The sequence below is a fragment of the Atractosteus spatula genome, chromosome 9 (assembly GCF_055471065.1).
Source record: "Atractosteus spatula isolate fAtrSpa1 chromosome 9, fAtrSpa1.hap1, whole genome shotgun sequence".
Classification (NCBI taxonomy): domain Eukaryota; kingdom Metazoa; phylum Chordata; class Actinopteri; order Semionotiformes; family Lepisosteidae; genus Atractosteus; species Atractosteus spatula.
The window spans coordinates 20089153-20332945 of NC_142714.1; the positions used below are offsets into that span (position 1 = coordinate 20089153).

Sequence of the window (243793 nt, forward strand, 5' to 3'; positions counted from 1 at the left end):
GTAGGAGATAACTTGAGCACCTGAGAGAAACCCACACAAACCAAGGGAGAACATACAAACTCCACATAGACAGCACCCCAGGTCCAAAACTGAACCCAGGGCCCCATTCTTGTGGGGCAGCAATGCTAACCACTGTGCAATTACTATTAAATGAAATAAACCAGGGTGATATGTGTGATACATGAATATTACCCATCAGTAGTAGTGGTCATAGTTGTTATATAGCACTTAGATAAGCTACTACTACAGTCAGCTGAGGAAGTCTGGAATATCACACAACATTCTTTACTCACAGAAACCCAGAGTGTGAGTTTTCTAATCTCAATGCAAATGTGTTCAAAGTGTTTTCCTAACAGGGCTTGCCAATGTTGACTCTCCCTGCGCTGTGCATACGAATTCCAAACCATTCCATGGGTATATCCCAGCTCTTAAAGTGATTACTCCGAGGGAAGCTCTTCTGCACTTCTGCATCACCAGTCCACTCCCTCATCACAGCTTGCAAGCCAGTCCACAATGGGAAGGTGTGCAAACACCCAACATTACAGAAATTTGTAATGATTTGAGGGAAAAACAGTGTTATCTGCATGGAGTTTGTATATTCTCTTCATTTGCATGAATTTCCTCTAGTTCTTACAGTTTCCTCCCACAGTGTGAAGATATACTGGTAAGTTAATTGGGTTCTGGGGAAATTGTTCCCAGTGTGATTGTTGTGCTTGTCTGTGTTTGTGTGTGTCCTGCAATGGATTGGCGTCTCATCCAGGATGTAACCCTCCTTGCACCCAATGCGTCTCGGGATAGGATCAGGGCCACTGTGAGCCTGAATTGGATAAGAGATTATTGAAAGTGATGTGGTGATGTGACCCATTATGGCTTAGGTACATCCTTGTCTGTACTGACAGTAGGGAAAATGAGAAAACAATTTACAGAACCAAATTTCTGATGAATGGTGCTACAGTTTAATTTTAATGTGGAATGTATAAGTCAACCTTTAACCAGAACACAATGGATGAAGTAGAAGATGTAAGATGCAGTGTGTGTTTTAAGCACCTTCAGCCTCAAAGGCATTAAATATGGACAAATCTGCGAATATAACTGAGAAACTCAATACAAAAGGGGGAACATAAGTGCCATATATAATCAGCAGGATGCACAAGTCTCTCGTGAAGTTGATGTAAAACCAGAATGCACTCTGCTTTCTTCTAAATACAGTCAACACACTTAGCCTTAATAGAGCAAGGACTGGGCCCCTGAAATTGTGTTTTAGCTGTATTTAACTGTCGGCCATGTGTAATGACTGTGTGGCTGGTTTCTGTTCTGCAGTTTTTCTAATGTCTCCCATTAGGCTCACAGCTGTTTGCTGTGAAGGAAGGGCATGTTATGTATACCAACCCTTCTGTAACCCTGACCTCATTGTTTCCTCATTGAGAAAGGGAAACAAGCTTGGTATTCATTGTTTCACAAACGCTCATAAACCCTTCCATAGTCTCTATAAGCTACAAATCGGGACCTTTGTTTTTAATCAACCTTCCTTGCCAAAGTAATTGGAAATTGTTTGGTAGTCTCATCTAAAATGAATTCCATCTTTTGAAAAGTTAAACTTTCTTTTACCTGTTTTAATTTGAAATTGATAAATGCTATGCGGTTTGGTGAAATAAATACGTGGCATAAATTTAATGAGGCAAGATTCTGTTGACCTGTTCTTTTCTTTTGAAATGATTGTGTTTCAAAATTCAAATGTAATTTAAAACTAAATAGTGTAAACATATTTTATGTTTTGACATTTAACAGACAAAATAAAAAAGGCAGTCTGACAGCAGGAACAAAGCAACAAACATCTTAACCTACTATGACTGCTCCAGCCCTGTCTTCTAATGATTGGCAGCACTGTCTCCAGCTTAGTCGAGTGTATCATGGCTGATAAGACATTTGAAAAAACTCGGTGCACACTGGTTGATGTTGTCTCATTAAATGTTTTTCTAGATGTTCTGCAGAATCACTCCTTCATTGACAATGCAGGCCAATTTATAACTAGAGTTGCTCTACCACTAGAGATGCTCTCTGAGGGCCCAGGTTGGGCTCTGTGGTCTAGATGTTACAGGTTCAAGTCTAGATCATGTCACTAGCTGTGACTGGGATTCCCTAAACAGGGGCAAGCAACTGTCAAAACGTCAGTGTGGTAGTGTGGGCACCAGTGACTCTTGTGTCTTCACTGGCACCTGTTGATTTACAATGGCATCAGTGTAACACGCCTGCATATGGTACTGCCTCACCTATAATACACTGTGAAGCTTAGCTTGCAACATATGTTCTGTGATGTGGGCATGTAAGGTTTCCTTGCTCTTCATGTGGGTACTAGAGATGTTGCCAGAAAGTCAAATCTGGAGCAATGGTCAAACCCAAATATGGAGGGTATATTATAAGAAAATACCATTCCAGGGCTTGCTTTTGTAATGTGCTCTAGAAAGTCATTCAGGACATTAACAATGACATGGAAATGCTAACAGTTAAGCTTTTCCTATTGGGTAACCAGTGTAAGAAGCAGTATAATGAAAACAGCTGTTGTTGTTTTTTTCCTCTTGTGTGTTTGCATTGAGTCACAACTGTGGAGTGTCTCTCCTTTGCTTTCTGAATGGTGTGAGTGTGTGAAACCTTAGCACAAGACGGAGTGGCCCGTGGCTGGCCACCTCTCCAGTCCTTCTCGATTGTCGGTAGACCTCCATTCCCAGCTGGTGAAAGCTCTATTGCTTCCATTGTGTCCATTGTTGATTGTGTTTTATCTAGATATAGATCAGCCACAGCTGTGTTATCTTGGACTAGCTTACCACTTATTTCCTTCACAATCCATCCAGCATCAGAAAGCCTTATCCTTGAGGAGGGTCACAGCAACCCAGAGTCTTTTCCAGAGGCCTATTGACCAGGCAGGACTGCACCCTGGGTTGGATGTCAGTCTAAATACAAGGCTCACACACAAAGGAAATATTTCGAGATGACAATTAACCCTGCCAGTGTGACTTTGGTAATTGGAGGGAAACTGAAGCTCCTGTAAAAAAGGCACCCCAGTCTGGAGTCAAACTCAGTACGCAAGAGCTGTGAGGCGGCTGCGTTAAGTGCCACACCACCTTGCTGCCCTCCGTACATAATTATTATTAGAATTTGATCTTGAATGATTTTTTGTTTTATTTGTGAATTGTAGTTAAAAGGTTTAAGCATCTGTCAATCTTCTACATGGATACCCTGGTTCAAATCTGGCCATGCATATAGTTTTTACTGTTACTGTTTTTAATTTGATAGACTAATGTACACACTATAGGAAATAAATGGACCTGGCACAGTATAAGTGTTTCAAAAATTAATTTACATCCAAATATCCTCTGTCTCTAGGAGACTCAGTGACATCTTTGTTTTTAAATCCTGTTTAGTCAGAACTACTGGTAATATATACTGTTACACACAGAACATATTATAATGGGAGATTGGTTTGTTAAGGTGTGCTTTGCAGGTTCAGAAGGTGAGAAGAACATATATTATAATTATAATTTCACGAAAGGGTCAAACCCACTTGCAAGTCATTTTCTCGGCTGTCCATATCCTCTTCTCACCAGCAGAGGCCGCTGTCCTGTCCCCGACACTTCCTGCCAACCGTCACATGGTAAGGCAGTGTAGGGGCTTCTCTGCTGCCTGGAACAAACTTGACAAATTATATTCTTTATTGTTGCTTCATGCAGTGGGGTTGACGTGCCTTGTACTTGCCACAGTGGTAATTAGAAAAGGAAGCATGAGGCAAATATCTATCTGAAAAATCCTTCCGTGGCACTCCTGCCAAGATTCAAAGGCACCACTCCTGCCAGAGTCTGGAAGGTACAATGACAACTAGTTTCTGCAAAATGGATGTTGTTCCTTTCTAAACAGGGCAAATGGTGCAATAATATCATGTGAGCCAGCCATAATAAGAGGTTAATAATGGCAACAATGATTTAAAATGTGCATATAAACAAACATAAAACTGTTAACATCTCTCTTTTATCTTGTATTCATATTACTTCAGATCCTGAACAAATATTAAAGAACATGTTTCATGTACTGTATATGCAATGCAAGGAATATGCCTAAGAAACAAAATTAAAAATTTGATTAAAGTTAACTGCGTTATGTGACAAAGACACAGGTTTCAGTTTGTATGTTATTTTGTGTTGTACAGAACAGACTTGATACAGAGTATTCCATGAAACTGCACTTTTATACTCATGAAACCTGCTGGGTCAAAGGGGAACAATAGATGTACTATGTCCCTTTCCATGCTAGATGGCAAAACTGAATTTTCCTAAAGTTAATTAAAATTAATTACAGAATTTAATATGGAATTATAATTTGAAACAGAGTGTAAGTGATTTTTTCCAAGTAAACAGATTTTTCATGTTTGTAGGGCAATGACTGGATTTTACCAAAGTATCCAAATCAATGTTCCATGTGGTTGTACACTGAAGTAATTTTACAAAAAAAATCTCACAAAAATCATGATTTAAAACTGGTCCTTTTTCAGACTATCCAGAAAAGGTGTAACCACTAGAATTCTTCAGCTAATGAAAAGATTCCTGTGCTTCAGAAAAAAAAACTAAAGACCTTCTCAGAACAGTACTGTTAATTTCACTTTTTCGATATAGTTACAGGTATGGTTGCCTCCAGGCAATGCATTAGCAAATTTGCTTCGCTTTATGTCACAAATTTCTGTTTTGTTTTTAATTGGTGCATTTAGTTTTTTTATCTGATAGCCTTCTGGGGAAAAAGAAGTTGTGGCTTTATGCCACTTAATCCATTCATGTCAAAATCACTAAAATACAAACACAGAAATGCAGCATTAATGGAACACTGACGCAGACTAGTCAGGACAGGGGACGGGACCTAACAATATTGGTTTCAATTTTAGTGGAAACTACTTTGTGATACTGTTCTCTGCTACATATACTTTTGTTTGAAAAGAGATAAGCATTTTTCATTAGAATAAGCTTTGCAATTTAAAATTCCTTTTGTGCACGTGTTCGTATTTCAAATGAGGTTTCTACTTCAATTTGAATTGGCATTACTAGCTACTCTGCCACAAACAATTCCTAAAAACATTATTCAGAGCAGGTGGCCAGGAGTGGATTATGCATAATGCCCATTTCTAGCTCAGATTAAGTTAAAATGAGAAGAAGCATTTTTTGCTGATAACAGTGAAAACGTAGAAAACATAAAAATGTACACATAAATAGCATGAAAATTCAGATATAATCATATTTTAAACTTTGAACCAGAGTGGAGACATTCTGACACTAATACATTATTACCAAAATTAGTCTTAGGCCCACCTTTTTATGCCCAAACCCTACATAAACATTTTATAAAAAAATGTAAAATTAAAATGTAGTTGCCAAGGCATCCTTCTAAAAACTATCATGCTAGAAGCGCAGATACTCTTTTCAGTCTATGAAAATAAAAATTTCCCCACTAGTCTTTAAGTTTTTGGCTCAACTTAAGAAATAAACATAGTGTAAAGGCTTAGAAATGTGCTGTGAATTTATGTCTGGTGATATTAATATGCTCGTGATTCAGGTTAAACTACAACATCAACTTATACCACTTTTAGATCAGTTAATGGCGTGGTGTCTCTCTTTCCTTAGTGCTCTTTCACTTTAATTTGTTAACGATGTTTTCAATGTATTGGTCAGAAAGTGGATGGATGATGCTGACAATGTCAAATTTTATGGGCAGTGTTTTTGCTATTGAGACTAAATTTCAGGGCAGTGCGGTGGCTCTGTTGCTAAGGACCTGTGCCTGTGGCTGCAAGGTTGCTGGTTTGTATCCTGTGGCCGGCAGAGGAATCCTACTCCACTGGGCCCCTGAGCAAGGCCCTTAACCACAACTGCGCTTTATAATATACAGTAAATGGCTGATCCTGCGCTCTGACCCCAGGCTTCTCTCCCTGTCTGTGTGTCTCATGGAGAGCAAGTTGGGGTATGCAAAAAGACAAATTCCTAATACAAGAAATTGTATATGGCCAATAAAGTGACCTTATCTTAAATTACAGTAGTGAATTGCTATTCTTTTGTATTTTTTTGAGGAGCTGAGTCTTTTATGTTAAAGGCGGGCCATATGACATTCCAATTGAAATTTGTCATGATTTATTTGCAATAAAATCATGTGCTTTCTGTGGGAAGTAAAATTAGATCCAAGTACCCAGCATTAAAGGGGCATTGATCTCGACATTTCATTGCACCACTTTCCATGTCCCTTCACTGCTGACTCCCTCACTATTAACTCTGTAGAACAACGTCCCCAAAGATGAGCAGTAAAATTGAATAAACAGTGGGTTGAACACATGTGATTCGGCTGAGCTCTGCTTAAACAGGCCCTTTCTGCAATTTCACCAGTCGCTGCAAGGTAGATTCCAGGGATGAGTTCAAACTCATTTCTGCGTCTTTGAATAGGTACTGATACTGTCACAAAAAAGACGTCGCATAACAGCCCTGGAAAATGTCATCAATGCTTTTATTACACCTCCTAGAATTTTCCAATAGTTGAATTACAAATTTGATTATACATCTACAAATGGATTAACATTTCTTTTAATGACATAAAGTTGAAAACATCTACCACACATTACTGGAACATCTTCAGACGGGACAATCACTGCAGAGCTTCACACAGTAAAAGTTGCAGTACTATATAAGGGAATCCAGAAAAACATGAGGAAAAACAATGCAATGGAATGCAAACAATTGACTACACACGTTTAAAAAACTAAAATAAAATAAAATAAAATAAACTCAGCTGCAATCATCTAAGAATCCATTTTGTAAGGAATGGATGCATACTGTACTTGAAACAGTGCTGAATCGTGTTACAGATGAGATGTCAGTCTCATTTCACTGCCTTGAGCCTTTATGTATAAGAAATGGAGTGAATGAATGAGAAAGTAAAACCCACATTCCAAATGCTAAACTCTAATTTCCTGATGCAAAAAATCATTCTTGTAGACAAGGACATTTTCTTTTAATTGTAGTGGAATTACAAAGAAAAAAGATTCTTTTTTTTCCTAGTTGTGTCTCCCTCAAAGTTATCAGGATTCCAAGAAGACTTTTGGCTTTTTGATTTAATAATAGGCCTTGTGTTTAACTGATTGTGTGGGATACCGAATATAATTGAGCTGTTTGCCTGTTTCCCACCCATATTTATGCATACTGAAGCCATGGTATTTGAGAAAAAACAAAAAAAAAACAAAATGTTTGTTCAATGTGGAACCATAACTAACACTCTTGGTAAAGTGTTACCTTCTTGTTTTATTTCATTTTTTTTATTCAATTTATTTCCATTATTCATTTTTATTTTTGTTGTTATTTTTGCCATTCAATTTATTTTTGTTATTCATTAATGTCTTTTTCTCTGAGCACTGCGTATTTATCCCTGTTGCTGTTAAAAATGTTCTCGGATTCAATTTAATGAAACATCCAATATCAGGCTACAACTCCTGATACAAGTGCCATTTTAAAAAGACCAAGAACACAGTGGTTTGAACTGTTGTAGTTAATATAAAGGTTTATGAAAAGATATAAAAAGATTAGGTACAGCATGATGGCACAGTGGTTAGCATTGCTGCTGGGGCCCAGGGTTCGATGGCGCCCTGTGTGGAGTTTGCATGTTCTCCCTTAGTTTGCATGGGTTTCCTCTGAGTGCTCCAGTGTCCAGAAACATGCACTTAAATTAATTCGCTTCTGTAAAAATTGGCCCTGGTGTGAGTGTGTGCATGTTTGTGTCTGTGTTTGCTCCTGAAATAAATTTCCATTTTTGCAAAGTTGTTTCTCCAGGAGATTTTGTCTCCTTTGGTTGAGTGATCACTCACTTTTGAATCAACATTGTCACTAACCCCCATTTACTGGGTTAAAAAATAATTTATTTATTAACCAACAAATCTAGGATATTCTAATGGGCTGGAGAGGCAGGCCCTCAGTTCACATGACTCAAAAGAGCTTGATCTAACTAGGCCTGAAATCAGTGGTTTATGCACAAGATGCTGCTGTTTCTAATCTGGTGAGTCACAAGGAGTTTATGCAACAGTGGTAATTCCACATAACCTCCCCTCTGTCACAAGGCAGCGTTACTCATAGAGAATGTGATATGCTGTCCAGCACTTTTATGTTTTCATTCTATTACAATTAAAGTCAATGCAGTGGATAGGAAGAAAGTTTTCTTTCCTGATCTGCATGTTATCAAACACACCAGCAAGAGAGGAGGTTACTTTGTGAACTACTGTTTCCCCCTGCATGTTATTGTTAGTCGTGGTAGTTGTTCTTTTTTTCTCTGGCTTGTTACCGCGATGGCCTGCAGCAGCTCCTTTTCATGTAGTTGCTCTCTCAAATGAGATTAAAATGTACCGCTGGGTGGAGTTCTGTTTTGTTTCATCATTTGCCAGTAGTTGCCTTAATGCTCATATTTCGTTGGCTCCTTACACACCGTATTAATCCAAGTACATATACAAACAGGCTTGAAGGCAGGACAGGTTTTTTAATCACCAGTTTCCTTTCTCTGTCCTGTTGAATAAACCTCTCCTAAACTGCACTGATAACAATGGGCCATATGTCTCTGAGGGTGGTGAAGCTTTATTATTTATTTATGACCATTGCTGATATTCTATATGCAGAGTCCCGGGACAGAAAAGGAACCAAATGAGTCAGTGTCTCCATTATGCTTTATTGCTGTGTCACCAATAGACTAAAAAAGCCTTTTTGCATGGCAGCAATTGTTTGTAATTAGCATAAAGCTCAATTTGAAAATAAGGACACACCCATACTGATCAGTGGTGTCTACATATCGTTGATCTGAGAAACCTTCTTAGAATATGATGCAATTTATGGCCATACAATGCATACAATTAAATAATTCACAAGGAATAACTGTACATAATAAGAAAATGTGCTTAGGAATGTTTATTGAGAAGTGAGGGACAAGAAAATTTGGCTCAGCTTGCTTGCCTGAGGGTTAACCAACCTGGCTGCAGGGCAGTGTTATTAGTTCAATTAATAATTCTTCTTTCCTGTGGGCTGGATCCCAGCATCCCCAAACCACAGTTCACAAACTGCAAAACTGAAAGGTTCGAAACAAACTTAAACTTAAACTTTGTCAGCCCAAAAGAAGCCTGTGTTATTCAGGCCTGTGCTTCTTTTCTTCTAGAGACATTCACGCAGTCCGCAGCACAACAGAATTAACTGGAAAGACCTGAAAGGCGACAACACCAAAAACCCAGTCCATCTGTCAAAAATTTTCATATTGCTAGTTTTGGGAGGGGTTCTGCATGAGGCAACACCAACCAAACCCAGACTGCTGCTGCAAATCTGTTGTAGACAAATAAAAACAGCATGTCTCAATAGAAGCCAGGATTTCACATGCATCTCTGTGCTGGTACATTTTGAAATGACATTGTAAGGAGATTATGGAAAATACTACAGCATTAAAGGTTCATTTTTCTTGTGACATTGATCATTGCAGATATTCTATACACAGAGGCCCAGAAGAGAAATGAACCAAATGAGTCAGTATTTCTGTGGGGCTTCAGTGTTGTATTACCAACAGACTAAAAACAGCCTTTTTGCAGTAATGATGACTTAGTAATCATCTATAAATAATGCACATGGACCCTTTTCATTCTTAATTTTAAGAGTTTGCATTTAGCTTATATGGCTGAAATGAAGGTCTGTTTGTACACTGCACCTGCAATACTGCATATTACCCTAAAAACGAAGGATTCAAAATAATCAGAAAATACCTCCAAACAGAGTCCTTGTCTGCACACGACTATCCGGCTGTGCAGGCCCATATCTTGCAACCAGGTCACAGGGGGGAAAGACACTAATATTGGGGAGAGCTCCCTTTCTCACAGGGGCAATCGAGAGAAGTTGTCTGACTAAGCCAGCAGCTTCCTGGGAGATAAGAGGTACTCAGACCACCTGAAGAAAATCCACACAAACTTCAGAGAAAACATGCAAACTCCGCATAGACAGGTGTGAAAGGAACTCAATCCCCAACACCCATGATGGGCAGACGTAACCACTATGCAATGTCTACATATGTAGCCCTTCTTAATTACTTCCACTGTTGTATAATTAACGTGGTATCAGTGTGCTCTTTTGGATACGTTGATGACATTCATTACATTCCAACAATTCGCAAAGTAAGAAGCTTTAAAATGTATATAAATCATTTAGTTATGCCTCTTATGGTCACATTGGCTGAAAAGTCCTGTCGCAGGCCCATGTGGAATCTCTCACAGAGTGTCCTCTATTTCCATTACCATAACCTTATCCATCTGAAAGATGCTTTTCCTCCATAATAATTAATTGTGGTTACCTAATGAGAGCTTTCTGTGGAGCTTTGAAGCTTTATGTGCTTCCTGGCAAGGTTTTTATTTTCTTATCTCAAAATTGATTTTTATTATGGAATCCTTTCTTGACTCCTTGCCAGTGCCTTAATGCTGCACCATCCCATCATCTGAAACACTGGAGCTGCGTCGTGGCAGCAATTTCAGAACACAGCAATGACGCTGTCAGGCTTGCCGAGCTAAGAAGGTGAAACAGCAAGCAGGAGGGCTGTGAATAATCGCTCTATCATGTTTGAGCTGCACATGCTTCATATATTTGTATAACCATGTCAGGCACTCTGAACAAATTATAATAGGAGCAGTGGCACCTCAAGATCAGGTCAGAGAATGCAATACAGTATTACACTATGGCTGAGTCTGTCATCCAATTACAGGAGTCATCTTTGAGGAAAATAACTTAACTTAGAAAAATATGTTTTTTTTTTAAAGTTGAAACGTATTTACTAGTAACAGATAGCTTTTCAAATTGCTTTTTTTTAGTTTAAAAGGCAAGTATGAAATCAATTTCTTTAAAAGTACGAACAGCAAACCAATATACACAAAGAATGCATTTGAAAAATATGTTTCAAGGGTGTCCAGTGCTACACAACAACACTGTTTTCTTAAATTTCCTTTTTTTAATAGATCCCTGGGACATCTGATAACATAAATTGCAACATGCAAAGTTAAAATTTAAAATGAAAAATTTCCTTAAGAAACCCTCAAACCTCATCCCACAGCCTCAACATTGGAAATATGTATATAGTATTATGATGCTATGAAATTTTGATTTCAGCTGGGGGAGCCTTTGGTCTAGAGTTTTCTTCTCCCCATGTTTGCATGGGTTTTCCCTCATTTCAAAATCAGGCTAAATTATATGTCTCTAAATTGTCCTGTGTGTGTGGGGGTGTGGGTGTGTGGTACCACCTTGTGCCCTGTGCCTGTACCATCAGAAACTAGAAAAACCAAACAGATTTGTTAGTAAGAAGGCATAAGAAACACAATGCACATGTTTCAGGTTAGCCCTACTTGGTTATTGATTGCTGAACCACACTATTAATTTCTTTTCGTGTGCATTGTTACTTTTGAAGTCAAACTGATTTGCGCTGTCAAAATAAAAGCTCCTTCAGTGAATCTGCAGTTTGTTTTCAGGTGAATGACGCATAGTTGTAGGCCTCTGCACCAACTGCATTATTTTGAGAATGGGGCCTAAATTATCCAACAGGAAGCTTCACAGAATCTAGGAAAGAGAAAGTCCCCACACAGCACAGCCTTTCTTCTGAAAGGGATGAATTCAATAGAGGAGGAGAAGCAAATGTTAGTTCAGTTACACAATTTTCACTTATCTATTGGTTTGCTCTCCTCTTGGTTTGTTACACACACTTGCTCACTAATCATAATATAACATGGGTTGTGTGTTAACCACAATGTTTACAGCCAAAACACACCAAGCTGACCAAAGCTGGCAGCTGAAAGCATAAAATCCATTTCAGAATTTACTTTTGTGTTTGCACGTTCTGAGGTAATTTATGATACTGATTTTACTTACTAGGATTGGATCTTTACTCTGGAGCAGTGATGGTGTTACCTAAGTACTGGGAATGTGTATTGAATTCAATGTTACAACAAGTATCTCTTTGTCCACTAGAACCTGTTTTTCTGTGGATATCAAAAACCGTACCAATACCAAGAGCAGGTTAAGGAAACAAGAAACAATATACCTACAGTACTTTAAAGCAGCGGAACAATATCAAAGGTGCTGCACAACCATACAAAGAAGAAGAGAGAGCTTACATTTTATATGGTCAGCTATCAGTCATCACTGGCTACTGCTGTTAGAAGCCTGATTTTAAGGAAAAAAGAAATATCAATCATTTCATCTGGGGCTCCCATCCAGCTCAGATTCTTTGAGACAGAACAAGATTTTAAAGTTGCCCTGAAATTTAACAAAATTAACATGCAAATTGGGCAGAATAATTTACTGTAATAAGCTTAACAATGCAGTTATCTATAAATGTTCTGTGAATGTGAAACAATAAAGAGAATCTGGAGTCATTTTTATTTTCCAATTTGCTTTTGATCATTTGCAGTTATCAATTTTCTATGGCACAACTTGTCTTTATTAGAATATAATTCTAATTTGCACTGACAACTGATCTAATGTGTTCATCTATAAGAGGAACAAAGCACATCTGATCACTTGTTTAATGAACAGGCTGTGCAATTTGGGACAATAATATGAATACAATTATATGGCAGCTTTTAAATCAGATTATTTCAAATGATCAAATTAGATGATCGATTCGAATCTGAAACAAATGAATATAATACACTAGATTCTTTTAAATTTGAATCATTATGTAAGATGTTTGAATTGTAAAGCCTTTCAGGGTTATTTAGCAGCAATATCAGCAATATCAATGAAGTAAAAGTTTAATTCTCAATTTACATTAATTTATTTCAGTTTCAGGTTAACTTTCATACCCCGTTCTATATCAGTGTCTGGAGACTATTTTGTTCGGTGGAAGCACACATCACCACAAGACCAAAAGTTTTATTTTGCTGGTTAGAACATCTTAAAAATGTAAAATGTAGCAAAGTCACAGCACTGTGTGCAAATGTGGTAAGAGTACACAGCATAGCAAAAAAAATGCTGAATCATGGGCTCTGATATGTCTAATAACTGCCTGTCCTTTTGACTGTCAACCAGCTAAACTGTCCATCCATCAGCTTTTACACATTTCTAGTGCTTGTCACACACTGCCAGTCACTGTACATAATGTTTCTAAACTGGAGAACAAATATCTCCTCTTGCAGGCACTAACAGTGATACACAGCAGGCTGCAGAGTGCCAGATTAAATCATGACATGTTAAAATGTGTTTTTTTTCTTAGAAAAAACAACCTGAGTTGCTAAACAACCTCAGAGTCCTTGCCTGCTACTCCGATCAATGGGGGTGAATAGATTTGCGAGGGCAGCCCTAGCTAATTGGGTTATTGTCCAGGAGTGCCTGTTTACTGGAAGGAGAGCCTGTCAGCAGACAGCGTCATTCTAGCTTAGACTTTTCTGAGCTCGGATGCAGATGTCTCTCTCTCGTGCGGTCTCTCTCTCTCTCTCTCTGAGTAGCCTTCCTTCTGAGACGTCCTGAAAACTGCAGCTGCTTCCCAGCAGGACCTGTGAGGATTCATCCCCAGGACACCTCAACGATGTGCGACTGCTTTCACCTGGCCTTCCCCCACTGGCACGGCCCGCCGGCCTCTGGTGCGCTTTTACCTCTTCTATTTCTCTTCCATGTTTTTGTAAATCTGCGCTGGTGGAGTGATGCTGTGCAGAGGTTGACTGCAGTGTCAACTCCCTCTATGTCCTGCAGTCTGCTGGGTGTGTCTGCGTCTCTAGTGCAAAAAGCCAGGGAAGGAGGAAGGTGAAGGAATAAGAACTGTAAAAAAAAAAGTTGTGCACTTTCACAGCATTGTCCCTTCGTGGGAATTGATCAACACTAATGTGAATGTTTTCAGGAGGCTCTTTCAGCTGCTCCGCAGCGTATTACCTTTAATTACTAGTGCAATGAGTATCAGCACTTTTCTTGCTAGATGTTGTTTGACAGCTATTTCACAGCTCAAACAGGACTTTCTGATTCCACCCACTACCTTACACAACTTCCAGTTTTAAAATTGGAATTAAGATGGGTGTGGTTATCTGTTTTTATTTCTGATCATTAACAATGTAATTTTCTAAACAAATTAATATTAGGCTATTTTGCATGTTGCACAGGTAGCTTTGATGTTGCATTTTCCTTAGAGTATTTGTACGTTAATGAAATTGTCGCTTAAATTTTTTTGAAGGGAAAGTTTTTAAATTATTGATTATGCTTTGGCTTTTTTACAAGAATTAAGAATTAATTTAGAGGATAAACTACATTTAAAAAAAAAATTTAAATATAAATAACATTAATGCGGAGTAACGGCTTCTAGACACCATCTAGACAAACACCTTTGAATATCTGTGGTGCTATCAACAGATTAAATGCATTGATATCTGGAAACATACATTTACTTGTACTACTGAGCTGTTATGATAGGTCTTGTTTGGATAAGGATTATAATGTTATGCATTTATTCTTCAGCTGAGGTGTGTGTGACATTGGAATTTTAGCTGCACACTTTCAAGCTACAATAGACAAGGTTCAGTTCAGGAAAACATTAAAAAATGCATTGTTCATATTGTCTGAGACCAATACAGAAAGACAAACACGACAAACAGGCAAGAGACAAACTTATACTGTTGCAAATGAGAATAGCAGACAGTGGCACCAAATTGCTGCTCTTCTATAGCTTTTCTTCAAGCCAAAAAACCAACTGCATTGCCTCTTATGCAGAAGATTTAAAAAAACGTGTAAAACTATTGTTGCGTTGTAATTCTCTGTGCTAAGTGATTTCAGTTTCTAACACAGAAATATTAATTTTCTAATTTCAAAGAATAGGATCAAGTACTTATAACTAATTTATCCAAATATTCTGTTTTTAGTAAACATTACTTACTAAAAAAACTTTAAGTGAAAAGGTTGTGATACATGCTAAAGAATCATTTAATCATTTTTTCTGCTGTTGTTGTATTCATACAGCTTCCTACCTTTACAGTCTTTCATCACAGGGATATGGTGGGGAGCTGTGTCAGTGTGCAAGGAATAAAGGAACAAGCTGGGGATCATTTTACTCTGAAAAGTAACAAACAAAGAAGGATAAACACAACATTTCAGACGTGTGACACTCCATAGCAGAAATGTTGTGCTTTTTCTTTTTTTTACTGGGAAAAAGTTTTTTAAACAGCCTTGACTTCCTTGACTTATTTTCAAAAGGTGGGTCCATTATGACTTCATAAAGCACTGAAACTGGTTTAAGGGTGGAGACAGGCAGCTTTCCCTTATTGTTCTGAATCGCACCACGACACTTCAGAAATGCACTGCACATTTCACCCACAATAACTGCCTCTGCTAACAAGTAAACCTGTCTGGCTTTGATTCTATGAATCATGCCTGTTGAAAGTGTTGAAAGTGTTTGATTAGGTGTGGAAAGAAATTTGTGCTTCTAACTTTGCGTGCATCCATACTGTATGTAAGACACAAGGGTTTGTCAGTGCAGCAGTGCTGAAAGAGAGGGCTTCGGGGGTGTCAGTGGCAGGAACGGCACAGTGTGCCCATCAGCACTAATCTCCAACAGAACTACCAAAATACATGGAGCTTCCGTGATTAATCCACTCATTAATGCCACAATCAGCACTGATATCAACTTCTGCACTGGAACAACAACAGTGATTAATGCAATTTGCTGTCTTTGCCCTATCATGATAGAGCACTGCAGTTTGTGCGTCAGAATGCTCTATGGAAATAAGCAAAGAGTGATGTCTCCTCTGAATCTTTTGACCAATCCTTTTTCAGTGGAGTGTTTGGCAATGACAGGTCAGGCGTGATCTGTGTAACAGTAGTAGCACAATGGTGATGGGAGCCATTAATTTCACCTTGAAGAGCTGGCTTGTTACTGTACGTGATGGCCCCACTCCACAGTGTTAAGATGACAATGTATTTGAGCTCTGCTCCACCCAATTTTATACCAGCACCAAATTTTGTATAATCTCTTAATTTTTCCCACCTAGGGTCACTTAAGACTTTTTCTGCCATTCTGGGAAGTAGGACATGCACTGAGCCACTAAATTACCTTACTGGATCTTCCTAATTAAGGTCCTGATGCACTAATTTGGTTGTAGTATTGAGGGTTTTAAAAACAATATGTTCAGATAGCTTCACGACTCTTCAAAATATTTTTATGTTTATACTACACTATATACAGCTATCTAGATATATCAAATATTGCAGAATGAATTGTTATTTTTAAGACTATCTGAATATAATGTCTGCTGTTTTTATTTGGTGATAGCTTGGGATATAAACCTGTTAATATTAACCTGTTGATCCATGAAGTGAAATGGTAAGGGTTTCCTTCTTAATCTTCTTTGCTGAAGATTAACCAATGAAGCAGTGAAAAACACATCCTAAATGCTCCCATATTAATGTTCCAGTTTCACCTTGTGCTGTACAGACTACAGCTGACAACTGACAACTAAGCAGAAGTATTGTTTTTCTTTGTTTTTATTCAATTTGCTTCTTACCCTGAAAAGAACTACTGAAAACTGTTGTCTCTGTGGCGAAAGTGGTATGACATAACCAGCATCACTGCATTCTGTTGGTAGTGAGAACGTCAGAATATATTCCTCAATTTAATCTACAGCACACAGGAATTCTATTCAGAGATTAAATACAGCACAGGGTTGGTGGAAATTTAGATTTTTCAGAAAAGAAACTCAGTATTATAGTGCACTGATGTAATACGTTTGTATTGTAACAGGTCATGTTAATGTTCCAACTATTAGCACTGACCACAGACCATCACTGACCATACTATCTTTAGCTTTAACTACAACAGACATACTGTCATTTGCAAAGACTTCCAAATCTGCAGTTGCTAAGCTAAATCTAGACTTTCATTATTGCTTTTGGCACTTAGGTAAATCGTAAAGTTTCTGTTTTTTCCAACTGAGGATGTCATGTGATCTGAAACGAGACCAGGGGTACTATACAGTGTGTTGTAGACACAGGTTGAAAATATCTGACATTAAAATTTAAGAGAACTGTAGCACTTGGACCAGGCCTCGTTATTTCAGAAAACTCTAAAACAGAGATTTTGAAATGTGCATTTGAAATTGGAATGCTTTAACTGGTGAAGTAATTGATTTAATCACATTTACTGGCACCTAATGTTTCAGCAAAAATGTGAGAATACGTGCCTGAAAAATTATTTTCTTATTTTATTATTAACTATTTACATTCAACCAGATATTTCTGACTCTAGCTGCTTAGCTTTTCACTTGGGGAGAGCATCAGCAAACAGCAAAGCATACACAGCTAAAGATCAGAGCAGAGCATTTTCAGAAGATAGCTTTTTTGCAACGATTCTGTAACTATGAAAAAAGTAAACAGCCTGTCTGGTCTTACAGTCTCCTGTGAATATAAATCGAGACGAAAACCTCACTCTGAAGTTAACGTTAAATATACCCCCCTGGTGTACTTAGTGAATATTCCTGTAGAAACAAAAAAACTGACAGTGGCTGTGCGCTCTCAGCAGCAGTGTGGAACTGGCTAAGCCCATTCAGAAATGGGTGGGGTGACTCCCGAGTGGCTCAGCCAAGGAAGTCTTTATTGGACAGATCACGGATTTGAAATGGGGATACAGTTTGTCATCATTTGACAATGATCAGGATTCCCTGGACATTAATACACAGCTGGTCCCAGTCAGCTTGCTGCACAGCAGTGATGCCTGTAGGTGTCCATCAGCTCACAGTGTTACCAGAGAAAGCTGCACAAGCCCCTCCGACAGTTTACACAGCTGTTGGCACCGTGAGGCTTGCAGAGGGATAAGACACTGGCCACCAGCTAGCACACGTTTTCGAGGGCATGATTCTGTAGTCTTCTCTCTCCTGCTCTGGCCTGAAGGTTATATCTGTTGTTCTTAAAGTAACTGCTTGATGATGAGATCCTTAAATCAATTAGCTGCTAAAGACCAAATGAGCTGAAAAACCAAACCACATATTCTCCTCTCACTGGAAGACTTCCTAACGTTCACATGAAGGCCACCACGGTGGGCTTAGCTGTGACTAACAATTGGCTGTTCTCACACTCCGAGATATAGAAAGAAAAATAAATGGGGATTTTTAATGAATGCAACAGTGTGGAGACTAACAGTGATCCATGGACAGGTGTCCTTGCCTGGTAACATGCTGTAAAGCTTCTATTTGACACCCAGTGCCTCATGCACGTTGTATGAGTTGGGAAAACAGTACAAAAACAGGCAAGTAGCTTGACAAACGTGACTTGAGAGATGCTCCTGTGTGCTGGTGGTCTTCAGCAGAGAGCCAGCAGAAAAAAAAACATGCATTCTCTATAACTGTGACAGCTGAATATTGAAATAGGTCTTAAATTGCACTTTTCCCATCTCTACTAAATTCCCAGTGAAGTTATGTATTATGTTTAGCATCTCTTTTCTCTGTAGCTGTGAGACTCCAGCATTATTGAAAAGACTATTAGTGAGCTGTTCATGGTTTGCCCTGGCAAAGTCTTGATTATTTGTTAGAACGGGCCCAAGAATAAAAACTGACATTAGCTCAGTCTTTGGCAGAGACTGTGACAAAGAGCAGAGCAGGTCTGAAATAAGGGCGAGGACGAGCAGGGTGGGATGTTCTGAGGGAGAATGTCTTGTGGCTTCATGTGTGAGTGTGCGCTGTGTGAAATGTTTATGATTTCCAAAACGTTACACATGCGGTATGAAGTGCAATCCAGAGTATGAGGAATGTGGCTAATTAATTACTCGTTCGTTCAATGGTGATTAAAACATGAGAACTTTAAAGTGCTTTTCCATGAACCATGCAAGAAAATGCATATTTTCACGATGAAGTTACAACTCGCTTTGTTGTGAAATTTAATGTTAAAAAAGTAACATTTATTTTATTGTTATTTTAGTTCAAACATTTTTAGTTAAGTTTGATTTTAGTTATTTGTTTGAATACTGGGTGGTGTATGGTGATGTTCTCCTTTAAGGCTATTAGGATTGCTGAAAAAGGCTAATCATTTTGAAACAAAACGTGCCCTTCCTAGACTCACCTCATCGCCACTTTAAGACGGAACTAGCTCTAGACGGGTTACTGCACATGGCCAATTTTTTATATTATTCCACCGAAACAAGATCACTTATAGATGAGCAATAGCAAAATAAAACTGCAGTTTTGTTTATTTTCTTTAGCTAAAGGTTCTTAGATAAATGCTCTACAATTGTCTTGCCTGGCTATACCATATAATCTGAATGGCTCACCTACAATCATGTGGATTTTCAGTACTGTGTTTTTTTAAATAGCTTTCCTTTCAATAGCTTTTTGTAACCAAGTGAACATTATGAAAACAATAAACTTTTTAGAGGGTTATGGATGTCATCTCTACCATTAAAAATGTTTTCTCCCCTTAACTATAAACTGGTTCATTCTACTAATTTTGAAACCAATAAATGTCCTGTTTGGCTTTCACATGCGTGCTTTCCAGATATGTGCATGGACTTAATGAATTACATAGGTCCTAATTGTAAAACCAATCATGGACTTTGAGTTCATCTGGCACATTATTTTAAGATACTTTTGAGACAGGTTTATCATATACTATATATATACAATATAAATACACACCCAAAGAAGGCTCCACAGCCGAAACGTTGTGCTTCCTTTCTTTCATTGTTCCTTATCATATACAATATTACCTTACCCTGACTTCACCAGTGACAATGGTCAGTGATCTAAAGTGTTCATGAGAATGTACAGGATGTGTTTCCATAAGTATTCATATAATGGAAACTAATATTAATTAACTGTTTCGCAAAACTGGGAGGGGAAGAACAGAGTAAAAAGACTTCTATGTCCTCCTTTTGCAAATATTGCATCATGTTGCACTTTTGTGGGTTCAGCAGCACGAGATTGCTGTCTTTGACCAGACATTACGTATATAGTTATTTTCTTATAAGATATATATCTAACAAGAAACAACTTCGGTATTTATGTTGTAAGTTTAAATCCGTAATCTTAAAAGATGTGCCTTATAACATATTTTAATGAAACAGCTGTCCTTGGCTACTCCCATAATTAATAGTGACTACTGTATATACTCTTAACATATACCATAAACCCAAAAGATGTTTCTTGTAAGGCCACATGGATAGCTAAGGAAGTAAAATCAAATATTGACTAACTGACTGACTTAAAGTGAAGGGAACTGAGGACTAGTTTTGGTCTCATTTAAGTTGAATAATTTATCATGAAAATATATCCCCTTTTTCACCTGCCACACCTGCATATACTTGGGCATTCTGTTAGATAAACATGATACTGTATCAGCACACAGACGTAATGCTCTTCTGGGGATATTTATGGTGTTTGTTTCTTTTTCACTCACTTGTTCATCTTATGCCACAGCATTTTTGTGTTTTTTTTTCAATGAATTTAGGTTGAATTTGCATTCTGTGACATCCCCTATTGCATCGTCATTAGAGAAGGTTGAGACATTTTTACAGAATGAAGTTAGTTAATTAATGCCCTCACTTCTTTGTTTCCATTTCAGTAACAATGTTCAGGTGGTCTCATAACTGCAACAATCAATTTTTATATAGAACAATAACAAAGAAAATAATGTTGTACTGACACAGTAATGTCATAAAGAAAACATGCTCTGTGCGTCTGATTATAATGACTACATCCCAAAATAAAGATCTTATACCAAACAAGAAATGTAAATGCATTTTTCCATCTGGAGGAAGCCAGATAGACATCAAAATGTCTGCAATTATTAATATCAAGCATTTTCATATGCAAACTATTTTCATAGGGTGTCTGCCTTATCCAGATATTATCCATCTGAGGTACAGGAACATAGACTTCTGTATCTTGCAGCTCTTGACTTAATACATTGCAAATGAAACCACATACCTGATTCATATGAATACTTCCAAAAAAGGAATTTAATTAGTAACATTCCATAGATCATATTATCCATTCATAAAGATGGAACCAAGCTATTTTCAATTTGTTAGACTTACATGTTTATTATTCATTACTCTGTATTAGATCCATTGTAATAGACAGGCTTTGTCAATACAGGGAAAATTTTGTAAAGCAAAATAAAAAAAAATGTGTTCGTATTGTAACGCCTATACAGCAAATATTTGAATAAGGAGTAACTCAAATGTAGGTAGTCATTCTATTAATACTAGATTTACTAGTCATTGAATAATAATATATTATCAAACCAGAGATTTATTAATAGTAAACCTTGTTAGTTTTTGCTTAAATCTTTTCTTTAGGAACATTTTTAGAAAATGCTTATACATTTTTTGTGACAAACTACAGTACATGTTGTTGAATAATAGAATTTGTCCCATCTTAAGAGAGTGATTCTTGAACTGATTGACTGAAAAGCAACTAGAAGATTTCAGAGATTTACAGCTATTAATTAAGTGCTTAGGCCTACATATTTCCAAAATTTATATTTTTGCTGCCATAGTAAGACTTACCTTTTAGAAAATTGTGCTTAAAGGAATTTTGATACCAATCACTTGAAAGTGATGTTGAAGGCTATAGTGTGATAACTATCAATGAATTGGCTGCATATTTCCTTCTGTATTAATCCTAAAGTTTAAGTTGCCTTAAAACAGTCTTGTCACAGTAGGAAAGATGCAGGCTTTTAAAAAGAAGATCTTTTCATTGAACCCTTGAGCTTTATAAAATATTAACGTTTCTTAAAATATTCAGTTTGTATGTCCTAATGTATTGTGTCTGTGTTTTTAGTTCTAAAAGCTGAATAACTGCTAGACACTCAGATTTTGAATTGCTAAATAGCTTAAAATAATTTTAAAGTTTTCATTTTCAACTACCGTATCCACTCAACTAGTATTACAATTGTAATCTTTAAATGTGTCTTTCTTGATATTTGAACAATTAAAACCTAAACAAACTTGGGTGTACAAAGTCCTTTTCTCCTGTATTTTGTCAATAATACTTATGATATAGCCTATTTTCCAGTTTCACATAATAGTGACAAGGGAAGCATTAAAGAGTTTCCACTTTGTACTTCTAGCATTTTCTAGAGCTATTTTCTTGAAATATGTGATTTCTGAACATGGCATTCCTCTCTGTTGCTGTACTGTACATTGAGTTCAGGGATGGGGAAGAAGAAAAACAAACTAGTACCTATGTTTTTTTCTTTGGATATCAAGCTTTTCGAAGTTTTAACCAAACACAATTTTTGTTAATTAATTACATGTGACAAGGGAAGTACAGTGTCCTTCAGGGTAACATTCCGTACAAACAGCCCTACTGTACAGCAGATCACGTAGAGAAGTGGGAAATTGCTTCACCACTGAATTAAGGGGGAACTTCTGTTGTTATTATTTCAACTTTTTTGTCTAAAACAAACCTGCTTTTGTGTCTATTCATGCAACTAGTGGACATTTCACTAGAATAATACGAGTGAAGTACCATGTTCAAGCGTACCACAGCAGTGTCTCACCCAGGACTTGAACCAACAACCTCCTATAGCAGCTGCTATTGAGAAAGATCCGAACGCAGAGACGCATGCCTTTCTGTGCTCGTTTTTGGACTGAACAAGCTAGAAATGGCCTCCCGCATTGGAGAATATTACTTCAACTTACTTTGTGCGGATACTGAAAACCATAAAAACTGTTATTTTGTGACCATTAAGCAGTCTAAATGTTGGTACTGCCCTCAGTCAATATCGCTAGAGAAAAAATACCCTTGAGATGTAAATCCTGAAAAGTATGGGATGATAAAATATAAGTCAAGAACCTGGATACAATCACTGAAAAGGTTTCACTTTTTCCAGCCATCTACACTTTATCCAGCTAAGATCCCAGTATATGTCTGTTTTACATGATAGTGTCGTTCTGAGATCTGATGTGTAGAGACACAGTGTTCAATATTGTGGCACAATAATTACCTTAAGCCTCTCTACACAATGCTATTTACATCTGCATTGAATATAGCAATGACGTTTCCCAGCTACCTCACACGCATAGAAAACCTCTAAGAAATGAATTACGCAGCAGCAATGTATGGAGGTAATTCTATTCAAGTGACACATAATGGTTCATTGGGCCAGAAGTTATCCTCGTTTTTAGGCATGAAGCAATCAGAGAGCACATGACTCCCCACAGCGGGTGCCACTCCATCAAAGGACTTATCACCAGTGTGGGTTCTCATTTATACAGTTGGGTGAACTTGAGCAACTTGGGTAGAGTACCTCAATCAGGTCATAACAGCAGTGTCTACAGCAGCAATTCAAGACAACAAAGCACTGGTCATAAGTCCAGAGATTCACTATTCTATGTTACTCCCAGTAACCATGGAATCACTAACAATTCATTTTACTACAACTTCTAACGATAAGACAACATGCTATGGAGCTGTGACGAGTATAGATGTTCCCAGATACTTAAAAAAATATTTTTCTTTAATAATATATTTCAATTCAAGGAGAGTCAGGGAGACATAAGATGAAACAAGAGGCTCAACTTGGTGTGAACCAAATGGCCTGCATTTGGAGAATTAATAATAAAGAGAAAGGAGTACTGGCTCTTTAAGAACCTGTTGGATTCTGGTCCCCCTGGACCAGAGCTGAGAAGCCCTGCTGCAGTACAAGAAGGTCAAAGCTCACTGGGCCACGTGGAGCCAATCACCAAGAAGGATTGACCTAACTTAATGTTCAGCTAAATGTTCAGCTTTTTTACCAGCTGGGGTCACCACCCTGCTAGCCGACTGAATAATTGCCCAAGCAAAGCCACATTCTCAGGCCTGCTCACTCATTCAGTCCAGTCAGCTGTCTACTTTACAGCCAAACTAAACACCTAAGGCACTCAGTGCAGTGCAGCAGCTAGCCCTGCTGCAGACAGACATGCTTTAAATTGCACAATTAGGTGCTGATGTGTCTTTAATCTTCCAACTGCTTTTAATTAAAACTAAGTGACATTCTCTTAAACTATCCAACAATAACAAGATGGGTTTCATAATGGTTTGGTTTTGCTCAAAGCTTTAAAATCCTAACAGAAATAGTTAGGTCATAATAACTTTGATGGGAGAGAGGGCAGAAAGGTTACTATATTCAGAGAAATACTGTTCACAGATCGTTACATTTGGGATGAAGAATGTATGCATTAAATAAACACCAAATAACAGAATCTGAAAGTTACTTAAGCATATACATCTGGTAGTAAACATGCCTTTAGGATCCTTCATTCAAGCTTTGGAATCTTGCATCATTTGATGGGTTGGAAAGTGTAATAAATGATTCAGACATTTGTGTTTTGACACACAAAGGAGGCATATAAAAAGTGGTCTCATAAACTATCCTTATTTAAATCTGCATTTTCTCAGTTAAGTGCCTCATTGTCAGTAATCAGATTCTACCCTTCCACTTATCAATATTGCTTTACAGGACATTGCTTTTCTTAATTAAACGGCTTGTAAGTGTTATTAGAGCAGTGTCTGCACTTCTGATCACTTTGTAATAGTAATGACTGAGTAAAGAGCTCAGAAGATAGATACATGTGCTCAAGGCAGATCTGTTACAGTCCATCTGCCGTACTAGTAATTTATATTGAACACATACAGTTTCAAGCAATGGCACTGAACCCTGTGTCTGAAACACAGCTGTGCACTTATTCTTAGTGCAATAAAGATTGCTTGAATACACTAGTAAGTGATATCTCTTTAAGCCATAAAAACTCTCATCCAAGTGAGACACAGTTTACATGTCATAAAGAATGACCTAATCCGAGATACAGGATGTCAATAGTTGTGCTTGCACTCATAAGGGATTATAGTTTGGATGCTACACTTTAAAAATCAAATTTGCATTCTCAAGTAATAACTACCCCCAGTTCAGAGAATCGTTTAGGAGAGTTTTGTGGAGTCAGGCTAAGAAGCTTTGGCTTAACACACTTGACTGAGCCACCCAGCTTTGAGGTAAAAACGTCAAGATGCCTATTCGAGAGGTGAAGAAAGGTGTGGCTGCACAGGTGGAGATGGGCTGGAGGAAGGATGCACAATGGCAAGAGAGGGGCTCACTATGGTATTCATAGCAGTTCAGGAAACAGCGTCCTTGATGATTGAATTAAAGCAACCAAGGTGAAGTAGGCCTCGGTTGCTGTCACCCATCCTGAACTTTCATTTAAAAATTCCATTTTATTCCTGGTGCTTTTCTAAATGTCAATTTTTAGTGATAATAATAATAATAATGATAATAATTGCTTACACTTATATAGCGTTTTTCTGGACACTCCACTCAAAGCGCTTTACAGGTAATGGGGATCCCCTCCACCACCACCAGTGTGCAGCCCCACCTGGATGATGCAACGGCAGCCATAGTGCGCCAGAACGCTTACCACACATCAGCTATCAGTGGGGAGGAGAACAGAGTAATGAAGCCAATTCATAGATGGGGATTATTAGGAGGCCATGATTGGTAAGGGCCAATGGGATTTGGCCAGGAAGCCGGGGTTACACCCCTACTCTTTTCGAGAAACGCAGAGAAGTAGTTTAATTGAGTATATTCTGCATAAAAAGACACCCAGGACCATTAACTGAACTGGTCTGTCTGCAGTGTAGACACAATAACGGCCAGGTTGAGTCTGGGCTTTGGCATTGTTGAATTGTGAGGATTCAATAAAGGATTCTCCAGGTGTGATGGACATGACGTTGGGGTGTTGGGTATGAGTTTGCGGACATACTGTATCCTTGGCTCACCATGCAGCAGCAAGGTCTATGATTCGCTAGACATCTGTCAAGAATTATCCTACAGGGTCACTGAGAGAGACACCATGTTTCCAATCAGTTCTAGATGTCCTGTTATGCACAACAAAGCTTGCAACATGTCAGGTGAAATATAATTAAGACAGCAGGTATGTGTGTGTACACAGGTCCTCGTTCAGCTGCGGTTCTGGATATAGAGGTCTGCCATATTGATTAGCAGTTGGCAAATCCAAAAGAAAATATATTATATATTCATTACATAATATTATATATTATATATTATAATATTATATTCATCATTTGTATATATATAAAAGTCACTTTTGGTTTCAGTCATATTGTAATTGTCAGTGTTCACCAATAGCTTGACAAAAGTATAGCAATGGCTTGGCACAGACTGCAGAGACCGCTGGTGTGATGCTGGTATGATGACCTATTTCATTTGCAAAGCAGCTGCCAGAATGTGCATGTGACACTGTGCAGTGCAGTTACCATAGAGAACAACCAGCAGCTACCACAGAGAACAGCCAACAGTTACCCCCCACCCCCGACTCACCTATTTAGACTAAAACCAGAATGACACTCTTCCCTTCCTTGAGCCTTGGGGAACCTTTCACACTTTCAGCTGCATTCATGTTCTCTACTGTCACCACACAGGGCTAGGGTCTCAATAGAAACTGTAGGTACTAAACAGACCAATGAAATGGTCTCTGTAACTTAAAACAATTCTTTTAAATTATATTTGTTTTCTAAAATTTTTCTTTTTTATTACTATTTCTCCTGTTCTACAAATTGAGAAAACGGTAACATGCCCTGGAATTTTTACCCCAAAGATTTGAGAAAGGTGTAAGGGATAGGGTGGCAATATTAGTTGTGAAAGATACAAAGGCAGGAGGGTTGTTTACACGGTTTGGAGATATGCTATCTCACCTTAGAGCTTTTAAAAACTCAATCTCCACCCTGCAGACATGCCTTTAAATGGGTGAGAAAACACGTTGACAATGCCCTGATAGTGCCTGGCTCCAGATCCTGCTCTGAGGGAAAGGGAATGGTGTAACTGCTCACACTGCTCTGACTCACTGCCCCGGAGCTCAAAGGAAGAGAGGAGCTTTTGCTGCTTCTGCTACACTTGCAGCTGTGCTGCGTTTGTCTACAGCTCAATCAGCTCCAGGGACTTTCTCAGCTCTCGGGTGCTATGCAAGTCTAACAGCAGGAAAGCAGCCAAGACAGGGGCTTAAACAACCCATATTTGTCCTGAGGAGGACGTCCCTCACTCACCCTTACCAACAAGAACAACTATTTTGGCCAGCTCTTGCTCAGTTGCCTCTGGGAGTCTGGTAAAGCAAGACTCAGTACTGAGGAACTAAGGGCTCACTTCAACTTCAGGGCCAGTTGCTACAAATTCAGGGCGTTTTATTGTTACTGCAGGTAAGCCTTCCCCTTCTTTTTTTAAGAGACAGGCTTGTTGTTTTGTGTGTAAAATCCTTACTTTATTCTCCTGCTGGAAGGAACTGAATTCCAATATGTTTGCAACAGAGTATGCAACAGGTATGGAATGATTGCACCTGTCATCAAATATTGTATATATTTCTAAAACAGACATGCAATGTTTCATATCTCTTATTGAGTTACTCCTTTAAATTTGGTAAGTTTTCTTTTCTTACTATTCTTATTAAGTACATACTGTACAGATCCCCAAAATGTGAGACTGTAGCAGGATCTATCAGGTTGTGTAAGTCAGAAGAAGCACAGATGTTTGTTTGTAGAAGGGGTTTGAACTTTGTTTCTGTTTATGGAATTATTTGAAAGTACATGGCATTGAATAATCATCACTCAGTACCCTTCTTGTTTAAAAATACGTTTTTTTTACACACTTGACGTAATTTTCCTGAAAACATTTTCTGGCAGCTTCATTGTGGAGCTTGGACTTCAAACAACAGGACACACCTTTTCCTAAGGAAGTGTGCATACACAATGCAATAGCTATTATAACAATAATAAAAATTAACAAAAAGGTAAATAGTGTACTGCAGATTTGTCATTCGAGGAGCTAAGGAGCTGCCAAGAGAAATTGTTGTAGATACATATCATACATATGTTTCACTTGACAGAATGCTTTTCTGTTTCTACTTAATTAATATGGTTTTAGCTGTGGTCTCTATATGCCCTTTTGAGCAACAGGAAAATAATACTCTTACCAATGTTTATGAGAATACATTGTACTCTTGTTTCTTTTTTAAAGAACAGAGGAGGAACTGTATTTATTGCACAAAAATGTGCCTTGACAGCTGTCAGTATTTACAATATTGATCAGATGTATTTTAAGGAAATGTCAAAATGTCTAAAGAAACAAAAATGGGATAATTCCCATTACGTGGTACTGTGCACATGCATCAAAATAAGCTAACTGCATAATAATCGCAGTGACTTGTACAACTAACACTGCTGTCTTCTTTTTCTTGTTCTCCATCTTCAGAGGTAACACAAGTATTTTTCTTGTTGATTTTTGTGTGCAAGTGCTTTGCATGTATTTTTAACTAGCGTACATGAGACGACATGCTGTAAGACGTTTAAGAGGTAAATCAATATCACTTGTTGTCATGTTATTTCTGCGCCAGGAAGTTTATAGTTGCGGTCGGTGCCTGAGATCGGTGACAGGTAACAGTCAGGCACTTTAAAGACAAAGTTCCTTACTATAGTGCTGATTGATGGTCATCCTGACCCTTGCTGGTTAATTATTAGCGATATCTGCCTTTTCAAGAAATTTTCTGATGTTCCTATATAACATATAGTATGCATGTGGTCCTACAATAGATGTAATGTTGTCTGTATTTAGTACTCAGCAGCAGTAGAAATATAAGGGCATTTTTGCTTGGCTAAACAAGACAATAGTAGCTACAAAGAACTTTGTGCTTTGCAATTTAGGTTTAATAGGTGAATAGGTTTAATTTCCTTTGTCCGCACATATATTGAGAGTTAAGGTACCCATTTACTATTGCATCAGTTTCTTGCATAGTTCAATCAGGAGTTTGCATGATAAACCTTAGAAAACTGTAGAAAAACTCCAGCATCTTTATTATGAAACAACAATATATCTTACTAGTAAATACATTTTTATATTCATTTTGACAAAACAAATATTATTGCCTTTTGTTTCTGTCATATACTTTCCTTTACAAGGTTTTTCCAAAGTGAAACATGTTATGGCAATCAGGGTGTCGTTTCTGTTCCAATGAATGTGCATCACTTGATCAGAGTGGTACTGAACGCCGGAAAATTTTCCATTTTCACCGTGGAAAGTGGTATTCATATTGAGTAAGGTTTGCTTTAGTATGGCAGACGGCAATACAGGAAGAAGAATATATAACATTCTGACATAGCGTTTTACAGGTCAAAGACTTATAGACACGATTCCGTAAACTGATAAATACCAATGCTAATCTATCAGCTTCTTCAGTGAGATCCTGTTTCTTTTCTGTTTTTTTTAAACTCATTTTAAAGCTCAGTTTCTGACAATACTGTACATAAATCTGAAAAAGTGTTTTTCACCAGAAGTAAAATGAAGATGGCTTGCAGTTGTAGCCAGATTGTGTCACTACTTCTGGACTTCTGGCCATTGGAATTTCTTGATATCTATTTAAAATTTTCAAACACCTTTTTTTTTAAAGACTCGTCTCTCCTGCACCCACACCCTCTCAGGACAGAATGGGACAGCTAGACACACCTCTTCTGACACACCCACCCAGTCATTCATCATTAGGTGTCACCTGAAAGGAGAGCAGTGCATTGCTGGTAATGCTGAAGGTTGCTGAACTCACAGCATTCTTGCAGCTGCCTTGCAGTGCCAGTGTAGACAGTGACAATCTATTAGTGACACAGCTCACACTCGAGCTGGTGGTCTATAGTCTCAAGCATAGAGCTCATCCTGCACTCCAAGCAACGCCTTTCCTTGTTGAACAGGTAGAAAGCCTTTGCAACAAATTTCTGACTCAAGTCCCTCCTTCAACTACCTAAAGATTCTAAAACCAGAGGTTGCAGCTTGTTTTCACAATGTGGTGGCTCCCTACCCTGAGAGCTCTGAACTTGAGAGTGAAGGATACTCTGATGAAGTAGCTTGGTGATGTGTGGTGATCTTTTTTATGCAACACTGAGTAACCTTTATAAAAGTTTAATTTCGACATTGTTAAGGTGGAGGTTCTTCAAAAGACCCATCTTATATAATAAGGGAAGGCATAGTTACGTACTGTACATAGTTATATTTGCCTGCCCAGATTAATGAATTAAAAGCGTTATTGTGATCCTCTGAGTCATACACACCCCACGCCCTGCTCTGCGCCATATTTTTGGCTTTTAAAACAGCTTGGAAATATTCATATTCATAAAATATTTCAGAATAAGAGACTTGGTTAACACACTTTTGTGACAAGCAACAGCAAACGTTTATAACCTGTTATCCTATTCCAAACATGAATATTTTCATGATCTGATTACTTTTTATTTGTATTAAGTTGTGAGGTGATAGGTCTGAAGTGGCTTGATTCACAGAACTGTCTGTTGTCCACTGGTGTCTATGCTGTTTGCACAGCAAGTAAATGTGTTTTTCTTTCTGTGATATTTGTTTTAAGTATGAAAGTGTGAGATCACAATAAGTGATCAAAACTAACTTTAGGTGATCTCATCACTTTTTAAAACTGCAGCCAAATTTGTTCAACATACAAGCCCAAATTCCCATCATCAGTGAGTAATTTTCTACAAGCATTTTCATTTTGATTCCAGAAAAACTGTGCTTCTGTAGCAGCACATGATGCGGATATTTCTGCATCGTGGAGTAGCATGTGAAGTCTACGTCTAACTGGTTTTATCTCCACTTCCATTTCCATAAACTAGATTAACTTGGTGAAGGGGGATGACAAAATAGTCTGACCATGTTTGTGGTGTATTAAAAAGACAGGATTTATTATCATGTACCAATTCACACATTTAGAATGATTTGTTTTAGGGTCAGGGTAGAAATTAGGGTAAAATCTAGAGGTGGAAAACGTGGTGTAAAATGCACCTGGTTGCCTGTTATTTGGACCTCACATTCACAAAGGTGTGTGCCTGAAATCCTCAGAAGAGCTCCTTTCCCACAGGGAAGGTGTGGAACTGGCTGTATCAAAAGCTCTGGGCCAATATTTCTTGCGAAACTTTAATATTAACTTGTTTTTAACAATAAGTAATTCAACACAGTACTTTCAAAGCATGTGTGGCAATATAATTGTGCTACACTTAACGCCTTGCACATAAAACAAGCCTATTCTTATTCTGAGACACACCCTGAGCACATGTAGTGTTAAATGGAACTACAAGGTGTTTATTTAGGAACAGTGTGGCCTAGATACTGCATTCTGTTCTTACAGATTCTCCACACTGATTTGTGTACCTTTGAATAACTCTTTCTGGTAAAACTGGGTTTAACTGGCTGAGTACTTTTCCTATTGTTTGCTTATATTTTGTTGTGTTGTAGTGGAATGTTAACACAAATAGTAAGCTCTGTGTATAGCACACATTCGCCAAAGGCAAAGCTTCTGTATTGGTAAGCTCAAATAAAAATCAGAAAATGGACTGCGCACTGTGGGAGAAACACACACAACTACAAAAAAGCATGTGAATGAAATTTTGGTTTGCAAAAGCATGTGAATTAAAATACATGGAAACCACTTGTCTTGAGTTGGTGTGGACTCTGGCAGTTGTCCGTGTTCCTGAGAAGCACTCCAACCTCTGAAATGCCATTCTGATTAAGTTTGACCAGTTATTCTAAACTGTCCTTTTCTCTAGGTATTGATTCCAGTCAATGGAGACAGCAATCCTACCTTGCTTGTGAGACACCCGCATCAGAATATGCAATATTTGTGCTAATAGTTGAAAACAATACAGTAAATTGTACGAGTATGATTCTAATCTGTATTACAAAACCCAGCACAGCCCAGAATACCAGGCCATTTAGCTTGATGATGCAGACAAACATGCTCCTAATATTTTATGACTGCTTTCACTGGTCCCCCTTTTATTTTCCTTGCACAGTCTCATGAGACTAAATGTGCTGCTAGAGTAGTTTAATTCCATAAGGGATGTATGCACTGCGCATTTTGGGAAACAAAAATGCTGTACATGAATCACGCACATTAGTCTCCTTGAGTGCAAGTGGAAAATACATATTTAATGATATAATAGAGCAATTCTGGAATGTAGCGGGAATTTTAATATCAGACCAATTACAATGCAGCAGTCCATCCCCAGAAAAGAATTATTACAGTTAATACTGTCTACTGCTGGCGCTGTTTGTTTTGGGACCTTACCTCATCACTGACATTGCTCCAAGATCTGACACATGTAAATTGTTTCAGAGTCTTTGGGTGGTGTTTTAATTTATTGTAATTTTTCACAAAGAGGTTACTTCTGCCTCGCAGCTCGAGGATTCTGGCCTGGGGTGCTTTATGTGTGGAGTTCATCCCGTGTCTGTGTGTGTTTTCTCCAGGGGCTCTGGTTTCCTCCTACCTGCTGGCTAGATTAATTGGTGTGTCTCTGTTGACAGTGTATGTGCCCTGCAATGCGCTGACAGCTTGTTCAGGGTGTAGCCCTGCCTTCCATCCTGTACCTCCACAATGGGCTCTGAGCTGCTGCAGTGTTTACCTAGAGCTGGCTTTCTGATAATGAATGGATAGTTTAGAAAGGAGCAGGGTGATTTTTCTTACTAAAAATGTCCATTTGGACAAATTGGGTATATTATAAAAATAGATTAAGACAAAAGGTGCTGGTCAACAAAAGAAAGTGTTTGGAATAACTGCATTTTAAAATGCAGCCTCTTTGATACTGTTGCTTCTCTTTTTGCTGGTAACACAAGCCTAATTGGAAGGTTCAAAAATTAATGACTGAAGACCCAGAAACATACATTGTATCTGGAGGATTTTTTGTGTGGCTGGTCACACAACTGTGGATAGAATTTATGAACTATTAAAAGGCAGCTTTCTTATTTAAGATATAAGTTTATTTAATGTTTACCACACAGTGTTTCCATAAACAAGAGCAACATTTAACAATATGATTGATAAAACTGAAGCACAATAGATCCTTGCTAGCTAAAATTATCAAATTAAACTAATTTACTATTACTATTTAATTATTCTGCTTTGAGATTCTAAGGCTGTTCTGCTGAAATGCAGACTTCAACACAAATTTTCATTGGATGTTACAGTCTCTTTGGACTCGCCTACATTAACATATCTTACATATTTGTGAGAGGACGGCTGGACATTTTTCATGGAATAAAGCAATCTTTTCAAAGAGGCAATTCTGGCAGATTCCAGTTTTTGTTTCTGACCGTTGTGTGCAGGACAAGCGTTTTTTCTAAAAAACGTAGGCAAGTTGGGTGCGTGTACACACCAAAACAGGAAAAACAATTTCATCACTCGTTGTGTTTGCTCTGATGTAATTACAATGAAAGCCTGAAGATGTCAGTGCATAACATCCTGACTTATTTAACCAATTTGACTCAACTGCTTTTCTAGGAAATCATCCATACAAAATAAATCTAAACTTACATGTCAGTAAGACTTTACAAATTGGTCTACATTCCCCATTTGATGAGCTCATTATGACCTAATGATGTTAATGAAACCACGTTAGTTTACACACGGTATTCGTTAGTTTACACACTCTTCTAGAGCAGTCCTTTGAAGGTCTCACTTGAATATAATTATTTCATTGGTAGGAAAATTAAAACCATGAAGTTCACTTCCAGTTTTTATTTAATAATCTTAACTGGTAATGTGACAAAAATTTAAAAAATACATCAGGTCAAGAAAAAAAACATTTTGTATTTATCAAAACAAGACAAGAATTTGTTAAGTTTCTCCTCAGCTGTGTGCTAACATGAAGTACTACAGCAGGGTTCTCTTAACTATCACTTGGAGTGTAACAACATTACAGGATTCTGTTTCAGGTCCTTGGGATGATGCCAGGCAACTTCTCTGATCTCCTAAAAGTATATTTAGACGAGAATGTTGGGTCTCAGTCTGCCAGTCCAGAATTACAGTGCCTTGCAAGATTTGCTCACCAGCACATGTCAAATGTTAGAAGAACTGGCCTACCTCAATCAACTGAAGTTTAAAAATTGGAGTTGACGTTTGACATAGAACCTTCTCCTAAAACACAGTTCTACTACCAGTATTTCAGCTCACAAAGGATGATTTAGAGCTTGTGTGACGCCTAACCACTGTGAAAAGTGTAATAAGAGTGTGTGTGAAGAAACTGTGTTTTAGACAGTGACACTAACACAGCACATGGCAATCTGAAAGTTGTAAAGCATGGCTGAGAAACATTAAGAACAAATGCATCTGAACTAGAAACAGTGCTTCTATTTTAGGTCTATTCGGTGCTATTTGCATAGAGCATGAGTTTATGTGGGCATGTAATTGCAGTCCCATCATGACATGGATTTTTTTTTGTCTCAATACAGCTCTTAATAGTTCCAAAGAAATGTCAGTTTGGTCATTTATGTGGTCATATGTTCTAATGCCCAAATATTCACCCACTACTGTCTTTAGAAACCCATACCAGTGTGCAAGGAAAAACATAATACAGTAAGTGACTAGTGCTGGCCAATCATATGCACATACTGTATGTTACTTCATCACAGTACACTCCATTCATTAACCATTTGAGCATTTAAGTACTAGAACTCCTAATCATGCTTAAGAAGATCAGATCACCAATGAGGTGATTCTCTCAACTGATTTCTAATCATTTGTCATGCAAAGGAACATCTGCCTGGATGTGTGACACCATCAGAGTAACTGGCCCAAGTATTGATATTACATTGAAAGTAGTGCCTTCCTTGGAAATAGATCCTCTGATATTTATCCTGTATTCAGTCCAAGTGTGTTAGACAACCAATGGCTAGGAAAATTGGTTGATGATATGCCATTGTGTAGCTATCACCTTGACCTGTCTTTTTGTTCCTGTCATTTAATAGATACAGTTACATAAAACAATTACTTCTCCAAAGTATTTCAGCTTGGAAAAAAAAACATTCTAATGAGACTGATGTCACTGATGCAATGACTCTGCAGATTCTAAAGACTGACTAGTGTCAATACATTGATTAATGCAGCTCATGTTTTCGTGATTTAAATGCCTCACCGGTGTAGGTTTTGCAATGTTTGCAGTTCTAGTAAAATGCTGATATTTAAAATTCTACTGGTGTTCAAACCACCATTATTTCACTATATAATGGTGCATTACATAGTTTCTTTAATGTACCATCCATAAGTATATAATTTTTAAATTCACAACATTTTAGAATGTATTAATCATCCTGCAGTTTTAAATGTGAAATACCAAACTTAATACATTGGAAGCTCAAGTCTGTTAAGTACAAATATATGTCAACAAACCCTCAGGATTCCTGTATAATTTTGTATGCAATTTGTTGTACCTTGTCAAATTAACATGTTGTTACATTACATCCTTGTGGATTAAATTTGATTCCATCTTCTCAGTGCCATTTTGAGAACACAAGTACCTTTTAATCTTATAACAGATTTGTCTGATTGTTGCTTCCTCTTTTGTCTTGTTTGTGTTTTATGTAGTTCATAACTTGAAGAAGCCTATAACATAATTTGTTGAAGTATACTATACAGTATATGCAATACACACTAATTACTGTATACTATACTGTATATGTACACATTCATATAAAATACTAGAGCAGGAGTGTAATAGTTTATGACATACAGATGAATGAAAGAAAACTGAACTCACAGAAGTGATTCCATTATCCCTTTTCAGCAGCCTAATAAATAAGCAATTGAAAAAGTTAGCATTTACAGACCAGTTATACCCTATTTAGGATTCATCAGTGCAGTAATGAAACAACATCTTGACCACACTTTTGTGGTTTTTCATATTGTAAATATATATTGCAGTATACAAGGTATAGCATTTACATCATTCTACTAAAAAATAATTGCCCTTTTCATGTGTTATGCCAAAACAAGCATAGAAACATAATAACAGGTCTACTAAAAATATAGTGTAAACAATATAGTTAGCTTAGTTTATTAATTCATTGTTTGCAGTTCTGTGATGATAAGCTTGTAATAGGTCAATGACAGCCTGTCCATATTTATCAAAATAGATTTCCACTACATTCCTTAAAGCAAGCATAGCACATTATTGCAGATTGCGATGAGACAGGTTCTCTGCAGATCCAGCACTGAATAATTTCCATTGTCAGGGCCACTGACAGAAAATCACTGAAATGCAAGTGCAGTAATGGTTATGAAGATAACTGCTCTTAATCAGCAGTGAAGCTTCACTGTAATGATATAAAAAAGGAGCTAAAAAGTATCCTTTAGTAAAGTAGTCTTTTGGGATTTCTGGTGGCTTAGAAGCAAATTTAGACAACTGAAAATAAACCCTTTTTTACACATGGAAACGTGGAAAAACAAACAACATACAGTATGCTTAGATGCAAGAAAAAAAACTCCAAACTCCTTCATAAAGTAGATAACTGTTAGTCTCTTGGCTTTATAAGTGAATGTTAAATGTTCGTCTCTAGGAGTGGGTGTGCTTCACTTTCTGTAAAATATAAAAGGAATCCCATTTAATGCAACTGAAACCTGTAGTCACAAGTAAACAGCAATAAGGGATGTGAGGGATCTGTTTATCATCCAGAGTGAGTGTGGGTGTGTCCTGTTGCACGTCCCGTACTTGTTTAGCAGAGTTAATTCTGGACAGTGATCAGTTCTGAAAGGCCTGCATGTCATCACATCGTAAATAATATCACAGACTAAAAGCTCTGGAGCTTGAACCGAGTGCCTGAGCAAAGTCATATAACTTCAGATGCTGCTTATAATTTCCTCCAAGACTTGTGTATTATGTTCCATAATATTCAAAGGCAGTAATCTAAGTGTTTGCAGCAAACCTTTGAATTCTTTTGCAATACTACATACAGTATGGGAATATCCAAAAGTCCTTCTGGTCATTCCAGGATCAAGCAGAGGGTATGATGATTGTCATTTATTGCACTTCTTGCAGAAAGTGTCTTGTCAGTTATGCTGGAGAAACAAGCTGACAGATCGTGTTAAAGCAGTCAAGGTAACAGACCTCCAAGTTTACCTCCCACAATCAGGACATTTCTGACCTCTCTGCTGGTGTCCTTCCATGTCAACTTAAAGACACCTACAAAAGAATTTCCAGTTCACTCTCCCTCTTTTCCTGCCCAACTTTTTCCCTGCACTTACTGTTCTTGCCAGTATAAACCCGACAAAAGGTTCCGCAGTCAAAACATGGAATGTATTTCACACTGTTTTCTTTGCTTTTCAATGTAGAATTCACCCCTGCTTGGTCCTTTTGGTGTACAGTGGATATGCTGACATTAACTTGTCTGTGCTTTAAATGTGCAAGAACACAAAACCTGTGACTACACGTTTACGCAAAGGGCACACCTTTATAAATTAAAATGAGAACAGTGACTTATAAAATGTGATGCAAATTCTGAAATAACATTTGTGATGGTTAACATCTGCAAATTGATTTTTTAAAATTCCTCTTCCTCACAATTTTCCTGACCAGGCCAAATGACTGTAAGTCTATCCTCATGATCAATATTATGGATCAGATAACAAGAACTGCAGGCACCAGTAGACTGCTTTGTCTCTTGGGATTTCTTTACTGAAAATGCTGCATTAATCTATTATGCAGCTGCGGTATGTGTTTTAACATGACTGCAGTGATTACACTAAACCTTGCTTCTGGTGCGGCAGAAGAATACTTCAATAGCTTTGCTAAACTTGGAAACCCAAAATATTTTCACTTCTTGGAAGCATGCTCTGAGCTATGAGGCGTGATTAGTAGGAGTGAAAGATTGTGCAATCAAACTCTTTTTTTTTGGAACGTTATAAAGCATAATTGTAAAAGGCTTTTACAGTTTTTATTGAACAGTCTGTAATTCAAACAATAATCACCAATAATTCATCAAAAATTAGAATCAAACTAAGAAGATAAGGACTATAACTAAAAAGAAGACTTTTGGCCGATACAGCTTGTGCAGTTACTAGTAGTCGATTAATCCAAGAGTCTCAGCCAGCTGTTTATCGAGCAATCACAGAGAATCTGCTTAAAAAATGGCTAGGGAGGTGGTTCCAGGCTTACAGTTTCTCTAAAGGGCCAAATCATCAAAAACTCAGAAAGACACAACATTTTCAGGCATAAAACAATTTAACAATACGGAATATTGGCCATGCATTGGCTGAACTACTCTTGTATAAGCTGTAGGAGAATCATAGGAGAATCACAAGCTGGGGAGTAAAGCACAGCAGTCTTGTTATGCTTCTCCTACACCCCATGACTCTTCTGCCTGCAGTAAACAGCACATGTGAGAGGTCTCAATGTGCATGCACTGAAGAAACCTCAGCACATTTGCAAAACACATTTTGATATCAGAGGTTTTATGTCCCCTGACACTACTTTGTAAGTCACTCATCTTCTTTCTACAATTTAATTTTTACCAAAAGAGAATGTAACTTTCACTTCTGAAATGCTACAGTTAAAGAACAATTCCATGTAGAATATTATCACACCTGAAGAAGGCTTCACAGCCGAAACGTGTTTTCTCTCTTCTCTTATCAGCATGGAATAAACCTATTACTTGTTCCTTTGCAGACTACGCATGCTGACGCAGCTACTCACCTGAACTAGAATATTATCATATTATTATGTGAGACACATTCTTGTTGTCATAGGCATATTGACATTTTGAACACATATGGACATACTGTATGCAAGTTTGAGTTTGAATCGGTTATTCTTGAGAACATAAGTGATGTGCTTACACATTTGTGTTTTGGCAAAATTAGTTGTCTTGCTCTGAAGGACTGCAGTAATGTCCTGACACATAATCTGCAGTAGGGAGTCCCTTCATGTGAGGTCAGAATCATATATCGTTAAACTTGAATTTCCTTAGTGTTATTGGAACTTTTTACTGTATGTTTATCTAGCTCACGATACAACATATTATCCAAGTAATAGTGTTGCTTTCCTTTTTTAATTGTAAAGTGCTTTGAGGTGTCTTGATATGAATGACATTAAGTAAAACAATAATAAATGTATCTCCAATAGGTTATGTTTTGTCTGGTGACTGGCTGTAAAGAGGTAAAATGACACTGGGCCTATATCTCGGAAGTGCAATAGCATAGACAGGAGCAACTTCTTGATAATCTTAATGCTGTAGCTATAGTAAATCTATACACAGTTGCCATGCAGTCATATGAGTAACAGAATTCTAAAGCAATGTGAAATCTGTAAAGACAGAAATCCAGTATGTCTGTGCTTCAGTTTTTATGAGCTATATCTCATCCTTCAACAGGGTCTGGAAGGCAGCTGAAGGGACCAGAACCGGACAATGAATATGATTCTGTAAGTTGTATTTATTTGTTATTTTTTTATGAACATTCCAGTGAAACTTTGACATTTTATTTAGAAGATTTGAAACCCACCTCTACAGCCCTCCCTAGTTAATTACAATGAACCCTAGCCTGATATTGTGAAGTTTTACGTTGTTTCTTAATTTCACTGTTCAAGCATAATAGAAAAAAAGTATTTTGATTAAATTTAATAAAAGGATTAATAAAAACCTCTACTTTAGGTTGAAAATGTACAGTACTTAGTGGTTTTTAATTTGATTTACTATTTTAATATCAGCTACACAGTCACATGATATTAAAAATATGCTGCTTCACTGCGGACTTGATGAATTGACTATATTATGGCCCATGGTCGCCACCTAGTGGTTATATATTTTTGCACTCAATGTAATAGAAATGGGAAAAACTGTGCTTTTTTGCATTTTCAGAAGGCTGATCGTTCCAGATTTTGCTTATTTTGGTAGTCCACAGCTGCTTCTCTAGGCACTTTTACATGAAGTGAAAATTGCAGGTAAAAGCTTGTAATTTCACTTTAACAAAAGGATATTGCCTGTGCATCTGAAGCCATCACTGCCACCCAGTAAGCAAGATTTATAAGGGTGCCTTGTGTGGACGGTGGTGAGATCACCTTGAACTGGACCCCAGGAAGCAGAAGCTGTGCCCTTCACCGACAGTGTCTCATGCTGTGTGTTTCCCAGGTTGACGAGACCCTGGAATTCCTAGAAGAGGAACGACCTCGACCTCAAGGCTCCTCTCCAGTGTACGAGTGTCCCATCAGAGAGAAATACACAGACATAAACAAGCAGGTGAACCACCTGGGTTGTTAATATTTGACACTTCCATGGTGTGTGTGCTTGGTATAGTTAAAATGTGGGAAAAGGAAAAAGGGATTTTTTTCATATACTGTATTTACAACATAAAAAACACATTTACATGCTATTATTTTCCTTCCTGTGGAAAAGCTGGATTTGAACTGTCATCACTGGATATACAGAGAATGTCAGTTTGGTCTTTAACTTTTAAATGTTATCTGAAAACACAGTAAACATGTCCTGTTGTTTCCAGTTACAGCCGTGAGACATGCTCGGAAACTTCAGATATCACTAGAAATCAGCTGTCTTGGTTTGTCTTGAGGAGTTTATCAGACTTTGAAATTAGGTTTTGTGTGATTTATAAATAGGAAATAGATCTTTCAGAGCAGGACAAACTGGATGTGAAGGCTCTCATGTTAGAAAGGCCAATTGACAACACGAGTCAAAAAGAATTTAAAGCAGTGACATAATCAGGCTCTTGGTAAAAAGGAAAAGAACACACAAAAGTAATTTTAAATCTTCTGGAGCTTATATAGTAGTAATGATACTTGCTTCTTGGAAATGTCTACATAGGAACATTAAAACTCAGAATGTTTCAATAATCTTACTGTTGAATTGATTATTCATCTGCATGCCATCATTCACAACATTAGACTCTCCATCAACTGCTCTTACATCATGCAACTATTATTACAGTACCCATTTTAATGAACAAACCTCCAACCTAACATGTTTGCATCATACTGTCCTTTTTCATGCTTCTAGGGTGAAGAGGAAATATATGATCCATATCAGAAAAATACTGACTACAAGAAAGTAAAAAGAGGTGGATTTGGGGCATTCTTTGACAAGCACTTCTCTGCAAAAATGAGTCAAACAGAGGTGAGCAAGACAAAGAATTAGCAGGTTGGGCCAATTCCATAAGGACCTGGAAGAAATGGCTGGACATAATCCTTGATCAATAAGTTTCTTGCAACCAAACACGTACAATGGGCTGAAGGGCCTGCTCTCATTTGTCGTCCTTTTATGTTATTTTTCTGAATGGCAAATTTATCATATGATACTCAATGAGAGAATGATGGCAACAGGAAATAAAATGGTATACATGACTTCTTTAATTGGAGAGAATTACAGCCCACTAATGACCAGAGACCGTCAGCTTTTCAGTCAAATGAGGTTCATGCAAGGCTGTTTGACAGGCAAAGTGAAGCGAAAAAATGTTTCTTAAATCTTATAAATGCATATCCCCTTTTAATCTGGACTCTTCATAAACAACTGACACTGACAAATTTATTGTATCATATGTATAGATGTTTTCAAGAGATAAATGTCTAGGGCAAACAAAATGTTCAGTGCAATACTGAAGGAGCACTTCGCATCTTTTCAAACACTTGTTTCATGCTTTTTTATGTGCTAGTTTCAATCAAAGTGAAATTAGAAAGCAGTGTGCAGAAACACAGGCTTCATTTACATACATCGCAATTTTGAATTCTGTAAAAACGAGAAGCATTTCCACTTGCAGTTAGAATATATTGTTGACATCCCAGTCATGTAAAGACAGGGGCTATGCCACAGGCTGGTGAGAGGTGATGTTGTCCTGAAGGCTCATCAGAAACAGCAAAAAACTTGTTCGCATGTGCAGGAGGTAAAATGTGAACAAGCCGACAACAACATGAAAAATGTAAAAAAACCCTAGCGATCACACAAGTGTACACATTGACACTCACTGGTGGTTCCATCATGCCTCACTCAGCGCCCTGACTGAGGGGATACTGCCATCACCCCCATGAAAAGCTTACTGAAGCATAAGAAGAACATGCATACACTTTTCAAGCAACAGGGTAAACAGAACCACAAACTGTATCTGATTTTGCAGATTAATTCTGGCTATTAATTTCCGGTGTTATAAAATATGTGGTCTGCTATAAGCTACATTTTTATCTCTTATCATGAGAAAGGTTCCAATGATGCTTTCTTCTTTCCTTTTAGGAAATGCAGACAGCTGATGAATCAGAGTTAATTGTGAAAACACAGACAGAAGCATGTGCCAAAGGGCTGATTGTAAGTGGTGGAGGAAAAGAAGGCATATTTGTGAAGGATGTACTGCACGAGTCACCAGCATCAACGATTCCATGCATGAGAGAAGGTAATTTTTTATCAGCTGGTATTTTTTCCAGATGCCAAGAAATATTGACTTCAGTCAGTATATCTTCTAAAATCCTGTAGTAGCCCTAAGAAAAGTGGTTCAGATTTTTATACATTACAACAGATCTTCTAATGGGGATTTAGGGAAACATTTGATTTTTTTAAAGCAGTTCAATAACGAAGAACAGTACAGTGTAGTACAATACAGCCATGAACAGCTTTTCTAACAGTTCAGAAAGATTGTACTTCAACAGCATATTTTCATTGGTCTTAAAATTATTCCTGCAATAGAATTAAACATTTTGCAACTAGTTCCCTCCTGAATCATTCTGGTGTGTAACAGTCTACTTCTTTGACTTCCCCTAGGAGATCAAATCCTCAGTGCGACAGTCTTTTTTGATGATATCCGATATGAAGATGCACTTCAGATTCTGGAGCACGCCAAGCCTTACAAAGTGCAGTTCTGCCTGAAACGCAAGTCTCCTGCAACGTCTGCCATTGAAGTATCTGCAGCAGAACCGCTCGACATCACTCTTGTAAGTGCAAGAGCCTTTCAAGGTCTAATGGCCACATACAGTACGTAAAATATGTCAATATCATTATTTACGTCTCAGTTTCCATGTCTGTGTGCATATTGTTACGTGTACTTCTGGTAGGACAAGTCAGCTATTGTCCTGATGGTGACATGGAATGTCTCATCTCTTACAATTACCCATGTGCTCTAAGGACCGCCGGTGGCCCACCCATTCTCCAGCTTTTTCTCTGACACTGCTGTTTGAGTCCTCACATCAAACATTAGAAAGAATTCTCCACAAGTGCACGAAAACACACAGCAACAAAAAGAACAAAAAAAAAGTTTTGGATGCTGTCAGGGTTTTTGGTTGACTGGCCTTATGCCCACTCACTTCTTTGACCAGATATTGTATAAGGGTTAAATTTGCAACCTTCATTCAACACAATGTTTCAACATGTAAAAAATAGTGAACTGGCAAAAAGGAAAATCAGACAAATTGTAAGAAGAAAATGTCTACAACCCCTTTTGATAATACACATTATATTGTTTTATATTTTATATGCTTTATATTGCTTCAGAATTGCAAATGATTTGCAAAAAAAATAAAAATTATGATTAAAAAATATTGAAAACTAGCAGTGAAATCCGCAGTATAGATAGCCCAGTAAAAAAGGAGATGAATTCTATTACGATATTATGAAGTTCGGCTCCACAGTCAGAAGATATTGCTGACTAAACATCACGATTCTTTTTTTATGTCTAAATATTTCAGTGAAATGTAGTCCAATACAGTGTGCATCCAAATATTCCAAAATGAGAACAAGAGTTTTTAAGCTATATACAGTGGTGTGAAAAAGTGTTTGCCCCCTTCCTGATTTCTTATTTTTTTGCATGTTTGTCACACTGAAATGTTTCAGATCATCAAACAAATTGAAATATTAGACAAAGATAACACAAGTAAACACAAAATGCAGTTTTTAAATGAAGGTTTTTATTATTAAGGGAAAAAAAAAATCCAAACCTACATGGCCTTGTGTGAAAAAGTGATTGCCCCCTAAACCAATAATAAGCACTGATTGTTTTCTATAATTCCCTCAGGGAGAAACAGAAACAACTGTGGAAAGAGGACGAACCAAAACTCCCCGACGACAAGAGGCCAGAATTTCCTGGCCTAAGTTCCCATCGTTTACAAGGGAGAGAAAGACGTACTTCAAAAGATCTCACAGCACATCAGAAGCAGAGGAGCAAAAAACCTTGGATATGAGTCCGACAACAAGTGACACAGAATCTCCAAACAAGTCTCAGGAGCCTCCGAAAACCAAAACAAAGAGGTCAAAGATAAAGCTGCCAAGCCTGGGAATGAGGAGCCTTAAGGGCAAATCAATGGATCAACACGATAACGATACTGTAGCAGAAACGTCAGAACATTTGGAAGTGACTGAGAAATATCTTACAGAAAAGGAAATACCAGAAATCTGTGCATTAGATGCAAATGGAAGTAAAGACACCTCAAAGGTAAACGATAAGAGTTCATTTCCAAATGTGACAGGCCCTGAAGTTGAAATCAGCCAATATAAAGCAGAACTCATCGCCCTGGACAAAACACTCAAAACGGCTGACATTTCCATTTGTGGACCAAAATCTGGTGATATTCTTGTTGAACCTGGTGAAGAACAAATTAAAAACAAAAGAACTCCAGAAGGAAAAAGAAGGAAGAAGAAACTTAGATCAGAACTAAAAGTGAATATAAGGGGAAAAGAGAAAGGAGACATAAGTCCTGAACCACAAGCAATGGCACCTCAGACATTAATTCTAAAAGCTTCACCACATGGTCTAGGACCTGAGTTTCAATTTGAGCTCCACACTAGTGAAGCTGGAGTTAGAACTCCTGAAAATCTGGAATTAAGAGATGCCCCAGTTATTCCAAATGTAATATCACATGCTGAGCTGAAAGGCCGTCAACTTTCCATTGATATAAGCACTCAAAAAATAGATTCTAATAGATCCAGTGTTAAAGTTGATGTGAAGAAGCCAAAAGCGAGAATAACAGATAAAGCACAGCAGCTGAAATCTGAGGATTATCAAAAAGCAGGACCTGAAGGGAAGTCTGAAAATGTACAACCTACTGCATCCCTACACATGCAGGCACCAACCCTAGAGATGGAAATGGAAAGCAGAGAAAAGAGCCTTCCTTCACCAACAATTAAATCTGTTCTAAAATCTTACGAAGCTAAAATGGAACCTCCAGCTGTTTTGGCTCATGCTGAAAAGAGCAAAATCAAGATGTCAAGGAAAGGGGATCCTGAACTTGGCATAGCACCAGTAGATGTTCCAGCTAGAAAAGAAGCCGTGGGTGAACAGAAGGCACCAAAGATAGAAGCTGAAAAGATAATTAAAGGCAAAAGTAAGCATGTTCCAGAGCAGGAAACACACAGCATTATCACCAGAAGTCAACAGGTGGAAATGAGCAAAAAAGGGATACAACCAAGAAGTTCAGAAACAGAAATGCAAACTCCAAAGTTTGACAGCGGTGATGTCTGTGCTTCAGACAAAGATTCTCCTTTCCTTAAAGGGGATGTACACAAGAGTAAGCCACAGACAGAAACAAAAGACACCAAATTAGAACAGCCAACACAAGGAAAGAAAACTGACCTATATAAACCTAAAATTCCAAAATCAGTTATCTCTCTCCCCAATGTGAAAACAACAGAGAAAGAAGAAGATCTAAACAAATCTGATAAAACTACGACTGAAGCTGAAGCCTCTTTATTACAACCAGTAACTGGAATTAAAATTACAGAAACAAAAAGTGAACTAGATCTTTCACAATCCATAAGAAAGACTGATATTCCACAGATGGAAATTCAAGCTACAAGAATTCATCCAGAACTGGATGTAGATAATGTGATAGGAGCGATGAGCAAATCAAAACTACATGAGTTCAAGTTGCCTAAAATCGACCTCTCTGATCTTGATGTCCACGAAAAAATCACAATGACAGATGTGAAAGAAAGCAAAGGAAAAAGCATTACTACAGCAGAAGTTTCACATTCAAAAGGTGAGATGCATAAAGAAGAAACGCCACTTCACATTCAGCTCAGAGAGGATACTGAGATACAATCTATACGGGGCACAGCACCGAAGGGAACATTCAAGATTCCATGTATAGAAAAAGGCACAGAAGCCACTCCAGTACAAGTGGATGTCCATTTTACAGAAGAACATCTCTCTCTGCCAGGAGAGATCGGAAATGAAATAAAAAGGATAAAATTACATCCCTCAAATACACATGTAGAAGGTGAAGATATACAAACAAGAAGCAATTTGAATATCACAAAGTTCAAGCTTCCAAAAATGGAAATCTCTGGATTTGATACGCATCACCAAATCACAAAGACAGAACTCTTTTCTGATGATGTGCCACAAAAACCAATTAAAAGTGCAAAGACAGAAATCAAAGAACCAATGCTGAGAGACAAAGAGAAATATAAGGATACCGAAATTAGAAGAGCAGCAGACACATTTCAAATACCTTCAATTGAAAAACCGAAAACTATTTTTTCGACTACAAAAGACAGAACACAAGCAGCTCCAAAGATAGAAGGAGACATAACCTTACCCACAATGGAGATTTCTCTTCCAAAAGCAGACCTGGATGTTAAAAGCCCTGAAATCAGCACTACAGCTGACGTCAAGATGACCACACCCCAGTTGGAAGCAGAAGGGCAAGACAAGGATGTTGACATTGAAGGCTCTCATGGGAAATTTAAAATGCCTTCTTTTAAAATGCCCAAATTTGGATTTTCAACTCCAAAAGTTCAAGCAGAAGCACCAGAAATCAGTGCCGACATCTCAATCCCCGACATAGATGCTCCATCAGGAAAAGTAGGTGTGGACATTGACACACCCATAGATGACATAAAAGCACCAAATGCAGACATTGAGAAGCCAGACAGCAAACCTCAACTGCCTAAAGTCAAAATGCCAGACTTGGATAAATCTCTTCCCAAAGTCAAAGGCCCAGAGATAGACATTCAACTACCCAAAGCACACGCTGGTGTTTCCATGTCAAAGCCAGATCTTGATGTCAAGGGGACTGAAGTAGAATTTAAAGCTCCAGTTTTGGAAGGAAAGGTTGATGTTCCTGAAATTGAAGCCAAAGGTGGGAGAGGAAAATTCCAGCGTCCTCACGTCAAATTACCATCTTTTGGGGTTTCCACACCAGACATCAAAGCCCCTAAAATACAAGGAGACATAACCTTACCCACAGTGGACATTTCTCTTCCAAAAGCAGACCTGGATGTTAAAAGCCCTGAAATCAGCACTACAGCTGACGTCAAGATTCCCAAACCCCAGCTAACAGTGTCAGGAGAAAAACCTGCTGTTGATCTCAAGGGCCCCAGTGTGGACATTGCAGGTCCAGATCTAGATGTGGACCTGAAAGGGAAAGGACCTGAAACAGAAGGTGAAGGAAGCAAATTCAAAATGCCAAAGTTTGGGATTTCCCTTCCTAGGGTCAAAGGAACAGGATTGGATATCAGTGCACCCAAGCCAGATGTTGATATTACGCTTCCAGAGGCTAAAATACAAGCAAAGGTTCCTGAAGTAGACGTGGAGGCACCCTCAGTGGAAGGCAAAATAGAAGTGCCAGAAATTGATGGAAAGGGTCTTGACATAAAATTAACAAAGCCGAAAATATCTTTGCCCAAGTCTGGAATTTCAAAGGCAGATATGAAAGCCCCAGAGGGTGAGACTGATGTCAGTCTCCCACAGGGAGACATTTCTCTTCTCAAAGGAGCAGTAGAAATCAAAGTTCCAAAGATTGAAGCAGAAGTGAAAGACCAGGACATTGACATTGAAGGCTCTCATGGGAAATTTAAAATACCGTCCTTTAAAATGACCACATTTGGATTTTCAACTCCAAAAGCTCAAGCAGAAGCACCAGAAGTCAGTGCTGACATCTCGATGCCTGACATAGATGTTCCATCAAGAAAAGTAGGTGTGGACATTAAAACACCATGTGTAGACGTTGAGAAGCCAGACAGCAAATTTCAAATGCCCAAAGTCAAAATGCCAGACATGGATATATCTCTCCCCAGAGTCAAAGGCCCAGAGATAGACACTCAACTACCAAAAGCACAGGCTGGTGTTTCTGTGTCAAAGCCAGATCTTGACGTCAAGGGGCCTGAAGTAGAATTTAAAGCTCCAGTTTTGGAAGGGAAGGTTGATGTTCCTGAAATTGAAGCCAAAGGTGGGAGAGGAAAATTCCAGCTTCCTCACATGAAATTGCCATCTTTTGGGATTTCCACACCGGACATCAAAGCCCCTAAAATACAAGGAGACATAACCTTACCCACAGTGGACATTTCTCTTCCAAAAGCAGACCCGGATGTTAAAATCCCTGAAATCAGCACTACAGCTGACGTCCAAATTCCCAAACCCCAGCTAACAGTGTCAGGAGAAAAACCTGCTGTTGATCTCAAGGGCCCCAGTATGGACATTGCAGGTCCAGATCTAAATGTGGACCTGAAAGGGAAAGGACTTGAAATAGAAGGTGAAGGAAGCAAATTCAAACTGCCAAAGTTTGGGATTTCCCTTCCAAAGGTCAAAGGAACAGGACTGGATATTAGTGCACCCAAGCCAGATGTTGATATTACGCTTCCAGAGGCTAAAATACAAGCAAAGGTTCCTAAAGTAGAAGTGGAGGCACCCTCAGTGGAAGGCAAAATAGAAATGCCAGAAATCGATGGAAAGGGTCTTGATGTGAAATTAACAAAGCCGAAAATATCTCTGCCCAAGTTTGGAATTTCAAAGGCAGATATGAAAGCCCCAGAGGCTGAGATTGATGTCAGTCTCCCAAAGGGAGACATTACTCTGCCCGAAGGAGCAGTAGAAATCAAAGGGCCAAAGGTGGATATCAAAGGTCCAAAGACTGAGGCAGAAGTGAAAGATAAGGACATTGATATTGAAGGCTCTCATGGGAAATTTAAAATGCCGTCCTTTAAAATGCCCAAATTTGGATTTTCATCTCCAAAAGTTAAAGCAGAAGCACCAGAAGTCAGTACCGACATCTCGATGCCTGACATAGATGTTCCATCGGGAAAAGTAGGTGTGGACATTGAAGCACCACGTGTAGACGTTGAGAAGCCAGACAGCAAATTTCAAATGCCCAAAGTCAAAATGCCAGACATGGATATATCTCTCCCCAGAGTCAAAGGCTCAGAGATAGACATTCAACTACCAAAAGCACAGGCTGGTGTTTCTGTGTCAAAGCCAGATCTTGACGTCAAGGGGCCTGAAGTAGAATTTAAAGCTCCAGCTTTGGAAGGGAAGGTTGATGTTCCTGAAATTGAAGCCAAAGGTGGGAGAGGAAAATTCCAGCTTCCTCACATGAAATTGCCATCTTTTGGGATTTCCACACCAGACATCAAAGCCCCTAAAATACAAGGAGACATAACCTTACCCACAGTGGACATTTCTCTTCCAAAAGCAGACCCGGATGTTAAAATCCCTGAAATCAGCACTACAGCTGACGTCCAGATTCCCAAACCCCAGCTAACAGTGTCAGGAGAAAAACCTGCTGTTGATCTCAAGGGCCCCAGTATGGACATTGCAGGTCCAGATCTAAATGTGGAACTGAAAGGGAAAGGACTTGAAATAGAAGATGAAGGAAGCAAATTCAAACTGCCAAAGTTTGGGATTTCCCTTCCAAAGGTCAAAGGAACAGGACTGGATATTAATGCACCCAAGCCAGATGTTGATATTACGCTTCCAGAGGCTAAAATACAAGCAAAGGTTCCTGAGGTAGAAGTGGAGGCACCCTCAGTGGAAGGCAAAATAGAAATGCCAGAAATCGATGGAAAGGGTCTTGATGTGAAATTAACAAAGCCGAAAATATCTCTGCCCAAGTTTGGAATTTCAAAGGCAGATATGAAAGCCCCAGAGGCTGAGATTGATGTCAGTCTCCCAAAGGGAGACATTACTCTGCCCGAAGGAGCAGTAGAAATCAAAGGGCCAAAGGTGGATATCAAAGGTCCAAAGATTGAGGCAGAAGTGAAAGATAAGGACATTGATATTGAAGGCTCTCATGGGAAATTTAAAATGCCGTCCTTTAAAATGCCCAAATATGGATTTTCATCTCCAAAAGTTAAAGCAGAAGCACCAGAAGTCAGTACCGACATCTCGATGCCTGACATAGATGTTCCATCGGGAAAAGTAGGTGTGGACATTGAAGCACCAAGTGTAGACGTTGAGAAGCCAGACAGCAAATTTCAAATGTCCAAAGTCAAAATGCCAGACATGGATATATCTCTCCCCAGAGTCAAAGGCCCAGAGATAGACACTCAACTACCAAAAGCACAGGCTGGTGTTTCTGTGTCAAAGCCAGATCTTGACGTCAAGGGGCCTGAAGTAGAATTTGAAGCTCCAGCTTTGGAAGGGAAGGTTGATGTTCCTGAAATTGAAGCCAAAGGTGGGAGAGGAAAATTCCAGCTTCCTCACATGAAACTGCCATCTTTTGGGATTTCCACACCGGACATCAAAGCCCCTAAAATACAAGGAGACATAACCTTACCCACAGTGGACATTTCTCTTCCAAAAGCAGACCTGGATGTTAAAAGCCCTGAAATCAGCACTACAGCTGACGTCAAGATTCCCAAACCCCAGCTAACAGTGTCAGGAGAAAAACCTGCTGTTGATCTCAAGGGCCCCAGTATGGACATTGCAGGTCCAGATCTAGATGTGGACCTGAAAGGGAAAGGACTTGAAATAGAAGGTGAAGGAAGCAAATTCAAAATGCCAAAGTTTGGGATTTCCCTTCCAAAGGTCAAAGGAACAGGACTGGATATTAGTGCACCCAAGCCAGATGTTGATATTACGCTTCCAGAGGCTAAAATACAAGCAAAGGTTCCTGAAGTAGAAGTGGAGGCACCCGCAGTGGAACGCAAAATAGAAATGCCAGAAATCGCTGGAAAGGGTCTTGATGTGAAATTAACAAAGCCGAAAATATCTCTGCCCATGTTTGGAATTTCAAAGGCAGATATGAAAGCCCCAGAGGCAGAGGCTGAGATTGATGTCAGTCTCCCAAAGGGAGACATTTCTCTGCCCGAAGGAGCAGCAGAAATCAAAGGGCCAGATGTAGAGATCAAAGGTCCAAAGATTGAGGCAGAAGTGAAAGATAAGGACATTGATATTGAAGGCTCACATGGGAAATTTAAAATGCCGTCCTTTAAAATGCCCAAATTTGGATTTTCATCTCCAAAAGTTAAAGCAGAAGCACCAGAAGTCAGTACTGACATCTCGATGCCTGACATAGATGTTCCATCAGGAAAAGTAGGTGTGGACATTGAAGCACCACGTGTAGACGTTGAGAAGCCAGACAGCAAATTTCAAATGCCCAAAGTCAAAATGCCAGACATGGATATATCTCTCCCCAGAGTCAAAGGCCCAGAGATAGACATTCAACTACCTAAAGCACAGGCTGGTGTTTCTGTGTCAAAGCCAGATCTTGACGTCAAAGGGCCTGAAGTAGAATTTGAAGCTCCAGCTTTGGAAGGGAAGGTTGATGTTCCTGAAATTGAAGCCAAAGGTGGGAGAGGAAAATTCCAGCTTCCTCACATGAAACTGCCATCTTTTGGGATTTCCACACCGGACATCAAAGCCCCTAAAATACAAGGAGACATAACCTTACCCGCAGTGGACATTTCTCTTCCAAAAGCAGACCTGGATGTTAAAAGCCCTGAAATCAGCACTACAGCTGACGTCAAGATTCCCAAACCCCAGCTAACAGTGTCAGGAGAAAAACCTGCTGTTGATCTCAAGGGCCCCAGTATGGACATTGCAGGTCCAGATCTAGATGTGGACCTGAAAGGGAAAGGACTTGAAATAGAAGGTGAAGGAAGCAAATTCAAACTGCCAAAGTTTGGGATTTCCCTTCCAAAGGTCAAAGGAACAGGACTGGATATTAGTGCACCCAAGCCAGATGTTGATATTACGCTTCCAGAGGCTAAAATACAAGCAAAGGTTCCTGAAATAGACATGGAGGCACCCTCAGTGGAACGCAAAATAGAAATGCCAGAAATCGATGGAAAGGGTCTTGATGTGAAATTAACAAAGCCGAAAATATCTCTGCCCAAGTTTGGAATTTCAAAGGCAGATATGAAAGCCCCAGAGGCAGAGGCTGAGATTGATGTCAGTCTCCCAAAGGGAGACATTTCTCTGCCCGAAGGAGCAGTAGAAATCAAAGGGCCAGATGTAGAGATCAAAGGTCCAAAGATTGAGGCAGAAGTGAAAGATAAGGACATTGATATTGAAGGCTCACGTGGGAAATTTAAAATGCCGTCCTTTAAAATGCCCAAATTTGGATTTTCATCTCCAAAAGTTAAAGCAGAAGCACCAGAAGTCAGTACTGACATCTCGATGCCTGACATAGATGTTCCATCAGGAAAAGTAGGTGTGGACATTGAAGCACCACGTGTAGACGTTGAGAAGCCAGACAGCAAATTTCAAATGTCCAAAGTCAAAATGCCAGACATGGATATATCTCTCCCCAGAGTCAAAGGCCCAGAGATAGACATTCAACTACCTAAAGCACAGGCTGGTGTTTCTGTGTCAAAGCCAGATCTTGACGTCAAGGGGCCTGAAGTAGAATTTAAAGCTCCAGCTTTGGAAGGGAAGGTTGATGTTCCTGAAATTGAAGCCAAAGGTGGGAGAGGAAAATTCCAGCTTCCTCACATGAAATTGCCATCTTTTGGGATTTCCACACCGGACATCAAGGCCCCTAAAATACAAGGAGACATAACCTTACCTACAGTGGACATTTCTCTTCCAAAAGCAGACCTGGATGTTAAAAGCCCTGAAATCAGCACTACAGCTGACGTCAAGATTCCCAAACCCCAGCTAACAGTGTCAGGAGAAAAACCTGCTGTTGATCTCAAGGGCCCCAGTATGGACATTACAGGTTCAGATCTAGATGCGGACCTGAAAGGAAAAGGACTTGAAATAGAAGGTGAAGGAAGCAAATTCAAACTGCCAAAGTTTGGGATTTCCCTTCCAAAGGTCAAAGGAACAGAACTGGATATTAGTGCACCCAAGCCAGATGTTGATATTACGCTTCCAGAGGCTAAAATACAAGCAAAGGTTCCTGAAGTAGAAGTGGAGGCACCCTCAGTGGAAGGCAAAATAGAAATGCCAGAAATCGATGAAAAGGGTCTTGATGTGAAATTAACAAAGCCGAAAATATCTCTGTCCAAGTTTGGAATTTCAAAGGCAGATATGAAAGCCCCAGAGGCTGAGATTGATGTCAGTCTCCCAAAGGGAGACATTACTCTGCCCGAAGGAGCAGTAGAAATCAAAGGGCCAAAGGTGGATATCAAAGGTCCAAAGATTGAGGCAGAAGTGAAAGATAAGGACATTGATATTGAAGGCTCTCATGGGAAATTTAAAATGCCGTCCTTTAAAATGCCCAAATTTGGATTTTCATCTCCAAAAGTTAAAGCAGAAGCACCAGAAGTCAGTACTGACATCTCGATGCCTGACATAGATGTTCCATCAGGAAAAGTAGGTGTGGACATTGAAGCACCACGTGTAGACGTTGAGAAGCCAGACAGCAAATTTCAAATGCCCAAAGTCAAAATGCCAGACATGGATATAACTCTCCCCAGAGTCAAAGGCCCAGAGATAGACATTCAACTACCTAAAGCACAGGCTGGTGTTTCTGTGTCAAAGCCAGATCTTGACGTCAAGGGGCCTGAAGTAGAATTTAAAGCTCCAGCTTTGGAAGGGAAGGTTGATGTTCCTGAAATTGAAGCCAAAGGTGGGAGAGGAAAATTCCAGCTTCCTCACATGAAATTGCCATCTTTTGGGATTTCCACACCGGACATCAAAGCCCCTAAAATACAAGGAGACCTAACCTTACCTACAGTGGACATTTCTCTTCCAAAAGCAGACCTGGATGTTAAAAGCCCTGAAATCAGCACTACAGCTGACGTCAAGATTCCCAAACCCCAGCTAACAGTGTCAGGAGAAAAACCTGCTGTTGATCTCAAGGGCCCCAGTATGGACATTACAGGTTCAGATCTAGATGCGGACCTGAAAGGAAAAGGACTTGAAATAGAAGGTGAAGGGAGCAAATTCAAACTGCCAAAGTTTGGGATTTCCCTTCCAAAGGTCAAAGGAACAGAACTGGATATTAGTGCACCCAAGCCAGATGTTGATATTACGCTTCCAGAGGCTAAAATACAAGCAAAGGTTCCTGAAGTAGAAGTGGAGGCACCCTCAGTGGAAGGCAAAATAGAAATGCCAGAAATCGATGAAAAGGGTCTTGATGTGAAATTAACAAAGCCGAAAATATCTCTGCCCAAGTTTGGAATTTCAAAGGCAGATATGAAAGCCCCAGAGGCTGAGATTGATGTCAGTCTCCCAAAGGGAGACATTACTCTGCCCGAAGGAGCAGTAGAAATCAAAGGGCCAAAGGTGGATATCAAAGGTCCAAAGATTGAGGGAGAAGTAAAAGATAAGGACATTGATATTGAAGGCTCTCATGGGAAATTTAAAATGCCGTCCTTTAAAATGCCCAAATTTGGATTTTCATCTCCAAAAGTTAAAGCAGAAGCACCAGAAGTCAGTACCGACATCTCGATGCCTGACATAGATGTTCCATCAGGAAAAGTAGGTGTGGACATTGAAGCACCACGTGTAGACGTTGAGAAGCCAGACAGCAAATTTCAAATGCCCAAAGTCAAAATGCCAGACATGGATATATCTCTCCCCAGAGTCAAAGGCCCAGAGATAGACACTCAACTACCAAAAGCACAGGCTGGTGTTTCTGTGTCAAAGCCAGATCTTGACGTCAAGGGGCCTGAAGTAGAATTTAAAGCTCCAGCTTTGGAAGGGAAGGTTGATGTTCCTGAAATTGAAGCCAAAGGTGGGAGAGGAAAATTCCAGCTTCCTCACATGAAATTGCCATCTTTTGGGATTTCCACACCGGACATCAAAGCCCCTAAAATACAAGGAGACATAACCTTACCTACAGTGGACATTTCTCTTCCAAAAGCAGACCTGGATGTTAAAAGCCCTGAAATCAGCACTACAGCTGAGGTCAAGATTCCCAAACCCCAGCTAACAGTGTCAGGAGAAAAACCTGCTGTTGATCTCAAGGGCCCCAGTATGGACATTACAGGTCCAGATCTAGATGTGGACCTGAAAGGAAAAGGACTTGAAATAGAAGGTGAAGGAAGCAAATTGAAACTGCCAAAGTTTGGGATTTCCCTTCCAAAGGTCAAAGGAACAGAACTGGATATTAGTGCACCCAAGCCAGATGTTGATATTACGCGTCCAGAGGCTAAAATACAAGCAAAGGTTCCTGAAGTAGAAGTGGAGGCACCCTCAGTGGAAGGCAAAATAGAAATGCCAGAAATCGATGAAAAGGGTCTTGATGTGAAATTAAGAAAGCCGAAAATATCTCTGCCCAAGTTTGGAATTTCAAAGGCAGATATGAAAGCCCCAGAGGCTGAGATTGATGTCAGTCTCCCAAAGGGAGACATTACTCTGCCCGAAGGAGCAGTAGAAATCAAAGGGCCAAAGGTGGATATCAAAGGTCCAAAGATTGAGGGAGAAGTAAAAGATAAGGACATTGATATTGAAGGCTCTCATGGGAAATTTAAAATGCCGTCCTTTAAAATGCCCAAATTTGGATTTTCATCTCCAAAAGTTAAAGCAGAAGCACCAGAAGTCAGTACCGACATCTCGATGCCTGACATAGATGTTCCATCAGGAAAAGTAGGTGTGGACATTGAAGCACCACGTGTAGACGTTGAGAAGCCAGACAGCAAATTTCAAATGCCCAAAGTCAAAATGCCAGACATGGATATATCTCTCCCCAGAGTCAAAGGCCCAGAGATAGACATTCAACTACCTAAAGCACAGGCTGGTGTTTCTGTGTCAAAGCCAGATCTTGACGTCAAGGGGCCTGAAGTAGAATTTAAAGCTCCAGCTTTGGAAGGGAAGGTTGATGTTCCTGAAATTGAAGCCAAAGGTGGGAGAGGAAAATTCCAGCTTCCTCACATGAAATTGCCATCTTTTGGGATTTCCACACCGGACATCAAAGCCCCTAAAATACAAGGAGACATAACCTTACCTACAGTGGACATTTCTCTTCCAAAAGCAGACCTGGATGTTAAAAGCCCTGAAATCAGCACTACAGCTGACGTCAAGATTCCCAAACCCCAGCTAACAGTGTCAGGAGAAAAACCTGCTGTTGATCTCAAGGGCCCCAGTATGGACATTACAGGTCCAGATCTAGATGCGGACCTGAAAGGAAAAGGACTTGAAATAGAAGGTGAAGGAAGCAAATTCAAACTGCCAAAGTTTGGGATTTCCCTTCCAAAGGTCAAAGGAACAGGACTGGATATTAGTGCACCCAAGCCAGATGTTCATATTACGCTTCCAGAGGCTAAAATGCAAGCAAAGGTTCCTGAAGTAGACGTGGAGGCACCCTCAGTGGAAGGCAAAATAGAAATGCCAGAAATCGATAGTAAGGGTCTTGATGTGAAATTAACAAAGCCAAAAATATCTCTGCCCAAGTTTGGAATTTCAAAGGCAGATATGAAAGCCCCAGAGGCTGAGATTGATGTCAGTCTCCCAAAGGGAGACATTACTCTGCCCGAAGGAGCAGTAGAAATCAAAGGGCCAAAGGTGGATATCAAAGGTCCAAAGATTGAGGCAGAAGTGAAAGATAAGGACATTGATCTTGAAGGCTCTCATGGGAAATTTAAAATGCCGTCCTTTAAAATGCCCAAATTTGGATTTTCATCTCCAAAAGTTAAAGCAGAAGCACCAGAAGTCAGTACTGACATCTCGATGCCTGACATAGATGTTCCATCAGGAAAAGTAGGTGTGGACATTGAAGCACCACGTGTAGACGTTGAGAAGCCAGACAGCAAATTTCAAACGCCCAAAGTCAAAATGCCAGACATGGATATATCTCTCCCCAGAGTCAAAGGCCCAGAGATAGACATTCAACTACCTAAAGCACAGGTTGGTGTTTCTGTGTCAAAGCCAGATCTTGACGTCAAGGGGCCTGAAGTAGAATTTAAAGCTCCAGCTTTGGAAGGGAAGGTTGATGTTCCTGAAATTGAAGCCAAAGGTGGGAGAGGAAAATTCCACTTTCCTCACATGAAATTGCCATCTTTTGGGATTTCCACACCAGACATCAAAGCCCCTAAAATAAAAGGAGACATAACCTTACCCACAGTGGACATTTCTCTTCCAAAAGCAGACCTGGATGTTAAAAGCCCTGAAATCAGCACTACAGCTGACGTCAAGATTCCCAAACCCCAGCTAACAGTGTCAGGAGAAAAACCTGCTGTTGATCTCAAGGGCCCCAGTATGGACATTGCAGGTCCAGATCTAGATGTGGACCTGAAAGGGAAAGGACTTGAAATAGAAGGTGAAGGAAGCAAATTCAAAATGCCAAAGTTTGGGATTTCCCTTCCAAAGGTCAAAGAAACAGGACTGGATATTAGTGCACCCAAGCCAGATGTTGATATTACGCTTCCAGAGGCTAAAATACAAGCAAAGGTTCCTGAAGTAGAAGTGAAGGCACCCTCAGTGGAAGGCAAAATAGAAATGCCAGAAATCGATGGAAAGGGTCTTGATGTGAAATTAACAAAGCCGAAAATATCTCTGCCCAAATTTGGAATTTCAAAGGCAGATATGAAAGCCCCAGAGGCTGAGATTGATGTCAGTCTCACAAAGGGAGACATTACTCTGCCCGAAGGAGCAGTAGAAATCAAAGAGCCAAAGGTGGATATCAAAGGTCCAAAGATTGAGGCAGAAGTGAAAGATAAGGACATTGATATTGAAGGCTCACATGGGAAATTTAAAATGCCTTCTTTTAAAATGCCCAAATTTGGATTTTCATCTCCAAAAGTTAAAGCAGAAGCACCAGAAGTCAGTACCGACATCTCGATGCCTGACATAGATGTTCCATCAGGAAAAGTAGGTGTGGACATTGAAGCACCACGTGTAGACGTTGAGAAGCCAGACAGCAAATTTCAAATGCCCAAAGTCAAAATGCCAGACATGGATATATCTCTCCCCAGAGTCAAAGGCCCAGAGATAGACATTCAACTACCTAAAGCACAGGCTGGTGTTTCTGTGTCAAAGCCAGATCTTGACGTCAAGGGGCCTGAAGTAGAATTTAAAGCTCCAGCTTTGGAAGGGAAGGTTGATGTTCCTGAAATTGAAGCCAAAGGTGGGAGAGGAAAATTCCAGCTTCCTCACATGAAATTACCATCTTTCGGGATTTCCACACCAGACATCAAAGCCCCTAAAATACAAGGAGACATAACCTTACCTACAGTGGACATTACTCTTCCAAAAGCAGACCTGGATGTTAAAAGCCCTGAAATCAGCACTACAGCTGACGTCAAGATTCCCAAACCCCAGCTAACAGTGTCAGGAGAAAAACCTGCTTTTGATCTCAAGGGCCCCAGTATGGACATTGCAGGTCCAGATCTAAATGTGGACCTGAAAGGGAAAGGACTTGAAATAGAAGGTGAAGGAAGCAAATTGAAACTGCCAAAGTTTGGGATTTCCCTTCCAAAGGTCAAAGGAACAGGACTGGATATTAGTGCACCCAAGCCAGATGTTGATATTACGCTTCCAGAGGCTAAAATACAAGCAAAGGTTCCTGAAGTAGACGTGGAGGCACCCTCAGTGGAAGGCAAAATAGAAATGCCAGAAATCGATGGAAAGGGTCTTGATGTGAAATTAACAAAGCCGAAAATATCTCTGCCCAAGTTTGGAATTACAAAGGCAGATATGAAAGCCCCAGAGGCTGAGATTGATGTCAGTCTCCCAAAGGGAGACATTACTCTGCCCGAAGGAGCAGTAGAAATCAAAGGGCCAAAGGTGGATATCAAAGGTCCAAAGATTGAGGCAGAAGTGAAAGATAAGGACATTGATATTGAAGGCTCACATGGGAAATTTAAAATGCCTTCTTTTAAAATGCCCAAATTTGGATTTTCATCTCCAAAAGTTAAATCAGAAGCACCAGAAGTCAGTACCGACATCTCGATACCTGACATAGATGTTCCATCAGGAAAAGTAGGTGTGGACATTGAAGCACCACGTGTAGACGTTGAGAAGCCAGACAGCAAATCTAAAATGCCCAAAGTCAAAATGCCAGACATGGATATATCTCTCCCCAGAGTCAAAGGCCCAGAGATAGACATTCAACTACCTAAAGCACAGGCTGGTGTTTCTGTGTCAAAGCCAGATCTTGATGTCAAGGGGCCTGAAGTAGAATTTAAAGCTCCAGCTTTGGAAGGGAAGATTGATGTTCCTGAAATTGAAGCCAAAGGTGGGAGAGGAAAATTCCACCTTCCTCACATGAAATTACCATCTTTCGGGATTTCCACACCAGACATCAAAGCCCCTAAAATACAAGGAGACATAACCTTACCTACAGTGGACATTACTCTTCCAAAAGCAGACCTGGATGTTAAAAGCCCTGAAATCAGCACTACAGCTGACGTCAAGATTCCCAAACCCCAGCTAACAGTGTCAGGAGAAAAACCTGCTTTTGATCTCAAGGGCCCCAGTATGGACATTGCAGGTCCAGATCTAGATGTGGACCTGAAAGGGAAAGGACTTGAAACAGAAGGTGAAGGAAGCAAATTCAAACTGCCAAAGTTTGGGATTTCCCTTCCAAAGGTCAAAGGAACAGGACTGGATATTAGTGCACCCAAGCCAGATGTTGATATTACGCTTCCAGAGGCTAAAATACAAGCAAAGGTTCCTGAAGTAGAAGTGGAGGCACCCTCAGTGGAAGGCAAAATAGAAATGCCAGAAATCGATGGAAAGGGTCTTGATGTGAAATTAACAAAGCCGAAAATATCTCTGCCCAAGTTTGGAATTTCAAAGGCAGATATGAAAGCCCCAGAGGCTGAGATTGATGTCAGTCTCACAAAGGGAGACATTTCTCTGCCCGAAGGAGCAGTAGAAATCAAAGGGCCAAAGGTGGATATCAAAGGTCCAAAGATTGAGGCAGAAGTGAAAGATAAGGACATTGATATTGAAGGCTCTCATGGGAAATTTAAAATGCCGTCCTTTAAAATGCCCAAATTTGGATTTTCATCTCCAAAAGTTAAAGCAGAAGCACCAGAAGTCAGTACCGACATCTCGATGCCTGACATAGATGTTCCATCAGGAAAAGTAGGTGTGGACATTGAAGCACCACGTGTAGTCATTGAGAAGCCAGACAGCAAATTTCAAATGCCCAAAGTCAAAATGCCAGACATGGATATATCTCTCCCCAGAGTCAAAGGCCCAGAGATAGACATTCAACTACCCAAAGCACAGGCTGGTGTTTCTGTGTCAAAGCCAGGTCTTGACATCAAGGGGCCTGAAGTAGAATTTAAAGCTCCAGCTTTGGAAGGGAAGGTTGATGTTCCTGAAATTGAAGCCAAAGGTGGGAGAGGAAAATTCCAGCTTCCTCACATGAAATTGCCATCTTTTGGGATTTCCACACCAGACATCAAAGCCCCTAAAATACAAGGAGACATAACCTTACCCACAGTGGACATTTCTCTTCCAAAAGCAGACCTGGATGTTAAAAGCCCTGAAATCAGCACTACAGCTGACGTCAAGATTCCCAAACCCCAGCTAACAGTGTCAGGAGAAAAACCTGCTGTTGATCTCAAGGGCCCCAGTACGGACATTGCAGGTCCAGATCTAGATGTGGACCTGAAAGGGAAAGGACTTGAAATAGAAGGTGAAGGAAGCAAATTCAAACTGCCAAAGTCTGGGATTTCCCTTCCAAAGGTCAAAGGAACAGGACTGGATATTAGTGCACCCAAGCCAGATGTTGATATTACGCTTCCAGAGGCTAAAATACAAGCAAAAGTTCCTGAAGTAGACGTGGAGGCACCCTCAGTGGAAGGCAAAATAGAAATGCCAGAAATCGATGGTAAGGGTCTTGATGTGAAATTAACAAAGCCAAAAATATCTCTGCCCAAGTTTGGAATTTCAAAGGCAGATATGAAAGCCCCAGAGGCTGAGATTGATGTCAGTCTCCCAAAGGGAGACATTACTCTGCCCGAAGGAGCAGTAGAAATCAAAGGGCCAAAGGTGGATATCAAAGGTCCAAAGATTGAGGCAGAAGTGAAAGATAAGGACATTGATATTGAAGGCTCACGTGGGAAATTTAAAATGCCGTCCTTTAAAATGCCCAAATTTGGATTTTCATCTCCAAAAGTTAAAGCAGAAGCACCAGAAGTCAGTACCGACATCTCGATGCCTGACATAGATGTTCCATCAGGAAAAGTAGGTGTGGACATTGAAGCACCACGTGTAGACGTTGAGAAGCCAGACAGCAAATTTCAAATGCCCAAAGTCAAAATGCCAGACATGGATATATCTCTCCCCAGAGTCAAAGGCCCAGAGATAGACATTCAACTACCCAAAGCACAGGCTGGCGTTTCTGTGTCAAAGCCAGATCTTGACGTCAAGGGGCCTGAAGTAGAATTTAAAGCTCCAGCTTTGGAAGGGAAGGTTGATGTTCCTGAAATTGAAGCCAAAGGTGGGAGAGGAAAATTCCAGCTTCCTCACATGAAATTGCCATCTTTTGGGATTTCCACACCGGACATCAAAGCCCCTAAAATACAAGGAGACATAACCTTACCCACAGTGGACATTTCTCTTCCAAAAGCAGACCTGGATGTTAAAAGCCCTGAAATCAGCACTACAGCTGACGTCAAGATTCCCAAACCCCAGCTAACAGTGTCAGGAGAAAAACCTGCTGTTGATCTCAAGGGCCCCAGTATGGACATTGCAGGTCCAGATCTAGATGTGGACCTGAAAGGGAAAGGACTTGAAACAGAAGGTGAAGGAAGCAAATTCAAAATGCCAAAGTTTGGGATTTCCCTTCCAAAGGTCAAAGGAACAGGACTGGATATTAATGCACCCAATCCAGATGTTGATATTACGCTTCCAGAGGCTAAAATACAAGCAAAGTTTCCCGAAGTAGACGTGGAGGCACCCTCAGTGGAAGGCAAAATAGAAATGCCAGAAATTGATGGAAAGGGTCTTGACGTGAAACTAAAGAAGCCAAAAAAATCATTGCCTAAGTTTGGAATTTCTAAGGCAGATATGAAAGTCCCAGAGGCTGAGATTGATGTCAACCTCCCAAAAGGAGATATTTCTTTTCCTGAAGGAGCAGTAGAAATTAAAGGGACAGAGGTGGATATCAAAGGTCCAAAGATTGAGGCAGAAGTGAAAGATAAAGACATTGACATTGAGGGCTCTCATGGGAAATTTAAAATGCCTCAATTTAAAATTCCAAAATTTGGATTTTCAACTCCAAAAGTTAAAGCAGAAGCACCAGAAGTCAGTACCGACATCTCGAAACCTGACATAGATGTTCCATCAGGAAAAGTAGGGGTGGACATTGAAGCACCACGTGTAGTCATTGAGAAGCCAGACAGCAAATTTCAAATGCCCAAAGTCAAAATGCCAGACATGGATATATCTCTCCCAAAAGTCAAAGGCCCAGAGATAGACGTTCAACAACCAAAAGCACAAGCTGATGTTTCCATTTCAAAGCCAGATCTTGATGTTAAAGGGCCTGAAGTAGAACTTAAATCTCCATCAACACCAAGAACATCTAGAATTCATCTGCCTACATTTGGAGATTTACTTAAGGGATTCGATCTAGAATTCCATGTCCCTTCATTGGACACTGAAGATCAATTGGTATCTCCTCAAGCAGATATTTCTCACTCGAGGGTGAATAAGGGTGACAATGAGGGTAGTAGTGTTCTTACAGTCGATCAAAAAGAACAAATTTCTGCTGACGTCATTCTCCCAAACCTACAAACTGGTGACCTCGGTGCTAAAGAATGCCTTGAAGCCACCTCTGAAACCAAGGAAACAGACATTCTACATAAAAAGGAGAGGTCTGGGAAATTAAGGTTTAGGTTTCCCAAGCTGGGTTTTGGTGATTCATCACACGAAGACAGTAAGACAGAAAACACTTCCCTTATCAGCAGAGCAATGGAAAAGCCACTTGTAACTCCAGAAAAAGCGGAAACCATACGAATAGAAACTTCAGCAAAGACTGATAAAGGTAGTTGGTTTAAGTTTCCAAAACTTGGGATTTCGTCACCCTCAAAAACTGCCAAAGATCCTGACAACCAGGTCATCCAGCCCTGTGGGGATACAGGTGAGAGTGGGGAGGGCGGTGATACTGCGGGAGATACTAGTTTGACTTCTTCTTTGAAGTCATCTGATGCTTATGCTGATGTTAGCTCTGAAATGACTAATGAACAAATAGCCCCCTCCGGTGCCTCTCCTACAAAATGCAGGGTGAAATATTCAGAGCCTACTGTCATGACTGCTGGCAGTGGGTTGAAATCCCCAAGCCATATTATTACTTCCACAGCAAGAACTGAATTGATCCTTTTGGAACCACATTTACCAGAGAAAATGGACACTGCCACTTCTCCTCCCTCTGCCACTGTCATTTCATCATTACAAGACACATCAAAAGTGCCCGCATGGCTTAACCCATTGTCTAAAACTGCACAAGATATCACTTCAAGAAAACAAGAAATAAGTTACACTGAAACAAGCCCAGTGCAGACTCTGCCCATACAAAAAGTGACTGTAAAAGCAGGTTCGGCACCTTGGACAACCAATCAATCAGCCAAAAGTATTACAGAACCCCCAAAAACACACATGTCTGTGGAGAAGCATGTAGTAAAGGAAAAATCTGGTAACGAGAAGGAGACAGTTGTTATAACCCAGAGAACTGAGCTACATCAAACTGCTGAGGGGTCCACTGAACTGATAACTGAAGGGACAGCGTCTGCAATCAAAAGGCTAAGAGACACAATGCACTCAGAAAAGATGAAGTTTTTTGAAGGCGCAGAAAAGCCCACAACTTCTGTAAGCAGTCACACGTCAGAGGAAGGTGAATTAAACAAGAATGCTTCTGCTGAAAGTAAATAATGTTGGACATTTACACTTCCTTTTGCATTGTCTTGTACCTGTTTACTGGAAACTTGTGTATTTATGTAAGGACATTTCTAACGTATATAAACAGATGCTTATATAATCATGTTTTATTTGCTCACAAAGATTCATTTACTACAGTATGTATTAATGTGTTTAGCAAACATCTTATCTAACAGTACACCTGATTTGCAAAACATCATACCATTATTCCAGGTCTACTGCCAAAGGAACACAGTCATCATAAATACACAGAACAGAATACAGCAGATATGAACTTCAAAAGTTAAACATACTGACAGGTATTTGTCTTCCTAAACAAGAACTGGAAAGACATATTAAGCTAACAGTTTTTCTTTTCCTGTATTTTAGCTTTAAAGACTCACTTCTTAATGGTGATATGCACATTATGCAATATGCAATATTATAGAAGAAGTAACTATTAATCATTTTCTAGTAGATTCCACTTGGTGTATGGCTCATATTTAGAGGATTTAGAATAACAGCAAAACAATTTAGCATAATATTGAGCTGAATTCAGAAAAGCTATATGAGGTTTGTTCCACTTTATTTTGGGGAAATAGAAGTAAAAAGAAGGATAGAAAATTGTAAAGTGTGAAAATGTATGGTGTAAATATATTGTATTTGCTACTATATTTTACTTAGCCCATTGCAATTTCTTTAATGGTGGCACCAATACTTTGTATCTACTGTAGCTTTGGCTGATGCAATCAATGTATTTGAACAAGATCATTCAATAAATTTTGAAAAAAAGAAAAACAATGTATATACTTTTTAGTTTCAAAGTCTTATTTTCCTTTAGCTGGATGGCTCAGTAAAAGGTTATGAACATACTTTTTGACAGAGAACATTTAGAAATGGTACATTTAAACAAACTCAGAAATAGTAACTTCAAACATGCTTTTTAAACAGAAATGAATCCATGCCACCCACAATATCAACCAGCTTGAAATAAAATTTGTGCATTCTCCTGTTAAAAAGATATATTATTTTTATTTTTAATGGTCAGAGTGTGGTGTCAAACAAAATTTTAACAATGCATTCTTTATTTGCATAATCACCAGACTCAGGCAACCAGAGTCAGGCAATATGCATTTATTTTATCGTTAACTTGTTAACCATCTCAATCAACACCCCTTCACCAGCAAGGGGGCCATGTTGTCCATGCAAACTCTCTTCAGCACACCCGGTCATCACTGAACCAGTCATCATCTTTCATGCCTGAAGAAGGCTCCACAGCCGAAATGTTGTGTTTCTTTTCAGCATGGAATGTACCTTTACTTGTTCCTTTGCAGCCAACGCATGCTGACGCAGCTACCCACCTGAACTATCATCTTGCATGCGACAGGCCACACTGCTCCTTGCACAAGTCTCAGCTCAATCAGCCACGCATCTCTCAGCAACAACCCTGCTAGGATGGGGGCACCCAGGTAGTCCCAGTATTCAAGACCCTTCCAGCCCAAGTGATAATTGGTTATTTATACCCAATAACTCGGGAGATGCTGGTATTAATCTGTTCGTGTAGTCCAGTTTTATCTGGACTATGGAACGTAACCTGGCTAACCTGACGCAGCTACCCACCTGAACCATTTCTGTAAGACGTTATACATCTTGTGTATCCTTTTATTAGTCATACTTATTCACCATTCACACACGGCAAATGCAGTTATATATAAATGCAACTTCAATGAAACAAATGTCAATCCACGTTTTAGGATCGGTGGAGACATTATTTATTTAAAGCATTAATAACTGCAACGTATTTTTTGACATTTTGGTCACGATTCATTTCTTATTTATTTCGTTAATTTCTTATTGATTTTATAGCCTACACACATTTTATCAATGCAAATTATAGTAGTAGCACTTCCGTTCTTATTTGAGTCACAAAGTGGGAGGGGTGACAACTGTTTTCACTTTAAACAGTTACAAACCATCACTAAAGTACTGTACTGTAAATAACATTTTAAATACATAATAAAAACAATTAACTTAAGTATTTAGCAAACGCACCTCTCCTGTGACCTGTGAATCCCAGGTGGCGCAGGGATCACTACAGCAGCAGCACAGAAAAAGGCAATACTGATTTGTTTATATTTTAACCCTATCGTTTTTTTCACACACAAACTGACGCTACAGTATGTGGCAAAACCGCACTCAGGGTCGACCCAGAGGTTGTGGACTGTCAAGTCGAAACTGGGCTCCCAAAGCGCCATCTTCTGGTCTACGGGGAAAAGCTGCCTCGCCCGTCCCTAACACCTGGTGGGAAAATAATTACTGTACCATTCTTGCAAAATTTGCAAGGAAACACTCAACATAGATTTTACTAGTTTTGTTTTATTATGCTGTGCATACAAAACGTTTATGTCCTTCCTACTTAGTCATTAAAGATCCCCTGACACTGTTCATAAGAGTAGGGATATTAACCCTGGCATCACGACTGAATTCCACTTTGGGTTTGCTCAGTCTGTTGTGCCCTTAATTCCATCAGTGAAGTAATTTCTTACCTCCAGGCCCTCCGTGAGCTCAGATGAGGCCTGGGCCATTTCACATTGTGATGCCCCCTCATTGTTTGGGAAGAAGGGTAAAAAATATTTTAATGTCAAGAATGGCATGATGGGAAGATTATGGCGGGCATTTTGAAACTTCTCAAGAATGGTAGATTCAGCACTGAAAGGGGGGTGTTTTTTCACAGCTGGGGACTTTAGTCGAGAATCACAGTATGTGGTAAAAGTTCCAAATTCGACTCAAGTCGAGAAACACAGCCAAATGGTTAAAGTGGAGGACCATGCACCCTTGGCTTAGGTGAGGCCCCCCTGTGAGGTGAGGCCTAGGCCACATGGTGCTATATATAACTTCAAGGAATTCTGTATTTAGCCAGCACAATTTACAGTATATTGTGTTCTGGCACAACATAAACAGTTTTAAAAAAATGTATATTTTACATGAAAAATGTTGTTTAAATAAATATATTATAATAAATACATGTATTATAAATATAAAGTCCCCAAGAAGCTGGACATCCCTCAAACCCAAGTTGACCTCAACTGTTTCTACCACAGGATTCAGCTCAAAGGTCATTTTGCTGACAACTTCTCCTCACCAGTAGCGGACAACAACCCGGTCACTGATGCCATTAACAATATTAATCCTAAACGGAGCTCTTGGACTCCCCCTTCAGGCTGCTTTCCACCCATTGATTACTTTATTAACCAATGCAGCATTCAAGTTCCCAAGACCCTTTCCACACCCAGGAAACACAGGTCTAACCTCACCCAAGGAGAAATTCAGGCGCTCCAATCTCTCCGCAATCGGGATGGTATTGTTATCAAACCAACGGACAAAGGAGGAGCTGTTATGGTGTGGCAAAAAGACCTTTACATTAAGGAAGCCTCCAAAAAATTAACTCACACTTCTGCCTATCGTCCTGTCCAACAAGATCCTACCACAGACTACCAGAAGGAAGTGGTATCCACTATATCTCTCTTTTTATCAGCAACCAGGAGCTCCCCTAGGAGGCGAACCGTCTCATCGTCGAACATCCCCAGGTATCCCAATTCTATCTCCTTCCCAAAACCCACAAACCCGACACCCCTGGACGCCCTGTTGTTTTAGCATGCAATTGTCCTACCACACTCATCTCTGCTTTTCTCGACAGCCTTATGAGACTGCTGGTTGGAATGCTTCCCTCATATATAAAGGACACCAACCATGCCCTCCAACTTTTCAATGATTTCCAATTTCAGGGTCCAGAATGCTACACTTTTACCATGGATATCACATCTCTCTACACCGTCATTCCCCACAATGACGGTCTTACAGCCCTCAAGCACATGCTAGACAAACGCGCAGAGCTCAATCCACCCACCCACACTGTAGTGCATCTTGCAGAATTCGTTCTCACACTCAATGCCTTCTCATTTAATAACCTTTTTTATCAGCAGGTTAGTGGAGTCGCCATGGGCACCAGGATGGGACCTAGCTATTTGTCGGCTGGGTAGAAGAACGCTTCTTTGCTTCCTATACTGGCTTTGTCCCTGACCTCTACAAGCGATACATCGATGACTGCGTCGGTGCTGCTACATGCTCTAATGACCAGCTAAAGAACTTCCTGCATCAATTTACTAGCTCTCACCCATCCCTCAAATATTCAGTTAACACCTTCCACCACTCTTCCGTTTATAGACGTAAATTTATCTATTAACCATCCATGACTCTCTACCTCGGTCTATTACAAACCCACAGATTCACACAGCTACCTCCTGTACAGCTCTTTTCACCCCACTCACATCAAAAACTCTCTCCCTTTTTAGAAGTTCCTCAGGCTACGTCGACTCTGCAGTGAAGACATGGATTTCCAGAACCAAGCACTCAAAATGCACTTCATTTTTCACCAACAGAGGATACCCCACCCGTGTTATCGATAGGGCCCTCACGTGGGCCAAAAACAGCCCTCGGATCATCAACTCAACAGGGAAGTCCCAGTCTCACAACCGCATTCGTTTGGTGCTTCCCTACCACTCTAACGCACTTTCTACCCCCAGGACCATTATTAACAACTACTCCATTTTACAGGACGATCCCTCCATCTGTACCCTTTTTTCCGACCGCCCAATCATCTCTTACCGCCGACCACCCAATTTACGTAAACTTCTGGTTCACAGCTCTCTTGACCTCCAAATACATATCTAACAACACGCTCATTCAGTGCCTCTCAGGTCAATTCTGGATCACCCAGCATCATGTACCTCCAGCAACCTCATTTACTGTATCTCCTGCAAAAAGTGCCCAGCTATCTACGTTGGGGAAACCGGAAGGAGACTAGGAGACTGCTTCAGAGAACATTGTTAGGGCTGTGAAAATCAAAGATTTCTCCAAGCCCATAGTTTCTCATTTCACCTCTGATGGCCATGATCACACTGATCTCCCTGTCTCTGTTTTTCAAAGAAGGGTTTCTCAACTCCCATAGCAGAAAGACTACAGAAACTAAACTCATCCTGAAACTAGGTTCACAACTTCCCCCTTCTCTCAATTACTGACTTATTTTCGTGTAATCTTCTCTATTCTCATGCAGGTTTTTGACTTCACACCTTTCTTCACCCCTCTCCACTTTGCACTTTCTGAGTGGCCTCTCTGCTTCTCTGCCCCTCCTGCCTCCTCCCCTCTCCCAGGTTTTGTTCTTCTGTGCTATTTAAGCTTTGCTGTCTGCCCTCTTTCTTACACCTGAAGAAGGATTCACAGCTGAAACTATGTGTTTTCTTTCTTCTCTTTTCAGCATGGAATAAAGCTATTACTTGTTCCCTTATAAATATATGTATTTATAAATACATATAATAAAAGTATATGTGCATATAGATTCTAGTGGGGTGCTGCATCAGTATACGTTGCCTGCAAAGGAACAAGTGAAGATAGCTTCCCCACTGAAAAAATAAAAAGAAAGGAGGACAATTGTTTCAGCTGTAGAGAAACTCTTGACACAGTACATGAAGAAAACGTCACATTTCTTCTTTCTGCTTTCTACTTCTTCCTTCTACTATTCAGGAAACAATTATTGTCGACTTGGATTTTCATTTAGCAACCAGGAGAAAAATCTGCCCTGTCTGAAGGTGTCAGAGAATCAGGGAGCCAGGTGGCAGCTCCAGACAAGTCATCTGTACACCTCCATTACCAAGGAATAATATACCAGTGACACTACCATTGACCTTACTGCAGCATGCATAAAACAACACTGAAAGGCAAATGACCGCACAAAAACACACAGATTGCATTACAAACAGTCATCTATAGGTACTGTACTGTATGTTTCAGTATGCTATTGTTTATGACGTACAGTACATATATGCCTGTATTATATGTCTAGATGCAGCATATTCTCAGAGCAATAAAGTAACTCCTGAACCAGTCGTTCCGAAACAGATAAGTTAATACGTTACTTCCAGAGCTTCAGTAAAGTGTGCCTTTAACTTCTGGGACTTTTAATACACAAATCCTCTTTAGAAACCACTGCACTTTACCTGGGTCGCGCATTGTCCTGCCGTTGACAATCAAGAAAGGTATTCGATATCATTTTGTGTAACAAAGGAGAACTAAGATCGCTGCTGTCCTGGTTCCAGAGTACGGTAAGGGACTACAGAACATTTTGAATTTCAAGTGAGCTTGCTGTGATTTCCCAATCTAAGCATGTTTTTCAGCAGGCAGGAGAAAAGGTTAACGCGTTTGGGTTTTTTGACCCCATTGCAAACTTACCTTTTCTTTCTTCCACGAAGACCGCAACAATGTTGTGCGCCAAATCCCTGCAACATTCCCACCCGGCAGCTATCCGTGCACTCATCCGAAGCAAAAACCATGGAATCAAGAACACATCTGGGATAGCTGCAGGTAATGCGGAGCCGCCTTCTTTAATCTGGGGGCGATTTCTGCTGGTAATTTTCTTTACTCCCTCCCTTTGTTTTCTCGCTTTATCTCGCTTTCTATTCAAACGCTCCTTCTTTGGTCAGATTATGAAATATTTTCAGAGGTCGTTAGTTGTAAAAGCAGGACTCCGATTCAAACTGTGTCATTGAAGGATACAAGCAAGCCAATATTGTGATCCTGCACAAGACGTTGGCCGATGATTTTGAAGCTTTCAGCCGTGCCAACAACGGCCCCTTGCCTCTACTGTACCGGAGCCCGCCAGGAGAGTGGACCTGCCCGAAACTGGCAGAAGATTCTGATATTAGGTATGTGCTTTACAGGTACACTGCACAAGGTGCAGAAAAAGCAGCAACAGCACAGTAATTTCACCATGTAAATCATTAAGCACATGAAGATACCACAGATTCCTTATTTTTATTGCTTTTAAAATAATGCGCAACCTTGCTATTTTGTTATATATACAGTAAGTACAGCACAGAATAAAATCATAGGCAAATGCTGAGTTACAATTCTTTGCCAAAAACTGGAATCTCTAGTTTAAATTTCACTCTAGGAAGGAATTTAAATTTCCAAAGGCTAAAATTTGACTATGTGGGTTAAAGTTTGACAAGGTTTAAGGTTGTTTTCCTTCTGTAAAAGACAGAAAATGTTTAACATTAACTGGGGAGAGGATACCTTTGGCTTCATATCTGTAACAGTGTCATTTACGTATAAATTTCAGTAAAAGACAAAGCAGTTTCTGAACAGTATTACTAATGATATTTTTAACTTTGAAATACCTGTAATTAAGTACACGGACTGTCCAGCCATGATCAGAATGTCCTTCATTCCTGGTGAGAAGGACTATGTAGAGTAACCTAGAGAGGACACTCATACCCTACTGATGATGTGTTGCAGCAGTAGTAATCCAGCTCGGTATGAGAAGAGCTGTAGGTGTGAACATTTGGTGTCTGTGAGGAGCCTATGGTGCAAAGCTACCATTTTTTGGACTATGCCTGAACGCCTCAAAGTCAGAATCAACCCTACAATGTTTTACCCCACATCATCTGTAAGATAAACTTTTTCTATGAATTTTGAGAACAAAATCAGACAATAAAATTCTAGAAATGAGTAAACAAAAGTATTTTTTTTACTTATAAAAACCATATGCAAAAATGTCTTAATAATCAGGCGTTGATTACACATGAACTGGGTTCCAGCCAAATCTGTCCCATGAAAGAAAACCTTTACTTTTCCAGAACAGACTGCCCTGAGTATTGCATGTTTGAAAATGGGAACTTTGCTGGCAGCATACCGAGTCTGATGTCACACTCAGAAGAGTTTGAGGATATGGTGACTTTCTACTTGGGCTGCAGCTTCAGCTTTGAGCAAACCTTGCGGCAGGCAGGAATCCCGGTCCGGAATGTGGAACAGGACCGTAACGTCAGCATGTACAAGGCAAGCTAAAAGGGACGTCTTCTGAGCACCAGGACTGCCAGTTGTAAATCTGCACAAAATCAGAACATTCTTCACTTTTTTACCTTTTGTTTGTTGTTTCAACTTGATGAGCTGAGGCTTCAAATTGAACAACAGCTGCAAAAATAATACTGAATCAGTTTTTCTCTCTAGCAGGAGAACACAATTCCATCAATTCCAGCCAATCTTATTTAAGTCTAAATAAAAGAATAACATCCAATTATTTTGAAACAGTTGTTACTGATGATGGGTGGCAAGATGGTACAGTGGTTTGGTTGCTGGTTACAATTCCCCGGGTTGCTTCAGTATCTGTGTGGAGTTCAAACAGTCCAAAGACATGCTAGTAGGTTAAGTGGCTTCTGTAAAAAAATAACCCTGATGTGTTTGCATTAAAAACATATATACATACAGTACATAGAATCAATATAAAATTTCCCTTCATTGTGTTTGTGTCAGTTTGCTCCCTGCAATGGACTGGTGTCCCATCCAGGGTGTATCCTGCCTTCTGTCCAATGAAATAGGAAATACTCCAGGGCACTTTGACTCTCTCTCTCTTTCCTAGCGTTAATCCCGCATCAGCAGGGTCTGCTTGTCGGCACACCAGTCTCCATTTGGTGTTGAACCAAATCTTTGAGCTGACGTTGCCATTAACTGCGACTGAGAAATACTCCAACCAGCGTGTTGCTCCGCCTGCCATTGGAGTGGGAGGGGGGGGGGGAGGAGAACAAAGTAATGTAGCCAATTCATAGAGGGGGATTATTAGGAGGCATGGGATATTTGGCCAGGACGCCGGGGTCTCTTTTTTAAGAAACACCCTGGGATTTTTAATGACCACAGAGAGTCAGGACCTCGGTTTTACGTCTCATCCGAAGGACGGCGCCTGTTTACAGTATAGTGTCCCCGTCACTCTACTGGGGCATTAGGACAAACATGGACCGCAGGGTGAGCGCCCCCTGCTGGCCCCACTAACACCTCTTCCAGCAGCAACCTTAGTTTTTCCCAGGAGGTCTCCAGGTACTGACAAGGCTCACACCTGCTTAGCTTCAGTGGGTTGCCAGTTGTGAGTTGCAGGGTGATATGGCTGCTGGCTCCAGGGCACTTTGACTGAATTAGATTAATAGGTACTGAATGTGTATGTGATGTTACTGATCATATACTATATTCTCAGTAATACACCCGAACACCAGAGGTCTTATTATACTCTGCAGAAACCTGGACAAATTTAATAATGATTTGTTTAACAATTTACAGGCAGTTTGCAGACAATTCTCTCTTTTGACTGACATCCTCTGTGTTCACAATGAGACTACGTCATATTAAAAGTAATTTTAAGTGATTTGTGTGCACAGAAATTTATTTTACACATCCTTACATATCTGACGCACGTTTCTGTGCTTTCTATCACCCAGTCAAGCAAAAATTTGAGTAGAGCCTTTTGAATTGTAGATATAAATGAATCTGTTCTGCCTGTGAACATGCCATGTGCATTTTCTTTCACAGGTAAGAAATGAAACTTGCATGTAGAGACTGGGTCTTTAAAGTTCCAGTCTCTGTAGCTTCCTTTGGTAAATTTCTGAGCTGATCTGAGGTGGCATCATTTGTTTTTTTCTCTCCTTGTGATATTCTGATTTCCAGATCAACAATAATTTCCGCTTCATTATATTGAAACTAAACCAAAGCAAGGAAGAGATGCAGTCTATGAATGCGAAAATGTGTCTGTGCAGACCTCAGTGCCTTGCTGTGGGGTGGGCAGATTCCAGTGCCCCCTGGTGGTGACCATGAGGCCGGTGCCAGAGGGGATGCTGGACGCGGCAACTCAGGCTACACACCCCGCCAGCGATGTCCATGGAGCTCCAGTTCACATCGGATACCCAGGTCACCAAAAACTTCCTCTTCCATTCTGGCATGCCCGGACACACACCAACGAAAGGTTATAAACAAGAGAAAGTCAAGCAACCCATCTTCCTTGTTTGAATGTTAGTAGTTTAGTCACAGTCTAAGCTTCTTGTGTAGGGAACGCCTATGTAAAATTTCATTGACAGAGAGGATGCTGCTTGTATGCCGCTCTGTTTTGGGAGCTGCTCTCTTTTTCTCTTCCCTTTCCCCAGGCCTGATTGGGGTTGAGGACTTGAGCAGACCAGACTATGGGGACGCAGTGGAGCTGCAGCCCGGGGATGTGCCCGTGTTCTGGGCCTGTGGGGTGACAGGAGTAGAGGCTGTGCGGAACTGTAGTGAGTACGGGGCTCACCCAGCACAGACAGAGGTCTTCGTTCTTACAGTCCCAGTACAAAATTCTTCTAAATTCTTCCCTGAAAATTTACAGAGGCAAATATGTGGAAACTTTTCACGTTTGTGTTGTTTGTCCTTGCCTTTTGGTTTGGTTTCCTCAGATCAAAACATGCTTTCGCCGTGTTTTAAGCCCCAGGAATCCCATAGAACAGTTCTAAGAAATGTTCATTGGAGTGCATACTTTTTTACCTGTTAGAGTGGGGAAAGTATTATGCACCTCACAGCTCAGACACCAGAAGAAGGCCCAAGATATACTTCTTCATATATATGGAAGGCATTAGTGAGGATTTGACGTAGCACCTTGGCTGCAAAAAAGAACAGGCTGAGACTGATTCCATGCTAAAAAGAACAGAAAGAGTGAATTCCTCAACTGCAAATGGCTGGAAGGGAGCTGAAAGGTGGGGGGCGGTGTTTCACTTTTATTTTAGTGTGGCATTATCCTCCACTTGCATATTGAGCACCTTTAGGAACACATTGTAAGTGATTATATAACTATTATCTTTTGAAATGAGGCATTTCATAATTTATAAATTTCATAATTGGAAAAAAAAACAATTTGTAACCCTTTTGCTGTTCCTGCAAAACCCTCAGCATTGTAATATGATTAATAAAATGGTTATGAATTGTTCATAATAATAATTGCTTACACAGTGCTTTACAGGTAATAGGGACTCCCCTCCCCTACCACCAATGTGCAGCCCCCCACCTGGATGATGCAATAGCAGCCATAGTGCGCCAGAATGCTCACCACACACCAGCTATTGGTGGGGAGGAGAACAGAGTGATGAAGCCAGTTTGGAGATGGGGATTATTAGGAGGCCATGATTGGTAAAGGCCAATGGGAAATTTGGCCAGGATGCCAGGGTTACACCCCTACTCTTTTCTAGAAACACCCTGGGATTTTTAATGACCACACAGAGTCAGGACCTCGGTTTTTAATCTCAGCCGAAGGACGGTGCCTTTTTACAGTATAGTGTCCCTGTCACTATACTGGGGTATTAGGGTCCACATGGACCGCAGGGTGAGAGCCCCCTGCTGGCCCCACTAACACCTCTTCAAGCAGCAACCTTAGTTTTTCCCAGGAGGTCTCCCATCCAGGTACTGACCAGGCTCACACCTGCTGAGCTCCAGTGAGTTACCAGTTGTGAGTTACAGAGTGATATGGCTGTTGGCTCAGAGAATCATTTATAAAGTCTACAGTTTTTAGATGTTGTTACTCGAAAGGAAAGTGTAATACATATTTCAAATGTCAAAGACAGCTGAAAACCTTTTTTTATTTAGAACACTTACCTAAAACTTTTACACTGCCTTGACCAAGCAGAATAGTAACATGTCCAGGTGTCATGAAGCAATGAAACCTTAATATATTTCTAAGAAATTCTTGTAATGAAATCCTATATATCAGAACTATGAAACGTGTGTTTAGTTATTTGTCCTCGGTTATGTCTTTCTCCTGTGGCAGGGTCCCCCTTGGCCTTCACTCACTCCCCCGGCTGCATGTTCCTCAGTGACTGTGAAGAGGGGGCCTCCGCTCCCAAGCCCAGTGCCGCTGACAGCCCTCTTGCCTTTCGCGTTGCCCGGGAGCCCCTGCACTACAGCCTGGCCTCGGCCTCGGCAGTCCAGCAGATCAGAGCCCTGGAGACACTTATCAGGACTGACCCAGGTGCGAAGGCAGTCCCCCTGCTTGTAGGAAAACAGATCGGCTATTGGCCAGAGAACACGCAGAGCTTTACCCCACGGCAGTAGCCTTGACAGAGACATTATGTGTTTAACTCAACCTACAAGAAAGCATGAACCTATATAGAAACATTGCTTCATCCAAGTTGATCAGCCTCATGCAAGGTTCGAGACAGTCATGCAAAGAGCCTATATGCATGTCCCAGATACTAATGCTATAGACAGATGGACAATCGCACCTCGGGTGGGTGGACATACACTGTAGATACATATAGATTGGCTCTGCACTTAGAAAAGTTCAACAGGAATGGATTGAAACTTGTGTCCATATGTCCATAGCACTTATATACCCAACAGCTTGTTGTGTCTACGATCACTCAGTAGAGAAGGGGCTACAGGTGTTATAACATTAAACTTTTTGAGAGGGGAGCAGCAGCAGCATGCAAGCTGCAAAGGAAAAAGTAGAGGTTAAGATGAAAGCCAGGTGGCATGGTGGTTAGCATTGCTGCCTTCCAGAGCTGGGGCCCTGCTCTGGACCCCACATGGGTTTCCTCCTACAGTCCAAAAAATACTAGATAAGATGACACCCCCTACCTATTCAGGACAGCATGAAGGGGGCTACCTCAAATAATCTCCATCTCTTTGCTTGTTATTTTCCAGGTCAGAGAAGAAATAGAGCTTTGTTCCTTCCAGATGAGCTCCTCAAGGCCTGCCTATCCCTGTCTCATGCAAACGCAGTCCTCATCACCACTGGCTTTCCGGCCCTCTACAATCAGAATCCCCCTGAGGAGACTGACGGGCTTCCTGGGGCTCTTGCCATGGCAACCATGCTGCAGGTTTTAAACAAGCAGGTCGTCATAGTAACTGACAACCGGGCCTTTGACTTCAGCAAAAGAATTATACGTGACGCTGTTGATCAAGGTATTGTCAGCCGCTCTCTCGAAATCTGACACACAGCTGTGATCTACAATTACCTTATCACCTACAGAACCAGACACCAGTATCGATCACACATCCCCAGACACAGTGAAAATATGCAGGCTTTTCAAATACGCGAGATAGAGCAGAATGAAAAAACAGAGCTGTTCGGCTCCTACATAAGAGGAAAGCACTGGGTATATCCCAAAGGCTAGTTGAAAGGATTGGGAACTTAGAGTTTATACTGCTGTTAACTATAGGAAGGAAGAATTTAAACAGGACACACATTTTTACACGTTTTACCAGACCACTCAAGACAGCACTAATTTTACTTAGGAAACATAACACGCAGCCCCGTACATGATGTGGTTAAGAACATGAAAAATGATACTAGTAGAGAACAGATTGCTGTACTATCTTAATGCATGTGTCTCATACTGTATGCTCCCAGATTGATTCGAAAAGATCTTTCATCAGATTTAAATCATTTGTGGCTAACAGTAAGACTCTCTAAATTAGTCCAAAACCTTATTTTCTGGTAAATGTCTACATCAGATTGAGAATTCTGGTAAGAACTCTGGGGCTGAAATGTCACCGTCTGTACTTAATTAGCCTTAAATACTGTACAATAAATCCAGGACTTTCTGAATTTCTATTAATTCTTTTTTATGTATTTACATCATAGAAATTTGTAGGAGCGCAACAACTACACAATTTGTAATTTTTACTGTCAAAGAGGCCTCAAGAGAATGTGTCAGATAGTGAATATCTTTGAAAACAAGAAACAGTACTAAACGGGTGATTGCCACAACAAGTCTTGGGCTTCTCTGCTTGCATACTTGGTGTTTCAATTCATATCAGTGGCCCCAGGATGTGAGCTTGCAGCTCTGCCCTGTTCTTCCTCCCAGGTGTTTTGAACAGTGAAGTGCCAGTCCGCAGCCTCCAAACCAACAGCCCAACATCCGTCTTAGGCTTCCTTTGTCAGGAAGGGGAGACTTCGGCTCCTAGGTAGCAGACAAGATTTTGTACTTTTTTAGTTAACAAAAAAACATTCAAATTCTAGGTGGTTTACAAACAATTACCATATGAGCGTATGGTTTCAGTAGTTCTGTTAGATCCTAAGGAATGCAGCAAAGAGACAAATATGTCTGAAATATGAGCATGCTGAGGGAATGGCTGCCTATCTGAGAGGATATGCTGCCCAACCCCTCCCCCCTCCCTTTTAGTATTACGCACAGTGAGCTGGGGAGTTGCTACAAGGGCTAAGATGGGGTGAAGGGGGGGTGCAAAAGAATTACGCAAAGCGAAGGTCTGGGTAAAGACACATATGTAAGCGAGAGTTAAAAACTCCTCTTCTGTATTTAACTATCAGTACAACAAATAAATATGATAGATAACTAACAGCACTTTGCATTTATACAGAAATTTTCATTTGAAGTCTTCAGGGGGTCTACAAGAATCATTGCATCTATTGCCTAAGGTCTAGATAAGAAGCTCCCTGATAGCAAATTAGCCAGCTGAAGTAAGAACTTGAAATTGAAACTTGAACCGAAGCAACCTGAACTGAAAATTCACCACTGTTTTTTGTAACCTTTGATGAAAATTTAAAAAACAGCTGCCAGGACCGGCAGTGCCTTGTGTGTAGGTTGCTTAACAAGTGTGTTTTTTGAACATGTGTGTTTTTCTATATGTGTAATTTCATTGCTTGAACAGTAGCTACACTAGAGGTCGCAGGGTCATGACAAAGGATGCATTTGGTCTTTTCAGTAAGAAAAAATGGGTTTTGCCTCTGAACTGACAGGTGCATTTATGAATCAATTAAAACTGCCTGCCAGAAAGCTGTTGCAATATGACTGAATGGGATTAAACCCTTGTCCTGACTAGAATGGAAAGGTATTTCATTGCCATTCTCAGGTATGACCACTTGGTGGCAATAGAGCGTGCCAGCATGGCTGCAGATGGGAACTACAACAACGCCAGGAAAGTGAATGTTCAACACCTGGTGGATCCCATTGAAACTCTGTTCACAACCGCCAGGTCCATCCCAGGAATCACCACCACAGGTATGGGAAGAGAAGCAGCATAATTATTTTAAGCAGTCTTTAATTTCCCTTGACAAATGTCTCCTATTAATCAATAAGATCATTTTTAAAAGAATTAAGCTTTATAAATGTAATCAGCAACTATGGGGCTCCCAGGTAAGGAGGCACCTTGGTACAGTGGGCAGCAGTGCTACCTTGCAGTGCTGGAGCCCTGGGTTTAATTCCAGACCTGGGGTGCTGTCTGTGTGGAGTTTGTATGTTCTCCCCATGTTCGCATGGGTTACCTTCGGGTACTCCGGTTTCTTCCCGCATTTTGAAAACATACCTGGAGGTTAATTGGCTCCTGGGAAATTGACCCTAGCTGTGAGTGTGCGCATTTACTGTGTCTGCATGTGTTCTACAATGGACTGGCATCGGGTCCAGGATATACTGTACCCTGCCTTGTGCCCATTGCTTGCCAGGGTAGGCTGCAGCTCCCCCGCAACCCTGAATGAGAAGACGTGGATTGAAAATGGATGGATGGATATCTTGTTAAAGGACCCATCGTTTACCCATCAGAATAATTGTGATGAAGTTGTGAGTTCCTGTGTGTGCTGTGTTCCTCCGTCTACAGCTGGAGGAAATGAAGCTCATGAAAACTTGCTTAAACCAGAATAACATTCATCAGTGGTATCACACAAGTGACTCTTTCCCAGCCCACACTCAGTGCAGCCTGAGGGATCTGGAACAGGTCAAAAGATCTTCTGCACATTACACATTACATGTACAGTACATTGTTAGTCACTGCAGGTTGTTACATTCAGTCAGTGACAGTGAGACAAGTACTAACAGGATTCTATGTCCAGTGCTAACGGAGTACAGAGGCCTTAGGACAGAAGCAAGACTGAAATGCTTTTTGATTATTCATAGTATAACTGAAGATGATGTGTCTGACTGTGAGACTGTTCCATGGAAATGTCTTAAAACTGAATTGAGGAATTGTCTCAAAATCACCTTTGGTGGACATCCGTGCTCCTTCAAATTAATTTACTGAATTTCAACTCACCTATGTAAAGTAGGGCAGGTGTTCCAGTACACTACACATGGTCATGGCTTCGAAATGCCACAGTGTGGCTCCAGACAGACATTACTTGAAGGGGAATTGCGGTCCCAATTTCTCAGACCAGTTATTAAATCTGTTTCAAAATAAATTAATTGACATTCTAGAAAAAAATTACAAATTTCAAATTAAGCGCAACTTTGTGAAAGTCCTGTAAGTCGCCCCGTTGTCACAAACTCGCATTTGAGTTCCCACAAATTGTGACAAGAAGCTGCCCTTCCTGCTCGCTAGTCACTGTAATGACTAATGGAATGTGATGTTCGAGCGTATAAGCACAGGTTGTGCAGCAGACATCTCACTGCAGAAACATGCCAATGTGATCTGTCTGCCGAGTTAACAAGTAAGTAGTATTTGTCGCCATCTTGCCATCAGCTCCACTGTTGCAGCACAAGTAGTTGCTAAAAATACTGAATGAGAGGAAACATGGTGGGAAACAATGTTGAGAAATGCATTTTGTGTTGCTCAATGCTTTGAGGCAGCTTTGTAAAAAAATCAGGACCCAATGGAGTAGGATTTCTCTACCAGCCACAGGATTTGAACAGCAACAGACACAGATCCTTAGCCACAGAGCCACCACTCTTAACAGGGGTCCTACTTCAGCTGGTCTGTTAGAGCTTGTTTGCAGTCATTTTCCAAGACTAAGACAGCTTCCTGTTTGAGACTTTCAGTATTTGTACTAAAAATTTGGCTTGCAGTAAATTTGAATTAGAGGTCTCAGTCACGGAGAGGTAAACAGTGATTTCCATACCCACAATTAAAATGACTGCAAAGACAAAATTATGCTGATTTGAGGGTAACCACTACCTCTATTTACTGTTGCAAAGCCTGGAATAGATCCCATTACAAAGACATAAGAATAAAATATGGTTCCTGAGAAGTCTGGAGGCTGAAGGGCTACCTCTCATTTGTAAAACTGCCTTTACTGGACTATTAAACATCAAGCTACAAAACCAGCAGATAAAACCAGAATCTGAAGATAACAGATAATTCTCTAAACATTTTGCCCCAGTGCAAAATATGTCCTACTTTTTTCTAACTCCAGAAATACATAGTAATCGTTGTTTTCTACACATGCATAGTCTCTCATTCAAAAATGAGTTTAGAGAAATGAGATGCCTGTTTGGAAGCATAGTGGTGAGGTGGTAAGTGCTGTTCCTACCCAATTTTTGGAGTCCCGGGTTCAATTCTGTGAAGAGTTGGCATGTTCATGTCAAATTTAACTAGGTCCTCCAGTTTCCTCACACAGTCCAGAGACATGCTGTCTAGGTGAGTTATTGTTTCCAAATTCCCTTCCCCCTCACCTAGTCTGTGGGCTTAGCAATAGACTGGTGTTCCAGGCAAGGAGTGTTTGGCCTTGTGCCCATTGTCTGCTGGGTTAGTTTCTAGCTCACTTCAAACCTGTATGAGATTATGTTGTTACTGATAACGGATGGATGAGAATTAGTTTCACTCCATGAAACAACTTTTAAAATGATCACCTGTAGACAAGAGAGAAAAAAAAAGTGAGGGGCTAGTTTCTCATGTCTGTATCATTTTACAACCAGAAAGCTTACAGGAACTGAAATTTAGTTTCTTCTTTACACATCATCTTGCCCAATAAAATGCAGTAGCTACTTTCTCAGACTCATGAGCTTGAACATTAGGAAATTAGGTTCCACAAAACAGGAAATTCGCAGACGCTTTGTGTAGTTTCGAAGACGAAAGTTCTTGTTTTCCCCTCTTTCCAGGAGTGTCTAACTGGGGTGGCTATGCGGTGGCCTGTGCTCTGTACATCCTCAGCTGCTGTCCTGTGCATGATCGCTACCGCAGGAAGGCTGTGGGGTTCCCCCAACACACCCAGCACAGCTCATGGGCCTCTGCACTGCCCTCTGTCAGGAAGGTAACTTGCAGCCAAAGGAAGATTTCTAAACAAGTGAACTGGGAAAGGTGGTTAAGAACCACATGACATAGCAGTTTAATCCACTACCGTACAGGGTATTACATAAGGTAGCACAGGCTTCTAGATATTTCAGGTTTGCTTGGTGGGATTGAACGGATTGGTTGCTATGGCGGCACATTAGCACAGTAGTAAGCTTTGCTGCCTTGCATTGCTGGGACCATGGGTTCAAATCCTGGGGTGCTCTCTGCATGGAATTTGTATGCTCTCCCCACATTCGCATAGGTTTCCTCCAGGTACTCCAGTTTCCAAAGACATACTGGTAGGTTAATTGGCTTATGGGAAACAATGGCCATGGGGCAAGTGTATGTGTGTTCATGTCTGTCTGCCCTGTGATAGAGTTACTTCCTGTCCAGGGTGTATCCCGCCTCAAGGTTACACCTCCCACATACTGGTAGGTTAATTGGCTTCTATAAAAAATTGGCCTTGGTGTGTGTGTATGTTTGTCTGTGCCCTGATCCAGGTATCCCACCTTGTGTCTGTTGCTTGCTGGGATAGGCTCCAGCTCCCCACAGCACTGTATTGGATATGGAAGTTAGAAAATACATAAATAGACCTAGGGATTATTGATTGCTTGGACAGCAGTGAGAAGATATCATGTGTTAGTTTCATGCATTTCTCAGATACAGAAAGTGCACTGTAGTGCCATGAAGTGCACTGCTTACAACAATCATACAGTTTACAGAAAGAAAAGATGTGGGCAGTTTGTTTCAAACTTACTTGATTTGGCTTACTCGGAAGCAGCTGGTCTTCTCTGGCCCATGGTTAAGTACAGCAATGGCAGAAATTCTATCTGTCCAGCCTCTTGCTCCTACAGCACAGGAACAATACAATTAACAATCAAAACTACATTTCCAGAATGGAAGCCCTACGTACAATTGCATAAACAGAACACGTTAACCATTTCTATATAATAGCACCTTCCCTGATCTTTGTTTTGAATGGTCTGTATGGGATTATTTTAAGATATGGTGGGAGAATGGTGGATGTGGTCATTCGATATGGGAGTTCGGCTTTAAGTAACGGGTGATAGATAATCATAAGTTACATTTATTAACAAGGCTTCCAATCATGCTGCTGATGTCGAATTCACAGACATCTCTGATAGTGTAAAGCCAAAAAAATATGGCAGTATGTTAATGGTAGTCTGATTTTAGGTAAGAGAGACCAGTACAACTTCACAGGGACTTACAGTACAGAAACAAAGCAGCCTCCATCCTCTATAATTGTAATTAATCAGCAAACATAGAGTTCCAGCTGGCTTTGCCCAGGGACATTGAATTACAGGACTGTGTCTGGTTTTATTCATGACATTTATCTGCTTTTTGGATTGATATGGAGCAAACAGCTATCCAATGGGAGTCTTTCATGTTCGATTGATTACTAGATTAGCATCTATTTCTATTCCTCCCCTTCATTCCTTCTTTTGGATATGCATTTTAGTGGCAAAGTGGTAATTGCCAGATTTTAAAGACATGGGTTCAACCTTTTAATTCCCCATTTTATAGACTGTACATGACTTTCACTTTTAAAAACATAAACTAAATTAGAATATGTTAAGAACAGTGTTTGAAGTGATATCTACAGTTAACTACTGTAGTCATAGTTAATAATATGATGATATTTACATGGTGTTTTCTGGAGAGTCTGTCTTGTAAAACTCTGATCTGCAATCAGAATGTAAACCTCGTTTATTGCTAAAGGATTTAAATCTGAAAATTTGATTAAGGTGGTAAAATTACACAAAGTGTAAATGTCAGCTCAAATCATCTTGAACCAAGAAAGGAAAAATTGTAAACCTGCAAACAGAACCCTCCTAGGAGACCAGAAATTGAGTACCAGGTGCACTATAGAAATGTGATGTTCTAATGATGTGGTGTCCTAGTGACTCGGTAGGAGCGGTCAGCCTCTATTTCACACCGATAGCCTACAAAAGGTTGTGCCTCCCTTGTGCAGGAAGAGAAGCTCCTGGAGATACTGGAGCAATATGATGTTCGCAGTGGAGCTGCTGGGAATTTGGAGCTGGAGGTGGACGGCCTGCGTTTCCATGATGCTCACTCCAGTATGATCCAGCGGCTGGTTGACATCGCCCTGCAGCCCACAGCATCGCTCTGCTGAACCCACTGACTTGGCACCCGAGAAAGCAAGTCCCATCACAGGGTATCACTGTCAGCAACCTGCTCATAGTCTAGGGAGAGGTAGCCTAAAGAATAGCTTCTAGGATCATCCTTTTTTGGTTTGAAATTGAACGAAACCCCGAGATTCAAAAATCCTTCAACACCATTAATTTCGCTTTGCCTTTTTCCATCAGCCATGGCTTGTAGAAGGGATACAAGGTGCACTGTTGTTGAACACTTTCTTTCCATTTATCTGTGTGTCTGATTAGAGGCCAGGCCTGTCGTTCTGGAGTGCTGAGAAAAAGTTTGTGAATCCACGATGTTGTTCAGTGTGCTCGTCTGTTTTAGACTGTAAAGGTAATTATTCATAGAAGTGTTAATAAAAGATGAAGATAACTTGATTAAACATACATACTGTAGTACAACGCAAAGACATAAGATATATTTGCATTCTTTCATCAACAGAATGATCCAACAGTAAATATCCTTGTCAACAGGTACACAAACACTTGAATTCAGAAAACTGTGTGACCACAAACTTGTTCATATTCTTTCACATACCTCCTTCTGTTGCCATAACGTCAATTAGACACTTCCTGTAACTTGTATCTTCCTGTCCCGTATCAGTTGTTAACCAGAAAGTATTTAAATTGGGTTAAGCAAACAGTTAGAAAAAAAGAAGACATGCTCAACTACAACTACAAGTAAAATCAGACTACAACGCACCACTTTTGTTTATGAAATTATCGGGTTTGCTGTAGTGTGCCTCCACATACAGTATAAACCAGTGCAAAGAAAAAATGTTTCAATGACTCTATCTAGATATTTAAAGTTTGCTTGCTTTACATTTACTGTACCATTCTGTGCTAAGATACCTCCCGACTTTCAACACTGCCTTGCCAAAATGCTGCTCCCTGAGAAAATCTGCACACTAATTAAGGACATTAATCATGTTGTGCAAGTGTGGACTAAACAAATCTTTCTTTTTTTGTTTTTTTACATAAAATCTTAAGGAGAGTGTTTTTTCCTCATTGTGTGCTTCACATACTTTACAAACTTTACCGCCAATATAAAGTCTCACTTTGCAAATAAGCAACATACAGTATCACAAAAGCACTACAGTTACAATTTTTCCCTTCCCTTTGTTAGGCTAGCCAACGACAAATCGCTAGTTCCAATGCTACTATACAACTACGTAATATATATGACTATAGAACAAAAATACTTATTGGCTTTTTGTTAAAAGATGGTAAACAGTTCATGGATTTTTATCTTTTAGTTAAAATTGACAGATTTTGAGTGTTCAATGAATGTTCAAAGTGTTTATTACAGAGAAATACCATGGTTTTTGAGCTGAGTCTTGTCTGCCAGATTAAATCAAAACACTGTTTAGTAGCATTCACACATTCACACATTTGAAGATGGCGTACCAAAATCATGCCTACTGATGTGATTAAATGTGTTTTAGTGCACACCCGGCATGTTAGTGCTTGCAGTGAGTATACGCTGGCTCTTAGGGGAGTATTCAAAGATTTAGCATACCATCAACAGGTGCTAGTGTCAGCATTGACTAACCCATGGAAACTGTGCACATCTTCCAATAAATCAATAAAAATATCTCAACACATAGATATGAAAGTCTAAGATTTGCTCAGCAAAATTAATTATCTAGCCAAAGAGCCTGCTCAAAAGCAAAACCTGTCTGATACCCAATATTAACAGCAGTTTTCACCCAACAAACAAACATCACCGTGTCACGCTGAGCAGGAAGGAGAAATGTTGAGACCGCTCAATTTGCCTGTAGGATTACTAAACACTGATGTATTCCATCGTACTGCAGCTTTACAGGCAGTCTGAATCATGTGAAGTGCAAGATGTTACTGCAGGCAGTGGAATTGGTTCATTTCTCACAGGTTCCAACAAAAAAAAAAACAGCCGTTTTTTTAGGAAAAGTGGATTTTCTCGTGTCCTGGGAGCCTGGGATCAGTGGCACACAGCTGCAGTTATACACAACGGAACAGAATAAACTTTTACAGTATAAACTGTAAAAGGGACCTTTTCTATAAATGTGCATGTACTGAGTGTCACAAGCAGCTACACCATAATCATGCGGCACAGTTTGTATTTTCCCTTTTCAAGTCTGAAAATCCCTCTTAGAGGGAAAGTTGAATTGTTATGGGTTGTTAATCTTACTCCCCCACTGGGAGGACTGTTTCATTCACTACCGATGTCATTGCCCACGAGTGAGACCTGACTTCTAAATAACCAACACGCCCACCTTTGTGGCAACATGAGTGGCACATTTGTTAAAAATGCAGTTGTTTTTGTAAAGTGACTGCAAAGAAGTAACATCAGACAGTGGGAGTGATCACCACTGGAAGAAATGACCAAACCACAGAGGTTACACCAGTTGCTAGACGCAGGAAGAGGCACAGTTCAGACAAACCAAACAAACTGAGGCCCAGCACAGTGCTCTTAGCAACTCCTCTTGAAGAAGCATTTTTGATATTTCTTTTTTTTCTGTACGCAGATTAAAATGTGTGGTCCGAGAACATTTGGTCAGGAATTCTTTAAAGGGCCCAGTTGAATCAATATGAGATGGTGTGGGAGAGCAGAACACAGCAGGGCATTGCCACTTACTCATAGACCCAGAGAATCACCAGCTTTCAGAGTCCATACCTTGACATGACAGTGGAGTCCTGCATGGCAGGAATCCAAGTGCTGAAAAACCTGTCTCTTTAACGCTGATTTTGCTATGTACTGGAATATGTGTGGAAGGACTTACTGTATGCTTTAAAGCACATCAACTGGGCCTCCTCTTGCAGAAAAAAAAATATACATACTGCACAGTGAAATCAAAGGCACAGCTGAAAAGCAAAGTATTTTGTAGAATCCTCATACACAGACACTAAAGTTAGACATGAACTAGGACACAGTTGTTATGAGGCTCTTGGCTCTTGGAGAACTAGGGACCTGGTCTAACAGCTGCCTGCACGATCTGGAAGTGTCAAGTCTGATCGTTTCCGTGGAAGCAGACAAAAGCAGTGTGATGTTCTTGTGCATTTACAAATAATGGAAAAATACTTTGGTTGCCATACAATATTTGTATCATGTAAATCGGCATTCTAAAATTAGGTTTCATGCCAGTGCTATCTACAGTCGTGGCCAAAAATATTGGCACCCTTGCACTTTTTGCAAACAACTCACAATTCTCTCTAAAAATAAGATGAAATTGACCAAAGTATTTAGTCTTCACAATTCTTTATTTCACTGTTAAGATTACAGAACCTTTGTTTTTGATTCAGAACATATTATTAGAGAAAATTGTGAGTTATTTGCAAAAAGTGCAAGGGTGCCACGACTGTACCATTTATTATACCACAACATTTTTATAGACCTTCAATTGCAACATCTTCAACTTTTCTTTCACACTGTTGCTTGCAGATTTCAAATGTTTCACCATCGTTGTTCATCTTGAAACTCTGCATCAATTATTATTTACAATAATTAAAAGAAAGTTATCCAGTGTTCACAGATAAAACCAAGCCAGTGTAGCAAGGAAGAGAATTAAAATGGACATAAACTTGTTTATTTCGAGGTATTTTAATGGCTATACAAAATAGAGCCTGTCAATTGGGAAACTCATTTTACATTTAAAAAACACCACGAACAGGACAGTTAGAAAGCCACTCACATTTGTACTGTAAATCCTTGAAATGGTCACGCAATACAAGCAATAATTACACAGGAGAAATGGTACAGTATGGCTTGCCGTTTTCTTCACTGTTCTTGCTACTAAATTACAAGGAATATCATTTATAGACTGCAATTATCAAAAAATATCTGCCAAAGAAATGTAAACATCACACAAGTCCATGGCCAACTGCCAATACATAATTAGCTAAGCAGACAATATAAAAATAAAACTTTTAAAGTTCTTAGAAAAATAGACTTTTTTCAGATCCAGTAAGAGATAGTCAGATCACATATACACATGAGGAAAAATCAGACATGATTTCATGCATTGACTCTGATAGTTCCATTTCCTTCAAACACCCTAGCGTATATGGTATTTAGCATGGTTTCCTGCAAGGTTAAGGAGGAGGCTGTTTTGTATTTCATCAACAAAGTTTGTTTTATGCAAATATAGTAATAGCATAAGAAAATCTGCACACAATGAGTCTATGGTACTCCCTTAAAACCCATTCATGCATAGGGTTGGCATTTACTCTCAGTTAAAGTGAAAGAGACTAGCATTTTAAAATTCAAGCAGCTGTACTTTTGAGCTTCAAGGAGATTCAGTAATGGGATACCAATTTCAGCTACTGTACATTATACAGCATTCACATTTTCAGTAATAGTTTATGAGGTGGATGTATACTGTTTTAATGTAAGGTTCAAATTGCACTGTAGACTATAGAATTGTAATTAAATGGTCCATGTTATTAACACTTACTGTACATGTTTCACACTGAACTTCACCACGTTATGGAGAAAAAAAGAGGTATTTATGATGCGGCTGATAACCTTACTTGCATTACACAGAGAATCATTGACAGGCTTTACACCAGGACAAAGTTATAAAAATATGTGTCACTCTCTAAAATGTTTTTGAGAGTTAATGAGGGGCCTGAGGGCATATTCCCATAACATTAATCCACAGTTTAGCAATTTCCTTTTCCTATGACTGACGCACCTCGAACCTTCCACCCATTTTAACAAAGTATTTTTCAAAGGTTGGCAATCAGCATATATTCCTCGACCTCCAAGAGTCTGAGAGACTTTACAGCTTTGCAAATTCTTCTTCACAGTGAGCTAGACTGACATTGCAGTACATTATATTTGCATCTCTGAATCTGCATCTCTGATGATTGTTTCCTCTTTTGTACAAGCTGCTGTTACTGATGAGGAAGTATGGTGGCAACCGACACAGTTCTCCTTTCACTGGGAAAGCTGTGTAACATGTTGCCTGATACATCACGGTAAGCTACATATTTAAGGAGCAGTTAACAATTTGGTAAAAACTTAAAAATAAAAATGAAAAGAATGTTATCCAGTGTTCACAGATTAAACTGACACACTGAAGTACAAGGAGAAAACTGAAACATCAGGCAATCAGGTAGCAATACTAAGCAGCCTGCAAAGCCTGGAAAACTGACTTAAGCCTAAATCTGATTTGTCTTCCACAAGTTTTGTGTTTTACATTCAGTGATGTGCAGGGGTTGCTTTCATGCTGCCAAAAGAAGGATTTTAATTAGATGTATTATAAGAGATTATTTATACTGCATATGAGATAATACACCACATTTATTTTTTCATCCAGTGAGTCCAAATAAGACAATAATCGATAACAATATAATCATTGCCTATCCCTAACTCAAATGTCAGTATCTGTTACACGTACAGTATAATTCCTAATATAAAACCATATTTAATAAAACAGTAGCCTGCTCCTGTTCAGAGAGGCAAATATACTGGTAAATTTTGGAGTTACTATACAGAGAAGAATGAGTTGTTCTTTGCCCAGGCTTTGCTATGAATCATGGCAGTACAGCAGGCAGTGGTTCACTGTAAACATTAATAGCAGTATTGTAGACAGAAACAGTTATGAACATTTTTGTTTGGATTTTCCAATTCTTTAGGATGTTTTTGTTTCTCCAGGCTTAAAAAGCATTTCCCAGGTTTTACATGATATGATACGTCTGGGGAAAAAACACACTGTCAGATATTTTTGTGGGATTAGACTCCCTGAGGTTTCAAGTCCATCGCACATGAAAGCCCTTCCCTCCCAAAGAAACATCATGGATGGTCAGCATGTTTCAAATCAATGAGTTTCACAAAGAGCTCTCCTGTCTCAGAATGTATGGAATGTCCCTGCCTGACAGAATTCCAAGCAGCAGGAATGAGTCAGTGATTCATCAGTTCCCATACGATTATGATATGAATGTGGTCTGTGATGTCAAAAACTGACAATATTACATATCGATAGAGTTTAGACTTGCAGTTTCATTTATCTTTTTCCTCCCCATCTAAAGCCAAAACATTTTCTGAGTTGAACTTCAAGAGAAAGCCAAATTCAAATTCAGTTGTTTTTCCCCTGAATAAGACTTGAGTCCAGCTTTTAAACGAAGGACACAAGAGAGCCAGTCACTGCACACTGAGGCCAAAAGATTCTTGCAGTTCTTAAAATGTGATGGCAGATTGTTTTACCTGAATTGAAAATAACATCTCTGCTGATAATTTTATCTGTTTGCCCCGTGTTCTGAGGCATTAACTGTACTTCCATCAAATGTTCTTGCTAAATATTAGAAGTTCCCTGAGAAAAGAAGTTCAACACCAGCAAAGAGAAAACAAACACATCTCAAGCACACATCTCTGCAAGTGAAGATTTTGTAAAAAAAACAAGCCTCTTCTTGTTTGTAACTGTATGTCCTTGTGTTCTCTGGTGCCTAAGCACCCTCTTTAGTATTTAATAATATTATACCAGACGCTCCATTCTCATGCGGTGTGTGGGTGTCACTCAAGTCTGTGGTGCCTTCCCTTTTGCAGCAGAAGAGTTGGATGCAGAACCCTTTCACCCACTGCATGTCCCTCTGGGCATGTTCACTGACAAAACAGTAAAGCACAGGGTCTGCCAGGCAGTTGAAACTGGTCAGCATCAAGGAAAAATGATAGTAGTTGAAGATCATATCAATAAAATCGCAGTTCGTCTCAAAAATTGTCCGAACCAACAGGAAGATGTGGTAGGGAGAGAAAGAGCACAGGAATATCAAAATTGTACTGCTAACAAGGTGTCTGATGCGGCTTTTCTGAGAGGTCTGGGTGCCAGTACTCTTGTTCACTGCCATCAGCACTCTGCAGTAACTCCAGGAGAGCATCCCGAGGGGAAAGAGGAAACCGATGAAGAAGCGGTAGTAGTTCACCGGCTTTTCCCAAGGTCTCATAGGGTAGTGCTCGAAGCAAATGGAGTGATTGGTTTTGTCCATGCTCAGCTCTTTCCTGAAAAAGAACGCCATGCTAATGCCAATCTCCTTGATCCAGATGAAGATGCTGGCCAGAGCTGCGGCCTTCATGGTCCGGAGGCAAGAGAAGCGAAAGGGATGTACCACCGCTAAGTAGCGGTCAAGCGAGATGCAGCAAAGAAACCCGATGCTGATGTAGATGTTCTCATACAGCAGAAACCCACACACCTTGCATAGCCATTCATTGTGTCTCCAGTCATCCCCCAGAAAAATGTACTGTAGCCATAAGGGCAGGGAGGACAGGTACAGCAGATCGGAGACAGTTAAGTTGATCAGATAGATTCCCAGCTCATTTCTGGCCTTGAGCTGTTGCAAAGCATGATATAATGAATAAAGATTTGTGGGCAACCCAATTATTAGGACAAGGATGTACACCCAAGAGAACAGATATTGGTGAATGTCGTGCTTATTGGTACAGTTAATTAAATCTTCCTGCGACATGTTCTTCTGTTCAGTTGTATTATTGAAATTCAGAGCCATGCGGGTCTCAGAGCTGATCAGCAGTTTTAAATGGCTTCCTTCCCAAATAAAAGTCAATCTTGACTCCCATTCCAGGGGATTCTGTAAAAGACAAGAAAATATTAAAGATACCATCAAGCTCATTAAAATTGGACTGCAAATACAAAACAGCTGTACTACATGAAAGTTTCAACAGTTACCTTGCAATGAGGTGTGAGTCATAATGATATTACTCATGCATTTACTTTTTCAACCATTTCAACAACAAAATCCTGATTTTTTAAAGGAACAGTAAAGAGGTATAAATATTAAGATATTAGCATCAGTAAGGTTTAGTTTGCTTTGATTTATACAACCATTGGTGTTTTGTTCCACAGTTATTGCCACACTTGGCAGGGTACAGGTGGTCAGCACAAAACCTTCATCACTAAAGAGGGCTGGGCTCCAATGCTGGAGAGTGGAGAAAGAGACCTCAGGTGTTCCTCCAGCATAGATGAAGGAATGAAGGTGTGATTTTCTTGATATGCAGAGTACTGTTAATTGTTAACATGTTAATTGGCTCCTGTCTAGGTTTTGATTGATTTTCAACAGGCTTGGCATTCAACAGGTTAAATCAGTTCATCACCTGTGCCCCATCAACTCTCTCATTCAAAATGATGCCAAAAAAGCATTTAGTCATTACCCAAAATCTGTACACATTATTTTTTTTTGTAAAAACATCACAAATCCATGTGAACAATGTTTCTTTCAATGCTCAGTACACTTTCTTACTAAAAATAAATCTTAGCATTCAAAACCAAATTTCATGCCAGACCTCTAGAACAATTCAAAGATGTTTTTAGAAGGCACATATTGCCCAGTTATTTCACATTTTCATCCATTAACTAAAAAAAGGAAGTGAACTACTTTCTGGGGCTTCTACAATCACTTCAGTGCTATGAATCAAAATGACTAAAAGATTAAACAAAACACAACTCTAAAGCATTTAAATGGCATTCCTAAAAAGATAAAAAGATCATGTTGTATTTGAAATGTATCCTGCCACAAAGTGCTGAAGACCTTTAATGTATATTAAATAAATATACAGAGCCTGTACTTTTTCAGTGCTTCCTTTTGCACTTCACATGAAATGACCTGCAAAGCAAGCACCTCTTTCATGATAAAAGCACACACAAGACATCCCAATTCAATGAATGTCGGTTTACATTGAAACATTTTTTCTGGTTTCTCAACAGTGTGCTTTGGGCTAAAGATTGCAGTACCAAAAAAAGCAAAAGTCAAAATGTTTAATTTCCTACCCTAATATCCTGTTTAGACATGCCAACCATATTTCACGTTCTACAGCATTTTCAAAGAAAGTTGTTAATAATAATTCGTTAGACTTACTGTATATAGCACTTTTCTGGACACTCCACTCAAAGCACTTTACAGGTAATGGGGACTCCCCTCCACCTCCACCAACACCAATGTGCAACGCCCAGCTGGATGATGTGACGGCAGCCATAGTGCACCAGAACCCTCACCACACATCAGCTATCATTGGGGAGGAGAACAGAGTGATAAAGCCAATTCTGAGATGGGGATTATTAGGAGGTCATGATTGGTTACAACCCTACTCTTTTCGATTAATACCCTGGGATTTTTAATGACCACAGAGAGTCAGGACTTCAGTTTTACATCTCATCCGAAGGACAGCACTTTTTTACAGGACATTAAGACCCACATACAGTAGACAGCAGGGTGAGTACCCCCTGCTGGCCCCACTAACACCTCTTCCAGCAGCAACCTTAGTTTTTCCCAGGGGGTCTCCCATCCAGGTACTGACCAGACTCACACCTGCTGAGCTTCAGTGGGAGTTGCAGGGTGACATGGCTGCTGGCTATAAGTTCCTTGTGTATGGTCTAAATATAAAGTGAAATTGAACATGATTCTTAAAAACCAAGGAACACATTTTTGTTCATGCAGCAAACAGAGATCATATAAAAGAATCCATGGTACAGACTGTACTCCCTGGCCGTACTGCACATTATCTTTTAGTCAATTTCTGAAACACCACTCCTACTTTTAGAGTGACATTCATTAGATCACAGATACAGAATACTGAATCTTGATACCAGGAACATAATGTGGGTGTAGTACAGTATATATGGCAAGCTGTCATGCCGCTCTGCAGAAATATTCTAGTATGAGAGATTAGTAATGAAAAATGCATGTCATACAATCCTGCTCACCATCCACTGTAACTAAATAATAAAAATCTTATCTAAGTGACAGTAATAAAGTCAAACTCTTATCAAGCTTGCTTGGAGCATGAGTGTGAGATGCACTGCTTCTCCAGTCACATCTTTTTTTACTTAGTAGTAAATAAAATTATATATATTTTATTATATATATATATAACTCAAACTGCTCAATTAGGCAAATGGGGTTTGAACAAATTCAGACCCTGCCTTGTTTCCAAAATGCCTTGGTGCTTTGAACTGGCTTCAGAGAATATGCGTTGGGAAGGGAATTTCAGGTCCCACAACAGATATGGTTTTAAAGTAACTAAGCAGCAACCGGCATCACACTGATGTATTACCCCTGATTCCTGGAGTTCAAATACATGTGGAGGAAAAAATTGACTTCGATCGACTGTTGATTTATCATGGCAAGAGGAAATCTGCAATATCACCCAGGCCCATACAGTGTAATAAAAATTCAAAACATGAGGTATGTGTGCAAAGCCTAAATGAGCCCCCCTTAGCGATTGCGCCATAGATCCTGTGAAACTGACAGCTTTGCTGTTGCACCAGGCACCAGGAACTGTATGTCACAGAATTTAAACAGGCCTGGGAAAAGTGGGTGGGTAAAGAGTCACGATGGATTTCTGGACTAGATGTTGCATAATGAACAGACAGTATGATTCACAATTTAACTGGAATATTGTTATGATATAGCCTAATTATGCTATAATTGCTACTTTGTTATTTATTTTACTTAATTAATCAGTCAGTATAAAAACATAACTTCTATCTCTTATGATAAAGTAATTACTCTTCCTAAATAATTTTTAAAATCTTGTTACATGATTTGAAAACATACACATATGGTTAGCATCCAAAGAGTACAAAAGGACATTTTAATTTAATTAATAAACTAATTAAGGTGTGTTGTGTGAGAATTTAAAAGAGAAAAACATATTTATAAGAACAGTAAAGTAGAAAAAATATAAAATAAGAGTTTTGTGTCTATTTCTGAAAAATACCTTCAATCCTGCTTCAGGATGCTTAAAGAGAAATGTCAATGAACAGTTCTTGGGAAAGTACTCTTTTAATTACCAGTCAGATACAGTCTCAGCAAAAATTACTGTAGGTTACGTCTTTGGGCTGATAGATGAATCTGTTAAATATAGCCGCAATAGACATACACACAGGAAAAGTAAAAAAAAAAAAAGAAGTTGAATTATCTCTGTGCAGTTTTCCTGACTTGAAATTGTCAAGGTAAAATGAAATGGTTTGGTTCTCTGTTCCTCAATCCTCAGATTTTTGCCTTCCCATTAAACAAATTCTTCCCTCACAACTGAACTGTCTGATAGTCTATCAGATCCAATCAAACCCTGTTCCAGAACCTTCTCTTCCAGTCTAGTCTGCTTGAGGTCAAGACGTGCCTGCTTTCTTTTATTGGCAGCTGTCTATCGGCTCAGGCTATCTGACATTGAGTCATCTTGCATTTAGTACAAGATAAGGGTTTTCTGCTTCCTTGTTTTTGCATTCTTCTACATTACAAGAACCAATGTATCCGGTTATATGGGCCCTTTGTTAATACATCTACTACCTTTTGACGCCTTGGCTTTTTTCATTAAATTATTCTTGTACCTGGCAGCTGGAAAGAGACTGAAGGCAGGCTGTGACTAATGATAGCATCACAACTCTACACTCATCACTGATTAAGACAGAATTGATCTATGCTGAAAACTGGTGAGGTAACTGGACAGCTATATTTATGGCCCCTGACACATTACAGTACTTCAATAAGAGGCACTGTGGTTGAGGGAGGGAGAAAACTTTTACAATATGTCAATATTTAGATATACTGTAGTAGCCTGAGGGAGCTACTATACTAAAGGAAGCCTGCCTCATTTCTCCTCAAAAGTTTTACTACAGCAAGAGTAGGATTTAATTTTTACCACTTCTGTGTTTTAGGACAATGTTTTAGGATTGTGCTGCTGTTCCTGGAACTTACTTCACTTTTGAACATTCTTGTACTGTTCATCGAATATTAAATTTAATTTACTCAGATGCAGCCATGTTCTAAAAGGAGGTCGGTCTAGCGACCTGCTTTTCATTTATTTTTTTTGGTCTTCAAGGAATCCTCAGCCTCAGAAAGATTACCAGATCAAGTGCATCTTAAAGCCAGGCCTTTTCCAATTACTTGCAACAATAGGAACTTTAGCATAAAATATTAAACAAATGCAACATATGATAAGTCTGTCTCACTGATGTCTTCTAGCGGAAGATGCCTCAGTGAATGAGAGCAGGTCCCTGTAGTTATCGAATGAAAAATGAAAAATCTTGTTGGACGGGCAGGGTTTTCTGCTATGAATTGTAAGGACAGAATATTAAATCTAATAGAACAAACAAAGAAAAACAGAAGTAAAAACCAATGACATCTGTACATGTGTAGCACTCACAATGCATATGTATCTCACATTATTACTCATACAGAGGAAAGCCTGAGTCAGGGGCAGGGAAAATTAGGCTAAGAGACAGTATTCCGTATTTATGGCTGCCTGTCATTTGCAAATGTGCACCATTTTCTCTCCTAGTGCAATACTAAGGAAGACAGAAGTGCACACCTTTGCTTTCAATAGCAATGCTCCAACATTCTCCAGGCTGAACAGAATGTAAGCAAACTCAAAACAGGCTCTTCCAATGTCATAAGGATCCCTTAAGGACACATGGCCATAGAATTGTATAAAGGCAGATCTTGGAGGATCAATTAATTTTTTACCTTTTCCTGAAAAGAATTAAGAAAATATTAAGTTTAACTGTCTCCTAAATCTAAAGGAGAGAAAATTCTTTGATAAATCATAAAATATTATAAAATCACCCAAAGTTTGAGCAAATTAAATCACATAGATATGTGGCAGTATCTACAAGAAAATAGCCAACATTCAATTTTTGTATATACTGCCTTAATGTAAGCAGATATTTAATGATTATCATATGATTGAAACTACATTTTAGCTATGTTTATTGGCTATAGATCATGCAATATAGGCTAACCAGTTCTGAAACCACTACTCTTGACTTGTTGAAGCTAAGACTTCTATTAGTATGAATCATCCAAACCAAAATTTTAAAAAAACAGTGTCTTAATTAACTAATATTTTCTGTTTGATTGTATTTATTAAGGCATGAGAAAAATCTAGTTGATACAAACTACAATCTAGCAAGGAATGACCGAGTACAGTCAAATTCAACAACAGTGATGTAGGAAGTGATTCATGGGCTAGTTTCACATCTCTACTTTTTCTGGTTGCCTGCGTCACCAGATTTCTACTACTGCTGCTTTAACCCCTAGTGGAAAGACAGGTGGAAGTGTGAATCCCCTTGTAGTACAGACTCATACAAAGCAACGTCTTTATATTTACTATTAAAAGCATCAGTCTGTTTTTGAGACCATCTAATTTTCTGCTACATTTTTGCAGAATACAACAAAAAATCATTTTGCGCCTTTCATACTGCAAAATAATGGCAGTACAAAAACAATGTAACATCCCTACATTTATAGCCTTTTAGAGGTGTACTCAGTGCTCTCAAATCCTTTCAAGAGTGGTCTCAGGCTCCAGGCTCAAATGTGACAACTCATTCACAATCTTCTAAAAAAGTCTAAGACATAAGATATAGTTCTGTATTCCATTCGGGCTCCATTTCATGTGAGAAGGGCCACACATTAATAATTTAAATCAAGCTTGAGAATACAGTTGATTTTTATTATTATTTCTAAAATGTTACAGTATACTGTGTTATTTTTAACATGAGTCACTCTTAGATGCCCTTCACAAGAAGAGCTCATAACATACAAAATACTGGTAGAATATCATAGCAGGGAAAACCAGAGTAACTCAAACTAGAGGAACACTTTTCAGAGAATATTTGCAAACCACCAGCGATAACAATTATGAAACGCTGGTCAAGTCTTCTAGAGAAGGTAAAGTTGGTAGCTGCTTTCTTAAATCACACAGAACAGTATCCAATCTATATCCACAGTAGTAAAAATGGCTCAGCACATGCAATGTCCCATTATTCTTAAAAGCTGTAAAGTAGCACCAAACTATGCCTTTTCATCAGTATGCTGTGCAATGGAACAGAAGGTCACGTGATCTCAAGAGAAGAAAGATTATTGGTGCATATGCTTCTAATACACAACTGAAGGTACCAGCAGACCTGGCTAGTATGTCAATTCAGACATACTACATACATATATAGGTGCATATGCTTCTAATACACAACTGAAGGTACCAGCAGACCTGGCTAGTACTGTATGTCAATTCAGACAGCTTCAGCTTCTTACAAACATCAGTAGAAAAACATCAATGCAACATACTAATTAATAAAATGATACCAAAGACAAGTTTCACATTTTGTGGGAGTAGGATTAATGGTCCCTTATTTCTACAGACACCTGATAACATCCAGTTGAATCAATACCATGACATGTTACCACTGGACGTAGTCCATTTCATTATTAGGGGTATTCTCAATTGTTTAAATACTTGCAGTGGAAACAGAAAACAACTTCTAAAATCCAATTATATATTTAATCCCAATTATATATTTAATCTGTATTGTGTAGTTCCATACCATTGCAAGCAGCCATGTCACCCTGCAACTCACAACTAACAGCCCACTGAAGCTAAGCAGGTGTGAGCCTGGTCAGTACCTGGATGAGAGACCTCCAGGAAAAAACTAAGGTTGCTGCTGGAAGAGGTGTTAGTGGGGCCAGCAGGGGGTGCTCACCCTGCAGTCCATGTGGGTCCTAATGCCCTAGTAGAGTGATGGGGACACTATACGGTAAACAGGTGCCATCCTTCAGATGAGATATAAAAGCAAGGTCCTGACTTTCTGTGGTCATTAAAAATCCCAGGGCATTTCTCGAAAAGAGTAGGGGTATAACCCTGGTGTCCTGGCCAAATTTCCCATTGGCCTCCTAATAATCCCTATCTATGAATTGGCTTCATTACTCTGCTCTCCTCCCCACTGATAGCTGATGTGTGGTGAGCATTACAGGTGGATGCTGCACATTGGTGGTGGAGGGGAGTCCCCATTACCTGTAAAGCGCTTTGAGTGGAGTGTCCAGAAAAGTGCTATATAAGTGTAAGCAATTATTAATTATTATTATTATATCAGGCAAATTAAAATATTCCATTCTCCTGTCTACCACATCTTTTCGAATCACCTCCTTCACTTTTCAGACTGAGTGGGTCAACTTCTACGCAAAAGGGCAGATTTATTTAAAGTTTTTTAGTATATTTCAAAATAAATATAATCAGGTTACCACTGGTAAATACAAAGAAATTTAAAACATTTGTTAGGCATTTCAGTGAGTATTTTTTCCAGTGTGAAAAGAATCACACCATAGTCAGGAAACCGTAGCTTGAACAAAAATAACTGTTATCTCTTTTCTGTTGTTATCATTATCTCACAAAAGAGGCAGTTTTGCAAGTTACTTCAAACAAGTCCAGGACTTTCTAGCAATTCTACTTGTGTAGAACACCAACTCAGCCAAAGTCTTAGCTAAAGCAACTGATGAAAAATTATAGTTTGATTACCTATTCTTAAACAGAAGAATGGACCACCTCACAGACAACCAGACTGTTTAGATAAATCTAGGTGTTGAACGAAACACAGCATAAAAATGACTGAACATGCTTGTCAGATATACTCCACATGGTAAAATCAGGGAATGCACATTCATGTTCAACTCACTGATCGTCTTAAGAAGTGAATAATACCTATTATTTTCTATGTTTGCAAAAATGTAAAAATACTTGAGCAGCATTTAAATCTCTCTACCCAAGAAATCTATCTTGGGATCTAACCTTCCAGCTGGCCTACAAACCTGCAATTCCTAAAAAAATGAAAGAGGGCGAAGCAGGGGTCTTTTATCACACACATTTACTCTCGTTTCTGCAATAAGACATGTCAGCAGAACATCCATGATGCCTTCCAACCAACTAGAGGGAAGTAGATCTCAAGGCTGGCTGTACAGAAGCTGTTTTTGGGAGGTAACAGATTTACTTTAGGGAGATCAGTTAGACAGGATAACATGGATTTCTGAAATGCGGAGCTGTCCATTGTTTCTTGACAGGAAAGTATCAAAATGTCAGAAATGTAACCATGCATGGGTGTAGCACTTATCCAAAAACACAGTAGCTCTCAAAGGATGCTACAGTATATAAACCTGTTTCGAAGACTGTAGTCCGCGGAGAATTCGCAAAATCTGTTCTGTTCTAGCATAAAACTAATTACACACAATCAAGCGCTCCTCTACGGCAATATTTAAAACTAATCAATACCGGACGGCAAAACAAGCTTTAGTCATACTGAAATTACATTAATTTCCACTTTATGTGTAGGTGCTGGCTTCAAAGCTCTGCAACGACAGCTGTCGAACTTCCAAAGCAACTATACCAACTACGAACACAACGGCTTGTCAAAAATATACATTTAAACAAGAGTTATTAACATATATATTGAAAAACATTAATATATTTTTGCTACGAATTCGTGTGAAATCCCCCAAAACAATATGAAACATGCACAACTCTGTACAATGCAAAGAAACCACAAATCATTGAAAACTACGTATAGGAAGCGTGTAGTATAACCACTGTAAAACCATGGGGGAATTCAGGGGGAATTCTCTCATGATCCCCTGTTAACGAAAAGTAAAATCCTGACATAAAACCTCTCATGATCACGAGATGACAGAATAACAGACTTAGGCAGACTTTGCCACCGCGTGTAAGATATTTTATCCCGTGTGTATCAGGACCGCGCTGATCACTTTGATGTCTCATGATTACCATAACCTCACAACAGAACGTAATCCTTTTTTTTAGTTGAGTTCTGCTTCACGTTTCTCATCGGTACCGTTTTCCCCTCTCAAACGGTAAGCACAGGAATAAGAACGGGCATCCTGGTTGCAGCACGGTTTCCATATCAGCAATTTGCTGATATATGACCAAGGAGCTTGAGGAGAATGGGGAGGCTTCTCAAATGTAGGAAATTCAACACAATCGTTAAAAAAGTTATTAAAATGTATACTGATCAAATAAACTAATATCAGAAAATAAGCAATATAAACTTTCGTGGGTTGTTTCTAACCTTTCCAGATTTTCATTTCTCATAGAATTAGAGCATTGCAGTTTGGAACTTGGCTTGGCAGACTTGTTAATACCGTATGTTGATTAAGCAACAAACACGATTAAGCAAAAAACACGACCCTTCCTGAACCTCCTTACACATACAGTACACATGTGAAAAGTAGTTTACTTATTCTCTCGGTGGGAGACATAAGAAAGCCCCAGTGGGTTTCACTTTGACTGTAGGAACTACCGAATCAATTGAAAGCTCAAGTCGCATAAAATAAAAGTATGTATCCCACTGTATTATTAATAAATAACAGACGTACTTCACTCCTTCAAGAAAAGTAAAATACCAGCATTATGTTCACGAGAAGGACCAACAGGATTGCCAATAGCCTGTCGTGAAGGGTGGTCTACTGCACGACTCCCTAACTCACCGACATTAACGCTATACTTTATAATAAAGTGATGTCCACTTCAGCGTTAGCCATAAAAAAGCGGAACAGAGATGTACCTTAACAAATTAGAAAGAAATGCGCCGAAATAACGGGTAGGTATAAGGTACAAGACAGCTCCATCACTGATGAGTACTACAGGGGCCGCTGGTAAATCAGCATTTTCTTGTTTTTTTTTAAATATGCGCAAATCAATTTGTAATTAATCTGGGCTCAGTTGGTTTCTGAAACCAAAACCTCCTCACAAAAAGAAACCATCCTCTGCAGGCTATAAAATGATATTAAGCAGAATGTATACTAATCCCAGAATTTTATTTTCTAGAAGTCTGATTATTTCGGTTGTTCTGAATAAACTATGCCTCTGGGCAGTTTTGACAGGTAAGAATTAATAGTGTGGATTATTATAGAATCTTATCAAATCCTTGTGTTTTGCAAAAAATAGTATTAATGACTTAACCACTTTTAACATAGCCGCCAGGCAGCACTTGTCATTTGATAATGTGGCATCTTCTTTTTTTTAAAGGGCCGATCATCCAAATCTTCCCTTACCTTAATTGCTCTGCCCGCAGTAGCTTCTACAGTGTATCCACCGAAGCTATAGCTCGATAAATCCGAGGGTGCAGAGGGTCTCCTTTCCAGGAACCTCTGCACTTATTCCGATGGCGCCTTCTCCGCTCAGAGAGCAATGCCAAATGACTGATCGGATCTGAGCGCAACCGATATAAGCAGAGGAGGACGTTTCACAACCCTGGTAACTTTCGCTCCAAGCGCCACATAGTGTAAAACCCGAGACATACACAAAACCTCATTCTAGTCCTGTAGATGTGCAGGAATAACAACGCATTTTTTCTTCTTCGGCAGAAGCACAATCTTAGCTACAGGGGACACTCCGGCAGCAGAGAGGGGTTAGACTGGCGACGTATCTCTACAATTAATAGTAAATTTTAAAACACTACTCTTATACCGGACTTATCATTCTGTATTTAAAAAAACAACTTGTCAAATTAATTCTAACTATCTCGTTGGGTACTCTCCTGTGGCTATAAAATCAGCTTCACATCTTACTGTTCACAACAGAAAAGCTAAGCAATTTTTCAATTAAGTGATTGACCACTTCAGTAGTAGGTGCTGTAGTGCAACAACTCTTAAGTCAATAACATAAATGAGATAATAAGTCTGTGTAGCCTTTTAATTACTTGCTTAATGTTAAGTAAAGATGAAAATATGACTTTGTATCTAATTCTACATTATGACATTTTGCCCTAAAACCATCTGGTTTTAAAAGGCTCTAAATCCATTGACATGGGGTAACATTCCATTTAAAATGTTCTGATTCCTTGCATTTATATGGCAAATTTCTATCCTAAAGGAGTCAGTGTCCTTCATAGGAAAAGATCTGCTTCACCCACCTCTTAAGTGCAGCCCCACCTGGTTGGTGCATAGTCGCCAATATACACCAACAGCTCCACTACACAGCAGGTCAGAGGGGAAAATGAGAAAGTTAAGAAAATTAATTAAATTTACAGAGGCCAAGTTGCAGAGCCCAGGAAGGAAGGAATTAGGTAGAGACACCGAAAATAACACTCCTACTTTTACAAACAGTGCCATGGGGGCTCTAATGACTCAAGCAGTGAAGACCTCTGTTTAACTCTTCAGAAGGATGGAACAAACTACAGCACAGTACCCCCAATAATCTGGTTAGGAAACTCTGTCCTGAAGAGTTCCAGCACCGGTCCACCAGCATCCATCATGATAGCAACCTGGTTTTCTTTAGAGATCACCCATCGCAGTACGGACAAGGTCCAGCCTAACTTTTCTTCTGATATCTGACACAACCAGGCTACAGGCAATACCATTATATATATATACTGTAATCATATTTTTGCTCCTATCCTACCTTCTTGAACTACTTTTTGTTCCTATGGTTTTCTTCTAGGAAAACATTGAGTTAAATAGATTTAGAACATTCTTGTTGAAAAGACCTCCATTTCAATAGTGAAGTTAAGTTTAAAATGGCATGATTAATATTGCTAGCACTAAGAACAGGACTCTCTAGCAAATTGAAATCACTGACAAGATATTCTGTTTAGTTTAGATACTTGCACATCTGTTAAATTTGACAAATACAATTCTCAGAAACAGAATTCCCACTTTAATGACAAAATAGAAAATGACACATGATCTGGAACAGGACACATAATAGAAATGATCCGTAGTAGTTCATAACTTCTCAAAAATATTTGACAATTTGGAACTCATAAATTAAAGAAAAACATACTGAATGTAAAACAAGACTTTATAAACCTGACCAGTTCAAAAATTAAGTATGTATTTAATCCTACCTTATGAGGATTTTTCTGAACCCTGAATCACAAAGACGTTAATTTCTTTAATTCATAAAGTTAATGTTTTTGGTTTGATACCAAAAAAAAAAATGAAAGCAGCATCCATATTGGTGGTTTTAAAGTTATTCTACCACATTAGATCAACACAAGCCAACTTAATTTTGAATTTTTATTTATAGTTTAAATCACCTTCCCAATATAAATAAACTGAAACTGTAATTCACAATAAAAAAGCCTTTAAAATGACAAATCTATAAAAAAAAGTACAGAGGTTAAAAAATATTTTAAGGAAGCAAACAAAAATACACTAAAAACCACCAAGGCATTTTGTAGTGTATAAAAAGCTTTATTTGAATCCCTACCAATCCAATGTTTTAACTTCTCCCATTCCTATTTTTAAAGTACCTCAGCACATTCAGTGTATCTTCAGGGGCCCTATATCCTTGTGCTTTTAACATGTAACATTTAAGATGGGTGTCTTCTAAATACATCTTCAAAGAAAGAGTCTCATCTAATGGAAACTAAAGACTCAGTACTGTATCACAGAAACCTCTGAAACAGCACTACTGTTTATTTGCGACGCTGGTGACACATTCAGTACAGACTTTAAAGCCTGGCCTCCTCAGATTGTGATCCAGAGAACAACTCAAAGGGAAAAGTTAAAGATAACCCTGCCATATTAAAATGGACACTCAGTGCCTGCAAATTTCACTGAAGCACTTGAACTAATTGGTTGGATAACAGTCTTAATTGGAACAATTTTGTAGGCACAGGAGATGTGCTGAAACCTATAACGTCTGCTGAACTGTGTCCCCCTGATCTAGAGAAACTGCTTGGTATTGTCATTTCCATGGCTTTTGTAGATGTCATTAGGTATTGCTGTGTTTGAGTGCTGTGTCAAATACATGTTTTATGTGAGGCACATTTATATTAATATGGCAACAAAACCATAGGGTGAAGGTAACAGAGCGTTACAAGCACACAGTAATCATGGGATTACAATAAATGTTAAAGTGGACTATGCACTTCGATATTGTGCTTCAGGGGAAAAATTTGAGGCAAAGTTCAAAACGAATATTAATGACAAACCATTAGAACATACAGTAGAAAGCCCATTTTGTGTTGTCTTTTTTTTCCTTTAATTTCAAAGACCAAGGAAGATAACCATTGTTAAAACATTTTCCTGCCTTAATGTTTCAGTACTATCAGGTGTTACTCACAGTGACAGTGCCCCTACCTAGCCCAACATCTGCTCTCTGTATTTAAATGCTTTAAGACATTTACAAACTATTTACATATATAAAACAGACTTATTTACACAGTTATTTCTTTTCCAGTGTCAGTGAAAGAAAAATAGAATGACAAGATGTTCAGTATCATCATCAGTCACCAAAGGGAGAGACACTTCAACAAGATGGCTGGAGTCAAATCTGTAAAGGGATGCAGCCCTCTTCTGTATTTAGAAGAGCCAGCATTAAATATGCATATTCATAAAAGCTTGTTTAGCCTGAGTGAAGCCTACCATTAGCCTTTAGAGACCATTCATGTTGTTCAAAGACAGCAGAATCACCACAGACAACTTCTGTGCTGGCAAGAGCTCAACACTGGCATGTATCCATTCAGCAAGCAATCTCTCCCTGAGCAGCAAACAAAGAAGTTCCCATTTAACAGGTGTTCACTGGCAGAAGGTTCCAGTTTTTTCAGCAAACTCTTTATACACCACCTCATTCCCTGGAATTAATTCATATGACGGCATTTAAGCCACAAATTTGTACCACCGCCCCCCCACACTCATCTTCAAAATACCACTGTAGTTAGTCATAGTTAAAACAGAAGTAGTGAAGACCGAACACCAGGTTTTTGTCAGGCATCATGTACACGTATAAAATAACTCTAAAGTTAGCCGAGTAACAGCAGCAAGGCTACTGAGAGTCTTTGATGTCCCACAAGGAAAGGAGACACTGAAGGTAAAAATCATTCGGTAAACTTGCTCAGTGACAAATTCAGGCAAAGACGTGCTGCAGGAAGGCATCCTGGGTAAAGTGCAGGTTGACTGCTTAGAATGGAAATCTTTGAGACAAGACACCCTTATCTGAAGGCAACTGCAGGCGAGTCTTCGGAAAAGTGAGGAGGTCGGCTACACTGCCAGCTGCCTCCGAACACAGGGCTTTGTCAACTGGACAAAACAACAACTGGCCTACAGACACCGAGAACATATAAAAAATATTACACCAATAAAAATAAACTCCTGGCTGGGCACGGAGGTGTTGCGTTGGAGAATGCCATTTTGGGGGCAGTTCAGGTTTTTATTTACACGCAGCCGTATTCATACCACACGGTCTGAGGGTCATTATTAGGGTCCGGGGACGCTGGGGTGCTCTTGGGCGTGCTGGAGATGTTTCGGTTCAGGTGGTCCTCAGCACTAAGACCTCCTGTCCCACCCCCTTCCCCCTGAGGCCTGGCCTGGCCCTTTGACGGAGGTGCGTCTGTCCGTCTCAGCTCTCTCACCCCTTCCTCCTGTTTTGGGGCTGCCACCGCTCGGACTGGTGTCACCATGGCAACCTCCCCGCGGTGCTGAGATACGGACCGCATCTGTTGTTGCTGCTGCTGCTGCTGCTGCTGCTGCTGTTGTGGGGTGGATCTGGGTGAGCCGTACTGGGCTGAGGGGTGATGCTGAGAGGCGTCAGTGCCATACCGCTCTGCCTGTGTCGGGGTGCCAGCGAGAGAGAGAGCAGAGGAGTGGTGCTGTGGAGGCTGCAGCACAGGGGACAGGGGTCTGTCCTCCCTGGGAGGAGCTACGGACAGCCGTCTGGGGTCCAGCGAACGATAGGTCAGCTCTTCACTCTGGAGCGACGGCCCAGCGACCCGGGCAGACTGCGGCCTATCGCGGGCGACCATGCCCTGCCTTCGGATCACCATCCCAGAGCTCTGCTCCGCAGCCGGTTTGGGGCAGCTCTCCTGTCGGAAACTGTCAGGACCGTTGGAGCGCAGAAGGTCAGCTGAAGCCAAGCTGAAGGTGCGGCTCAGGCTGCTGGTGCCGCCACTGGCCCTGGTGCCGGCCTGCTGGGGAGTCTGCATCAGCCTTTCTGGAGGCCCACTCGCCACTGTGCGGTTTGGCAACGTGTGGGACTGCCAGGGGGAAGCGGCACTAGGGATAGCCTGCGTCTCTGGGGTCCGGACGTTGGGTTTAACTGTCTGCCCCGGCTTCGGGGCTCGTCCCTCTGCAGGTTCCATCGGGGTGGCTTTAACTGTTGGCACGACATAGCTCGTGGGCATCCTGGCACTGTCTTTCAGAGCAGCCTGCCGGCTGGCGACAGGGACCTCATTAGCTTTCTTGAAGTAATCAGTCATGAGGTCCTCTCGGCTATTTGGCTGCACCTAAAACACAAGGTTTAATTAAAATAAACGACCAAACATCCTGGGCCATTTGTCAGCGCCAGCTTAATAGCAATTAGCTGACAATAATAAATTAAAATGTCGCCTTCACGGTTAATAGAACAGGAACAGGAATGTAAATTTAGCAGTAAAAAAAAATCACAGAATATTAATTAGAATATTATAGAATTGATAAAAAACATATGTGAGATATTGTAGGCAGTAAGTGTTACTGTATATGATAAGGTACTGTATAAATCTCATACATACTGTATGATAGATGCACTATATGATATATACAGTATGATATGCGAGGTACATAAATCATGTACCTCAAATTAAATCTAAAAACATAACTATAAAAATACACAAATCGAAATGTATTGAAAGATCCTGAAGAAATCATGCCACTAGCACAGAGAGATTTAACAAGTGGTGACAAATCCTACATTCAGCAGTGAGATCTCCCAGATGGATAAAGTGCTGAGGAAAGAGGGAGACATGCAGTACTAATGGAAGCCTTTCACAGAGAAAAAGTGCCTGTGGTATCTGAAACCTTATCCTTTTTCATCACCAATTAGATGACATAAATGTGCTTATTCCCCAAGATCCAGACAAGTGCAATACAACAATTGAGCAAAGTGTCTCTTTTATAATTCGAATATTTTGTTTGACCTGCTCTTCTAAATTTTCCACAAGTTATCTTTGTCTCTCTAAACAAACGCCATGGTAGGCACCTTCATTTTCACTCCTCGAACCTCCTTTAGGCCTAAATAATTTGGGATCAAAACCTTGAGCTTGACAACTATTATTGTACAGCTGGATTTACTGAAAACAGGACACATAAAAGTATCCAGTGAAGTGTCCAGAAAAGCTATCTATAAATGAAAGTTTATTATATTATTATTAATTTCCTTGCAAAATCATTTTCTCCAGTTCCCAATATTAGCCTTGGTTTTGAACCTGGACATAAGCACTTTAGATTTACTTAGCAACTTCCACACACCAAGGCTACTCACATCCCTAGGGAAAAGTAAAAGAGGAATTAGCATAGAATTACCATAGCAATATTTCTAAGATCTGCAGTCCATTGAAACAGACTATTTTAAGCAATTGGTTACAAAATACAAACAAGAAAAATCATAATAGTCAGTTATATGCAATTAAATGATGGTCATAGTTTGCTGGTTAACAGGGCTTAATCCCCTTCTGCTGAGCTCTATCAATGAAAGTGACACTTTGGCTTATTAAAACAAACTGCCAAGTGAAAAAGTTTAGTGAATGGTGCCCTTAGTGACAGAAAGAGAACAGGTACCCTTGGAAGATAGAAGGAAAAGGGCCTCCTTCTGGGCCTGACAGCTTTTGGGCCCAGGCTGCGGTCAAAGCCTGGGTCTGGGGTATTAGCGGAATGGGGTGGGCGAGGCTCCTGCCGGGGATCCACAGGAAACAGGGACTCGGCCTCAGCCAAGAACTGAGTCAGGGAAAGGAGTTCATTCTCATGTAAGCTTCTCCTGCGCTGGAATATAACAAGCAGTGTGTCCCGTCAAGATCCTGTTGCTCTATTTGTTAGGGGTCAAAAAGAGGAGGAGGGGGGAGTTTCTGGAGGAGGCTTGGGAGCATTGAATTATGGTTCATGAAGCAAGGATTTCATGAATCATTGTCTGCTACTAGCACTACAAGCTAGAGTATGATCAAAGCGATTCTGGCAATTGTTCATGCTCTTACACGTGACTGTGTGTTTCCTTCTGGATTCCAGATTGTAATTTTTATATGCAGTGTTAAAGAGCTAGGCATAATTGTGGAATAACCCTCAGCTGGATACATGTTCTGATTCAACCTCATTTTTAATTGTCTCTGATAATGTTGCCTCATGTCAGAGGGTTAAGGAGATAACCTCAGATTTTCAAGTCAGAAATTGGTTTAATTAAAGGAGCACTATCTCTCTGCCTAAGGAGTCAATCGGATTCATCTATCTGCATTTCCGCCATTCATCTGTCCTTTCCGGACAGAAAGGTTTGATCGCTCCAATACATCTGAATGATGTGCCAAAAGAATCAATACATATGGATATATTTTGAAAACACACCCAATTATTTAATGCATCACACATTATCGAATCAATGCAATCTCATGAATTATTGGATACGACATGATAAAAAATGTGCCAGCAAGTAGTAATGTACGTCTGCATATATGGAGGTGATGTATGAAATATACATATTTATCATTTTCATTCATCACACTAACGATCGCGCAGCTCAGTAAAAGACAGAGGGAATGTACTCTGGAATATATGCAGGCAGGAACATCATAATGTGAAACAACACTGTGGACCTCCCATCCACTACTACAAGTCTCCAGTAGTGCTAAGGACTGACGGGAAATACCTGTGATCGACCCAGAAGCTGCCAGTCCTGTCTATGGACTCAATTAGACCATTCCCAGATTCAGACGGAGCAGCTTAGGGATCATTTCTGTATGCAACATCAACCACTGCTGACAGAACTCAGCATTATGGGAGACTGACAATCTGGATTACAACCTTTAGGCACCTCTGCAATAGTAATACTACGACTCCTGACTGGTGTACCTATATACTTCCTGACTGTGGTTTGTGCATTAACAAGGATGAGATCTTTTTGGATTCCTATCCTATACTAATTCCCTATTTGGAATCAAACTCACAAATTTGCAAGGCAAAACACAAGGCAAAAAAGAAGAGTTAGATTACCTTCAACACACTACAACTGAAAAATGACTGTAAGCCCATTTCCCATCTGACTGCAAGCTATAAAATAATGTTTTATTAACACTATATATAATTAAATATATAGCGTTCATTTATATAACACTATACAGACATATTGCGGGATGCTCATTGTGTTGATTATAATCTTAGGCTTTACAAATTCAAGATTAACAATGTACAAACATGGGGGCATTGCAGATGAAACCATTCCTTCCGTTTCTGCCTTGAAAATGACAGTAAACATCCCTCTTTTTCCTAATGCAGGTTTTTGCTCCAGAACACCTCAATGACGAGAGCAAACCGTGTGCTTCTGAGCTTACAGCAACAATCTCTTGGGATCTCCAAAAGAAATGCTCTTACAGTGGGTGGAGACAGCACATTGCTCTCCTGCAGAAACTCTTCCAAAGTGACCATCTCGCTGCCTGGGGAGGACGGCCTGTGGCGGGGGCGGCCGGGGGGCTGGACATGGCTGCTTTTCAGAGGGGTGTCATATGACAGCAAGGCGCCCCGAGAGAGAGGGGCAGAGTGGTGCTGGTAGCCGTCCCGGGGCAATGTTGTAACCTCATGGCCGACAATCACCTCGTCGCTAGACAGACTGGCAGGCCTTCCATGAGCCCGTTCCAAAGAATCTGGAAAGAGCAGCACAGCGTTACCAAGGGAAGGGCTGCCATTTCCTTCTGAAGAAACAGCACACAGAATAAACCGAACAGCAAAGCTTAGTACAAAACATAACATTCGATCCCGCAGTTCCATACTAGGGGTCCTGACCCAAAAGTAAGTTGTGAGCTATTGAAGAGGATTATGGAAAGTGCTTTGATAGCCTAAGATCTGCCATATTACATTGCAGTGTACATACAGCTAATCCTTAACAACGTCCTCACACATGTATTGTTCAGATTATTATTATTAATTAGCTCCTGCAGACCAGCTAATTTTAAAAGGCCCACATTCTTTAGTAGCACTAGCTTACAGTCCACACTGTTCACAACAATGTTTATACCGTACCTATCTGTCTAATAAAGGCCAATTAATGAGCTCTGGCATGAAGCCCACTCCAACAACAGTATCAGCCAGTTTATTTCACATTACATACGAAACTTAAACGTTTTTTTGTATGGGGCAAAAAAAGCAATGCTGAAGATGACATCTAGAAAGCCTAAATGCCATGCTTGGAATATTGATTAATGTATTTTGGCTTCAAACCTTCCACACTGTAAGTACCTCTGTCATGTTCGCTTATCTGCAAATCTCCTACTGATCATAAAAATATCATGTGTAGACACTGCTGGCACATTAATCACGGTATAAAGTGATGAAAAAGAAAATGAACGAATGCGGAGGAATAAAAGTTTTTTAAACATCTAGCATTAGACATAAAAACGTCTTCTATTCAAAGTTTAGGAATGTTCTTGTCAGAGTAATAGCATTGTGATATGGCAATGGTCTAAGTGATGTCTAAACAGTTAATAGAGTAAAAAGGAACCGTTGCTGTGAGGAGCACAGACCACTGCAATTGTGGCATGTGTGTGCCTGCTGAATATTTGTGTAATCCAAGCGAGAGTCAGTGAAAAGGTTGTGCCCATGGGGACGTCTCAGGCTGTGAGGCTCTGTGAGAGGATTCTGAGGACTGTGGTCCAGGGTATGTGTGGCTGGATTGCTGTATGCTGGCAGGCGTCCGTGAGCAACTGCTACTCAAAACTATTGCAACCAAGTTTCTGTTCTGCCCTGTGAAATGAGGTTTGGGCAGCAAGCCCTTTTGCTAATTGCTAATTTTATTCCTACAACCCACAGACCTCCTAACACATCAGACGCATTGACAGACTGTAAAACATGTGTTCACTATACAACAGTGGCCCATATTTGAGCAGGTTTACCTAAAGCCCTTTAGACAGGGTCAAAGTCAGAAAATTGTTCCAAAGAAAAAGAGAACCCCTGACCCACCCATCCACTTTCTAACTGTTTTATCCATTACAGGATTGAGGGGGAGGCAGAGCCTATCCCACCACAAGGCAGGATACAATCGGGATGAGATGCCAGTTCATCACAGGGCACACACAGTCACATACACACTCACACCAGAGCCAATTTTTTCCCTGAAGCCAATTAACCTACCAGTATGTCTTTGGATTGTGAGAGGAAACCAGAGCACATGGATGAAACCCACATGAACACAGCAAGAGCAGCACTGTGAGGCAATGCTTTCCACTGTGTCACCGTGCCTCCCCCACAACAGTTTTACACCATTTAAATCACTTTTCAAGGAAAAGGGCTCTCTGAAGTAAGAACAGGTTCACGACAATGTTAAGCTGGGAGGCCATACCACTACAGCCAGGTACTGTAACAAAGGCCTTCTTCAGAACAGACAAACCCACTTCTTTAAAAGCTTAATCTGGAAAATCATCAGAAGTACCTTTGGAGTTGACAGGAGAGCTGCTACTGGAGCTATTCCTACTGATCTCTGAGGAGCTTGGCCTGTGAGCTGCATGAAAGAAACAAATTTGGTTATAGGGTTTTCAATATCGCCTTTTCAAAAGAAAACTTTCAGAGCCTTTTAAAAAGCGTTGCTCTTTACTGCACTGCGTACGAAAGCACTCTGGTATCATCAGATCTCTAACACTAGCAAAGCGGAAATGAAAGAAACCTCTACACTCGACCTTCCACTGTGAGTATAACTGAGGTTTAATAATGCTTCATCAGATAAAAAGACATTTTTAAAAATCAAATCTGCATCAGTTAGAAAGAAAAGAATGCTTTATAACTTAGGTTTATTTCTGTGTGTATAAACCACATTTGCCTTAGTAAAAGGTCAAGACCCACACACGTATCAGTCATTGTCTGATGAGACTGTTCTGCTCAGGTCTGAATCTGAAAATGTCTCACAGACATACAGAAGTTTTTAGAAGATCTCAGGACCATACTTTGTACAATTGATCCTAAAAGCTCTGTGCTTGATTGTATCTCTCATGACAAACATAAATGTAAAAATCTTTCAGTAAGGTAAACAATATTTGTATTACTATTTCCACCACTTTCCTTGGATAGCTATTTGAGTATTTAAAAATAGACTTTTTCCTTGCAAATGGAATGCAGTAAAATACTAAATTTTGACATAATTCTTATATTAATAGTTATGTTGTATCCTAAGTGAAAACTACAATATATTTAAAACTAAAAACTTGTGTTCTTTTTTGTTGAAGTTCATACTGTGTGAATGATTCATATTGCAGTTAAAAGTAGGAGACCCTTTCTTTGGCATGAGCCATTGAAAAATGTCTTGGCTACAGAATTTCCACCTTAACTGGTGTTGTGACAACAGGTTTTTAACAGGCAAATGATTTCTTTATACTTGCAGAACTGAGTTTAGATGGAAACATTTATGTGAAAGTAATTACAAATGAAAAACGATTCAAAGAACATTCTAGACCCACCATTATATGGCATAAAAATAGAAAGATTCAGAGATATGTTTAAAACAAGGCAGCACTTGCTTTTAAACAGCTCTCTCTTTCAGATGTTATTGGTTATGTTTCCCTTTGATTTTTGACCTAAAGAACTGAGTCACTTTAGCATGTTCAGAGGCTAAAAGGAACATTTAAATCATTACAAGGATGAGAATGTTCAATTCATCTGAGTTTGCTCGGTTGTCTGTAGTTTATCGATCCAAGAATCTCAACCAGAGATTTGTCTTTTCAAAGGGTTCAGGGAGTTAACTTCAACAGCATATCTCGACCATTCGTCCCAGACATCTACAGATATTTGTACGAAAAGTAAAGTATCAGTCCTTAAATCATCCACACTTTATTTCTATTTGTTACCTTGGGTCATTATTTCATTGTTAGAATTTTAAGCAGTCAGCTGCAATGACTTAATTCATATCTTACTAGATTTTTAAATACTCAACTCAAACTCCTCATAAGTTGCTCTGATCTTTAATCCTGTCTGCACATGCCTTAAAAACCAAGAATTATTATTGACACTCTGTCCACAGCAGCAATATTGACATTCAGGTGTACAATCTTAAAATCACTGCAGAGGCATACAGTATATGGACAAGCACGACCTAACAATGAATCCATACCTTCCTTTCCATGGTAGCTGCTGACAAAAGCTATATCAGGTGATAGTAAATGCAAATCATCATCTGAATTAAACCCTGCCAGAGAGAGAGAAAGTCTGCCATAATGCCATAATATTATATGCCACAAAATATTATTTACAGTTATCGAGTTACATTTTTTAAATTGACAGAACTAATGACTACTGTACAAGTATCTTTGTGCAAAAGGTACACAACTTTAAAGAATTAGAACCATAAGTTCAGCTAACCCATATGAAGAGGAAGAGTCATGTCATTCAATGTGGGGAGATCTGACCAGCACGACCTTGACTTGGTATACAAACTCTTATCACTGCAGGAAGTGTTACTGAGTGACTGTGAGATGTCGGTGTGCTTATTCATCAGATAAACTGGGGCCTTCCTCTAAAAGGCACTAAGGCAGACAGACTCTTTTTTTATAGTTCTTCATAGAAATGTGGATATCAGACATGCATCATTCAGAGATGATGCTACCGTTCTGTAACATATTTGCAACTACAGACAACATTTTGTCCCATTAATTATGATTAAACATCTTAGGCATCTGGGCTTTACTACACCTCCAGCAAACATTAATGAAGTTGCAGCCAGCAATTCCATCGAGCGTGGAGTGATTCACATTATTTATGAATACATACTGTATGATGTATATACTCTGTAGGTGTCCAATGAGGTAGGTTATTTGTCCTTTCTAGTTTCCAGTTCGGTAAGTACTTAATGATTCATCTGATGAACCAGACATTTTGTGAGGGAAGCCATGGTACCAGTTTCAGCCATGGGGCTAGATAGACTGTATTAACAAGTGCACCCTCTTTTCTTAGTTCCCTATCATGTCCATTGTGGGTTAATGCTGTTGAATAAGACATTGGTTTCACCTTTCCTAAATACCTTTGAGGATTCAGTTAATAATCTCGTCTTAATTAAATCGCCCCTTTGTTCTGCAAAAAACAGACCAGGATTTGAATGTGTAACAGTACGCTTCCTTTAAAGAGGAAATGCAACGCTGTTTTTATATTTCAAGGTTAGACACAATTGGCATTGATGAGTGCATTTCAAACCACCATGAAAGTAAAATGTACACAGTAACGTCTAAAACCTCCTATTTACATCACAAAATAGATTCATTTTCCAAGTATGCACAACATCATGTTCTGAATCACAGAACAAGGCAAACTTTTGGTGATGTGAAGCGACCCTGTGACGATGTAAACAAGCAGGCTTGTAAACACATCTCTTTTAAGCCAATAGAAATATTGCTCTCAACTTCAAGATGGTTTTGCAGACAAATAAGTAACATTTCTCAACTCTGCATGCAGATCACGTTGAAATATTTAAGTGGTGAAATGCCTCCTGTGCAACCTGTACTTATTCTCTCGTACATTGCATTACATTAGTCACTACAGTGACTAGCGAGCAGGAAGAGCTGCTTCACGTCGCAATTCGTGGGAAATCAGGGGTTTGCGACAACATGGCGACTTACAGTACTTTCAAAAAGTTCATGATCTTGTGCTAAATTTGGAATTTGTCAAAGTTGGCAATACAGTCTATTTTGTTACAGAGATTTAATAACCAGTCTGAGAAATGGGGACTGCAGTTCTCCTTTAAAAACCCTAATCCTAGTCACATTTTTAAATCAATTGTAATAATCGGACAATGTGCTAATACAAAAAAAACATATGACACCTGATTAATTCACAAAAAATACATTTTGGGTAGCTTTTTCACCAATTTCCTGAGGTTAGGATTTCTAATGTTTATGTGACAGCAACAAGAATGTCTGCCTTCAAGTTTTTGCCGAATAGAGGACGTTACAGTTGTGTCACAGCAACACAGAACTAAAAGATTCAACGTGGCACTCCCAGTTACTAAAAACCACATCTAAAATGAACATGCTTACTACAGAGAACCATGCGATTTATTTTAAGCAAAATTATTTCATTTGCATCATTCTTCCAAAAAACAATATGCCACCGATTGGAAAGATTTTGTAATTATACAATTTCAATATGTGCTAATAAAAAAATCAATCAAGAACCTGGTATTAAGAGACTCCTATTTACAAATGTAAGACCTTTTGATAAGTGGCGATGTTTGTCTTGCTGAATGAGTCATTTCAGTCACTAGGAATTTAATACATATATATTTAACACACATACTGTATGTAATGCAATGTGCATTTCTGTTACCGCCTATGTGATTAGCCCCAAAGCTGATTTCCAATTTTAACAACTAGAGATACCTTGAAGGGACAAATCTAGGGATGTGTGGGTCTCTGATTTTACATGTTCAGGTTTTTTTTTTATAAAACCATGTTATGGAACAAATATGAGAACTGTGTACCTTTGGGCCTGTGAGCAGGCCTGGAGGTGGGGTTGGGAGTGGACATGGAGGCACTCGTGGGAATTGCTGAGGTAGAGTAGGTCATGGATCCCAGCTCCATGCGCCGTCGCCTAGCAACAGGGTCTTCAGGGCCTTCCACGCTTTCATTACTTCCTGTGGTCCTGTGCATCTCCCTTAGTATAGGGCTGGTGTCGTTGAAAGCTAGAGCCAACAGGACAAATTAACTTTTGACATTAGAAACAAAGAGATCTGCAAACAAAGCTGGTGTCGTCTAAAGCCATAGCTAAAGCAAGGAAGGTTCACGGCCGGTTGTGCAAGCAGGTGTACAAAAACGGGTGAAAATGCACAACAGCATAAGACGGGGCCCTGTGGTATTGGGTGCAACCTCCGATAGTGGCAACTGGAAGTAAATTGCGCCAAAGCAGAATAGATCACAGAGAAATTTTCTTCATGCCTGACTAGTAAGGGACTTTAAAAAGCCCAAACCAATACCCCCTAATTTGAGCAAAATAAGAATTCAAACTGCACTGCAAACAAGAGGCGCATTTATTTTACGGCATGCAAGTCAGAAAGTGCCTCATAATTAAAGAGTTCTAGAAACTGCCCTTTGAAATAATGATTCAAAAACATTTTTTGTGGGCCCACCTTCAGTATTTCACCTCTGGGGAAATATGCTGTGTAAATACAGTTTTGCTGAGCTTCCACAGCAATCTTGGTGCAATAGTCCTGACCTTTCCAGGAGCACTGCACCACAGTAAGCATAAGTGAACAGTAATGTAAAAGGGCAGTGTGCAGTAAAAGAAGATGACAAAAATGTCTGAAGCAGTGACTCCCAAAGATGACACAAAAGGGAGAATTATTTCCATGTTCCTTTAAATTAAAATATTACCATGACTAGACTGAGAACAGACAAGGATGCTAAACTTATATGTGCAATGTGAAAAGCTCTTGCATCACTCTCATCCAGACATGACTTGACAGCTTCACTTTATATTTTATTTTACATGAGTGTGGATTCAGAGAGTCCGAGAAGACTATTGTGGAAATGTCTTCTAAGACCATTCCTAAAAATGCTGAAGGCTATTCAATTTTTTCCAGCATCGGAGAAACTTAGCTGATTTTGGAAAGATGCACTCACCAACAGTCCCAACGTAATTTGGTTTGTGAGCTTTAACTTGGTCTTAAACAGAGGGAAGGGAAAGAACAACCACATATAGTTTTGTTTCTCAGCATGGCTAGTGTAGAAATACGGTGATAACCTTGTTTTGTCATAATGATGAGGATGTTATACGTCTCTGCTGCATAGCAGTATATCTATAACCTATCATTTCCAGAGGTTAGAGATTTTACTGACAAAAGAAACCACGATTAGTGCACGCACAGTCCTTGGTCGAGTTTCAGGCATACCTGCTGCACAAAACACAAGCAGTCAAGCATCAGTTTCTTCTGTGCAAAGGGGCAGTGCTATCAAACATGCATTAATCCTAAAATTTTTTGTGCTCTTAATTGCTTCCAGAATTTTAATGCTAATGGCTAAGATAAGCGCTTCCTTTCACAGAACAGCTGGTGAGTGGCTCTGATCAGTGAGCCTGCGATTCTTTAGACGGTGCTGACACACGATCAGGCCATCTATAATTCATGGATACATCCTTACTGAGCTGGCTAGCGGGGAGACAGAGATGCGCAGGCAAGTCGTGCCAGTGAAGGAAAAGGTGAAAGGCAATGATGCAGACAGCGAACGTGATGTAAAGGTACAGACAGGACAGGCGAAGAGGCTACAGCCACGTGTGACACTGCTGTTAAACAGAAATCTAGCCAGTGTTTGAGGGCATACAGGAGGAAGCATTCATGTACAAAAATCCTCCATATCAGAGAGTTAAAGCTCACTCTTACACCTGCTTAGTGCAAGTCTTAAATATTAAGAATTGCCCTCTCAAAGCAGTAAAGCAAGCAGCTATAGCTCTACTTTGTGATTTTAATTGATATGATATAATACCAATTTAGACTTGTATTTAGACCAAACACAACAGAAATAATCGATCAAATTGAACACGGTAAACCAGCTACACATATAAAATAAAACCCATTATCATTTAACATGATAATACTCCAGATCTAAAGACTAGTATTTAACGTCAGTTAAATGTTAGTATTTAAAAGATACTACTTACTGCAAGTACATTCAAGCAGATTCCAACTCAAAGCCTCAATGGCCAGGCAAATGCTGTAGTATGTCAGCATTTTCTTTTCATATCTATGCATATCGGTGTGGGGCTAGGGGATTTTTTAGGATTGGTCTGTTTTTTTATTAAACGGGCTAGATGAATGTTCTTGATTGTAACTGTTCCTACGTTGTTCAATGCTGAGCTTATCACTGATCACTCCAGTCCTCTTCCAGAACAGGGTTCTCTGTAGGTTGCGCTGGCCAGACCCTCCGTGACACAGTAGCTGTACACTGCCAGTTACAGGCTGTGTGCTTTGTGTTAGATGGAAAACAAAGGCAGTGGACAGAAAAATAAGACAGGACTGATGTGTTAGAACTCCCCGATTTCTGAGAAAGAGATGGATTCGTTAGGAGAAGATGGGATGTCAGAGGATGACCAGAACCGGAGGCGCTTAGTGAGAGAACGCCGCTCAGGGGGGGTCTTGGGAGACTTCAGTTTCTCCTGGCTTTTGCTTCTCAGAAAAGGGAACCGTTTCGATGAAGTTGGAGCTACAGGGTTATTGCACAAAAAAAGAGAAAAAGGGTTGAATGGAAGATTAGATCACTTAAAAAAAAAGAGTAAAAGAACACCCCAAAACAAAAACAATGCATGCATTAAATCTAGATTTTTACTATTAGAAACAGAAAGAAACACCTTTCACCCAAGAGTGGAATAAAAGCAGAGAGGCAGGTTTAGAGATCTAGCCACCTCAGCAATCTTTCCCTCTTCCCAGTGACAGAAACATTAGATGAAGGGATTAGTAGGAATAGTACATTTACATCTCTCTTACAATATCTTTGGATATTATGCCCTCTAGTGGAAAACTGAAATCTTGATTCATTTTAAGATCAAAGAGGTCCACTTGTTAAAGATCTGAAGATACTGCAAATCAGTAAGCTAGCAGTTCGCAGTGTTTTTTTGTTACAAAGGGGGAGTGGAGATGAGCTTCTTGAAATCATCCTGCTTTCTTAAAATATAATCCATGCGTGAAAATAATGAAAATAATGTTGGTTATGCTGTGTCTGTGCTTGTGAACAAAAATGAATTGTAAGTTGATACATCAGAAAAATGTACCGATATGAAGTTTTATTCAAATCAATTCCCATAAAAAATCATTGATGTTCTTTAGTAAGGAACAGGCGGAAAATGCATATAAAGACAAATTTACATATTCTTCAAGCAGCACAATCGGGCAGATATGAATATTTCTGAACTCCACTCCAAAAAATTAGATGGAAAATGGCTAAACTCTTCAACAAACAGTTTGTGGCACAGTAACGAAGAACTTAATCAACCGATTGTCAAAGTAATTCTATTTTAGGAACAAGGAAAGGTTTATTACATACTGAAAAGTGCAATAAACCTTTACTTGTTCCTTTGCAGCCTACACATGCTGACGCAAGTACCTATCTGAACTCTATTTAATGCAAACTGCATGCATAGTTCTTAGAATGTGGATATAATTGATTTGAAATACAATGTTAATGATAATTGATTTACAATTTCATGTGGCTTAATATTTATATTTCTTTGTGTGACTAAATTCACAGTTCATGGTAGCATACATAAATGCAAGACTCTATTAAAAAACAATGAAAATAATGTTGGTTATGTTGTGTCTTTGTCTATGAAAAGTGAATGGAAGTGATAGTTCTACAAAGTTAAATATCTGAGACAGGATTATTTATTTGCTAATATATATTTAGTAGCACGTCAATTGTTTTTCACAAGCCAAATTTCACTTCTTGCCTACCTCTTAATCCCTCTGTATAGAGAGAATCAACCCGGTTAAGTGATGCTTCCACAGACCTGACTTTCTCTGCACTGCCTTTTGAGCTTTTGAGCTGCAGCACAAAAACGATCCTTTCATCTTTTCAAATACCATACATATCCATTTAACATTTCCAAAAGTCAAAATTTTCTCAACACAGTCCTCATTTGCTCTTCGCTCTCTGGACTCACACCTTTAAATATTCACATTCAATTTCAGGAATCCGGAGGAGCCAGGTGTGCTGGAATTTATAACAGACCTTGTCAATGTGCTGCCCCAGCAAGTAATGCCAGAGAGGTCCGGTCAAAGCAAATATTTCTGTGATATTTCATCATACAGCCTTCTTTCTACCCACCTGCAGCCGCCAGGGATACTCAAGTAAATCACTACATTAAGACAAACAGTCGACCGCCGTACAATCTGGTGCTCTGAATCACCTGTGTGAAAGGGATCCACTTAAGCGCGTTAAGGCATTATTTTCATCTCCACGCTCTGCTTTCCTCAGCACAGAGGCTGGAAGCTCTCCCTTGAGGCCGGCACACTGAGCTTGGCCAGGCGGCCCCCTGAGCTTACCTTTGGTGATGCTCGTGTGGTTCTCCTCCAGGGACCGCGAGCCCACCGACTCCATGCTGAGACGGGAGCGCCGGGGGGGCAGGGGGGGCGGCGGGAGTGGGGGGGGCTCCTCCGGACAGTCCGACGGCTGCGGCTGAGGGCCCTCCGGGTTGGGCCTCAGGCGTTCCCGGGAGCCATCTTTCTTTGGCTTTATCAGTTTGACCAGAGCTCTCGCACCAACCCAGTGATTCCTCCTGTTAACAAAACAAAACAAACTGGATGAGGGAAGGGCTATAACGCAAATCCTTTTCAGCATGAGCATTTCAGAAGTATAGCTGTTCAGAATACAAAAAACAATCCAGTGTGTGCTACAACTTAGGAGGCAGAGAGGGGGTGCTTACTTTTTTGGAATTGGATCGTAGAATTTATATTGATCCATAATCTTCTCTTCTAGTTTCTCTTTTTGCCTCCGGAGGGAATTTAATTTGTCTCTGCAGCAAGAAAAAACACAGCTTCACATCAGTATTTCAGAAGTGGTGGCAAAAACTAAAAGAAAAGACAATGCCTCAAAAGCAGGCATCAGGAGATGTTGACCAAGAGGTGTGAAACTAAAACAACCCACATTAAAAAAAAACAAGTAAAGAGTCTTTACACATTAGCAATTTACATTCCTGAATTCCAACGTCTCAAAAGCAGCGCTCTGCAGATTTAGTTTCAAGACAATGTGTTGCAAGACACTCTAATTGTAACCAACATTCATCATTCAATTCCAAACTCAATTTAAAGTACTTTCTGGCTCCTCGTTGCTCTACCACTCATCATTAAGGGAACAAAAGTTCATTCCTAACAAATGGGTTTTAATCGCCTTTTTTTAGGTGAAGTCGAGTGTTTTGATTAAACAATCCATGTGTTGAGAAAATTAAGTAAAAGGAAGGAAAAAGGTCTTGTTAGGGCAAATTCCAAACAATAGAATCCAACTAAAAAATACAAAGAACAGGATTTCACACAAAAAAGAGGAAATGGGGATGATGAAGCATAATGACATAAAGACAAAACAAAATCATTCTCATGATCCTACTTATTGACCGGCAAAAGGTAATGTGACAACTTCTTTCCACAACATTTAAGAGCCTCTCAGGCTTCACCCAACTTTGCAAAATAAAAACTCTCAAAAGACCATAGTGAGACATGTAAACGTGAAGTCAAGTCAATATACCTGTTAGTATATACAATGGCAGCAAGAGCAGCCATTTTGTTAGAACCTTCTATAAAAAATGAACAGGATTATCTCCTTTAGTCCCCTTCACAGCTCACTAATAGGCAATGTGCATTGGCAGTTTCTGTCTTCTGATTCAGGATTCCCTGGAGGAAGACACAGCACCTACCATTCTCTATTCATCTCAAATGTGTTAAAAAAACTAACTCACAACAAGAGGGCTGGGGGGTCTGGAACAAGCTGCCTAGCTTTGCTGTTGAAGCCAACCCCTTGGCCTCTTTCAAAATACAGATAAATGAGAATCAAGACAGGCCAAGTAGCACCCTCTCGACTATAAGCTATCTCGTGTTTCCTAGTCTTATATTTTCTCTCCCCTGAGCTGCTCTTACATGTACTGTTTTTGCTCCTCGTGGTACAGCTCCTTGCTCTCCATGGTGTGCTCCAGCAGGCTCTGGTTCTGCTGGCTCAACATCTGGATCTGGCTCAGAAGGTGGTGGTTCTCCTCCTCCAGGTTCCCCTTCAGTCGCGTCAGGAGCTGGAGGGGAAAACAGAGCACAGCAGAGTTCTTTTACCACAAAAAAAAAACTGAGTTCTCAAAGTTAATTAAAAAAGGTCAACCCTAGCCTATTCTTGGCATGTTTTTTTTAAGTAAATAAAAAATAATGAGCTGCTTTCCCAGTTCTTCAGACTTTAATCACTGGCTTCCCGCCCCCCCTCCTCCTGCATTTAAAGGCAGGGCTTTTACTGAGTAACCTGCGGTGCTGACATACCTCGCAGTGATTGTCCAGCTTGGCGAGGGAGATGTCCATGTTTTGGTTCTGCTCCTTCAGCTCATCGAAGCGAGCCTGCCAGCGGTTCAGGTCCAGCTGCGCGTTGTTCAGCGCGGTCTTCAGCTCCTTGCCGTGCGCTCGCAAGCCCTCACATTCCCCCCTCAGCAGGTCGTGCGCCGCGGTCACCCTGCACAAGACACGCGGCACCGGTTACCCCCCCTCCGCCAGCAGGGATAGGCCTGGAGAGCCTTTCCTTGTGTAGAAGCAGGTGAGTGAGATCCGTCAACTTGAACATGGGGGGGGAAAGCTGTTTTTTTGCCTTTGGTCTGTAATCGCAGATCTTTCTTCTTTTTTTATGCTCTAGTTTTGGAAATTGCAACCTGTCAATCGTCTCGGCTCTCCGCCTCAACTGTCGTAACTGCATGGGAGAGGTAATGGACCTTTCAATAAATTAAGACGCTTCGTAGAGGTTTTTGGAGTTCAGTCCTCAACAAATGCTTGTAAACGTTTTCAAAAGAAAATTAACCCATAAAGATATGCAGGTTTCTGGATTGCTAACTCAGACGTGCATGACCGTGGTTTATCTATGAAGTAGACTTCTATCAGTACTGTACAAGCAGATCACAAGGAGGAGATGAGACAGTTCACTAGAATGATTCTGAACCCAAAGAAAAGTCTAAGGTTGATTAAAGACCAAGACTCTTGTCTGACACTTAAATATTTAAACTAAAAAAAAACTGAACAAAAAGTTGTCATACTGAACTGACATGATATCCATTAACACCTTAAGAGGGCTTTTGAACTCAGAAAAACCATTATACAAATTGTCCAGTAGAGGGAGACAGTGATTTACAGCCACCTTGCGGAGGGCAAATTAAGGTTTGAAAAAGCAAGAGGCTAGATAAAGAAAATATCTGTTTGGAACTAAACATGGTAAATGTACAATATAAAGGAAACTTTTATCAAAATAACATTAACCGAGCACATCTGTTTTAACACGTCATCGAATCAAAACTGGAGCTGAATAAACATGTTGTAATTTCTGTTTGCAGGACTTTTATACCGCTTGTTCATTCTAATAGAGGACGGGCAGCAGAAAGAAGGGAGTGGTCAGCACGTGGCAGAAATAAGAGCGGAGGGGTGACCTGTCCATCTGCTCCTTCAGGTCACAGTTCTCTTCCAGAATGAGGCTGTTCCTGTGCAGCTCCACCTCCAGGTTCTCCTTCTCCCTTTTCAGGGCCGATTCCAGCTCTTCCACAGCCACCTTCTGTTGCACCAGAGCCCCATACCTGCAAGACGGACAATACCAAAGGAAGAATGATATTCATTACTGATTGCGTTTAAATAGCATTTTTCATCGTACAAACTATTATTTATGGGAGGGTACTGAATCCAACTGAAGAGCAGCTTCATCTGGGTGATACGCAAAGTAAGAAATTGCTTCACTCAATTTTAAGGCCATTTTCCCACCTTTTCACTTAAGCTGACCAATACAAGGAAATCAGCAACACAATTCTGTTTTTGGCAAACTGTAAATGCATTGGAACTTGTGGTACATTCCTGTTTCGTGCTTCTAAGGTCCAGTGCTTGCCTGGGTTGATAATGTGTAAATAAAATATCAAGAAGAAATAACTTCTTTTTTTCCTATGAGGAGGAAAAAACTTCAAAGGAGGAACAAAGAGGAGAAAACGATTTCATTACGGCCATTCATCAAAGAAACACTGCAACAGAACATAAAAAAAAAACCTTAGGAAACTTGGCAACCACCTCAGTTTCCATTTTAATGTAGACATTGAGACTTTTTGTGCATGGGATAGGTTTATGTCCAAAAAAACGATCAGATCCTGGATTTAATATCTGTGTCCTGTATGAATTATATTAACGGCTGTTCTGCTTGACAAGATATGCAAGAAATTGTTACAGCTATAGGCGATTAGGAAGTGTCTCTAAGAGTTTAAAAGCTTCAAAGCAAAGGGGATGTTTGCTGAGATGTAAGGGCTCCAGATCCTGCGATCAAATCATAAAGCTGACCTTGGTTTACCTTAGTTACTTATGTTCTGGGTAAATGATTAAATATCAATTGACAGTCCGGAAAGACACCATATAAGATCAGATCAAGACAGAGGAAAGAAAGGGGTGGGGGGGAGGAGACCACGAGAGAGAGGAGCCAGGGAGAGATGGAATATGAAGTATGTGCCAGGAGAGAGTTCCATGTTCGAGATTAGAAGACACGATTGGGCCCCATTAGTTAAATCTTGATAAGAGAGATTGCTACTCTGTAGCTTTCAGGGAGTGAAGAATCCCTCAATTTAAAACTGCCTCTCCTGCTTAGTGGGTGCATTTAAGAATAGGAAGATAGGCTTCCATTTATTTTGTGGGTTAGAGAGAGATTTAACCGCAGGCTGTACTCTATTTAGTTCAGAAGGCAGCTTATCTCTTCTTTTGGCCTTCTTCTTTTGGAATTTTGTAAGAGATGAATACTTAGTAGCAGTCTGGGGTTTTCCCTGGTGATGTAGTAGATCTCTGAAACGCCTTGTCTGTAAATCTGTAACATGACATAGGGAAACGTGTGTTGTAGATTTGTGTTGTGTAGTGTAGTGTTTGCATTGTCACCGTTAATAAATATTTCTTCAACCACGTGTGCCTGAATTATAACTTTTTTTTCCACCAAAGCTGTGCCAGAGAATAAAGAATTCACATGCCTCTAATTATACCAACTGCTCAGGTCTATTCTTGGAAAAATCCTAAAAAGTTGGGGTTTATGGTTATTTATTTTAATTACTGACAAAGCCCTTGGGTCAACTGCTGTTATTCACCACTTACATAACCCCCCATTTTGTAACAATAATTGAAAAACATCTTGAAAATAATCAGAGGCAGGAGGTTAGATTCCACAGAATAATACAATAATAAAGGTCACTTTTAGTACGTGCTGTGCAAAAGCAGATACGTTTTCTCCTTTATAAATGTAATGATTTGGCAAAGCCTAAAAAGAGATTTAATGAATGCAGGCAGCTTGACCTATTGATAGGTATGCCTCTGATTATATAGCAAAATGGGAAACAGCTGCCAATACTAATGAATTTAAAGCAGGCTATAACACAGGCATTGATTATATTGATCACTGTGGCAGGAAAAAAAACAAATACCAAAAAAGCCATGATTGAGCAAAGCTATATAAATCAAGCTGGGGCTGTGCTTCGCAGAATTATGCACATTACCTGAGTAATTTCAAACCTGTCTGCTAAAAGCTACTCTGAGCCGAGATTAAACTTAAATACTGATTGATAGAATAATGCATGGTGCCCCCTCTCAGAAGAGATTAAATCACATGGTAGGTTTCTCCTAACACTGTTAGGAGCAACACTTTATGACAGCTAAACCCAGCATTTAATAATTAATGACTGACTTCACTAATGCACCAGTGTTCTTTGCCACCTGAGACCAGAGGGAAAAAGCTGAACAGGCATTAATCTTTAGTGAATTTAACTGGCTTTTTAAAGCCAGTTATCCTCGGGGGTTTTTGTCAATTTGATTTTAGCTTCATTTTAACTCTTGAGGAACAATAACCTGGGGCTAACAACTCATGTCAGGTTAAGGGGGAACACTGAAGATGTTGCAGATTTTTTCTGAAATAGATGTCCTCTTTCACCTAACCTGTCCTCTTATACACAATCTTCCCCTGGATCCCAATGTGCAGAGGCAGTTTTTCTGGACTGTTTGTCAATTTAACTCTTCTGAGAAGTAAACAGTAGTTATTACACATTCAAAATCCTCCCGAGTGGCTCACGAGTGGCCCAAAATCACGGACTCGAACCTGGTTTGTGTCACTAGCCAACTCTAGACTGCAACAGGAGCAGAGTGTGATTAGTACAAGAGCTGTCTTTGATTATGTCTGAGGGCAATCATTTAGACATTTTATTGCTCAGCATTTACACTGTACGATAATCTTCTTGATATATCAAATTCAGGAATGTATTGGAACAAGAAAGGGAGCTGTGTAAAAAGGTCACTCTTTCCATCAGTCACTGATAGCAAAAGAACAGGGGTGTAAAACCAAAAATACACCAAGCATTTCCAGCTGAACATTTCAATTATGCAGCCTGCCAAGAGGTGCTGAGTACAATAAGAGTAAGTGGTGCTCTTTCCTACTAATTAGACCAACAGCTGCAGGCTTGAAGTCTCTCCACCACCCTGTGCTGCAGTGCAGCTGTCACACTGTAAACAAAGCTAGGCTAATTATTTGTGTATGAAAAGCTTTTTAACCGACTTAGTCTACAGTTATGGGGATAATCACAAGAGTCTCGGCTGACTTCAGGACTGCCTAAAGCCCTCCACTGCTCTTTTTAACGTTCCAGAAAATAGATTAACAAAGGAAATTTCCCATGTACGGCTTACCAAAAAATAAAAAAGGGATAGGGTTCTTTTGACGTCAAGGTCAGAGACATGACCGACATCCCAATGTCACACTTGACCATAAAACAGCTGGTCCATTAATGCTTTGAAAGTACAATGAGAGGCTAGACTCTCCACAGCCCCCTGCAGTAATGATTTCCACACCCACTCTTTTGGGGACTACCGTCTCTGGTGGTTCTTCTGCCAGCTGCTCTAAATCACCTTGCTTGTTTAGACTTGTGGGTCTTTACTTGATCTGGTTTTTGTGCTCAGTCCAAAGATGATGTTTCATCTACCTGCATGTGGTTCACAGCAATTGTCTACATGAAGTGTTTATTTTCTAATTTCTTTTGCAGCTTCTGCAGTGTTCACTCATTTTCCTGTTTTGGCATCATCTGCAAACTTGATTAGTTCAGTCAAATCCAAATATATAAACACATTTAGAAGAGCTGTGGACTAAAAGGGATGCCCATGGTATTCCACTGATTACATCACCCCATTTGAAGCATTCAACCTCATCTGTACTCTGTTATCTGTCCATTAATGACAGCACACTTGGTACTCACTTGGTGAGTTTTAAAACTCGGATATCGGAACAGGGTTGCGATTTTCAAAACTCAACCTACGTTTTAACAAGTAAGAGAAAATTTAAAAGTAGGCCACATATAGATTGGCTGCTATCCAGGGGGTAGAAACTGTAGGGTCTGTAGATGAAGTGTTGGGTCATGCTAGACCTCTCAAAATAAATTCTCTTAAAAGATCTGTCACAGCTAAAACCCCAACACCTGAAACATATAGAGAAGAAATGTGTCTCTGTGTGTTGTGGCATATATTCTTCTCCCACCTACACACATATGCAGTGCACAGACTGCTGCCAGGTCCCTGCCATACAGCTCTGCAAGAAGGGCTTTCCTAAAAGGGAAACTCACACTGAGTCCTCACTAATCTTCGACAGGAACGTACAGGCACACAGATTTGCACACAGAAAACACTGGGCTGAGGACAACCATGGTCAAGAGGGCTCTGGGGTCTTGTTTTGGAGTTTCCTCAAGTAACTGCTGAGGCTGCCCAGGCACCTGCGACCTGTAAGCGTTTCTTCTGCCTGATATATTAGCTCTGCTGTTTGTGCTTGAGTTCAGTGCTGCAGGCAGCATAATAGACATTCCGGACAACATCTTTATATCCCTGGTGCAAGAAAAAGGGCTGTCACAGTGAACTAGGATGACTAGCAACTGTAAATTCAACAATGTATTATAAAGAGAAAAGTATGAAGGGATTTAAAAATGGGCAGCAACAGCCCAGAATATCATTGAAAAGGACTGCCACCTTGACTACCCACAATCCTTGGGAGCCAGAGGTCAGTAACAGTACATCTGTGCTGATCACTGAGGTAACCAGGCCTCTCCAGACCTTGTCATCAATCCGCCTCACAAAAGTATACTGCTTTCAATACTCATTTCAGGGTCAGCACCAATGCTCATGTTACAGTTCTGATAAGGTAAGTGGAATTCAAGTGCCCTTAACTCATGCAGTCATACATAACAGCTGTAAAAAATCCTCTTTACTCATATACCACGCTCATCAAATGCTTTGACACTTCAATATCATAGTTAACATTGTAACTTTCAGCCATAAAATTAAACACACATAGGACTTAACAGAAACTAGTAAGTCCATCACTCAGAGTAATGAAAATATTTGGGTTGTGGGGGGGGATTATGTATGACGAAGACTTTGTTTGGTTTCCACTTTACCAAATAAACTAAACTCCAGCTAAACTTTAGAAAGCTGACTTGTAAATAAAAGCATCTACTACCTCTTCTTTGCACCCTTCAACTATTTACCTGTTGAAAATGGGAAACAAATGTTGCTGTATAGGAGAATTCACCCTGTATCTGTTTGGCTTTTATACCTCACTTCCAGGTTTTTGTACTCTTGCTCCAGAGCTCTGTGCGCAGACTTCAAAGCCCCGTGCTGCCCAATGAGAGCTTCGTACTCTGCTGACTGGCGCTCGTGCACGGCCATGAAGTGCTCGTGGTCCTTCAGCAAGGACTCGTGGGCCCCCTTCAGCTCCTCTTTCTGCTTCTGAAGATTCTCCACCTCGCTCTCCATCAGCTGCTGCTGGCTCTGCAGGGTGGCGTTCTGAGCCATGAGAGAGGCGCTCTGGGAGTTCAGCGCGGAGTTTTCCACCTGCCGAGAGCAGAGCGCAGGGTTCGGAATGAGCCTTGCAACACAACTCACTTGTAGTACGCAAGCTGGGGCCTGTATCTCAGATAACATGTGCACAGGGATGATGTAGAGGTACCAGTTAACTTCAACAGCATGTTTTTGGGTGGTAGGAGGAATTCCGAAGAAAACCAATACAAAGACAGGAGAAACACGCATGCCATATTAGTCCAAAATCAAACACAGGACTTAACACCTGTGAAGCAGCAGCACTAACTACCATGTACTGAGCTGCATAAATTAGCATCTATAAAATGCAACTGTTATTGATTTTTCAAGAGATGTATGCACACTGTAGACTTAATTTCAACTCCTCTTCCCAGTAAATCTACCAATGCAGGAAAACCTGCATTCATATTTCAATGTTTGGGTAGCTTACAAAGCATAAAGCAGCTCTGTTCAACTTTTCACGTTGTAGAGTGTTGTTCCAGATGGTTTTATTCATCCTGTGTATGATGGCCACAGAGTTGAAAGATGCCTTTCAGTTTACTAGGATTAATTGAAAGATCTAGGCCCTCTGTGTGAGCCCTTTATGGTATATCCCCACCTAATGAGAAGCAAAGCATTCTTCCCGCTCATGCTGCACAACTCTGAGTGGAAGGGCTATCCGTCACACGAACCTGCAGCTTGGCGGTCTGTGTCTGCAGCGCTGTGTTGTGTTCCTGCAGGGAGACGGCCTGCCTCTGGAGAGTCTGGAGCTGACAGTTCTGCTGGCCGTTCTGGGTTTCCAGCTGCCTGAGCTGCTCTTTCAGGAGGTGCCTCTCTGCCTGGAGGGCTGCATTCTGGAACCCAGGGGAGACGAAGAAAGGGCTGACTTGAACATCATTAATAACCGAAGGCAGGCCGGAGGGCTTCCTCCAGTCTGTAATGCCTAAAGGTTAGTTGATGGCACACTCACGTTCTTCTCGACGTCGATGACCTGGTCCTTCACTTTGAGCAGCTCCATGGTGGCCTCCCGGTGCTCCGTCTCCCACTTCTCCTGGACCTTCCTGGGGGGACCGGGGCTCTCCGGGGAGCAGCTGGCCGAGCTCCGAGAGTGAGCCTCTTCCTCTTCTTGTCTCTGTTTCAGAGCTTCCAGACTTCTCTTCACCTGCGCGCAAAATAACGGAAATGATTCATGCACAGATCTGCGTCTTGACCTGTCAAGTGACGCATACTGCTAAAACTCTTAAACCAGAAGCTCTGTGGGTGAAATCAAGAGGCCCGGTGTTCAGAGGTGACTGTTTTACCCTAATTTGAGTCTAATGTCTACAACTACTTTTTAACAAAAGCAGCACAGTCGTTTTATGTTTATGCTGCCATTAAAGGAACTCTTCTGTTAAACAACAAATCAGATTACAACAAATAGTAATCCCTACAGAACATCTATTGAGTACTATCTGCAATGCAATGTTGTACAACAAACATTTGCATTTATGTCGTGAGAGGAATTTTAATAATTTAGCACAGGAACCAATAGCATTTTCTGCATTTTCAGTGACTCTCCACATACAATAGGTAAAGTATGTCAGTATCATAACTGAAAAATGCTGGACACATGAAAATGGCATAATTCAAACTTGATTTAATTAAATACATCTAAATAGGGAAAGGGAAAATAAGTCCACAAAGGGAAACTATCTAAAGCAAAAACACAAACTTGGGATGGAGTGTTTTGTTTTGTTTTTTAAAGCTGAGCATTTCACACGAGTTGTGGTCCCATTTAACCAAATTCAACCAAATAGAGGCTGCAAGGCTCTCAGAGTGATATTGAGGTCCGTATCAAAGTATTTCTGGTGGATTTCAGTTCAAATTCCTTAACCAAAAACAATCAGGGTTGAGGCTACATTTGGAAAGGGTGTTCGAAATGATTGCGAGTTCCCGATAAATGCTGACTTAACTTCATGTTACTATTATAAATACAGTGTTAATGTGATGTAAATTTCAGAGTCCTTTTTCAAAGAAGGTTAATATCAGACCTAACAGCCACAACCCCAATAGGCCCATATTAAAGTTAGAAGTACAGCCCATCTAATCTCCTAATATAACCATCTGAAACACAATGGTAACAGCTCTGGAACTTAAAGTCTAATGTTTTTTCTAACTTTAACTGGGCCTTTACTATTTCACTCAGAGGAAAATAAACTCTCAATTCAGCCAATGTTTATTATACAACAATCATCTTCTTGCACTTCAATCATCATTCCATTTATACATAAAAATCAGCAATAATGCTGACCCTAGAACAGTACTTCATGGTTGGAAATGTTCTTTCATAGACTTTAAATGTTCACTTCATTAATGAAGGAGATTATGTGTGCAGATTGTAAATCTAATTAGTATTTCATATGGCTAGTCTAAGCTTTGCATTTCATTGTGTTTTTCTTTATAGTGGTGTAATTGGCAGCTGGATGAGACAGGGTCTTACAGAGGTAAGGTCACTGCGGAGCTGCTGGTTCAGGCTGCTCGACTCCTCCAGCCTCGACTCCAGAGACTGAATCTTGTCCTCCTTGATCTCCAGCGTCTTCTTTAGTGTCGACTCGATCTTCGTCTCCAAAATCTTGTATTTACTGGAAAGTGAACGGTTTACACACAGTACAATTTAGAGGCTGAAAAGTGTTCCACCAAATATATAGCTTTATACTCTTACTTTGTCCCCAGAGGAAAACTGCTTGAGAATTTAATTTCCATATATTTAGCACAAAATCGGATTATCAAAGCACAGGGACCTTTTGACATATCTTATCCAGAATTCCTGTCTCAGAGAAGTGAAAATGGAATGCACTTGGCGATTTTCCATTTTGTAGCCTCCAGGCTAGAAAATATCCCCAAAAAATGAAATGAATATTTACTCATATTGCTGTAATTTCAGAGTTTTGTGAACTTGAAATTGGCAGAAGACAATATGAAAATATCTTCTCTTGGCCATATATCTCCTAAAGATATTTTGGATGTAAAGTCTGCAGCAAAGACCCACATCAGCTAACTGGAAGAAAAAGAGAATGTGGAAAACGAGTCAAGAAGCTCCTCTGTGGTTAACAGCACTGAGATGCACACGATGGAAAATTTAAAAAGCTAACTTTATCACAGTAAGCACATGGAGTCACTGCTTCACCCAGCTGCTTATGCGAGTGGTTCAATGAATGCTACAAATAACAGTAGAGCATAAAGGCAATTATCTTAGGTATTTAATTATTCATTCACAACTGGAAAAAAAAGATTAAAAAAAAAGCTCCAATGCTTGGAGCACTGACTTCCATGTTTAACCAGGCGAAATTCAGCACAACCCGAAATGTGGATGGGTGCTTAACTAAAATGCATTTTGAAAGGAGTTCCAATCCAAAGTCAAGGAATAGTGCAATATTTTCACACAAGACTACAGTTTTAAAAGCTCAGTATATGATTGGAAGTACAGTAGCTGCACTCTCCAGTACTCAATCTAATTTCTCTCCTTTATTTATGCTGGAGAAGAAATAGCCCTTTATGTTAAAAAAAGCATTTCATTTAAAGGTTTTTGCCTTTTCCCCCAACTTTCCAATACTATTATTTCCCCATTTTGAGCAGGATTTCTTTATTTTAACATAAATTAACTCTGTTTTGCCAAAATATCATATTGTTTCTGTTATCACCTAAAGGTAATGACATGTACTGCATTCTGTAGATCAGAAATCAATTAAATTAATCATTGCAGTCGGCACAGAACCCTAAAGCCACTTATAATGATAAAGAGGAGCAAAGTCTATTAATAACATCAATAAACTCTGCTTGCTTGATCAGCTGGGGCCTACAGACTTCAGGCCTCTGCCTCAACAAATGGTATATTCGAGACCATTTTCAAGCACGCCCCGGAGGATATAATTCTGGTTCTCCACAAAACAAAGTGTTGAAAAAAAACTGAAGTTGATATGTTACATGGTACGCATGCTCTGCCTATAATAAATTTTGCAAACATGTTAAATATTTTATGGATTTGCTCTCAGAGCACATCTACCAAGCCTGTACTTTTTAACTCCAGTCACTCATTAATTCAAATCTGTGCTTGATTTATGTTCTTACAGCTGAGGGAATGTACGCATGTGCTTCAAACCCCTGATTTAAAAATACCCGTTATACCAGCATGACATTATAGAAGATCATATTAGAGTGGAATTCACATTCACTGCATTCTGCTCCTACTATTGTCAATTACATAAATGGAATTTAAACCAGTCATGGCTACAAAAAAGCAACAAGCCCAATGTCTTTATACCAAATGATGATTACTTTTGCATCAAGGGTTCTTCTGATCACAGAATATAGATCAAGTACAAGGTTAATGGAGCAAAACAAATAATTTCTGAAATAATGTGCTGTCCAAAAGGAGAAATCACAGCAAAGCAAGCACACAAGTTAAACAACTTACCCACGACACCTGTCAAAGACATGTCTGGGAACACAAGCACAAAAACATTTTTTTAGCAGCAGCACACTCAATGTAGCCTGACACAGAACTGCCAGCTTTACAGACAAAAGTGCAAAAAGAACCCGAGAATGTTCACCACGTGGAAACAGTTTTCTCCAGAAAATGTACAATAACCCATCCATTTTCTAATTGTTTCTTCCAATTTCAGGGTCACAAGGGTACTGGAGCAAGCAATGGGCACAAGGGAGGATACATCCTGGTAGGGATGTCAGCCCATCACAGGGCACACACAGACACAGAAACATACGCACACACCAGGGCCAATTTTTCAAGAAGCCAGTTAACTTCCCAGTATTTCTTTGGACTAGAGCACCCAGAGCTAACCCACGTGAACATGGGAGGTACATACAAACTCTACATAGGTAGAGCCCCAGGTCCAGAATTGAATCCAGGGAAAGGCAGCAATGCTAACCAATGCGCCACCCACAAAGTGTAATAAAAATCTTCCTAGTTTCTGAAGAACCTACTTAGAAGCCAAGATCTACAGCTCCCTCAGTTAGCCCCAGGAAATAAGTGTCATTTGTCATAAAGCTGAAGTTACAGAAACTGAATGCGACAATATGGAATTGATGAAAAACTGTATAGCTGGTACACAATCAGGATCATTCATAGCTTCACAAAGACAAAATAAACTAAAAGTCCTTACTCTGAAATACAAAGCCTTGCCCTGTATGTCGTCTTGGTGCAGTGTTTCTCATGACGAAAGTACAGACAGTCTATGAGAATTTTCTTCACCTGAATCTCCCTGTTCTAGAATGAATCAAATTTAACCTCATCGATGGAACCAGCAGCTGGGCATGGATCTTGTCTGATCTTTTCAAGGTGTTTATTGCTTTAGGTCCTCATCCAAAAGGAAAAAATACCCAGCTGTGCCTTCTGATCAACTATCTTTGACCTACCAAAAACTAGGTGAATTGTCCCAAAAATAACGGAAAAAAATTGTTTAGAACTTGGCATTAAAGCTATAATCCTTGTACCTAATGGAATGAACAAAGACCAGTATGTTCTCTCAAGACCCACCTTGCAGAGCCATTTGTCATTTGACACATTACAAGCCTCATGGATGTACATCCTGACCTGCCCCACAGCCACTTCTGCAAAAGTTGAGAGGCCTAGCTAACTACCTCCAGCCCAGGAGCCATTCGGTCAACCGCGGGAAGCAACTTGTGTTCCTTTTTGGATTCTACATTTTTGAAGTGATCGATGCGATATTGCTTAACTAAAAACTCTGCACATAAATTACTCATCTTTTAAAAAGCACAATGCTTTAATTTAGAATCATCAACTATCCCAATGCAATGTGATAGCATGTCAGAAGCACCACACACCCGTACCAGCGCCAACGGCCCTGCACATGGCCATAGGGGCCGCTGTGACACAGAGAACTGGGGGAGCCCTGGCCGATTAATCTCACCCTGCCCTTCCTGCCTGGAGAATTCCAGTCACAGTCAGCTCGTGCCGTGACCCCGGCTCGATCAGCGTTTCAATGTTTCCTTACTTGTCCTCAGTGCTATGCTCCTCCTGCAGCAGCTTCTCCTTGTTGAGGCCGATTTTCTCCAGCTCGTGGCTCAGCTTCTCCAGCTCATTCCACTGCTGCTGGCTCTTCAGCTTCTCGTGAACCAGGTCCTGCAGGTTAAGCGCATCCACAGACTGTTCAGCTGCCATCATCTAGTCAGATCTGCTCACTTAACTGTTGCCTCTCCTTCATCCCTAGTAAATGAGATCTGTGCCTCTCAACTTTTTTCAATAAATTGCATGGAGACAACTAAGGAAAATCAATGCAAACATTGCTTTTGTAGAAGCGATATCTATATTCATGTGTTTTACAGTGAGTTGGCTGGAGAATTAAAAAAAAACAATAAGTCAATGGTTTTTACTTATCTTGGAAATAATACTTAAAATACTAAGTGAAGTTATTTTAAGAATCTGTATAAAGAACCCTACCTCTCTTAAGGTAGCAAGTGTCCTCTTGTCAATAGTGGCCTGTTTCTGCAGCTCTTTGTTATCCTTCTCCAGCTCCTTCACTTTATTTGAGGCCTCCTTGTACTTCGTAAGTTCCTTCTCCAGAATCTTGTTCTCCTTCTCCATGGTGGCCAGCTTCATGCCACTCTCATCTAAGGCAGCCTCCTTCACTTCAACCTGCTGCCACAGTCTCTTGGCCTCCTTCTCCAGTTGCTTCCTGTCCTTCTCAGCCTGGCCCAGCTCCTGCTCCAGAGCCCGTTTCTCCTGCTCCAGGCTCTCTAGCCTCTTGCTAGAAATGCGTAGCTCTTCCAGATTCTTCTGGAGCACCTGGTTCTCCTGCTCAGTGTCCTGCAGCTCTTTCTCCAGGTGCTGGATCTTGGTGTTACTGTTCTCCAGCATTTGCTGAAGCCTTCGGTTTTCAGAATCCAGGCTGTGATAGCTGAGCTCCAGACGTTCCGATTTCTTATTCAGAGCTTTCAGCACCTCCATGTTCCTGGTCAGCTCCTCTCTCTCTTTCTCAAGCTCCTTGTTCTCCAACTCAACTTGTGTAAGCTTGGCGCTGGTGTACTTCAGAGACTCCACCGTCCTCCTCAACTCCAGATTTTCTTCATCCAGCTGACAGCTCTCCTTCTCCAGAGCCTCCAGTTTGAGCGCCATGTTCTGGGCTGTGTCCGCCAGCTTCTTCAGCCTTCTGTTTTCCTGCTCCATATCCGCATTCTCCTGTTCCAGGGCCTCAATCCTGTCACAGGTGATCTTCAGGGCAGCCACTTGTTTCTGCAGCTGCTCATTGGCCCGCTCCAGTTTCTGTACCTCCATCTCCAGTTCCTCCGATTTCTCCATCCTCTCCTGGAGCTGTGCCAGCTCCTTCTGGACCTGCTTCTTCTCGAACTCCAGCTGCGTGAGCTTGCTGCCCGTGTCTGTGATCGTCTCGTGGAGAATGCGGTTCTCCTTCTCCACATCCTTCATGCGCGCCTCGCTGCTGATCTGGGCCCTCTGCCGCAGGGAGGCCACGGTCTGGCTCAGGTGCTCCTTCTCGTGTTCCAGTTCGGAAACCTGCAGAAGGAAGAAAGAAGCCTGTTCTAAAGCGGTGCCACTGAGGTAACATTCCAACATGACCCTTCTTTGTTTGTCATTATCCAAGTCAAGAAACAAGTAGAGGTTAAACCCACATTAAAAAGTGGAAAGAAAAAACATGCCTTCTACAGGTGGTGCTTCCTCTTCTTTTTTCTTTCTGTGAGAAATTAACGCTCACTTGTTCCCATGTAGCTCCCACAGCAATACAGCTTTCCACTCAAACCTCACTATTTCTTAACCACGTTGAGTTTAACATTTTTAATGTTTCATTTCAACCACTATTTACTTTCCAAATAAGAATATTTTACCATCATATGTCTTTCCTAGACATGCAGCATGAAGATGGATCTGATCGGCTAACTATGGTATTAACCTTAAATGTGAGGTTTGAATACATTCATGAAGTTTAGAAGGAGAAAAAAACATCTAGCTCATATTTTTTGCATGGCTTAATTTTGCTGTGGAGTTTTCTCGCAGATTTGCTAATGTCAACATCAGGCATAATGGAAAGAATAACACCCATAATTCCACCCAGACATAATTCTCTGTGGGATTTATCTTCACCTCACATCTCCCTTGGAGCACCTGTGAATGAACTTGCCTTTATCTACTAGCTTGCAGGCACTTTAAGGTTGTCCTGAGAGACAACAAACCAGACAATTTAACTTTGGGTGATACAGACTTTCTCTGCACTTCTCACAATACTGTCATTGTATTGCATAAACGGTCATTTACCAAACCGTTTTATACCATACGGTGTCAGAGCCTACCCGGCAAGCAACGAGCGCAAGGCAGGGTACACCCTGGATGAAGCGCCAGTCCATCGCAGGCCAAGTGTAAGCCAATCATACATGGGGACAATTTGGAGGCCACGGTAAAGGCCAAGGGGGGAAATTTTGCCCGGACACCGGGATAACTCCCTACTCTTCTCAAGAATTGCCCGGGGATCTTTAATGACCACTGAGAGTCAGGACCTCGGTTTAACGTCTAATCCGAAAGACGGCGCCCACTACAGTACAGTGTCCCCACCACTATACTGGGGCATTAGGAACCACAAAGACCGCAGGCTGGGCACCCCCCGCTAGTCTCACTAACAACACTTCCAGCAGCAACCATAGCTTCCCAGAAGGTCTCCCATCCAGGTACTGACCAGGCTCAACCCTGCTTAGCTTCAGTGGGTTGCCAGTTGAGAGCTGCAGGGTGATGTAGCTGCTGCCTATTTCTTACAATACTATAGCTTACAAATGATAAGTACTCTCACTGCTTGTTGAAAGTTTCTGAGACAGTGAGAAGACAGAGATCCTGACCGGTATGCAAGACCAACCCAGAAAATATAGTCAGGGGACACCTGGAGGATCCAGCACTCAGTTGCTCTCGGTACCCCTCACACTTGCCTGTCTGTCTTTCTCAGCTCGGACAGCATCTAGTGTTGCCTGTAGTTTCTGCTTGTCCTTCAGGAGCTCTTCTCCTAGACTCTCCATGTCCAGTGTGGTCTGTTTCTCTTGGTCCAGTAGGGTCTGCAACTTCTCCAGCTGAAACACAAGCAAAGACCATCACACACAATTCATGTGTCACTGAATCCTGCTCCTTCGGGCTGAACAGCTCAGCCAAACTTAACTCCTCTTTTGAATAAGTTGGTACAGTAGTGAAGATTCTCCCATACAAAAATATGTTCTGTCAAGAAAACTTTTTTTTAAATTAAAATTTGTTAAACTTAAAATCTATTACAATTGGCTCATCTTGTACATTCTTTCAGCATCTGTAATTGCCAACATTCAATCTGATTAAAGATGCTTGTGGGATTTTTTTCCCAATAACTAAACAGCAGTATAACTTACAAAAAGATACCACAATTTCCACAACCATTCGTATATCTGAGTAAAGCACTTCACTGAACCAGCAACGAGCACTTTACTGAACCAACTTCATAAACTTATCCTGACTTATCCTGACTAAAGTGCACGCCCAGATCTACACTTGTCAAAAAGGAGACATTTCTCCAGTGTGGGTTTTTAACACTGGGGCTGTAAGACGGGTACCACATAGGCATGGACACAGAGAAGCCTACCACAACCTCACAGCCAGCCCACAGCCCAGCTCACCTTTTTGTCGAGACCCTGGTTCTGCTTCTCCAGCTCCAGCACTCGGAGGTTCTCCTCCTCCAGGCTCAGCGAGGCGTTTCTCAGCTCCTGGATCGTGCTCTGCAGCCCCTGGTTCTCCTTCTCCAGCTTCAGGATGCGGCTGGACGCCGACTCGTTCAGCTCGAACACAAATGACTTGCGAGCTGTTGAAACAAGAACTCCTTTGCCTTAAATTATTTAACAGATACTTATCTCCTCATAGAGACGGGGCACTGACTGGGAGTGTTGATTTCCTTAGCCATTTGTATTCCAGAGATTTCTGCAATATTTTCAAGGGAAAAATATAAAGAGAAAAAGGCCATTCTTACAGGTGTGCACGGTGGAGCTATGTGTTGAATGGTGAGCAGGTGCCAATTCTCTAGATGGCCTGTATATGAACATAAAGTATTTCAAAGGTTGTGTGAAACTATAATTCATGGCCAGCAAAAATAAAATAGTCTAACTTCAGGTGTATACATGTTTTCCATGTTTTCAGAAACATGTTCTGACTATCATACAATGACAGAACAATAAATCTCTACTTTTCAAACATACAGCTTCAGTAAAGTTGAAAGCAAATTTCTATTTATTTTTAACTTCTTGAGAAATTTTGAGGACCATTTTCCTTTTACCTTGTAATCAATTTTCTCATGTTTTTAGCCTTCTTAAAAAGCAAAAGACTAGCAATTTGTTATGAAAAGCAGACAAGCTAATAAAAAAACATAGGGTACAATCCGTATGCTCCATCCTATCATTTCAGTGTGCAGAATAATGACCCCTTTCCATGCTCACACCTTCTACGCGTTTCTCGTCAGTTCATGTTTTGTGCACACTGTTAAAAACCAGAGATAGTGATAAGGTGGTCCTTTAGGCCATATCCTAGCAGATTGTGGTACTTCCATCTCTAACCCCAAACTTTCCTCTTCTAAAGCACACAATACTTCAATAGCTGCATCAAATTCCCCATCTTGACCACGAAGAAAACTGCTGAGATTGATGTTGAACTGGTCCATTATTTCTAGTTTCTACAAAACCTTGCCCAGACTTAACCATTCTGCCAAGGAAGCAACAACACTGTCTTACTGGAACACGAGAAAGATTTGAAGGTTTCTGCATGAAGTTATTTGCGGTTTTCTCAGCTGTTACAGTTCTATAAAGGTTCAAAGCACTCGAAAGGCATAATATACTCTAGTGGACATAAAGCTGTCCTCTAGAAGGGTTAAAATGAGAAGCCCACTGACCATCATTGACATCGGCACTCTTAGACAGCTGCTCCAGCTCCCAGCCCAGATGTGCAGACTCATTCATGCTCTGTTTCTGGGCGATCTCCAGCATCATGTTCTCCTCCAGCAGCTCTTCAATTCTCTTCTTATCTGTGTCACGATCCTGCAGAGATGGAATAAGAAAAGTCAGCTAATTTAGACTCCACAGCCTTTTTTGGCATTAAACTGCACCCTTTCTTTACAAAAAGAGTGAAATCATCCCTGCATGGATACTTACATGTCAGTTCTATTATTTTTTTTCTAGTGGTTTGATTTTCTTTAGCCTCTAGGATTTAATTCAAAGTTTGAAATGTAAATGTTTTTTTATAAGGAAAAGGGTATGAACATAACATTGTTGGAAATGTCATGAGTTTGGTAGCACTACAGATTATTGAAGCATCATGACCGCACAATAAAACTACATCTACAACCAGTATTCTTTTATACTCCTTCCAGCATATTTTCATCAAAACCAAGAAGTAGATTAAACTGGACCAAATCAGGGAATGAACAGTGCAGTGATGAAGAAACTCAGGAAGGGGAGCAATGAATACGGACTTAGACTAAAGCCTAACCTCCTGAAAGTGTCACAGTACAAAGATCATCAGTCTGACAAAAGATGAGTGACACAGAGTACTATGACCCATTTCAGGTGTTAAAAACTTCTTATATTACGATTAAATTTCATGTGAACTGGGTGGATGGATGGATTGATGGATGTTTGCCCGTTGTCCCTTCCAGCACGTAGGGGCAGCAACATCCTGTTGCTGTTACCGGAACATTAGTTTTTTACGGGACAGGGTTGTTAGCCTTGTGCCCAACCACCAACATGGAGGACCTGGCTCCCAACGTGGGGCACGGACCCACTACCCTGAGGTTATGAGTCTCAGGCTCTACCAACAGAGCTAGTTGGGGGCCAGTGGGAAGTGGAAGGGTGGTTACAATTTTAATACGTCATTTAGCTCCCTAAATGACACACAAAAAGTCTGAAAACACTTTTTCCTTCTGGAGCAGGGCCTAGGTAACGGGGCCTGAAAGGGAGGGGGCAGCCTCTGTTCCCATGGCAGCAGGCAGGCGGAGGGCCTCACGATCTCCAGGTCGTGCAGTTTGGAGCGCAGCTGCAGGTTCTCCTTCTCCAGCTCGTGCAGCTTGTCGCCGCGGCCACGCGCCACCGCCAGCTGCTCCTCCAGCATGGCCTTGGTCTCGATCAGGGTGATGTTGTCCTCGCGCAGCTCCTGCAGGCGACAGCGGAGAGTCAAACAGGCGGCCGCGGCAGCTCCTGCTGCGCTCAAGGCGCTTGACGCGCTCTCAAGCCCGACTCTGATTTCTGTGGCTTCCTGTTTTGTTTTGCTTCTTTTTTTTTAAACCCTGCTGCTGCTTTGAAAAAAACAAACATGCAAGGCCAAATTCTTCAAGGACCCCCTTTTTTTTTTATCAGAGCTTACTCGCTCTTTGGAAACACATAAGAACCCTTGCACGTGAAAGCAAAGAATGGCAAGAATGTTTAGCGTCTGAAACGCTCATTTGCTTTATAGTTTTAAGCAGTTTATTTTTTAATTAATAGTTAATTGAAGGACCCAATTTCCCTTGTGGTCCTGTTTTTTCCCCAAGTGAATGTCTGCCGACTTACTCATCTTTTCGGAGGTCTTTAAGGACACAGTTTATCCCATCAATAAATAAGTCCGATATTAAGAATCGGGTGAAAACTTTTAGCCAGAACAAAGCGGGAGGATTTGGCACATCCAAGCAGGGAATTTTTTCCTTGCTTCAATTTGTAGCCAAGAAACTCCATGGTGAGTGATAAAGGCCATGAAGTCTCAAATGACTACAATATACTACATATTACTTTAAACATGTCAATTTTTATATACTACTGCAGCATTTGGGCAATGACCTTCGGGTTACTTTTTTAATTATTTGCCTACCTTTTAACAGCCTTAGAACTAAACAGCATCTTCCATAAAAGTTAAGAGAAAGGTACTGAACAACAGAGGACAACTGTCTTGACTCTCTGGTACGAACGAGCATTTGGTCTTGGGAGAACTTCCCAGCATCCTCTGCGTTTGCCCACTGTCCTGGCTCACCTCCATCCGTGTCTTGTAGAAATGCACATCATGAAGCTTCTCTTTGCAGCGCGCGAGCTCGGTCTCCAGCCTATCGACACGCCCGGCTCTCTCACGCAGGGAGTCGAGCTCGTCTCTGTAGGCCCGCACCGAGCGAGCGTCTGCCAGCAGCTGTATGCTCTAGGGACCAGAGAAGAGAGCACATTACAGGGTTTCCTTCTGTATCGGTAAACAGCCTCAACATCAGTCTGCACCATCCAGTGCTCCACACCTCTCTCCCCTCACCTTTCCACACAGTTTTTTTTCACCTCATCACTCATTTTAGTGTTTTTACAGGATGACTTTCCTGATCGGGATGGCTTTAATGGTGTTGCAACTCCAAATAAACCAATTCTGCAAAATTATTTGGAACTGTAAACTTATTTGTATTCTCATGGCCCTGCTTCCATCGTCTCCTGTCACATTTTAACCTTTATGTTTGTAAAATTAGAAAAGCTGTGTGCGTTTGCTCTAGAGCAATACTCACAGAATTGCAAGAACTGAGAGTTCTTATATGCCATGCAAGTGCAGTGTGTAGTTTCTCAGTCTTTCCATTACTAAACACTAGTTTAACATTTGCCATTTCTTTCCAGGCCTAGATACTAAAAACTGAAAGTTCTTTCATGAGTCAGAAAAAACAAAGTGCTTGTTCTTTAATGCTGTAACTCTTACAGGAGTAGTGGCATTTATCTTGAAATATAAAATGTAGAGCTGTCAGTAATTGACATCTATACCACACTACTACAAGTGATGTAAAACCTATTGAGTAAAGCCAGATTTTCTCATCTTCTTTGCTGGACAATCCGTTTTTCCCTTATCTTTTATGACTGGCAAACAAGTAAATTGTGTAGCTCTTTTTCCCCTACCAGCCTTTCTGGCTGCACTCAATTTGCCATGACACGATTTCTTTTTGAGATTCGGCTCCTCTGACAGTTTCATATTTTCAAAGGCCTGAAACATTACTTTCACTGACCCTCAGGCAATGAGCTGTGATTTGATCCTGTATAGCCACGGTTCTCTAAAGCTTTACCTCCTCAGCACCAAAGGAAATTGAAGAGCAGGCCATCAAAATCCAACTCTGACACCATTACTGGAGTACCTTTTAGTCCACTAAAGGGAAGATATGTCACCCGTTCTGAGTCTGCCACCTGCACACCCCACCTGGGAGCACCTGGATAGGTGTTATTATTTAGCTATGCTCATGCTAAGAATCTGCTCACTTTCTCTGTGACAAAGGTGTGATCCCTTGGCGTACTCACCTCCTGTCTCAGTTTCTGCAGCTCTAGGTCCAGACGCTCGATTTCATTTTTGGCATCAATCAGTTGTTCAGTCTTCTCCTCTCTTCAACAAGGAGAAAAAAGCAACAGCATGGCTGATGTGTCATCATCAGTAATTGTCACTCAGTAACCGGGTTAATAATATGCACCAAATCACGAATATTAAATTAGAAAATTGACCTCCTCAAATGTACGCCTATGTATTTTTTCGTAAAATCAGACTCTAAAAGAAGAGCTCAACATTCTTATCCCATTCCAGTGCTAAAAATATATATATCTAAGGCTCACTGAGTACAAAACAATATAGCACAGCATTATCATCCGCTGTCCTCAAAAGGCATAAAAGCACTGGTTTCAGATTTAGTCCACTGCTTCCACAGAACTTAGTTAGGACACTCCGGGGCTGAATTTAAATACAGGATGTAAAATGTAACAGCCTTCGCTTATTACTATATCTCTTATGTCTAATAACTGTTACTACATATTGATATTATAACTGTATTGGAAATCTGATGTTTTATTCATTCATATCAATTTCTTTGCCAACAGAAAAATTAAACATGTAACAAAAGCCTGGCAGTGGATGCAGACTAGGGCGGAAACACTCACAGCTCCTGCCTGGCACGGCGCAGCTTGGCCTTGCTGTCTGCCAGCTCCACAGCCAGGTGCTGCCGGTCCTCTTTGGACAGGAGGGTGACGGGGCCAATGGCGGGCTCAGGGCTGGATTCTTTAACTGGGCTGATGGGCTGCTGGGATTGCAGGTAATCCCTCTCCTGTGTCAGCTCCACAATGACCTGGGTGAGACCGAGAGGGAAAGAGACAGAGGCCAACTGCGGTAAACCTTCACACGGCTAGGGCGACACCAACACCCTTCCTTCCACTGGGGAGTATTCAGACACTTCGGCCGTAAACATGTATGTCAATTAAGCTCCAACTCAGTCCAACAGAAATGCTGTTACTGTTCGTTGAATCTGCCTAAGCAGGTTTTTTTTCTAAAAAGCCAAAAAAATCCCATTGCTGTGAAACAGAAGAGTTTCTACAAAGGGTAATGGGATATTTCTACACTACAGGTAAATAAAGGAATCATTATCTCGCATAATTTACATTTTGTTCTGTAAACGTACAGCAATTGCTTTGCTCTATTAATCATCCTTATCGAGTGGCCGTTAACTACAGTCCCACTACACAGGTCAAGAATCATTTCAGCACTGGGAACAGTTGTTCAAGAGCCCAGTATTGACAGCACATGGGAAAACTACTGATATTTCATTAATCATTAAGGTAGAAAAACTTATCTTAACTTGACTGAATTAGTAAAGCCCATTGATGATTTGCTGTAACTCCCTTCTCAATAGTTTCCCACACAGCGCTTTATTGACCTATACAGCAGTATAATCAAACAACCACTAATAACAACCTCCCATATTGACCAACGCACAGATATTCATAGGACCATACAATAAATATAAAACTGTATATTTACAGCATACGTACAATATATAATTGTAACTATACTCATGCACACGCTACACAGAATTGGAGAAGTGCAATGGCAGGACTAAATATCCATGTCTCTTCGGTCCATAGACTGACCGATATATGTAGTTATCAGACTACATAACTACGCTGTCTTAGTTCCTTGTTTCTGTTCATGTCATAATCATCCTGAGAAATGTTACACCACAGGACAAGACCATTTATGGAGTGAAGGCTTAAACTGTTTAAGTTTTCCTAAATGTTAGCTGAAGCCTATTATTTGCTAACTAAAGAATTCCACAGCTCATGGGTGTTCCAATTTTGTCAAGAAAATGTCGCCGATATGTTGCCGACGTGGTAGGGTTTACCTAGTGCTGAACAAGCACACACCCTGATGAGTGTATTTCCGTACTCCCGAGGAGACAAGATTAGCTACAACTAAATAAGATGTGAAAGGTGTCAACAGAAATTTATTGTGCAGTGAAGAAACTGGACATGCATTATAAGCCCAAAGCATGTGATTATTTTCTTAACAATAACGTTTGCTTTTAAAAAAGGGGTCTTCACATAGAGAACATCCTGGCCCTTTTCGGGCGGTGCGGTGGCTTTTTGGGGGCAGTGCAGTGGCTCTGTGGCTAAGGATCCACGCCTGTGGCTGGAAGGTTGCCGGTTCGAATTCCGCGGCCAGCAGAGGAATCCTACATTGTATCTGGCCAATAAAGTGATCTTCCCCTCGAGCCAGACCAGAGCTCTCTGCGGATCTCTGCCGGCAGCGCTGGTTACTCACCTCTGTGCAGTCGTCCCGCTCGTCGATGAGCTTGCGCAGGTGGAAGGCCATGTTCCTGGACAGCGGGTCCAGCTCCTCGGGCGGCAGGTCAGCAAGCTCCAGCCACTGCAGGTCAAACACGTTCTCCTGGTTCTGGGTCACCTGGAACACAGGGAGCCACCAGGAACGTCAGACTCGAGACATCAGTGCAGGACTTAAGACCTACAATGACCAGTCAAACAATTAAGAAACTTAAAAGGAACTGAGGTGCAAAGTGCACCCATCTGGTGCCTCAAGACCAGCAAGAAGAGCTGCCCAGTCCCAGAGAAAACGTGTAATCAGGGTTGGAGAAATGAAAAAATCCATGCTGTGAAATATTTTGAAATGGTAAAGTGTACAAAATCTTCAAAGGTGACAAAATCAAAATCAACCATATATCTTCTTCTTCAAAATAAATTGTGAAACATGAAGCAGAGGACAAGTGTAATTGCATTTACTTTTTTACATGGATTGTGGGCATCTGAAACAAGCTACCAGCCATGGTGCTGAAGTGCTACTAACAACCGTACTAGGTAGATGAACCAAAATGACCTACCTCTCATTAGTAATTTTCAGCCTTTCGGTGTACAGCCATTGAATCCCACCGTTATTAAAACCATTAACACTGAAAAAGCAACCAACTGCTTAAACGGCTATCTCTTGTTTTCTGAGCTGTGTTTGCAGGGTTGTTATTTTCCAATAACATGAGACCAATAAGATTTCTACTTAGTCCTAGAGTCCACCTACAGTAGCATTCAGAGTTAACCGCATGTACAGTCTCTTGCAAGAGTATTCAGACCTTTCTTCTTTCTTGTTTCATCACAGTGTCATTCAGCTTTTAATGATGGTTTTGCCCACGCTCAAAGAGATATTATGAGTCTTTGAAATGGTGTATGCCCTTCTTCTAATCCGTAGTGTATGTTTGTACATCTTTATCCCCATGTTGTTTTGAAAGCTTCTCAGTCTTCATGATTGAATCTTTCAAATAAAAATACCTCATTGACACATCCCAACTGCTTTATTTTAAATGTCATTTTGAATTGTAAAGGCTGCAGAGTAAGAAATCTGCTTCCACTCACCTCCTGAATGTGGGTGACGATGGCTGCCTGAGTCTCAATGTCTAGCAGTTTGATCTTCTCAATGAACTCTTCCTTGCGCTCACACTGAATATAACGACAAAATGAATCCACATGAACATGTTAAATTACCGTGCAATCAAGATTTGACCATTGTTTTAATAGCCAATTGTTATTCAACTCTGCTTGCATGCTAAAACTCTCATATAATACAGGAGACATGAAGACAACACTCAGATTTCTCCGAAACGCATGTTTTCATGCCATTAGCTCCACACAGTGAACCCTACAAGAGCCACAGGATGGTTTGCATCAGACGGAGCTCTCACGGTAACATAGCAAGGCCACAGGCACCTGAAAAGGTACAGGGATTGCTGCTTTGATGCAAACCAAAGTTACCCTGATTGGCTACAAGACCATCCAACCACTGTACTACCTGGCTACTTGTGGATCCCATTTCAGGAATTCTATTCACAGAGGACTACTGGCACAGACTCAAACTTACTCAAAGCAGACATGTCTTGACGGAGGCCTACCCTGGGCAGTCCAATTGGTAGAAGTACTGGAAGTTGCGTTCATCCCAAAAGGGAATGGGGGATCTTTTGCCATTTAACATCTTATCAGAATCACTGGATAAGAAACATACTTTTCTTTAAATACAGGCTTCTCAAAAATAAGTTTACTATACTACGTGTACGAAGTCAGGAATTCTGAGAGGGGACCCCGATTGTTACCTGTACCGCCTGTCATAGCTATTTCTCATAGCTCTTTACGTAGTGGCACAGAAGGATCTGCAACCCTGGAGGGACCCAATCCATGCAGGCCACCATTAAACCAACAATTTCTATAGATACGGAACAGTTCCATTGTGATCAATTGTTAATTTGTTAAATCTAGCAATTAAGAGATTTGTTTTAACTTAAAACTAAGTACTCTTCACCACGAGCTTACAAAAGTTGCCGGTCTTGAAAATAGGTAACCGGGAGATTAACTGAACTGGGACTCTGCAGGGCCAGAGCTGGAGACTCTGGACAATTTCAGGGACTGAAGAGTCACTCTGCCAGCCCAACGCTTGAATACCATAACCTGGTGCAAGCAAGCACATAATATCCCCTGTAAAGGGAGCTCCTCCCTCTCTAGAACTTGGTTCCAGGCAGTTCACCGAGAACTGGAAAAACAAGTGCTCTCAACCGTCCAGGCACAACAGGAAGAGAAAGAAAAAACAAAATGCAAAATTAAAACAGAATACCAAGGAAAAGACGTTTGAGTGAGGTGACATGCCATCTGCTTCACAAACAGTACTGCATCGAAGTACCAAGCAGTAATCAGAGCAGTTTTATCACATCCCCGCACTATAACAATTGTATTTGTGTAGGACCCAAAAACACTCAAGGAGGTATCTGGTACAGGTTTCTGGTCACTTTTATGCAAGCCAGCAGCAGAAAAGTTGCCTTCCAATAATCTATGAATGGACCCTGGCAAAATGAAATGGCAGGGCTGCATTTTATTCTCAGCAATTGCGTTGTAAAAAAAACAGCCACTGCAGTTACAAATTAAGGCATAAATTCTATTGCAGGGTGTGGCAACATAGCTATTCCTGAAAGTATAATAGAGACATTTGATATATACCTGCTGTGATTCACATTCATTGGTATGGTCAGCACCAGTAATCTGTTAACAAATATAAAATGCATTGTTCTTCTTTCTTCACGACTTGCGCAGCAATAACCTTCCAAGAGGAACAACTTATCCTGTTACAATAAGCTGTTGGGGTTTACAAAGTTAAGAGAATACATTCAGCAAAATGAGTGTTCACTCATCTCAAGATCTGCATGGTTCCCTGTACATGTCATATCTCAGTGAGGCCTGTTACCTGTACAGCACAGCCCAGCATAAGCAAAAGCAGCCTCTTCATCTCTTCCATGCTTTTACCTGTGGGAGGAATGAGAAGACATGCTAAATACAGAGAGGAAACCAAGGATATAGAGTATCTGTAAGTTAAGAAAGGCCAAGTCGCTCTTGTGTGAAAAGAAAAAAAATATATAAACAGCTGAATGTTCTTCCATGTGCAGCATGTTTGTGTTCTCAAAATTTGGTCATTCAGGAAAAAAAGAACATTGTCACTGTAAAGAAACACCACAGTAGTGAATTTAACACATCCAGGGGAAGGCATTTTCCACAGAGAAAATCTGAAAGTACAATGTTCTAAATGTAGCTCAGATCTTGGGGTGAAAGTAAGTGTTTAATTTCTCTTCTTTTTTTTGGTTTAGACATCATCCTCTGTGGAAGAAAGGACTGTAAACAATAATCAATAAAAAAAACAATGATGAGGCCTCCTATCAAAAGGATACATTTTAAAAAACATTTGAGGTCTTGAGTCCTGGAAAGTCTTATTTAGAGAAATTTAGAACAATGCCTTTTTATGATGTTCAACAAAAACAGTTCCAACATCTGTCCTTAATTCACTATGTGGTATGATCACAAATGTTTTCAGACATAATGGCTAAGTTAATTTAATATGGTTTACAGTTTACACCTTTACTTGTATTTTGTTGGAGGCAAGTATTCATTAGACTTGTTTTTCCTCATCTCGGATCATAAACAGATATCATGATGACGCACAACAGGCTAATTCATTGAGCTGAGCATATTTTTAGCCCTGACTCATACAAAGATGAAAAGTAACCTGCTGGCATACAAAACAATGGCATGCCACTGAATTCAAACACTATACCAATATGGGTACTGATGGGTATATTTTAAAGTTTAAAATTTTAGACATGTCTTAAAGCATGATTTAAAGATGGTTTTCACAATCACAATGAATCCGACAACCTTAATTCTAATCAGCTTATTTTTAATTACTAACTAATAAAATGTGATTGGATTGATATTTTCAAATACTTGGAGATTTCACAATCTGCATTTCCTCACTCTCCCTGTGTGCGGTGACAGGATTCAGTACTGTGAGCTGACATGTGGAAAAGCACACAACTGGGAATTCCACATCAGGTGAGTATATAACCAAAAATTAATCAGCAATTCTATTTGAAAAGACAACTGTGGGGGAAAAAAAAGCTGTAATGGGTTTAAAGACACCATGTACATCTCTCCATTTCATTCAGGCTTTTTTTCTTGTAACATTAATTCAGCTCCAGAGTAAATACGAGTGGTTATGCTCCTTCAAAAATAATAGTGTAATATGTCTACTGTGATAGGATTTCTTTTATTACACAAGGTGTACCCAGTGTAAGAGTAACCCTGACCTTGAAAAAAAAAACACAAAAAGGCAAGACACATCCAGAGAATTTCTAGGACAAGACGATCAGATTACTGAGTTTTTAATTACTAATTGACATTTGGAAAAACTGCAGATTCACACGACGCGGAGCTGTGCTAGTTTGTGCAACCAAATCGGAAAGTTTATGAATCGAGATAAGCAATTAAATATAGAAGGCTATTCAAACAAAAACATCCCCAGATCCATGGAAACTCACAAGCACTACTTCCTGCACGAGACAGGAACAGGGCGCGATTTTTCCAGAAGCACCCTGAATAAACGAATGAAAAAATAAACGGGCAAGCTAATTGATCATAGCAATCATTGAAATGCACAGCTCTGGTACACAGATGTTTGTACTTCTTTGGAGAAACAGGTGTTAATTCATTGTTGAGAGGCTAAACTTTAAGACCAACAGAAGTGCAAAAAAAAAATCAAGAACCTTCATCAAAGGCATAAATGTGCAAACCATAATCAGACCCCTTCAACACACTTTTGAACTTAGGAATGCAATTTCAATTAGGCACAAATCAGCAAGTCTGTAACAGAAGGGCTGGAAGTATTCTGCTGCCTTGCCACTTCCTGAACACATTAAAAAGCAGCACGTGTATCCTTCCCACCAGATTTCTCAAGGCTGCGTCCTTGTCAGCGTTTTGTACTCAGGACCAGCCGGCGCTCGCTTACATCACAGGGTCGGGCCACACAGTCACAAGCAATGCCGGCAGACTGCGCTCTCACCCCTGCAGCTGAGCCGAGTCTACTCACTAAATGAATCGAAAATTCATTGGTGGGCTTCTAAGCCCCTTGGCACAGCTGTATGCCCAGCAGAACTAAAGGAAGACTTGTGGCGCCATTGACGGCCCATCTCATATTCCTCATCAGCCTTTTGAACTTTTGCCTTCAGGCAGACATTTTTGCTTTCCGCAGTGCAAGACAAAGAAAAGGAAATTTAGGTTTGTTCCAGAGGCCATCAGGTTGGCAAATAAAAAGAAGTCTTATCAATATGATATTCATTGGACAGAGCCACCCCCCTAAATGTGCATGTACCTAATACCTTACTTACCTTACTTAATACCTTCTTAAATACTACACACTGTTAAAATGTTGTTCTTTATTGTTACATGTTGTATGTTGCATCCCTTATTGGGATGAATAAAATACTGTATCTTGAATTGAATTGTACTGTGAAACATCGCTACACTACACAACAGTATGATAAAAATGCACAAAATGTCCTCACAGTGGAGGATTACTGCACCGTGAGCTTTTTTAAGTCTAAAAACTAGAAGACAGCCGGAGACTCCATCAAGAGTGGGACAGAGTACAAGCACAGAATATTCCCCCTGCAGCTAATACAGGTATGTAAATTAGACACCACTCCTAACACTGGGCTAGAGAGACACACACCCCTGGGAGTCTTCAGTCAGGAAGGTGCAGGCCAGACCCAGCAGGGCCCCATATCTGCTGGGTAAGAGAGATACAACAAATGGCCTCTCGGGTGTCACCCTCTGTGCACGCCAGATCTAAAGAACAGAGTCAGGGAGGTGTGAGAGCCTGGCTAGAATATACAAGCTCCCTCTGAAATACTAAACCGACTCCGAGGGAACCTTTCACAGGGTGGCATCAGCCAAATGACCCACTTGAGCGTTATATCAGCCTGAGTCCTAACTGTTCTAAAGCTACTGTTTCTCACTTCATCTGATCACAGAAAACAAATCTAAACTCTCAGTGAATGCAAATAGTAATAATAATTCTTCATGTTTTGTATAACAAGATCTCAGCTGACCTTACACACAGGACAGGAGCCTCTTCCCCAGCCCTGAAGTGCAGTAGCCCCAATATGTAGCAGAAGAGGTACAGTATGAAGAATTAGAGAACAGAGGGAGGTCAGGCTGTGGTAACCCAGGGTGGAAATGAACCTGCTAACCCTTACAATCGCCATGGGATCTGAAATGCCCAAGTAGTCAGGACCTTGGTTTAAGGTGGCACCTCCTACAGTGCCCCCGAGTGTCCCCGGTCACCATACTAGGTCATTACAACTGAAAATCCACAAATACCACTTACAGAAGCAACCTGATCTTCCACAGAGGTCTCCCATCCCAGTACCGAACAGGCTTACCTCAGACTAGAAGGCAGTCATGCTAACAATGCTAAAAAGGTGAAAACTATTACGTATAGAGGACAGAATTGGACTTAAAAGAAAGAACACTGATGAGGACAGTTACATCGTTTACATTATAATTACAATATGCAAAGAATTATTCTAAAAAATCTCAGTTTTAAAAAGTGTTTGAATCTCATCTTACACAGACTACAACGGCTTGGGTTACCAAATGAATTCTTCCCTGGTGTCAGGATTATGTAAGACACTTTAACTCGCCCACAAATGCAATGACAAATACAAAAATCGTTACAATTATAGAAATATCTGTACTGAAAAAAAAAGTAAATGCCTTCCCAAGCGGTTCCCAAGTGTGAACAAAAAAAAACCACAGCCTGAGCTCCAGGGTTGCATAACTCCTGGGTTTATGTCATAAATATGCGCTTCATAAATCAAGCTCAATACCCATCTGTAACACCCATACTGTGTATTTCCCAAGCTTCCAACTATATATACAGAGCATCAGGACTTGCATACGTACTACAAACTTCCCACAATTTAATTATTTATAGTGTGCCATTATGTTTCAATTACTCAGCTAGAAACTAGATACTGAATCATGGGGTTTTGTTAGTCATTACTCTATCTACTCTCTCACTTATGTTACACGCGAAGTGTTATTCTACAGAAGCCCTGTGCGTGAACCACAAAAGCAATATTCTTACCTGTCAAAGGGTCCTTCCCAATCATCAGCACATTGGGCAAAGTCATGACTATCAACTGCTGAAGGGTCTCCTGGAACAAAACACAGGGGCACACTGTAAGCAAACGCCAGTTTGGGAACCCCCGTGTGCCCTTCGCTTTCAAACAAGAACACGCTGCTCTTGCATTGTGACCGAAATGGCCCGAGAGAAAGTGGATGAAAACACCGCAGAGAGGTAAACAACTTACACAACACATGAATAAAGAAGGGTGCAGTGGTAACTTTTGCCGTCTCGCAGTGCCGGGGCCCCGTGTTCAATTTCCGGGGTGCTTTCTGTGTGGAGTTTTTATGTTCTCCCCTGTTCGCGTGGCTTTCCTCTGGGTTCTCCAATTTTCTCCCACAGTCCAAACACATACTGGTAGGTCAACTAGCTTCTGGGAAGACTGGCCTTACAGTGCGAGTGTGTGCATCTGTGTTTGTGTGTGCCCTGTGATGGAGTGGTATCCTGCCCAGGATGTATCCTGCTTTGCACCCACTGAGAGCAATATTTCTATTGGATTGACAGAGATGTATTCACAAGCCAGCTTGTTTACAATGTAATAGGGCCACAACACATAACTGGATGCCACACAGACCTGGAAATTGTGTCAATTTTGTGATGTTAATTGTAGGTTTTACACGTTACTGTGTACCTTTTACTTTCACTGCGGTTTGAAATGCACTCAATGCCAATGCCTTCTAACCCTAAAATATGAAAAATAGTGTTGCAGGTCCCTTTAACCTTATTTGCAGCCAGTATATGCGGAGTTCAAGTGTAATGTCATTTTCAGCATCATCAGCACATTGGACAAGAGCCAGCAACCCAGAACATTTTCAAAGCGCTGCAAAAAGGAAGTCTGATTTCTATCTCTGGAAAAAAAAACCACCACCAAGATCGATCAATCTTGTGGAGTATTTCTGTGCACGAGTCAAGACGGGCTGTTTGCAGACACACTCTCTATAGAAGGGCTAAAGTCTAAGCTCCGCCACCAGAGCAAACAGGAAATCATTGTGCAGGTCTGGCCTGCCGAAAGTGTCATCCTGTGCCCACAAGGCAAAGTTCACAGCTGTGCACATCTGGACACGCCCCCTCCACCCCCACTTACTGCCACAGAGGAAGGGAAGGGTTTTGTTTGCACAGCATGCTGGGTCTGCACACTGCTCCCCTCTGTGCTCTGCTACAGTGCCAAGGTCAGGTATGCAGTGCAGAACAACAACAGCTCCTGCAAGACTGAACATGCCCCAGCAACCCATCCCTTTCACTCAAACAATTCAGCACACTTTCTATAATTAGCGCCGTGTCACTGGATACGGTTCTGAGCTGTGCAATTCATTTTTCGGTTTTTGGAAAGGTGTGGGAGTGTTTCGATTTTTTTTTAAAAAAGCAAAACAAATTCTGGAGGCTTTAGACCCAGGTTTTGTTCTTTACAAATTAGTCCCTTTTAAAATGTGTTCGTGATATTCAGGTGCTAAGAAATGGAAAAAGTCTGGTTAAGCATGGAAAACACCAAAAACCATTTAGAAGATTACAGGTTCCATTTCAAAGAAATTTAATAAAACCTCGTAGTAATGTAGTTCTAAACAATCTTAAACATAACTAATAATAATGTGTCATCAGAGCTCTCAATCTGGTTTTAAAATATCTTGGGCACCTGCTGATATGAACAAAAAAAAAATTGCTTACATCACTTTGCTACACTCCGGGTTTTAAAGTATTAAAGGGACAAACATTTACATGATGGGGAGCAGGGGTCATTTTGTGATGTGCCTGCATGTCATCCACAACACAATGTCTTCCTCCAACACCTGGAGAAACAGGCAGCTGACATACAACTCTGTTTCTGACTTCTGAATGCAGGTGAATCCTGGAAAATTAGCCAAGCACGGTTATCCCCCCACCGAAGTAAGAGCTTCTGTTTCTTATGCTCCTTGAGGTTTTCACAACTGCAAACGAAGCTGACCCGTCAATTGCATCTTTAGCTGTGCAGCCCGATAATATTTTGGTGATCTCTCCATGCAAAGCAGGAGAGAAGAATTCCCTTTTCTCCACAAAGGCGGAGGGGCTGTGTGAGGAATGTGGTTGTCAGGCAGGACCCCATGAAGACCTTTTGTTGCCTTTGTCCCCGCTGTCTGAGTGTTCCACTCTGTAAACCCACAAACCATGGATTACTCAAGAGGAAAGAAAACAACTGTCCATCACTCGGATACCTACCCTGGGGCACATTCCGCTGTATTGTTCTTCACGATTCCACAGCCTTGTGTAAGATTTACAGGCTGATGTTGCAAGCAAAGGACCCAAAAGGTTGAAGATAATGGTGTTAATATCTTTCGTCTATCCCCCCCAGCCCTCTTACAGACAGATTTGACATTATCTACAAAAAGGTCTGGTCTCTTTCTTAGAACATATCAACATTTTAACACTTAAAAGAAACCAAAATAAAGGAGACAGTGATCCTTTCAAATTAAGCTCATCTAACAGAACAGATTCTGCGCCAACACAAGAAATAGTTTTTAACCAAGTTGTTAATACATAAACCATGCCATGGAGCCCAACACACTGAAATCTAGATATGGGCAAAACGTATTACTCCCATTCTTGTTATAGACCTCTACCCTGCAATACAGAGCTCTGATACAAAGCTGCACTAGAAAAGGGCTTGTCAGGCATATCCACTTATTAAGGGTGCATTTTGATGGTGGCCAACATTGCTAAATGTTAGAATCTGCTGTCTGAGATGACAGTAATGACTGAAATAGAATAGCAGGCTCTGGTTAAAATGAGTGCCTAGGCACATTGGTATCTGCTTTCTTCAACCAGTATTTGAATGACAGCATCACCATAATAAAGCCAAATTATACACAAAACAATTAGAATCAGACAATAAAAGGGGTTTAAGGTGTCAATCTGATTTTATTGCCAGATAATTAATTGTAACAGAAGACAATCCACACAAATATCAGTCAAACCACGTTCAGCTATCGAATTTCTTGAGCAAAGGTGGTTTATAATACAGGTGTTGCATTGACATGTCTTAGACTCCTAGAAGAGAACTTCATCTTCAGGAAAGGAATGAAAAAATTGCAAAAAATAAAGAACTGCTTAAAGAATTGCTTTAAGTAACATACTGTATAGCATGTCCATTTCATCAAAGCAAATGTTCATTACTGTCCTTAAACAAAACCCCGTCTGACATCCAACCGTGTCACTCTGCATGTCGTCAAAGCACAGAAGAAAAGATGCAGCTCCATTATTAATGACTCCACATTCACAATTATTACAGGCTAACAGGTTGGCAAGCTCACTTATTAAAATGTTTCTAAGCACTACTGCCCAAAACATTCTGCCACCATTTGTGTTCCTCAAACCATGAATATGCCAGGGAGTTGAAACAATTAACTTCACTGCCTGGGGAATTCTGTGGACACAGGGTCACTCATCACATGAGGAATCAGTTAAATTACTTAGGAAAGCTGTTTTAACAGGTAAATTAGAGACGTATTGGTTATATAACATTAGTTAAGTACAACACATTCTGTGGCAGACAAACAGTTGAACACAAAGTGTTTTCCAACAGAACCAGCAAGTTTGGACAGCAGCTCAGAGGCAGGCAGGCAAAAATCTCAATAACGCAACAGGACAGATTCCTGCAAAATAGGATACATAAGGAAAGACTTTGTTTCACCTGCATAAACTTTATCAAAAAGCCTGAGCAGTTTTATAAAAGGATTTTGTTTTTGTACCCTAACACTTCTACCCTGAATTCCAACCAAAGAGCCATCACACTCTGCTTCACCAAGGTATTTCTAAATTAAACACATGTACACTTGGGATTTAAAAAAAAAATAATGCAGCCTTACACTATTTCTGGGGTTGAAGGAGACATTTCCCCTCCCTTAAGCAAAAACATTCAACCCGATGCAAGTAAAAAGAAGAGAAACAATATGCACATCAATTCCATCTACCACAAAAGAACTACACAAACATTTAAATGACTACACCTCCTCCTCTGCATAATGAACTAAAGAAAACATGGGTGTACAAAACTGTGGTTGAAAAATACATTTTAATAACTCTATAATCTTTTATTTTTCACAATCCCAGTGCTAGGACAAAGGAAATCACAATATTTACTATAATTATAAATTATATTTTTGGACGTCATTTTACACTAACAGAGAACACACTTGCAAAGAGCTTCTTTAAACCCACTCTAAAACTAAACTATTCAGTGTATTTCTAATGTTTAAATCGAGTCCTGAAAAACATATAAATTGAAATCATGTGCCTTTTAACCCCCCAAGAAAAGGCAAAAACAGGTTCAAGACTCATTATGCTGCAACATCAACTTTTAATTACAATTCTCGCAAACGTCGGAAATTTCAGTACAGTTCCAAAGTATTCATTACAGCAGTTTATGTGCAGTATATTTGATATTATGTAAAGATTGGAATTTGCTTTTGAACCAAGTCTAAGAAAAGAACTGGCAATGAAGGTTTTTCAAACCACAAACTTAATGGCTGTGTGTTTAATGTGGTTTCCCTTCATTAAAAGGTACTCCTTTGGCATCTTTCAAAACACAATAAATGCTTGATCATCAGACTGAACTTTGAATTAAGCCAACACCTCAACTACAACTGAGAACAAAGGGTATTAGTACAAAGCTGTAGCTATGGGCTTATTAAAATTAAACTTTGGTGTACATATTTTATTTATGATTCATTGTCTTCTCATTGGTGTAACCTGCTGTCACTTGCCCCAGAGACCAGCTGTGTTGGTGATTTGATAGTCTTGTTGCATTTCTCAAGATGAAATGAGCACTGACAAGCAAGCAAAGAACATGCATTTACCTGTAACTTACCACTGCACAGGTAAAATAAAAACAAACAAGGAGCTGGACAGGAATTCAAGATTGTGGCATAGAAGTCAGGCAATATATAAAACAAAAGCTATACAGCAATAAGCCAAACAGACGAGAAACAGTGCCTTCACCAATGTGTCTTGAAGCAAAAACACTCGTATTTCAAAATCAGTTCCAACTGCACACAGAAACATTAATCACAAGAGTAATTAGCCCTAGCCGTTCTGTAGTGTCTGTCATTTCATGATGTCATCAGGGCAAATTTCACTCTGCCACTGTTCCATTATTGACAAATCTGGATCCATTTTTATTGGGGACCTGAAGTGTTGACAAAAGTACTAAAGAGGAGGAACACAGAGCATTAGGACTAGAGGAAAGAGCTTTTGTCCTAAAGGAGCAAAAGGCTTCCCCAGCGATTCATCTGGTAAAAGCCTTTCGGAACAAAGGGCTTAAAAGAGCACCAGCTCAGGCACAGACTGAATTTTGCTAACACTAGCCAAGAGCCGTCAGAGGCTGAGGACTAGGTGAACAGAGGGGACTGTGGTAACCCTGAGTATATTCAGTGTGTGCTGAATCTTTTTTTTTTTCCTCAGCAGACAATTAAGCTCCACAGGATGCACGAAGGACCACAGCTGGGAAAACATCCTCCACGTGACTTTTCCCAGCTTGGCTGGGGAGCAAAGAGCAGAGTATGGTTAGATATTAAAAACTGATGCATCAGGCAGACTGTCAGTTCAAGCACATGCAATGCTGCTGACTGCCCTTTGAGCAAGAATTCCCAAGGAATTATGCACAATTGGCTAAGCTCCAGCAGGGAAGGGCACAAGAGCATTTCTCCAATGTGTTGAGTGCCATCTGTAAGAGGAGGGCCACTCCTCAAGCTGGCACTCACTCTCAAGCCCTTAGGGGGTCAAATAACACAGGGCTCTCTAAATTGGCATGACCACATGTCTCTTTCTTCTGTGGGTACAGAAGCCTTAACAGCAACTTGCAATTCCAAAAATAAAAAGGATTGTGGATTCTAAAAGTGAAGATCCACAGAGCTTTGCCTTGCTGAAACCTGTAACCTTCAGTTGGAGGTCACAGACATGGGAGAACACCAAGCACAAAGCAGAAGCAACACAAACAACAAAACACATGGTTGCTTGGTCTACTGAATGAGGCTCAGGCACTTGTTCAATATTTGTAGCACAGGCGCACAGGGGTTTGTGGGAAAACGCCACCGTGCTTGCTGATTTTGGGCAGGAAGTTGTGCATTACTCATTCTCGGTTACGAAGCATATCAAATTACCTTTATATCTCCAAAAGTCTCTTGCAAATACAGAGCCAACACCTGCACTGTTCAGAAGAGACACGAGAGAGCCTTGGGAATCCCTGAAAAGGGCTTTAGGGTGACTTGACTTTATTGTGGGCTCTGGCGTAAGAAGAGCTTGTCGTCAAGGTGAGCACCAAAACAACTGAAAAAACTATATCTCCCTCTGGCTAAACTACAGGGAGGGCAAGATGGTGGCAGCTCAGTAGAGAAAGTTACTGTGGTGACAGAGCATTAATCACTTCTAACACTGCAGTGCTGTGAGTGTTCCTTCTGACACTGCGGCCATGGACTTCACTCGCTTCAAGCGCATTATTAATCGAAGGAAATACGATTATTGAGGGTATTGGGTTGTTTTGTCTGTACTTAAAAACAGATAGGGCTATAGGGTTAGGCTGCGCAACCACAAAACAGCCCACACAGCAGAAATTATTCAAGTCAAGATTATGCAGCATACGTTTCCAAATTCTTCAGTGAGAATTTTCAGGTGTTTTCTCTCATGCAACTGTTCCCTGAAAAGAAGTGAGATGTGCCTACTGGGAAAAGACCACCAATGGGATTCTGAATCGAGCTCTGAGAATAAGCTGCACCACTTACTCCTCTGTACACCTTTGTCTGCTTTCTGATCGCTACCTGCGTTTATTAGTCTGGCAGGCTAAAGTACAGACAGTCACCACCTGTTGCAGAAGTGGACCAATCAATAGCATCCGCCAAATCGCTGATGGGCACATTTTTCTGAGCTGTTCTTTAAAAAGAATCAATCGTTTCCAAATGCCTGCCACATCGCTCTAGTGCTGTGTCAAATCGATACCAACACAGGCCATTTTTTTTAACTCTGCTATTGGCAGGGTTATCCATTGACTGGTGCATAGCGCAAACAAGCAATACACTAATATGCCCATGATTCATTTCCTACTGCTCTGGTGACCTGTTTAAATATCTTACAGCTGCTTGCTTAAGGGGTTTAGTCAGTTTTATTGATAGATCCTGGAGAATCAGCACTCTGAAATGAGAGAGTACAGACTTTTCAAGAAGACGAATTATAACTTGCACAATCGAACCCGCCTTCCTTCAGTCACCACAAACCACAATATGACCCTTAAAGCTAAAAAAGGGTCACTACCCATATTTTTAAAATTCTTTTTGCTTTACATAAACAACAAATAGATCCCTATATTAAATGAACAGCATTTGCATTGCTCTTCTATTTCCACAGCTAGGTTTCAGCATTAAATGAAATTCAGTGGCTCAGCTCTCAAGCTCAAGCTCTATGACCCAGATCTTGCTAGCTTTTTCCTTCAGTCATGTCACCAACTGTGACCAGGATTTGCCAAGTAGAGGCACACCACTGACAGGGCACTGCTGGACTAGGTCCAAAATTATTCAGACAGGGCTCCATCAACTTCCTGGCAAACAAATACTCTTGTGACTTGACTAGGCATCCACAGCCACCATTGAGAAAAGCACCAATTGTCCAGCTGGAACTTGATCTAATGTCAAGAGAGGTGGTACATGCAGCTTGTCAAATGACACCTGGCTCTAGCCTTGGGCATGCCAAAGGAGTACATCTCTGGCTCTCAATTATCCAACTCTAAATTCAAACAAAAAAACAAAAAGACCTGCACATCTCTTTTATTGTGTAAAACTGTGCTTACGGCAAAACATCAGTCTCTGATTTTAAATTAGCAGGCTGTTCTGCATAACTGCTTACGAGGTACTTCAATGAATGAACATCAGCCAGCCAGAAGTGGATGAATCAGTAACTAGGAGACTGCAGTGTTGTGGGAGTAATGGCTGTTTTTCACATGCAGTCTCGTACACTCAACCTGCACATCTGCTCTGTCAGTTGTACACTTTACATAACAGAATTAATCAAATGAGCTTGCAAATAAAATCCATCTTATGGTGTCAAGCTCTTTACAGAGTGCACAGTTGGAGTCAAAGGAGACATGGTCCAAAGGTGGAGATATATCACATTGAACTTCAATAATCATTCACCACAAACACTGAAACACCTTTTCATTATATTATTTCTTTAGTAGAGAGGTCTTTGAGGACGTATGCTTTTCAAAATCCTGGTACATTACTGGTAGATTACTGGAGGGGAGGCATTCAGTGGTATTTAACCATTTGCCCACATTCGAGATTTCACAAGATTCACATTCATTCAAGATTTCACAATTTCAGAGATCTCTGAATTTCATATAAACATTTATGCATTGCATGTTTCTTTTGGCATACCGTATAAAAATGTCAGACAGAATAATACCTAGTAAGTCAGCTCAATGTGATTAACTTTGGGAATGAAAATGGACAATGGCAATGAGCCAGGACTGGGGGTGTCCACTGAGCTCAAAGTGAGATATGTGTCGGTGAGATATTGTCTATATCTTCGATCAAAGCAGACATGTTGCATCAGCGGCTCACTGCTAATGCCATTCTGGATTGAAATGTAGCTCCATGCATGCTTATGGGCCAAAGCAAACACAGACATCAGTGTTTAGTTATTTAAAACGCAACCACATTCAAATAAAGAGGAGCTAGAAAACCGGGCAAACGGCAGTTGTCCGTCTCGGCGTGACGCAGCAAGTCTCTTTCTGACACACTGTTGCCAGGGTGCACGCAACATACTTAATAAACGTTAATGACGTTTTTTAGCCTAGCACAGCATAGGAAGTTCTCCTAAACCATACGAGATCAAGATGTGCTCAAAACAACAGAAATAAGAACAGCATTTGCTTTGGAATTTTAAGATCGTCATCTTCCCCCGCTGAACTAGAATCACTAAGGTTCTCCTGACTAAACTGCTCAATGAGCTCACATAAACTGGCCTTTATAAAGTCAGGTGAAGCAGTTACTCACTTCTATACCTGAGCCGCCCCCACTGAAACTCCTGGTCCAGAATGGTTACCAGGTGTCACGCAGGTGGGGGCTCTTCAGTGGTGGTTAAAGAGAGTCACCTGCCATATGTAAAGGGCTTTCACATCCAGGAGATGAAAAGTATATAAATAGGCAAGGACGTACAACCTTCACATCTTTTAACAGCCTAGATTAAAAGATGTGGTACTGTGGTTTTGCCATTTAACTATAAAAAGCAAAAACTAAGGCTACAGAAATTATATTGCCCACATATAGTCAACAGTGGTCTATGAATGCATCCAAAAGATCATTAAGATAATCCTAAAGGCATTTAAAAATGAAATTTGATGTGAATGTTATAGCTGTACAGGATAGGTTTGAGCATAAATCTGTTTCACACTAGGAAATTAAATTTCAGCCATTTGGCCTCTTAATATTCAGTTAACTCTAAAACCTGTAGTTCAGCTTGCAGTTTTTTTCTATTTTAAAAGTCTGTTCAGTGAAATCTGAATACACTTTTCTTAACAAACTGATAAATTAAAAAGCAAATTAAATGTTCTAATCAGGACAAGAAAGGCCAAATCAGCAGATCAGCAGTGCGGAGAGTGTTTATCGATTTGCCTGAAATCTCTTTTTTCTGCCAAGTGATTTATTCGCTTTGATTAAAGGGATTAATTTGCTCATTTTAACTGTTGGTGCTTATGCTGCTGCCTCAGTTGCAGAATTGTGTATTTCCTCTCCCTAATAAAAATACCAAATGGCATTTAGTACACTGCTGGTACTGTTTGCCAGCAACACACTCCTACCAGACACAAAATAGTTAAATTAATTTTAAATCGGATTTAAAACCAACTGAATCTGCCACCTTCTTAGATATTTTAAACAGGTATGAGTACGAAAGAAGAACCATTTTAAAAAACCTGCAGGTTCAAAGGTTGCTCAAAAAGTAAAGGTGGTTACTTAGAGGACACCTTCCGTATAGCCAGGAATCACCAACTCAGCGTCTCGAGCCAAAAGAGTCTGAATTCCCAAAGAGGTGGTGCACACCCAGCTGAGTTCCACAAGAACTAGTCAGCCCACAGCTGTCCTGGCTCTCATGTCTCAAGACGTCTCTGGTTTGGTAGGCATCCCTGGACTGCAGCGGTGTGGGCAAGGCTCCTCCCAGCTGCCTTTAGCTCTCCTGTCAGGTGCTGTGGTGCTTGCAGTGCATCATGGGAAGAATGGCTCTGCAGGCAGATGTGCTGGAGGAGCAGGCCGACATTGCTCATTCTCTCCTGAGCAGGTATGGGGGAGCTGGAGAGCAATATTTTAAAATGATTGGAGATGCCAGTTCGCATGAATATCTAATGAAAAAAGGCAACCACTTGTTGTTCTATGAATAAGCTAAATAAGTGGTCATCAGCAGTATCTGCAGAGCTTTTAAGCAGATTTTACACATTATGACCTGTTTACACAGGGCATAATGACCGATTTGTTTTTTATTGTATTAGCATAAGCGCTGAGTTCCTTGCTAGCATGTAACACATTGCTCAAGATCCTAATGGCTAATGTCTTGTAGTCCCCACAACAGCACGATCTAACAGCAGTATCTTTCCAACATTCCCCCTAATCTCTCTCTTCCAGATAGGCTGCTGTGTTAGGAAACTGACCAATGGGATGGAGAACAGCCTACTGAAGTCATGCACTTCCAGCTGCTCTTCCTAACAGGCACAGAAATGTAGGACTAGGGGTGAAGCTAATTAATAGTCCAATAATGACTTCATGGTGAATTTGAGATGAATTCAAGAAATGCAATGAACATTGCAAAAGAGAGTTCCATTCAAAATCACATTAAAGAACTTTTACTAAAAATAATGCAGCAAAATGTAGTCTACCCATTTCACGTTCCCTTGCCTTATTTGGCTACCACAGTAGAATTGTACACACTCCTGGTCGCGAGGGAGAGGTGCGATTGACCAGTCAGTGCAGTAATATGGTGCATGAATCTCTCGAGTGCTTCCTTCTCCCGAGCAAATGCCAAGTTGTTTTTCCAGGCTGTGAATGTACAACTAAGAGAAACACTACCAAAAGAAGAGAAAGGGAATTGTCTCTCCTTGCTTCTCTAGAATGGAGAAGGACAGTGCTGGTGTGTCACATGCATCAGTGCACACACACAGGAAACCTGATCAAGGCTGGGCCCAGATGTGGCACACATTTAATTCTTCATCAAGCACATTAGCAGTACCAGGCTGAACATTTATTTATGTTTGTTTACAGATGATCTTATTTTATCTTTCAAGGCGTGGAACTACTGGCTGAGGTCCAAGCAGGCAGGCTTGCTGCATATGCTACTCGCAAAAAGCATCTGTCAGTTTAATCGGGAAACCTGGAGGCCCACAGCCCATCTGGTTCGAAACACACGCTTCGTAGCAGTCTGCCCACATGGTCATCTGGAGTAAGGACAGATGAATTCACAACGGGGATACAAACTGTTCTCCATTCTCAAAAACCATCACTAACCAAGGACAGAAAAGCCATTATTAAACAGAGTGGACCAGATTTTAACGGGAACCCTCAGCCAAAATACGTAGCCAACTGCACTGTCGAAACAAGATATGTCAAGACAATATCTTAAGCATTCTAGGTCCTGGAAAAGCATGGAAACCTCCATCCATCCACAACGGTTTCCTGCACAGTTGAAAGAGAGGCAGGAGCCTGGGGTGCCACATTTGTGTGGTATGCATGAACCAGGTCTGGAGGAGTGACAGGTGGCCAAAAGAAAGGAATTCCTGCAAAGCAGCTGTTCCAAAAGGGCAGCTCTCCTGCAGGCACTTTTATTGACCAGTCTTTAGCCAACAACCAGGAACACAAACCTCTACCCACCCCCGCCCTTTGCACATTTCCCTTTTCCACCTCTGCCCTGAACAAAGAGTGAATACAAAATGCCAATAGACTCCCAACATGGCAGACTGTTTCAAAGGACCTTTCTGCCCCAAACTCTAAGCTCTGGGTTACAAGCTTTCTTCTTGTCATGACCCCCTTAACTGAAATTCTTCTGATCCCCCTAAAGAGAACAACAAGCCCGATAAGAAACAAGGAGTGTACAGATCCACAAGTACAAAGAACAGCTGTGCTTGTACAACCCCCTACCCCAAAGATGCCTTTACATGACAAAGGCACAGAGAGTGCTGCTAGCATCGCACCAGTCAGCAAGGACAAATCAACACCCTTTAAGCTCCAGAGTAGGTTTACATGCCAGAGAACTATTCATTACATCATCACTGAACTATGTCTTCCTTACATATCATATTCGATAAGTGCCTCAAGTTTCTGGGATGCTTGGATGTCTTCCACCACATGTATGTTTCCTATACCGTTACTGTTATTAGGCAGCGGAGCACTTTTAGCAACAGACTGCTCCAGCTACGGTGTTCAAGGGAACGTTTCCGCAGGTCCTTCCGCCTGGCGGCTGTCGGGGTGTATAACGCTGCCCTATGCTAGGACTGTTAGCCCTTCATTTGCTCATCTGCTATGGACAGCATGTGGCACCATTGTACTTTTTTTGAACACTCAATCTGTATATACCTATGCACATTTTGCACATATTTTATTGTTTTTACAGTGACTATGAGTATATTTTGCACACACCTATGTATTTATTTTATATTACTGTACGTATTTTAATTTTTCGTCTATTCTGATGTCCATTTTTGCTTGTCTTGGGCTGGACTGCTGTAACACATCTATTTCCCTTCAGGATCAATGAAGTCCTATCCATCTACAAACAGTATAAAATGAGTTGAAACAGAAAAATCTGAACAGACCTACAAAGACAGGAAGAGCAGCAGGCAAAAAGTTACTACAATCATCTGGGTAAAATGCAATAAACAATAAATGGCTCAGTAAATTAGGACTTCAGTATTGCTTTGCTGAAGTCTTTAGAGGATGAAATCGTTTCTTGCTGCTTGATCCCAGACAATCCTGTGGAGGCTGGTTTTTAATAACAGAGTAAAATGTTCTTATTTGAAGAGCAACACAACCTCCCACTTTCCCCTGTGTTGGCAGGCAGCCCACTGCGTTCTCGCCTGTCCGGTTCTCACGCAACAAAAGCCCCAGAGTGCCTGACCTGGCCCGGTCTCTGCCTGAGACACACCTCCAGGTCTCCAAGCCCCCAGGGTGAATGGTTCACCCGAAACACAACACTGCTGGGAACAACACCCTTTGGCCCTTGACAGAAAAAGGAAGCAAATCGCATTCAGAACCAATCCTCTTCGAAACCATGCAGCGTAAGGCTCTTTGACAATCGTGACCCGTAACGTGACTCGGGGATGACACCTAGGAGGGTGGATTTCTGATTCTCTGTCTGGTACCAAAGAAGGCAACCAGAGTCTATTGCAGTTGTAACTATTTATAGTCAGTTTAGTATACTCAACTAGGCCACTTCACTACATTTTGTTTGAAAATCGAGAGCCACTGTGCAAAACTTTATTGACAGTTAAGCACATGCTGAAAAGGTTCTCCAATGTCAGAAACGCCACCGCAAAACCTTTATTTCTACATTTCAGCATCCACTCTGCCATGCTCAGAATTCACTCCTATCTGGGGCAGGAGCACTTCCCTTCAGACACCAAAGCACATACCATTATATCCAATTTCATAGTGCCATCATCCATTAAACTGTAGCTTGCAAAATGAAAATACAAAAGAAAGTTGCATGATTAGTTTTGATTTTGAAGCATTAGGGACTGCGCTTTTTCTGTGGTACAAACCGGTGCTGTAACCATTCTGGGCTTGAGTGAACTCAGGAGTCTCGACTAGGCTCAGAGAAGCTGTTAGCTGTCGGCATTAGCACAGGCCACTGATTACACTGCTCATATTCCCCCCTGCCATCTGGCACCTTTATTTAACCAAGTAAGTCACTCAAGAACATTTGCTCAATGCCAATTCAGACAGAGTCCCACCTGGAATTGTCCCTTCAGCTTTGCGATTACAAGGCCAAAGCCCTGACCACTACTCTACCCTGCTGCCCCAAATAAATTCAAGGACCGTATTTAAAAAAAAAAATGATTTGAAAATCCAAACCATGCCAATCATGCCAGATTGACAGGACTGCCATTTAAAAATGTATAGCACAAATAAAGCAACAGATTGAAAATTCTGTATGTAGATTGAGTTATTTTATAGTAGAGAACAATGTGTAAAACAGAAGCACTTGGGAACCCCAGAAGTAAAGGGTGGCACTCCCAGAGCTTTGGGGAAGATGTTCGGAAGAAGCTGGCACACAGTGATTGAGAAGACCACCCGGCTGAAATATCCACTTCATCACGCAAGGGGTCGTGAATATGACTGGGCAGTTATTGCCTCAGTCCCAGCAGGAGGTCTTGTCTCCAGACTGCTCCTACCTCAGTGCTGCCTGTGCCCAGAGTAGGGGGGAAACATTCCTTATCTCCCTCCCAGTGAGAGAGGCCAGCTTTGCCTTTCACAAATACACAGGTTTTGAATACATCTCTTTTATGACAATACTACCAGTAACTGCATTCACAGACTGTATTAAATATTCCTGATTTCTCTCTTTCATAAACAGAAGGCTGTGGTTACCTCATTACAGAGGATATTATTTCAAATGCATTTCACCTCTAAATTAAAGGCTGTTTCATTTGGAGGTGCTGCTTTTCTGTGGCAGTTTCACAGTCTGAAAATAGGTCCTAGGCTGTCGTTCCCAGCACGTTGTGCAGCAGTAGGACTACGTAACACTCGAAAATGTGATCCCTTACCAGTGTGGCTGGATTTCCACCACTGCAAAATGTTTTCTTTCGCCGACATAGGAGAGACAGACCAACTCAGGCTGCAAAGCCAGATACCAGTATTAAGCCTATAAAACGATAAATAATTCATGCTCTTACAATAAAGCTTGACTTTTAAAAAAGTTTGACTTATTTTCTTCCCACACAGGACAAGTGATATTTAATGTCTCCCTCCAGCTTTTTTGATGTTCACATCACTAAGAGTTATGATAGCTTCCTGTTCTTCCAAGCATGGCCAAAAACACCAGATCAAAAGAAGAAGTTTTGGAGTAACACTGTCCGTAAACAAACTCTGTACCATTTACCAGGTGTACTGAATAATGCGCCCTTCCTCCACTTACTCATGTGTCTTGTAATTACATTAATATATTTTAAACCACCACCGGTTAATAAGAACCTAGGAGGTTGGGGAGATTACCTTTCATCCTGATCAAAGAAGGCTATTACAAGTTCAAATAATTCATTAAGAAGCAGGAGGCAGCATCAGCTTACAACCTGACTGAAGTGACTTGTGGAACAATAACTGGAAAGATATGATGTCACTCCCTTGAGCTCTTGTTCTGAGAGTTCTGTGCAATGGGGGCTATAGAGCTGACCTTTTAAAGAAACGGGGTTACAGACCCCAGCCTGATGGCATCCCAAGGAGTCTCATCAGGAGATCATTACTCCTCAAGAAAGCACAGAGAAGGCACTCATTTTAAGGGGAGCAAGTGCATTTCAAACCACAATAAAAGTAAAATGGACACAGTAACTTGTAAAACCTCCAACTTACATTACAAAATAGATTAAATTTCTAGGTATGTGCAGTGCCATGTTCTGAGATGCAGAAGGAGGCAACAAAACTTCTGGTGACGTGCCCCTATAACATTGTAAACAAGCAGGCTTGTGAATACATCTCTTTTAATCTAATAGAAATATTGCTTTCGATTTTGAGACTGACAGATACTACTTTTTAACTCTGCATGCAGATCAATGTTGGATCATTACCGCGGTGAAATGTCTGCTGCACAACCTGTACTTATTCGCTGGTACATCACATTACATTAGACACTGCAGTGACTACTGAGCAGGAAAGGCCACTCAACGTCGCAATTCTCACAAACTCTCGCTCTCGGCCCATGGCGAGACCAGGGGTGTGCGACAACAAGAAGACTCACAGTGCTTTCACTAAATTCACAATTTTGTGTGATAATACATGTGCATAATAATACGTTTATAATACATTTGTAACATTTTTCTATACCGTCAATGAATTTATTTTGTTACCAAGATTTAATAACTGATATAAGTTGAGACTTCAGTTTCTCTTTAAATTTCTGACAAATCATGACCGTAATGGTGGTCTAAATATGTCCACAAAACACAGATGCAAAATTGTTTTGTGCAAGTTAAATTTGGTGAAAAATCCCAAAATTCCAGATATTCTTCAGTGCATGTCAGGGAAGGATTAATCGTGTGATGTGCAAGCACAGTGAGAACAAAAAACAATTAAGGTTATTAGCAAATAACGGACGCAGGTGCAAATATGTAAACCTCATGGAGTTGTTTCCAGTTGAAACATATTCAAGAAGCACGTCAATAAAAGTTATCACTGGGTACATAAACACTAGCAGCCTTTTCATATTACTTTCATTACATTATAGGACCTTGCGATACCATACTATGAAAGGTGTGATGTAAAATAAAAGTTGTTGTTGCAAAGAAAAACACTTCTTGTTCAGTCCGAACTCCACTCACAGCTTGGTAGTGGACTACTATGATGATTTCAGTTTCTCCCTGCGTAACCATGCACATGTGATTCCTCTGCTTGTATTCGTTCCCTCCATTCCTGCATCCTGCTGGTCACTTTCTGATGCAATTAGAGCACCACATGACTTACTTGTACATTAGAGGTCTGGCCAGTGTTAATATGCTCCTCAACTGTTAATACATTCTCAAGCCCATCACAACATGTTTATGGGTACAAGCACTGTAGGTTGTTTGTTCATTCCAGCCTAAGCATGCAGTCAGTCGGTCTTTGCAATATTTCCATTTCCCTCACATAGGTGATACAGTTGGAAATATACTAGTCCAAATTTATGGTCTCCAAGCAAGTTTTCATTTTAAAGCATTTTATACATTGAACAAGCCCAGCATGTACAATAAGACAAAGTCCTTTAGATCCCTTTCTTTCTCTGAAAAGTTCCCAAGCACAGTTTCGAGAAAGGTTATTAATAGCAGGACTAGCAATCCCACTTTGAGACACTAAGCAACAAGGAACACAATCCAGTCATAAAATGTACCTCAGCATTATGTTAATTCAATAATAATACCATCATGTGATTTAACCAAAATTGGTTTTTGAAGTTTGCAGCCTTTGACAACGGTGAAACTCGTACTGCATATTTTCTGGGCGGACTAATTAGAGGGAAGCCACATTCATGCCATTAAACATTTGATAGAAATGTACTTTCCTAGGGACACAACTGGCTTCTCTGGTTAAACAATACAGCACAAACAAAACCACGCCTTCCCCTTGGTCCCACAGCAACAGACCAAAAAGGAGACAGAACGGTAGAAAGCAGACAGCTCTTTGGAGATGAAAAGGGCAGAGGCTCCTTAGAGAGAGGAAAAACAGCGAAGGAGATGAGGATCCCCAGGGGCTGTTAAAAGCCAGGTTGTCAAGGCCCAGACAGGCAGGGGCTTCTGGGAAAGCAGCAGCTGTTCCTGCCCTGCCTTTCACAACGGGCACCAAAAGGCACCCTTCCACTGACAGGCAGCAAAACAAACAGGGAGCCAGACAAGTCAAGAAACCAGAGCGCGGCCAAACTCAGCAGATACCTCACATGTGAACCTGCAGTCCAATTGCACGCTGATGAAACCATGCTCTGAGCATGTTTCCCAGCTTTAAAATATTTTGTTTATGCATAACACAGCTTTTTTTTTTATTAGTGCTGGAACAAAACTTAGTAGTAGTTTTTATTCATCAAGTGCCCTTTACAGAAAAAAAAAGACAGCTGACAAAAATTCTTTTTATCTCTATTAATCAAAGTGCCTGATAGAATCCAATTCAGTGCTGCGGTGGTTAACCACACCTTGTTTCAACCACCTATTTAACGGACATTTACAAGTAGGGGAGGGGGCGGTGAAGCAACACAACACTGGTTCTTGTTGCCAAGACACAGGGCTTTGTTTTTGGGGAGCACTTTCTTTTTCCTGTATTTGTTCAGGGCAAGTAGGCCTTTACAGACGTGCTGTAAATCAATCAAAACTGGTCTGTCTCAAATGCAGTGAAGGAAACAATGTTTCAATTGGGTGCTGAGAAACAAGCCCTGTACACATTTCCTGGGAGTGGTATTACACGCGCAAATAACACTTAAAAGTTCAAATTGGAGGGTAAACAGCAGAAGCCGTTACTGGTAGATTCTGCTGCATGTTGCCTAAACAATTACATACATTTTGCTGTACTGTATGGCTCCACACAAATGTTAATGAGTCCTCCATTTTGTTTAACGCCAAACAAGCCCCATTCATTTTTCCTGAAGCATTAGTGTTGATTAGTGTTATCTACAATACTCCTGTTTTATTGGTTTCCACTACCACGACAAAAATACTGCTCTCTAAACAATCACGATCTCACGATATACAACTGCCTTCACTTCACGTTAGTTATCAGCCAGTGCCTTCTGGACAGAAGCAAGCATTAATGAGTCTCTGATTAACAACTGTTCATAAATCACACAGCGAAAGAGCCCCTTATCCAGATCTCAGGTGTAGAAAAGGTACAGATCCCAACACAGGCACTGTAGATCTAAAAGATTCAAGGCATCAATTTTGAACCCTTCAGGCACGTGAACGGGCAACACTCACTCCAGGTCCCACAGACACCACAACGTCTTCTTCATTCCAACCAAGTTCTTAATGACATCAATCAATTTTCAACCCCGCTATTAATCAATACTGCCGCCTCCAAGGGCTTTAAGAGTGTCCAAGCACCAGAAAGGTCATGCCCCTCCATGACGGGAGGATTCTTGGAGCATTAAAGTACTGACAACTAAACAAGGGAGAAAGGCTGAATGACCCTCCTCTCACTGGCAACATTTCCTGTGTCCTGCACTCACCACGTGCATCTCACAGGCCTAGCCACTCAGGTGGAATGCACTAGTCCCTTGTGGGAAAGAATAGCTCTGAGTTCGAGGGCTTGTGCTCAGCTACAAATATGCTGTTCATTTCATAAAGTGAAAATGCAACTTCTTGATCACCTGGAATTCACTTGTGTTCTAAAACTAAAAGGGTAGTGGTGCTGGGGTCTAGCCCACTGGTTTGGAAGGAATTTGTGATATAATCACTAGTGGAATACAACATGAAACCACCAGCAGTTCACAGGCAGTGGGCTGTGATGTCATCTCGAGTGATGGGGTACACCATGAAGTCACCCCCAGTCCACAGGCAGAGTGTTTTTGAATGTATGGCAGTGCCTTTCTTAAAGGGAACAGTGTCTTCACTGTGGTTCTAAAAAGGCACAATCTATTTAGAAAAGAAAGCGGTTCTTGTAAAAAGCGGGGTCTCTTGCAACACAGTTTCTGTGAAAAGTGAACTCTTTTCATTGGAATTAACTTCCCAGAAGTTCAATGGAATGTTTGGTGGTTTGTGTAGAGAAAAGGGTCTCAAAGGGACTACCAGGAAGTACAATATTCCTGACCTGAAACAAATTTTCCTTTTTCTTTCCCTCAAGATATTTGCAGCATAAGCAAATGATTAATAAAAATGAGGTGAAATAAACCAAATACAAATGCATTTATGCCATTAAAATCAATAGCCTGTGCAGATTCGTCATAGTGAGAGGGATGATTTAATTTATCAGCAAAGGTTTCCTTTAACCTCTTTAAGGAAGCCCTTCCAACACCCTTCCATGAACTTCTGCAGCAAGATCATTTATCAGATTAAAGCCCCTGGCACAGCTAGGGGGTCTCAGGGGAGCACTAAACTACACAGGCTAGCACAACACAGCTGTGAGCAATCAGCACAGACCTGCAGGACAGCATGTCCCTGAATCAACCCCTGCACCACCAGCGCTGAAGACTTACAGGTATTCAAAAGAGCTTCACACCGGTAAAGCCATGAGTGAACCTGCACAATTATTGCCCGTCAACAAGGCACTAAATAATCCCTTTCGATGGACGTGTAAATAAATTCTGCACCGGTTTTGCGACTAACTGGAGTAGTGTGTGGTCCATAAAGACCAGGACCTTACTATGCTACCATCACAGTGGCAGCCTCTGCAAAGCTTAAATCAATATCCATGCAAAATCTTTAAACTATACAACAGTAATGTTTTATGAGTGCCATCTATATATTCTCTAAGAATTACAAATATTCAATTTGAAGGGTCCTTTAAAGCTATTTTAAAGGCCATAGTTGCAGAATTACAGACTAAGTGTGAGTCACAAGTCTGTGAGGTTCCTGCAATATTTCATTACAATGTTTCTAATTATGTGTACATGTTTCCGATCAAGTTATCATAGATTTTTATAAGCTATGATACAGGTTGTCCTGAGAAAGCTAATACAGGGATTGAAAGCAATAAGAATAAGAAGACAACACTTTTAGAAACTAAAAAAATTGAACCATAGAGCCTTCTGAGTACAGTAGATAGCTGAGGTTTGGGGTCATTGCTAAGCAACCAGTGGCCAAGAAAATCATTGTCAGACATCAGCTAGATACTAGGAAGATTCTTGTGCTTATCCACAAGACTCTTGGTGCACAAAGACAGCTTAGGTCTATATTTTAGGTGTCAACTGAAGAAATAAATACAGAGTTAACATCCATTGAGCTTGGTGGTGTTCTTAAGTTCAAGATTCAGGAAAACAGAGAGACGCATTTGAAGCAGCCTTTCAGCACACACAGACATTTTTCAATGCCTATTAACTCCAAATGCAAAAACATTATCAATACACTGGACAATAAAAAGAATAGTTTCTAGGGGAGAATGATACAGTTAAAACTATATATCAGATGTTAAAGATCTAAAACGACATTTTTGAATTTTGACTGTGTGTAATGCAGGGAAAAAGTCATAACTCATCACACATGGTATTTTAAATATTTTTCTGAGGGGTGGACAAGATAGCTGTAATCATTTATAAGGAACTGTTTGTTATTATGACATCATAAGCTTCAGCTTTTTATCGGTACTCTTATCAGACATCGACTTTGGCAGTCAGTTGGTCTGGCATTTTAAAGAGCATAGTAACAGCACTACAACTACACAACAGAGCAAAACATTCCAATGGAAAGAATTATAAAGGGTGGGAAATGAATTTGCACTGCTCTATTGCAGCATTTAAACTTCCAGTCAGAATCCTAGCTAAGAAACAGTAACAGTGTAACAAGCTGTGAGTGTGGTGAGTTGCAGGTTCAAGTCCCAGACCTGCTGGGACTTAAAGGCCTTGAGAGAGGTGCTTTACCACATTTGCTCCACTCCAACCAACACATCCCATGTTTTCCCTTCATATAATTATCAAAACTAAAACAATGTACTAGGCATGGAAGAATATAGAGACAAGAACGTATACACAACAAATACAAGCTCACAGCACTCTGACCCTCTAATTTCCAGTCAGAGAATGTCTGATAAACCTTTAAGAAGGAAAAGCACTTAAATTTACAGCAACACTTAGCAGTGTCAGGAAAGCAGGGTAAAGCAGCTCACCTGGTAGTAGTGCTTAATGTGCCGGACCAGAATATTGAGATTCTGAATCCGCAGGTTGACATCATTGTTGACGTGTTTATTCATTCGCTGATTTGTAGGACTTGGGTCACTGCAGAAGGAGAACAGAAGAGTTATTGAATTTTCCCCATGACAAAAACACTTCTAGCATGTTTTACATTAAAGCATCCACATGTGCTGAGCAGAAATAAAACCAAGCAATATAAAAAGGGCAACAGGTACATGACCGCTTCCTTTATTTAACTATTGTTAAGCACAATTAAGAAAGATATTCTAAGTTTCAGTAGAACATCTGAAGAAGAGGCCAAATTCATTTGCTTCACATTTAAAAAAAAACACCTGCGACCATTTTCACTTCTTAGAAGATAAAATAAACTATAAATCATTGCAAACAGACAAACAGCCACAGTCAAGTAGAAGACGGTTAATGACACATTTGCAAATTGTGTTCATCTGTTCTATATTCAAGGGGAACTACAGCAGTGCGTATTTGTAAAAATACAGTTAGATGCTTTCAAAACCTTCATTTACAAAAAGTAAAAAAATTAAACTGGCGCTAGGGACAAACTGCAAGTAGTTTTATAAGAAAGGAAAAGTACATTTACAAAGTCAAAAATAAACTACATAGGAAGAAAGGTCATGTGCTCATTTAAGTATAGAAAACTATCCTTGAAAGTTAAAAAAAAGCTGTCACTGCTTCAGCAACATGACATTCTCGAAGTTCTCAAGTTCTCAACGGGGATGATTAAGATGATGTCAAAATAATTTTGGTAGCTGGGATACTGCAGCCCATTAATAATGGAAAGACAGTCAGCTAAGAGCATATAAACCACAATCCTACTGTCTAGTCCAGTTTTAAAGTCTGCATCTCTTGCACTAGCTTCTGTGACGTGAGGTCTAATCGCTGCACACACGGTTTTCCATAGCCACTGCAGTGTTCAGCTTTCCAACCTTGGGAAAAACCATCAATAACATCCCAGCGCAAGATAAAAGAAGAGACTGGGGCAGATAAGTCTTGAATTTGCATGATAAAGGGCAGTCATCTTATGTTAATTAGGGCCTCACAGCTAATCCTTAACGACCTAAACAGATGTCACAATAAAGTGAGTATGGTTCTGGTAATGTGTCGAAAAAGGTAGAAAGCTGCTACAATCTATCAATACGGTGCTTATTCGAGAAGCGCTTATACACATTGTTTTATACAACAGAATAATTGCTAGGTGCTGAGAGTACTGACAAGGCTTTTGTTGAAGTTCTTCTCTCCCCAGACCTATATTATGTGGCCAGAAGTCTACACTTTTAAAAGAAATTCCCTGCTTTTTTAAAGTATTTTTGGTCCATCTTTCCACACAATGCAAAACAACAACAATTCTGGGCACACTGCAATAGCCGAATGGACTATCAAATAGGCCTGTGTAACCTTTAGCTTGGTCATTTTGGCTTGTGAACTGCAATTTGGAAAAAACTCTCTCATTAAATAAATCTGAAGAGTTATCATTATAAATTGGGACTAAACACATGAACCACTGAAAACTACATTTTCACATGCGAAAAACAGGTACATAAGCACCTACAGTACACCACCTCAGCACTGACCATGGTGCAATTAGAAGTAACGGGGGAGAAAGTCTGTCTTTAAGACTCAAGTCAGTCGAGAAGGATGATTCACCAAACAAGAATGTGATACCAGAGGTTATAACTGCAGAGAGCTCATCAGTCACATATTCCCCTACGGCACCTAACACACCCTTCATCCGATCCACAGACCAATTTGCTGTTTTGCAAAAGATATCAGATCTGTATCGATGAAGGTGTCGATATGCGCAAGTGGTACACAGCAAGGACAGGGATAAATAGCCCCCGTTCACATCATTTACATTTGTTTTGTAGCAACTGCATGCAAATGGTCCAAATTTGGCTGTATGTGCTGGGCACAAGTGAAAGAATCTTAGTTAGCGAAAGGCCATAGAAGGAAACGCGGCCCTTTCTGTTGTTTCTGCCAGGCTCTCCAACAATCCCCGCTCTTTCAGAAGGATGAGGAGCCGTGCCAGACTGTCTGCTCCTCTTTCTAGCCCCGTTCTCCCGTTCACAATTTTGCCTGCAGAACATTCGCAAAGAACTAGAAAGAAGGGAGCAGAAGGAAAGGGGTTAAGAGGAGACCACCATCGCCCTTGTCCTACTGAAGGAAATCCGAAAGCCTGCAATATTTAACAAAGCTCTGGAATAACAGCCATTAAAAATGCCGGAGCCACCTGAAAGACACCTTTGGAACAGATGAAGAAGAATCGTGACTAATGTCCACCTGTTTGAAATCTAAAAACCCTGTTTTTCTGCAGAAGCACAGAGAAAACCCGTAACTGCTGCAGGATAAACAGTTTCCCTTCATAGACTGGATTGTTGTTACAAAGGAACTGGGAAGATTCATACAACAGGCCGATGAGATTTTTGGAGGTTTACTGCAAATTGTAAAATGAGCAATCCAGCATGTAACTTCAGAAAGAAACAAAGCAACTGTAACTTTCCAGTAAAGGATATTCCTGGACTCAAAAACAATGCCCTACACCCACAGGCTAAAATAACTGATTCTTTAAAGTCTTGCACAGAGGAGACTATGACAAGTGTTCAAAATCCTCTTTCAGAACCAACGTTGAAATACAAACACACAAGAGGGAACTACACGGGAGTGCATTTACAACTGAGGACAGGCGGTATCTCTGTATACAAAGAGTTGCAGAAGCATGGCACAAGCTGCCAAGCCATACTGTTAAAGCTGATACCCGGGCTTCTGTCAAGAAATGGTTGGATGAGCTCCTCTGACAGAAGTGTACGGACCAAATGGCCTTCCCTAACGCGTGACTATTCTTGTGTTCTTTTGTATTAATCAGGGGACAATCATACTCTCTTCTTAAACTGCAGGCATTTCTGTGATCAGATGCACGAGTTTAGACATTCAAGGTCAGCTTGCCTAAAAATGCAAAATACAGCCTCATGCTACTATTTAAGAATTATACCCACCAGTTTAAATAAGACGTCTCTATCATTGACAGATTATGACTATTTTGATGGGCACACTGATGGGCTCTCCTATACTTAAGGCTAGCATGCAGCCCCAAGACATTCTTAAACTGAACCCATTGTACAATTTCATACACATTTGTGAATGCAGTAAACTATATATTTACTGTTTTAAGTCTATTCTGTAGCATGAAACTGGTGAGAGGGCTGAAAGCTAGTGGCAAGAGTAGAAGTATGTTTTCATCAGTTATTAAACACACAGACCTGAGCCAAAGACATAAAGCTAGAGTTTTAAAACATTATAACATAAAATCATACATTTTTTCCTCTCATATTTAGCTTTCATCTATTTCCCCTTCGTGCTCCCAATTACTTTAATGTAGTTCAGATTTCAGAGCATCACTGGGTACTGAGACATAGTATTTGTCAGGAGGAGCTCAGACTCTCACACACACGTAAATTTTTGACTTGACTCAGCACTCTTTCCGGCTACCAGACGAGTTAGTGAACACAGCCATTCCACTCACTCGATATTAATCAGAGCTAAAGATATAAGGTCTCTCTGCACAAGCAAGTCTTTGCTATAATTTTCAGGTCAATAGATGCAAGGTATACTCAACACACCTACTTAAAAAAAACTCAACACAATTCTTAAAAAACGCAGAAGAGATGAAGACATATTGGACACCTAATCTCCAGAGAAGCTCACAAATAGACATCTCATGACAACAGACCTACAGTAGAGGAACTAGACGGAGATTAGGAGTGAGCTGTTAACTTAATATATTGTCCACAGAACACAGAAAGCTTTGAAGAACCAGAGGCAAGTATCTGAAACTATAAATACACTGTGGAGACATTAAACCGGATCGATAATGAAGAGCTGGTGAACAAGAATTATAAAGCCAAAAAAGAATATCACACTGGCTCAGGGAGTCCAAGCATGTCCTATATGATGACCACAAGTCTGATGAAGAAGCAAGTTACACAGAACATGAAGCTCTGTGTCGTGTCGTGACTGAAAGCATGCCTCTCTGCGTTTCACAGTCTCACAGGGGTATTTTCTTTCACTTCTCAGATAACATTTCCTTTGTTCCAGAAGAGGAGGTATTTAAACCCCTTGCCATTCAAAGAAGAGTCCGTGCTGCCGCCAGAAAGTGGGTTAAAGGACATGTTTCTGGGAGAACAAGGAATGTTCTGGCCTTTATGTTTCTGCTGTACTGGAAACAGAGGAGCCCTGCAACTTCACAAACCATAAAACAAATCCCGACACACCTGAAGGAATGTGTGCAGTCTAATTACAGATTGAAACACTGAAACATTTTAAGAGCAAAAAGCCAAAGCATCCTGTGGGAGTAATCTAACATTTAAAAACTACACTACCTTTGCAATATATAAATCAAGAAAAGCAAACATTTCTGTTGAAAAAATAGGTTGAATAACTAAGTAAGAAACAGTCCTCTTTCATAGCAGTTTGTTTGGCAAGTTTGGATGCTCCAAAAATTCAAACTCCTACAGCACGCTGGCCAAAACCAAAACATTAAAGGCATTACAAACACTGAACATAGAGCCCACCATAGCACAGGGACTCTCAAAACAGCTTAGAATCTGCCTGCAAGATACCCCTAGAGTACCTACAGTATTTCAGTGGCACTGGCTTTGCAGATTTGACTCAGCATATACACATTACAGAAACTGCTACCATGACAGCTCTGGCTCACATGACTTTTTCAGCTCTTCGGTAATCAGAAGTGTATTTTCAAAGCTGGGGGCATTACCCCAAGCAGCAAACGCTATCAGGCTAAAATCGTGAAAACATTCCCGATAGCAACCACACTGTCAGTGAGCGCTCAGGAGGACTGACAAAAAGAATACAACATCGCTCAGTGAGTCTCCTCTGTCCTGAGCTCCATACACAAGGGAAAAGCATGCATTAACATCATGGGCACTGAGCCTCCTTATAATTGTCACATCTGACCTATTTTTTGGTAGATAAGGTAAAAAAAATTGAACCCATGCTTAAATACAAATGGTTTTATTGTGCATGTTGCGATATTTCAACCATCTTGCAGGCCCTCCATCAGTAAATGAAAGTTTGTGAGTACAGAGAAGTCTGCAGCTCGAATGTGCGGTTACCCAAACACCTGCAACTCAGAATTAGTCAGACTTCAAACCCAGAAAAGCACTGGGAGAGACCCAGACTTCCTCTCCTGCCACTGATCAGCCACCAGATTTACTTGCAGTTTTCTTTACTGCTAACAGACTAGCATATGGTCTTTACACAGGTATGAATGTCTCTGAATAAAGGTTATCGGTCGCCCACGACACTCGTTTACCTACAGAAGCTGCTGAAGTTGACTTCCCGGAGCAGCAAGCAGTTTGAAGCACAAAATTATATCATAAATGATGGAGGCTAGGCAATTCTTAGAGATAGCAAACAGTATCAGGGCTGAACAAAAACCTTAAAGAATTCCAAGAGCCATTTTTGCTAGCAGCATTTGAAGAACACTGGATTTAACAATCATCCACTACAAAGTTACGTAAAGTGCTTGAGCCATGCAATAATTAGAATTGCTTTTAAAATCCCATTTATTCAACAACAATAAAATCACCCACCCTGCCAGCTGTTGGATATTTCTTATTTGAGAATCAGGAGGTGCACACTTATTTGTGCAAAACGACACAAAAGTAAAAAGTGACTTTTGTGTGCAGTATTGAGTTATGAAACAAAATCTAATTTCTGCAACACACATACAAATGAAGACAAACTAAACACAACTAGCATATATTTTACACTTCTCATTTATTGTCAATAATAGTTCAGAGAACACTTGAATAGGGTATGTCTCAGTATCAAGTCAGAGGTCTAAGCTTCTAAAAACAAACTGTAGACTTGTTTTTCAAACACAACCACAGCCTTTAACACCATTGCAGGTTGGTGCACGATGTATATTTCCACATTATAAAAACCGAGTCTGTGCAGAGACTTTAAGAGAAACTTAATAGACTTTTCTGGTCTCCAGTTTTAAAGCAGGACCTCCAACGTCTGTCTTTTTCTCCCTCTTTTTTTTATTTGCGATTGCTTTCAAATTCAATTTCGTCTCAGGGAAAGCAACTCAGTTAAATTATCTTCACAACGACAGCTGCCCAACAGAGGAAGTGAAGATGTGATTGTTAGACATGAAAGTCAGACCACGTTTCAGTCACTCAAGAAGTAACAGAATCTGCTCAAGTCAGTGTGACAGCAAGCCTTCTTGAGCTGACAGGATAGGAAATTAGTCAGAGCTTCACACTATTAAAACTGGCAGTCTCAACACAGTAATACTGCATACGAGTTAAAAACATCACCAAGCACAAACTTAAAGCAGACTAGTGCAGTAGTACCTGACAGACTGTCTGTGGACAAACTGCAAAGCTTTTTGAAGGCAACGAGATCTGTTTGATAACTGCACCAGGCACAGAGATACTGTGGATCATCTGCGGGTTTCCATTTTAATACATTAGAGCTGTGAGCCACAGTACCAAAGCTCACTGCCTTTGACAGAGCCAATGAACCTGTTTTGGATGCTACATTATAAGGTTTGGGAAGATTATAGCTTGTGACACTAACTTAGAGTTACCAAAGTAAAACGCCACATATGGCTGTTGAAATGAGGTTTTATGTGAAATGAACATCTTGTGACCTAAACTTATTACAAAACTGGCACAAAGTGTAGCATCAGGCAGCCTAAAAGTGAACAGCCTATGCAGAAACAACCCCAAGGTTGTTCTGTAGTTCAAGGCAAAAATGTTCTACACATTTGTTCAAGTTTAACCTGACTACTGCCGAAAATATATGTTCCCCTCAATCGCCACCTGCACAAAACTCCTATGAGGAATACAATATGCAATGCTTCTAAGCCAGTCACCTTTCAAGTTCTCTGTAATAACTTTTAGCTCACTTCAGGTAATATAAGACAAGATTGAAAGAGTTGTGAGTGTGAGGTCATGACATCACAATATACAACATATTTCATTAATATAAAATTAACATTTCTGAACTTGACAAGGTCCCATTGACCCAAAGTACATTATACCAATATCTCAGGATTCCCATTCCTAAATACTACAATTACATCTTCCCTAATTAATGATATTAATGGCTTAACTTTAGCAAAATCATTTGTGTGTAGAGCACTACACAGCAGTGACACTGCAATCAGTTACAAAGGGATTAGGAATACGTTGGCTATTTTTGAGTGCAGCCATCTCTCAGAGGCCCAGAGGACCACAGGTCCCTGGGATCACCCAGGACAGTGGTGTATACCTTTACTTACATTTGCAGCATGATCTTGTGTAAAAAGATGCCATCCACAAGCTCCATATACATGGAGAGTTTATCTTCATTTCCACCTCCCAGGGGCCCAAACGTTTTCACCTACAGGTCAGGAAAGACAGGAGGCACTGTTAGTCCCTTTTCAGAGCAGTTGGCACAGAGAAGAATCAGTATTGTTAACACAAAGAGCAACTGAGCGAATTCCTCAGTAGAGCCACCAATATCATTCTTTTCAGAAAGCAGAGTAAACTCAGTAGTTGGGATATTAATGCCTATCTGCCTTTGGCCATGATTCCAAAAGAGGGGGTGCTGAGCCGACATCTGTCACAAATGGTGCTCTAGGCTCAACTCATCCCTGAGACCTGGCTGTTGCATTGTGGGACCTGTAGTGTGCAGAAGCAGATGATGGGTTTGACAGGACATGTTGAGGAAAGCAAGCAGACACCTCTTGGGGGCAACACTTCTAAATTTGAGGGATAGAAACATAACTGGCAATTCCAAAAAGGAAAAAAAAACCTACAGCAATCATCTTCCTTCCTCTCTGGTCTACTGAGAGACTGTATATATGAGACTGTTAAAGAAAGAAGTATAAAAACTGTAAATTATTTACCTTCCAGCCAATTCAATGCCAGTTCATCGAAGTTTGTTACTGTAAATGCATGCAGTGCTCTCAATATTTTATTGGACTGGTTATATTTGGTGTTACACTGGGGTCAATATGGGGCCCTCTGTTATTTACTATCTATGGGTTAACCCTTGGTCAAGTACTGAAATTAGGTGGTTTGAATCAGCATTTGTTTGCAGACAACACTCAGATTACCAACATCAAGCACATTCTTGAGTTCTGATCCAAAATGAAGACTTTGGGATGTGAGTCGCAGTGTTAGGTTGACCTTTGAACCTCATGCGTAGTGTGTACTGAAGACTGTTTTTCCCATCTGACAACTGCTGACAGGCAGTGTCCTATATAAATAAATTCACTATTTTCCCCCCAAGGACTTCTCTATCCTACTTGCAGCACTTTCTAAACCTACACTTAGCATCCTTAGCAACCATCCCTCAGGGCTCTGTCTTTGAGTCTTATTGGGAGTGTGCGTCTGCTCTGGCCCATGTTCTTCTTGGGACTTTCTCAGGACGCTTCCAGGTTCTTCCAGTATCTTTTCCCAGGATTTTCCAGGCTTCCCAGGACATTCCTTACCCCAGTTTCTCGCTGTTAGATCACCATTGTTTTCAATATTACTCATTCCTCCAATAAACCCGTTTTCTCGACCGCAACTTGAGCTCTGGAACATTTGATTCACTGTGCCCAGTTTGCCCACTCGTGGGCCCAGCATAACACACAATACATGAAAGATATTGCTGCTCTGGAATCAGTTTAGAGAAGAGCAATTAGCTACATTCCTCCTGTTAAGAAGGCACATCTTATATAAAGGGCTGTGGGAGTCTGGAACAAGCTGATACATTAGCTTCCCCCAGGAAACAACCAAATGAGTTTTTTTGGATCAATTACCTATTAAAAAAACAAATGAGCAAGATGAAACAAATAGCCTCCTCTCTTTTGTAAATGACCTTATGTTCAATATAGTCAGGATTCAGAAGGTAGTATCCTGGCTAAAGTAATGACATCACTCCCACCTTAGAGTCCCTGCACTGGCTTCCTGCTAGGTTTCACCTTGATTGCCCTAAATGGCAGGGGTCTCCAATATGTACTGGTCATGCTGTAGGTTTCCTCCTCCTCTCCAACTGACACCAGCTGAGCTGATTCTCTTTTACTGCTCTTACTCTCTGCACTCTTTCAACAGATGATGTGCCTCAGAGCTCTCCAAACTCCAAACTAATAAAACTGCAGACCCAGTCACATTTGGTGCTTTTTAGTCTAAAAGCTCTTTTGTGATCTTTTATGTCTGCTCTGATTTTTTTCACTTCACAATAACAAGGGTAATTTACAGTGAAATGTGCTTTTTTAAAGTACTATAAAGCACTTTAAAGTGACTGCACTTGGAGATGCTATGTAAAATAAAGTTTAAAAAGCATCACAGCCCTTAAAACAAAACACTCCTTCTCCTTCTAGTAACTGTGCAAATCAGTCTTCTCACTTTGTTATCATTAATATAGTTAATTAACGTACTGTTAATTAACGCGCCGTGTAATCTCTAGTGTTTTAAACCCCATAGAAACCTAGAAAGACAGCAGCCCAGCCAGTAAAATATTGACATGAAAAAATGAAATCCTCCGGTCCTATTTCATTTAAATATTCAACGTTCAACCCCATACATTTGTAGCAGTCCGTTTCGTCAGATATCTAATTTGACTTCTGTAAAAGCGCAAATACAGTGTCTTTTTGAAAGTTCAGAACCGAAAGGAAAAAACCGCCGGGAAGTCCAGAAAAACCCCTTGCACGAAGCTGCCGGTACTCAATCAGATTGATACTTCCTGCTGTAATTTGAAAAGTGCGTGCGCCGCGTTTACTACCAGCATCATCGCTACTGTCTCCAGAGGACTAAAAAAACTGACTGGGAGGAGCAAATCAGAGCGTTACATACATAAGGGGATGTGGGTTACAGGTTTGATACCGGCTGACATCTTGACAGCGCACTTGCATTTATTCTGGTCATCGAGCCGCTGTAGGTTAATCCCGAGGGACTGCGCTATAAATGAGCTGAAACAAACTATAAATTAACACCATAATTATCTAGATTTAACAGGATTCACCCTTTACAGTTGTATCAGTTTTCCCTTCTTTACAACTATCATTGTTCCCAAAAATATCTAACACCTATTATTAAATCTTGTTTAAATCCCTTAAAGATCCCAACAGACCTTGTATAAAAAATAAAATATAGTGCAAATATATAAAAATCAAATGCATGTTGAAATGCAAAGAGTTGGCCGACAAGTACCAGCAAACGCGCATTGAGTTGAACATGTGATTTAGTGTCAATAAACAGCGCCAAAAATGTTAATCAAAGCTCACTCGGGATCTTATTTGCTTTGCATCACAATGTCTTTAGACATTTCAACTCGGACACAATATCTCACAACTAGGTGAGAAAATCAGGAAGTATGTGATAAAAAGCACATTTTGATATTTAAAATCTTACAGGATGCAACCATTTTCACATTACACTTCATATACACCACCCTACCATCCAGCATAAAATCTACATTTAGAAAGTCATCTCGTTTGACAACCAGCAAAATCCCGTAGTTTTGATCAAATTCTGTAAGTAAGCAGTTCATGAATTCTGAGTTTAAGTGGAAATATCTTGGAAAAGTACTAAGCTTTTAGGATATGGCGAGTGATTTTCCAACACAGAACTATGTAGATTAGGTCACACTAATTCCATGAAAATTAATTAATATCACTGCTCTATGGCCTTGAGAATCCAGGAACAAAACCTTAGTCCAATCTAGGCTGACCACTGTCTGGGTAACCAATTGAACTGCTATGTGAGTCACCAGAAACACTGGTGTTACGAACACGCTAACTCAGTGCTGGAGTTAGCGTGTTTGTAACACTGCAGCTTTTAAATGTCTTTCAAAGCAGCAGTCGTATTATTGGGTATATGATTCTTAATCAGTTCACCTGCTATAAAAAACCATGTGAAATCGTAATCGCATGGGAGTGAATATCTAAACCAAAGTCAAGGCTGTTTTCATAGGAAATGTTAAGTTAACCTCGGGAAAACGCTGGCGTTTGAAGTAGCTGATCTTGAGCAGAAATCGTGCGTGTCTACTGTCAGAGTCATTTCACGTGCATTATATCTTCAGTACGGATCACATTTTTTAATCATTCAATCAGACTTCATCAATAAGAATTTTTTCACAGCCCAAATGTTTTAAAGTTTAGTTCACCGCGCCTTTTTGTTTTTAAAATGCCTCTTGAAACGGTAGCGTATATTGCAAGAAATGAAAAGCTGGGGAAAAAAGACGCTAATAAAATCAATTTCACTTTCATTATCAGCCTAGATCAGATCTCCATCAATTGTTAAACACAGCTTAAAAGTAATACATTGCACAAAGGAATATTTATTATTTTTGTTTTTATCTTACAAAGTGCGACATATTTACCAAATTTGTAATATTCCGTAATAATGTATAGAAAAAAACATGTAGACGCCAATGTAATGTGTAGATTGCCCAAAGACAGCGAGGATGCATTTTCAAAAGATATAATCAACACAATCATGCAACACTTACCCAGATCACCAGTGGACTCTCCAAAAAGTTTGCCATTAATTCCGACACGGTGACATCCATTTTCAAGCGTACAATATTCCAGCGAACAACAAACACCTGAAATGGTTACTTTACTCCCAGAATTAAAGATCATGGGTCCATTTTAAGCGAGAGCCCACGCTTAGACGAGGCATCCCAGCAGATCGGAAACAATAGCCCATGCACACAGCTCTGCTCATCCACCAAATGCAGCTCCGTGCCGATTTCAAGTCAAATATCCGAAGTTCTTGTGTTTTAAGTGCAAATTCCAGTGCTACAGAAATTGTGACGTCTGTTTTCCGCAAAAGTTCAAATTTGTTTTTTTCTCTCTTTTGCTCTGATTTTGAAGTAGTGCATCGGGGCAAAAACAGAACACCGAGATTAGCGCCCGACTTTGCATGAGATAGCCGGGGTTTCCATTGCAAGATATTCGCTTGATGTAATCCCCTCTGTTGCCATTGTTTCCAGTTTTTTTAAGAAAAAAGAAAACAAGAAAAGTTTTTAAAACGTGGCTGGATTGGGGTTTGTACGACTTTACGCTATTTTTGATCCTGAAAAGCCGTTCCAGGTAGTTAAAATGAGAAAATGTTACAAGTGAAACAAAAAAAAACCAGCAACCAACTATCTCCACCTTGCTACTATATCGCGCTACTTCTCTACAGCATCCAACCTGTAACCGCATGAACAACCTTTACTCTTCACTGACATCTCCTCCAGCCAATCAGATTTCCGGAGGTGGGCAAAAAGGAGGATGACGCAGCCAATGAAAACGTTTAGAAGTCTGGGTTTATTTCTGAATGACGTAACCAACAGTTAAGGCATTGTTGGAGCTCTTGCTAGTTCAGAGACAAAAGGGGTTGGCGATTAATAGGCTGGGGGTGTACGAGATTAGCACAAGAGCGCCCACTGCAGGAGTAAAGATAATGATAGCAGGTGGAAGATTAATTTTGTAATGGCTGGGAAACTAAAATTTAACTGTATTTTTGTTTTTAGAAATGTGTATCTATACCTGTAAGGATGATTTTAAACTTACTTAAATCTGATTGACCATATTTTAAAGTTTCAAAGTGTCTGTTATATCAAATAATGTTAAAGGAGAGAGTCAGGATTAAAACATGTCTTTCTTAATGGCATTAGATCATCCCGCGTTGCCTGCCCACAAAGTGTTAGTATTTGTCTTCTGTAGAATGTCGACCCAATAGGAACACGAGTTCGGACAAGGAAAGCGTTCATTCTTGATTGCACTGTTCTGTTTCTGTGTGTTTAAAGGTGCATTAACGTGCACCACAATTACACGTATTTGTGACTACGTTAACCACTTATTTTCTATGGCTTAATCCCAAAAAAACTTTAGCATTCCAGTGTTACAACACAAACACACCAAATGCGTTTTGTTGTGGAGTAAGGAAATAATTACACGAGTGTGCTTTTCTCTTTCTCTTCTTTTTAAGGATTGAGAGACCAATTCTCATTTGAGGATGCTTCTTTACTCTCGTCTCCTACCCTTCACAACAAAAAGAACATTGAATCAAGTTCAAATGTTAGAGAACGGTGCCTGTTCCCATAGTAGCCTTTGCAATGCCGTTTTTAAATGAAAAACAAAGGAACTGGGAATGTGACGTCTGTTCTGCCGAGTCTGTTAGCTGAAGAGGTGGGGCAGATGAGTTTTTTTTTAATCCTTTCAGCAAAATAATATCAGAATATTCGCTGGAGCCAAGTCCGATTCATCTCATTTAAGACGAACCTGAAAAGAATAACATAAATTATGTGGATAATACCGCATATTATTGGAAGCAGAACTAGAACCTGGAGAAAACTGGAGAAATTGCATTGTAGTGCCAAGGTTTTTGTCGATAATGACATACATTATATTGCTTTGTGAGAAAAAAAACAGAACATTTACTTTTATAGATGTTCAGGCAGCACCACATAGTGTGAAATCTGCATTAATTCACGCAACAGCAGACCTCAATGGAAATTTGCTTCAGCTTAATCTCATGATAAAGGCTTTGGTGCCGGAAACTTTAAAAAGTGCAACAACCCCTCGCATTTCTGATCATTATCTTTGCGAGAGGTTGGTAAGCAGAGGTAACTCTTAGATGAACGAAATATTCAGCAAATTACGCCGCCCGGAAGCCCGACAGTTTCTGGTAACGATGAGTCCGCCACAGATTCTGTCTGATCGTGCTGACACAGCTGCCCTGGTCTGTCCTCACCGCCAGCACGCGAGAAGGGCGCCAAGAATCCGTGTGCTGGGTTCAGCGTCGCTCCTCTAAGAGCGCAGATAGTGAAAAAAAATTGTATAATACAAAAAAACAGCAGCAGAAGTCAAGCATTCTTCATCTAAATATTTTCTTCGGATGCTTTAGCGTTTTATTAATATTAAGCCTTTTAGAATAAAAATGTTTCTGTACAGTATATCTACAGTATATCTGAATCATTTGCTATGGCTACCTATTTTAAAGTGCATTTTCACTTCGCTGCATTAAGTTTTGCTGTGACACACTGTTGGACCACACAAATTACAGTTACTTTTGATAATGTGTTTGTTCCACTCTATCATTTTTATTACTGACTATAACGCTTTGGAGAATGGTATGAATAATCATAAGCGTACCTTTCCACATTCAAAATTGTTTTTATATTGTGCTTTGCTGTGTGATTTAAAGAGAATTTATGATTTGGTGAAGCTGCAAGGAAAGGAGAGAACTGCTGTTTGTTTTTTACCACAGACCACAGACAGCTAAGGTTCATGGCTGGAAGCTGACGAAAGGACAATTATAAAAACGCAGGGAGCCCACACCTCCCGTTCACAGGCAGGGCGTGAACCTTTGGAACAGTTGCTGCAGAAACAGATCCTTCAGGAAAAAGATGGAGTCTTTCCTGGTAAAATTCCCAAACATCAACTAACGAGACACAGAATTTGTACTAACCAAAAGCCACCACTCTTCTTCAGTTCCCAAAGACGTGTCATCCACGCTAGTCTTCCAATGGCAGCCTTTGAGCCCAGGAACGTTCTCGATAATGTAGGATCACCGAGTCCTATTATACCAGTGATTGGTTTAATGTGGCTCTTCTGCGAAGCCTGGTTGTGTTAGCAGCTGCAGTTTCTGCTGCGTGGGAGCCATCACTCATATGGAAGCTTTTAAGTTAATACCCCAACTTGAACAGGTCTGTATTGAAGACAGATGCTTATTTTTTTCAGAGTATGGACCCTTCATGTGTATCAATATACTGTATATAGCATTATACTGCATACAGAGTACAAAACTGAGAAAGCTTACCAAAGCAAATACAAGAAACCAGGAAGCTGTAATGGAGTTACAGGTTTTTGATGGAAGTCTGACTGTTTTACCTTGGCCTGTGCATTGTTCTGTGCTCACCGATGGACAGTGTATTTTGACATTTCAGAAACCATTGCAATCCAGTTGGTGTAGAACCCCTCTTTTTCCACACAATACTACGGCCAGGCATGGGATCCTTTTTGTGTTATGTGAGTAAATCCATCTTTGATTGGCCAGTTGGATGACTCCACTGTATTCCGTCTGGTCCCCAAGACTGTGGGCGTGTTCCTCTCAGCTGTTCGGCCTCATTTGCATTTCAGGATCTTCAAAGGTCAAGCAAACAGTGTCTAACGATTTCCTGGTTGGGTGGCCCTGTTTCCATAGGGTAAGCAAACTGAAACGTCCACCAGCGTCCATTGCCTTAGGCACCATCTGAGAAGTGAAATAGTAACCTACTTAACTAAGGGAAAATGAAAATCTACTGCCCCAAAAGTATTTTAGGTTTAATATACTTTTATAAAAAAATTAAACTAATATAGTTTAAATCCTTTTGGTAGCAGTCACAGCAATCAACTGTTTTTTTTAGTCAATATCAATATACTGCTAGATTGTCTAAAAATCTTTTCAAAGAGAAATATTTATAAAAGGAACAATAGATCCTCCAACTTTCTTATTAATCTTTGAGCCTTTGAAAACACTTTTAAGAATGTTTTTTATTGATGTCACGTCATAGTTTTTGTCCTCTGCAAAGTTTTATAAAAGGAACAAGCTTTAATCATTTTTAAAGTAGCGCAAAATTATATTCTTGATCAAAACTGGTCATCAGAGTTGAACAGAAAAGGCACACCTTCTAGTAATTCTAAGTTCTTTATCTGTCGTATTTTCATAGTCCATTGTAAGGGGCAGTGAATTTAAGAATTTTAATTGTGTCTTGTGGTGTAATTGTTCTTGCCATCAAACTTTGGGGTGTAACGAGGAGCACTCTGTAAAATTTAATGTCATTACTCCCATTACTTTTGTTTCTGAATTATCATCATTATTAAAATTAAAAAAAGGTAACAAGCAGAAAAAAATCAAAATATTTAATGTCAACTTGAAACAAATAGCCAGGTATGCACTAAAACTTTTAAACTAAAATTCCCATTGAACTTCCTTTCATTCGTTGTAACCTTAATAAATTCCAAGATTCATATTCCTAGTTACATGGTGGTAGCAAGGAGTGTCATTCGGAGCCTTTTAACAGTAGCATTGCTCACAGTTTCCCCAGGTTTCCTAGAAACTGACACAAACCAGTCATGTGACCAGGGATCGGTCCTGACATAATAGAAACTGCCAAAGTCACAGACTGGCTATTTCCTGCAAGGTCACAACACTGAACAGAGGAAACCCGCCTTTGTTTGTGTGACCAGTCAATGCAAGAATACAACAATAAGATCACTGTTATGCAGTCTGGGCACTCAATATTGTTTTGAGATTTTTTTCCCATATTGTAAACCAATAATTATAACATGAGACTTCAGAGGCTGTCTCTGCTAAAGCTCTAAGACTGCAGGACAGTGTAATCTTGGACAGAATCACTGTAAATAACTATAAAGGTTTAAATTTCAAATAAACAGACTGAGCACGGATCATGAAACATCAGCATAGCCAATCACGACTACTATGCAGTTAAAAGTCACAATTAAATGGCGATATTACTGGTTCTGGATAGTACCTGACAAAATTATAAAAATACCATTTCAAGTTAAAAAGCAAGATCTGAAGGGGTTTTGGCAGTGATAATTGCCCTTAAATGGGGTCATTAAATGGACCCCTGTGAGCAAAGTACAGATGAAAGTGGTTTTGTTATTCTGACTTGGTCTCTAGATAGTAAAATTTTAATTGCCTAATAAATGCTTCTGGCAGCCTAAGTGTTCAGCCAAATAAACTACTATTTTAATGGTGACTCTGCCCCCCAGTGGACGAACATCACAATCTTTTCAAGAAGACCAATGAATGGGAATTAATACTTTTATGATAAAACAATACATATAATAAGTATTAGATTGCCATGGTTTATTCTACTGGGATTTCTTCTACTTCATCTTAATGGTGGTGTCGACACTTTTTCACCATTAAGCGATTGCATCAGTCACATTTATATCAAAATTAAGCTACTAATTACTTCAGTGCATAGTGTTCTGCATCTGAAAAGGATCTAAAAATACCTTACATGAAAGTGGATGTACTGTATAAGGAGCCACTTCACTCACTACTGACAGCCCCCACTTGAGTGATGCTAATACAGTATACACTACTCCAAATTCTTCCCTCCTTACAATCCGTTTTCTACTTCGTCCACAGCAATTATCTGCATATACTTCCAGATCAAGATTAAGTGACCTCCTTCCTGGCCAGTGCTATTCATACTCTCCAACTCAATCAGTTCTGCCTCTTGCCCGAGAGTCCTGCCTCTTTTCTCTAAACTCAGGCCATTACTCGGAGTCTAGTCCTTTCCACTGGTCACCCATACCTTCACACTTCCGTTTCAAAATACTCATTCTTGCCTACTAAGGTCTTAACCACATCCAGTCCTTCATCTCCCCCTACCACTCAGCTCACCCTCTTCCCCCGGTCTGCTCCTCATCTCCTTTCCCACACTTCCAGCACTCCGCAATGGTGGAATGAACCCCTCATTCAAATCCGCTCAGTGCCCGACCGCCTTTTGGCATCTCAAAACTGTATGAACAACACCGCCACATTTTACCACCAGCTGATACTGTACTCTGCTCAGCGGCATCCCTTCTTTACTGAGGTGTTGTCTTGCCTACATGTTGTATACTGTTCAAAGAACATTGTATTCACAATGCTCTGCACAAGCATTGCACAGCAAAACACATGCCTGCCTCACTGTTGTTTTTCACATCATGTAGATCTTCACTTTTCCTACTGTATTTAAATGTAATTATGGTATTTATTATTAATATTATCTATTAGTGAATATCTTCTAAGGCACCCTGGTAAATTGATCTTTAGGAAAGCTCCAAGGGAACTTCAATGACCAAGTAGTAAGCATCTCGTCCCAAGGACAGTGCCTCCTATAGAACACTGTCCCCCAATCACTATACTGGGACACTGGTTTCGAAACTGTAGTCCAACTCCAAAAGAAAATGCTCCACCTACTGGTCCATCAACATCACTTTCAAAACTGTAGAATTTGCAATAATGAAGGGATCTTACTAGATTTTAAATTTTCAAGCTCTTTTCACTTTTCATCTCACTAACTTCAAAAGATGCATAACATAAAACATAAATCTCAGCGGTCAACCAGGCACATACTGAATATTTCTAGTCACACCTCACACTCAAAGCATCAGCTCCAAGAATGGCTTTGTCCAGAATACTAATTTAGCTGCTAGTTAATACAATACAATTAGGTGAGTAAAGCTAGTGAAAAACCTAGGTCTTCTTTTCAGTAGCACAGCTTTGCAAAGAAAGGATAAATGACCATCTTAAATATTACAACAAATTTGACTACAACAGTAAATCAATGTGAAGTCCCAGCATATTATCAATGGAAAAAAGCTGTCATTTTACATTGGTTTAAATTTTGTTTTACTACAGTGCTCAAGATCTTTCAAAATCAAAACCAAGCAGATTGCCTTTTTTTCCCACAGCCTTCTCGCTAGACGACAGGTTGTTAGGTAAGGTGTCTAAGGAGGCGAATGGCCTCCTCTCACCTGTTAACCTTTTTTGTTATATGCTCTTTAGGTGGCCAGTTGAAAAACCACAGCACCATTTGATCTAGACACTTATGTAGGAAGATACCGATGTTTATGTTCTACTGAATCTTGCAAAGATAAAGCAATTATTTTCCCAAAATATCTTTGAGATACAGAGTTATATGGAGACATTTTACTCTTTTAACAGAACTCACAAGCTAGCTGGTATTGGATGCATTGTAGCATTTAATTTTTATTATCTTGGATCAGTCAATGGGTACAAAATTGAGTATAGGGAGAAATGGATCAATAATATCGAGTAGAGAGTGGGAGCCATCTACTGTTCGGCAAAGCAAATCACTGATAAACTTGTAGTATCCCAATAATGACAGGTAAAAAACAAAGATCTGACTAGAAAAGATGGACCACCATACTGACCTAACAGAAATGCTTTGTTTTTAAGGTTACACATCCTCCCCCATTCCGATTACTTCTACCCACCCTTCCTGTAACTGAAGCTGACAAACATATGATACAAACCTTATTTTAAATACTGAAAATAAAGAAATTTGCACCTCCTTTTCTAGAAACAAATGAGTGAAGGGACCTCTGCAGATATACAGTCCAGCTTCATTTCCCCAACACGTGGGACTACAAATTTTGCACAGTAATTCAGTATTTATTACTGGCACCCACTGCCTTAACCATTCTGTCTTCAGTGTTATGTACGGGGCATATACAGAACCCTAAAATATTTTATTACTTGTTTTCTGACAACACGCTTGCGCTTTCCACAATAAAAAAAACAACTCAAGACAAGGGGCCTGTTCACATGCATAATATTCCAACTTAGCCTGTAAATTGGTTGTACATTTAAAAAAAACTGAACGTCTGTGGAGTCCACCACATTTTAAAATTATTGCGTGACATAAGAATTTTACAGTGCTGTTTTATTGTAATGGACGGCATTTGACAGTTCGTAAATTTCAATATAAAATATTCAGTCACAAAATAGTATTGCTACTAGATGTAGTTTTTAGATAACCCATTACACCCGAATCACTTTCTGGTGCAGGAAAAAAAATTAAAACACAATGCAGGTACCAGCACAACAGTGAAATTATATTACATCAAAGATCTCATTTTTAATGGTCCCAAATATACTCAACAACTAAGTGTACACTCAAGAAAATAAAAAGAAAATGAAAAGATATGACAAAATGATCACATCTAGAATTCCACTCAATCTTTAATCAAGAAGGGATGACAAATTTCCAAAATCTGCAGTTTAAAGGGCAAAAAGGGAAAGGATAAAACAGGGGAAATGTTTTCAGCTCTTCCCCCTACAGAGGTTTTAAAAACCTGTTCTAGTGCGACTTAAAACGTCCTGAAAATTTAAAGGCAGGTCTCTTTATAAAAAGAAACTGCTGGCATTTCTGAGAAGAAATACTGCTGAGCAACAGCCTTTTCTTCCAAAGTGTCTGCATCTGGTCCGAGAAAAAAAAAGTCTTTTCTTACTGAACAAATCAGTTTAGGATGAGTCCCAGTACTGAACGTCTGTGCCCTATGGGCTTGCTGTGTTGTCCATCCCTGAGAAAGGGGCAAAGTGTGGTCCGAACCCGTAAGCTCATGGGCATCAGTCTTGTTTTCCCCCCCAGCATGTTGTTTATGTCTAATAAAAGTTCACTTGTTTCAAATTTCTCCTCAAATTGGCACTTGATCAGCAGAATTCCATTTGGAGTTTTTTGGATCTGTCTCACCAGATACCACCACAGCAATATGTGGACTGTAATTTTCTTTTTTTTTATTCTTTGAAGTGAAACTTTACTGTAGAGTTGGAGTAAAGACCCAGGATAGGGGGTAGGGGGTCACTTCTAAGACCCCAACTTGGATTTCTTGGACAGAGGTGGACTTTCCTCCTTGTTCTCTACGTCATCTTCATCCTCCTCATCATCATCGGGGTAGTCTACAAGCCCCACGAGACCTCCCTGTTAGAAAAAGAGCAGTATTAGAGACATCATCCAAACAATATTGTGCACAAAGAGTCAAGAATTTAGCATTTTCCAAATGCTTCTCTGACATGTGTTTTAATTATGTGCATATATTTCCAAAATAAGCAATGAATAAAAAGTTATGTTACTTTCACACAACTGCTAAAACCTTTTCAGATCTGCTAAGATTTTGTCAAGGGAATTAGGTTTAAAAATAAATGACACACTCAGAACTCTTTTTCCTAAGATTTATTACCACCAAGTTAAGTTCCTTGTAATTATCTTGCAAAAACAACACTGCTGTCAAAAGACGGCCAATGGATTTTTGAGGTTTGAATTTATAATTTAAACTAACAAGGTTTTGTTTTTGACATATGGATACATAAAGAGTGGCAATGTGAATAATGCAGCATTAGGTTTGGCAATTACATATACAAAAAATCTTCAGCAAACCTATTTCAAAATATTTTTCAGGAACAGCAGATTACTGCTACAAGCACTGTGCTACATGGGAAAAATGCACTCTGTCCTGTGGAAGCCACTTGTCATTCAACAAAAGGTTTCTTTTTCAGTACCGATCATGTAAAAATTGCAGCTGCAATCAGGAAAAATCCATCAGAACACAGTAAACGATTGAAAAACACATCCTAGAGACATAACTTATAAATGTACCATATTATGAAAGCTTTAAAACTAATTTGAAACTGTATGGAAGTGAAAATGCACTTGCAATACACAATTTCCTTGACATTCCACAGGAACACATGCCAATTTTTAATCTTACACTACAAATCTCACAAAAAGACAGATTCCTGCTTTTTCAATAGTATTTAACTCAAGATGCCCTTTACTGCAGGCAGCAAATTCATGAAAATCATCAATTAGAACTGATATCAAGAAGGGTCATTCCAAATAGCTGTAGGTGTGAAACAAGAAAAGCCGTATAAAAACACAATGCGACTGGACCTTTTCTTTTTCAAATGACACATATCATACCTACTTAAAAAGGAAACTCCAATACTGTTATTTTAGTACAGAATTTTGGAATAATATTACAAAGAAAATTCTTCCAGAAATATATACATTATATAGAAAAAAGACAGGAACTGCATACTGAAAATACTGTTTTAAGAACACAGATTTTGAAAACACTATATATTCTAGAATTGCAGCAAAGACCTGCTAAAACCTATAGGATAAAATTAATAGACATTGTGAAGGCCGTCTTTGTGAAACATCCCCCCAAAACAATAAAAACAGATTCAAATGGGGGGGGAGGACAGTTGGCATATCTAAATAATTCACCAAGGAATTGCCAAAGATATCTGATTAAATCTCATTTTAACGAGATGGATTTGAAAAATGGAAAATGTGAGGGGTGAAGCTCTGCCCCGACACAGAAAGGAGGCCGGTACCTTGGTAGTGATAGCTGCCGTCTGTGGTGTGCTTTTGGCTACAGAGCCCGGGGAGCCCGGGGACCCCGGAGAGCCTGGAGATCCAGGAGAGCCGGGGTGGTGACTGGCTGAGGACTGGCTGGTGAGAGTTGTCTTGTTTCCACTAGAGAAGGAGAGCTTGAAACTGGGACTCTGCCGACCCGTTAGGTTCGATTTAGGCAAAACTTCCTTTTCCTCCGATTCTTTGACTGGAAACAAAGAAGTATGCATAAGACATGCCTTTAACCTGAAGTTTCTACCCTTAAAGAGGCAAAAAAAGCCTGGTGTGATCAAAAAAAAGTTTTATTTTAGGAAGGATTTTGAATTAAACAAAAAACCTAAGTATATCTTCAATAAAATGATACCATACAAAGCAGCTAACAAAACACTTTTTTTAAAAAAACATTCAATTTAGCTGTTCAAAGACTATAAAATAATATCTATGCTTAAGAAAAACAGATGATGTTCTTACATTTTTTTCTTTCCATAAATTTGCTAATAGGGTCCATGAGGTCTTCATCGGTTTTCATTTTATCTGAAGGAGGGACAACTGCTTCTCCATCTTCTAAATCATCTTCATCAGTGTTGAACCACATCTCCTCCTCATCTTCCAGTGTGCGAGCATCCCTGCGATATCTGTGGTTCCTTAAGATTGATCGCATGCTACCAAATGAATAAATGTATTCATGATATTTGCTGTTGCAATGATACATAACATGTCACATGTTTAAATTGATCTTCCCCTCCTTTTTGTCTTTGTTGTGTCCTTACGTCTTCTTCCAGATTTTATTAATTTAGAAGTTAGTTTCAAATGTGAAAAGTCTGTCACATTTTCATGATGCATATCAGAATTATTCTTTTAAAACTGAAATGACTGAACGATCAAACTTTAAGAGCAATCAAACTTCAAGACACATTTTGTACACAGACTGCAGTGATATTTTGATCCACACCTGCTATATCAGACACTAAACATATAAATCCAATTGATTCTACAATTGAACAACTTTTTAAATGAGGTCTGAAGCATTAACTCACCTTTAAGAATAACTGGACTTTAACTGGCATTGATATGTTGTGAAGACGCTGACCTACTCTTACATTTCTATTTTTGTTTTGGGAAGGCAGGTAAATGATATAGATAAAAGATATTTTAAATAAAACAGATTTTCTTTCTACCACAGTAATCTGGGAGATGACCTGACTCGGCAAGAAAGACTAAAAGATTCCCTGAAAATTCTACAAAAAAGTAGAATTCAGTAGGGAAATGAAATATTTAGCCAAGAGTAACAAATAATTTTGTACTTGTATATATTTTAAATTCAAAATCTTTTTTTCTCCACTGGACAATTTGCTTCAGTATTTTTAAATTTCACTATCTTTTAAACTATTTATATAAGTTAACTTTTTGCTTTATAATTTCATAAATCAACGGGCCACAATCTACTCCAACTATGATAAAGTACCACAAAGAGAATAATTAAGGTATTGACTGCCACAAAAGTCTCCTGCAGTACATTTAATCCATTGTAATCTTTGTAACCATCTCATCTAAAATTAGTTCTCTCCCAGGTATCTTAGTTTGGTTTTCTATTCCTTTTACATAATAGATAGCATTACTCAATTGGGATGTAGTCTCAAACAAAATTTCTCCTTTAAACAGATAGCACACCAACTAATCCATTTCAAACTGCGCACAGAATGTGTAAACATCATGCTGCCAGCTCCAGATGAAAATTGCTCCCACCCTCTTTTACAGATCCTCTCAGGCTTTAACCAATACCTATCAATATGCTTCGATGGTGTCCTGTGAGAGTTTTTGGGCACATGACTAACATGCTTTTGGATACAACTGTGCTATTGACTATGTGACTGCTTCCATTCCACTGACTCCCAAGTAACTGTCAATCTTTAGGCACATCACCTTTTGATTTATCGGCACCAAAAGTTATATTTTATGGGAATGAGTGATCTTATATCGCAGGTACTTCCAATAACTGGCACAGATTTTGTTTATAGAAAAACGTACAACTAGATTACATTTGGCAGCATAACAATTGCAATAGCACAGTGAGATGATTTTTCCCATCCTTTACTTTTTGCAAGAATTCCCATTTATTTTTTCAAATATTTGTCCTGTAAAAACAATTAAATATATGTAAAAGCATAAAGAAAGGAAAATGGAATGAGATAAGACTTATATTCAGAAATATCAAAGTTATCTATTTTCTTTGTATGAGTTCAAGAACTCGGCAAGAGGAAAATGTTGACTGCCATGCAGCACAAATAGCTCTTAGTAATGTTGCAATTTTCACATTTATTACCTGTCCAGTTTGGGGTTGTCTTGCCTTTCCCTCTGTTGCTCATAGCGCAGCTTCAAACCTTTGAATGTCTGGACATAATCTACATCTTCAAGAGCCTTCCAATAATTTTCAATTACATGAGCAGTGAGGGTCTTCACATCTTCCTGTAAAAATCCATATAAAAGACACTGTATTCAGCATGCCTAAGATGTTACTGTGTTATCTGCGTTAGAAGCTACACAATGGCGCATACCACAAACAAGACAAATACAAGACCACATAGTATCTGTACCTTTAAATGATGAGGTTATTCAATTTAACACATTGTATAATCTTCACAAATAAATTCAATTGCACTGTATGTTTTTTCTAACACTTTAATAGCTTAACATATTGAATGTTCTTGTCCTTTACTGCTGAGCACCATTTAACAAGTTAAAAGATCTACGAGACATCAGTAACATAACATGTACACAAGTCTTTTCCTGCCCTTCCCTTCCTTCCTAATGCTGTATCAGCAGCAGTATGAGGCCGAAGGATCCCCGTGCAGGACAGTGATTTAAACCAGTTAAGAAAAAGACACAATTTAAACCCGTTATCTCTGCTCAAAAGCATGAACAGTTGTTCTAAAAAACACTTGTGAAATTAATTTTAGATGGATGAACTGATAATGAAAACCATAAAATGATATTCCATTTTAGACACAAATTTATCTGATTTAAGTGATCTAAGTTCCCATTTTCAGTTATCAGTGCTGAACTGCCAGGAAATTACAGAGGAAATAATTGGAGAATTGTACTTACCACTCTGACATACTCAAACATTTCAATAATTGCAGAGTTCATCAAGTTGTAACGAGATCCATTATTGAGGAAAGCTTTCACAACTGGTTCAAATAAGAAGTTTCTCATTATGTAGCGGTTATAATATTCATCTTTTAACCCGATTATTTTCCTCATAAATCGAAGTGCACCTGAAAAAATAAGTCAAATAAATTATAGTTTATTTAGTTATAAAACATCTAGTTTTTAAAGTGATTTGACTGAATTTTCAGTTGTTACAATTTTAAGTACTATACCAGATTAGCACAAGTTAGAGTTTAATAACTGGTTAACTACATTGTAATTGTTAGAAAAGGGAAAATGGGTCATTTCTGATCTGATAATTAAAAAAAACAAAATCATTATTTTTATTATATCTATCCAATTTTGAAATGCAAACCAATTTTTAACAGTCATTCAACAACTCCTGTCCCTCTGGATAGAATCATGCACACAAGAATGGTCCTCTGACACATCTGCTTATTGAATTATTTGTCACTTATTATGCTGCAAGCTTCACAGAGCACCAGCAGAACCTAGCAAACTACAGGAGTTGCTGCGACACAAGTGGTCCATGTCTGATTAGTGTTCACACTACCACAGTGGCACTTTCATAACTGTGCCCTAGTGCTTGGGGGAGTCAGTCAGTTAAAAACGTTGGGCCATAGAGCAGAAACTCAGTTGAAAGCCAATACCTTTCCTCCCACCTGGGAACAATTGATAAAAGTTTAAAGCAGACACCAATTATCACTTAATACATTAAAGCAAGTTCTTAAATGATTGAAACGTAAATTAAACATAAAATACACTTAAATAGAGAGTATCTAGAATAATGCTCCTTAAAGAGCAAGTGGTTGATACTATAATTTCCCCAAAACAGTTTTTCACAAAAAAAAGACTTACATAGTGCAAGAAAGGCATGTTTTGAAGCCATAAGCACAAGCACCCTTTTAAGAATATCCTTGTTTATGATGTAATTCTTGATATGGTAGGTGTGATGCTCCACACAGAAAGTGAGCAGTTCCAGTATTAAAGCCAAAAGCTGGGATGTCTGAAAATCGTCTGGAAGGTTGACAGAAACAAACAAAAAAAAATACAGGCATTATAAAAAATGCAGGACAACAATATGAACTAATTAAATAGTTAAAAGCACTATAATCTACATGACTGCTCTTCACACTAAAATGAACACATATACTTTTAATTTCCAGTTTTTTAAATGCAGGATGGTCCTACTTTTGTCCTAGAGAGCCAGCGTGTCGACACAATTGTATTCTATGCTCATAACCTATATCAGTTCGTTATTGGTTTCATTGAACCAATTTACTAACTTCTACCAGCCCTCATGGTGCTGATGCTTTAAAGACGCCAAGAAAAACTGCTGACAAACCAGCTCTTGCAGACCATAGTTGGATCACCTTGTGTTAATGTTGAAGAAATATGTTTAAAATGTAAAGCATGCTTAACTACATAAGTAAGCTGAAATTGTACCTTACTGACACGAGAATCAATATTTTACATTTTCTGTGGATGCAAAAAATTGAAGAAATGAAAACAATGCAGACACTTGCTCCTTCTTGCATGCACTCACTCCAAGTGTCCCACAGTTGTAAAAAAGAAAAACAACAAATTAAGAAAGGAGGATGCAACTACTACTACAGGACGTCTACCTGGTAGGATTATAGGAAAGTACTGACCATTATGTGCGGTTGTCTCACCTTTGCTGGGCTTCTCCTCTGTTGTGTTTGCCAGCAAGGGGGCAGTGAGAACGTGCATACAGTGTTTGTAGAAGAAGCTTAAAAACTCAGTCTTTTCAGTTTTCTGCAGAAAAAAAAACTCAATAAATTCTAAAATTGATTACGGAAACAAAGATTACACATTCAAAATTGTTCATATTAAGATTCATCCATCCATATTCTAACCACTTCATTTAGTTTAGGGCCGCGGAGGAGCTCATGCCTGTTTTGGCAAGCAACAGGCACAAGGCAGGGTGCACCTTGGACAGGATACTAGTCCATTTCAGGGCACAAGGACACATTCACACCAGATCCTATACCCCAGAGGCCAATTAACCTACCAGTAGGTCTTTAGAATCTGGGAGGAAACCCACCCAAACACAGGGAGAACATTAAAACTCCATGCAGAGAGCACCCAAGGTCAGGAATTTCACCCAGGGGTCCCAGTGATGCGCCAACCACTGCATCACCCTGTTGCCCTCATATTAAGATGACAGTCAGTTAAAAACACTAAAAAAGAACAGCAGTTGTATATTTGCTAAACTACATGCAAATATACAAGGGTGCACTTCAGAAATTAAGTTTCATATACTGAGACTGTTAAAGAATTCTGCTCAGAAAAGGCAGCTTCCCTACAGAAGCCAATGAAGAATGCATGTTAACAGAAGGGGGCAAAAAAAGAGAATCACACTTACGTTGGCGGTGGCTAGCATGTTTTCTGGATCTACTAAAGTCCGAAGCAAGCCCATGAGCTGCACCGCACCCCCGAGCTCTGGATCAGTGTCACAGATCATGTGCTCAATGATTAGATTAATCAGAAGAATGTCCTGGAGACCAAAAATCCAAAAATGTTTTTTAATAAACTGGGTGTTATGCATGAGAATAAAAATTAAAAACTTATAACTACCCAATCCAGTCAGTAAAACATCACATACTGCTATATAGCTCACCTCATTGTGCAGCAACAAACTTACAAAGAACATGCAATAAGATTAAATATAGTAATGTAATGTCAGTGTTTAGAAAAATAGGGATCGATACAACGTTCAGCTGACATTACAAAGTTCACAGAAAATAAAGCATTAGCAGTTTAAATAAAGATATTAGTTAACTGACTGCTTAAAGAGAAATATAAAACTGCAGTGGGTCACAACCACTAACCACTTACATCATCATTTTGCTGCGATTCCTGCATTACAAATTCTCGTACCATGGAGGGGTTGTATTCAACCAAATAGGAAAAAATATCAGTGGCAGCACTACGCACTTGAGCATCATCCATTCCCTGGAAGGAGAAAATAACGTTAACATCTAAATTAACATTTCAAAGCCAATCGGGGGAAAAATACACATTACAATTATATCAAACAGACAAGAGAGATTTAGTCACAACATTTATGTTTGCATTTTTTTTACTTTTGCTTACCAGAATGACTTCTAAAGCTGGTAGAATTCCCATGTTTGACAATGTTTTAAAGAAGGCGTCTCTGTTTTGAGGTTGTAATGTTTGAGAAAATGCGCAAAATTCCTTAAGAAAGTTTACCTATAAGAAAAAATCATTTTAAATAAATTTAAGGTTACGTCGCACAAAAACTGTGCGGCAAGTATGAAATATTTAGAATACTTGGATGTCTACAATCAAATGAAGCCAAGTAAATGTTTTCAACTACCTTAAACATATCTAAAAAAAATTACAAGCACAGCAATGCTATTGGGCCATTTTGTCATAAGTATAAGCTTTCATAAAAAGAGAAACATACAAGTCATTAAAGATATCACTCTAAACTGTATTATAAAACTTACAGATCCTTCATTTACAAATGATATTTTTTAAAGACTTTTTCTACCATTAATCTTAGAACTCTTACCAATTCATGTCTTTTATCATCATCTGTTGCTTCGTCAGTTAGTTGTGCAAAAAGGTCTGTTAGGAACTTTTCGTCGTCCTGGAAAAGGAAATTAATACAATTAATTTATTTTTCTGTGTATGCTGCAGTCTCTCTTCAGCCTGACAGCTTCTGTTGCATCTTTGGAATCCAGGAAAGACATTAAAGGTGTACTTTACCATCACCGATATATAACATCAACACATCATCTAGGCTCATGGTACACAGTTAATTTTTGTTCTCGTCATCCAAAGCAATGCACAAATTAGCTTAATAAAAACATAATACCACCAATTTGTTATATTTTCAAAATTGTACGAACATTTGCTTTTAGACGATTTGGTTTTGCAAAGACATTTCATAGAAGCTGATGGTTTCATTTAAAGAATACAAGTGATGAATACAACCCAACATGACCATACCAAGAGAAGCAGACAGAACATATTATGATTGCAGCAGATCCTGTCACAAGTACCAGATTGTATTTAATCTGCTACAAGAGGCACTTGTTTCTTGGTTTTTACTCTGGCATTCTAGGTGAAGGTGCTTCACATAACCAACATCAACCATGCTGGAGATGTGGATTTATCTATTTGAGGGGTCACATAAGTACACTTACGGATATTACAAGTTTAAAGAAATATGATGTTATTTTAAAAGTGCGGCATTATAACTGCCTAACTGTTTAATGTGTATTTTATTATATGTTCCGCACATTTTTTATACCATGTGTAAAAAAAATATCTAGAACCAACAGTAAAGAAATGCTGAGGATGATACAGATCTCTCAATCGCTTTACTAAAGTATCTTGCACTCAAAACTGTGACACATCTTATTATTTTAATAACATCCATCATGAGTAATATACAAGTTCTCACTGGCATCATGAGCATGAACAATTACCTAATCACATTCTACAAGGCATGCAAATGCAAAAAATCCAGAGCATACGTGAAAACCATCAGATACAACAAAGAACGATAGTAAAAAGTATGCGTTTAACAATGTTAAAAATACAAAAATTTCAAACATACTGGACACCTCATCATAAACAACATTCATATCTTATTTACACATGGGGCAGTTTTAGAGAAAGTCTCTAACAATACTATAGGATGACATCTACCATCTACACCGAGATTGAATTGGCTCATGCTAGGCTATCGGTGTCTGAAGCACTCAGCGGTGATGTGTAAGTGAGTTAGTGTGTGTCAGGGTTTGATGGCGCCGATTTCTGTGTGGCTATTGATTTGCCATTAATCCTTGACAACGGCTGAATGCTGCCAGATATGGAAGTTATTTAGTCCTCACACTGATAGCACAGTCCTTCTGCCTGCACTGAGAAACGCACTGTGGGAAAAAAATGATTCTTCTTCCCTTGGAGAAAACACTTTGCCTCTTTGCAGTGTAAAGAACGGAAGTGCAAACCACTGAAAACAGCATAATGTGCAAAACATTGCAGTCGCAAAATCTAATAAAATAGAATTCTGATAGTGGCTGTAGCATTCTTGACTTTTGACCTTTGGAAGTTTTAGAGGGTTTGCTCGTATAATTGCTTCCCTGGTCACCTCAAGATTCACAGATGTTTCAATATTAAAATACTGTGTTCAGTGCCACAGAAATGCTAGCAAGTCAGATCCACTGATTTTTAACCAATAATTAAGGAGACAGGGAAGAAAGTGTTCTTCCATTTCAAATGAAAGATCCGAAACTTTACATTTTTAAAAGCTAAATTTAGAAAAAACAATTTCCAGTTCAACTGTAACTTCAATGATACCAAGTAGCAGCCTATTACATCTCTCTACCCACTCTACCGTGAGTCATGATGATGGTTCCTCAAACGTACCTGCCAAAGATAGCTCCTCGCTGTTTATAGTAACTCATCTCACACCTACTGAAGACGGTTTAAAATACCACATGGTACTGTAGGTGTACAACATTTAAGGTCCATTTATTGCAAAGGGAAATATTTAGTAATATACTTTTTAACTTGTTTGAAAGGGGAAAATCATGTTTGTGAGTTTCACACCAGATCTGTACAACCAAAGCCAAACTGTAAACGTTCTGCATTCTTTTAATTCTAATCTATAATATACTTACTAACGTCAGGTAAATAATTTGCGGTAGTTCTGCAGCACTGGATTCTTCCAAAATAAAGCATTTTCACAAAAAGCATAATTTACTTTTATCCTCCCCCTTGCTGCTGAATATCAAGATTTTGGAATTACGTCCAGGCGAATAAAGAAAAGAGACCATGAAGCACAGTTCAGCTGTGCACAGTTAGAAAAACATCTCTAGCCATAACAAACAATCTGAACGTAAACTTTCTCCAGGAACCAAGTACAACTAATTTCCCAAATTAAAAAGAGTAATGTTCCCATGTTGACATCAGTGAGGAAAATCCAAAAATTGGACAGTGTTTATATTGCTTAATGGGGAAAACTTACCTGCAACATTCCAACAATTTCAACTTTATTAAAAAAGATAAAGGAGTGAAGAGTTGACAGCATGTTTTCTTCAAAGACAGAAGGTGTAGGAAGGACCATATCCTGAATGTACTGTACTCTGTACGTCTGATGAATTTTCTGTTTGAGTTCTGGGTCTGAGATGGGAATCACCTCTTTAAATTTTGCTGTCTTTGTCAGGAACTCCCTGTGTTTCCTTGGCTGGGGTAACGAGGGGTCGTACTCTAGACAGCCTATTACATCCATTATACATTCCTCGGAGAACATGACCTCGAAAAGCGCAGTTCGGTTCAAGAGAAAAATTCCCTTTACAATTTCGTACAAGTGGTGCAATCCTTCCAGGTTTTCCAAGTCCTCACATACGTGAAAGAGTTCCAAGAGTTTCTTGATGTAACCCTCATTTTCTAAGGCCAGAGCTAGCTTCTCACGTCTCAGTGGGGAAGGTAAGGATGAGGCTACCAGTTCTGCCACTTCTTCCAGTCTGTTCAGCTCACAGGGAGGCAGCTCAAGGCCAGGGGAGGACATGTCATCGAAGCGCTCCTCTTCGGACTCATCCACCAGCTCCTGGGTGATGTCCACCGATGGATCCTTGCCCTGAACCTAACAGAACACAAGCAATGGATCGGTTTTACAACTTGGAATCCTAAAAGGCTTAATACTCTCCATCCTTTCATTAAAAGAACAAAAATTAATGCAACTATCCCTCCGTAAATACACTTCCACATAGGACTCCATACTCAAGTCCAGCCACCTGAACGCCTTATGGCTGATAGTCCAACAGAGGTCTAAATTACTTAACTGAAGCCTTAATTCAGCTAATTAAGACTTATCTTCAGCAGTGCAACTTAATTTAAAAGTAAAAACAATTCTCAAGTTATCTTAATTGTAGATAAGAAAAATATTACTACTGAGAACTCAGGTGCAGCAGGAACTAGAAAGAAAAGTCAGTGTGACTAGGCTTGTTCTATAATCACTTCAAACATTAGCAAATATACACAATGTAAGATATTTATGTGTTAATCCATTTAATTTCAGGAGACCACATCTTTCTATAACTAGTAAATGGAAACAAAGCAGTGCAGCATTTATACTATTGCTAAGGCCCTACTTGAATCTCGAGATGACCTTTAAATATAATTGCAGAAAATAAACAGACCTTTACAAGTACAGCTAATTTAGGAAAAGCCAATAAAAAACAAGTTCTTTAGAAAAATATTCTGGAACAATTTAAACATTCCACTACTATATTATACTATATTCCACTACTGTATTACTATATTCTAATATCCACTACTATAAAAGCCTCAATTTCTTACAACCACATTTTGCGCCAACTATGTTGCATCAATTAATAAAAGTGACCCACACAATATAATAGAAGATTACTGCTGCTGTACAAAATGAGTCCAATCGTGTTAGCCTAGTATGGTTTACAGACAATTAACGTCAGTGCAGTTCACCCTGCTAGTGGTATCCTTCATGACCCGTCTCTGATCTGCATCTGGCGTTACAATGTACTGCAGTTATATACACTGTATACGCGTGGATCAACCTCAACACACAACTGCATGTCACTAGCAGCCTTTACAGTTTCCGAGTCTTCGGAAGCACAAAACAGTGTGCATCATTAAATAGGATGAGTTTGCTGAACTGTATAGGATGAAATGAATGCACTGATTCAACTCACCTGGCATATCTTTTCCCATATCTCATCACACCCTGCTTTTTCCTGAAAACTAAGTGCCAAGTCATAGTTTTCTGCTTCGGACCAAACTATCAATGTGTCCTGTGGAGACAAAATAGTTGCCCTTAAACATTAAAATGCATTAAAAAGGGACTGGAATCATGTAACAATATCCAGCAGTTTTGGAACACATAGCTTGGTAAATTATTAAAAAATGGCTCCTTACTCGAATAATAAAGTGATCAGTCTGTAATCTATACAGCACTATTTCTAATTTAGGTCTCAACATACAACTGCATGTATGAGTTTAAGGGGCAAACTTTGCTTAAATTTAGTACATAATACAAAAAATTGAAAATATTACAAATATCAGTGAAATCATACAAAGCATATTCATTTAAATTTAAAACCAAATTAATAAACTACACTACATTTAATATGCATTTTCTTGAAAACATCAACACTTAAAATCTAAAGAACAGAGACATTAAAAAGTTACACTTTCAAAGAAACTCACCTGCTGCTTCTGGTAAGCAGTGTTAGGGTTTATTTTTGACTCCAACAAAAGAGAACCTGCAAAAAAAAGCAACATTATACCATAATGTTTTCACTGGTAGCAAACAATTTAGTGCAATTTATTGCAAAAAGTGTGCATAATTTTTTTAATCTAACTTTTTTTAACTCAATGTCGATATCTTTATCCCTTTGCCACGCGTAAATTACAGGGTGCTTCCAATTTCATCTTGACACAGGACCCTGCAGTTGGCCATGTCCTCAGACAAGAACAGGGGTAGGAAACTGGCACAGCACAAGAATGCAATCCATGTCACACCTGTCTCAGCTACTCTTCAGCACTTTTAACAATGAATGGCCTATAGATAGGAATTGCAGATCATGTCTTTGATATAAACAAAACTTGTTTTCTAATGTATCAAAGCATAAACTGAATACAGAATAGGGAAAAATATTTCCTTTGTCACTCGTGAAAACATTTTAGTTTTCTGAAATACTGGGAAAAGTGTACACAATTCAATCTACAGTCTCCATGAGCTCGTTACCCACTGGTGGCAAACATTTTAATGCCATCATCAAAATCATCTCAATACTTTTAAAATTAATATAAGTTACAAAATGAATTACTTCTGATTTCTAAATGCAGAAAAGCCACCACTCCATTCAACAAAGGGTGAGGTATATTCCCTCCTTGCCTTACAAAATTGAATTTAAGTAACACCTGCAATGTTTCACCTGTGTTGATGTTTTAAAATTAAGGAATAAATAACCTATTAAAAATGAGAAAAAAACACAAGACATGGCCCAAGGTGTCATGGCATTTTACATTACACAATTAACCAGATTCCTTGAAAAGACCGGAGCATTAGTGCCACATAAGATTGTCGTTTTTCAACTTTATGACTTGGCAGAGCAAATAAAAAAGTACAAGTTAAAAAATCTAAAGACTAACCTTTTAATTTGTTATCAATGAAAGACTGCAAACTGTACTATTAAATGTCCAAATTGTTCTAGTACATTTTAGCTGTGCAGCCATTTGTAATACATAAAAACTAAAATTGCATGCTCGAATTGTAGACACAATGACAGACAACCTTAGGCAGTACTAAAATTCATCCTGCACGAATATAAGAAGCTTTGATAGGATGATAAGAAGAATCTGAAATCAGTACCTCTGGATGTAACTCAATAGCTTAAGAACAAAAAAAACAAGGTCTAGAATGTCAAAATGATCAGTCAAGAACGAGAAACTGATGAAAAGTTATTATTCCGGTCCAACTGGTAAGGCGCTCGGACGAGTTGGTGCAACTCCTTCAACTTCCAACAGGTTACAGGCTGAACAAGCTGCAGGAGCGCAGCAGGACAAGCAGCCGAGCAGCGTAGTGAAAACAAGTACTTCAAGCAGCACGTTTAGAGGATTTTTAAAAAAATCTAACGTTGCATTTTCGATACTGGTAACGAAGATCCAACACTGCACTTCCAATAAGAGACTATCCACATTATAAGAGCTGCAGGCACAACTCTTCAGGACAATACAAACATGATTCAGTATTTATTAGGCTCTCGGACCTCGTTCTGTCAATACCTGGACACAGTAGATGATGCATTCAAATACAAGTCTGAAATAAATGATTGGTTTTGTGCAAATCCTTGTATCTTCACTCAAACCTGGCAATCAGAATCTATGACACCTTTGTGTGCAATCACACGTTAATGAGGAGATTAAAGGTGTAATTTTGTACTTGTGTAGGTAGGGGTGGACAACTATGGGGGCATTAAGTACGGCAATCACACTAAATAGCAGGACACTGGAATCTCAGTGACCCGATTCCTCGCATACACCCACATTATCTGCAAGTCTGCATCTAGTGATCGAACCCTAACCCTGTTAAAACAATACAAAGACGCGCCGCATACATGTTGTGCGGCTTTCGCCCAGCGTTACATTCCCCTGATTTGTAGAGCTGTCTCGGTTAAGACCTCGAAAGCACAAATCACATCACTGTTTACTAAGGGAAAAGCCGGGCGACGTGTTTACACAAGTATCCGCGCAACTTTCAGGCACCAGCGGCGCTTGAAACCAGTCGAAACTTTACCCAGGTCTGCAAGCGAGCACTAAAACCTGTTAACGGAATCTTACTTTGGGGGGGGAGAGACAGCTACTAGCCACTTACCGTCACTCTCGGCCCGCACTAGCAAGGACATGCCTTTCAATCTCTCCACGTAGCCGGAGGACACATGCCCGGTGCCCCGGTCGTCCCACTGCCGATCTTCGTTAAGGGTGTAAACCTTCACTCGTCGCCGAGTGTCCGTCATTCTGCTAACCCACCCCGCTGTTCACACCCGAAAACACGCTTCGTCGTCCACCCCAGAGGCGTCGGACCCTCGGTCTCCGATCCTCAGCCCGGCCCGTCAGGGCGATCCGACCGCTAGCCTACTACAGCGCACACTCGCCCAGCTCGGGAGGGCGGCCTTGCTACCGAGGGCTTCAGGACGCTTTCGCCATTTTACCTCAAGTTGCGCAACCCTGTAAAACACTGCCCTTCCCGCTGCACAAGAGAAAGAGAAAGCGAGATTTAACCCTGGCTGCACAAGGAGGCCACCTACGAAATTCGGCAGAAGAAGAGGGAAAGAAAATGTTCAGAGCGCGACTGGAGAATCGGTGTTGTCGACAGCCCTTATCTGCGCGTATTTCTCATTCTTGGAAACAATGAACGCTTCATGCAGAACCGCATGCGAGATCGACTGCATTATTTCCGCGAAAGGACGTGTCCGGATCTTTAATTTTAAAGGCAGCCGGCTGTTTTTATATTTATTTTCTATTATTTATACCCCTTCCCTAGCGTTCCGCCATGTTCTGTCCTCGGGCCGCGGAGAGAGACTAGCCTCTCCCCACAATTATGAACACATTTAAAAATTAAATAAATTCAACCGGAATATTACTTGAACTCCCTTTATACGGAACCCCCCACGCACGGCTACAGTTTCTTTTTAATTCCCAGTTTTATTTTATAATTACAGTTCCCTCAATCAGAACTCCGCCATCTTGGGTCCCCTCAGAGTGCCAGCACGGGGTCTCCAGCCCAGCGGCAGCAGGGGCAGCCCGCCACTATTTAAAGGAACAGCGCTTTCAATCGCACCTTTCAGACTCTCTATGTTCGGGTTATCAACTACTTTGACATCTAAAAATCAGTAAGGGCTTGTAATATCGGAGCCAGAGAAGACTTTTTTTCGAAGAAGTAACTGTAACTTACAGAATATTACACTGATGTCAACAAAGCCCCCAAATATTTGTATTGTAGGAGCTTGCAGGACAGAGAAACCTATGAATGCTAATTCACTTTTTAGCTGTATGTACATCTGATGCAGATGTACCTTAGTGTGCGAACACTAAACAACAGATATGATAACATGTAGATGTGGTAAAATATAAATCAAATCAATAAAATGACAAAACAGGTGGAAGTGAAAATCAAAAACAGTAGGAACTGAAACAATATGAAACATACCGGTAGTCTGGATACAAAGAAGTAATGTAGTCACACTTGTTTGACTACCTGTTCCAGGTTTACAGCAAGTGCATTTTGTAAATTACATGACTAGTTTCAGAATAAAACATTAGTGGCCTACAGAATAAGAGTGGCTGCAGGATGTAGCCGAGAGCCCCAGGTGCGTCTCGAGCAGGTGGAAGGGGCTTGTGGTTTCTGTGGCTAAGGGGAGAGGTTAGAGAAGGAACGGGCTCTGGGGTTGGGGTTGGAGGGAGTAGGGGGAAATGGGACTGAAGATTTTCAGTAGCAGAGTGGCCCGAGACAGAAATTGGACAGAAGTGGGGTTTTGAATCCTCTATGTGCAGGAAAATAGAGTCAGTGGAGGGGCTGGTCTTGTCTTATTAGAATTATTTTCAGTTTCTATACAGTGTAATGCCCATGTGCCTGGTTTACCGACCCTAAAACTTGTATCTCCTCTCCAACCAGACACACTTTTTAAGAATTTTAAGTTATCTTACTGTTGCTGTGCACATTTAATAGGTTTATTTTTAACAACTGGGCTTCAGACATTTCTTATAGGATCTCATCACAAAGAAGAACCTGCTTCCCAAGCAGTTATATTACCCTGCAACTCACAACTGCCAACACACTGGTGACCCTAGTCAGTACCTGGATAGGAGACCTAGGAAAGTTAAGGTTGCTGCTGGAAAAGATCGGGGCCAGTTGGTGGACGCTCACCCTGTGGTCTGTGTGGGTCCTAATGCCCCAGTATAGTGATGGGGATGTAAAACCGAGGTCCTGTCTCTCTGTGGTCATTAAAAATCCCTGGGTGATTCTCAAAAAAGAGTAGGGGTGTTGTGCCGGTGCCCTGGCCAAATTTCCCTTTGGCCTTTTTTTTAATCATTCCCTCCTATTAATCCCCATCTATGAACTGGCTCCATCACTCTGTTCTCCTCCCCACTGATAGCTGGTGTGTGGTGAGTGTACTGGTGCACTATGGCTGCTGTTGCATCATCCAGGTGGGGGCTGCACATTGGTGGTGGTGGTGGGGAGTCCCTATTACCTGTAAAGCGTTTTGAGTGGAGTGTCCAGAAAAGCGCTATATAAGAGTAAGGAATTAACATGTTGTGAAGCTGTCGGACTTACTGTTGTTTTTATAGCAAGTTTGTGTCTCCAGCTTTTATTTCAACACACTAAAAATTGTTTTTTTTTAAATAGATAATGCTTTACATAAAGAATACACTCAACTGCTTTTTTTTAGCATCATGGTGGCACAGTGGTCAGTACTGCTGCCTCACAGCGCTGGGCCCCTGGCTTCAATTTTTGGGGTGCAACCTCCATGGAGTTTGAATGTTTCCCCTGTGTTTGCGTGGGCGTCCCCCTACAGTCCAAGAACATACCGATTGGGTAACTGGCTTCTGAAAAGACTGGCCCTGGCATGAATGTGTGCCCTGTGATGGACTGGCATCCCATTCATTGTGGCTCCTGCCTACCACGCATTGCCGGTTCAGGCTCCAGCTGTCCTAAGGGCCTGTATTGGGAAAAGCAGTTAGATGGACTGGATGCTTTTGTTTTAAAGGGTGAAAAGTTAAATAAGTTTGCGTTGAGTCATCCACACAGCTGCCCAGTACCCAGTGCTCTAATCATTCCAAAGTGGATTTTTCTGGGGAGGGAGAAGATGTTCAGACCCTTACACTGGTGTGATACCAGTCGGTAGGTTGTAATTGAGTTTAAAACTGCACTGCATTCTGCCATCTGAAAGCCTTAACAAAAATGGTCAGCATGCTAATGTGGATAAAGACAATTAAAACATCACTAAAAAATGGAAAATTACATTTGCTGAAAGATCATAAACAACAGTGGTATTTATCACAAAGTCTATTTTGTATCTGAGAATTTCAAGGTGAAGAAAAAGTACTAAGGTTTTTAAATTAAAATAAATGGAACCCACAAAGCAACAACCTAGACAGTTAAACTAAGAAATTATGACATCAGCCCAGTACAGTAAAACACCCAAGTAGTATTCTGTTTTTGAAACCAGCAGAGATATTTTTTTTGGTCTCCATGGCAGCAAACTGTGATATGTAAACAGAATGTACTTGGGCACCATGGAACAAAGTAAACCATTAATTGTATAGCGAATGAGGACAGCACAGTCACAACAAACAAAAGTCCACTGCAGCTGAAAGAAAGAGCTGGAACGGTTTCTAAGTGAAACAAACAGCTAACATAAACAATGTCAGCAGGCATGCAGTACTTTCGTTGCATAAAGATTCAATCTAAACGGAGAATTTAGAGGGCCCAATCTCTTTTTACATCTTTAAGTAAAAAAAGAGCCTTTGTTGTCTACACTATGGAGACACAGGGATCACCGAAACGCCCACAGGACTGGCCATGTGATGGAAAACAAAACTACCATCATGATCATCAATATTATCATCATTATCAATAATAATAATACTATTATTTTGTGCCTTCCAGTTTCTAGTATGGAAGTTAACAAGAAAACAAAGTGTTTTTAGCACAGGAGCAGTCACAACCCTTATTTGCTGAAGTACCTTTTGAAAGCGCGAGAATTACAAAGGAAAATTACAAACAGTGCAATAATACAGCAGTGTCAACCAACATAAAGTGGCAAAATAATAAGTACAATATGGAGGGTTAATAACAATGTATCAGGCATTATGATACACAATTTAAAGTACTTTCAATTCCAGTTCAATTTCTATTCAATTCTGAAGCCAGCTTCACACCTTCCTGCTTCTCTCAATGACGGACTCGTTTCCTTCTAATCCTCTCATTTGCAGGTTTCAACTTCACACCTCTCTGCACACCACCTGACTGCCCACTCTGCCTCCCCCCTGCTCCCGCCTCCTCTACACTACCAGCTTTTGTTCTCCTATGCTATAGCATAGCATCTGCTGACTCCCCTGTCTTTCTCACACCTGAAGAAGGCTCCACATCTGAAACGTTGTTTCCTGTCTTCTCTTTTCAGCGTGGAATAAACCTTTACTTGTTACTTTCAATTCCCACTGTATATAAAAAGGCTATGCATTTATACAAATAATGATTCATTCTTCTAAGCTGTTACAATCTAGGGGACACTCACATTCATGGGGCACTTTCAGTGAAAACATACTTCATTGGCTGCAAGAAATCTGAAAGCTATAGTGCAGGCTGGAGAGGAGAGGTGTGTCTACAGTTCAGTTTTTAAGGATGGAGGCCAAGTGCCAGTGCTCCCAGAGAGGGGTGCAGCCTCCTCACAATGAGAACCTCCCTAGTGTAGTTCTTCAGTTAGTCACCCCTGAAATAAAACACAACTGGGAATCCTATTCAGCAAAGGCACTTATTCTTACCCTCCCCCCCCCCCTTCTTCAGACTCCTTGTGATACTAGAGTGCATTGCTCAATCTGACTAAAAGACTGTTCTTTTTTTTTTTGCTGCCACGCAATCACAAATGTCAAAACCTGTTTCGTCAATTATATTGTTCTTTGTTTCCCTGTAAAGCCACATTTCTCACGCCGATTCATCTGAACTCTAAGCCCCAGTTTGATGAGGCACATGGTGACAGAGCAGTGTGCACTGGTGCCTGAAATGCTCTCGGGTTTGGGGTGAAACTTGCTTCTTGTACTCAAGGAATGGGCTATGAGCTGTCACAACTTTAACCCAGAATTAGCAGATTTCTGAGAATGAAATGATGAGTGATTGGTTTCATTTGGTATTTTAAAACCAACCAGACGACAAAGGTGGACTCATTTAGTTAGTAAGCTGCCAGTAATGATTATGAATTCCAATTATTTTCTCTTATACTTTGTCAACATCCCAAACTTTTATGCTTAACAGCAACAGCATTGCCTTATTGTTGTAGCACAAATTATATCTATTACTAAATATTACCTAATAACTCTTCATTCTCCTGTTAGCTGTTTTCAGCTGCATTAGACAAGGAATGATGAATAAAGTATTTCTAACTTTTTCAAAAACAAAATTACAAAAGTAATGTGATTTATGGAACATCAGCTTCCTTCATATATACAGCTAAATTGAAGAACATCGGAACTTCCAAGTTCTTAAAACAGCCAATTATGTCACAAGAGTCTTACAATAGTAACATTAATATTCCATGTCTGGCAGTACTGCCTGGATTCTACACACTGTACTGTAGTACGACATCTGGTCACTCTCCAAGGGCTAGTAGCTATCTCTAGCACTGTATTTCATCCTTCTCAAAAGTTAAATATAGTCCATTTATAGCAGTACAAGATGCAAGCAAAGCACAAAGGATTAGCAAGAATCCAGACTTGTATGTGATGAGCAATTCAGTTTAAGGCTACTTTATGCAAAATGACTGGCAAACAGATGTTTTGGTTTTACTCTTTGGCACAATGGAAGCTTGTGAGCACTTTCAAATCAATATAAAGTATATTTGAGCATCAAAAGAAAAGTACATGCGTAACTAACATTGTGTCACAGCATGGATAGCATCTGTTCAGGCTGTTTCTGGAGCGGAGAACTCTAGCCGCAAGGGTTGTGCCTTGAGATGACAGACGGTTTTTGCTTTCTATGGATGCTGTAACAGAACAACAACACAAATTCTCCCCACCAGATTTAAAGAAAGGCCTTCCTAACTTCTTCTTTTTCAGATTTCTATAATCTAATTGGGGAATCTTTCCAGCAGTGGGGTGTAATTATGATTGCATGTCTGCTGTTACACTTTTCTCCCTTTCTGCCAAAGCATAGTGTCTGTATATGTTATTTCAGCTATAATCAGCATTATTCTGCCCAGTTTCCCACAGCTGATGAGCTCAACATCACTAGACTGGCAAGTATGTAATAAGTTTTTCCTGATTAGTCAGCTTTTTTATGTGGCCAAAGTTTCTGTCATCATTCCACTACAGCCTTGTATTAGGTAAAAACAACTTCCCAAGAAGTTATTTTTGCAATGCTCACCTGATGCTAAGCTTATATAATGCAAAAACGTAATCCCAAAAAAATATGTTCTAAAATTTCAGAATAAGATCCTCACAAAGGCTTAGAAACACATTTGAAAATGTAATTTAGAAAAAGAGGCTGTGTTATGTACCCTCATTGGCCTTTAGAGAATTCCTCAAATTACTGAGGTCTAGAAATCTTTCACTGGCACAGCAGAAAGTTCCAAAGGTGGCTCCTAAAGCTGGCAGGTGCAATAGTGTTTGCTTGGTACTGGCTCTCTCCCAATGCAAACATATGCAAATGCATTCAACAATACACAAAAAACACCCATCATCTAGAAACTAATGGTTGAAAGTGATGAGACATATTTCTGAGAAAGTAAGTGGCACTGCAGTTTTCTTAAAGTTTCGACAACCAAGTATACTGCAATGATCAACAGACACATGGCATTTCATTATCAATGAACTTGCCATGAAGAGACCACTTCAAATACCCTAGGTCATTTGCACTTTATATGTATTTTCTCAACTGTACTAACAGGAGTTATGCTGGTCATTTTTGCTGACATACAGTTACATACAGCTCTCAGCAACAGTCCAGGTGTGTCATGAGAAAAAGTTATTCACCTAAATTCATATGTCAAAATAGGTATTCCAGGGGCACCTCAATGGGGAAGGAGGGTAAATGTTCAATTTGGGCCATCTCATGTATCTCAATCAAAACCAATTGGAAACTATTTTTTTAAATTATTTCAGAAATCCAAAAGAGCAGAAAATAAAAAAAAGTCGAGTTGGTCTTATTGGTAAACATTTTTTAGTCAATGTTATTCTGGGGGAGAAGAACAGTTTATTTTACTAATAGTTTTCCTAAAAATCACACGTTTCATAGATAATTCTTTTTTGATAAAGTCCGAGAACAAAGATTAAAGACGAAAAGAAGTAGAAGGAGAGAAGAGATCCTGGTAACACAGAACCCTTTGAAAGCTGGTAGAATGGAATTTACATAGAACATGTTTAAAAAGCACCTTAAACTTGCAAAACAATGTCCAGGAGTTCTAAAAACTGTGCGTGCTGCCAGCTGCAGGTGCCACCGCAGTGCTGCGTTTCCTCAACAGGGCCACGAAGCTTCGCTTGGACGGCAGCCGCACCTTGGACCGCTTGAGGAAGAACCCGGCCAGCAGCACCCCGCCCAGAACCACTGCCGTTATGGTATTGATCAGGTACTGCGCTGGAAACGCGAGAGGCGGATTGTCCACGTAGACCTGCAAACACAAAACCAACCGGTATAGAAAGTCCTAGATGTTGCTCCTCCAAGGGCAACACATGACAAGCAAGAGAACGGAAGAGAGCGCCATTCAGGCTTCTCCTTGCAACACAACACGATTCTACTGCGGCAACTCGTTCAGCTTTGGACAATCCCAGTATCCCCCTCCACAATGATTTTACCTGCTCCGTTGTTCAACTACTCTGTCTAAACATGGTTAATCAAGTCCCATGTTCATTTAATAAAAGAATACTAGAATCAATCTAACTCATTCTCTGTACAATTCGTATCAAGATGGCCCCAAGCAGACACTCCTGAGAGTTACCAACCTGAACTTCTTCCACCATATCACACAGGAGCACTCCTGGGACCACAGCAATCTGGAAGTGAAACAGTTCAGAGCCCTGCGTGCAAAACGGCTCCGGTCAGAACATCTCCATCACTCAGGACCCACAATCTTTTGTAATTGACTGTGAAGATAATGCAAGAGCCTTCTTGCGTGGGTTTTAAGAAACCCAAACATTACGAAAAGGGATCCAAACGTTTTGGAGGCTAAACTTTAACGCACCTAGCACTTACAAAGGTAACACCAAGGGTCTCACCGAGCCATTTCTTGAAAGAAGCCAGGGTAACGGGCTCAACAACATGGACAGGTACTGTAGCTTCTTCCATAGTCCCACCTTTAAGTGGCCCATAAAATATGTCTTAGCTACCTAAAAGCTTCAGTACGTAAAGTTTTTCTTTCATCTGAATTTGTGGCTGATGCAAAGACTATCCGGCAATTGTATACAAAGAGCATAGATATACCAAAGTGACCAATGTTTATAGATCTAATATCGATAAGAAGTCGTGAAGCCTCAACATGTTCCAGCAGGCTCACCTCTGAAGGTTACAGGCTATGATCGCATGTGGTGCTGCAACATACCTCATCTGACTTTAGCAAAAAGTGGAAAACAAGTGTAGGATGATATTATGCCAATTGCTAAATTTGTTTCCTGTTTCACACTCCATGTAAATTCCGGCCACCTTCCTATAATATGACACTAATAAAAAATACCATTACTTTGATGTCTGCACTCTTTCCTGCCAGATGTGCACCACACAACTATTCAGAAACAGAATACAAATTATCCTTGAGTAAAAGGCTTTTAAAATAACCCTGATAAATTGGAGCTGATAATTCCAAACCTGTCAGTTTCTTGTTAGATTTACCCTCTTAAATGCTTAGAGTAAAAGGTCAGACAACTGAGAAAAATAATATGTTCTAAAGCATGCCGCACTGAACTACATGTTTTGAGTCATTGAAAGAATCTTACAAAGCAAGAGATCTGCAGTCCTTCAGGGTTATAGAGAGTACTGTTAAGACGGCTTCCAAGGTAGTCCCTCATTTTAAGCATACTTGGAACTGCATTGGTACCTAAAGACATATATAAGCAAACATACAATAAGTCTTGAAAATTCAACATAATTAAACAGACCTACTTTTAACATATCTAGCATCTAACATATGTGAAATACAGTAATGCAGTGGATTCTTAATTATGTGTAAAGACGGAACTGAGTTTTCCCAAAACCCTCAAAACGTTATTATCTGCCTACCTCACCAGCTGGGTTGCTGGTCATTTCTGTCAAGCTTATTCCACTTGTTTTCATAGTACTGTAAAAACACTCTTCAGAAGACTGGAGATCACTTTACACAGACTGTCAGATATTTCCAGACAAGGCACTCAGTTTAAAGGAAACTGCTAGTCAGGAGTGCCGATTCCTTCTTCCTACCCGAAAGGCTAAACTAAGGCTGTAAGACATACCTGTGACCTTCCAGTTAGTTCTGTTGTTGACCTCAGTAACAGTGACAAACTCGGGGGCTGTGAGAGGCACATTTTTGTGTCCAGGTCTTGTTATATACAAAGTGATGTTGAGATTAGTGACTGGATACATGAACCTTAAAACCTAAACACACAAGGACAGCGCTCAGCCAATGTTTTAAATGTAGTTAGAGAGTCAAACCGTTCCAGTTTATGTTACTCAGAAAAAAATCATACAGAACACACTAAAGAGTGGATGAAAATGAATACTTTATAGTCAGCTTTTAACATAACGGTATAATGGTACTGAAGCTTGTGTGTTTGTGTGTGATAAGAAACCCATTAATGTTTAACAGACACAATATGTTGTTTTTCCTTGTTCTGATTTAACAAGCTCGGGGTAAGTTACCAATAACAAAGAAATCAGCAATCCCTTCTATAGGCTTGAATAACAGGAAGTAATGTGATACATAAAATGTCACCTCAGGAGCTTGTTATGCAGTAAGAACCGAAACAAGATAACAAAGACACCTACACGGACAGGACAAGTTCCAAAATGTCTAACGCCAGTGCACAATTTGCACCACGATTCCCTGACACCAACTGCATTCCAGACAATTTTAAAAAGAGATGGCAAAGGAGTACATTTATACAATCCATTTATCTATTGCTATTTCTTCTTTACAATCCTGTGTTTGGATTCCATCAAATGTGAACATTTTGCTACTCGGCACAAATCTAGGAAAATGAACACATTCATTTTTAAGTTTCTGATGATTCTGAACCAGAAGAAAATGCCAACTGCAGTACAGAAATACTCTTACCATGTGCAAAATAAGAGAGTAACGGGATAATTAAGCACCTCCAAGCTCCTCACCCTTTTCCGACAGTCTGAATTGGCAACCGAAGGCGAGAGCCTCAGTTCGTCTGTACAGTCGCACTCTGCGGCTGATGGTTTTCCTGCGCACTGCTTGTACCTGCCTGTGTCCTGGAGAGGCATGAAGTACAGAACTGTAACTGATTTTAATACATTCAACACAAAACATCACCTCTTAATTCCGGTTTCAGAGGGAGGTACTTGTGCTGTAAAATTGTCTCACCTTTGTACAACACAAATCATATATGGAGAAGTATTAACAAAAGAAACATTAGTGGTGGAGTTTAGCTATTAGGGATTCATTCAAATAACACTAGCTACTGCAGAAGGACTGGTTTTGAATATTTCTACTACATAAAGAACACAAATGGGCCCAAGCCTTCAGCTTATTATATTCTAGTGCTCTCTAATTAGTATTTATCAACCCTTTTGCCTTACCCATTTTAATCAATCTTGCATATACAGTACCATCCGTATAGGGACAGTGAAGTCAAAATTGCTGTTTTTGCTTTGATATTAAAAGATGAATACAAGACAAAAGTACAGAATGTCACCTTTTATTGCTGGCTATTTCTGTATTTATAAGTCTTACCTTGTTAGAATAACAGCACTTTTTATGTTCAATCCCCCAATTGCAGGTGAGTATAAGCATTGGGACAATTGGCTGCCAGGTGTTAATTATTGGTCAGGTGTTTCCTGTTGCACTGAGTATGTTGAGCACACATACTGTAAAAGAGCTGTGAATGTGTAGCTTTGGATTTAGCCTTTGCTCTTCCCTTTGGTGTCTGCCTTTAGAGGCAATAGGCTTAAACATACATGAAGACAAGAGAACTGTCTATGATAGAAAAACAAGCAATCTGGCTGGAAGAAAAGAATAATTCACTCAGAACCATGACAGAGAAACTGGACATACTGTGGCAAAATCAACAATTTATCCTGAAATATCCTAAAAAAGAAAGAAACCACTGGTGTTTTTATCAACTGTCAATGACCCGATCATCTGAGGAAAACAACTGCAGTTGATGATAAAAAAATGATCAGAGATGTGAAGAAAAACTCTAAAACAACTGTCACTGAAATCACCCACAACACAATGTCAATGAAATCACCCACAACGGCAGAATTATAAAGGCTACAGCACAAGATGCAAACCTCTCATCAGCACCAAAAACAGAAAGGCCAGATTACAATGTGCTAAAAAGAGATGAGCCAGCAGAGTTCTGGAACAAAATGTTAAGGTCAAAAGAGACAAAGCGAAACCTCCACCAAAGGCGAAGGGAAGTAGAGAAAGGAACAAACTGCAGACAATCCAAAGCAGACCACTTCATCTGTGAAACATGGTGGAGGTACGGTCATGGACTGGGCATGGATGGCTGCCTCTAGAACTGGCTCGTTACTCATGATGTAACTAACGCTTAGAGCAGCAGAAAGACGTCAGAAGTGTACAGAAACATCTTATGTACCTACATACAAGAATTACCTCCTGGCTCTTTGGCCGGCGCTTCAGCAAGACAATGTCCCAAAACACACAGTCGACACAACTCAAGACTTCATCAAGGGAAAAGAGTGGAAAATCTTAGACTGGGCAAGTCAATCTTGAAATCTTAACAACGTTAACATGTCTTAATAAGGAGCAGGAAGACCTGAATCTTACTTCAGGGCTAAGAGGTTTAAATGACACCTAAAGCAGCAAATCATCTGCTGCAGATCCAGCTTATACAAGTCTTATCCATTTTCTAGGTGAATAAAGACAGTCCAGCATGTCATTAAATCACTGATTTTTAATGCCTGGAACAGTTTAACTGCGCTTAACTAAACAGATGATTTGTTGGGGTTTAGAGACAATGTGGGACACTATTAGAATCCTAAGGTCTTAAGAACCAGAGTTTCCTTAACTGAACAATTTACAGCTTTACTGATAAATACCTTTCAGTGTTTCTAATTTCAAAACACAGGTATTTAGGGCGATCTGTAAGACTATCTGCAATGGGGTTCTTTGGGACCTTGTTTTAAGACCTCCTGCTATACATTCTGTACAGTCCTGGGCTGGAAGGAGCTACGCTACAGGATCAGTGAAAGCTGGAGCAAAAGTAAAGGGGAAAGAAATGAATTAATCCTGAGAACAAATCGGCGCCTCTTTCTTCACCTTGGAGATCTGGTAGAATTCCCTTGGGCGTGGACGGCTGGGATCGGCGTTATAGATATTGTCAGAAACAGGGATGGCAATCCCCAGCTGGGATGGAGGCCTGTAGTTAACCTAGCACACAGAAATATGCCAATGAGAATTAGCATCTACATCAGGCCCCATGAAGCTAGGCACATAGGCTCTGAGCGCAGGAAACCAAGAGTATGGATTCATAAAAAAAGTAAAACAGAAAGTCTGTATGTATGCCCTGTGTAGAATATTGTTCGGCTTACCACAGAAAAGATACTATATCTATTACTTATAGACTATAAATAGGGGATTGCTTCACATTTTGTAGTGGAACAAGGACACAAGATCACAATTGGAAAATTAAGGGCAATTAATTTAAGACACAGAATATGAAACACTTCTTTTTTACCCAAAGAGTGGAGGATGTCTGGAACAGGCTTTCCAGTCAGGTGGATGAGGCCCAACCCCTTTAAGACATGGCTGAGCAAGATTTTAGATTCACTCCCACCACGATAAGGCCAAATACCAGATCATTTTTCTGTTCTAATAAAAACTAACATGAATAACTAGTGCATTTCAACAGCATTCCAAAGTGAGATAACCATTTACACACTGCACTGTTCTGTAAACAGTTCAGCTTCAATTGAAGGGGGCACAGTTTATTGTGGCATGGTAATGCATAGATACAAAATATTGGCATACAACCTATAAATGGCTGAAAGACCATGTCAGTCCTAACTAATAATAAACTACTGAAAATACTTTAAATATGCTGAGTGAAGACCTACTAAAACAAATGGAAAAAAGTGTGTAAAACTAAACAGTTCCTTACTGACAGCTCTCTAATTAAAGCAGAAACGCAGTCCCAATTTCTCAGACCAATTATTGACTCTTGGTAACAAAATTAATTCATTGCCATTATACAAAAAAATTACACATTTTTAATTAAGCACAAAATCGTGAGCCTTGTGAAAGTACAGTAAGTCGCAAACTCGCATTCGAGTTCCCACAAACTGTGATGTGAACCCTTCTTGCTCAATAGTCACTATAATGACTCACGTAAAGCGATGTACGAGCGAATAAAAGTTGGGCAGCAGACATATGTCGCCAAAACCGTCTCAAAGTTGAGAGCAATATTTCCTTTGGATCAAAAGATCCATTCACCACCCTGCTTCTTTGCAATACAGCCGCAATACGTCATCGGACGTTTTGTTCCCTTGTTTTGAATCAAAGAACATGGTGCTGCACACGCCTGGAAACTTAATCTATTTTGTGATGTAAATTGGAGGTTTTACAAGTTAACGTGTACATTATTATATTTTTATTGTGTTTAAAATGTGTTCATCAATGCTGATGCCGAAATATAAAAATAGTGTTGCAGTGTCCTTCTAAGGAACCCCAAGCTTACCGGAAGATCAATCAACCTCTTAATGCCCTTTGAGTCCCTGGGGTCACCATGCAGCCAGTCATGTGCACTAATGACCTGGTCCGGGATGTACCTGATGCGCAGGCCTGTGGGACAGGAGTTCTGCAGAGTGAAAACAAAAGGGGTGGAGGTGCACAGAAGAGAGGCCTCTGGGATGCTCACTATCACCGTCGTCTGCCCCTGTCGAAGAGAACAACACAGAACAGAACGAAGATTACAGCATCCCCTCTCCTACCAGGAAGGCTGAGGGAGTGAGAAAGAAAGGAACTCTGCTTTATTAATCAGAGCCACAGATCATATGACGCACAACACAAAACAGAAACTGGAGGAGACCCAAGCACAGCAGTACCTGGCACCCTTGGCTTGCATGTCACGCAGGGCCTTTGGAACATGCCTCTGAAGGAAAGGGTGATATTTAATCAAGGGAAAAAAATGGATGACTCCAAAAGGCTGGAGATGGCACCAGAGGGGGCAGGTAATTATTTTAATATATCGCAGATCTCCTCATAATCAGGTTCTTGAAATGAAGCAGCATTTAGATCTCATTAGAGCGAAAGGGGCTACTTCACCTTTTGAAAAAAATTGCTGAAGGCAGTGATGTTCAGGATGTGGTTGTTTGCCCTGTCCCAGCTATGAGCAGCTGTCACTTTCAGAAGCGAAGGATTCCCTATAGTCATTTTCATCAGCTTCTTATGAAAAACCAAAGTTTCTGTTAACGTAAGAAACAGATTTTAAAACTGTGCAACACCTGAAATAATCCAACTTTAAAGAGTTTTCTCAACCACATCAATAAAACAAATACAAAATACGGAAACACGGAAGGTGTCAAAGAAACAGCTTCTTTAAAATAAGATATTTTATTAAAGAAACTAAATAACCTGCGTGACCTGTCTGTTTTGTATGCTTGGGTCAAAGGAATGAAATGACTTTACGGTGACTCACGAGAACCAGAAACAGATGCCTTGAAACTGAAAGTGAGTTCCTCTTTGAGGTTGATGTACACGAGTGAGTTTGGCCGTAAATTGTTGAGAGACTGAAGCGTATGTCTACACTCTCCCTCCGTCAGCTTCCATGCGCCTCTGTCCATCGCATTAAACAGCATCCACTCTCCAGGGCTGTAGGTCTGGTTAAAGGGCATTATGGTGGGCAAGGTGGGCAGTGCCAAAGCTGCCCTGCTGTTAAAAACCCTGGTGATTAAATAGCTGCTGGAGCCAGGAATCACCACCGTCTTTCCAATGTGTGTGTCCTGAAATCCTGGAGAGAATGCTGTCAAAACATAGGTAAAGTCACGAGAATTGGCAAACCTCTAAGATATTCACAAGTGGTCAAGGTACATGAGGGAGCATAAGCACATGAAACGCTTACTCCTCAATTTAGAATATTTCTGTAGTTAGTTATACTGCTGGAAGGGAAAAAAAACACTGCAGAGAATGCAGTAAAACAATTCTAAAACACAGGAAATAAACATGATAAAAATATTAAGAAATATCCCAAGAAGAAACCTTCTACCCATTATTAGTTTGTATACTCAGAATTGTAACTATCATTCACTCCCTAACTGCTGCTTCTCTGCGGCAGGACTAAAAATCCTTTGTAAAAAACTAGTGTGGTGCTAGAATTTTTGGATTACAAAGACATCCAACTGGTCTTGGATGACCCAAGTCATGAGACCGGTAGACCCATCAGTGCTATCCTGCCTTACTTACAGGGATCCTCTAACCGCAGAATGGCATTTGGTCCTTTGCTAACAGTTAGTCTGCACCTCTGGATGGGTTCTGTAGTTAGCCTTTCACCTTTGAAACCCTCCAATATCTCTGCCACGGCTACAGCCACAAACCCTTCTGCAGTGCGTCTCCGATACACCTGTGTTATCACTCCTGATCCTCCAGTGCTGAAATGACAGGGCTTTCAGTGATTAGTGCTAAAACCCCGCAAGGGGATGAGAATAAAGGCACCATGTTTTTTGTCCCCACATGGGCTTGAACAGAGCGTAGTTTTCCACTGTAGACTTTCCCCTTTTACAGAAGACCTGCTCTTATGCATACTGGAAGTGGCATCTGAAAAACAGCTCCGTCAAAGGTGCAACACAGCACAAATGGAGGACGACTATAAAGAGACAAAGTAGTCTGATTTTTTATCACCCCCTTCAGAAACTCAACTAGAAACCATCCACTCTGGGATCATAGTCAGTACTACATAGTCTGAGTACATAGGTCTATATAGTAAAGTAAGCATATCTTACACATTTCCTCTGGGACCTGACCTTGATCACTGGCTCATTGTACCCTGAGCCTTACACACTTGGGTTCATCACCCAGAAGAAAAGCAAGGAGAATTAATTTGTATTCAAGTGGCATACTGGTGAATTCAGAACAACTCTGTGGGTCTTAAAGCAAAACTGCAATGCAATTTTTATATTTTGGAGACGGAAAGAATCAGCATTGATAAGTGCATTTCAATACACAATAAAAGTAAAATGTACACAGTAATTTGTAAAACCTCCAATTTACATCACAAAAAAGATAACATTTCCAGGTATGTGCAGCACAATGTTCGGTAATTCGGAACAAGGCAACAAAACTTCCAGTGATGGGATACAGCCTTATTACACTGTAAGGAAGCAGGGTGGTGAATACATCTCTTTTAATCCAATAGAAATATTGCTCTCGATTTCAAGACGGTTTTGCCGAAAAATACTACTTGTTAACTCAAGCCTACAGATCACACTGAATATTTCTGTGGTGAAATGTCTGCTGCACAGCCTGTACTTGCGCTTGTACACCTCGTCACATTGGTCATTACAGTGATTAGTGAGCAGGAAGGGCCGTTTCATGTTAGAATTTGTGGGAACTCGAATGTGAAATTGAGACAACATGGCGATTTAGACTACTCTCATAAAGTTTACGATTTAGTGCTTAATTTGAAATTTGTCAAATTTTACTATTACGTCAAATAATTTCTTACTGAAATTTAATAACAGGTCTGAGAAATTGGGACCGCAGTTCTCCTTTAAATACATTCTTTCTCATACAGTGTGCCATACTGCAGCCAGGAGGGATGACAGACCAATTACCTTAACCTGACGACTTTGCCAACGTGAGAGGGGGAGAACAGACTGGGTCCAGTTACCAGGGAGGGGCTGCTCAGTGGGAAGTGCTCATGAAATAGCACTGTCTTGTCACTTGTGTACTGCAGAGCAAGAGCCCCTTCACAGCTCTGGTCATCATGCTAATGAAAAAAGCAAAACAGAGTAAAAATGTTCATTCTGGAGGACAATGTTCAGAAATATATAAATGCAATAATGCACCTGGTTTCCAGACTACGATCTATATTCAAAGTCACTACCAAGAAAAATTAATTTAAGCATAAGCATCACTTCTGCTGTGGTCTGCATCACCTAGTAAGGACGACTACAGAAGTTCAGCTCTCATATATCCCGTAACAGTCAGGCAATACTTATTCTTTTTCTCTAGAGTGGATGTGTTCATATTTTCCTTCAGAGTGGCTATGTCCTTGAATGTCTTACCTATTCATGATGTGATTATAAACGTTTTTTTCAAATACCACACCTAGAGGAAAGCACACAGTTCAAACTCATAGCATGCTTCCTACAGGAAATCTGTCTCACCTGTATCAAGGAAGTGGTCTGAATATTGTCTACATTCAAACCATTGGGACTCTGCGCATGTAAAGACAGGATGATTAAGGAGCCCAGGTGATCGCAGTACAAAGTGGAGACGCTGTGTTGTGACTGATTCAGTTTGACATACCTCCCCATGTCTGCAAAAACAAAGCTCACTGTCTATCAACCAGGCTAAGATCTTAACTGATCACCTGTGCAAAAGACACCTTTATAAGGAAAGAAAAGCAAAGTGGGTGAGTAGGGAGGTTTCCAATGTCATATTACTAGTTATTTAGTATTCCGTCCTAAGTTAGTTACCTGTCTTGCTCAAGTAGATGCTGCCAAGGTTTGTGACAAACACCACTGTCTGGTCATGAATGCAGCTGACAGCATTAACAACCGATTCACCTTCCAGAGTGATGATCCTGCTGAAAGAAGACCCTCCATCTGCTGAGGACCACACCTGAGTAAAATGTGAAAATACACACCTTTTCTCTGGGGCCTCTACTCACAACAGCAGCTTTGCTAGCGCTGCCACAATTGTGGGGTAAAATACTGTGAGAGAGAACAGGTTTGTCAAGCTTTAAATGTAATTTAAAAATTTTAAAACCATCAAAAGTGCTATTTGTTCAGGTAGCCTGATTCAGGTTTGCCTTATTCTTGCTTTGACATAACGTGTCCTTCCAAACGATCAGCATAAATGACTTGAGGCAGGCAGGGTGAACAATCAAAAGCCAAAACACATGCCTTTGTGTACATGAAGCAAGACAGTGATGAAACTGACAATGAATAAGAAGAGCAAAGTCCTTTTGGTGTGACTTGCCTTCCTAATAATACTGCATAATGGTAATTAATAATGCCAGTTTACTGAAGGACCCCTGCACTGTATCAAAATGTTTTGTCAATGGCCTTTTCATTTTACTTTACTGAAACAGGCCCTGTAAGAATTAACAGCAACTTCTGTTCTCTGCTAACACCATTTGGCCACTAGAGGTAAGCCAAATACAGCACACTGAGTTTTCAAGAGGAGCAGCAGAAGTACAGACACATAGAGTGAAAATTATACAGGTACTTCCATTTGTATTTAGTGCCCACAAAAACATTCCAGATTGAATTACTAGAAAAAGTAACGTAAGGATAAAATGCTAATTTTAGGATGAAAAGCACATTTATAAATATGTGTAAAAAAGTTAAATTAATCTCAAATGTGAACTAAACTGTAAAATTATAAGTATTTTATTTAAGAAGCTTCAAAAATTGTAATAAAACAGACAAATTAAGAAACAGGCATGCAACAAAACAACAAAAGACAGCCAGGCAATGAACAAAGAGCTCAAACGTTTTACAGTTCATGTAAGTATAAAGAAAAACAAGGGATAAGTAACCAAGCTAAATGTTGTTAAAACATTCAAGAAAGGACTCCAGATCTTACGGCATCGCTGCAGAGTGCTTGTCCTATAGAAACAAGTCCTTTCCTTTGTAAATGAGGAGATCAACTAAAATCTTGAAATGGGCCAACTCTGTAACTGAACCAATTCTTGAAACATGGTGAACCGCAATACTATTTTTATATTTCGAAGTTAGAAAGAATCACCATTGATGAGTGCATTTCAAACCACATTAAAATAAATGTAAGTAACTGTGTACATCACAATACGGACAAAGTTTCCTGGTATACAGAGCACCATATTCTGAGATTTAGAATGAGGCAACAAAACTTCCCGTGATGTGTTGTGGCCTTATTACATTGTAAACAAGCAGGCCTATGAACACATCTTTTAATCCAATAGAAATAATGCTCTCAACACCGAGACAGTTTTTCCGACAAATTCTGCTTGTAAACTCTGCATGCAGATTGCGTTCGAACATTTCTGCAGTGAAATGTCTGCTGCACAACCTGTACTTATTCACTCGTACAGGTACATCACACAATATTAGTCATTACAGAGACAAGTGAAAAGGAAGGGCCGGTTCAAGTGGCAATTAATGTGAATCCTCTCTCGCCCATGGCTAATGATTTGCGACGATATGGCGACTTACGGCACTTTCACAAAGCTCACAATTTTGTGCTTAATTTGGAATTTGTAAACTTTTTGGACATCGTCAATGAATTTATTTTGTTATCAAGATTTAATAACCAGCCTAAGAAATTGGGACTGCAGGGACTCTCCTCTAATGAAGTAGAACCTGGTGGAAGAACTTGGCTCCCTTCACACTTAGAGCAAATTAAAATATGCTAACTATTGTAAACGAGAATCCACAATTAAGAAGAACCTATAATAACAATACCCTTAGTCCCATTCCAAAACTTTGTACTCTCTTTACTAACCTAAACAAATTTTAGGCTAACGTAAATGACACACAGGCATGTGAACAGGATATCACTTGTCATTATAATATAGTATTATTATAATATTCAGAAAGCCATCCATCCATCTTCAATCCCTTAGAGGGTGTTGGTGAGCCAGAGCCTAAACAGCAGGGCAGGTAGGCAGGACCACACCCTGGACTGGATGCCAGTCCATCGCAGAGCAACATGGGCAACCCAGCTGCATTTTTCACTCAGACCTCACAGATCCTGCACTGCACCAGTGTATCAATAGCTACATGAGTTACATGAGAACGTGAGAAATGTTGCCAACAAGTGGGCCATTCGGCCCATTTAGCCCGTATGTTAGTTTGAAGTTGATTGATCCAAGGATCCCAACCCGCTGTTTCTTGAAAGAAACCAGGGCATCAGTTTCAACAACATAACTAGCTTGTTCCACACACCCACAACCCTTTATGTAAAGAACCTCCCGGTCTCAGTTGTAAATGCACTTCCACTATAGTTTTCACACGTGCCTTGAGGGTCATGATTCATCCATGATTCTGAAAATTACCTCTGATCCATATACGTACAGCTGGTGGCTATTTGGATGGAATAACATCCCATGGGAAATGAAATTCAATTGGACCGGAGGAAATCTGGCCTTCTTCTTCAGCGCTGGACCCCTCATTCCAAAAACTGAAACCTTTGCACCCTTTTCCTGCGAGAAAAAAAGCAGGCAAGACACCTTTAGTCCGCAGCAGACAAATAGATTTAAAGAGGTCAAAAAGATGGACAATCCATACCTGGGTATAGGACAAAACAATTCCAGTATGCTGCTGTCTGTCATAAATGAAGGACACATGTCTATGTGAAGTCATGTTGGAAATATCGCAGCTGTGCCACTCTGTAAAAGGGTCTCTGCTGTATAAACACTGAGATGCCTACAGAAGGAAAAAAAAAAAGAATATTTCCACATAGCTTTCAGATGTAACTGTGAGTAAGAAAATCCTGGGAATTCATTCTAAGTTTTAAAAATACAATACTCCTTTTGCTTTGTTAATTCTGGCTTGTTAAATGCTCTCACTGGTCCATCCCTTGAGTGTCAATGAAACAATTCAATGAAATTGAATATAAACTGTGCTTGCAGTTTCCACTGAATCCTGAATAGTACAGCAGTAAAAGAATTTCATTGTATCTACTTAATCAAGACCCACAGAAGGACAATGTATTAAACTCATCAGTAACATTGCATCGCAGGTACACTACACACAACATGAATTGCAAGAGTAAATTAAAAATTTAGGTAAAAACTGAAAATCCACCTACCTTGTTTTCCACATCAGTCCCACTTGATATCAGACTTACATAATCATCTGAAGACAGAACAAGGTCAGAAGATACATTATCAAATATGCACCAGTAGAATTAAGTCCATTATTACACTGTTTCAACTACACTTTGTACTAAGATGACTGACCTTCTATTTCTTTCTTACTTCTATGCCTTACATACTCACGTACCACTCTGTGTAGAACAATGTACCCTATGTTACCACTTTGTACAGAAAAATGCCACCAAAACAACTTGCATGTATTGCAGTAGCCTGAAGAGTAAGTAAGAACTAGAACAAGCGGAGATCGAATGGTGAAACAGACAATTACAGACAATCACATCACACCTCCAATGATCAGCAATGTAAAACTGAAGTTGAGAATTAAAAATCCTTTGTAAACTGAAATAACTACCTTGAAAATTTGCCCTGTCGTGTAAACAGTGATGTGAGTACCACAGTGTAGTGCTGGAATAATCCATCTAAACAAACAAAAAAATAATGTTTCAATTAATGACCATTTAAATTGTTTTAAAACTATAATTTTTATTTTGGTTGCTTTATACTTTTTATGCATTCATACATCTGGGCATTTTAGGTAAGTGAAGTGAGTGAAATCAAAAACACAACAGCACTGCCCTATCAGGGTCTGAATCCACATCCTGTAGATTCAGTCCAGAGCCCTAACCACAACTCCACACTTCTGTTTAAAAAATATTAAAGCAAGAACAGGATATATTACTCACAGCATTCAATACTGAGTCTGGTTTCTTTTAAATTCCAGAATAAAATTTACACAATTTGAAAAATGCAACAACAAAACTAAAATCTGGAGAAATGTGCCAGTGAACAAAAACGTGATGTCTTCCTAGTAAAGAATTTAACCATAACTGTTACAATCAAGACTCAAGATCTTTTATTTACTCACCTGTGTTAAACTGGAAATATCCAGTAATGTAAACTGTAAGAGAAAAGAAATCGTTAGCATTTTTCTATGCACAACACAAATTATTTTAGAAACTAAAATGCACTTCCTTATGAAACCATTGTCCAGGATAATAGCGAGCATGCACATTTACATTCTGAAAGGAAAATCCAACTAGGACATCAGCGAAAGTTTGTATTATAGTAGGTTGTAGGTACAGTACATCACCAAGGAGTAGGAAAACACCCAACACTTTTTTAAAATCCATTTGCATACATTCAGAGATCCTGTCCCTTGGGAAGTCATATCTTGACTCAGGAATAGCCCTTTAGTAGTTAAGAGGAACAAGTGGTAGTTCGTCAGCTTCACATCGACAGTGGCAAGCCCAATGCAGTCTGAAACAGGAGAAGGACAACACCGCTTCATGAGCCGCAGATGAGTAGAGCAGGCAGGACACAATCTAAGCAAATACTGCACATTTTACTTTTAGATGTTTGTATAGGGGGCAGCACGGTCCTGCAGTGGTTAGCATTGCTGCCATGGGATCTTTAGCAACCCTGGAGTCAGGACCTTGATTTTACACCTCCTCCTACACCACAGTGTTCCTGGTTACCCTGGGGTACTGGGTTGGAGAATTTGGTCCACAGAGGTAACTGCCTCCTATCAGTCCATGGGTACCCCTTACAGGAGCAAACTGGCTTTCCTTAGAGGTGCCCCTTCCCAGGACTGACCAACTTTGCTTAGCCATTGAGACCTGACAGGATCAGACCACAAGGTGGTCATGCTGCTGATCCCACCTGTTGAACACTAGATGTCACTGCAGCTTCAGTACACAGAGATGACTGTTGTTGCAAATACACCCTTAATTTAAAAAGTCTGCTCACTGGACAACTGTGATATTCACTCAGGAAGCATCTAATACACTCATTCTTTAGCAAGCTCACTACAGTGAGGGTAGCCTATTTTATATATCAGACAGAAAAACAACTGCTTATTTCTAACAAATGTGTGGGCATTTACAATTCTCTAGAAACGCTAAATAATAACTCCAGATACAATTCAAAATCAGTATCGCCTTCATTCTCCAAGTACATTTCATGTACAAGGAATTTTACTTTGGTGCACCTGATGCTGCAAAAACATTCTATATATACCATACACAAACAAGTCAACAGACCACATTAGGTGTAATAGCACATACTGTACTGTATAACTAGGAATTCTGGGAAGGCAAAAAGACTAGGAAAGAAGCTGTTCACATACCAGGTGGTTCTGGTTTTAATATCCCAGTAGTGTCTTCTTAATAATAAATATCAACAGTTATCAACACTTTTCTGGGCATTCCACTCAAAGCGCTTTACAGGTAATGGGGACTCCCCTCCACCACCACCAATGTGCAGCCCCACCTGGATGATGGTGACAGCAGCCATAGTGTGCCAGTAAGCTCATCACACACCAGCTATCATTGGGAAGGAGAACAGAGTGATGAGATGAAGATTATTAGCGGGTCACGATTGGTAAAGGCCAGGGGGAAATTTTACCAGCAACCATAGCTTTCCCAGGAGGTCTCCCATCCAGGTACTAACCAGGCTCACACCTTCTCAGCTTCAGTGGGCTGCCAGGTATGAATTGCAGGGTGATATACAGTAGCTGCTGGCAAATGTCTTGAGGAAAGTTTATGAAACAGGTGGCAACCTGGGTGGGAGGCAGTCATCAGCAATTTTTCCTGCTCACTTCTTTGCTGTGGAATTGTACAAATCATCAATGGAGGGCACTGATCCTCTCTGCAGAGCGAGCAACACACTGCAGCTGGGCTTTGGAGTAGGCAGACGCCTTGCCAGACCCGTTACAGAGGCAGTCAGCCAGTTATAGAGCCTGTCAATAATGGCTCAGTAAAACTGTGGTAGAATTGGTTGAGAGACACCAAAGTTTTTCAATTGGCACAAAAAGTACACTCTTGGCAGTGCTTTCTTTGTGATACTGGTGCGACATGCAATCAGTGAGCATTAGAGTAAGCAAGCCTTCAGAAATTCCCTTTCAAGTTGACCATTATTTGATTTTAGCACAGCACCAGATAAAAAAAAAACATACCTCCATTTAACAGTTGACATAACTTCTTTGTACAGTTAAACCAGCGGTTATTAGAGGATGTGAATCCAGATCTGGTTACAGTAAGAATAACACCTAGAATGATAAAATAAAAACAGATGAGTCTACATTTTCATGCTTTTGTAGCGGTCATCGTTTCCTCACCCGAGATGTGGCAAGGAGACCTGTTGGGAATTGGGGGGGAGGGGGGAGCTGTTATTTTCAGGGGGGAATGGGGGAAAGTGTGAGGTTTCCAAGGCGACGACTTGACACTGAAGAAAATGCAGTCAACTTTGTGATGTTTGCGCCAGAACTGACTGGCAGCTAAAAACTGTCCCACGCTCCTTTTTTTTTAATTTAAGTTACTCATTCAGGTTGGGAAAAGCCCTTTCTATAAATTAAAATAGTTTTAAAAGTTCTTTCTACATCTCTGTGTTGACCTTAATTACTCAAGCTCTAGCATCATGAATTAGAAATTGGAGAGACAATATCAGTTTCATCTGAAGTGTACCAATATAGAATACACCCATCTAGAAATGATACGACATGTGATCTGTGGCTCCAAACTTACTATCTCCTAAACAACTGTCCATCAACGAGATCTCACCAACAGGCAAGGTTAGAGACCCCAATGTGCAGAACTGGTCAAGACTCATCCAAAAAGGCTCACAACTCTAATAATCACTAATCTAAAACAAATAATGTTGATTGCAAAGTAGAGTGAATACTTATGCAATCAACATTAATATTTTAGAATTTCATTTGGAGCTTTAGCTGACATTGAAGTTTGTGTCCATAACAGTTTTCACTTTTTGATTAAAAATACGATGCATACTTGAAATAAATGTATATTTATCATTTGTAATTCAACAACATGGGACATCATTGACAGAGGGGTGGAATACCCCAAGGCACCATAATGTACGTCAACTTTTCACTTAGAATCAAAAACCCTTCCCTCTTTGGCTTTTTAAAATGAGCATTTTTGGATCTCGGAAATTATCCGAACACACAATCAACAAATGTGCATCAACCTGCAATCCTACAGCCCTCGTACTAGCCCAGGGAACAGACTGTGTGCCTCCGTAACGTGCGATGTCGGCAGTGACGGATGTCTCTCATGGTGGAGACTCCAGTGCCCCTGGCACACCGAGCCCTGGACAGGCCTCCCCCAGCACATGGCACATGGTGAGTGGCAGGGGGCGCTGTTGCGAGAAAGCTCACCCAACCCACACAAGTCTCAGGCAGAGGTGTGTCTGCTCAGGGAATTTTTTTACGCACAGACCAGCAAGACCTCAAGTAACACAGGTCAGACTCAGCCTTGCTATGAATTTTTTATTTGCTAAGCAAACGCCCTTAACAAGGATTAAATCTCCCACTTTTAAGGTGATGGTAGCATTTGCAAGCTCCTGTTCTAAGGGTATTCAGTTTGCTACTTTGTTAACGAGGATGTAAAAGACAAGCTCAATGGTTACTGTACTTTATGCACAGAACTTATGTTGTTCACATGTTCAACATGGTTGTGAATCTGTCATTCAACCTGTATCTTTTCCAACAGGATGTATACGATTGACCTGAACTTATCTTAACCCAGATAAGCTGCTTATATAACCACCCAGAACAGAAAATGGACAAATACTCCAATATTGGTTTAGAATATCTTCTGACTGAGAATAACCAGGGCAAAGATCACTTTTCATTACACCTATTAGTACAAACAACCCTGTGCAGGCCCTTCAATCACAGCTGGAAAAGGCTATGACGTCTTGGAGGAAACTTTTTCCAATTCAGGTAAACAATGCCTGCTGTACTGTAGGAAGGCATTTGGGCCAAACTCACGGTTCACGAAAGTTCAACCGATCTATAGCTCTGCAAACATTGTAATAGGCTGGTTAGTGAAGTTTGCTTGCTTTCTTGAATAAAGGAAAGCAACCCCCATTTTCACAGCAGTGATCCAGTTATCATCAGCTTCTATAATTCAAAACCAGGCGCTGGATATTTCCATGATATCGTCTTATTTTGAGAAAGTTTTCACAAACAGACCTGTAACCTTCCAAGAAACGTTTTTGTTCCTGAAGGAACAAAAGTGCTTATTCATAACTCATGCTGAGCCCTTCAGTTTGGAGAGTTGCTATGTCACCAGTCAAAGTTAACCTAGATCACCATAGTGGTGACACACATCTGGTCAAGCACAGCCTGGTCGGAGAGTCCAGGTTTCCTTAACTAGCTTCTCCTTTGGAATGCCAGGCATTATTATTACAGACATCTGCATCGGTCCTCCCTTTTAACTTCCTTGCTCTGCTGCCACCACTGTGATTCCTCAGTGCAAAACCAAAGTAGATGGCTGGATAGTTCACCCTTCCCAGGAGATATGCGTTGTCCAGTCCCTCGAGAACATCCTAGTACCTTTTCATCCCAACCAGCAGTTGAGTGTTAATTTTTAAATCCACAGCTCTTCATATTGCATAAAAATGCAATGCACGTATGATAAAATAAAGGAAGATCTTATTGTTACACGTGCACTATCAAAATTAGTTTTAAAAGGATGCCTTGAGGAACTCCAAGGACCGTTTTAGAGGAACCCTGGTACAGCAAATACAGTTGACATTTTGACACTATGAAAGCAATGGCAAGAAAAATGTTAACTGAAATCTAATATTCTGAACAGGACAGCTCTGCTTTATCGATACATTCTTGCACTTTGCAAACCTGACTAATGAATTTCTTGTTTTGTATCACATTGTAGGCCATAGTGTATCAACACATGTATGAATGCATTTCCCAAATACTCCAGTTTACCCACTACTAAGTATTCCAGATTATCAGTCAAAATGTTTTCTCAAAGCATAGAGGCAAGGAATAACAAGGGCAGGTAATCAGCAATCCTTTCCCAAAGAATAATCCGGACATGGTGTGACTGTATTCCCCTGCACACTCAGTGGACCCTGCACAGTCCTTTCAGGGGCTGAAGAACAGAGAACCTCACATAATGAGTACAGTAATACGACAAGTAATGGGGAAAACACCAATAATAATAATAATTGCTTACACTTATATAGCGCTTTTCTGGACACTCCACTCAAAGCTTTACAGGTAATGGGGACTCCCCTCCACCACCACCACCACCATCACCACCAATGTGCAGCATCCACCTGGATGATGCGACGGCAGCCATAGTGCGCCAGAACGCTCACCACACATCAGCTATTAGTGGGGAGGAGAGTAATGAAGCCAATTATTAGGAGGCCATGAATGGTGAAGGCCAATGGGAAATTTGGCCAGGATGCCGGGGTTATACCCCTACTCTTTTCGAGAAACACCCTGGGATTTTTAATGACCACAGAGACTCAGGACCTCGGTTTTACGTCTCATCCGAGGGACGGCACCTGTTTACAGTACAGTGTCCCCATCACTATACTGGGGCATTAGGACCCACATGGACCACAGGGTGAGCGCCCCCTGCTGGCCCCACTAACACCTCTTCCAGCAGCAACCTTAGTTTTTTCCCAGGAGGTCTCCCATCCAGGTACTGACCAGGCTCACACCTGCTTAGCTTCAGTGGGTTGCCAGTTGTGAGTTGCAGGGTGATATAGCTGCTGGCCAAGGATATAAAACTCTTTCTCAACACGACCAACATAAAACATTATAACCCTCTGTAATGAGGGTAAGACTATAAAAATGTCAGAACTAGTTTTCATGATGTACAAATCTCACAGCCAATTCGAAACTGCTGATGCAGTTTGCAAAACCGAAACTGTAATGCTTACTTTACAATGTTTAATTTGGTTCTGCTTATGTCACTAAGGTGTATCATTAAGTGTCATTAAGGGCTGGGTTCTCTGAGAGGCAGGGCAGGCAGCAGTATGAAGATCTTTTATTCCAGCCAAGTGGCTTTACTGTAATCACTTCGGGGGTTTCACTAAATAAAAATTCAAAATCACACACAAGGAGAACAACGTCCTCCATTCTCCTCATTGTTTGGTACAGAGGAAGTCACCATTCTGTGCAGAACAAATGCAGGGGACTGGCTGCTGCACCAGCCAATAAATCCCTCACCTGACGACTTGCTGGGTGCAAATACTGGCGCCAGCAAAGCCACGTCATTGGCACACGGATTCTTGCTGACCCGGAGATCGACCACATGATTTATCAATGTGGCAGTGATGGGAGGGGGGATCTGTTCTCCAATAGTCCACTGGAGGAGCGGTTCTGCCAAGGCAAAAGCACCTTTAATCATTTTCAGGCAGGTACTGTAGGATACTGTACATCACAAGCCTGCAAAGCTACGTTACCAATAGCTACTTCTGTTTAAGAGGAATTAAGTGAAAAGAAGGTAAAAGTAGCAATCCCATCACAAGCTAACCTGGTTATCGTGGGACTCTATTGGACAGCTAATAGAAGTATCACACTCACAGACAAAACAGCTGTGACCTGAGGATTTCAACCCAGCCTGATGGTTCACAATCCTTCATCACTATTCACCTTTGACACTATATTCATGCAGGCAACACTACAACACTTTTTCTTTTTCTTTTCACAGATCGCAAAATTTCTTATCATACGTCTATCTCTTTATCAGCCTAATGTACAGCAATCATCCTGGAAATTGTGGTGGAAGGCATGTGACTCTTTCAAAATTCCCACATTCAAAAGTCTTTTTCACTCCCTCAATTCTCTCCTACCTCTCATAGTGTCCAGTAGCGTCCCTTCAGTGCTAAATAGGTTCAGCCCATGATGCATGCTGAAACGTACGTACCACTCGTCCACCGGAGCCACAGCTACACAGTGTTAGAAAGGAACCAGGGTTAGGAAGAAAGGCCAGAAATCACTTTCCTTCAACACAGCTGCATTACAAAGCACACGCTACCTGTATTAATAGTGATGTTACTGCGAGGGATATCAATGCTCCATGTGGACTGATTGGGCAGCTAAAATGTAAAAAAACAGCAGAATCAGATGTGATACGAAAAACTGCTTTACACAGTAATGTATGGAGGAGTCACTCCCCTACTTCTACATTTAGAACTGACTGTATGTAAAATAAATGGATTATGTAAAATCCATCCATCCATTTTCTAAACGTCTTTAGCCAATAAAGTGTTGTCAGTACTATCCCAGCAAGCAATGGGCCCAAGGCGGGATACACCCAGGACGGGACACAAATCCATCACAGGGCAGACAGACACGCACACACTCACATCCGGGGCCAATTTAACAGAAGCCAGTCAACCTACAAGCACATCTTTGGACTGTGGAAGGAAACAGAAGCACCAGGAAGAAACCCACACAAACACAGGGAGAACATGCAGACTCCACATAGACAGCACCCTAGGAACTGAACCCCGGACCCCAGCCTTGCAAGGCAGCAATAAACACTGCGCCACCATGCCACCCCATTGTGCCTTCTTTTCCATTTCTAAAAGATAAATTCTGTTACAGCAATAGCCGTCTCCTATCTTTCTCTGCCCACAAAACTAATACTCTGTGATCAAATTATTTATACCAGATAATAGGACTTTATTGAGTGACACGGACAACACTGTTATATTGCTGTTGATGGAGGAGATGAGACTTTAGGCCAAAGTCTCTCACAGTGATTGCATGATTGTACAATTGTAAAGCGATAATGAAACCAGGCTCACAAAAAAGATGAGGCATTTCACAGGTCTGCAGATTGGTGGTTTTAATAACAGCAATGAACCTCTGGAGACTTTGCCCAGAGTGACTGGGTTTCTGCACAAGTTTAGAAATAAGTTCTGTTCTCACCAAACTCATCTGAAAGGTGAAGACCTTTGAGTCAGTCCTGTTGTACACCTCCATACTAGGGGCCAGTCCTGCTGAGGTATACAGCATTAATAGCCTCTTCTGCTGCTCAAAATTATAGGAGTCATCATACAAATAACAACTGATTTTCTGGAAGATAAAAATACACAATCGGAAAATATGCAAAGTTGTTCCTCTTCAGCAAAGTTGGTCATGTGTGGTGTTCTGCAGGGCTCTGTATTTGGTCCTATTCTATGTAGAATCTTTAAAGTATGTTACTATTGGGTTAGATTTTTAGTAGGGAGGGCATCATCTTTTATTTCTACACTGATTATATTCATGAGACATGAAGTTGATCAAGCGCTATCTGCCTTGTTACACTACTTACATGATACAAATAATGTATAAAACAAAACTTTTCACAGATGAACTTTAGTAAAAACCAAAATCATGCTGATTTAGCTCTCCTTATCAACTCTGCACATATATAAAAGATTAAGTAAAACATGTAAGTCAACAAGTCCAAGTAAAAAACCTTTAAAAACATAGTTTTACTACTGATGGTCCTGGAATCAAATAATCTTGGGAGCCTTACATTTAAATGTTTACAACGTAACAAAGTTGTCTTTTCCTTAACTGCATAACATTACTCCTATTCATTCACACATATCTCTATATCTTATTGTAAAGCACCTTGAGATAATGGATCACAAAAGGCACTATCTAAACATTATTATCACTGATTCAGTAGACAAGTGGTCCTAAAACGGATCCATACAGAACCCCACAAATGACCTTAGTCCAGATTGAGATGCGTCACTTGCCAGTACCTCAACAACTACAAGCTGTGAATGGGACAGCTGAACAATAAGAAATAACTGGTGATTCCACAGCCTATAATAGTCACTCTTACAAACAATAAAAATATACAACTTACCGTTTACAAAACACTTGCTTTCAAAATATAATTTATCTGGCATTTGGGCTTGGATACAATCACCTACCAGATTTTCCAACCCCAGGTACAGGCGTATTCTGTCGCTGTGTTCCTCAGTGGTACACTCAAAGTGCGTTTTTTCCATCTCTAAATTAAACAAAGGGACACACAGGGGGAAATGTAGTTCTACACAACAGCTCAAGTAACCAAAGTGTTCAGAAACAAATTATTCCAGAAAAAAAATATTGTACATCAAACGTCTTTTGAATTTGCTTCAAGTTCATAATCCTTAGACTGATAAAAATCCAACAAGAATCCTTCAGAAATGTTACTCTTCTGTCCCATGAACAGACTCTTCCATAACCTTTCCTAAGATTTAGTTATCTGAGAAGAAAGCAAGCTAAACTTGCAGACATCACTTTCATCCATTTAGTGAATTTACATGTCGCAATTTGACAACAATGTAACTCGACAAACATCACGCCTTTAACAGACGAGGATTTTTACAACATCATAACTTTAATTTTACAGAGACTGAAGTTTATCCGGGTGCATTAGTGATTCAGCGTTACAATAACTGTGTTCGTACGTAACTGCTGGAAGAAGGAAATTTCAATTTCGCTCACAAACCTGCTGAAACGCTAAGAATGAAACGGCTTGTTACTGCTGCAACCACAAAACACGCTAAGAAGTCGACCTGGTAGAAGACAAAACTTTAATTTTGATATTATACATAAGAACAAGGGACTTAATAAAAAAATCACATTAAAGTAAAACTCTTTTAAGTTAACAAGTCCAAGTAAAAAGGTACATAAAAAAGACATTTCAATAGGAGTACTTGAACCGTTGTAAATGTAATAATCTAAATAAATCTATTAAAATATGAATTTCTTTACATAAAGATTCATTTTAACATATTCAAAGTATTTTCTAATCATAGTTAAATTACTGGTTTAGAACACGTGTTTTGGAAGAGACGACGCAAAAGTAAAAATCGAAGCGTATTTTAAAGGTCAGTGTACACGCCACAGTACATACTTGCCAAATATATTTCATCTTATGAGAAGATTAGAATGGTAAATGCGAACAGATGAGAACAATGTTGACCTTTACTTCAAGGAAAAATCATAACATCAAACGAGTAAAAATTCAAAATACGTTACTTCACGCACCGCGGAAGAAACGTACGGTAAGATGAATTCTGGGAACTGTAGTTCCCAGAACTACAGCGGTATATGTTATTACAGTATTAATACGGAGTATTATATGAATAATTGAACTTGTTCAAATACGTTATCATAAATGATATTTGTTCATGATTTCTACGCGTGCAAGTAAAACCGAATAGATATGTTGCAGCTGAAATGTTTGGCTTTTGTTTACGATACATGTTTGCGATGAGTTATGAACAACAACAAAAAAACGTGAAATGCAACAAGGTTGCAGACTAGATGTTAAGGTGAACGACTGCACTGATAAAACAGTAAATATTTAATAAAAGTTAGAAGTGGTGATTTACTTTAAACTTTGACGAGCTTTCATTGAAATGTATGGATACATTCACTAAATGTAAGCACAAGTAAGCACATCAATTAGGGCATCAATTCAAGCACTGGAATGAAAGCCAAGAGCGTTCCTTCTTGACCAGGGGTGGGAACCACTGGACTAGTTTATCTCTAACATTTGAAAAGAATACATAGTCACCACCAAACCCTACACCTCCTCAAGCCTACTCTTGCCACATTTGTTAGGACAAATTGATGTTACCATGGTGAAAAACACATCTTCAAAATATTTGATCGGTGGTCAGTCTGGAGTTCTGACACTCTGTAAAATAGATGTGAAGAAAAACTAATCTGTGAGGCTGTGATTCAAAGAGGTGTGAGAAATGTTACACCTCAAACTAGCGCCAATCTCTTTGTGTTGAGATTAATATCTGCAAACATTGTTAGAGATCTGAATAGTACCTTCAGGCTTATAAAAAAAGGGAAGCAAAAGTTGTCTTCATCACTGATATAAAAAAAACTCAACAGTGTGAAGAATTTAGTAAATGATTATCCTAAATGTAGCCACTTCTGTGTGTGTAGTGGTTTTCTACGAGTGCTGGGACCAAGGAGGATCTGTTTCAAAATTTTAGCTGTATAGAAGTGTCAAAGAAATTCTGCTTGCTGTTTGGAATCATGGTTCTTGCTCAGGGAAATCTTCACCTGCCTGCTATTCCTTACTCTGAGTTTTTGTCAAACACAGATCTCTTTATTTGCTTGGTCTTTGTGACCATGTTCTGGCATTAGACTACTCGGAAGTGTGAAATAACATTTTTTAGTTTAAATTCTAGCCTAAAATGGAGTATGGGATATAGAGCAGCTACAGCAATGCACAGCTTTCATCTGACTGTGAGATGGGATCAGATTATTGGCATTGCAGAGAACTAAAGAAACATGCTCATACATTCTCAAATGTCTCGGACTTCTCCCCCCAGTTCAGACGTCTAACATCATTCAGCACAGTACTTGAAAGCCATACAAAAGAACTGGACCAAGAAAGAACAACCATCCCTCCCCAAGTCAGTGTTCAAACAACTGTTTCCCATTAAAACATTTAAAGATCCTGGAGACACAGCAGGCACAGAAAAGCCCAAATAGTTGCCAATGTCCCCTGATCCCTTTTTGATTAAAAAGCAATGAAACCTGCTGCACTCTGAGAAACAGCTGTGACCAGTTGAAATGTGAGCTGTCACAAGCACTTATTTCTGATGAATTAGTCTCCTGAATCAGAATGCGCTGAGTTCACTTCTTTACCATGCACTATTGTCGACTGTCCAGACTCTGTAAGAAGTGCACTCCAAAAGCATCATGCAAAAATAACTGCCAGATAATTAGCTATTAGAGTATCTTCAAGTTTTGTAAGTTCTGTCTGCCGTAGATCATGAAACTGTCTTCTTTTGCAAAAAACAAAAAAGTGGAAGGCATGCTTGTAGGGTGACAGAGCTGCTGCTTTGCAGCTCTTGGTCCTTGCATTTTATTCCAGACAGGAGACTCATCTATGTGGAGTGTGCGTGTTCTCCCCAATGGGCCTTGACCACATGCTTTAATATTCTCAAGGCTTTGGAAGTTTCAAAGTGCTGGTTAGGTTAAAAGGGGGTCACCAAATTGTCCCTTTGTGTATGTGTACCCCCCAAAGGGCAGGCATCCTCTTTAGGGTGTAGTCTCACTTTGTACCCTGC

The 243793-nt window shown here is 40.1% G+C and overlaps 6 protein-coding genes across 11 annotated transcripts; 2 read left to right on the forward strand and 4 right to left on the reverse strand.

Moving 5' to 3' along the window:
• The first annotated feature begins 26870 nt into the window (after positions 1 to 26870).
• On the forward strand, positions 26871 to 64524 carry LOC148828383 (uncharacterized). The gene is made up of 7 exons (XM_088924616.1): positions 26871 to 27220; positions 39201 to 39250; positions 39957 to 40064; positions 40836 to 40952; positions 42060 to 42216; positions 42582 to 42751; positions 43828 to 64524. The coding sequence occupies exons 4-7, from the start codon at positions 40938 to 40940 to the stop codon at positions 63739 to 63741; spliced, it is 20256 nt and encodes a 6751-aa protein (XP_088780742.1). The 5' UTR covers positions 26871 to 27220; positions 39201 to 39250; positions 39957 to 40064; positions 40836 to 40937; the 3' UTR covers positions 63742 to 64524.
• Positions 64525 to 70040: 5516 nt separating this feature from the next.
• On the forward strand, positions 70041 to 84134 carry LOC148828384 (D-glutamate cyclase, mitochondrial-like). The gene is made up of 11 exons (XM_088925733.1): positions 70041 to 70143; positions 70331 to 70484; positions 71418 to 71616; positions 73359 to 73509; positions 73743 to 73865; positions 75386 to 75586; positions 76261 to 76521; positions 77427 to 77526; positions 78433 to 78581; positions 81387 to 81538; positions 83552 to 84134. The coding sequence occupies exons 1-11, from the start codon at positions 70041 to 70043 to the stop codon at positions 83711 to 83713; spliced, it is 1755 nt and encodes a 584-aa protein (XP_088781859.1). The 3' UTR covers positions 83714 to 84134.
• A 3165-nt stretch (positions 84135 to 87299) lies between these two features.
• On the reverse strand, positions 87300 to 101696 carry LOC148828385 (G protein-coupled receptor 68-like). Of its 2 annotated transcripts, none has more exons than XM_088924618.1 (2): positions 101553 to 101696; positions 87300 to 91295 (listed from the first exon to the last, which is right to left on the reverse strand). In XM_088924618.1, the coding sequence occupies exon 2, from the start codon at positions 91212 to 91214 to the stop codon at positions 90162 to 90164; it is 1053 nt and encodes a 350-aa protein (XP_088780744.1). In that variant the 5' UTR covers positions 91215 to 91295; positions 101553 to 101696; the 3' UTR covers positions 87300 to 90161. The 2 variants fall into 2 exon arrangements, with proteins under 2 accessions (XP_088780744.1, XP_088780743.1); XM_088924617.1 differs by lacking the exon at positions 101553 to 101696 and adding an exon at positions 92580 to 92720.
• A 1810-nt stretch (positions 101697 to 103506) lies between these two features.
• On the reverse strand, positions 103507 to 186198 carry ccdc88c (coiled-coil and HOOK domain protein 88C). Of its 2 annotated transcripts, XM_088925646.1 has the most exons (31): positions 185813 to 186198; positions 181614 to 181714; positions 174265 to 174373; positions 152744 to 152813; positions 148511 to 148569; positions 146641 to 146724; positions 145544 to 145684; positions 143890 to 144074; positions 143263 to 143344; positions 141986 to 142144; positions 140990 to 141136; positions 139881 to 140025; positions 138622 to 138803; positions 137914 to 138051; positions 135428 to 136498; positions 134982 to 135109; positions 131450 to 131591; positions 129941 to 130132; positions 129663 to 129824; positions 128729 to 129006; positions 123567 to 123710; positions 122422 to 122608; positions 122041 to 122186; positions 120837 to 120926; positions 120457 to 120689; positions 115909 to 116109; positions 113551 to 113625; positions 111883 to 111951; positions 109833 to 110101; positions 108039 to 108239; positions 103674 to 106726 (listed from the first exon to the last, which is right to left on the reverse strand). In XM_088925646.1, exons 1-31 carry the CDS (start codon positions 185870 to 185872, stop codon positions 105659 to 105661), a joined length of 6318 nt encoding a protein of 2105 aa, XP_088781772.1. In that variant the 5' UTR covers positions 185873 to 186198; the 3' UTR covers positions 103674 to 105658. The 2 variants fall into 2 exon arrangements, with proteins under 2 accessions (XP_088781771.1, XP_088781772.1); XM_088925645.1 differs by lacking the exons at positions 108039 to 108239; positions 113551 to 113625 and having other exon boundaries at positions 103507 to 106726.
• Positions 186199 to 193750: 7552 nt separating this feature from the next.
• ppp4r3a (protein phosphatase 4 regulatory subunit 3A) lies at positions 193751 to 210742 on the reverse strand. 4 transcript variants are annotated; one of them, XM_088924600.1, is made up of 15 exons: positions 209823 to 210742; positions 207653 to 207708; positions 207139 to 207237; positions 205434 to 206051; positions 202968 to 203045; positions 202526 to 202642; positions 202268 to 202384; positions 201795 to 201926; positions 201082 to 201184; positions 200267 to 200425; positions 199346 to 199515; positions 198564 to 198706; positions 196712 to 196884; positions 196222 to 196448; positions 193751 to 194803 (listed from the first exon to the last, which is right to left on the reverse strand). In XM_088924600.1, the coding sequence occupies exons 1-15, from the start codon at positions 209962 to 209964 to the stop codon at positions 194690 to 194692; spliced, it is 2448 nt and encodes an 815-aa protein (XP_088780726.1). In that variant the 5' UTR covers positions 209965 to 210742; the 3' UTR covers positions 193751 to 194689. The 4 variants fall into 4 exon arrangements, with proteins under 4 accessions (XP_088780726.1, XP_088780725.1, XP_088780724.1 ...); XM_088924599.1 differs by having other exon boundaries at positions 196712 to 196902; XM_088924598.1 differs by having other exon boundaries at positions 201061 to 201184.
• A 6262-nt stretch (positions 210743 to 217004) lies between these two features.
• On the reverse strand, positions 217005 to 242848 carry LOC148828388 (cation channel sperm-associated auxiliary subunit beta-like). The gene is made up of 27 exons (XM_088925229.1): positions 242796 to 242848; positions 241201 to 241283; positions 240638 to 240717; positions 239637 to 239783; positions 238738 to 238798; positions 238553 to 238648; positions 237927 to 238079; positions 233874 to 233966; positions 232059 to 232177; positions 231786 to 231818; positions 231273 to 231339; positions 230854 to 230900; positions 230331 to 230468; positions 230099 to 230245; positions 227535 to 227679; positions 227223 to 227374; positions 226668 to 226822; positions 225301 to 225485; positions 224537 to 224860; positions 224164 to 224303; positions 223577 to 223774; positions 222160 to 222270; positions 220014 to 220124; positions 219140 to 219281; positions 218648 to 218748; positions 217661 to 217735; positions 217005 to 217329 (listed from the first exon to the last, which is right to left on the reverse strand). The coding sequence occupies exons 1-27, from the start codon at positions 242846 to 242848 to the stop codon at positions 217123 to 217125; spliced, it is 3363 nt and encodes a 1120-aa protein (XP_088781355.1). The 3' UTR covers positions 217005 to 217122.
• Between the last annotated feature and the right edge of the window lie 945 nt (positions 242849 to 243793).

Coding starts and splice junctions, on each gene's coding strand:
- LOC148828385 (XM_088924618.1), bottom strand. CDS start 91,214: ATGGCTCTGAATTTCAATAATACAACTGAACAGAAGAACATGTCGCAG.
- ppp4r3a (XM_088924597.1), bottom strand. CDS start 209,964: ATGACGGACACTCGGCGACGAGTGAAGGTTTACACCCTTAACGAAGAT. Junction 200,426..201,060: donor TGAGACAACCGCACATAATG/GTCAGTACTTTC, acceptor TCAACCTTCCAG/ACGATTTTCAGACATCCCAG. Junction 199,516..200,266: donor ACATGCCTTTCTTGCACTAT/GTAAGTCTTTTT, acceptor TTATTTTTTCAG/GTGCACTTCGATTTATGAGG.
- LOC148828384 (XM_088925733.1), top strand. CDS start 70,041: ATGTTGTGCGCCAAATCCCTGCAACATTCCCACCCGGCAGCTATCCGT. Junction 70,144..70,330: donor CACATCTGGGATAGCTGCAG/GTAATGCGGAGC, acceptor GTGTCATTGAAG/GATACAAGCAAGCCAATATT. Junction 73,510..73,742: donor AGTTCACATCGGATACCCAG/GTCACCAAAAAC, acceptor CCCTTTCCCCAG/GCCTGATTGGGGTTGAGGAC.
- LOC148828388 (XM_088925229.1), bottom strand. CDS start 242,848: ATGGTCACAAAGACCAAGCAAATAAAGAGATCTGTGTTTGACAAAAAC. Junction 239,784..240,637: donor ACCTGGGGTTGGAAAATCTG/GTAGGTGATTGT, acceptor TTTATCTTCCAG/AAAATCAGTTGTTATTTGTA. Junction 219,282..220,013: donor ATTCAGACTGTCGGAAAAGG/GTGAGGAGCTTG, acceptor TTGTGTGTTTAG/GTTTTAAGGTTCATGTATCC.
- LOC148828383 (XM_088924616.1), top strand. Junction 42,217..42,581: donor GATTCCATGCATGAGAGAAG/GTAATTTTTTAT, acceptor GACTTCCCCTAG/GAGATCAAATCCTCAGTGCG. Junction 42,752..43,827: donor AACCGCTCGACATCACTCTT/GTAAGTGCAAGA, acceptor TAATTCCCTCAG/GGAGAAACAGAAACAACTGT.
- ccdc88c (XM_088925646.1), bottom strand. CDS start 185,872: ATGGATGTCACCGTGTCGGAATTAATGGCAAACTTTTTGGAGAGTCCA. Junction 144,075..145,543: donor AGCGGGACGACTGCACAGAG/GTGAGTAACCAG, acceptor GGTCTCACCCAG/GTCATTGTGGAGCTGACACA. Junction 111,952..113,550: donor CAGCTACCATGGAAAGGAAG/GTATGGATTCAT, acceptor TCTTTCATGCAG/CTCACAGGCCAAGCTCCTCA.